Source organism: Narcine bancroftii, chromosome 1 (assembly GCF_036971445.1).
Source record: "Narcine bancroftii isolate sNarBan1 chromosome 1, sNarBan1.hap1, whole genome shotgun sequence".
Taxonomy (NCBI): Eukaryota; Metazoa; Chordata; class Chondrichthyes; order Torpediniformes; family Narcinidae; genus Narcine; species Narcine bancroftii.
Window position 1 is genome coordinate 470,661,422 of NC_091469.1, and position 288,358 is coordinate 470,949,779.

A 288,358-nucleotide genomic window follows, 5' to 3' on the forward strand; every position below is an offset into this window, starting at 1 on the left:
CCCCTGGCTGGGAGCCTGTGGCCACCAAAAGCCGGCAATATAGTTCTGAACACAGGAAATTTATCACAAATGAGGTGCGCAGACTGCTGGATGAGGGCATTATCAAACCTAGCTCGAGTCCATGGAGGGCCCAGGTAGTGATTGTTAAAAATGGGGAGAAGCCGCGGATGGTGGTTAACTATCGCCATATTATCAACCGCTTCACGCTCCTGGATGCGTACCCCCTTCCACAGATCACGGATGTGGTGAATCAGTTCGCTCAATACCATGTATTTTCCACCATTGACTTACGTTCGACCTATCATCAGCTCCAATCCACTGAGAAGACCGATCTTTCACAGCCTTCGAAGTGAATAGGCGGCTGTATCAATTCCTCAGGGTACCCTTTGGGGTCACAAATGGGGTCGCGGTGTTCCAGCGGGAAATGGACCGGATGGCGTACCAGAACGGGCTGACTGCTACTTTCCCATATCTGGACAATGTCACCATCTGCGGCCATGGCATGGAGGATCATGATGCCAACCTTGAGAAATTTTTTCAGACTGCAACTCGGCTGCACTTGACCTACAATTTCGACAAGTGTGTCTTCTGGACCACTTGGCTCGCAATTCTGGGTTGTGTGGTGGAGAACGGGGTGGTCATGCCGGATCCTGACCGCATGCGTCCCCTCATGGACTTGCCCCCCCCCCACACCCAGAAGGCACTCAAACGCTGACTGGGTTTTTTCTTTTACTATGCCTAATGGGTTCCACACTATGCTGACAAGGCACAGCCATTCATCAAGACCACCTCTTTCCCCCCTGTCAACCGAAGCCAGAGCGGCCTTCGACCGCATCAAATCGGACATCGCTGCTGCAACGCTGCACGTCATCGACGAGTCCATTCCGTTCCAAATCGAAAGCGATGTGTCTGACTTTGCACTGGCAGCCACTTTGAACCAGGCGGGGCGGCCGGTAGCCTTCTTCTCCAGAACCCTCCAGGGTCCTGAGAGCCGACACTCCTCCGTCAAGCAGGAGGCCCAGGCCATAGTCGAGGCAGTACGTCATTGGAGACACTACATCACTAGCAGGCGCTTTACGCTGCTGACCGACCAACGCGCAGTCTCATTCATGTTTAGCAATACCCAGCGAGGTAAGAACAAGAATGACAAAATCGCCAGGTGGAGAATCAAGCTCTCCACCTTTAATTATGACATACTGTATCGGCCAGGTAAATTCAACGATCCGCCAGATGCACTCTCCAGGGGGACTTGCGCCAACATGCAACTAGACAGGCTGCAGAAACTTCTCGAGGAGCTCTATCATCCAGGGGACACTAGGTTCGTGCACTTTGTCCAATCTCACAACCTGCCCTGCACGGTCGAGGAGATTCGCTCCATGACCCGAGCCTGCCCGGTGTACGCTGAGTGCAAGACCCACTTCTTCCGTTCGGAGAACACCCACGTCATCAAAGCCACCTGCCCCTTTGAGTGTCTCAGCGTAGACTTCAAGGGGCCCCAACCGTCGACCAACCGTAAAACCCACATCCTTACAGCCATTGATGAGTACTCCTGCTTCCCGTTTGCTGTGCCCTGCTTGGACATGACTGCCTCCTCAGTTATAGAGGCCCTGCACAGCATCTTTGCCATCTTCGGATACCCCAATTATATCCACAGTGACAGGGGGTCCTCGTTTATGAGAGCAGAACTGCAGCAGTACCTTCTGGAGCGTGGTATTGCTTCAAGCAGGACCATCAGCTATAACCCACGTGGTAATGGGCAAGTCGAAAGAGAGAATGCCCGTCTGGAAAGCGGTTACGCTTGCCTTCCGGTCCAAAGGTCTCCCCACCTCTCACTGGCAGGATGTGCTCACTGGTACCCTACACACCATCCGCTCCCTCCTATGCACCACGACCAATGCCACCCCCCATGAAAGGATGTTCTCTTTCCCAAGGAAATCCGAGTCGGGTATGACCATACCGGCATGGCTCACGGTTCCCCGTCCAGTCCTTTTACGACCCCACTTCCGGTACTCTAAGAATGACCCCTTGGTTGACCGAGTGACTCTGCTCCATGTGAACCTGCATTATGCCTACGAGTTCATCCAGATCTGGGTCTCCGAATGCAAAAAACAGCATCGCCACAAACCTCACCTGGAACATTGGAAGTGGGCAAGAGAGTTCTGGTACAAGATTATAGAAAATATAAAGACCCATGGGTGGTAGAAGTAATCTTACAAAAATTGAGCCCCTGCTCATACTCTGTTCCAGTGGGGGACAGATTGTGGAAGCAACACATTGATCATTTATGAGCATTGACTGACACTAAGGCCCATGAACTGGAGGAGGTGAAACCAGACCTGTTGTGGCCTGCCCCAACCATCCCACCCCTCAGACCAAGTAAGGAGGGACAGAGATGGTCATGGAGCCAAGCAGTCCAGTGAGGAGTCCAGTAACTGAGACATGCAGCCAGGAGGGCAGCGAAGACGGGAAGTCACCGCAAAAGTTCAACGAAGGCAGGCTGTAACCGCCTACTCGACTACCGACCTGACTATCTACAGGTCCCGAGCAAAGACCACCGCAGCAAACCACACTGAGGCAGACCAAAAGAGAAATAGGACCACCTGAATGCTTTAAGGACTATATGCCCTTATTACTATTAAATACTTTCCCTTTTATAATTATAATTACTCATGAGATATATTCTAATTCTCACTTGTCATCCTGGGCCTGATGTAATCTTATTAGTCCTCATTTACTGCATGGTGGGGTTGAAGAGTGTTGGTTATAAGCCCACCCTCTGCTGGACATTATGATGTCATCCTTCCATATATATAACCCTGTGTGTCTGTAGCCAGGTTAGTCTAATAGATGAGAAAGCATCATGCCTCCGAGTCTTAATTGTGTGAGTGCATAGAAAAAACTTAGCATAACATATATTTAACACAAAGGAGGGGAAAAGGGTTTGGATGCAGAAAAAGGTTTGATAGACTAGAGTGAGACTTTGTTTAAGGTGTTTGAGAAATTTGGGATGGGTCTTTATAAATTAAGTTAAAGCTTTATACAATAACAATAAGGCTAAAGTTGTTATGAATGGCCAGGTTTCCACAATGCTTCCATTGACTAGACGTTAGTAGGCAAAGATGCCCTTTATCATCTGCATTGTTTATTTTAGCAATTGAACCTCTTACAGAATTAATATGAGCTGATTTGGATATGAAAGTGTTTAAGGTTAATCAAGAAGAAAAAAAATTTAAAATTAATTTATTCACTGACTATATTTTTATTTATTTGACAGTCAATAGGTTTGTTACGTAAATTATATTTGAGATTGGAGGAATATGGTGAGCTTTCGGGTTACAAAATAAACTGGGATAAAAATAAAATTATGCCTCTTACTATAGGGGATTACACTCAATGTCAATGAGTTACTGTACATAAACTGAACTATGTACCTTTACTCAAGAAAATTGGTGAGGATTTGGCTAAGTGTCAGATGTTGCCAATTACATTATTGGGTAAGGTTAATTGTATTAAAATGAATATATTTCCTAGGGTTCAGTATTTATTTCAAACATTGGCAATAATACCACAAAAGTTTTTTTCAAGAATTAAGTAAATACATTAGATATTCTCTTTGGAAGGGTAAGATCTCAAGAGTTTCTTTAGATAAATTGACTTGGAAATTTGAGTTAAGAGGTTTTCAAATACCAAATTATAGAAATTACTATAAGGCAGCTCAATTGAGATCTTTAACTTCTTTCTTTGATGAGGAAATAAAACCAACATGGTAATCAATTTTCAAATATTTTGTTTTAGAAAGGAAGTAGATATATAGAAGACTGCTATGTAGGTAGAAGTATTTTTTAATTTTTTTAATTTTTCACACTATGAACCATATTGACCAAAATACACATAAACATTTCTCTCTTGAATATACAGTGTCATTTTTCCCCTTTTCCCCCCTCCCTCCTTCCCACCCCCTCCCCACCCACTCAACGTTCAACCTATATGATACATTAAACCCATTAAACAATGTCATCACACAATGAAAATAAACAAGAAAATTGTGTCATCTACTTTTACACACTGGTTCAGTTCATTTCGTCTTCTTCTCATTCTGTCATTTTAGGGGGTGCAGGTCTGCGGTAGGACTTCTCTGTTGTGTTCCATGTACGGTTCCCAAATTTGTTCAAATACTGTGATGTTATTTCTTAAATTATGTTATTTTTTCCAATGGAATACATTTATTCATTTCTATTACTGTATTCTCAGGCTATCTTCTAATTTACAGGTTGACATAATACATTTTTTTTGCTACAGCTAAGGCTATCATAATAAATCTTTTTTGTACTCCATCCAAATCAAGTCCAAATTCTTTACTTCTTATATTACTTAGAAGAAAGATCTCTGGATTTTTTGGTATGTTGCTTTTTGTGATTTTATTTAATACCTGATTGTCTTGGGTAAACGTATACCTCTCATTTTGTTCATTTTAGATTGGTCACAGTGTTTGAGCTACCGAAAGAAAATAGACACACACACTGAGAGCAGTTCAGTTTATACAAATGTTAATTACAAATTCAAAAGCTGATTTCACACTACAATATGCAAGCCCTTCCCAACTATACTTATCAACGCTTGGACTGGTCCCAACTGCCGAAGCGAGGCAACGACTGCACACTTGTAGTTGGTTGTCAGGGCGCCAGTAGCAACTTCTCCACCTCCCCTGACCAGGACGTTGGCTGGACTCCAGAAGTTCTTCTTCTTGCTGAGAGATGTTTCCACCTCTCGGAGAGTCTCAAACTTCAGCAGCGGGACCATGGCTTATATTACCCAAAAACTGCTTACCCAAGCACCTATTCCCAGCGCAGCAAGAAAGATAAGGAAGCAAGCGAGCATGCTAGGCTTCAATCGAATAACATAATTTCCAGCTTATCACTTTGAATACAATGGTTTATTTTGCATCAGGGCTAGGCCTCTGACAGTCTGTGACCAAAACAAGCAGGAAGATTAAATGTTCTTGGTACACAGATGTCCTTTCATCAGATAACAGCATCTCTGGCCCCTTGGTGGAATTTAGCTTATGTCTGCTGATTCTAAAACACAAGCAGGTTCTCAGCCTTGCAGAACCCAGAGCTGCAAGTTTAAAAAAAACAGGTTAGAATCTTCCATTACATTGCACCCCTTGGTCACAGGCTGTGAGACACGAGACTTGACAAGCATAAGAGTACAGAAAGAGCGTAAAAGAGAAATTAAAACTACAATAATCACAAAAACAAGCAATAATGCGAGCAACCAACGGAGAATATTGTGGCCCAACCCCCCAAATGTACCAGATAACCAGGAAAAAGGATTCCAACTAAGGCTCACATTATCCTTGTTGGCCACAATACCCAGACGCTGGAGCTCACGAACAGACTTCGAGACATGCTGAATAATAACAGAAATATTAGTGGTTACATTAGGAATATACAAGCAACATTCAGAACCAACAACGGCACACGTGCCACCCTGTTTTGCTACAGAAAATCCAAGGCCATACAATTCTGTAATGCCACTGTCCTAACGGCAGAGTGTTCATCATTAAGGCCCTGATTTATCACTAAGGCCCTGATTTACAGACGAAAGAGCAAAGGATGTCTCATTGGTAATAGAGTTCATCAGATCATATAATTTGTGAATCTCTAGGGAAATGTGAATATCGCCATAACCTGGCATCAAGGCGCCAAGGACAATCTCGGCACCTGAAAGGTGACGTTTATGCCAAAGGACAGTGGACCTTTGCATAAGCGAGGGATGGTCCTATAAACAGGAAATATGGTGCAGGTAGGGGATGGCATATGCTAAATAGCAGCAGTCAGCCATAGGCTCGAGACCCCATTCGCAGGGGGCTTGGAAATGAAAAGGGAATATGTCAGACAATCACTGAATCCCAGTGAATTGGCAGGTTTGGCAGGGAATTTACAAAAACAGACAGAGCCCTTCACATATTGGGAAACAATAAAATAGGGGGGTGTGATATTATGAGAGGAGGTAGAAATATGCCATCCTCGGAAAATACACAAAATATTACTCAGATTAAAGAAACGAGCCTCCTCAGGCACAGGCTGATCAACATCAATGTGAACCCTGCCTTTGGAGGGATCAAAAAATTTCCAGAGAGCAACTTCCTTTCGGGTGAAAGGAATGGGGATCATGGGAATGCCTGGACCAGCACGCAAAAGGCCTATAGAACAAACCCAACAATCAGAAACATTTAATCGGTGTGCGGATGCATAGGAAACATGGAGAAAGGAATTGTCAGACAAATCTGAAGGAATGTTTGATGGAGAGGTAGACCACCAATCCTCCACAGAACTGGAATCCTTCCACCACTTAGCAACAGGTGGAGCAGAGTTATTACAAGATACAAAGCGGGTAAAAAACGACCATCACAGAAGTAGGGGCAACCTCTTCAGTTGGTCCATCTACAAACAAAATATAAGAACCGGCACTGGCAATAACATATCGATATAAGCTGCACTTGAAGCGGGTGACCGAGGACTTCCTTGAAGTAATGCACCAGACCGTGTCTCCCACGGACAACTCTCTCGGAACATCCTTGTTATTACATATCCAATTGTTGGCACCAAAGCAGCTGTTAAGCCAGATCATCAGGAGCGTAAAACAGAGAACCTGGAACAAACATGTCACTCACGATATCGTAAGCGTTTAGTGTTTAAACAGACTAAATCATCCTGTCCCTCACCATCATGTTTGACCAATCTGATTGATATTTTTGAATAGGTGACTAGGAATGTAGATGAGGGTAGCGCAGTGGATGTTGTCTATATGGACTTCAGTAAGGCCTTCGATAAGGTACCACATGGAAGGTTAGTTAAGAAGGTGCAGTCTTTAGGTATAAATTTTGAGATAGTCAAATGGATTGAACATTGGCTGAAAGGGAGAGGCCAGAGAGTGGTAATGGATAATTGTCTGTCAGGTTGGAGGCCGGTGACCAGTGGTGTGCCTCAAGGATCTGTATTGGGCCCATTGTTGTTCGTTATATACATTAATGATCTAGATGATGGGGAGGTGAATTGGATTAGTAAATATGCAGACGATACTAAGATAGGTGGAATTGTGGATAATGAAGAAGGTTTTCAAGGATTGCAGAGGGATTTGGGCTGCTTAGAAAAGTGGGCTGAAAAATGGCAGATGGAATTTAATGCTGATAAGTGTGAGGTGCTTCATTTTGGTAAGAAGAATCAGAACAGGACATACGTGGTAAATGGGAGAGCATTGATGAATACAGAAGAGCAGAAAGATTTAGGAGTAACGGTACATCGTTCCCTGAAGGTAGAAACTCACGTGAATAGGGTGGTGAAGAAGGCTTTTAGTATGCTGGCCTTTATCAATCATTGCATGGAATATAGGAGTTGGGAGGTGATGTTGAGTCTGTATAAGACGTTGTTGCGGCCTAATTTGGAGTTCTGTGTGCAGTTCTGGTCGCCTAATTATAGGAAGGATATAAACAGAGTGGAGAGAGTACAGAGAAGGTTTACCAGAATATTACCTGGGTTTAAGCATCTAGAGTATAGGGAGAGATTGGACAGATTAGGTCTTTATTCTTTGGAGCGTAGAAGGTTGAGAGGGGATTTGATAGAAGTATTTAAGATTATGAAAGGGATAGACAGAGTGGATGTGGATAGACTATTTCTGTTAAGAGGAGGAAAGATTAAAACAAGAGGACATGAGTTAAGAATTAAGGGGCAGAGGTTTAGAGGTAACATGAGGGGGAACTTCTTTACTCAGAGAATGGTAGCCGTGTGGAATGAGCTTCCGGGAGAAATAGTGGCGGCGGAGTCAATTGTATTATTTAAGAAAAGGTTGGACAGGTATATGGATGAGAAGAAGATGGAGGGTTATGGGCATTGTGCAGGGAGGTGGGACTAGAGAGGGGTGTTTGGTTCGGTGTGGACTAGAAGGGCCTAATGGCCTGTTTCTGTGCTGTAAATTGTTATGTTATGTTAAGCTACCCACCGAGTGTTTCCCTGGGCAGGTGTCACTATTTCCCCTTTTACAGGAGGGCCACTACCTGGTGGTGCCACCCATACCTTTTGTCCGGCATTCTCTGGCTCGGGAATGGGAGGCAATGACTGTTTTTCCTCTGGAATAGGCTGTAGTTCAGAGGCGTGAAGAAGTCGGTGGAAAGGTGTATCTCCTTTTAAAGGGTGATGATTTAAATTGTCGACTGCTTGCTGCAGCACATGACATCACCCTTTTAGGGTTCCCAGTGGTGTTAACAAACGAATTTGTTCCTTCAGTAAGCCATTCATTCATTCAACCAACCCAGCAGCCTGCGGGTAATAAGGAATATGGTGAACCCATAAGATACCGTTGTCATTTGCCCAATCACAGATTGCTTTCCTGGAGAAGTGCAAGCCATTATTAGACTGAATCTCCTCTGGAACATCATAACGAGAAATTAAATGATTTAGTCCTTGGATAGTACTAGCTTGGTCAGCCGACTTGGTGGGAAAGGCGAAAACCAGGCCCGAAAAGGTGTCAACTATTACCAGGACGAAACGTTTACCCATACAGTCTGGCATAGGGCCTATGTAATCAATTTGCCAAACCGCAGCTGGGCGAGCACCCCATTTTATTCGGCCATGAGGACCAGGAGGAACGACACGGGACTTCACAAGTTGACATTCTGGGCATGTACGCACGACCATGCGGACATCATCCTGATGGATGGGTAAAGCATGTGTATGGGCCCACATAGCTGATCCGTTCTCCCCCAAATGACCACTCTGTTCATGTGCCCATCGAGCCAGGGGGACGGTATCAGTGCAGCTGATAGTGGCAAGCTGATCTGCTACTGCATTATGTTGTGCCATGTTAGTCGCCACATTGGTATGGGCATCAATGTGATACACGGTTATCTCACGGTGGTGGGAAGCATTCCACAACAGCTGCCACAACTGTTTTCCCCACACTGGGCGGTCATGTATCATCCAGTCATTCTTTTGCCAATCAGGCATCCATACCACAAGTCCATTAGCCACAGCCCAGGAATCAGTAAACAGGCAAAGAGGGTGATCATGGGGATCTAGTGGTAAAATGACTGCCTTCAACTCAGCATACTGACTGGAGCCACCATCCCCCTCCTCTGATAAGTGAGTTCCTGACTTGGGATGCTAAGCCACTGCCTTCCACTTTTGCTTTTCTTGCACCCACCGGCTGCTACCATCAATAAACCAGGCATCCTCTTGTTCTGCTGGAGTGAACAAATCATATGGTTTACCCCACTGAACTGGTGAAGAGAGTAAAGGAGGGGGCAAGGCAGGTTCAACGTCCTCATGACGAGACGGAAGATCAGCCACCTGTTCGTGTATGCGGCCCACCCCTTCAGGCCCTCTGGTCGCACGACTCTGAATATACCACTTCCATTTAACAATAGAAGACTGCTGAGCCCGCCCGATCTTTAGATTAGCATCATTAGCCAGAACCCAATTCATTATTGGAAGTGCAGGTCTCAATTGAACATCTGCATCACCTGTCATTCTTTCAGACTCCAGCAGGGCCCAGTAACAGGCTAGTAACTGTTGTTCAAAAGCAGAATAACGAGTGGCAGCCTCAGGCATGGTACGTGACCAGAATCCCAGCGGGACTCGGCGACCCTCTTGTTTCTGCCAGAGGCTCCAGCAGGCCACATCATCAGTAACGGAGACCTGTAGTTCGTAGCGGGTGTCTGGGATGCCGGGAGCAATGGGCAGAGCCTGAAGAATAGCCTGCTTGGCGGACTGGAACGCCCTTTCCTGATCGTCACCCCATACGAAGTCTGTTTTCTTTCGGGTAACCTTATACAGAGGACGAAAAAGCAATGCCAAGTGTGGAATATGGCGTCGCCAGTATCCCAATAACCCCAGGAAACACTGGGTCTCTTTTTTGTTAGTAGGAGTGGCCAAGTCTGCGATTTTATTGCGAACTTTATCGGGAACCACTTGTCCTCCAGTATGCCACTGAATTCCAAGGAAAATAATTGTCTGGGACGGGCCCTGTACCTTGGTGGGGTTAATGGCCCACCCTCTTTGCATCAGGGTATCTTGGACACTCTCCAAACCTTCCTGTACTATCTCTTCTGTGGCCCCTTGGATCATCATATCATCGATATAATGGTGAATTGAGAGGGAAGGCGATACTGGCACCGTCTCCAGGTCACGGGCAATTAGGCTGTGACAAATGGTGGGAGAGTGTACATAACCCTGAGGGAGGCGAGTGAAGGTATACTGGCGCCCCTTCCAAGTAAAGGCGAACTGATCCTGTGAGTCCTCAGCTATAAGAATAATGAAGAAGGTGTTAGCGAGATCAATGACAGCATACCATGTTCTTGAGTTCCCAGTAGCAATGTTTTCAATAGGGGTAACAATGTCCGGAACTGGTGAAGCAAGTGGTGGGGCATGTTTGTTCAAAAAACAATAATCAACTGGATAATTCTCCAGGAGCCATCCGGCTTCTGGACTGGCCAAACTGGGCTATTAAAGGGTGACGTTGTGGGCCTCACTACCACTTCCCCTTGCAAAGCATCGATGGTGGCAGTAATCTCTTCTTGCCCTCCAAGGAGGCGATATTGTGGAATGCACACTGGTTTCATGGGGGGTGGCGCCATCACAGGATCCCACTTAGCCTGACCCACTACTAGTTTTTTTGTAATAGTCCAAATTCCAAATGCAAATCCCCCTTGGCTAGTATTAAGGGCCGTATCGGCCAACATATTAATACCCAGGATACACTCATCAGTAGCAGCCACCAGGGCATGTAACCAGATAGGGGAAGGGCAATCACCCACTGTGGCACGGACTTTTATTTCCTTTGCCAGGGTGACCGCTCCTCCCAACCCCTCTATTCTAAAGGTCGGACCAGTCCAGAGGTCAGGGTTACCCGGAATCACTGCTGAGCTGTGGGGTAGAGGGAGAGAGATGGATTACTTACTTACTACTCTAGGGGTTGCCCTGAAGCGAGTATACTCATCACCAGTAGATTGGGATTTACATTTGCAGAACAATTGGAGAACCCCAGAGGAGGGCATAGCAGTAATTCGTCAGCAGGCCCTGGCCTCTGCCTTGTATGCGGGGCGTTTGAGGCTGTGGGTACATAGGGGGAGCCCTGATGAAGAGATATTCATGGCCGGAACGAATACCCGATTGGTTCGTTCCGCCCAACCCACTGTATGGGGATTGGTTCTGTCCGTAACTAGTCCACTAATTGGGCACCCTGTGTCTGAGGCGGTGCATGCCTTATCTGGACTTCGAGAATTAGAATTGGGAGGTAAAATCCACTCACGTACAGCCAGGTTAAATCAGACAAGCAGGATGAAAAGAGAGGGCCTGCTGCTAATAACGGACCGACAAGAAAGGACCTTTTTCTAACCTTGTTAAAGTTAGGCGTACCTAAAAGTGATATTGATGGGAAACCTACTGCGGTCCTTTATGCCCTTTATAAGAGGAAGGCAGGGGAACATTATCCCCACCTGCTGAGTCCTCCTGGCCCAGCTGTGCCCTCTGCTCCCCCTGCTGCTTCTATCAAGCAGGCTTCTCCTGCTCCAGTTACCCGTGATGAGGTTCAACAAATGGTTAACAAGGCTCTTATGGATAATAGTGGAATGTGGGCCTGGAAGCCCCCGAACCCTACTAAAGCATGAAGGTGTGGGCAGGGCTCCCGTGTCTACACTATTGAGATACAGCGGATACTCGGGGACCCACGGCCCTACATACCGTTAACAATCCACTGGGGTGGGGGTAATGACCGCCAATATTTGGCCTTGGTCGATACCGGTGCGGAGCACTCGGTGATTCCGGGTAACCCTGACCTCTGGACTGGACCGACCTTTCGAATAGAGGGGTTGGGAGGAGCGGTCACCCTGGCAAAGGAAATAAAAGTCCGTGCCACAGTGGGTGATAGCCCTTCCCCTGTCTGGTTACATGCCCTGGTGGCTGCTACTGACGAGTGTATCCTGGGTATTAATATGTTGGCCGGTACGGCCCTTAATACTAGCCAAGGGGGATTTGCATTTGGAATTTGGACTATTACAAAAAAACTAGTAGTGGGTCAGGCTAAGTGGGATCCTGTGATGGTGCCACCCCCCATGAAACCAGTGTGCATTCCACAATATCGCCTTCCTGGAGGACAAGAAGAGATTACTGCTACCATCGATGCTTTGCAAGGGGAAGTGGTAGTGAGGCCCGCAACGTCGCCCTTTAATAGCCCAGTTTGGCCAGACCAGAAGCCAGATGGCTCCTGGAGAATTATCCAGTTGATTATCGTTTTTTGAACAAACATGCCCCACCATTTGCTTCACCAGTTCCGGACATCGTCACCCTTATTGAAAACATTGCTACTGGGAACTCAGGAACATGGTATGCTGTCATTGATCTCGCTAACGCCTTCTTCAGTATTCTTATAGCTGAGGACTCACAGGATCAGTTCGCCTTTACTTGGAAGGGGCGCCAGTATACCTTCACTCGTCTCCCTCAGGGTTATGTACACTCTCCCACCATTTGTCACAGCCTAATTGCCCGTGACCCTCAGGGGTTAAAAATACATTACCCCCTCCTTATTCACAGGCACGCAGGAGCCAGGCTGCCAGAGTTTCTCCTGCCTTTTGCCTAAATCGATCTCCAATGGCAGCCAGCTCTTTTATAGAGAAGTCACGTATTATTGACTGCTTTTGACCTCTGCTCCCACTTTGGCCCATAGAGCCCTCCACCCAGTCTAGGGAAGGAGGTCGAGGCCATCCCATAGAGGAAGTAGGCCATAGAGCATAAGCAGGGGTTTGGGTATTTTCCCCTGGGTCCACTTGGGAGACCGGGGTATCTATCCCTTCCATCTCTACCCTTACATTATCCCTCCTTCTGTCTGTTTGGGAAGTCTGCTGCCTTATGGGGCGGGCGTGAACAGCAGATGGAGAGGGTAGTATGTTAGACACATGCTGGGGAGTATCTGCATTATTACCATGGTCATCATTCCAGATATTCCCCTCCCAATCCTCAATTACATCAGGATCGTCATCATTCCTTATCATGGCACGAATACGATATCGATCGGGTTCTACTCCTTGCCTTTCCTTACCTGCACAGAGCTGCTGCCGGAGTTTAATATTACGGCAGATCGTTTGGACATGCTTATCTTCCCATTCTTTGGCTCGGTCCTGACTGGTGCGAACAATCTCAGTCATCATGGAACAGCCTTGTCGCATGGCTTCTAGCTCCTCCTCTAATTGCTTTCTCTTGCGCTGAGATTCTACTTCTCTTTGAACTGATTCTGTTTCACGCTGAACGGAGTGGCGTAAGGCTGTGGCCAGCAATCAAAAACCATCTGTCAGCGTCCCCTTTTTATCAGGAAATTTTCTTTCTCGAAGGAGAGTGGCAACCTGCGCTCCCAGAGGTGCACTTGATGGGTCTAACTTCTCATCCCAACTAATGGGTGGTCCCAACAAAGACAGGGTATTGGCCAACATGCCAAACCCATCGTCTTTGGAAGTCCATCCAAGAATCAAGAACTGCTCAGGGCTCACCTCTTTCTTTCGGCGAAACATCTTGAGACCAATCCTGCTCACAGCGCCAATTGTCTTGGGTGAACTTATGCCTCTCATTTTGTTAGTTTTAGATTGGTCACAGTGTTTGAGCTACCGAAAGAAAATAGACACACACAGCGAGAGCAGTTCAGTTTATACAAATGTTTATTACAAATTCAAAAGCTGATTTCACACTACAATATGCAAGCCCTTCCCAACTATACTTATCAACGCTTGGACTGGTCCCAACTGCCGAAGCAAGGCAACGACTGCACACTTGTAGTAGGTTGTCAGAGTGCCGGTAGCAGCTTCTCCACCTTCCCTGACCGGGACGTTGGCTGGACTCCAGAAGTTCTTCTTGCTGAGAGATGTTGCCACCTCTCGGAGAGTCTCAAACTTCAGCAGCGGGACCATGGCTTATATTACCCAAAAACTGCTTACCCAAGCACCTATTCCCAGCGCAGCAAGAAAGATAAGGAAGCAAGCTAGCATGCTAGGCTTCTAACGAATAACATAATTTCCAGCTTATCACTTTGAATACAATGGTTTATTTTGCATCAAGGCTAGGCCTCTGACAGTCTGTGACCAAAACAAGCAGGAAGATTAAATGTTCTTGGTACACAGATGTCCTTTCATCAGATAACAGCATCTCTGGCCCCTTGGTGGAATTTAGCTTATGTCTGCTGATTCTAAAACACAAGCAGGTTCTCAGCCCTGCAGAACCCAGAGCTGCAAGTTTAAAAAAACAGGTTATAATCTTCCATTACACTAATTTAGATCTTCCCAAAACTTTTCCACTTTCTCACATGCCCAAATTGCATGTACTGTTGTTCCCGTTTCCTCCTTACAGCGAAAACACCTATCTGATACTGTTGGGTCCCATTTATTAAACTTTTGGGGCGTGGTGTATAGCCTGTGTAACCAATTATATTGTATCATGCGTAACCTCGTGTTTATTGTATTTCTTATAGTTCCGGAGCATAGCTTTTCCCATGTTTCATTCTTCATCTTTACGTTTAGATCTTGTTCCCACTTTTGTTTGGGTTTACAACTTATTTCCTCATTCTCTTTCTCTTGCAGTTTGATGTACATGTTTGTTATAAATCTTTTAATTATCATTGTGTCTGTAATCACATATTCAAAACTGCTTCCTTCTGGTAACCTCAGCCTGCTTCCCAATTTGTCCTTCAAGTAGGTTTTCAGTTGGTGGTATGCAAACATTGTATCGTGAGTTCTATTATATTTGTCTTTCATTTGTTCAAAAGATAATAATTTATTTCTCGAAAAACAATTTTCTATTCTTTTGATCCCTTTTCTCTCTCATTCTCTAAAGGAAAGGTTATCTATTGTGAAGGGGATTATTTGATTTTGCGTCAATATTAATTTTGGTAGTTTATAATTTGTTTTTTCCTTTCTACGTGAATCTTCTTCCAAATGTTGAGCAGATGATGCAGTACTGGTGAATTCCCATGTTGCACCAGATTTTCTTCCCACTTATATAGTATATGTTCAGGTACCTTCTCCCCTATTTTATCTCGCTCTAATCTGGTCCAATCTGGTTTTTCCCTTGTTTGATAAAAATCTGATAGGTATCTTAATTGTGCTGCTCTATAATATATGTAGGAGGAAGTTTAATGATATTTGATCAATTAAAAAATAAATATGGGATACACAATAATATCAATTACAGGCTTGTTTGAGAGATAAACTGGGTACAATTGTCATTACCAAGATGTAGAAATATTGATACACAGTAGATATATTAAGAAATTTATTTCATCTATGTATACTTTTTGCAGAAGGGAATTATTAAACAGGGGATACATAAGTCCAAATAACGTTGGGAGACAGATTTAAATGTTAATATTGTTGAAGTAAATTTGTCAGAGTTGTGTCAGGACAGTATGATAAATACTATAAATGTTAGATATAGTTTAGTTCAATACAATTTTTTACATCAGTTATATCTCATTCTGCAAAAGATAAATAAACTGAAATCAGATTTATCTGGTAAGTGTTTTAGATGTGGTCAGGAGGTGGGTATGTTTCTACATTTTACTTGGTCTTGCTTCAAAGTGAGACCCTTAAAGTCAAATTTGGTGTTTTATTTAGAACTGGTTATGGGAATTAAATTTCCACAAACTCCAATGTTATTTTTATTAGGTTATATTGAGGGGACAAGACCAAAACTGAAACCATCTACACATCAAAAACAATTTTTAAAGATTGCTTTAGCAGTAGCAAGAAAATATATAGCAGTGACTTGGAAATCAGATACCCATTTGGGTATGGAACATTGAAACAGAATGCATAGTTGTGTTCCTTTGGAGAAGATCACATATTTTGAGAAATAAATATGATGTATTTTTGAAAATTTGGCACCCATACTTAAGAATTGAGGGAAGTTTGAACCTTGAACTTTGTTAAAACTCCTTGAAATATTATGTTATAAATGATTAACTCCATGTGGTAAGGGAGAACTTGTGGCAACCAGATTTCTATTCCAGTTTCTCTTACTTTCCTTATTATTTCACTTCTCTTTTCTCTTTCTCCTTCTCTTTTTCTTTTTCTTTTGGGGTTAGTTTAGTGGGGGGTTGGGGTTTATATCATGTAATAGATTGGATATTAAAAATATTTGATTGTCATATTTTATACTCATATTATTATATGTATGGAAAACTTGTAAATAAAGATTTAAAAAAGATTTATTAGGAACATTAGCTTATTGGCCCATTTTTATTTGCATCCTATTTAATACACATTCAATATTTTCCACTTAACATGAATATCCATGATGGCTTGGAATAATAGAAGGATGTTTTAGGACTATATTGTTCTTTCTAATTTATTTGAGCATCTGGTGAACTTTCATGATCTAATTCTTCATCTTCTCTCTCTTTCCTTTATCACTCTGTCCCCTTTTCTCCAGCTCCCCATCCCCCTCACTTCCTTCTCCTATCAGAGAGCTCCCCACCCCCTTCACTTCCTTCTCCTATCAGAGAGCTCCCCACCCCTTCACTTCCTTCTCCTATCAGAGAGCTCCCCACCCCCTTCCTTCTCCTATCAGAGAGCTCCCCACCCCTTCACTTCTTTCTCCTATCAGAGAGCTCCCCACCCCCTTCCTTCTCCTATCAGAGAGCTCCCCACCCCTTCACTTCCTTCTCCTATCAGAGAGCTCCCCACCCCCTTCCTTCTCCTATCAGAGAGCTCCCCACCCCTTCACTTCTTTCTCCTATCAGAGAGCTCCCCACCCCCTTCCTTCTCCTATCAGAGAGCTCCCACCCCCTTCACTTCCTTCTCCTCTCAGAGAGCTCCCCACCCCTTCACTTCTTTCTCCTATCAGAGAGCTCCCACCCCCTTCACTTCCTTCTCCTCTCAGAGAGCTCCCCACCCCCTTCCTTCTCCTATCAGAAAGCTCCCCACCCCCTTCCTTCTCCTATCAGAGAGCTCCCCACCCCTTCACTTCCTTCTCCTATCAGAGAGCTCCCCACCCCCTTCCTTCTCCTATCAGAGAGCTCCCCACCCCTTCACTTCTTTCTCCTATCAGAGAGCTCCCCACCCCCTTCCTTCTCCTATCAGAGAGCTCCCACCCCCTTCACTTCCTTCTCCTCTCAGAGAGCTCCCCACCCCTTCACTTCTTTCTCCTATCAGAGAGCTCCCACCCCCTTCACTTCCTTCTCCTCTCAGAGAGCTCCCCACCCCCTTCCTTCTCCTATCAGAAAGCTCCCCACCCCCTTCCTTCTCCTATCAGAGAGCTCCCCACCCCTTCACTTCTTTCTCCTATCAGAGAGCTCCCACCCCCTTCACTTCCTTCTCCTCTCAGAGAGCTCCCCACCCCCTTCCTTCTCCTATCAGAGAGCTCCCCACCCCCTTCCTTCTCCTATCAGAGAGCTCCCCACCCCCTTCCTTCTCCTATCAGAGAGCTCCCACCCCCTTCACTTCCTTCTCCTCTCAGAGAGCTCCCCACCCCCTTCCTTCTCCTATCAGAGAGCTCCCCACCCCCTTCCTTCTCCTATCAGAGAGCTCCCACCCCCTTCACTTCCTTCTCCTCTCAGAGAGCTCCCCACCCCCTTCCTTCTCCTCTCAGAGAGCTCCCCACCCCCTTCCTTCTCCTATCAGAGAGCTCCCCACCCCCTTCCTTCTCCTATCAGAGAGCTCCCACCCCCTTCACTTCCTTCTCCTCTCAGAGAGCTCCCCACCCCCTTCCTTCTCCTATCAGAGAGCTCCCCACCCCCTTCCTTCTCCTATCAGAGAGCTCCCCACCCCCTTCCTTCTCCTATCAGAGAGCTCCCACCCCCTTCACTTCCTTCTCCTCTCAGAGAGCTCCCCACCCCCTTCTTCTCCTATCAGAGAGCTCCCCACCCCCTTCCTTCTCCTATCAGAGAGCTCCCCACCCCCTTCCTTCTCCTATCAGAGAGCTCCCACCCCTTCACTTCCTTCTCCTCTCAGAGAGCTCCCCACCCCCTTCCTTCTCCTATCAGAGAGCTCCCCACCCCCTTCCTTCTCCTATCAGAGAGCTCCCCACCCCCTTCCTTCTCCTATCAGAGAGCTCCCCACCCCCTTCCTTCTCCTATCAGAGAGCTCCCACCCCCTTCACTTCCTTCTCCTCTCAGAGAGCTCCCACCCCCTTCCTTCTCCTCTCAGAGAGCTCCCCTTTCTCTTCACCTCAGCTTTGTACTCTTCTACTCTCCGACTTGTATCCACCTATTACCTCTTACCTGATAGCCTGTGCTTCTTCCCCTTCCTCCCTCCAGTCATCCCCCAAACTTTTCATTCAGGCATCTGCCTGTTGTTTCCTATATCCCACAAAGGGTGCAGGCCTGAAATGTTGGTTGCCCTTACTTCATATAGTTTCTGTCTGACTTGCTGAATTTCTCACATTTATGTATTTTCCTGTAAATTCTCTTCTATACTCTCTCCATTGCTACCACATCCTCCCTATACTGTGGTGACCAGAGGTGCGCACGATACTTCAAATACAGTTTAACCAATGCAACACAATGACCCAACTCCTAGACTCACCGCCTTGGTTAATGAAGTCAAGTGTACTAAATGACTTTATTTACCTGTGTTGCCCCTTTCAAGGAGCTATGGGCCAAGGCCTCTTTGCACATTGACAGTCCTTCAGTCCCTGCCATAGACTCCATGTGCCCAAACAGAATTAAACCTCGCAAAGTGTTAGTGCTACTCGAGATGGCTCAAATTAGATTGGTGGAATCCAAAGCAGCGATGGGGCAATGCAAAGTGCAAATGCTGCAGTCAAAGAGAGCAGCTTTAGTTGACGGGACCTATTAAAAAAGACAGATAAACTCAGGGCATGAATTGGCTCAGGTGACTGGGATATTATAGTTATTGTTGAAACATGGCTGAGATAAGGGCATAACTAGCAGCTTAATGTTTACCCCTGATGTCTTCCTCCATTCACTTTGTCCTCTGTGTGCTACTCCAGTCCTGGGGGGGGGGGGGGGGGGGGGGGAAGGGTGCTTGCTTATCTATGCTTCTCAGAATTTTGTCGAATTCTATTAAGTCTCTTCTCATCCTTCTTGGCTCCAAAGAGAAAAGCCCCAGCTCTGCTAACCTTTCCTTATAAGACTTATTTTTCAATCCAGGAAACATCCTGGTAAATCTCCTCTGAACCCTCTCCACATACTTTCTATAATGAGGTGATCAGAACTGAACACAATATTCTAAGTGTGGTCTCACCAGAACTTTGTAGAGATTGCCACAAAGGAAAGTAAGAACATGTGGCGGCCTGCAATTGCGGAGGTCGGGCCGGCACGGACATAGATTGCTAAAGCGACTCCCAGCACAACGAACTAGTGGGGGTAGAAGCTGGGGCTGCATCAGAGCAACAGCCCTAAATTGGCATTGGTCAAGCTGCCCAGCTCACTCAGCAGAAACAGGCTGGGGAAGAAGGGCATTCATATGCATGAATATTTCCACCCAATATTGTTATTCATATGGGTGACTCAGTCACAGCCAAAAAACAGCAGGAACTTGAAGCCTTTCCAGCTCTAATAAAGGAGGGAGCTTAACATGCCACACTGAGTGTGTGTGTCAGTTGGCTACAAACACAATAATGGAGTATAGTGTTACATTGAAATGATCTATTTGGACATAGCAAGTGCAGAACAAGAACACTGTTGTGAGGTTCATTCATTAGTATCATGGCTGCAGAGAAGTCTTTTGTTGCACGATTTCCCATTCCTGAACCTTCTCCCCAAAGGGAGGAGAGACAAGAGAATGTGTCCTTCAGTCCTTGGACTCCCTTTTTCTGGGTAGATGGAGGGGAGGGAGGTTGGTGTGGTGGTCTGAGATACACTAACTACTTTCTGCAGCTTCTTCCAGTCTTGGGCAGAGCAGTTTCCATACCATGCTGTTGTGTATCCAGCTTGTGTTTTCATCGGTGCACCTGTCAAAATTGTTGACTGACCTGGAAGACGTGTCAAAATCTCCATCCTTCAATCCTGTGAGTAAAGTGGTTTAAAGACAAGCTATGAGCAAAAGGAAATAAACTGTCTGTTCCTTCTCTGAACATTGGTGTGCTTTCTTGACCATCACATCAATACTGTGGCCCAGGTCCCAAGAACTTGAAGCTATCCATTATCTCCACTTAAGTGCCATTGATGTGCACAGGGGTGTGGGTTCAACCCCTGCTCCAGAAGTCAATGATCAGCACCTTTGCCTTACTAATGTCGAGTGAAGTTGTTATCTTGACGTCATGCCATGAGACTCTCAATCTCCTGACATTCTGCCTCATCATTATTTGATAGTCAGCCGATGACTGTGGTGTCATTCGTGAACTTAAAAATGGGGTTGGAATGGTATTTAGAAGGACTAAGAAATACAGGACTATAGAAATTCAAGAAGGCATCTCACCACCATGTTCTCAAGGGCAATTAGGAATGGGTGTTGCTTTGCTGGGAAAAAGTTTGAACATCAACACTTTGAATGGGTTCTTCTTCAGCAACTTTGCAGACATTTCCAAAGGCTTTGCTTGAACATAGTTTTGGTGCCACAGTTGTTGCTTGGTTCCCTATAAACTAAAGTCTTATCAATAGCTACAGGAGTTCAGAGAAGGAACAGACAGTTTATTTCCTTTTGCTGGCTTTAAACCACTTTACTCACAGGATTGAAGGATGGAGATTTTTGTCAGTGTTAGTTTATCTTGAATAACATGCTCTTAGGATATAGTTTATGTAACAATAGTATCTGTGTTTCAGATTGTAATTTGTTACTATGAATGCAAAGTTTGAAAGAACATTAACTTGTGTGCAAGGTCTTTCACTGATTGTTTTGACTCAAAAACATGTAGATCGTAAAAGATTCTATTTTTGAACATTTACAGATCAATAATTGGAGATTTGGTGTTAGATTTTCCTTCTCGCACTTTTTTCCCATTATGCTGGAAAATCGTAAACATTAGATTGAAATCTGAAACATCTTTCACATTTGGTGACTTAATTATACTTACACCACTAGAGGGCAGAGTCCAATAGTGTGGATCAGGAAGGCACTGACAAAGTCTTTGAGAGCAACAAAATGTGTTTTTGGAGAGGTCACAAATTAAGTCATAAAGGAATAGCTTCACAAGGAGAAACTGTAGATAGATAAAGGACCGGGTTTTATTCAGTGTATAATTGAACAATCTTCAATGCTTTTCAATTTTCAAATTGTTTTGTCATGATAATGAGTTTACTATCATATACATTGTACAATGTACAGATGCACCAAAATTCTTATTCGCTGCAGCTGAACATGTACTGTGTAAAAAAAAAACTACAAATACAACAAAAAAGCAATTTACAAGAGTATGCTGAATTGAATTAAAAAGAGACAATAAATACAAAAAATAGATGGATAATAAATATTCACCCAAAAAAAAGGTAATGGCACACACTGTCCTTTTGTGGTGGCACAGCAGTGCCTGATCAGTTTAACAAGGAGCGGTTTAAAATTCTTCCAGCTGTTGGAAAGAAACCGCTCTTGAACCAGGCTTCTGTACCTTCTGCCCGAAGGTAGCAGTGAGAAGAGTGAATGCTTAAATTTGCTGCAGAAACTCAGAAGTCATATTGCATCAGTAGGAAGTAACGTGCAGCCAACATTTCAGCCCTGGGCCCTTCATCAGATAAAAAACAGGCAGATGCCTGAATAAAAGGGTGGGTCAGAGAGGAGAGGAGGGAGGGAGGAGAAGGGGAGGAGCAAATCCGTGTATTGCACTCGACCCCAGCATCTGCAGATGTTCTTGTTTAACAGCAGTGAGAAGAGGTTGTAACCAGGGAGATGAAAATCCTTTATGATGTTGGCAGCCTTCTTCAGGCAACATCTCACTTCGATGCATTTAGTGGACAGAAGGTTAGAGCCTGGGATGGTCCAGGTTATACTTGTTACCTTCAGGAGACTTTTGCATTCCTTGGCAGTCGAATTCCCAAGCCAGGGTGTAATGCAATCAGTCATTATATTTCTACAGAAGTTTGATAGAGAATTTGATGAAGTCAACTTTCCTCAGACTTCTTTGAAAGTAGAAGCTTCTTCATGGTTGCCTCAATCTGCTGACATCAGGAGAGGTCTTCCAAAATATGGACTCCTGGGAACTTGACGGTTCTAACCCTCTGCCCCATCAGACAGTGCATCACCCCTCGACCTCTCTTTCCTAAAATCCACATTTATCTACTCAGTCTTGTGATGTTGAGAGTAAGATTATTGTGCTGGCACCACCCAATCAGATTCTTGATCTCCATTCTGCATTCTGACTCAGCATTTCCAGCTATTCACCCAACAACGGTGGTGGAGTCATCAGCTAATTTGCAGATCAGAATCAGAATTTATTGTCTTGAACAAGTCATGAAATTCGGTGTTTTCGGCAGCATCTTAGTGCAAACATTCATGTTATAACCATCTTACAATATTACTTATATAAAATAACAGTGCACGAAAAGGGAGGCCGTGTCTTTGGTTCTCTGATTATTCAGGAATCTGATGGCAGCGGGGTAGAAGCTGTCTTTGTGGCGCTGAGTGCTCACCTTTAGGCTCCTGTACCTTTATCCCGATGGTAGCAGAGTGAAGAGGGCATGGACTGGGTGGTGGGGGGTCTTTGAGGATAGAAGCTGCTTTTTTAAGACACCGCCTCATGTAGATGTCTTCGATGGGGTGAAATCTGGTGACTGTGATGTCTCAGGCTGAGTTAACAACCCTCTGGAGTTTATTCTTGTCCTGAGAGTTGGCGCCTCCAATACCAGGCAGTGATGCAACCAGCCAGAATGCTCTCCACTGTACACCTGTAGAAGTTTACGAGTGACATACCAAACCACCTCTGACTCTCGCAAAGATTAGGCGCTGGTGAGCCTTCTTTGTGATTGCATCAACATGGAGGCTCCAGGACAGATCCTCGGAGATGTTGACACCCAGGAATTTTGGCTATGTTTCATGAGCGTACAGGAAGTAGAGTAGGGGACTAAGCAACTGGGGTACTCCTATGCTGATGGCCAGCTTGATGATAGCAGGGACCTCCCAGAGGCCAATCATTTCAAAACCGCCCTCCATGGCCTCATGATGCCAAACTCGGGCCACCCACAAACTGAAGGAGGACCACCTAATATTCCATCTGCACTCTCCAATAGATGGCTTTAACAGCAACTTCTCTGGGATGGCTTGAACACCAACCGGAAACAAACTGCGCCTGCTAGGTGTTTCTGTTAGGCCCCTCCTCTGTATCTCTATCTACCCTATCACTCTGCCCCATCTCCCTGTACTCTTCCCTCTCTTCCCATCTATCTCCTTCCCTCTCCATTCAGCTTTTTGTTCATGTCCACCCACCCATATTCACGTGACTTCTTGCTTGTTAGCCTCCTTCTACCATTTATTCAGGTGCCTGTCTACTTTTTCCTCATACCTTGTTGAAAGGCACAGGCCCAAAATGTTGATTCAGTGTCTTTATCTTCACTACATAAAGAACACTGCATGAGTTACTGAGTTTGTACAGCATTTTTGTGTTCTACAATCACAACATCTGCAGACCTTCTTATTTAACTCTTATGCCTTTATTATTTCAACTAAACTACAAGATCAGCCTGCAGATGACGTGGACATTTACCCCTCCATAAATCTTCGTCCGCGAAGCCAAGCCAAAGAAGACAAGATCATACACTTCTCTACACTATCTGCTATTTTGTTACCATAGTGTATGAAAGCAAAGTGGCATTACAATTGTGCAGACTGACCTTTCTGGGGTATTGGAGCAATTTATGATTAGTGCAATAAGGAAAGGTTCAAGAGCCTGATGGCCATGGAAAAGAAACTGTTTTTGATCTTAAAGATGCTGGCCTTTAGAAAGCAGGCAGTGCCGGACCTCTTCATAGGGAATATGGCCAGGCTTGATGTGTCATTGGAAGAATGTTTTGGATCATAATCCAGCAGGAATTAGAGTATATAATTTAGAGTTTTACAGATTGATGTCAAACTAATAGAAATGTGGAGGGGGGCGTGGCAAGATGGTGTAAGGACCAGACGTGCCTTCCAGTCCTCTCCTGACTCTATCTTATTGTTTTGTCTAGAAATGCCCGTTAAAATTCTTTAAAAGTTTAGATAATTTCAGTGCTGTTAATTTAACTTATGATGGTACAATTGGTGGAAAAGAGCAAAAAAAAACGATAACATATCATCAAAAAACTACATTTTCCAAAAGTTCAAGTTTTGGAGCCTACCTACAGGAAAGACACGGGGACTCAGCGTGAAATGGATCCCAGGAGAGAGGTACAGTGTTCGGATGTAGAGCTCTATGTTACATCGGTAGAGCCCCCTAAAGAGGGCGCCAAACAGCCTTTAGAACAAAGAGTTACTCAAAGGCATTTGTCAACTGTAGAGGTGGCGCTGCAAACTGCATCTCTTGAGATAAAAGAACCTATACAACTTGATGTACTGGGAGAACTTAATACATTATGGACTGGGGATATCCCCGGCCAGCGTCCTCCAGTTGCTGTAGAGGCTGTGGCTGGGGTTTCCACACGCAGTCATACTACAAGGAAGGCAACCAGAATGAAGGAAGGAACAGAAGATCCTTTGGTTATGCAGAAGAAGCAGGAATCTGTTGAGCCAAAATCTCTTCCAACTGAAAAGATTTTTGTGAATCTTGAATCTAAATTATCTTATACAATGCAGGGATTATCCAAGATTATGACTGAACTTGGTACTAGGTTTAATACTCTGGTGAAAATACATTCTCAACAGATGGCTGAGTTTGGAGCTTTTAAGCTTGAAGTGAGAGATAAATTTAATTCGTGTGAAGAGATATAGACGAAATACGGGATCAAGTTTTTGATGTGACCAAAATGGTCGAAGACTTACAAACTCAAAATAAAAATTTGGTGAAAAAGATTGATTATTTGGAAAACCAATCCAGACGGAACAATATAAAGATTATTGGTTTGCCGGAAGGTATGAAGGGACCAGACCCAGGAAAATTTTTTACTGAATGGATTCCGCAGGTGCTGGGTCAAGAACATTTCCCGGAAGGTATAATACTGGAACGTGCTCACAGAACCTTGCGTAGAAGATCTATTTCAGGTCAAAGTTCAAGACCTGTTTTGGTTCGTTGCTTGAATTATTACGACAGAGAAATAATTTTACGAGTGGCTATTAGAAATGCACAACAGAGAAAATCACCCTTGATGATTCAAAATAATCGAGTTTTCTTCTATGCGGATTTGAGTCAAGAAGTTATGTTCCAACGACGGGAATTCAATCGTGCTAAAGAGTTGTTGTGGAAGAAAGGTTACAAGGCAACCTTTAGATATCCAGCTGTTTTGAAGGTTTTTCAAGATGGTTACCAACCAAAGTTCTTTGATTCTCCAAAGGAAGCTATAGCATTTGCTCAAGAGTTGCCAATTACTCAGTTTCAACAGAGACATAGTCCGCCGCGATCTCTAAGGAGACAAGAGATGGAAGAAAAGAGCCGTGCTCCAAGAAGGAATGGTTATAATGGTGACTCGGCAGTTGGAGCTGATTAAAAGAAGAGTTGTCCTTTTTTTTTCTAATGTTTTTTTTAAAAAAAAGGATATTAAATAATGATGATGTTAGTTTAAGATGAAGTGAGAGTTGGGGGAGAGAACTGGATAGGCACTATTTCCTGAAAGTCATCTGCTACGTGTGAGTTATCTCACACCCATTTTTTTTTGGGAGTTACCGCATTGCGCGGTTTAGACGGGAGGGGGTATTTTTAACCTCCTACCCGTTTTTTTCCCCTTTTTTTTGTATTATTAAAGAGTGAAGGGGTTTTTTTTTGTTTAAATATAAAAAAAAAGCATAAGAAAGTATTTGATTGTTTAAAAAACTAAAAATTGATGTGGTTTTTTTTGTAAAGTTTATTCAGTAGATAAGGAATATCTGAAATTTAAATGTGAATGGGATGGATAAGTTTTTTTTATATTTTTTCTTTAACTTTAAGGTGAAAGGAGTGGTAATTCTGGTGTATATTATTTTGCTATTTTAGTTATAGAACAAAGGGAATAATGGTGAAAGTTATAAATTGAATTGTACAATTCTTAATGAGGCTTAAATTTTGTTTGTGGTTTATGCTCCATTTGTTGAAGATATAGATTTTGTTGTAGATGTGTTTTTATTATTTGGATATCTGAATTTTAACGTAATGATTGGGGATATTTAAATGTGGTATTGGAGCTTTTATTGGATAACTATTCAAGAGTAAAAGGGAAAAATGGTGGAAGAGTACTAAAATTGAATTGTACAATGCTTAATGAGGTTTGAATTTTGTTTTAAGATGGTTTATGTGACTAATATGATGATAGATGTGAAGTTAGTTGATATTTGGTGAAGGTTTATCTCTATAGAGAAAGTTTTTTTTCATCTTTTTTTTCATGTTACAATTTTTTTTAAGAATTGATTATTGTTTAAGAATTTTTGATAGATAATGTTACTAACTTTACTAATTTTTTATATTAAGTTTGAGTTAAATATATGTTTCATCTTAACTCCGTTTGTTAAATATATGCATTTAAGTTTGATTTAAATATGTTTTTTAAGTCTAATATCTTAGTATTAATTACTTTTCTTTTTGTTAGTATTTTAATCATTATGTTTTTGTTTTTTGTAAGTGGGTTTTTTTCTCACATATTAACTTTATTAATTCTTCACTCTTTATTTTGGGGGGGAAAGGGGGGGTTGGACTAATTTGAGTTGGGTTATTAATGTGTAATAATTATTGGGGAGTGTATAGTTTATTTAGATTACTGATACTGTATTGTAATTTTATTTTATTCTTAATTTTTTTTAATGTAATCCTATATGTTATTCATGTTATAAAATCTTAAATAAGGTTTTAAAAAAAACTAATAGAGATGTAATAGAAGTTGATTTTAACTTCCCTAATATTGACTGGGACTGCCTTGGTATTAAAAGATTAGATGGGCCAGAATTTCTAAGGCATAGCTAGGAGAGTTTCCTCAAGCAATATATAGATGGCCCAATAAAAAATTGGCCTGGGTAAGTGGATATAATTATATACATCTTTTTAAGATTATCATGGAATACAATTGGTCTGATCTTCATGTTAAATGTCTAAATTGTGGGAAGGCTAATTTCAGTGGCATCAGACAGAAAGTCCCAAAAGTTGGTTGGGAGAGACTGCTTGCAGGTAAAGGGATGTCTGGCAAATAGAAGGCTTTTAAAAGTGAGATAGGAAGATTGCTGGAAAATGCTGGCCCTGAAGTGCAAAGGACAAGAAGAGAGAAGATTAGATGACAAAGAATACTGTGGGATCTGATTTGAATTAAAAAAAGGCAGGACAGGTGCTCTCAGATGGGATCAAATGAATCTCTAAATAAGAGGTGTAGGACTACACTGATTCAAGAAATTAAGAAGGCAAAAAGAGACCAAGAAATTGCCCTGGCAGATCTGAGAACGGAGAAGCCACCAAATATATTAAGAGCAAACAAGTAACTAGAGAGAAAGTATGTCCCTTTAAGGATTATCATGGTCATCAATGTGTGGAGCCTTGGGAAATGGGAGGGGTCTTGGGAACACCTCATCTGTATTTACTCTGAAGAAGGACATGGAGTCAGGTTCAGTGGAGAGAAGTAATAAATCTGCAGCATGCTAATATAACAAAAGAGGTGGGGTTGGAGGTCCTGAAGGGGGATACCCCTGGCACCAATCTGGGTGTATCCTATGATGTTATGAGAGCCTGTCCAGCATTGGACTTGTCAGCCACAAACGAGCCTGCAGCTGACGTGGACATTTACCCCCTCCATAAATCTTCGTCCGCGAAGCCAAGCCAAGAAGAAGAAGATGAGAAGCAAGGAAAGAAATTCTGTTTGCCGAGGCAGAGATCTTTATGACTTTGCTAGCCATGGTTGAAGATTGGAAAAAAGCAGGGTTAAGACAAGGAGAGGAAACAAAGTCGAAGGCAACATAGTCAATAATGTATGCATGGGCCATGACAAGTTTCCTGATGTTAGGTCTGGAATGTTGGAACAAATGGGATCCAGGGTGAACTTGCCAATTGATTTCAAAGTTGGCTTTCTGCTTGGGTTGAAGCGCAAAGTTGTTTTTCCAGATTGGAAACTGTGGCCAGCGGTGTTTGCAGAAATTGGTCCAGTGTCCCCTGATGTTTGTTCTATAAATAATTAGGATGCAAAAAACATGACACAATTAGCAAGCTTGCAGGTGACACCAAAATTGGTGGTATGACAGACCATGAAGATTGTCTAAAGTTACAACGGGATTATGAAACTAAAAACTGGGGGTGCTGCTGCAGACCTACAGAGAACGGGAAGCGGAGTCACAGTGCCCCTTCGGGGTCCAACCACCCAGTCTGACTGCCGTCGGTTCTGTACTGGCTTTAAACGGCCTGTTAATGGAGCAGATGGTGCTTTTATTTTAAAACACTGCAACAGCGGTGTTTACACCCAAAATGGCTGTCCCTGTGATCAACAGCAGCCCCAAGGGGTTATAGACTGGGAGCAGGGAATTGACACAAGGCGCCAGAAAATCAGACCAACCCCCCCCCCCACCCCCATTTGAGAGATGTTATGAACTAACAAACCTTTCAATTTTGTTTGGGACTAAATGGTCTTTGTTAACACTAACAAAGGAACAGCAATGGAAAATTCACCAGACAATGATAAATTCAAAATATTAATAACATTTCTTACTTAGCTCTAAACTTAACCTCACTATATCCAAATGTTAATATGTGTGTGTGTGTGTGTGTGTGTGTGTGTGTGTGTGTGTGTTAAAAAAAAAGTCCCACTCTGAAATGTCCATTTTAGTCCTCCTTGAAGGTCTTAAATTTCCAGTTCAGAAATAATTATAAAGCGCTTTTAAACATCATATCTTCAGGCCCCTTTAAACTCATAATTCTTTTGATGCATTGTCCTTGAGATATATTTTTCAAAAAGAAGTGAATATCTGTGCCACACATGTATCTCCTGTGAAAAGGATGATAAATTTCTTGTCATTCCAGGAGGTCAAATGAATAACACCATACAATTCTAATTATCCAAAATGATCGGGACCGGGCCAATTTCGGCTAAACGTTTTGTCGGAGAACTAGTCATTTTTTAAACACAGCCTAGTAGCAACAACAAATAACAAGGGAAGGCTTTTTAAGCATTAAAATAATGATTAATTCTCACAAAAAAAAATATGCTGGCTGCCGCTGCCCCTCTCCACCAAGGTTCCTATTCCTGCTCAGGAGCCCAAGGCCCTGTTCCTGCCCGGAAGCTTGAGATCTCCGATGCCGCCGGCAGTACGATGTTCCTGGTCAGTTCAGCTCTGAAAAGATTTCAGATAAAATTTCAAAATGAGGATTTCGGATTTGTTTCGGATATCCTTATTTATCTAAAATATTTTTTAAAGTTCTGATAAATATCAGATAATCAGTGATGTCCTGTACCTGTCCTTCCAGGAGGTCAATTTTTTTTCTTCTCTTGAATGAAGACTTTGAATTCTGTTTTCCAAAAGATGAGACTGTCCTTTTTTCTTCAATAGGCCTTTTTTGAAATCTACTTATTCTGTGTTCTCCTTTTGTTAGAAGTTTTCCCCTTTTGTTAGGAGCATGGTGGCTGGTCAGTTCTGCATCTTAACAGAATGCTAAGTTTCCTTAAACTGACTTCTTTATCTCGCATTTCAATACTATATTTTTGCCAAATCTCTCAAGTCACATGATATGCAATATCGTTTCTGTCTTTGAAGTTCATAAAGTCTTTTGACACTGATGTGCCAAAAGCATTTCTGTCTACTTACAGAATCTTTGTTGAATGCTTCCCTCCTGGTTCTGGCCTGTCTGCCCAAAATGGCTGTGTGTTTACACGGATGCTTCTGAAATAACACCTATTGTTTTCAGCCTCTCAAAAACCATCATAAATAATTTTATCCTTTAAATCCAACTTCAGAAGCAGCCATTCTGTCTTTCAAACTGGCTTCTGTCTTCAGTCTCAAAGAACTATGTGTGTTTTAAATGCTAATGTGTTGTCTTTGTGCCCCTGTGACCACCCAAAACTAATTTATTAAACCATATGTACATAAAATATAATTTTAACATTAAACTTATCCACTTTGGCAAGAAAAATAAAAGAGCTGAATATTATTTAAAGGGTGAAAAACTACAGCATGCTGTTGTGCAGAGGGACTTGGGAGGGCTTGTGCATGAATCGCAAAAAGTTAGGTTGCAGGTGCAGCAGGTTATTAAGAAGGCAAATGGAATGTTGGCCTTCATCGCTAGAGGAATTGAGTTCAGGAGTAGGGAGGTAATGTTGCAACTGTATAAGGTACTGGTGAGACCGCACCTGGAGTACTGTGTCCAGTTCTGGTCTCCATATTTGAGGAAGGATATACTGGCTTTGGAGACGGTCCAGAGGAGGTTTACTAGGTTGATCCCTGGGATGAAGGGGTTGACTTATGATGAAAGATTAAATCATCTAGGATTGTATTCGCTTGAGTTCAAAACAATGAGAGGAGATCTTATCGAAACATATAGGATTATGAAGGGTATGGATAGGATAGATGTAGGAAGGTTTTTTGAACTGGACGGGGAAACTAAAACGAGAGGACACAGTCTCAAGATTCGGGGGAGTAGATTTAGGACAGAGATGAGGAAAAATAGTTTTTCCCAGAGAGTAGTGAATGTTTGGAATTTTCTATCCAGGGAAGTGGTTGAGGCTGCCTCATTAAACATATTTAAAATTCGGTTAGATAAATTTCTACATGATAGAGGAATTAGGGGATATGGGGAGAAGGCAGGTCGGTGGAGTTAGGTCATAAATTAGATCAGCCATGATCGTATTGAATGGCGGAGCAGGCTCGATGGGCCATTTTTGGCCTACTCCTGTTCCTACTTCCTATGTTCCTATGTTAATATTACCACAGATCTGTTACAGAGGGAGAAGAAGAGGAGACAACCCATGGGATAGTGACCATGCTGGCAGATCAGTGAGGGGTTGAGGCTGAAAAACGCATAGGTGACGGGCTGGTAGCAGGTTGAAGCAAGGAAGCTATGCTGCTGACAACTGCGGTCGAGGGATTCACACCGGGCTGCGGACTGCTGGAGCCTGACTCAAAGGGGTACCAGGTATTGGAATTCAAATGCGAGAGGTGCCAAGGACACTGAAGAATTCCTAATCACGTCAAAGGTTCCATCTGGAGTTCGGGCTGATGGTTCGGACTGGACTCTGCGCAGCTGCAAGGACTGCAGGAGCACTGGAGGCAAATCCATGGACACACGATATCGCTGAGGGGTCTCTCTTTCACTTCTCTTTCTCTGACTTTACAAGGGGCTTCAGGCAATTTCTGCCGACGGCGAATCTGTCGGCCTTTTGGCAGATGAAAACAAATCATGTAATATTGTACTGTCTTTATAACATTGATTTCAGATTTATGACAGAGAACATACATGACAGCACATACAACTCAGATTCTTCTCTTGTGGGCAAGGCACAATTATCTTATATTGGTCATACAAAAAGACTGTGCACAGTATAAGGAAATAAAGAACTGTAAACAAATAGACTGTGCAATAGAGAATTTTTTAAAATCAATAAAGTGCACAAGCAAGGGTCCTTAAATGAGTCCCTGATTGAGTTTGTTGTTAAAGAATCCGATGGTGCAAATCATGTGGAACCTCTTTCCTCAGCGAGATCAGAGCGTGTGCTGGGTGGTGCGGATCCTTGATGATGGCTGCAGGCCTCCGATGGCTGCGTTCTCTGTAGATGTTCTTGATAGTAGAGAAAGTTTTGCCTGTGATATCCTGGGCTACCTTTTGCAGGGAAATCAATTGAAATTTGAATAAACTTGGAAAGCGGATAAGGGCATGGGAGATAAGACGTGCAAAGTGATGCATTTTTAGCAAGTTAAACCAAGGCCAAACATTGACCATGTATAACAGTGAAATGGGGAGTGTTATTCAAGAGATCCAGGGAGAGAAGTGTGTAGATCCTTGAGAGTGACAACACAGGTAGATCAAGTGGGGAGGAATGTGTGTGAAGTCAAGCATGACATTGAACGAAGTACAAGAGTTAGGACATAATGTCAAGAGTTGCACAAAACATTAGATAAGCCACACTTGGAGAATTCTGTGTGTTTCTGGTCACCACACAACACACAAGATGTAAGTAAATAAACAATGCAGAAAAAATTCACATGGATGTAATCTGGATTGGAGGGCTGAAGTTACAGGGTGAAACTGGATAGGCTAAATAAGTATTTCTCATTTGAGTTTACTGTGAAGGAAGATGGATTCTGGGTCAGTCCTCCTTGGAGCAAAGGAGGCTGAGAGGTGACACAACAGAATACTCAAAATTAAGAGGCACAAATTGTGTAGACAACGTCTATTTCCAAAGGGATCCTTTGAGCAGTATAAAGGATCTTATTTAAGATTTATTGTCAGAGTTCTTTCATGACATCACATACAACCCTGAGATTCTTTTCCTGTGGGCAAGGCAGAATCACCACGTATTGGTACCTCTTTCCTGATGGTAGCAGCGAGAACAGAGCGTGCACTAGATGGTTGTGCTTGATGATCCCTGAAGATGTTCTTAATGGTGAGGAGGGTTTGCCTGTGACATCTTGGGCTGTGACTACTACTTTTGGAGGGCATTATGCTCAGGGATATTGGTGTCCCCATACCAGGGTTTCCCATATTATACGAAATCTCTGCAAACTCCTGAGGAAGTCGAGGCACTGACATGCTTTCTTCAGATTTGTTGTCAGAGTATCTAGATGACATCACATACAACCCTGAGATTCCTTTTTTCCTGCGTGTGCAGCCGAATTACCACTAATTGTTAGTGCAAAATTTAGAAAACTGTACACAGCGTAAAACATGTAAGCATACAAGAATTACAAACGGATAACGCATGTAAGCAAACTGTGCAATAGAGAGAACAAAAAGAAAATGATGGTGGGTGTAACAGCTGTTCCTGAATCTGGTGGTGCAAGTCCTGTGGCACCTATACCTCTTTCCTGATGGCAGCAGCGAGAACAGCGTGTGTACTGGGTGGTGAGAGTCTTTGATAATTGCTGCTGCCCTCCGACAACAGCATTCTCTGTAGATGTACTCAATAGTGGGGAGTGTTTTTCCTGTGAGGTCCTGGGCTGCGTCCACTACATTTTTGAGGGATTTACGCCCATACCAGATTGCTCAGTACTGCTCAGTACACTTTCCACCACACCTCTGTAGAAATTTGCCAGGCTTTCTGATGTCATACCAAACCTTTGCAAATTCTGAGGAAGTAGAGATGCTGACATGCTTTCTTCACGATGCCATTGGTGTGTTGGGTCCAGGAAAGATCCTCCGAGATAGTGACTCCCAAGAACTTACATTTATTCAACCTCTCCACCTCTGATTTCCCCCAATGATCACTGGATTTTATACCTCAAGCTTTCCTTTCCTGAAGTCAATAATCCGCTCTTTAGTTTGGTAATATGGAGTGCAAGGTTGTTGTTGGTGCACCATTCAGCCCAGTTTCCAATCCGCTTCCTTTATACAACCCACTACCATGGCATCGTTGGCAAATTTGTAGATGGTGTTACTGTTGTACTGAGCCACAGTGTAAAGTGAGTAGAGCAGGGCTAAGAAGACAGCTCTGTGGTGCTCCAAAAACACTGATGGAAATTGTTCTTACCAATCTTCACAATGCTATTAGTATGTTGGGTCCAGGAAAGACCCTCTGAGTTAATGACTCCAAAGAACTCAAGTTTGCTCACCCTCTCGACCTGATCCCTTCCGAGATGGCCTGTTTCCATACCATAAACTGTTATATGGAAGTCATCAACCAATTCCAAATCCTGTATGCAGTATTAATGATTTAGGAATTCACTTCAAAGGTAAATAAATAATGGCAAGGCAGGGTACGAGATGGTTCTGACAGAGCAGGTTAAGGAAAAGTCCAAGGGATTTTATGTTTATGAAAAGCAAAAGAGTAACAGAGAGAGAATCGGGCTGCTAAAAGATCAAGTAAAAGAAAACACAAAGCTGGAGAAACTCAGCAGTGTCCTTTGTACAGTAAAGGTAAAAATATATGTAACCAATGTTTTGAGCTAGAGCCCTTCACCAAGGATCAGCAGGGGTCCGAACAAAAGAGTGAGGGTGGGGGGGGGGAAAAAGTGTGGTCCTAAAGACTGAAGATGAAAGGTGGAGAAGGGAGACAGCAATCAAGAGGAGGAGGGATGGCTAGGTGAATTGAGGGAGGGGAGGGAGAATGAGACAAGGGAAGGGGGGGGAGAAAGAGGAGAGCAGGTTAGCAGAAAGATGGAGACAGAAAGATCCGGGAAGAGGAGAGTGTTGTTGGGAGATGGACCAGGTGAATTTGAGATCGGGGTGGAAGCTGGCTGTCAAGTGGATGAAGTTGACTAGTTCATTGCTGAATTAGCTTGATGGGAGGAGTCAGAGGGTGGTTCATTGAGGGTTATTATTCAAACTGGAGGCCTGTGATTGGTACTGGGTCCACTGTTATTTGTCATCTATAATAAGCACTGGAAAGACAATGCAGTTATTAAGTTTGTATCTGATATCAAAATTGGGCCATCTAAAATTGCAATAGGATCTAGATCAGGGGTGGCCAAATTTTCAATTTAAACAGAGCCCAGTGACAGGGCATTTTGGCCCACGAGTATGTACCCAGGTGTGTAGGTTAAATGGGTGGCACGGACATATGGGCCAAAATGGCTTGTCATTGCGCTGTATGTCTAAATTAAAATATAAAAGGTCAGCCACCCCTGAATTCTAGATGAACTGGGAGAATGGGGCAGGGTGTGGCAGATGCAATTTACTTCTGACAAGTTCCAGGTGTTGCACTTTGGTAGGTTAAGCCAGAACAGGACTTCTATGGGGAATGGTAGGCTCCTGGAGGGTTGTCGCATTGTTCCTGGAAAGGATGCGGGAAAAAAAACCTGAGAATGGTACTGGAACTGGTAGGCTTGAATTGTCAAGGAGAGGTTGAATAGATGGAACTTATCTCCCTGGGGTTTCAGAGGGAATGGGTACAGAGATTTATAAAATCACGAGCGGCACACGGTAAATAGTCATCGCCTTTTTCCCAGGGTAGGGAAAGCCAAAACAAGAGGACAAAGACTAAAGGGTAAAAGGGGGGGGGAGAATTCAGGAACTTCTTCATATGGAGGGTTCTGGGTATTTGGAACATCTTAGAGGACCTAAATGAGTAAAACAGAGAGATGTAGAATTAGTGAATTAGTGCAGATAAGTGGGATTAATAGAGATGTGTATAATGATTGACAGTAACAGTAAATCAAAGGGACTCTATATTACATCTGACCATCACCTTCCTCCTTCCCACTAACATTTCTGATGGCATTCAACAGAATTACCTTTGCAGACTAAACTGCTATCAACCACAAACTTAACAGCAACAACATAAATAGTACTGCTACAAGATAATGTCAGAGGCTGGGTATCCTACAGCTATGGACTCTAATTGCTGAATCTAAAATGTAAAAATCAGTAATACGTAAGCTCTAGACCATACACTCCCTCCATGACTAGTGTCTCCCATCTAAAAAATCCACCACGGCCACATGAAAATATTTCTTACATGATCCCCCAATGACATCCCTTTCACTACCTTCAAGGACAGGGACTAAAGACATGGAAATACAATCACTTCCAATTCCATCCAAATCGCACATCAGTCTGACTTTATTTTTTCAGGCTTTCTGGGTCAAAGGAAATAACTTTACTAGAATTAGAAAAGTTAATTTACTGATTCTTCATTGCAGGATGATACAAAAATTCCTGTAAATGACAATACACCCAACTTACCTCAAAATGTTAAATTCTTGGCTCCACGCATTGCAATTAAAAGAAAATTCACAATAATGTTCTGGCTGAATCAAGGCTGGTTCCAAAATCAATGCGGCATTTAAACTGTACATGGAGTATATTGGTTCAAAAGAAAATTAAACCTGTGGTTATGAATTTGATGTGCCGATAGCTAATTTTGCAAACATTTTAATAGCAGAATCATGTTCTTGGTATTTAACATTAGACCATCGTGGAAAATAAAAGTTTCAAATAACATGAAAATAACTATTGATTGATATTATAAACCTGATGGTCTTTTTGGTAAATCAGTTATTAATGTAGATTAAATCATTTTGTACTGAGTATCTACAAGCATTAATTGTTGGCTTTATTCTTCAGAACTGGAGTATTGACAGCAAGTGTAACCTGGGTTTTATCATTTTACCCATAAAATCCATACATGACAGATTAAAAGTATACACGTTGATAATTAATAAATAGTGCAGTAGAAGTCCTAAAATCCAGGCTGCTCATGGATTGGGCCAGACCAGATTTTCAAAGTTTTCTGGATTCTCGGGCTGTACATATAGGAACATAGGGAGTAGGAACAGGAGTAGGCCAAAAATGGCCCATCGAACCACCTCCGCCATTCAATAAGATCATGGCTGATCTAATTTATGACCTAACTCCACCTACCTGCCTTCTCCCCATATCCCCTAATTCCTCTATCACGTGGTGTTTATGCAATGAATGCAAGCACACAAGCCGAGAGTCGTTGAGAGATCCGGAATCTCGGGTCATCTGGATTTCTGGCATCTGGATTTTTGGACTTTTACTGTATTATTAGAAGTGTTAGGATCTGTTGTATTTATTTACATTAACAGCAAACCATATCCAATGAAATCAGAATTTATTGTCATCAACAAGTCATTTGTGGCAGCATTATAGTGGAAATGTACATATTATTAACCAACTTGGATTACTATTAAAAAATCCATGAGAAGTCAGGCAGTGTCTTTGGTTCATTGATTATTCAGGAATCTGATGGCAGCGGGGAAGAAGCTGTCCTTGTGCTGCTAAGTACTAGTCTTTAGGGTCCTGTACCTTTTCCCCGATGGTTACAGAGTGAAGGGGGCATGACTTGGGTGGTGGGGGTCTTTGAGAATAGAGGCTGCTTTTTTTAAGCCACCGCCTCATGTAGGTGTCCTCAATGGAGTGAAGTCCGGTGCCTGTGATGTCACAGATTGAATTAACAACCCTCTGGGAGTTTATTCTTGTCCTGAGAGTTGGCATCTCCATACCAGGCAGTGATGCAACCACTCAGAATGCTCTCCAGGTACACCTATAGAAGTTTACAAGAATCTTCAATGACATATTGAATCTCCTCACATACCTCACAAAGTATAGCCGCTGGCAAGCCTTCTTTGTGATTGCATCAATGTAGAGGCTCTAGGACAGAACCTTGGAGATTTTGATATCCAGGAATTTGAAGTCCTTGACCCTCTCCACTACTAAGCCCTTGATGAGGACTCAGCCATGTTCCCCTGACTTCCTCCTGAAGTCCACAATCATCTCCTTGGTTTTTCTGAAGTTGAGCGCAAGGTTATTGTCGTTACACCATTTAACGAGCTGATCTATCTCCCTTCTGTACGCTTCCTCATTGCCGTCTATGATTCTGCCAACAACTGTGGTCATCGGCAAACTTGTAGATGGCATTGGAATTATGCCTGGCCACACAATCGTGGGTGTATGAGTAGAGCAGTGAGCTAAGCACATATCCTTAGGTCTGCCTGTGTTGATAATCAGTGAGAAGGGGATGTTGTTTCCAATTCATACTGACTGGTTTTCCAATGAGAAAGTCAAGGATCCAGATGCAAAAGGGGGTGGGGGTATGGACCTAGAGTTTGTAGCTTCTTGACCAGCACTGAGGGAATAATGGTATTGAAGGCTGAGCTGTAGTCGATGAAGAGTAGCGGTATGCATGAATTGCTGTTTTCGAGGTGATCCAGAGCTGAGTTATTTTACTTTATTTGTTTTCGGGTTTTTTTTTAGTTTACTTGAACAATGTTAATTTACTTGAACCCTGGTTTTTATGCAATTTTCTGTAATTATCTCTGATGACGCATTAGACACATTACCTTCATTACTCAAATTTTGTTTAATAGCTGTTAAAGTTAAAACTCTTAACAATAAGGACCATTCTGATAGCACAGGTTTAATACACAAGAGAAAACTGTACAGATACAGAACAAAAACAATACTATTCACAGATGCAGATATTCACATCCCTGTTTACAGAAACTGCTGGACTAAATCTGCCTCAAACACATTTCCCTCGGCCTAATGGAACTATTTAGATGAGCAAGCTGAATTCTATCGCGATCAAGCAATCTGTCCACATAATATCTCATCCACTTAATGCTTTTTATTCAGAACTCCCACCACAGTTAAGCAGCAAGGTCATGTCATTAATATAATGTCACATCATACAATTTTAATCTAGGTTTTAAATTGCAACTCTGCTTTATTGGGTTCCATATAGAGACCTAATTGTGATTTAAAACAGATGGCCAAAAAATGTGCAATTTTTGAAAAAGGAAAAGGCGGCAGTATTACATGGTTTATGTGCTTCCACCTCACTGTGATATTAAATGCATGGAACCAGTATGAAGTTGAAAAAAAAAACGTTAGCCTTATGAAAAGCCGACTTTAAATGCAAATACCTTCCATTATTACGGCTGACTTTATTGCCTGTTGAGACGAACACATAACATCAGTGAATCTTTGGTTAACGCCACACAGCACGGGCTATTTTCTGTAAATGTCAAGTGATGATTTGATAATCCAACCTTACAGGCCACTTGCTCAGAACATAGTCTCAATTTCAACTGTATAAACTTCTGGCATACCCATACGTCCATCTGAGTCACAAGGTATATGATTAGAAGCCTCATCTTCATTAAAACCCCTTTGATGCTACACAATTCAGTCTTGCCCCCCTTCATGAGAACTTTTGATTGTTGGTACATTTGTAGGCACCGTCCATCATTCTCCACCTCCTCTTTCACTTCAACTTAGCTCAAAACCAGCTGTTGATTCAACTGCATAAAGTAACTTACTTCTCATTAGGCTTTGATCATAAAACTCTGGAAGTTTCAGAAGGTTCATGCAAGTACTGGCTGTAGGTAAACGCTCCAGGTCAGTCCCTCCATTGTGAATACAAAAAGCTGGATATAATTCCTAGAAACAAATTAAAAATGGCATTAGAATATTGCTGCAAAGAAAAAAAAATTGAGGATGGAAAGGAAAATTCTCAATCGAAGCAGAATCTGAACAAGAATCAAAGTTATACATTCAGTTTCAATTCTTGAAATATCCTGACATTCTCAGGATCATTAAAAGATTAACGTTCAAGATCTGAAAGATGAAACACCGATTTTTTTTTTTAGTTATTAAGTTACTGAATTTCTGGAGATTATCTTTTATTGCTTTCAAAATGCGATAAGCCGTTACAAGAATTCAATCTGGTCTTTTCTGACAGTTGGAGCTACAAAAACTGGCTGCTCCAGCCTTAAATTTGAGAGGTTGAGACATTGGGTCTATTTCAGATTCTCCATCCTCAAACAAAAGCAACATTTTACTGGATAACAGAGTTTGAAAAACATACCAAATAGTGAAAATCCTCAGTGTATAAAGGGAGTGAGGGGGGACAGAAAATTTGAAAACAAGCCAAGATCTTTATCAAAACTGATAAAAAGACCAATTATAAACTCATCCCAATCTTCCTCTGGAAACATTTGAAATTATTCTAGGATTTTATTCACACTAGTAGACGAATAAAAATGGCATATCAAATCCAACTTCAGATCATTAAATTCAGAAATTTCCAAGTTCAAATTTAAATTTATTGTTAGAGTACCTACACATCACATACAACCCTGACATGTCTTTTCCTACAGGAATTTCTATTTATTGCTAGAGCAAAAAAAAATCATGAACAGAGAGAAATGTAAACAGTGCAAACAAACTGTCCAATACAAAAAAAAATTCAATTGTAAATAATGTGCAAAATAAGAGTCCTTAAATGAGTCTCTGGTCGAGTTTCGTGTTTAGGAGTCTAAACTTGGTGGTACAGGTCTTGTGGCAGCTAGGCCACTTTCCTGATGGGAACAGCGAGAGCAGAGCATGTCCTGGGTGGTGTGGATCCTTGATGATTGCTGTCGCTCTCCAATGGCAGCATTCCCTGTAGATTTTCTCAACGGTGGGAGAATTTTGTCCGATGTATGAGGCTGTGTCCACTACTTTTTGCAGGGATTTCCGCTCAGAGATATTGATGCTCCCATACCAAGCCGTGATACAGCCGGTCCGCACACTTACCACAACACATCTGTAGAAATTTACCAAGTTTTTCAATGGGGTATCAAAACTCGGCAAATTCACGAGAAAGTAGAGGCGCTGATGTGTTCTCTTCATGATGGTCAGTTTATAATTTTATGTACTTTCATTAGATTAGATCTTGATTCTTCTTCAAAAGCTTAAATAAAATGTTTATGTTTGTTCTTCATGTAATGGGTATCTATTACTTGCTGGTTTTTTCGCAGGTGCCTCTAAATAAAGGTATTGTCTGACAAAAGGTGAACTATTTCTCTTGAATAATGGAAGATTTCTGAAAATTGTTTATTTTAACATCTTGAATATAAACAAGGTGTGCCTCCACTCCAAATTTCCTGTGTCAGTCACCAATCTATCTTTTCATGAATTTCACCTCAACATGAAATCTTCACTTTGGAATGCTTCGGTTACGAGCATCTGAAAGATGGGCCTGAAGTTTGATTTACTGGCTGATGAATTTGAGGTTATGGTTGAGGTAAACTACATTACATAGAAATACATTTTTTTTTGGATAACTGCCACCTGATTAATGAGGTACCAAAAAGTAGGAGCTTGTTGACAGAAGTCATTGCCATGTTACAATGCCAGCCAACTGGCTGTAACAAATCCTGCCATAAGGTGCAAGGGAAAAATTAGGCCATTCATCCCAAGAAGTCTGCTCCACCATTCTAATCATGGCTGGCGTATTTTTCCTCTCAACTCTATTCTCCTGCCTTTTCCCCATAACCACTGACACAGAAACTGGTTTCCTCACACCTGTTATGAACTATATGAAAACAACCTCAATGAAAGAAAAAAATTTTCAACAAATTGCAGTAAAAAATAAAAGCGTTGGTTCTAATTTATCTAATCTTCACAACAATGGAGGAAATAAATGAAAGGGACAAATAATTGGGCAGCATATTATAAAAATTAAATAGAAGATTTGAATTATTTCTCAATTTGCTTATTTATTTAACAATTTGTGGACCCTCCAAACAAAAATTATTTGTGGAAAATAGGAAAATGATCCATCTACAAACTCCTGTTGAATTCCTTCATGACTGCTCCAGCAGCAATCTCATCACAATTAACCAGTTAAAAGTGTGATGCCAGAATTTTTCATTAAATTATCAAACTAATTACCATATTTTGCAAATACTTCTAAAATATAACAAATAAAGCTACTGTATCATTTTGAGATTATATTGTACAATATTCAAAGCCAAATTTGAAAATACAATAAAATCCCCAATATCTGGCATTCATTCAATCAACCGGAAACTCAAACAGCAGCCAAACAAAAAAAAAATAAAGGAAATAAATAAATAAAGTTTTAAATAAAAGTTTAAAATTGAGTAAGTAAATGTTCTCTGAAGCAACACAACCCTTGGTGATGATGGGAGAAAACATTCAGCCAGCAGAGTGCCCCGGTCATGACCTGCCCACAGCAGCTGTTTGAATAAAGTTTCAATAAAGTTGTGCTTGAATAAAATGGCAGTACCCAGATTGAAGAGCCGGTTGATGCTGTTCACTGTGTGACAGAGTATTTAGAGGTGGTTTGGGAGGAATTGTTATAGCAGCTTGCACACACACATTTTAAAACACAGAATATTTGCAGGACTTTTGCAGAATGATTTTTTCAGGAGGCAACAAAGTATCGACAGCAGCTTTCCTGGGAGAGCATGTGATCTTTGCAGGCAGAGGAGAAGAGTTTTTGCTCTCAGAGAGGGAAACAGAGAGGAGAGAGACAGAAATCCATTCCAGAGGGACAAGCTGGCAAACTTTGGAAGGCTGCCTGGTCAAAGGAGAAGTCTGGCAGTGTGAAAGGTGACCTGAAAGAAAGGGGGATCATCTGGAGAACCTGGAAGGGGGCATGTTTCATCAGCAAGACTGATTGAGAAGGAATCAGTTGTGGATGTCCTGGAAAAGGAATCTCTCTCTGAAAACCAGCAAGAACCCTCCTGAGTGATAACCATTTGCCTGTTAAGCATCAAAGTCTGGTGAACTTTGTTAAAGCTAACTTCTGTGCACAGTACAAGAATTGCCTGCAACCAGTGAGATTGGATTGTGATTCAATGAACTTTTGTAATCTTAAATATATATTACACACATCTGCGCTTAGTATTAGAGGGGGGAATTAAGTAGTTAGGTAGGTTAAGTATTAAGTTATAAAGTTTAATTCTGTTTTCTTGTTCAAATATAATTAAAAACAACTTTTGTTTAAGTAACGCTGTGTTGTGGTGCATATCTATCGCTGCTGGTTTTGGGGGTCCTCTGGACTCCTTAACAACTGCTGCGGTGACTCTCCCGAAGTGTCTCCCTATCCCTGCCTAGTAAGCGCCTTTATTTTTATTAGTATATCATTAAGTATATTAGTAAGCCTTGATCTATAAACTTGGGGTGAGGGAAGGGTTATTTATGACAGTGCCAGTGAATGGGGTTTGAATTTAAAGGAAGGTGTGCCTAAGGTCTGACCAGGACACGTATGGAGGTGAGTTACGTTGCACCGAGGGCCTGACTGGGATGCTGACGTGGAGGTGAGTTGGGTTATACTGAGGGTCTGACTCTCCCAAAGTGTCTCCCTAACCCTGCCTAGTAGGACCCACTATCTTTATTACTATTAAGTATATTAGAGAGACTTTATCTGTAAACCTGAAGGAGTGGATTAATTATGACGGCGGCACGGTTAGTGTAGCAACAAGCGCAACACTGTCACAGCGCCAGCCACTGGGGAGAGAACTTAAATTTAAATTTTGTAAGTTACGGGAGTTACTTAATTAAAGTGAACTTTGGATAATTAATAAGATTATAAGAAATAGGAGCAGGAGCAGGCCATCTGGCCCATCAAGCCGGCTCTACCATTCAATAAAAATCAAAAATGTACTTAATGTACTTAAAAATCATTTTTCTTTCCCAAATTACATTTTGCATCATCTTTTGTCTTTCAAACAGTGAACTTTTAATGCAGGTGTATTAGTTAGGCATTGTAAGAGGGAGTCTCAGTCAATCAGAAAATTCGCATATCCAACATCCACAATCCCCAGAGGCGCCAGATAATGTGGATTTTACTGTACCTGTTTATATAGATATGATTAGAGATCAGGATTTTCAACAATTTCACACCACAGCCTTTAAAATTTACAAGACTTCTGCATAAAATGTATTATAGTTCTTGCAAATAAAATCTGAAAACAATTTTTAAAATTCCAACAGTATAGAAATCTGAAGTAACCAGGATATTGTTGATTTGGTCAGTGATCCTTAAGTTAACAGAAATGCTTTGGTAAAAATGCACTTACAACATTCTCAACAACTATCCATTCTTCTGATTGTCTTAATAATTATTGCTGGCAGGCGGCTTTATTCTGAAACATATGATTTTCTGAAAGAGATTTCAATCATCTTCTAAAATGGATTAGCATTGACAGTGCTATTTCTTTTCTAATGAATTTTTGGACATTTATTGCACTTAATTAAAGATAAGGCAGCATTAGTACAGGGCAAAGTCAAAGTGCAGCCTTTGAGCAGAATGCTTATCGAGCAATGAAAGGACTAGTGAAAAATGCAAAGTACTAACAGCTAAAAATGGATGGCTTAGAAGCTTTATATGCTTGGGAGATTGCATTCTGATTCACAGCATATTACTCTGGGTGCTACAGTTTCCCCCCTGCATCTATAAATCTGTCTACTTATATTACACAGCTCTCTCGTGGTTTCTTCTTGAATAGTCTGATTATGCTACCTATTCATCTTGGAAGATACATTTGTTAATTTGCTTCAGATTGAGAATGAGTGAGTGATGCAAAATTATAACCAGAAGAGCTCAGACTAGAATAAGCCACATAAGTCAGGTAGTGGATGTTTCCCCACATATCTGAACACCACAAAATAGATCTAGAATGGATGAGCAATACAGAAAGGTTGTTGACAAATGAGTTCTGATCTCAGTTTTCATAGAATTAAGAGGAACAAAAGAATAGGAAGGAATATACTAGCTGTCAAAGATGGTCCTCATTTCTTACCATTTGCAGTTCATGTTGTGTCATTTGTGTTCAGTGTTTCCAATAATGAACAACATTTTATACCATTTTTCAGAAAAGCCAGAGCCTTTGGTGCTAAGTTCACAGGAGAATTATGCCAATTACCTGAAAACTCTGATCTGAGCATCATATTTTAGAGACCCTAAACTTATTTTAATGTGATTGTGACAAAACAAATGTGATTTTCTGAAACAGAATACTATATCACTGGGGACCTATTTTTGCAAATAATGCTGAAATCAAATTACAAATACAGACTTATAAAAACATATATTTTTGTGTTTAAACATGTATTAACTGAAAAATGGTTACTTCCCTTACTAACTTTCAAATCTCAATATAATGTCAAGGTTGAGAATAGTAAAGTCGAACAAGGATCAACTCAGTCAGCAGAATGTACATACAAAATAGGATAATTTGTGTGCTTTTATCTGGAAGTTATTTGCTAGGGGATTAGTCAAATACTTCCTAATGGCAGTTATTTATTCTTCTCGCATTAAGTGATTACTATCAGGCAAATTCATCCTGTTTTATTGATCACTGGGTATTAATTAGAAGATCTCTAACAGAATGAGAGCAAAGAAGACTTACAGCCTAGTCCTAGGTTATCGCGCCATGGATAAATAATTAGGGAAAGATATGCAGAACAGTGCATTGTAAAAATATAAAAGTTCAGGAACAATTCATGATAGGGCAAATCAAACAAATGAATTCACACTTTTCATATATAGTTTTCTGGATTTTATTACTAAAAAAAACTTTAGTCACATAATACCATATCCATTAAGTACATTTTTGTTCTATATTAATAACTATGATTTCAAGTGTAAGGGATCCACAAGGTAGAATTTCATATTTTGCCCCATTTCATGCAGTGTGGCCTTTGTACTATGACAGGCACATCTCAATTCACACCTTCAATAAAAAGGTGAAAAGCCAAAAAGTTTGGTTATTTCCTTTCTTAAATGTTATCTCAAGAATGGATAAACAAAATATTTAAAATTAACTAGTTTCTGCGTGTATTTCAACAATTTCTCAATGTCTCCAGCCATCAGTGATATTTAGAAAGGGTAAAGAAAAGACCAACAGCATGCTTTCAAAAGGGTATGAGAATGATCCAGGATTCTCACAGACCACTCGATTTTACACAAAGACCTCAGCTGTGACACCTCCATTGGAGCTCAAGGTGTTTAAAATCATTAACTTAAATAGTTACTCATTGCTTTGTTCTCAGGTAAGAAGAATCAAGCACAAGAGAACATGAGTTTAATGAGCCTGACTAAAGAATACAAAAAAAATGTATACTCATCTGGTTGAGACATAATTTCATAGCCTCTCAATATTAATGAAACCGTTGATTAAAAGTTTTTAGAGAGGAATTCAACAAATAACTGATGAAAAGTGTGCAGGAATATGTATGGGGAAAGAATCAGATGGCTCTTTGGCAAACCCTCTGCAGAATTAATGAGTCAAAAACCTTATTTAGATTATTTCGCAGTGACCACAATTGCATAAAGTTGTGTCTTGTTTTAATTCCCCATGGAAGCATGATAACCTAAACACTTTCGGCATTCAGAAGACAAATATTTCAATCTGAGGATTATCTTAACTCAGTCTTCATGCCTAGAGTCTCCTGTCAATTCTTTGGAAATCAATATTCAGTGTATAATCCTGAAGCTGCCCCACAGGCTTCTTTAAACCTTAATTAATTGACCACAGTACATCTAGGTATCTAACCACTGTACATCTAGGTATCTAACCACTGTACATCTAGGTATCTAACCACTGTACATCTAGGTATCTAACCACTGTACATCTAGGTATCTAACCACTGTACATCTAAGTATCTAACCACTGTACATCTAGGTATCTAACCACTGTACATCTAGGTATCTAACCACGGTACACCTAGGTATCTAACCACTGTACTTAGAGATATCTAATCAGGTATCTAACCATGCTACATCTATGTATCTAACCACTGTACTTACGAGATACCTAATCAGGTATCTAACCACTGTACATAGAAATATCTAATCAGGTATCTAACCACGGTACATCTAGATATCTAACCACTGTATTTAGAGATATCTAATTAGGTATCTAACCACTGTGCATAGAGATATCTAATCAGGTATCTAACCACGGTACACCTAGGTATCTAACCATGGTACATCCAGGTATCAGGGTGCCTTGCTATGCTGGCCTGCCATTACTAAAATGTGATCAGGGCTAGATTTTATCGTCTTGCTTTCCAAACAAAAAATAACATGTAGATACTTGACCCCATCTACCATTCATAATACTAGCAAAACATCAACCTTGGTTGTGATCAACACAGCTTTTAAAAGAAAACCTTCATTCTCCTGATATAGGTACCCTGCTTTATGAAGGTAGAGTGTTCCTGAGAAATCGTTTGTACACCAAAAATTTGTAAAGCGAAGACCCATTGGAGGCAATGTTTGTAAAAACGAAAACCCATTATAATTCCTTCGTAACAGCAAACACGGGTTTCTTCATGCAGGAAATTTTCGTAAAGTGTGTATTTGTAAAGCAGGGTTTACCTGTACAGATAGTCCCTGACTTACGAACATAATTGGGACTGCCGGGTTGGTCGTAACTTGGATTTGTCATAACTCGGGGACCCTAGGCTGCCACGGACAGTGGGGACCCCTGTATACAGTACTTTTAATACAAAATATGTACTTGTACAGTAGTTTTAATAAAGATTTTTTTTAATTTGGTCATATGTGCAGGTGGATATAACTCACATAGGTTGGAAGTCGAGGACTACCTGTATATGCAATTCATTTGACACCATGCAATCTAGTGAACGTTTGGAATTACCACATTTTTTTCCCCAATAATTTTTTTTTTAAATGTGCAACATCACCTGAGGTGTTATTAACTTTTCACAGTTGTGTTTAACATTAAGTATCATGTAATAAAAAGTATTAAGTTCATCTTCTAAAATTACTCCATTGCTGTCAACAGTCTTCTTTGGCTTGGCTTCGCGGACGAAGATTTATGGAGGGGGTAAAAAGTCCACGTCAGCTGCAGGCTCGTTTGTGGCTGACAAGTCCGATGCGGGACAGGCAGACACGATTGCAGCGGTTGCAGGGGAAAATTTGTTGGTTGGGGTTGGGTGTTGGGTTTTTCCTCCTTTGCCTTTTGTCAGTGAGGTGGGCTCACCTCACGCTGTCAATAGTAACTAATCAGTAACCACCTGATTGCTCTATGGCTTACAAATTAAGTTGAATTGCTGAGAGCTTTTTATCCATGGAAGTGGACTTCGCACAAAATCTTCACATTACCTATTAATATTTACCAAAATCCCATTGCAGGGGAAAAAAGGCCACTGAAGTGGAGACAGGTGAAAATATCATATGGCTTGTTATTACATTTCAATGGAATCTGCACTAACATGGATTCTTTTCTTCCTCAGGCAGTCTCTTGGGAACAAGAGTGATTCCAGTACTTCCACTCCAGTTTTCTGCTTTCTGATATGGCTATGAAAGCCAGTGTGCAAACAACAAACATTTCTCCCTTTCCAATAGCCATCAAAGACAATAGACAATGCATCATTAATATCTGCCATTGTTGAGTGGTGGTTGTCAAGAAATGGGAGTGGACTTGTTTTCTAGCATTTCAACATGCACTTTGGTGTTGTGGTGAAGTGTGATGTAACAGGGTCAGGTTGGTAGAGGACGTTTGTCCCGTAGGCCGATCCTTTAGTGAATGAGTCATCCATAATGAAACACATTTTCTAAGTGTCTGAAATACAAGTGTCATCTTCTTATTACAACTAGACTGCTGAGTTTCTAATAACCTTCGTTCTGGAGTGCAATGTTGAAGCTGCAATTCTAATTATCATTAGATCTGAAGATTTAGTTCGCTGCTGCAAGATGCGAGAAAAATACAATGCTGCCATTTGAACAATGTATCCCAAGCTCTGCACACCTTGTCTTAATTGTTGCAGCATTCAAGTACTTGATGACATTCACAAGTGCTTTGTATTTTAAAAATACGTGGATATCCAGTTATAGTTTCCCTTAATTACAACACTGACAGTTAAAGTGAATACGAACTGACACCATCAGAAGGTTATACTAATCTACTGAAATGCTATTACTGCAAATAAGTCAAGTGATTCATGAAAAGGTAGAATCCTACGTGATATAGCAGAGTACAGATCACTACATCTAAAAGAACTGACATGCATTTTACACAAAAGGAGAAGAAACAGTTATTGTTGAAGCGCTATAGAATGATGAAGCTTTAATTAGCTGATGTCAACTTGCTTCATAAACCAAAACAATGAGATTTGGTTTGACAAGTGTTAGACCATATGCTTCGTTTAAAGTATAAGAATAAGGACAAGCCTCTTGGGAAAAAAAAGGAAAACTCCATTGCACCTCAATCTTTATCCTTGATTCCAAGTACAGACAAAAAATTCTGTGGATTTCCCAGATTATTCAAGAGACTAATGGCCATACCAAATATGGATAACATTGTGCTTTTTCTGTAAGATCCTTGCATTTAAGTTGTTTATTGTCGTCTTACTGGATAAGTACAACCTGATGAAATAGCGTTCTCTGATCCTCGGTGCAAAACACGCAGACACACAACTGGACATAACACACACAAAAACAATACATATGCGAGTCAAGTATTCATATATACAAATAAATAAACTGTTTTATGAACATGAGAGTCTCAGATGGTCAGTGAGAGCAGTTCCTTTGGTCGTTCCACATTCTCACTGCCGTGGGAAGAAGCTGTTTCTCAGCCTGGCAGTACTGGCTCTGATCCTCCTGTATCTCTTTCCCAACGGGAGCAGCTGAAAGATGCTGTGTGCGGGGTGGAAGGGGCTCTCAATGATTTTGTAAGCCCTCTTCAACCAGTAGATCATATCCATGGGTGGGAGGGAGACTCCAGTGATCCTTTCTGCCACTCTTATGGTTATGTGGATTGACTTCCAATCCATTTATCTGTAGCAACCGAACTGCACTGTGATGCAGCTAGCAGAGCAGTCCTTCAGTACCCAACTAGCTCTCAATGGAGCTCCTGTAGAAGGTCGATATAATGGTGGCCAGTAGCCTTGTCCGCTTCAGTCTTCTCAGAAAGTGCAGTCACTGTTATGCCTTCCTGACAAGTGAGGAAATGTTGAGTGTCCATGATAGGTCACTAGTTAAGTGAACTCCAAGCAACTTTGTGCTCCCCACTTTCTCCACTGCTGAGATGTGGATGTGCAGTCAAGGGTGGTCATTCCTGGTCCTCCTGAAATCCACAATCTCCTTTTGGTCTGTGTTGTCCACATTGAGACTCAGGTTGTTACTCTTGCACCATATCACTAGATTTTCACCTCTTCTCTGAAGTGCAACTCATTGTTGTTGCTGATGACGACAACAACTGTTGTGTCATTTGCAAACGATGTCACTGTTGGAGTTGGATCTGGTGATGCAGTCGTGGGTCAGTAGCATGAACAGGAGTGGGCGGAGCACAGGGTCTTGAGATGCACCAGCATGACAGTGTTCAACCTTATGGACCTATCCAAACTGACTGTGGTCTTTCTGTCAGGAAGTTCAGAATCCAGTTACAGAGAGGAGTGGAGTCCCAGCAAGGACAGCTTCTCCACCTCAGGGGAATGATCGCATTAAACACCAAGCCGAAGTCAATGGACGTCAGCCTGGTGTCAGGAAAGCTGTTCTCCAGGTAGGACAGGATAGAGAGAAAGGACAAGGCTATAACATTATGTGTGGAATGTTTTTTTATTCACTAGGCCAACTGAAATGGGTCCAGTGACTCTGGGATTGTGTTTTAATGTGCTCCACCACCAGACACTCAAAACATTTCATAATGGCGGAAGTCAGTGTCACAGGGTAGTAATCTCGGAGGTCTGTTATTGGGTACTGGGATGATGGAAGCTGTCTTGAACCCTGTGGGAATGATGGACTGCCACAGTGAGGTGTGAAGACCTCCATTAATTGGTCTGTGCAGTCCTTCAGTACCCGACCAGCTATGTTGTCTGGTCCTGACCCATATATTCCTTAAAAAAACTCTCTCAACCTCATAACCCTCTATTTTTCTTTCATCCGTGTGCCTGTCTAAGATTCTCTTAAATGCCCCTAATGTTTCAGCCTCCACCACCATCCCTTACAAGGCATTCCAGCCACCCACAGCTCTCTGTGTAAGAAAAAACTTACCCCTGATGTCTCATATAAATTTCCCTCCCTTCACTTTGCACTCATGCCCTCTGGTGTTTGCTATTCCTTCCCTGGGGGAAATGGTGCAGGCTGTTCACCCTATATATGCCTCTCATAATCTTGTAGGCCTCTATTAAGTTTCCTCTCATCCTTCAATGCTCCAAAGAAAAAAATCTCAGCTCTTCTAACCTTGCATCATGAGACTTATTTTCTATCCAGGTAACATCCTGGTAAATCTCCTCTGCACCCACCCTATAGCTTCCACTTCCTTGCAATGAGGTGACCAGAACTGAACACAATACTCTTAAGTGTGGTCTCACCAGAGATTTGTACAGTTGCAACATGACCTCTCTACTCCTGAACTCAATCCTCCTATTAATGAAGCCCAGCAATCCATAGACCCTCCCAACTATACCATCAACCTGTGCACTGACCTTGAGAGATTTATGGATTTGGACCCCAAGGTCACTTAAGTAACCATTAACCCTGTACTCTGCCTTCTGGTTTGTCCTTCCAAAATGCATCACCTCACACTTATCCGAATTGAACTCCATCTGCCATTCTTCAGCCCAACCCTGCATCCTGTCTATATCCTCTTGTAACCTACGACAACCTCCAGTTCCAATCACAACACCTCCAACCTTTGTATCATCCGCAAACTTACTGACTTGTCATCCAGTTCATTTATAAAAATCACAAAGAGCAGGGATCCCAGAACAGTCGTCTGTGTGTTCAACGTGGATAGGGCTCTCCTCACATTGGCCGTGGCTATGCAGCGGCCCTTTCATCAGGGGGAAATGGAGCTTTCTTCAGCAACATCCTGTTCTTCTCATTAAACTGCATATATGAGAAGGGAGGTGTCGTGGTCCTTAACTCACAAGGCTGAATTGTGATCCGTTATACTCTTGATTCCTTACCACATGCACCTTGTGTCACCAGTGGCACACAGCTGTCTGTGGATATTCTGTGCATATCCCTGCTTTGCCTTACAGATTACATAGGAGAGTTCAGCACTGGATGACCTTAGTGCCATCCTATCCCCTGTCCTGAAGGCAATATCACATGCTCTGAGAGTATAGACCTCTATATCCAACCATGGCTTCTAGTTAGCCCTGGTTGTGAAGCATTTGATCTCGGTGACATCATTGATGCATTTATTAACGCAGTCAGTCAACGACCTCAAAGTGCAACATATAAATATTGGAAATATCCTTAAACTTGAAAACTATTCTGTTCTGTTACCACTGCATATGGAAACTGGGTCCTGTTTTATGAGGTGAACACATTCCCTTTACAAGTGTAGAATATTCATAAAAAGGCAACAATCTCTACCTTAAATCCCAGCAATGGAGGTCGAGAGCAACTTGTGACAAACTTCAGCAATTTGCGCTTTTCATCATTTGTGAAATTATCTGCCACGTTCCAGAATATTTTAATGACTGTATGGTCAGCTGAATAACCACCTGCAATAGAAAGAAACAACATAGTCACTCTTAAAGTTCTCTTAATGAAATTACAGTCCAACACTGATTATCCAAAACGTTTGGGACCGGGCCTATTTCCAATAATGATATTTTTGGAGAACTGGTCATATTTTTAAAAACAACCATTAGCAACAGCAAATCACTTACTTGTAACAGTATTTAAACCAAAACAACAAGGGAAGGTTTTTTAAGCATGAAATAATGTTTAATTCGCACCAAAAAATTATCTGAACAAATAAGATATATCTAACACCAAAACCACAAATTTTTTTCAATCTGTGACATCAGTTCGGCTCCAAGAAAATTTTGGATAACTGAAGATTTATAATTGCTTTGGATATCCTCATTTATCCAAAATCTTTTGGACCAAGAAATGATGTCATTTCAGCTTCAAAAATTTTCAGATCAATGAGGATTTCTGATTTTTCTGAAAACCTCAATTATCCGGAAAAATAATTCGGAGCCGAACAGATGCCACTTTCCAGTCAAAAATTTTTTTGGACAACTAAGGATTTCAGATAATCTGATTTTGTATCATCGGAGTTGTACTGTATATGATATTTGAAAATATCAGTGCATTTATGTGAAAAGGCAAAGGAGGAAAAACCCAACACCCAACCCCAACCAACCAATTTTCCCCTGCAACCGCTGCAATCGTGTCTGCCTGTCCCGCATCGGACTTGTCAGCCACAAACGAGCCTGCAGCTGACGTGGACTTTTTACCCCCTCCATAAATCTTCGTCCGCAAAGCCAAGCCAAAGAGGTAACATCAAAATGTCCAAGGACAGTCTAGAGGTTATCTTCTGAAAAATGTTTAAAACGAATCTCAAGACATTTTTCATGATAATTCAGAAACGTGCTGTTAAAGAAAAACAAATAAAACTGCAGACTCTGGAAACTAACAAAACCACAAATACTGTAAGAACTCAACCAGTCAAGCAGCAGTTGTGGAAATAAAAAAAAGTTATGGTGTCAAAGCGAAGACCTTTCATCAGTCCTACGAAAGAGATAACTGGGATGAAACTCTTCATCAAGTCCATTTGGAGAGAGGAGAGATGACCAGTTGAGGGAAAAGGTGGTAGGGATGAGAGAGCAGCCTTCCAACTAATTGTGCAGTTCAGCTGTTCAAATGTTATGAGCCCAGAGGACCCCAAAACCCAGCAGAAATAAAAATTCATCAAGACAAATGGTGACTTCAACAAAATTTGCTTTTAATTATTTTTAAACATGAAAACAGGATCAAAATTTAACTTATTACTATTAACTTAATTTAACCTAACTTAACGTCCTAATTCTAAAGAGCACACGTATGTAATGTGTGTAAGTTCAGAATGGTTCTTTAATTCACAGTCCAATCTCACTTCTCACTCCTCAAGTTCACTAGTTGCAGGCAAATCTTATCCTGTGCACAGAATTTAACGTTTATGAATTTCGCCAGGCTTTAGTGCTTGAAACGTAAATGGTTACCGCTCAGTAAGGTTCTTGTCAGTTTTCAGAGAGAGATTTGTTTCTTGTTGGACACAAACTGATTCTTTCAGATCAGCCACGTCAGTGTCTTGCCGAAGAAACTTGCCCTCTCAGGGTTCTCCAGATGATAACCTCTTTCTTTCAGGTCACCACAGAGTTCCTTTTTTGTTTCCCTTATTTCAAGTGAAAAATTATACAGTAGGCATCTGCTCTTGTATGGACCATGAGGGGTTTGACCAGGCTGAACTAAGAACGCACAACCCGTCTTCTTAATGGGGTTTTCCACAAGCTTGCCAATTTGCCCTGTTCCAGTCCCAGCTGCTGCTGTTGAACTATAGAACTGATTTCTCTCACTCTCACTCAAGAGAAAACCACATGACCCTCTTAGAACAGCCAACTGCACTCAGACAGACTGCGACTCCAGGCCTAATCTTCCAAGTTCGTTCATCTGTTGCTTTCCAAACAACTAATACATTACTCTTTTCTTTCTTTGGCTTGGCTTCGCGGACGAAGATTTATGGAGGGGGTAAAAAGTCCACGTCAGCTGCAGGCTCGTTTGTGGCTGACCAGTCCGATGCGGGACAGGCAGACACGATTGCAGCGGTTGCAAGGGAAAATTGGTTGGTTGGGGTTGGGTGTTGGGTTTTTCCTCCTTTGCCTTTTGTCAGTGAGGTAGGCTCTGCGGTCTTCTTCAAAGGAGGCTGCTGCCCGCCAAACTGTGAGGCGCCAAGATGCACGGTTTGAGGCGTTATCAGCCCACTGGCGGTGGTCAATGTGGCAGGCACCAAGAGATTTCTTTAGGCAGTCCTTGTACCTTTTCTTTGGTGCACCTCTGTCACGGTGGCCAGTGGAGAGCTCGCCATATAATACGATCTTGGGAAGGCGATGGTCCTCCATTCTGGAGACGTGACCCATCCAGCGCAGCTGGATCTTCAGCAGCGTGGACTCGATGCTGTCGACCTCTGCCATCTCGAGTACCTCGACGTTAGGGGTGTGAGCGCTCCAATAGATGTTGAGGATGGAGCGGAGACAACGCTGGTGGAAGCGTTCTAGGAGCCGTAGGTGGTGCCGGTAGAGGACCCATGATTCGGAGCCGAACAGGAGTGTGGGTATGACAACGGCTCTGTATACGCTTATCTTTGTGAGGTTTTTCAGTTGGTTGTTTTTCCAGACTCTTTTGTGCAGAGAACAAAACAAAGGACTCTACATCACCTTTGTTGACCTCACCAAAGCCTTCGACACCGTGAGCAGGAAAGGGCTTTGGCAAATACTAGAGCGCATCGGATGTCCCCCAAAGTTCCTCAACATGATTATCCAACTGCACGAAAACCAACAAGGTCGGGTCAGATACAGCAATGAGCTCTCTGAACCCTTCTCCATTACCAATGGCGTGAAGCAAGGCTGTGTTCTCGCACCAACCCTCTTTTCAATCTTCTTCAGCATGATGCTGAACCAAGCCATGAAAGACCCCAACAATGAAGACGCTGTTTACATCCGGTACCGCACGGATGGCAGTCTCTTCAATCTGAGGCGCCTGCAAGCTCACACCAAGACACAAGAGAAACTTGTCCGTGAACTACTCTTTGCAGATGATGCCGCTTTAGTTGCCCATTCAGAGCCAGCTCTTCAGCGCTTGACGTCCTGCTTTGCGGAAACTGCCAAAATGTTTGGCCTGGAAGTCAGCCTGAAGAAAACTGAGGTCCTCCATCAGCCAGCTCCCCACCATGACTACCAGCCCCCCCACATCTCCATCGGGCACACAAAACTCAAAACGGTCAACCAGTTTACCTATCTCGGCTGCACCATTTCATCAGATGCAAGGATCGACAATGAGATAGACAACAGACTCGCCAAGGCAAATAGCGCCTTTGGAAGACTACACATTACTCTACAGCATGTCCAATTAACACCTACTTATGAAGTCCTTATAGGCATTCTTCAAAGTTTTTGCAAAGGTACTTGGAGCCTGGTCTGTCTGGTTTGAGCAGAGTTCTGGCATTTTAAATGAAATCTGTTTTGAAGTGTTTGTATGTGACCTACACATTTTTAAAAAAACCTGCCACAATTTACCTCCTTTAAAACATATAAAATATATAATCTGTCACACAATATTATACAATTTTGATAGTACGGATTCTATCACTGATGTATATATGTGTATATTGTAGTATAGGATGGCTGTGATTGGCTGAGAGCATAGCCGCGTCTACTGGCAGGTCTTAAAGGGTTGCTCCTAGCCAGACCCAGATCATTCTGGACTGGTCGACCTACATGTGATTCGCTCAAGACTTTTGGTTTGGATGAACAAGCCTTTGATTCTTTCAATGTGCAGGTATAGTGATTTCTACACATGCTCATTCTTATAACTTGAAGAAAAAATGTGGCTTTATGAATAAAACATGGAATTTTAGGCATGATATGCATATAATGCTTGGATATACTGTTATACTCAAATCTCTCTGGAATTATACAATATAATGAACCAAAACAGTAATTTGCATAAGCAATTCAGGTTGTCGGGTTTGATCTAACTTAATGGTTTTAAAATTTCTTCTTTCCACTCACATGCCACCTTAAGTAATCTTTATACCATAGGTTCTCTATGATTAGTATGATTAGTTTACCTATCTCAGCTGCACCATTTCATCGGATGCAAGGATCAACAACGAGATAGACAACAGACTCGCCCAGGCAAATAGCGCCTTTGGAAGACTACACAAAAGAGTCTGGAAAAACAACCAACTGAAAAACCTCACAAAGATTAGCGTATACAGAGCCGTTGTCATACCCACACTCCTGTTCGGCTCCAAATCATGGGTCCTCTACCGGCATCACCTACGGCTCCTAGAACGTTTCCACCAGCATTAGAGCGACTTCATCACCAACATCGAAGTACTCGAGATGGCAGAGGCCGACAGCATCGAATCCACGCTGCTAAAGATCCAACTGCGCTGGGTAGGTCACGTCTCCAGAATGGAGGACCATCGCCTTCCCAAGATCGTTTTATATGGCGAGCTCTCCACTGGCCACCAAGACAGAGGTGCACCAAAGAAGGGGTATAAGGACTGCCTAAAGAAATCTCTTGGTGCCTGCCACATTGACCACTGCCAGTGGGCTGATATCACCTCAAACCGTGCATCTTGGTCCCTCAGTTCGGCGGGCAGCAACCTCCTTTGAAGAAGACCACAGAGCCCACCTCACTGACAAAAGACAAAGGAGGAAAAACCCAACACCCAACCCCAACCAACCAATTTTCCCTTGCAACCGCTGCAAGTGTGTCTGCCTGTCCCGCATCGGACTTGTCAGCCACAAACAAGCCTGCAGCTGACGTGGACATTACCCCTCCATAAATCTTTGTCCGTGAAGCCAAGCCAAAGAAAGAAAAGTAAGGGATTACTTAAGGTGGTATGTGAGTGGAAAGAAAAAGTTTGAAAACCATTGTTTTAATTGTATCTAATTGACTCATTATGTGCACAGTTTCATAACTCCAAAGGAAATGGGCCAATGACAATTTTTCTCAAGCGAAATATTTCAGTATCAATTGGGTCCAGAGCAGTGGTTCTCAACCTCTCTTCCCACCCACACACCACTTTAAGTTATCCCTTACAAATCACAGAGTACCTTTGGCATTGGGATTACTTAAAGTGGTATGTGAGTGGGAAAAATTTGAAAACCACTGATCTAACGGAACTTGCTTCTATCCTTGCCCACCATCAGCATAATTTTCAACTCTTTACTCAATCTTGATTTATCTAATCAAACATCTCCATCTCCCCTCTCAAACATGAGAATTTATTTACCATTGTTTGAGTTTCGGGTAGTCCTCAGCACAAAACTTGTTCCTTCAGAGGACTTATTTACTGCATTCTGTGCACCCTTTGTGGCATTCTCTACATCAGAACAACCAGTCACAGACTGAGAGATTGCTTTGCTCAGCACCTCCACTCCATTTGCAACGACAGCGACCAGCCAGTGGTCGACCATTTCAATTCCAAGTCCCACTCCTACACTCACATGCCTGCCCATGGCCTTGTGTACTATTTAACCCTGACCACCCACAGATTAGAGGAACAATACCTTATTTTCCATTTGGGCACTCTCCAGCCAGATAGCATTAACATTGACTTTACCACTTTCCATTAAACCTGTTTGCTTTTTCCCCCCTCCCCTTTTCCTGTCTTACTAGTTCTGCTACCCACCCAGCCCTACCACTCCCCCCCCTTTCTCCACCTATCATCTCCTGCCTTTGTTCTCCCCCCCCCCCCCCCCCACCAAACTCTTGTTCGGATTCCCGCTGGCATTTTCTCCTACTTTGATGAAGGGATCAAGCCCGAAACGTCGGTTCTGTACCTTTGCTACATAAAGGACACTGTTTGACCTGCTGAGTTTCTCCAGCGTTTTGTTTTTCACTTCAACCACAGTTCAACTACAGAATCTTGTGACTTATTTATTTAAATACTGGTATTGGATGTTGAAAATTAAAAATATTTCCAATGTAATAAAATCCCTGCTTTAAAAATGGAAAAACTGAAGTCCTCATGTCATCCAAATTTTTTCATAAGAGGTGATTAACTGCCTCCAACAAAGGATGAATTTCAAATTTCCATTTAGCAAGCGGACACTCATGCAAAGCAAGCTATCCCTTTTATCCCTTTACAAAATAATGCTGATTAATTAACATTTGTATTTTTATTTTTTGTTGGTAATGGTACAATATTCCTATTAAGCAAAAGTAAAAACGAACAACATAAGCAATAGCATCAACAGATAAATAAAATCCTGATTACGATTCAGTCCAGGCCATTTTTAAAATGCAAAACTTGAGAGATTTAGCTATAAAAAATCATATTTTGGTGGCCAAATAGAATGAAGTAACATGAGTTGCAACTTTTTCCAAATATGTAATGTAGTTGTATTTGATGTGAACATTTACCCTAGACTGGAAGGAGCAAGCTCCTGATTGATAGTTGTGGTATAACGCAATCCTAATTTCTCAGAGATAAACAGGAAGACTGGGTTTGCCACCACCACTTAGCTGGAGGATTTATCAAAGCCTTGCTTCAGACATGTACCAAACAGACAAATTTCAGAGGAGAGGATATTAACCTTAACAATGATGATCACTTCTCCAGAATGGAGGACTATCGCCTTCCCAAGATCGTGTTATATGGCGAGCTCTCCACTGGCCACCGTGACAGAGGTGCACCAAAGAAGAGGTACAAGGACTGCCTAAAGAAATCTCTTGGCGCCTGCCCCATTGACCACCGCCAGTGGGCTGATATCGCCTCCAACCGTGCATCTTGGCGCCTCACAGTTCGGCGGGCAGCAACCTCCTTTGAAGAAGACCACAGAGCCCACCTCACTGACAAAAGACAAAGGAGGAAAAACCCAACACCCAACCCCAACCAACCAATTTTCCCTTGCAACCGCTGCAACCGTGTCTGTCTGTCCCGCATCGGACTTGCCAGCCACAAACGAGCCTGCAACTGACGTGGACATTACCCCTCCATAAATCTTCATCCGCGAAGCCAAAGAAGAAGAGAAAATGTGCATACACACCAAAATTCTTGCTTGCTGCAGCTGAACAGGCACTTCGTAAATATAAAGGAACAACAACAGCATACATTAAATTAAAAAGAAATGATACAAAAAAATAGTTAATATTCACAAAATAGTTAAAGAAAAAAAGAGAGGCATTACAATACTACAGTCAGTCCTTTTGTGTTGTCTGAACAATCCATGATTAATGTAAAATGGGGAGGTTTCAAAGCTCAATGTTCATTGGAGAAAAATGTTTTTGGACATCAGGTTTCTGTACCTTGCTCCCCAAGGTAGCAGTGAAAATAGGTTGTGACCTGGCTAAATGGGGCCCTTATGATGTAGGCTGCCTTCTTGAGGCAGCGCTCACATAGATGTCTTCAGAGGATGCGAGATCGGAGCCGGTGATGGATCTGACTATGTGTGTTACCGTCAGCAGGTTGGTATGCCACTGGGCATTTGAACGTCCAAACCAGGCTGTGATGCAACAAGTCAGTGCATCTGCAGAAGTTTGATGGGAGTATTCAACAACATGCCATATCTATTCAGAGTTCTTAGGAAATATACGCATCAGTATGCCTTCTTCGTGGTTGCCTCGATGAGCTGGTTCCAGATGTCTTCTGAAACATGAACTCCCAGGAACTTGCCTGTAGCAAGGTTTTCTGGAACAATTTAAGTCAACCTGAATCAGGGCCACACCAACTAATCTTCTCATGGGTATGATAAATGCAGGCCTTGCCAGGGATGGCCTGATCCTGAACTTGATTAGATATAAAAACATCACATCATTTTCAGGAACTCTGACCCAAAAGAACTTTGACAGTGTTTTTAACAGAAGAACCGCTGCAATTTAAGGTAGCAGCTCTCAATGCCCTTGTTATGGGTAATCAATGTTAACTTATTAGCTATATCCAAATACCATAAAATGAAAAATATACCATTCAACATCGAGCCTAATGTGGTAAACAGGTTCCTCCTGCACTGTTGACGGGGGCCACCATGGTCGGCCATCTCACCAAGGGAAGTGAATGATAGCTCCAGATAGTCTTATGCTGCGAGCAGGGGCCGCCGTGGTCGGCCTTCTCACCAGGGGGGAGTGAGTGACAGCTCCAGACAGTCTTACACTGCTGGCGGTGGCCTTCTCACTGGGGAAGTAAGCGGCTCCAGATGGCCTTGCACTACTGGCAGGGGCTGCCTTGGTCAGCCTTCTCACCAGGGGAAATGAGCAGCGATGCTGGCTCCAAAAAGCACAGGGCATCCAAGAGATGGTGGTTCGCAAAGATGCAGGCCCACCTCCTGGATAGCCACAACACCTCCGTGGGTTTCTTGAAGCTGGGCGAGTAGCCAGCAATCTGCTCAATTTCAACTTTGCATCTAAGACCTGGTTGGGGGGTGGGTGGGGAACAGAGGGTATTTTTGAGTCAATTTTTCAGGGGGGAAAAGTGGGCCTTACATGCCATCAAATACAGTAAGTAAAAAGGAAATGAATCAACTAACAAAACTAAATTATGGTCACTAATTTAAAACATTGTTTTTATTTGGAGAACATACTTTAAACTCGAACATTGCTTGGATTTAAAACTATTTCTAACTCATTGAGACACTGATAAGTCTTCTCACTGGGGGAAGTGAGTGGCAGGTATGACAGGTATGGCGAATTTAATTAAAAATGATTTGGCAATGGAGCCTTTGAATTCTATTGTGGAAGAATCAAAATAATAACAATTGGATTCAAGTACATCGTCCTTGATTCTGCTCCAAATGATTATAGTTAGCAAACCCTCATTAATGCAATAGCTTTCTTTGTCTTTTCTCTTCTGTGAAGTATTCCAAAGTTAATTTCTGAATGTGGAAATCGGTAAAGATTAAAAATCTGCTTACTGAAGGACATGTGAATTTAAAAGGTCACTGAAGCGCCTTTAATTACAAATCATATCAATGCATGCAGTTGAGAGATTTCAAAATCAGAATGGACACTTCCCCATTACGCATAGAGAGCAGTTAAATTTAAACAGAAAGATTAACAGGAAAACTTACAACCAGAATGTTTCTGCACTTTCTATCACCACAAGAAAAACAGAAACTAGAAATTATAAGCAAGGTTCGACCAGTAGAAATTACCTTTCAAAATATCTGGAAATGTTTCAACTCTGCAAATCAAGTATAAAACAACTGAATGCCCCCCCCCACCCCCAAAATTTAGATGGTGTTTCAATGAATACTATGTAAACAAGTAACAATAATTTTCCTTCTTCATTCTCCATACCAATACACAAAGTACAAATACGTTGCACATTAATGATTGAAAACATTCTTGCAAACAAGACAAACTCTGCTTTAGATGACTAACAAATAAACCTTCTCAGACAAGCAATAAAAAGGATTTAAAAATGGTTAGACTGGTTATTTTAACCCTGACACTTAATCCATGCACATAAATCAGAGGAAGGTTACTTATAGTTTATTCCCCATTGAAGTAACAGGATAATGGTATAAAGAAATTAAAAATTAAATCCGACACGAAATTACTCCTCAGTCCAAATAAATAAAATGGGCTTTGATAAATGGACTTTAACTGCAGGTTGTGGGAATCTGAAATAAATGCAAGAAATACTGATAATACTCAACAGATCAGGCTGCACCTGTGCTTTATCAACACTTCTCTAGTCATCAGTCTTTCTATTACGGATGTAAATTTGTTCACTGCCACCCCTCCTCATTCATAAAAATAAAGACGCACCTTAAATATACAGACAAAGAAAAATTCAAGATAATATGGAAATTCGGCATGAATAAATGATCAAAAGTAATTCTGCAAAGCAGAAGGATGAAAATCTGACAAGATGCATCAAGAGGAAATGAAAATGAGTGCAGTTAAATCTTTAGCAGTTCCTATTGCCCCAAAAAAATGCAGTTATCATATAAACTTTTTGAAATTTTGTCAAGACCAATGGGAGTGGGAAAATGAATTAAAATAGCATCCATTGAAGACATTTTTGTGTGGTGGTGCACAAAGGTACCCCAACATCCTGGTCACAACCTTTACTCACTGCTTGCTGCCTTTGGGTAGAAGGTACAGAAGCCTGAAGTCCAGCACTTAAGATTCAAGACAATTTATTTTTCCCAATAGCGATCAGGCTCTGGAACCTTCCCTGCGCTAATCATGGAATTCTCTACCAAGGTAATAACTACCTGCCCTATTGTAACACCACTCTTAACAGCCCTCTGGTAACTGAATACTATCCTTTGTATTTAATATAAACTATTGCAGTTCTTTTCTTTACAAAGTACCTGTCTTGCTACAACAAGCAAGAATTTTGCAATCTACATGGAAACAGCAAGATTTTTCATTGCACAGATACTGTCTGACATTTTGTTTTAAACATTTTATTTTAATTTTCATAGACTTGTAAAATTCAAACAAATTATATAATTTTTAAAAATAATCATGTAATGTATGGAGTCTATATTTCCCCTCCACCTTCGTACAACTGAAAGTACAGTCAATTAAATTACATTGATACAATTAAATTAAAAAGAAAGTAAAAAAACTCAAAATGAAACTGAAAGAAACACATTGCCTGTGCCATGTCCCACTTTAATCATATTTATTTCCCTGAAGTTGGCACATTTCAAAGGTGGGGGGGTGGGAAATAATCAATCTGAGTGCCAATATATCTCAAGCAAGTTTGCCACCTTAACGAATGTTATGTTTCTTCCTTAGATTGTATGCGATTTTCTCCAGGGGAACACAACTCTGCATTTCCATATTCCATCGTGTGGTATTTAGTTGGGAGTTGGACTTCCACAAAACTTCTATACACTTCCTGGCTACCATCAAGGCGGCCTTCATGAACAAAATTTGGTATTTGGACATTCTAAAACTCACATCCTCAATGTCCCCAAAAGGTACACTTCTGGATCCAGTGGAAAATCCAGTTTTGTAATTTTTTTTAGAATGTCCACCAGGTCTTCCCAAAAAGATCTTACCTTTGTACATAGCCAGGAGGAGTGGTCAAAAGTTCCAACCTCCACACCACACCTAAAGCACATTTCTGAAATTTTAGGCTTTGATTTGTATAATTTGGTGCAAGAAATTGTATTGCACCATCCTGTATCTAGCACTGATGACTCCAGTCACGCTGTGTAGACACAGGTCCTGCCACCACTCTTATGTCCAAGTCCGACTCCCATCTCTCCCTTGACCTGTGTAAACCCGGCTTTGGGCCCTCACTTTAGAATATGTAATACATCTTAGAGATAAATTCACACACATTCCTCTGTCGTAGAATCTCCACATTACTACATCTAAGTAGGGTCATAGATGGACCTAATTTTTTCTTTAAGATCTTGTTTACAGATAGCAGAAGAATGTTCTATTAGACAAATCGTATTTGTTCCTCACTTGTTCAAATGACATGAGCTTGTAACAATCCTCAAAACATGGGATCCCCTTCTGGCACCAGGTGTCCAGGATTTTATTTCCCAGAGTCAAGGGTATTATTAATTTTGTACTGGGTCAAAGGCGTTTTGGGAGATAACCCCACCTTCAATCCAATACATTGATTTATTCTTTGCCACATCTGAAGTTCATGTTTTAGTATGGGGTTATCCATTTTCTTTGAAATTAATTTAGTTTCCCATTTGTATATAAACTCTCCTGCTATCTTTTCACCTACCGCATGTAGTCCAATTTGTACCCAGGAAGGGAGGGAGGGCCTCCCTCAAAAAGTGAGGCAATAAATCTCGCCTGGGTTGCCCAGTAATATTTTTTGAAATTAGATAATTTTAAATCCCCCAAATTATAGTCCCACATCAACTTTTCCATGGAGGTACTAGCCACTTTTCCGTACCACAAGAACATCCTGACATATTCGTTGAGCTTCTTTAAAAAACCGTGGCAATGAAATGGGTAACAATTGAAAAAGATACAGGAACTCTGGCATCACCTTCATTCTGACACAGATAACTCTGCCCACCAGTGTTATGGGCAGAGTCCTCCATCTAGCAAGGTCCTCCTCAATCATCCGGAGCAAAGGGAGATAATTAAGTTTGTATAAAATGCACAAATCCTGTCCACTTTTATCCCCAGATATTTAATGTCTTTTTGCAGCCATATAAGTGGACTCCTCTGTTGATATTGTTTATAATCTCCATTCATTAAAGGCACTCTTGTCCAGATTTACTTTGTTCCCCGAGACCTTCCCATAATCCTCAGCCTGGCCAACGACCTCCCGGGGTCTGTCAAATCTATTAACACATCATCAGCAAAAAGGTTGATTTTGTGTTCCACCTGGGCCAACCTGAACCCCTTTATGTCTGGATCCTGCCGAATGGCTTCTACCAACGACTCAATTGCCAGTACAAACAGCGCTGGGGACAATGGACAGCTCTGTCTACTGGACCTGCTCAAAGGAAACAGTGGAGTGATTTGCCCATTTGTAAGAATTTTTGCTTGGAGTTTACAATAAAGTGCACTCACCCAGTTAATAAATGTTTGACCCAATCCAAATTTCTCCAGTGCCTTGAACAAAAAATCCCATTCCAATCTGTCAAAGGCCTTTTCCGCATCCAGAGCAAAGGCCACTCCTGGATCCACCCCCAAAGAGCAAGGAGGGTGAAAAAAGCAAATCTGAAGGCTTTATATCTTAATGCAAGAAGCATTCGGAACAAGGTAGATGAATTAGCTGTGGAAATTGAGATAAACAAATATGATTTGATTGGGATTACAGAAACATGGCTGCAGGGTGGGCAAGCCTGGGAACTTAACATCCCGGGGTATACGATATTTAGGAGGGATCGGCAAGAAAGAAAAAGGGGAGGGGTAGTATTGATGGTGAGAGAAGGGACCGACACGATTGACAGGAAGGATATTAACTCAGAAGATGCGGAATCTATATGGGTAGAACTGAGGAATAGCAAGGGGCGGAAAACGTTAATGCAGCTTTCGCGCAAACAGAGGAACTACTGACATGGTCTTTGCCCTCAGACAGCTCCAAGAAAAGTACAGAGAACAAAACAAAGGACTCTACATCACCTTTGTTGACCTCACCAAAGCCTTCGACACCGTGAGCAGGAAAGGACTTTGGCAAATACTAGAGCGCATCGGATGCCCCCCAAAGTTCCTCAACATGGTTATCCAACTGCACGAAAACCAACAAGGTCGGGTCAGATACAGCAATGAGCTCTCTGAACCCTTCTCCATTAACAATGGCGTGAAGCAAGGCTGTGTTCTCGCACCAACCCTCTTTTCAATCTTCTTCAGCATGATGCTGAACCAAGCCATGAAAGACCTCAACAATGAAGACGCTGTTTACATCCGGTACCGCACGGATGGGGGTCTCTTCAATCTGAGGCGCCTGCAAGCTCACACCAAGACATAAGAGAAACTTGTCCGTGAACTACTCTTTGCAGACGATGCCACTTTAGTTGCCCATTCAGAGCCAGCTCTTCAGCGCTTGACGTCCTGTTTTGCGGAAACTGCCAAAATGTTTGGCCTGGAAGTCAGCCTGAAGAAAACTGAGGTCCTCCATCAGCCAGCTCCCCACCATGACTACCAGCCCCCCCACATCTCCGTCGGGCACACAAAACTCAAAACGGTCAACCAGCTCTCCACTGGCCACCGTGACAGAGGTGCACCAAAGAAGAGGTACAAGGACTGCCTAAAGAAATCTCTTGGTGCCTGCCACATTGACCACCGCCAGTGGGCTGATATCGCCTCAAACCGTGCATCTTGGCACCTCACAGTTTGGCGGGCAGCAACCTCCTTGGAAGAAGACCGCAGAGCCCACCTCACTGACAAAAGGCAAAGGAGGAAAAACCCAACACCCAACCCCAACCCACCAATTTTCCCCTGCAACCGCTGCAACTGTGTCTGCCTGTCCCGCATCGGACTTGTCAGCCACAAACGAGCCTGCAGCTGACGTGCACATTTACCCCCTCCATAAATCTTCGTCCGCGAAGCCAAGCCAAAGATAGGCCTCCAAATAGTGGTGTAGAGGTGAAGGAAGAGAAATTAGAAAAGCGTGCAATAAGGAAACAGCTGTCATCATGGGAGACTTTAATTTGCATATAGATTGGACTAGTCAAATTGGTAAAAATACTGAGGAGGAGGAATTCCTTGAATGTTTACGGGACGGTTATCTAGACCAATATGTCGAGGAACCAACTCGTGAGCAGGCCATTTTAGATTGGGTATTATGCAATGATAAGGGGCTAATCAGCAATCTTGTTGTACGAGGCCCTTTGGGTAGGAGCGATCACAATATGATCGAATTCTCACTCGACATGGAGAGTGATGAAATTAAAACCGAGACTAAGGTCCTGAATTTAAATAAAGGGAATTATGATGGTATGAGACGGGAGTTGAGTAAGATTGATTGGGTGGTGTTTATGGGGGAGTTGACTGTGGATAGACAATGGAAAGCATTCACAGATCTAATGGAGAAATTGCAAAAATCGTTTATACCGGTTTGGCATAAAAATAAACCAAAAAAGGTGACTCAACCGTGGATAACAAGGGAAATTAGAGACAGCATTGGGTCCAAAGAGAGAGCATATCAATTGGCCAAAAAAAGTACCACAACCGAAGACTGGGAGCAGTTCAAGGTGCAGCAAAGGAGGACAAAGGGATTAATCAAGAGAGCAAAAATAAATTACGAAAGTAAGCTTGCGGCAAATATAAAAACCGACTGCAAAAGCTTTTATAAATACATCAAGAGGAAAAGATTGGTGAAATCCAGAGTAGGTCCTTTGCAGTCGGAATCAGGGGAATATATAATGGGGAATAAGGAAATGGCAGACCAATTAAATTCTTACTTTAGTTCTGTTTTTACAAGAGAGGATACAAATAACCTCCCAAGGATGTTGGGAAACATAGAGACTAATGCAAGGGAGGAACTGAAAGAAATCAGTATCTCTAAGGACATGGTCTTGGGGAAATTAATGGGATTAAAGGCAGATAAATCCCAAGGGCCTGATAATCTACATCCTAGGGTACTCAAGGAAGTGGCCATTCAGATAGCAAATGCTTTAAGAATTATTTTCCAAAACTCAATAGACTCAGGATCAGTACCCATGGATTGGAGGGTAGCTAATGTTACCCCATTATTTAAAAAGGTGGGTAGAGAAAAAGCGGGGAACTATAGGCCGGTGAGCCTTACATCAGTAGTGGGCAAAATGATGGAATCCATTATTAAGGGTATAATAGCGGAGCATATGACTAGCAGAGAAGGGATCGGACGGAGTCAACATGGATTTACAAAAGGTAAATCGTGCTTGACAAATCTATTGGAATTCTTTGAGATGGTGACAGGTAAAATAGATGGGGAGAGCCAATGGATGTGGTGTACCTGGACTTCCAAAAGGCCTTCGATAAGGTCCCGCATAAACGACTGGCTTCCAAAATCAAGGCTCATGGATTCAAAGTATTGATGTGGATTGAGAACTGGCTGGCAGGTAGAAGACAGAGAGTTGGGATAAATGGCTCGTTTTCTGAGTGGCAGGCGGTGATCAGTGGGGTACCACAGGGATCTGTACTGGGACCCCAGCTGTTTACAATTTACATTAATGATCTGGATGAGGGGATTGGATGTAATATCTCCAAATTTGCAGATGACACTAAACTAGGAGGGGTTGTGTGCACGGAAGAGGGGGTCAGGAAGCTCCAGTGTGATTTGGATAAATTGAGGGACTGGGCAGATACATGGCAAATGCACTACAATGTGGATAAATGTGAGGTTATCCACTTTGGTAATACAAACCGGAGGGCAGATTACTATTTGACCTCGGGGTACTTGTACATCAGTCTCTGAAGGCAAGCATGCAGGTACAGCAGGCGGTTAAAAAGGCAAATGGTATGTTGGCCTTCATATCAAGAGGGTTTGAGTCTAGGAACAAGGATACCTTACTGCAGCTGTACAGGGCCTTGGTGAGACCCCACCTGGAGTATTGTGTGCAGTTTTGGTCACCTTATCTAAGGAAGGATGTTCTTGCAATGGAGGGAGTGCAGAGGCGATTCACCAGGCTGATACCTGGAATGGCAGGAATGACTTACGAGGAAAGATTGCGCAAATTGGGATTGTATTCGCTGGAGTTTAGAAGATTGAGAGGGGATCTCATAGAGACATATAAAATTGTGGCAGGACTGGACAGAATGGATGCAGATGGGATGTTTCCAAGGATGGGAAAATCCAGAACCCGGGGCCATGGTTTGAGGATAATAGGCAAACCATTTAGGACAGAGATGAGGAGGAATTTCTTGACCCAGAGGGTGGTGAATCTGTGGAATTCATTGCCACAGAGGGCAGTAGAGGCAGGTTCATTAAATCTATTTAAGAGGGAATTAGATCTATTTCTTCAGTATAAGGGCATTAAAGGTGACGGAGAGAAGGCGGGGATGGGGTACTGAACTTTAAGATCAGCCATGATCTCGTTGAATGGCGGAGCAGGCTCGAAGGGTCGAATGACCTACTCCTGCTCCTATTTTCTATGTTTCTATGTTTCTACGTAGGTGTCCGATATTAAGCAATCTAGCTATATTGTACTGTCTTGGCCTGTTGAGCATTTCCAGAATGTTCTGTTTTTAGTGCTGGGAACTAAGCAGGATTTACTCAGGACACTACATTTAATCTATCCAGTGAAGAGAATATACAGGCAGCAAATTGACTGAATTTGCGTAGAAGTTTTCACATTACACAAAGGGAGCAGAGAAGGGCAGGTTTTTTTTAAAAAAAGACAAAGCTTCTGTTCACAGCATTTTTTGCATCCCCTTTTACACTCACCCCCAAGTCTTTGCCCAACTCTGTACCTTAAAAACATAATTCCCCAATTTCTTCCCTTTTTAGTGAAAGGACCTGAATTGTTAATGCTTTGCAAATGTTGTCGAACCTGCTAATAGTTATAGCATTGGTTTTTATTTTGGTTTTGCAGAATTAGAACTCCATACCCCGACTGTATCCTGACACCATCCACACCAATTTAGATTTCAGACAAAAAGTCTATTATTACTTTGTTTTGTTTGCAATTACATTTTGCATAGTTAACAAAATGTCATAAATAGAAATTGAGAATAGCTTCATAATCATTTTGTTTTCAGAATGTTAATAATACCAAAAACTGTTCGACTCCCCAGCCCCAGTTTCCCACTTGAATATGAGACTTCTTCATGACAATTCTATATGGAGGCAAACAAGAACGACTGCAGATGCTGCAAAACTGCAGCAAAATGCACAAAATGCTGGAAGAACTCGACAGGTCAGTCAACATCAGCCAAATCCCTTTATCAATGAAATATAGTTCATTTCATTTTTTTTTCTTCCATTTCTTCATCTATATGTGATGTCATGGCAATATCAACAGCAAAATGCTTTACCCTGCCCTTCATCCATGCATCTAATGACAACTTTAAGCACATTGACTTAGTCACTAAAACACCTAGCTTTCAGTTCTACTTGCTTTAATTGCTATTCTCTTGCGCACTCATTTTTTTCAACATTTCTTTTGATACCTTGTCCCATCAAAACTTTAACCCTTGTACTCAACATTCAATCAGAATGGTCCTATTCATCAAGTCCAAATCTCAGTTTTTATCGTGGCTGGCACAAATTTGTTGCTAACATCAGGTCAGACCAGAGCAAATCAAGCACAAGACTGAGCTATCCCATTCCAAATCTGCTCAGCATTTCCAGGATAATCCTGGAAAATAAAACACCTCACACTTCCTTACACACCCATTTTATTCCTCTAACAATCAGGTGCCGAAGTTGGAGACTCTAGAAGGAGATGGAAATCTACTTAGTGTGTGGAAACATTAGTTTGTTTTGGTTATTTGCTTTCAAAACTAAGCTTCTATGTAATTAGGACACCAAGTTAAATACTCCAAGCACAAATGTACACATTTTACAAATAGCTTCTTTTAAGAATCACATTTGCTCTTTTCTCATATCCCAGGTTTGACATAGTTTGATTCATCATGAACAATGCAAAAATTAACTATAACCCATAGGCCAAGTCAAAATACCTGAATAGTTGGTGAAGTTTTTCAGATCCTCCAGGTCAATTGGTATTTGTGCTCCAGAAATCAAAACCTGGTGACAGGAGGGATTAGAGAAAACATTTAAAGACATTGCAATTTTAATTGCTTTGTAAAAGAGTTCAAGAGTTCTTCAGCATGGAGACAACTTGTTGACCCAACTTATCTATGCCAATCAAGCTGATCCAATTTGCCTACATTTGGTCCATATCCCTTTGAATCTTTCTCATCCACGTCTAAATGTCACAACTATCCCTGCCACTACCACTTCACTGGCAGCTTCTTCCATATATCCACCAGATCCCTTGTAAATCTTTCTCCTTTCACCTGAAATTTATGCTCCTTCGTTTTAGATTCCAACACCTGGGAAAAAAAAGACAAACTACTTATCTGATCTATGCCTCTCACAATTTTATAAACATTGCAAGGACTTTCTTTTGCCTCCTATACTCCAGGTAGAAAAGTCCCACCTTGTCCTTGTAATCCAAATCTAACTGCCCCTGTAATATTCTTGCAAATCTTTTCTGCACCCTTTTCAGGTTAATTATATAATTTATATGACCAAAACTGCACACAATTTTCCAAGTCCAGTCTCACCAAAACAACTAGTACAGTTGTAACATGGCGTCCCTGCTCCTGCACCCAATGCTTTGACTGATGAAAGCAACCGTGTCAAACACCTTCATCACCACTGCTCTCTTGTTTTCATACTTTCACGGAATAATGTATTTGCTCCTTCAAGTCTCTGCTCTACAACACTCTCCAGGGCTAAATCATTCACCATGCAAGACCTATGCAGGCTCAACCAACCAAAATGCAACATCTTGCAGTTGAATTCCATTGGCCAATCCTTGGTCTACTGGCCGAGTTCATCCAGATTCTGGTACAACCTTCCTTGCTGGCCACTTTTGGACGGCAAATAGCCATTACATTTTTTCTTCCCTCGAAACTTTGAAGAAAAATCATCTTAATAGAAAAAATATGGCATGAAATCGTGCTATGGCTCCATTCAAGCCCAAATTCCATGCCCTAAATTTTCTTCCTATTTCCAGCTCTTTTGATACCATTTTTCAATATCCTGTGGTGCTTTCCAGATATTTTTTTATTCTCCGAGTATTTTACAATGGAAAGTAGAATTTACTAAAGCATTATGAACTTTAGTCAAGATGACTGTCTCAGCATGGGCAAGTTGGGACAAAGAGCCTTTTTCTGTACTAGTTTTAACTAAATGAGAGAGGCAGGGTTTCAACATCATCACAATCCTCTGTGTTAATTCAACAGCCTTTAAATGAGAAGATCATATTCAACCCACAAGGATTGTGGTTCGTGTACAATGTGGAAATAACAAACGTCAAAACAATGTTCTTGATTAGATCCAAAGTATCATGACCTAGAGTACTCTAGGTCTGATCCTTGGTCTCACATGACATCAATACTCTACCATTTTCCACCAGTCAGGAAATTCCAACCAATTACCCTCATCCACCCATTTTGCCCTACCATTTGCCAATTGATCACACTCCCTGACTGCATGTCCGAGATGAATGAATGCTTATCTAAATTCCAATGATAACTCAAGTGGATCATGGTTACACAGCCAAAAAAAAATGGAGTGATACTGGAAAAGAGAAGCTGATTACAATTAATTAACGAGCCTGACCAGTCTAATAGTCTCTGTGGACCAAAAGGCTGCCCACTGTGGTGTATGGTTTCTTCGAAACAACAATTAAATAAGTCCGCGTGTCATTCAAAACCACATTTTGTGTGCAATGTGTAAAGGGTAAAAATGTCAAATATCGGAATACCAGAGAGCATGTATTTAAGGAGGATGGGGAAAATTTAAAAGATGCGTGCAAGGCAAATTTTGTGGGGTTTTTTTTAAATAACAGATTGGTAGATGCCTGCAACAGTCTGCCTCGAGTAGTGGTGGAAGCAGATATGAAGGTAGCGTTTAAGAGGCTTCTAGGCAGATATTTGTATGCAGGGAATGGAGGGGGTATAGATCACGTGTAGTAAATAAGGTTTAGTTTAATTTGGCGTCGTGTTCCATGCACCCAAATTTATACCCACTAAATTATTTCTTTTACTTTGTAATTCTCATCAAGATTTCAGATTATCTAAATTTCTTCCATCAGATGCCAAGGAAGACTTGTCAGGTTGCAGGCAAAAACAATTGAGATAAAGACCCACTCTTGTTTACCTGAAGCTCTTGTTGGTCAAACATCCTCAGCCATTCCAGGTTCACCACATTAGCCACTCCCTGCCTGAATGCAAGACAGTGTGGTCGAATCTGCTTGTTAAGCCTGTAGTCTGCAACAAGATGGATGTAGGCTATCCTGTTTGCACTGTTCACAGGAATATCCTTGCCACCCATTTTCAGTTCCACAACCTACATATAGAAGGCTTTCAATTAGAAAAGTGTAAACACGTTTTAATTGTGTTCAAAAATTCAGACTTTCTCTCTATACTATATACAGTATAATATATATTATTACATTCATTGGAGCGACTTCATCCCTAACATCGAAGTACTCAAGATGGAAGAGGCCGACAGCATTGAATCCATGCTGCTGAAGATCAAACTGCGCTGGGTAGGTCACGTCTCCAGAATGGAGGACCATCGCCTTCCCAAGATCGTGTTATATGGCGAGCTCTCCACTGGCCACCGTGACAGAGGTGCACCAAAGAAGAGGTACAAGGGCTGCCTAAAGAAATCTCTTGGTGCCTGCCACATTGACCACCGCCAGTGGGCTGATATCGCCTCAAACCGTGCATCTTGGCGCCTCACAGTTTGGCGGGCAGCAACCTCCTTTGAAGAAGACCGCAGAGCCCACCTCACTGACAAAAGACAAAGGAGGAAAAACCCAACCCCCAAACCCCAACCAACCAATTTTCCCTTGCAACCACTGCAACCGTATCTGCCTGTCCCGCATCGGACTTGTCAGCCACAAACGAGCCTGCAGCTGACGTGGACATTACCCCTCCATAAATCTTCGTCCACGAAGCCAAGCCAAAGAAAGACTATAGTATACAAAGACAAGAGCCTTGTTCAATCTATTCTATGATCAGTTTTTGATCAGTAATTCAGAAAATTTCTTGGACCTACCTGTGCCTCCCCAAGTTCGTTGTTTACAACTGTGAAATTAAGACCAAGTTCTTCAACATCACCTTCATAGCTCTTCAGGAAGAGAAGATTTTTGTACATTTCAGGATCCAAAGAGGCAAGGTGGTGAATATCAACATCTGCACTCGTGCCCAAGAGTTTGCTCAGAAAGAAACTGGCAAATGGAAGCTCTACCAACATATTTTCGTATAGGGCCTGCAATTAAAAAAATGAATCAACAATCATAATTTATTTCACAACAAAACAGCACAACAGCAAATTAGAGGGAATAAGTTTACAATCCAAGACATTTGGATATATTAAGAGTTCATGATCTGAATCATTAACTGTTTCTCTTTCAATTGATGCTGCCTCACCTGAGTGTTTTCATTTTTTTATCTTTTTATTTGCTGTAGCACACTTTACCTTGTTAAAGGGTTGATTGTGGGGTTGTGCCACATCATTTTGCTTCATTGGATTTCAGAAATTAACTGGACATCTAAACAAGAATGTTAGTGTTCTAAGCCTGGGGTGCAGGTTAAGAGATTTATCTCACTACCTGCTGCCTTAAAATTGCACATTCAAATTTATTCAAATCAGCAATTAATTTGAAAACCCTTCCTTTCCTCTAAAATTAATCATAAAGCAGAGAGTGCAGAGAATTACCTAGGAAAAAGATCTTAGTCAGATCGTGAGCTACTGCATTGATCACAAGCCACTGTTACATCTCCATCAGCTATTAATCTGCATTATTTTGCAGGTTGTCAGAACTTTATAACTTCTACATATAAGTAAGATAGAGGAACATTTCAGAATCACATGCAATATTGGAAGGTGGATTTGGGTTGTTTATTGGAAATGCAGCCCAAACATTCTCAAATAGTTTATGAACCACCTAAATCAGTGGTTCTCAACCGTTTTCTCTCCAGTCACATTCCTCTTTAAGTATTCCCTATGATACAGGTGCTCTGTGATTAGAAAGGGATTGATTTAAGAAGGTATGTGGGTGGAAAGAAAAAGGTTGAAAACCACTGTTTAATTGTATCTAATTGACTCATTTTGTGTACGGTTTTATAACTCCAAAGGAAATGGGCCAAAGACAATTTTTCTAAAGCAAAATATATCAGTAACAATTGGGTCCAAAGCAGAGGTTCTCAACCTTCCCTTCCCACTCACATATCACCTTAAGCAATCCCTGACTAATCACAGAGCACCAATGGCATAGGGATTACTTAAAGTGGTATGCGAATGGAAAGAAAAAAGTTGAGAACGGTTGATCTAGAGAGAAAAATTCCAATGAACAAACTGATAGAGTCCAAGCTTGAAAAAAATATCTCTTCTTAAATTCTGTCTTGGAAAAGGCACATGGTGGTGAAGAAATGATTTCCTCGGGGAAGTACTGGTACTTGGGAAGAATTTTGTTATTACTTTTGTTGTCTGCCCTTGTCATGGTCATCTATCTCAGAAAATGCATTGAACTCATGCATTTATAACAGGATAGGACCAGAGACCATGTATGGACATGAGTGGCAGAGGCGGAGTAGCCAAAAATACAATTTTGAGGCAGAAATAGACTACTTTAAATGTAATACTCTTTTTAACATGTATTCAAAGTTAACATGAATTTTGAGTTAAACAGTATGGGCAAAGGTTACATCATTTTCGTTTCTAATGTCAACTGTAATAAGTAAACAAGTTTTTGAATATGCAAATTTTGACCAGCTCCCTGCAATGTTTCACTTATAAAGCCACAATAACAATATTGAGAAACAATGGGAAACTTCTAGGATCTGTTCTTTATGAGAATACTTATTGCCAGATCGGTGCCAAAATAATTGAACGGAGGAGGATTAATTACGCAGGAAAACAATTTTAATATAAGTAAGTGCTGCTCAATTAATGCAAATGGGAACTCCATCTGGAAAAGAAATGTGAATATTATAAGCTGCCAAATAGACTTCAAACTCATGGCATCACTAATCAATAGAAAAACTAAATGCCTGCTCTTCTTTGACCATCATTTGGAACCAAGAACTAGGCATAAAAACTGACATTCACATTGTACAATTATGACTCATTTGTTAAATGAAAATATTTGCTGCTATGAGAGAACTGATGCATTATTTTATTTCTGCTGGACACTGTAAATTTCAAATAGTTACATACAGGTTCAAAAACTAAGGAATAAACAGAACACTGAAACATACACATACAAAGAAATTTACATCAGCCCAACAGTGTATGTAGGATTCATGACACTGTATTAATGTCCTACAAATTTAGCTTAACACCAACAGAAACAGGAAACACAGATAAAGTATTGATAAATCTGTCGGCCCATTGGAGAACTTTATTGCAACTTTTAATTTTATTCAATTGTGGGTGATATGGGCACCACTGGCTAGGCCAGCATTTATTATCTAATCTTAATTCCTTTGAATTGAGTGTATTTCCAAACTATTTTAGAGGGCATTTAAGGGTCAACCACACTAGTCTGGGGTCACAGTAGGTCAGACTAGATAAGGATGGGAGATTGGAGTACAGAAGCCCTCTTGCAGGGCCCTGGTGAGACCTCACCTGGAGTATTGCATCCAATTCTGGTCCTAATATTTAAGAAAGAACATACTTGCTATAGAGGGAGTGCAGCCCAGATTTACAAGATTAGTTCCCAGGATGGCAGGATTGACATACACGGATAGGTTAGGAAGTCTGGGATTATATGCGATGGAGTTTAGAAGGATGAGGGGAGACATGATTGAGGTATTTAGGATTATCAAAGGGCTTGACAGGGTGAAATTAGAGTACATGTTCCCAATGATGGGAGAGTCTAGGACTAGAGGGCATATTTTAAGAATACAGGGAAGGCCATTTAAGACAGAAATGAGGAGAATTTTTTTTACCCAGAAAGTTGTGGATCTGTGGAATGCATTGCCACAAAGGGTGGTGGGGGCAGATTCGCTGGATAGATTTAAGAGAGAGTTGTGCATAAGCCTCTTGTGGGTAGGGGAGTTGAGGATTATGGGGATAAGGCTGGGATTAGTTATTGAAAGAGAAAGATCAGCTATGATCCGATAAATGGTGGTGCTGGCTCAATGGGCCAATTGGCCAACTCCAGCACCTATCTATTGTCTATTTCCTGTCCTGAATAACAGTCACAAACCAAATGTCAATTCAGTAGCTTTGTGTGGCTGTAATCATTAAATGCCCAGCTTCTTTAAATTCTATAGCTATCATAGTGGTATTTTGACCCTGATTTCTCGAATGTTGAAGCCCTGGATGCTTGGCCTGGTAACATATTTATCAACATATCCTTGAATACAATGGAAGTACAGTTGATCTCAATTATTCTTAAAATACAATTGGTGACAGTAAAAAAAAGTTATTTTTCCAAATAGTTACCTTTTGAAGTTAACCAAATGTTCAGTCTGGTTAAAATTATTTTACTATTTGAACCATCCATGTAGAAATACAGGAACCCATTATTTGCATACTGTATTTCAGGAAAATTATATCGAAGTAAAATAATTATTAATTAATACTAGAATCTTCCATGTTAATTTCAAGATTGTAAAATTTTAGCTGTAGTTAGATATACAACTGAATTTTATAATGCATATTTTTCCTCTTGATAGAGTAACATGATGAGGATACACAGAGGTTCATGAAAATGATAGAACATTGTTGAAGTACCTTCGTTTGTGATCTGTACCGTTTGCCACTGTCATCGCAGCCACAGTATTGAAATGATAATGGTAAGAGAAAAGGATCTTCCTGGTTACATATCAATAGTCTTTACAAATAACATCAGCAGGAAGTTGGAAAATATCATTCCTCCAATTATAACCTATTTTTTCCTCTGTGTGTTTCAAAATACTTTTCCAGACTGCTTCTGAAGACATTAGCTGTTAACTGATAGGACTATAAAGCAGCACAATTAAAGGCATGTTTTCAATCCCAAAATCACAGAAAAATGATCATACAAGGTCGGAAAACTTTCCTGAAGGAGGGCCCTGGCCCAAAACGGTGGTTACTGCTTATCTCCTATGGATGCTGCATGCCCAGTTGAGTTTCCCCAGCACTTTCGTGTGTTGCAAAATTTGAAACTTATACTTTTAGATGCTGTCCAGTGACATTTTATTCCTCTAATGGTCATTTATTTTGTTGTTAAACATTCATATACATAATTCTGGTTTTGCTTTTATCTATTGTTCTTGCTTTCTCATTTAGTTCCAGTTTTCCATGTTTTTTTTTAATTTCTGTTGGTCCCTTGTGTTTCTGCATTGTTCATTCACAATGGATGGTGCTTTCTTTGCCATCAATCTTGAATAACCTTTTTCTTTTAAATGAGCTCTCTGAACCCTTCTCCATTAACAATGGCGTGAAGCAAGGCTGTGTTCTCGCACCAACCCTCTTTTCAATCTTCTTCAGCATGATGCTGAACCAAGCCATGAAAGACCTCAACAATGAAGACGCTGTTTACATCCGGTACCGGGATGGGGGTCTCTTCAATCTGAGGCGCCTGCAAGCTCACACCAAGACACAAGAGAAACTTGTCCGTGAACTACTCTTTGCAGACGATGCCGCTTTAGTTGCCCATTCAGAGCCAGCTCTTCAGCGCTTGACGTCCTGTTTTGCGGAAACTGCCAAAATGTTTGGCCTGGAAGTCAGCCTGAAGAAAACTGAGGTCCTCCATCAGCCAGTTCCCCACCATGACTACCAGCCCCCCCACATCTCCGTCGGGCACACAAAACTCAAAACAGTCAACCAGTTTACCTATCTCGGCTGCACCATTTCATCAGATGCAAGGATCGACAATGAGATAGACAACAGACTCGCCAAGGCAAATAGCGCCTTTGGAAGACTACACAAAAGAGTCTGGAAAAACAACCAACTGAAAAACCTCACAAAGATAAGCGTATACAGAGCCGTTGTCATACCCACACTCCTGTTCGGCTCCGAATAATGGGTCCTCTACCGGCATCACCTACTGCTCCTAGAACGCTTCCACCAGCGTTGTCTCCACTCCATCCTCAACATCCATTGGAGCGCTTTCATCCCTAACGTCGAAGTACTCGAGATGGCAGAGGTCGACAGCATCGAGTCCACGCTGCTGAAGATCCAGCTGCGCTGGGTGGGTCACGTCTCCAGAATGGAGGACCATCGCCTTCCCAAGATCGTGTTATATGGCGAGCTCTCCACTGGCCACCGTGACAGAGGTGCACCAAAGAAAAGGTACAAGGACTGCCTAAAGAAATCTCTTGGTGCCTGCCACATTGACCACCGCCAGTGGGCTGATATCGCCTCAAACCGTGCATCTTGGCGCCTCACAGTTTGGCGGGCAGCAACCTCCTTTGAAGAAGACCGCAGGGCCCACCTCACTGACAAAAGGCAAAGGAGGAAAAACCCAACACCCAACCCCAACCAACCAATTTTCCCCTGCAGCCGCTGCAACCGTGTCTGCCTGTCCCGCATCGGACTTGTCAGCCACCAACGACCCTGCAGCTGATGTGGACTTTTACCCCCTCCATAAATCTTCGTCCGCGAAGCCAAGCCAAAGAAAGATATAAAACCACTATAGGCCTGGAAAGTGTTGTAGAGCAGAAGAGATATAGGGCTATAGGTACATTTATCCCTGAAAGTGCCAACAGAGGAAAACAGGGCAGAGAAGAAGGTGTTTGGCACACTTGCCTTCATTGGTCAGAGCACCGAGAACAAGAGTTGAGATGTCATATTACAACTGTACAGGTGAGGCAGCATTTGCATTTCTGGTCACCCAACTGCAGGAAAGAGGGAGGAAGACATTGAGCTAAAAAGGCTGCAGGAAAGATTCACCAGGGTGTTACTGGGACAGGAGGTCTTGAGTCACAAGGTGAGACTGGCTAGGTCAAGCCAAACCAAAGAAAAAATAAAGAAGATGCAACATTATAAAAGTACACTCAAGATTTCTCTTGTCCCCACTGTCCACCCCATCAGCCTCCACTTTCAAAAATCATTCTCTATACCTCTGCGACATTCAACTTTCTTCCAGCATTCCAAAAGGACCTTTCCCCTTGCCAATCCCAGTAATAACTCCCTTCTTATACCATTTTCCCATCCATCAGCAGTAGATGCAAACCAGCAATTTTCACTGAATTTTTCTTTCTCCACAGATGCCAGAATGTTGGGCCATTGCAGCATGAATATTTTGGATTTCCAGCAATATTTGTACTCTTTGTTCCAATATAGTTCATTTCTCTCTCATCTCTATTTTCATTTGCATCTCTCCACCTACACCCCTTCTAGTTTAGCTACGATTCAGGTCTCCCCCACTCCTCCATCCGTGTGTCTCTCTCTTTTCTAACTTTAAGCTTGTTTCCTAACTTTTCCACGTACTGCTGAAAGGCTGTTGGTCTGAAACATTAGCTCAGTTTATTTCTCCACAGGTGCTGCCTGACCAGTTGGGCATCCCCAGGATTTTCTGCTCAGTTTCAATGATAAAAGGTCCTTTTTTAAAAAAAAATTTCCGTATGGTTTTGATATCTGCTGAAGTCAGTGGAATACAAAAGCAAATAAATTAGGAAATAAGAGATTGCAACTTTATTAAAACCAGCTGACTTGACATTACAAGGGTGAATCGCACTTAAAGTGAATTGTACCTTAAAACATACAAATCATCCAAATTGACCTTCAGGTCTCTCTAAATGTGAAACAGATCAAAATTCCATTACCACATATTTTGACTTCTTATTTATGCTCTGTCTAGCTGTCTGATTTAAAGCCAACAAAATGCAATCACTACACAAACAGAATCAAGAATCATCTCTTAATGGAAAGTTTAATTGAGAAGTGACCAACAACATGAGGTAATCCTTTCTGTCAAGTTGACTATAAAGACCTTAAGCGCATTGAATCACACTAAACAATCACTGCACATACATTAAAGTAAATTTGATTTAATTATGCCACAATAAATATTGGTAACAATCGATAACACCTTAAAAGGCAGTTTGTTTTGCTCAGACAGGAAATGCACAGTATTTACAATCCACATCATTTTCAATTATAATCAAAACATAATTAGTTTTGTTATTGACTTTGTAGCTATCATAGCTTTAAGTTTAATACATGAAACAATTTATTTTTAAATTCAATCTATGCCACTTTTTTTCCCACCCAACTGAAGCACAACCTCATGACACCAAGCTGTTGGAATATTGAACTGGCCACCGTCACAGATTTGTAACTGTATAGGAGAATATGGCAAAGAAAAACCCCATCTTTTCTTCGTCTTGGTGAGTAAGGCACAGATTAGTATTTGTCAGATATGGAGACTGCATATAATTAGCTGAAACCTATCATTTATTTAAGTCAAGTTTCCAAGTTTGAGATCTTGTGGAGGAGCTTGTTTGACTACCGTAAGTCAGAATGCCCAGCAGGAGTGGCTATCTTGAAACTGTAAGTTACACCAATCCATTATGGCTGAGACTAGTACTTTTCACTGTTGCTTTTTTTGCAAATTAAAGACTTCAAGATGCTGAAATTAGCCAATGACATTAAACAACACATTTACTGCAAAAACAGAAATGCTGGAAGAACTCAGCAGGTCACAAAGCATTCATAGGAGGTAACAATATAATGTGTCGGCCCAAGCCCTTCTTCAAAGTATATACGAAAGATCAGTTATATACCTTTACCTCCGATGGTTGCTGTGAGACCTCCTGAGTTCCTCCAGCATTTGTGTTTTCACTGCAAACACAGCATCTGCAGACCTTCATGTTCGATACATTTACTGTGTCTGTTTCAAAGAAACAACCTGGTTGTATTGCATTATCATAATTTCTCTGGTACTGATTGAGTCTATGCTTTTCCTGAGTCTCCAAGGCCCAAGAAAAAAAGCCTTGCAAATAGAGAGCCAAATTTGTACATCACTGTAGCATAGCTTAAGATAAAACATAAAAACGCCTTAAAGACAGCGCGGGTTTCAAACCACAATCCCAGTCGCTGGTGCTCTCAAGGCATGGCGCTAACCAGTATGCCAACCATGCCACCTATGACCACCTTGTGATTTGGGTCACCCACAAAGGAGTACCAATGACAGAACCCTTTCTAGCCACTGCCCTGGCCCAAAGAAACATTGATGTGCATCTGTCAACATAGTTACACTAGTTACATAATTTCATTCTTTTCCCTCCTCCTGGACAGTAGCTGATTTTTAGAAAATATTACAAGAACGATTTCCTTCTTTTTCCCTGTGATTAAGAGTGAGCTACTCTTCTGATGTCAGTTGCCTTCCTTCTCATTTAAATTCTAACCTGTAACATCCATCAACATTCAGAATCCTTTTAACTCCTCGATGTGCAACTCTCTCATATTACCAAAACTAATAATGTAGTTAGACAACAACGTGCAACTACCAAGCTTTCTATGTAGCATAAAAGTAATGGTTAAACTTAGTACATCATTCCATTGTTCTGCTTCGACAGCATCTCTCATGCTCTCCTTCGACAGCATTTTTCAAACCCACAACCTCAACGAGCTGGAAGGGCAATGGCAGCAAAAGCAAGGGACCAACATCTGGAAGGTGCCTTTCAAACCTCGCAGCATTCTGACTCAGTAATATTTCACCACTGCTTTACATCATTTGGAACAAAATCTTGGAATTTTCTCCCTCACAATGTTGCATGTAGGTCCACACTTGAAAAAACTGCAGAAGGTCACGAAGATAGCTCGCCTCCACCAACTGTCATTTCATTCTAAATCACAAAACCACTCTTTGAAACTTTGGGTACCTTGTGACCTTTGGAAAATTTAAAATCTTAATTTACATGGTTCCTTTGAAGAAACAATCTTGCAAAAAGAATGAACTTCAAATGTTACAGCATATGACATAAGGCTTACTTTATATTTAAACTCGTATTACCTTCTTTCAGATGTTTTCCACATCCCCCAACACAAAAAACATTCTTTTGAGAATGGATTACTCACCTTTCCCAACATTCTTCCAAGAAAATAGTAATGTCTGGTGAAGTGATCACCAACCAGCATTTTTGCTGCAGGATTTGGATACAAAAGCCCTTCATTTGTTGTTTTGAAAAATCCCTGGTTTGGATTAAACCCAGTCTTCAGCAATTCATTCAGAAACTCTCTGAATATTCCTCCACCATCAATTCCAGCTTCATCTAAACCATGTGCATTTAACAAGTGGACGCGTATTCTTTTTCTCAGGTCGGATTCTGGAAAACAGCAGAGAGCAGATTTTCAGCAAGTATTTCACTTTATTGTTAATTTACAACACAAATACTTTGGTGAAATTTTGAGTACATTGGTGGCATTTAAAACAGAAATTACCAGTGATCAACTGTGCTTTTTCAAAACAGTTGAAGAAAACTTTTTTATTTTTGAATTTATTAACCGGTTTTAAGAGAGGCCAAATAAAACATAATCATCATGTAACAAAGCTTTCATGGTATATGTCGTGGCGCGGTTGGCACATCGTTATTACAGCAAAAGTGACCCGGGTGTGTGAGGAGTTTGGACATTCTTCCAGTCTACATGAGTTTTCCCTGGGTGCTCCGGTTTTCTGCCATCCTCCAAAATGTATGAGGGTATAAGCATATTTCACATTGAAATATGGATAAATGAATGAATCTGTATACATCTTCAACAAAAGCAATTTAAAAAATTACAGACACTAGAAATCCTCAGGGATTGGTGCTGGGATCATTGTTATTTGATATTTATATCAATTATCTGGATGATAATGTGGTAAATTAGATCAGCATGTTTGCACATTAGGAGGTGTTCTGGGTAGCAAAGAAGGTTTTCAAAGTTTGCAGAAGGATCTGGTCCAGCTGGTAAAATGGACTGAAAAATTGCAGATAGAGTTTAATGCAGACAGTGTGAAGCGTTACATTTTGGAAGGACAAACCAAGAAAGGACATAGACGGTAAATGGTAGGACACTCAGCAGTGTGATAAAATAGATGGGTCTGGGAATAGATACATACTTCCCTTCCCTAAAAGTGGTGTCACAGGCATATTGGCTTTCATAAATCAAAGTAATGAGTACAGGAGTTGGAGTGTTATGGTAAAGTTGTACAAGACCATGGTGAGGCCAAATTTGGAGTACTGTGGGCAGTTTTGGTCACCTAACTATAGGAAAGCTATCAATAACATAGAAGATTTACTAGAATATTGCCCTGAAATGAGTTACAGGGAAAGGTTAAACAGGTCAGGACTTTATTCCATGGAGCATATAAGAATGAGGGGAGATTTGATAGAGGTATTTAAAATTATGAAGGGGATAGACAGAGTAAGTGTAGATCTATTTTTTCCACTGAGAGGAAGTGAGATACAAACCAGAGGGCATGGGTAAGGGTGAAAGGGGAAAAGTTTAAGGGGAACTTCTTCACACAGAAAGTGGTGGGAGCGTGGAATGAGCTTCTAGCTGAAGTTGTAAATGTGGACTCAATTTTAACATTTAAGAAGAATTTAGACAGGTATATGGAGGGGAGAGGTAATGGAGAGCTATGGGCTGGGCCAAGTCAACGGAACTAGGAAAAAAAATGGTTCGGCACAGACTAGAGGGTCCGAGGTGGCCTGTTTCTGTGCTGTAATTGGTCTATGGAAATAAACAATAGCTACAGGAAACTAAAAGTCAACATTTTGTGTACAGTCAGAATCTTCAGGTACATCGATTTTTTTCTCATTCATATATCTTGGCATTCAAATTAAATTCTTTCCTGCACACATATGTAATTAGTTTATGCAGAACAAAACAAACTTTAAGAGTTAATGGATCCCTCTTTCCTGCTTTTTTTAAAATGAAAACTTGGTGAATTAAGCTAAACTAATCAATTTTTTTTTTGGCTCCACACTTTTCCTTGGTGGTGGTAGTTTTACAGAAATTTTCTTGAAAACCACATTAATTTTTTCTTAAGATGCATGCTTTTGATTTGTTACCAAAGTAGAATTTTGCTTAAAAGGTCTCAGAGGCTACGAATGTGCCAATAGGGATGGGAGGAAGATGAATGTTGACACCGACACATCTGTTGAGACAAAATGCCTCTGACTATACAATAGATTCCAGGTAGAATCACTAAAAACTTGATGAAGCTATTTGAATTGTGTCCGTGCTGGATATTACAATTGATATTACAATTTTTATTGCTTACTTGCCAAAAATCACGTGCTACAAATAATTCCACAGTGCATTGCAGAAAAGAATAATATTAATGGATCTTGAGTTGAGCTATTACCTTCACTTCTCCAAATATTATTGAAAAAGCCAATGTTGCAAAGACAAGTAGCAAAATGCACTAAATTTAAATGCTCCATTAACAACATCACTTTTCTAAGTTTCCCCAGAACAAAAAGAGGAACACTCTTGTTGACTTCATTTTTCCTAGTTGGAGCCTTTTCAATTGTAATATCCAGCACGGACACAATTCAAATAGCTTCATCAAGTTTTTAGTGATTCTACCTGGAATCTATTGTATAGTCAGAGGCATTTTGTCTCAACAGATGTGTCGGTGTCAACATTCATCTTCCTCCCATCCCTATTACTCTCACTGCATCAATATTTCCTTCCATTTCTTCCTTCCTTTAACTGAACTTAACCTGTGCCTTTAAATAAAGCCAGGTTATTTGCTTCAATAACTCAATTGATAACAAGTTCCACATTCTCACCACAAAGCGGTTTCTCCTGAACCTTTAATAAGGTCCCACATGGGACATTGATCAAGTAGGTATAGTCACACAGTATTTTGGATGAGGTAATAAATTGGATTAGACATTGGCTTTGTGGGAGAACCTAAAGAGTGGTAGTGAATGATTGCCTCTCTGACTAGATGTCTACAACTAGTGGAAAGCCTCAAGGTTCAGTGCTAGGTCCATTGTTGTTCATCATTTACATCAATAATCTGGATGATAATGTGGTAAATTGCAGACTTTCAAAAGGATGCAACGGGATCAGGTCCAACTTGCAAAATTAGTTGGAACAATGGCAGGTAGAATTTAATGCAGACAAGTGAAAGATGCTGCATTTTTAGAGGACAAACCAGGTTAGGACTTGCATGGGAAACAAAAGGGCACTGGTCTAGGAATGCGAGCTCGGGTCTGACATTTAAGAAAAAAAATCAGATAGACACATGGATGAGAGGGGTATGGAATGAGTGCATATCAATGGGGCAAGGCATCTTCAGCACAGAGAAGATGGGTCGATTTGGCCTGTGTCATGCTGTAGTGTTCTGTTGTGATACAAATAGGTCAGAAAGAAATACACAAGCAACATCTCAGTAAATATCACAACATTCCCACTTAAGAAAGTGGAACAATTTTAAGGTAGTATGCATTTCAGTAAGTAAAGGACTCTACATCACCTTTGTTGACCTCACCAAAGCCTTCGACACCGTGAGCAGGAAAGGGCTTTGGCAAATACTAGAGCGCATCGGATGTCCCCCAAAGTTCCTCAACATGATTATCCAACTGCACGAAAACCAACAAGGTCGGGTCAGATACAGCAATGAGCTCTCTGAACCCTTCTCCATTAACAATGGCGTGAAGCAAGGCTGTGTTCTCGCACCAACCCTCTTTTCAATCTTCTTCAGCATGATGCTGAACCAAGCCATGAAAGACCCCAACAATGAAGACACTGTTTACATCCGGTACCGCACGGATAGGGGTCTCTTCAATCTGAGGCGCCTGCAAGCTCACACCAAGACACAAGAGAAACTTGTCCGTGAACTACTCTTTGCAGACGATGCCGCTTTAGTTGCCCATTCAGAGCCAGCTCTTCAGCGTTTGACGTCCTGCTTTGCGGAAACTGCCAAAATGTTTGGCCTGGAAGTCAGCCTGAAGAAAACTGAGGTCCTCCATCAGCCAGCTCCCCACCATGACTACCAGCCCCCCCACATCTCCATCGGGCACACAAAACTAAAACGGTCAACCACTTTACCTATCTCGGCTGCACCATTTCATCAGATGCAAGGATCGACAATGAGATAGACAACAGACTCGCCAAGGCAAATAGCGCCTTTGGAAGACTACACAAAAGAGTCTGGAAAAACAACCAACTGAAAAACCTCACAAAGATAAGCGTATACAGAGCCGTTGTCATACCCACACTCCTGTTCGGCTCCGAATCATGGGTCCTCTACCGGCATCACCTACGGCTCCTAGAACGCTTCCACCAGCGTTGTCTCCGCTCCATCCTCAACATCCATTGGAGCGCTTTCATCCCTAACGTCGAAGTACTCGAGATGGCAGAGGTCGACAGCATCGAGTCCACGCTGTTGAAGATCCAGCTGCGCTGGGTGGGTCACGTCTCCAGAATGGAGGACCATCGCCTTCCCAAGATCGTGTTATATGGCGAGCTCTCCACTGGCCACCGTGACAGAGGTGCACCAAAGAAAAGGTACAAGGACTGCCTAAAGAAATCTCTTGGTGCCTGCCACATTGACCACCACCAGTGGGCTGATATCGCCTCAAACCGTGCATCTTGGCGCCTCACAGTTTGGCGGGCAGCAACCTCCTTTGAAGAAGACCGCAGGGCCCACCTCACTGACAAAAGGCAAAGGAGGAAAAACCCAACACCCAACCCCAACCAACCAATTTTCCCCTGCAGCCGCTGCAACCGTGTCTGCCTGTCCCGCATCAGACTTGTCAGCCACAAACGAGCCTGCAGCTGACGTGGACTTTTACCCCCTCCATAAATCTTCGTCCGCGAAGCCAAGCCAAAGAGAGAAAAAAGAAGTTTTTTTTCCCAATATTTGTTCAATGATGAAAAATGTCTCTGGACAAATGCCTGTAAGAATAACACTTGCTGATTGTAGTCCTCTCATATCATTCCAATGCTTAAGTGTAGGTTCAATGTTACAGATCACGTGAATGTTTCTCTTAAATTTTAATCTTCTTAATGCAATGAACTTCATATTTTCAAGTGCTCAGTAAACATGCAGAATGCTTAAGAATACCTGTTGGGCTATCACAATGGTGACAGAGTGTGTCACGAGGGTGTCAATAGAAATTATGAACATTTCTGCCCAATACCTTCTAGTAGTCCAAACTTTGCAGCAATAACAGCTAAAAAATGTCAAGAGAGTACCATTTTTCCATACCCCCAAATCATGTGTAGCAACATTACGTAACATAATACCTGGATAACAAACAACTTTATAGAAGCTGAATAGGCGTAAAATTACTTTCCACATCATTTTTTTTTTAAAAAAGATGCATCCACATTCGTGACTCAAGCAGATTATTCAGATCCAGAAGGGAAAAGGTGGAGATACAAGTTCTAATAGCTTCCAAATACATGTTTACAAGTGCCATGGAATAACGGAGGTAATTTTACTCATGGGTAATCAGTTTTATGGACTTTTTTGTAAAACGGATGGAATTATTTTATTGATCCATGTGTCAATAATTTAAACTGCAAGATGTGTTGAAGCATGAATGCACATTTGGAATGGATATAGGTGTAAAGTTTCCATATCATTGGTTTTTAAAATAATCGTCATGCTGTCAATAGCAAGATATCAATGCTGTGCAAAATGAAATAGATTAGCAAGTCTCAAATCAGTTAATAAGGTCAAGTTCAACAAACAAAGCAATCCATCACTTGACAGTGTAAGAACTGCGGTACCACAGCAGCCCAGCTGTTCTCCCCAGATTCTCACTCAAACACATTCTTGCAGCAAGCACAGAAAACGTGCATCAGCAGGCTACTGTTAAAAAATGCAATCACTGCAAGATTAAACATGTTTATTATGATGAGAAATTTAAATACCTGGGCATTTTCATCACTGTTTCATGCAATGAATATTTTCTCTCTCGTCTCTCCTCCCCTCCACACCCCCCCCCCCCCCCCCCACCCCAACCAACAAAACCAGGCATGTATGGTTAACCAAGTTAATCTTGTCAGATTTAAATAAATACATTTTCAAGTAAAGACCATTGCAAAAGATGAACCTTCTATTACGTACCATTTTCTGGCGACAACTTGTCATATGCATCTTCATAGATATAGTTGCGTCGAATCGTGACATTGATCCCGTCTAAAAATGGCCCTTCCCCTTGCACCTCCTGCTTATCAGCAAATATCAATCTTTGGAAGATCTTAAAAAGAAATCACTGCAGGTAAAGTTAAGTAAAATTGACAAAAAGTGCCAAATAAACACAATCTTTGTCAAATTTGTTGTTGAATCTGATTTCAATGGAATTTTAGTGCTAAGCCTTTTTAATTGGTCACCAAACTCTCCTACATATCCAAAAAAATGAGGACACAAATTGCAACAAGCATGGCCTCTCTGTCCCTAAAGCCAACCTTTTCATTGAACTGGTCAATTACTGATTGGATTCTAAGCTCAAACTCCACACTTATATCCAACTCTGGATAACCTTTCAATCCCTCACCCCCAAACTCTGTCTCCCTGTCCTTTTGAGGAAGGAAGTTCCAGATGTTCATAGCGATCAAAGATAAAACTTCAACCAATGCTTTTTCAAAAAAAGTTACGCTAATTTAATCTTCACCACACCTGTCAGGATCTCATAATTCCACCAAGTCCCCTTTCATGTTCCTAAACTCCAGCAGGTACAAGCCTTGCATCCTCATTCCAGGGTTGTCTTGCAAACCTTCTCAAAACTGCTTCCAATACACTAACATCCTTCCCTAAACAAAAAGGCCATTGCTATCCACTTTGACGCATCAACAATTTCTTCCACCACTTTCAAACATTATGAGTTACTTTTAGGTTTAATGCAAACTTCGGCCTTGGCTTAAAATGCAATGATAATAGTTTTAACAAACATTAGGCAATGCTACAATCAATCATGAAATAATGTTCGCCACGTCTTTTCCCCCTCTGTATTTATAATCTTTCATAATCTGAGAACAATTGGCCATTTTGGCATCAGTGATATGGATAGGAGTTTACAGGCAGAATGTGAACAGATGCAGCAATTAAAATTAAGAGTTCAAAGCTCTAATCTCTCCAAATTACTGCTGAAAAGCACTAGAAGGTATAGATACAAGAAGATGGTTGGACAGAGAGCCTCAGATTCTGGCAGCCCTCTGATTCGTTCTGAGAAAAATCGGGAAGGTTTAGATAATTTAGACTTTCAAGCTAGGCCTGTCATTCAATATTATCATTGCTGATCGTCTAAATTCAGTTCCCTGTTCCTGCATTCCTCCTATTTATCCCAGTACCTTCACGGCTAACTCCTTCTTGAAAGTATACAGCTATTCGGCTTTAAACACTTCAGATTTCCACAACTTCACTACTCATTGGGTGAAAAAAAATGTCTAATTTCAGTCCGACTTAGCTCACCCCTCATCCTTGTACTGTGTGGCCTTCTTGTACAAAGGCTTGTTTAAATCAAGGCTGGCAGACCATTCGCCTTCCTAACTAACCATTTTTAGCTACTAGTCCATAAATAGATCTCATGCGCCCTGCCTTTCCAAAAAACCATTCAAGGAATATTCTGCCTTCTGGTCCATGCCACCAAAGTGGATAGCCTTCATCTGCCACACCCATTCCTTAAAGCACCCCAAATCAATGAAGCTTCCCTGCATCCATCTCATACTCCCACCCAGACTTCTATCATTCGCAAATTTTGAAGTATTAAATTTAATTCCCACATCTAAAACATCTGGAACCATTCCAGAAGCTATGAAAGTTCAGAAATATGAATGGAAATGCATCTATTATTTCAAGGGCCACACTGATAGCCTGGGTTGCAGTTCAGGCTCTGCATATCTAATTGACCTTCAATCTAATCAATTTCACAAACACCATTTCCCCTACTAATATCAATTTCATTCCATTCTTCCTCCTTCCTAAGCTTTGATTGTTAATGTTTTGGGTAAATATATTTTACCCCTTGCTGTGTTAAAAACATAACCAAAGTAAGGAGTTATTTATTTGGCAAGTCTTCATTCCTTAATCTCTTCTAGTTAGCCAGGTTGAACCTCTAAATTCTGCAGCAGAAAAATTTTGGTGAGAGTTTGAACTAGATACGATAGCAGGGTATGGTAATCTTAACAGATTCAGAAGAGAACCAGGCTGCAATGAAAAGGTCATTAGTAAGCAAATTTGAAAGGCAAAAGAATGACTAAAGAAATATAGCACTTCTTAAGAGTATTCACTGCAAATCAACAAATAAAGGGAAGAGCTGAGAACCCATCAACACCAAGTATTCATTGATCACAAATTGCTGACAAATAGCTTATAGAACAATAATCCTGATTGCAGGAGTTTCAGGCAAATGGAGAGAAACATTTCTCGATCCCTGAATTCATTGCAATGTGCACAAAACAGCTAAGATAATAAATATAAGTATTTCAAGGCACCACAGAAATATAGAATTGGGAGATTTGACCACTTTATGAATATAACTGCAGAAGAAAATATATGGTCCAATGCCAGGATCTATCAGCCCAAGTTTCTATTGATCTGCAGAATGGTATCATGTTAACTACACTTCCCTATTATTGGATTGTGGCAACTAAATATGGCAGCCCCACCTGCACTAACCTCAGTCAGGTGTAGGATTGAAAACAAGATCTACGTTAAGGATGAGCGAGCTCTAGACAAGTCCTAAACAATATTTACTCTGAGATAAGCATTACAAGATCATTCCAACTAAAACCTACAACATAAACAAGGCACATGGAAGTGAAAGGCAGGTGGGGGGCTTCAAAGATGTCTTCAGTGGCCACAACAATCTCTGGATTGACTTCAGACCAGCACAAAGAGTTGGGACTTCAGGCAAACCATGTTGGGCAACTTCTTTTGGAACAGGAGACTGAGGCAATATTTTGAGGTTAGAATATAGGAAGGTCCGAGATCCTTTAGCAGAATAGTCAATAATTACAGGACATAAATGTAATTTGTAATGGTTAGAGGGAAGTTCAGGAGAAACACACATGATATACTAAATGGCTTCTTGTGCTATAAATCTATCATTTGAGAGTCTAGATATTTGCAAACACTTGGGAACACGAGTGTCCTTTCATGGCTAAGTAACCCCTCAGCTGCCTTTATTTATCTTAGTTCTACCTTTCAAAAATCTTTATCACTGAAATACAGTGCCTGTAGCTCAACTGTTGTTCTTCAGACATGGTAAGTGAGGGTTTTTTTTTTAAAAAAGTATACCCAGTATCGCTTTGCTGTCAAATGTCTAACCACTAATTTGATTTTTCTTAAGCTCTTTCTAGCCCGTTTACTCTAAAATAAACAATGTTGATCTGTGTTCATTATTCCAATTCACCTCTATAACTAAATGAATTGAACCCTGATCATGAGAAAGAAAATGATTTATTCAGTGGGATTTGTATGTCAGCATTGTTGAAGTAAAAAGCAAACTATGAAGTGGTAGTTATCTGCAAAAGATTAGAATGAACTTTAAAGAATTTCTTCTGTTACACATGCAACTAAAAGAACTAAAAAAGGCCTCCAAAGTTAGGTTTTACTAATTTTAAATCATGCATGTTATTGTACGACTTTATTAGAAACATAACCAACTTTCCATTAAATGAGTTAAAATAAACTGCGACAAAATAGTCAGACAATATTACAAAACAAAATGCCAGCATCTGAAATATACAGCAGAATCATATTTACCTTTACTCGTTCTTCAAATGGGACTACAAAGGGCAATTCAGTTAAAATGGCAAGATGACGTTCTTCAGCGACTGATAACTGAGCTGGTTCCTGCCCAACTGAAAAAAATACAACAGATACAAAATGAGCCATTATATCTAAATTTTAAAATGAGAAAATTGCAAAACATGCAACATGCCACTAACAAGTTCACAGGAATAAACTACTGTTCTAGATTTAAACTAGAATCCAACATGTCCCTCTCCTCCATCAACTATAACTCCCTCTATACATTCTTGGAGGGATGTCTTCTACTCTATTGCCAATAACAGGGGTGAGTGGTCCGATAATAGTCTAGCTTTATATTCCGTTTTCCTAACTCTCCCTTGTATGTGGGCTGATAACAGGAATAGGTCTATCCTTGAGTATGTTTTATGTCTAGTCGAGTAGTATGAGTATTCCTTTTCTTTTGGGTTTTGTTTCCTCCATATGTCCACAAGTTTCATTTCTTGCATTGATTTAATTATAAATTTGGTTACTTTGTTCTTCCTGTTAATTTTTTTCCCCGTTTTATCCATATTTGGATCCAAATTCAGATTGAAATCCCCTCCTATTAGTATGTTCCCTTGCGTATTAGCTACCTTCAAAAAGATATCTTGCATAAACTTTTGATCTTCTTCGTTAGGTGAATATATATTAAGTAGATTCCAAAGCTCTGAATATATCTGACATTTTATCATAACATATCTCCCTGCTGGATCTATTATTTCCTCTTCTATTTTAAATGGCACATTTTTGCTAATTAATATAGCCACTCCTCTTGCTTTTGAATTATACGATGCTGCTGTTACATGTCCTACCCAATCTCTCTTTAATTTCTTGTGCTCCAATTCAGTTAAGTGTGTTTCTTGGACAAATGCTATATCTATTTTTTCCTTTTTCAGTAAATTTAGTAGTTTCTTCCTTTTAATTTGGTTATGTATTCCATTAATATTTAGAGTCATATAGTTCAGCGTAGCCATTTTATATTTTGTTTATCTTCTCTTTCCGTTTTTCCATCATTACCTTTCCTCCTTTTCCATTTCTGTTTTCTTATTTTCAACTCTTTACCAGACAACATTCCTACAACATCCAACATTTTCCTTATTCTCCTATTTCTATCTTCTTTATCCCCAATCTCCCCTTCCCCTCCTGAGTTGCCCTTTATCCCTTGTCGGACAACCACATCTCCCCTCTCCATTTGGATTTGCGAATCCACTCGCAAGCGTCAACTTAAGCAGGTCAACGCGGCAGGGATGCCCACTATCACCATTATTGTTTGCGCTAGCTATAGAACCACTAGCAGAATCGATAAGAAGAGATAATAATATAAAAGGAATAAAAATAAAAGACAGGGAATATAAAATCAGTCTGTTTGCGGATGATGTGATAGTGTACTTAACAGAACCAGAACTATCAATAAAAGAACTATATAAGAAATTGAAGGAATATGGAGAAGTGTCGGGATACAAGATAAACGTAAATAAAAGTGAAGCAATGCCTATGAATAACGCGGATTTCTCAAAATTTAAGGAGGAATCCCCATTCAGATGGCAAACGCAGGCAATAAGATACCTAGGTGTGCAAATAAACAAATATCTAGGCCAATTATATAAACTCAATTACAATCCACTAATGAAAAAATTACAGGACGATTTAGAGCATTGGAAAGAGCTACCACTAACACTGATAGGAAGGATAAACTGTATTAAAATGAACATTTTTCCAAGGATACTATACTTATTTCAGGCATTGCCAATACAACTGACAGAAAAATTCTTCAAAGAGTTAAAGAAAATAATAAGGAGATTTTTATGGAGAGGGGGGAAACCGAGGATAGCACTAGACAAATTAACAGAATGGTATAAACAAGGAGGCTTACAATTGCCAAACTTCAAAAATTATTATAGAGCCGCACAATTAAGGTACCTATCAGATTTTTATCAAACAAGGGAAAAACCAGACTGGACGAGACTAGAATTAGATAAAATAGGGGAAAAGATACCTGAACACATATTATATAAATGGGACGAAAAATTGGTACAACATAGAACTTCTCCAGTATTACACCATCTCCTCAATATATGGAAGAAGATTCATGTAGAAAGAAATAAAATAAATTACCAAATACCAAAACTAATATTGACGCAAAATAAGCTACTCCCTTTTACAAAAGACAACCTTGCCTTTAGAAAATGGGAAAAAAAAGGGATTAAAAGAATAGAAAATTGTTTTTCAGGAAGTAGATTCTTATCCTTTGAACAAATGAGAGATAGGTACAATATAACGGGAGATACAGCGCTGGCATATTACCAACTGAGATCCTACTTGAAAGATAAATTAGGAAGCAACTTGAGTTTACCAGAGGGAAGTAACCTTGAATATGTGATTACAGATACAATGTTAATCAAAAGATTTATAAAAAATATGTATATTAAACTGCAAGAAAAGGAAAATGAGGAAACAAATGGTAAAACTAAACAAAAATGGGAACAAGATTTAAATATAAAGATAAAAAAGGAAACATGGGAGAAGTTATGCTCTGGAACGATGAGAAATACAATAAATACGAGGCTGCGTATGATACAATATAATTGGTTACACAGACTATACATTACACCGCAAAAGTTAAATAAATGGGACCCAACAGTATCTGATAGATGTTTTCGATGTAAAAAAGAAAGGGGAACAACAATTCATGCAATCTGGACATGTGAGAGAGTAGAAAAATTTTGGGATGATCTCAATCAGATATTAAATAAAATAACAGAAAACAATATACCAAAGAATCCAGAGATCTTTCTCCTAAGTAACATAAAAAATAAAGAATTTGGAATTGACTTGGAGGATGCACAAAAAAGATTTGTTAAGATAGCCCTAGCTGTAGCAAAAAAATGTATTATGTCAACCTGGAAATTGGAAGATAATTTGAAAATACAACAATGGTATATAGAAATGAATAAATGTATTCCATTAGAAAAAATAACATATAGTTTAAGAAATAATATTGAAATATTCGAACAAGTATGGGAGCCTTACATTAAATACAATAGCGAAAACCTACCGGGAACAAACATTACCTAAGTTGATGGAAGGAGAAGAAAAGAAAAGAATGGACTCAGTAGAATTTCTGGTGTATTTTTGTTGAATGACAACATTGTCTAACTGAATTAATGCAACCTAGATTGTATAACTAAAATGGATGAGAGGGGGGGGGATGGGGGGGTGGCTTGGGAGGAGGGAGGGGGGAGGGAGAAAAAGTCACTGTAAATGTGTGGAAAAGAAAAAGTGTATATCATGGCTATTGTGATTTATGGTGTGAAAAATAAAAAATTTAATAAAAAAAAACTATAACTCCCAATGCCTTGGAAAAGCAGCAACACATCTTAACCCAGCAAAACTCTCTTTACCTGCCCTCCCACCAAAGAAAATTCACGAGTATGAGATCAGGCACCAGCAGATTCAAGGACCATTTCTTTCCTGCCATCGTCTGCCTCCTGAATGAACCCCACAATAGTAAATTATGTTGCTTTTGCTCTCTTTGTTACTCTTCACTTTTGTACTATCTTACTTGTTTTACCGTTTACTGGTCTGTTCACTGCATCTTTGTACATGTGACAATAAGATACTGGCTTCCTATATTGGAGGGCAAATGAAAACTGAAAATGCTGGACATACAAAGCAGGCCAGATCACATTTGTGGGAAGAGAAATAACATTAAATGCCTCACAGGAATTCAAATTTCCAAGTGATAGCAATTCCCATCCACTTTTTTCCCCTCATCTTCTCGGTGGGAAAAATTGAAATTTTGGAGGAACAGTTGAAGTTTTACCTTCATTCAAAAATTTGCACTAAGTTTTAAGCTAGAATGCGAACAATGTCCTCAAAGAAATGGGGAAAATGCGGCTGTCCATCAAATATTTTTTTTCATTGACTCAATGTTACTTGTTCATTCACACAGTGTAAAAAGCATTCAAACAAAAATTGCCTGTGCAGCAAAGTTAAAACCACTATCCTACCACTAGAGCTCAATTATTCTGGTCAATTAGTCAATTTTATCTGCATTTCTCCATCAAGTTTCTATCTTTTACGAGAAATATGTTCTCTGCTGATCAATGAAGTCTATTTATCATTCTAGTGACTGCCATTTAAGTAAATGAAAAAGGCCAAACAAACACAGCCATATGTGCTTCAACGGTACTTTAACACTAATTGAGTTTATTCCATGTGGAGTCAAGTGGCATTAAACAAATCATACACACATTGTTATCTGCTTGTTTCACACTGTATTCTTTGCTGAATTGTATTCAAAATTCAAGCCATTTAACATTAAAGATATAATTGGTCTATCAAGTAAATGCTTCACATGTAGTCTTGAAAATTCTCCCAAACCTACTTAAAGCAGGAGGTAAAGGAACCATGGTAAAACAATGCCCGTATTGCACAAATAGCATACAGTGTGCACTGATGCTAAGACTTTTCAAATTTGATAATGTGGAAAAACATTTTAATTTTTTTTCATATTTAAAGTCAAGAGTTGTTTTATTCTACATTTCAGTAAAATGTTATTTTTAATCTAATTTGGAAAACCTTCCAAATCAAACTACTTAAAGAAATTGCAAATAAACAAGGAAGCTAAAGACTGGATATTTTTGATTCTAAAAATAGCTCGAGATCAAGGCCACAATTCCTTACAGCTGAAATTACAGGGGAAACATCTTTCTACTCTACAAACTCTGCAATAACTGCGGCCAATTGTTTTTATTTGTTTACATGATTCCAGAATTTTGAACTCCACTACCTTGTTACTCCAAATTAAACAACATTTAGAGCAGTTGGGATTTGGCAGTACTTTTCATGTAGAAAAACTCCCCAAGATCTTCACAAGAATGAATGCCCCAAGGAAGGAGTTTGTAAAGAAGGTTTGGTAAAAGGAATCACTTAAGGATGAAAGGGCACATGTATATAGGTGTGTAGAGAACACAGAGTAGCTACAAGGTAAAGAAACGGGTTGCGCTAAGGTTACAGTCAAGTAAACAGAGCCAACGTACATCTGCAAATACAGAGCTGATGGATAATCAGAGTAGCCCTAAATCTACCTTCAACATGCATTCTTACCTTGCAGCTACACCAGAATTACAATCAAAGAAACAGAGTTTTTCCAAGGACAAAGGATAAAGTTTATGTCTTAGTCAGAGGAAATGGGTGAGGTTCTAAATGACAAATGTGCTGGGGAAACTCAGCAGCTCTCACAGCATCCAAGATGCTTTGGGCCTGGGTCCTTCCTCAGAATTCTTTGTGCAGTGCACTTGACCCCAGCATCTACAGATTATCTAATTTAATTATGTCCTAACTGAGTACTTTGCTTTCAATGAGAATGACATGGAGGATAATGGTAGGAAGCATAGAGAATAGAATGCTAAATGTTTTTCATTCTTTTCTTGAAAATAGAGTCACTCTCTGGATTTTACTCTGGACTATCTCTAAACCCAGAATGCCTCAAGTCTCATAATTGGTAATATCAACGAATGGTATTATTAGACCACATCATAAGCACATTTATCACATTTTTGTCTACCGTTTAAACAAGAGTGCAGATTTATTATCCAGAGATGTCTCACACCAAACAGATATTCAAGTATTTGCCAAATTTCTAGATTCCTTCAATTTACCTTCCTCATTCATCATCATACACACTTCAGTCATGTTTCTACTCAATATATTTACCACTCCCTTTTGAGAGAAATGTTGATAGCAATTTCTGCAGACATAGATGGCAGTGAACCGTGCAATAAACTCTTCATTTAATGTAATATAAATGAACTTTCGTAAGAGGATAGCAATTACCATCTAGTGTTGATTGCAATGGTCCTATCCTTCCCATTCGACGCATCCTCCAAACGTGCCTGGCTGAGGGCACATATAGCTGTGTGACCTAATAATAAAGAGATGCTGACATGAAGTAATTGTTTATCTAAATACAATAAATTTACAAATGATATCTTTACTTTAAATGCCTCTCAGGAATTCAAATTAGTATTTCCATAAAACACAAAATGGCATGTCAAATAATCAATTCAGTATTGAAAACTGGTGACCACAAATTGAAACCAATTAAGCTAAGTAAAACAAGAACATCATAAAGCAGATGCCATAAGTAAAAGCAGAAAACATTGTCAAGCAATATGCTGGGGAGAGAAACAGACTTAATATTTCAGATCAATGATCTTTTAACAGAATTTACAGGCTTGAAACAAGACGGGGAAAGATCTGTGACTGGCAGGAAATTAGTAAAGGGATTATTAGTGTAAAGCAAAATAATGGCAAAAAAAAGGTGAAGGGCCTAGAAAAGATGCATGTAGAAATTACCATTGCCAATTACTAACCAAAAAAAGTCAACATTTGGATTTAATTAATATAAAGTTGAACAATGCCATTTCCGATTAAATAATTTACAACCTTCCAAATTTAATGAGTTCAAGATTTGAGCTCATCACCAGTGCCCCCATTGATACAGATAATGACTATCGATTAGCCTATCATTTTTATTTTTGCTCTGGACACGTTTTGTTTCTTTATTTCTCTGGTTAGCCTTACAACATCTCAAGATTCCTTTACAATTCATGACAATAACGTAATATTACACAAAATTGCCCTCTGCCTGCCATCAGGAAAAGATTAGTATCAGTCCGAGAGAAAGAAGCAGAAGGAAGACCCTTCAGAGTTACTGAGTGCCTCTGGATTTACCTCCAGCGCTCTCGCAGTCTCACAGTCTCCTGTTCAATAGTAATCTCTTTATGACGTCTAATCTCCTTACTTTTGAACTTGCCAAACACCTGTTATATTTCTATCTTTCCCCGTTTTGATCAAGATGATCTAACTTAGTCTTTTCCTTATACTCAATTGCTGGTGTTATCTTTAAGTAATTCCTTGCTTGACATGTATTTTTACCTGAAAACTTCTTCAAAATAAAACTCAAAAATTTTCCAACTTGTCTTCCAACTTTCGGCATGGAGAGATTTTAATTTTTTTTTTAATTTGGAGATGCAGCATGGTCATAGGCCCTTCTGGCCGAAAAGGGGCCAAATGCACCTCTACTAAACAATTTTGTCATGATTCATAAGCTTATTACATATGAAAACAAAGCACAAGGACCTAATGAGACAAATCTTGATTTTGAGGAATGAAATTTCCTTGTCACATTAAAATTATGTTTTCGGAAATGAAGTCAGATTAGATAAGAACTGCCATTTTTAAAAGGGAGATAAAACTATAATCAAAGCCTGACAGATTATAGCAGGATTGTACAAATTTGCTTCTTTCATTTCTATAAATTTCAGCAGCAGGAAAAGGCTTAAAAATAATATTTTTATGGGAAAATACTAGAGTTTGTTAAACCATATAAAGAAATTGTTTTATTTTAGTTGCACAGCTGCAAGACTTGAGAACCAAGGCCACGCTGGTTTTGAAACCCACGCCTGAGGTTTTGCTGAAATCTGCAGATTACAGGGTCATAAACGGGCTTTGTGCCCAACTGTGAATGGGCTTTCTGGCAGAAGGACCCTGTTGTACGTTACAAAGGTTACAACAGGTCTTCTTGTGGAACAGAATACCCGCTTTGCAAAGCTAATAAAGATCACAAGATAAAAGGAACAGAAGCAGGCCACGAGGCCCATCGAGTCTGTTCCATGACTCTACACTAAGCTGAACTATGCTCAAACCTAGTTCCAATTTCTAGCTTTTTCCTCATATCCCTTCATACCTTTACTAATGAGATACTCGTCCATTTCCTGTTTAAATACTCCCAGTAATCTGGTCTCCACTGCTTTGTACAGCTCTGAGTTCCACAGATCCACGACCCTCGACTAAAGAAATTCTTCCTCCTCTCTGTTTTAATTGGATAACTTCTAATTTTAAGACTAAGACCCCTTGTCCTCGATTCATCCATCAAGGGAAATAACTTATCCGCATTCACTCTGTCAAAACCTTTCAATATTCGAAATGTCTCAATGAGATCCCCCCTCATTCTCCTATACTCCAACAAATACAGCCAAAGAGCTGCCAAACGCTCCCCATAAGCCAGCCCCTGCATTCCAGGAATCATCCTAGTAAATCTCCTCTGCACTCTCTCCAACAACATCACATCCTTTTCTAAGATAGGGGCCCAAAACTCTACACAGTACTCCAAATGGGAGTGCCCCATTAAAGTCTCATTAACACCTCTCTACTCTTCTATATTCCTCTTGAAATGAATGCTAGCGTAGCATTCGCCTTCTTCACTACCAATCCCACCTGGGCATTTAACTTTAGATTTCTCTGCACAAGGAGGCCCAGGTCTCTCTGCACCTCCGAGGATTGAATTTTCTCCCCATCCAGATAATACACTGCCTGTTTATTCCCAATGCCAAAATGTAGAACTGAACACTTCTCAACATTGGACTTCATTTGCCATATTTTGGCCCCGTCTCTCAATCTGTCCAATATCCCTCTGCATTTTTACGGTTTTGTCAACACTTGCTGCTCCGCCACCGATCTTGGTGTCATCCGCAAATTTGGCCACAAAACCATTCATTCTACCATCCAAATCATTAATATAAATTGTAAACAGCAGCGGCACCAAGACTGACCCCTGCGGAACACCGCTTGTTACAGGCAGCCATCCTGAACGGGATCCCTTAGTTTCAACCCTTTGCTTTCTGCCTATCAGCCAATTTACTATCCAGTCTAATAGCGTCCCTGTAATTCCATGAACCTTCATATTATTTATCAGCCTAACATGCGGCATCTTATCGAAAACCTTTTGAAAATCCAAATATATAACATCCACAGCCTCCCCTTTGTCTATCCTACCTGAGACTTCTTAAAAAAAAACTTTAATAGGCTGGTCAAGCATGATCTACCCATTCAAAAACCGTGCTGACTAGGACCTATCCTGTCATGCATTGCCAGGTATTTCATAACTTCATCCTTGAGGATTGACTCTCATATCTTCCCAACCACCGTCAGACTTATGGGTCCATAGTTTCCTTTTTTTTGTTTCCCACCTTATTTGTACTGCAGATCAACATTTGCAACCTTCCAATCCCCTGGAACCACGCCAGAGACTATTGATTTCTGGAAGATTGTCACCAATGGATCTACAATCTCCAAAGCCACCTCTTTCAAAAGCCGCGGATGTACTTCATCCGGTCTGGGAGATTTATCTATCTTTAATCCATTCAATTTACCTAGCACAATTTCTCTTGCAATCTTAACTGTATCCAACTCTACTCCCTGAAGCCTGTGTCTGTCAGGGATATTACTAATGTCTTCCACAGTGAATACTGATGTAAAATATTGATTTGATTCTTCTGCCACTCCTTCATAACCTATTATAATTTCTCCAGCATCATCCTCTATCAGTCCTATGTCAACATAGTTTTATTCTTTATATATTTAAAAAAACTCTATTTTTCTATATTGTTTGCCAATCTCCTTTCATAACTCATCTTTTCTTTCCTTATAACTTACTTTTATTTCTTTCTGTAAGTTTCTAAAGGAATCCCAGTCCTCTGATTCCCCACTAGTTTTAGCTTCCTTGTATGCCCTCTTTGCTTTTATCTTAGCCTTCACTTCTTTTGTTAGCCACATTGGTCCCATCATTCCTTTGACTAATTTCCTTTTCCTTGGAACATATCTATCCTGTATGCCTTTTAATATTTGCAAAAATATCTTCTAATCCTGCTCTGTTCCACCAACTAGTTTGCTTTTCCAGTTGACGAGCCAGTTCCTTTCTCATACTACCATAATTTCCTTTATTCCACTGAAAAATTGATACTTCCGATAACAGTTTTACCTTTTCAAATTTGAAAACGAATTCAACCAAGATCACTATTTCCTGGAGGTTCTAAGACGTTTAACTCCCTAACGACCTCAGGTTCATTGTACATGACCAAATCGAGAACTGCAGATCCCCTGGTGAGCTACTCAACAAGCTGATCAAAAAATCCATCTCTTAGGTTTTCTACAAACTCACTCTCCGGTGATCCAGTAATTTCCTGTCCTTCCCAATCTCCTGCCATGTTACAATCTCCCATAATTATTTTGATATTATCTTTGTGACATGCGCTTTGTATTTCTGTCTGTATCTCATAGTCCACTTCCGGCTGCTGTTTGCTAATAAGATATTTTTATCCTTGGGATTTCTTAATTCAACCCAACTGATTCTACCCTATGTCCCTTCTTTCTATTGATTTAATGTCATTACTTATCATCACCTCTACCCTCCTGCCTATCTTTCCCATATAATAGACTGTGCATCCTCGGATATTGAGCTCCCAATTGCATGCCTTATTGAGCCATGTTTCAGTAATGGCCACAATGTCACACCTTTTTAGTTGAATCTGAGCAGCCAGGTCATCTACTTTGTTCCTAATGCTACGTGCATTTAAGTATAGTGCCCATAAGCCCGTTATCGATGTTGTTTGCGCTGTATTCCTGTTGAGCAACTCTTTCTTCTATCTGCTCACCTGCCTTTCCTTTATGTTGTTATTGACCATCTCTTTACTATTAATTTCTACCTCGGTTTTAACTCCCTGTCTCACTGCTATCCTATTCTCTTTGCTCTCATTACAATTTCCCTCCCCCTGCAAAGCTAGTTTAAACCCTCCCCAACGGCTCTAGCAAGAGCCTCCTGCCAAGATATTGGTCCCTTTCCAGTTAAGGTGCAGCCCATCCTTTTAATAGAGGTCTGACCTTCCCCAGAAGCGATCCCAATGATCTAGCAATCTGAAGCCTTGCCCCCACGCCAATTCTTTAGTCACGCATTCATCTGCTATAACTTCCTATTTTTACCCTTTCTAGTTGTACTCACATAAGCTGTCATATACTTCTTTATGTTAACTTTAAATTAACATATGGTGCTGTGAGCAGGGTCTCGCTGGGATCGGAGGTCATCTGTGGGCTAAGTGGTCAACACCTGAAAAAGTAGGCCGGGGAGAAAAAAATCAAGGTGCTCGAGGATCCCTTGAATCCTCCTCGGCAGATCTCCTGATCGGCACGGCCCCTCATCCAAGATAGACCTGTGGCCCTGCGAGATCCCTCAAGAACAATGCGGGAGGTATAAGGCGACAGTCAAGGTCAGTGAGAACTATACTGTTTATAATATATTGGAAGACTAGTAATTAGCAATTATTTTTAAAAAGGCAGAGGAAAAAAGTAAGTATATTTTAGGATTATTCGGCAACTGCCTGTAAGGCAGAGGAGAAAATTTAAGCAGGCACAAGTGTTGGGAAAGATTCGGAGGAAAAAACTTTGTTGAAGTAAAGAATGGAGAAATGGGTCAGCTATTCAAGCAATGTGTAACATGTACCTGGGAGATGAAAAAAAATCTATGAAAATTATGTTATGCATTAACCAAACATTTGAGTGAAGAATGCTGACCAATATCCACATTGGGATGTTCAACAATGTGAAAAGGTAATACAATTGTTGTGGAAAAAAGATATGGGATCAAAATGGAAGAAATTGATAAGTTGTGGGACCAAGAAGCAAAAAGAAGGTGGTGTGGCGAAGTATTCTATACTGAGCTACTATAGGCATCGGTGAACACGTTATGGATTTGCCGTACACGTTGTCGTTGATGTATATGCTGGGAAGTCGATGTACACACTGTGGAGTCTAGTGCAAGACTGCCTCCTCCAGGTTTGCATGCTGGGGTTATATGCATAAATGCTTCTGTCATATGGACAGGAAGTGATGCCAACAGCCCAGATTAAAAACTGTGTTGGATACAGGTCAATTTCCTGCATTTTTCACAGCAAGTCCACCATTTTTGGAGCCGGATTCGCTTGCTGGTAAGTGGGTTGCCACAGTGGAATGATGGTGTGTTGGAGGGACAATGCATGTAAGAAAAGGATAGTGGTATGTACGTCTGGCAGGAAACCAAAATCAAGGGAAACTCTGAAAGCTGAATGTGAATGAGTTGATGGTAGAAAGAAAGAAAGGAAGAGATAGAGAAAGCCATGGTTAAACAAATGAATATTCATGATAAAAAGATTTTGGGCCCATATGACACGTCTGGAATAGCCAAACTGTTCATCGCCAATGACAATGAGGAAGATGGTGCCCCCAAATCCACAGCACCATTAAACCTGCCGCACTATCAGGATATTCTAGCTATTGTGACCTCCATTTCCCAGGCAGTGGGAATTACTGACTCAGCACCCAGATCCAGTCCAATTCTTAGCATTGCAGAATTAATGAAAATGCAGCTCTGGGAAAGGAGACAGGCTAAGCCAGTGGGAGAGACTGAGAGAACCTGAGAAGGAGAGGTCTCAGAGGATCGAAGGGTCCAGTCAAACATAATTTCCCTTTACAAAATGATGCAACCCACGAGCAGGAGCTGCCAGTCATTGAGGCAAATGCACAGGATATGCTTTTCCTCATCAATGCACTGCACTCCTTTGATTATGTTATTCCATCAAGTTAAGGCCAATTAGAAACAGGTAAAGGTTCTTGGAACTCTCCTCAGTGCCAAAGAATGCGTCCTCACCCCGCAACAAACACAACCACTCATCACTTTTCCTCAACCAACCAAACCAAATGCGCTCATCTGTAGGACTATTTAATTATTGCCTCCAATGGGTTCCAAACATAAACCACTCATCTGTTATCTCCATACGCCTCATCAAATGTTCCCCAAACCTATACATTTACCCCAAAAGAAACAGAAGCTTTTAACAAACATTCCAGCCACCTCCAGCTCTTGATCGACCATTACACAACCACCCCTTCTAGCTATATGTTACTGTTTTAGAAGAGTGTGCCACAGCTCTCTTGACACAGCAACATGGCTCTTATAAGCAACCAGTTGCATATGAACCATTTTCACATGTACAGTTATAAACATTGTTTAGTAATAATAGATGTTTTTAGTCTATGGATAGAGGCAATACCTCTCTAGCTGTGGTCAGGGTACTATTACAGGAAATTATATCCCAGTTCGGTCTGCTGTGGACATTAGTTCAGACAATGATCCTCATTTTGTGGCTAAAATAAATGAGGAACTGTGTAATCAATTGGATATTCAGCAACAATTCCATTGTTCCCATTATACACAGGCAGCAGGAATTTTTGGAACTGCCCAATGGAATGTTAAAAAATAAACTCGCTAAATTAACAGAGGAAACTGGACTAACTTGGCTAAAGGTGCTACCCATGACATTATTTGAAATGTGGCTCAATCCACGACCGGACAATGGCTTATCACCTGCAGAGATAATCTATGGCCGACCACTGTGGACACCTTGGGAAGCACAGCCCAGGAAAATCACAGCATGTGATTTGCTGTCCCTGGGAGAAGAATTAATTCAGTATGTCAAAGAACTAAATAAAATATTTCAGGTTTTTCTATTTGCGGATACACCACACCTATCTCAAGGAATAGGAAGAGAGTTAACTCTGGCTTGAGCCAGGAGGTTATGTCCTGATCAAGAACTGGGGTCAGAAGAAGATGGAACAATGGTGGAAGGGCCCCTTCCAAATGCCACTAACAACAACGACCACAGTAAAGGTAGAAGGACAGTCATCACACAGACTGCAAAAGGATTGGTTCCACAGTAAATAACATGACTCTGACAAGAGCAAAGAGATTAAAGGACAAGAAATGGCTGAAGTGAATGCTCATTATCTTTTTGGGTGCTCTTGTCATTTTTTTGACAATCCTGTTAGTGGTACATAAGGTAAAAGAAATTGTGTGGAGTTAAATCTCAAGGCAAGTTCACAATTCTTAAGGTCTAAACAAAAAGTGGCATGACAACACTTACCTATGAATGCCCCTGATGTTTGTTGAAACTATGAATGATTCTCATTGTTAGGTCTGCACCCAATTGCCAACCTACAGTGGTCAGGGAGTCCCTTTGATAGCAATACCATTTAATCAGACAGACCACAAGGCCTGGAAATGCCATTCTAATTGGACTTTGAGCATTATAAAAACATCTGAATGCCAACCTGTTAAACATTTGTTTAACAATTGGTATAAACCCTACTATAGATCCCCCCCCCACCCCATTTTAAATTGAACAGGTAAACTATAGCGAGAACCTGTTTGCACAGGGGAAAGGAAAATAGGACAGGAAAGGGCCATTTTCCAAAATAAGTGATTAATTTGGCTATTTTAAATGGTATCTATCTTTGTAATGGATAAAAAGTATATCCGTGGCTGCCATACTATTAGCAAGTGTGCTACTATTTCACTTACCTTGCCCCAGTGATATGGCAATATTATCGACCATCCTATGGTACAGGATAGAGTAAAAAGTGCTATCTCTAAACTGAGCTTTTCTTTATGGTTGCCTTTCCCAATTATGGTGTGGCTAAAGTCGCTCGGGAACTAATCAACATGGCCAGTGCCCAAGAGAAGTATGGCAACACTACTGCAGGGATGGAATATGCAGATCCAGATTTGTGAACTCACTGTGGAGGTCGTGGCTCTGCAGAATCGGATGGCCCTTGATCTGATGCTGGCAGTACATGTGCAGTAATAGAGCAGGAATTCTTCACCTACATTTCTGATGCCTCTAAAAATATCACCAATTTAGCAAATCACATGAAGGGAACAAATGTGCAATGTCCAGAAAATATGGGAAAAGCTCCATTATTATAATCCCCCGGGACCATCTTGGTGGCCTTTCAAAGGATGGTAGATGTCATTCATTCAGGGTCTGTGTGCCCTGGCTATATTATTAGATGTGATGTTCTTGCGACTCTTTTGTATAATCTGATTATGTTTAAAGACCAAACTATTCTAATGACCAAATAAGTTATCATGTAATGATAAAAGGAGGGAATGATGTATTATAGGAATAAAATTTCCTTGAAAAATTAAAATTGTTTTTGGAAATGAAGTGAGATTAGGTAAGTGCAACGAAAGGGAGAACACAGCCATTTTTAAAAGGGAGACAAAATTATAATCAAAGCCTTATAGGTTATAGCAGGATTGTATAGATTTGCTTCTTTCCTTTCTATAAATTTCAGCAACAGGAAAAGGTTTAAAAATAATATTTTTTATGGGAAAATACTAAAATCTGCTAAAGAAATTGTTTTATTTTAGTAGCGCAGCAGCAAGACATGAGAACCAAGGCAATGTTCTTCTCGAATCCCACGCTAGATGTTTTGCTGAAGTCTCCAGATTATAGGTCATGTGAATAGTCACAAACAGGCTGTAGAATGGGAAGCTAAACCATATAAAGACTTATGCCCATCTGCATATGGGCTTTTTTCGCAAAAAGGCCTTTGTAGGTTACAACAGGTCTTCTCGTATAACAGAGAACCTGCTTTGCAGAGCTAATAAAATTGTATTGTACTTGCATTAGTTGTCATATAAGCCAATTCAATTAACATGTGGTAGGAAGGAATTCAACCAGCACCAATTTCAAAAGAAAATTGTGGAAAATTTCAGAATTTTTTGAGATACAAGGTAACATTGTAGCACACCTGGTAGAATGTCTCTCTTCAGACACCAGTGATCTAGGTTCAATCCTGGCCTACTATTCTGGGTGGTCTTTTAAACATTCTCCCTAGCTCTGATCACCCAGTCATAGGAAAAAATATAATTAAAGATTATCAAGAATGTTACCAGGCTTCAATTATGAGAAAAAGGTTGGCTAGAACATAGACCAGTACAGCACAGGCCCTTTTCACATTGTTTTGCCAACCTATAGGTCGGGACTTTCCTCCCTGTAGCATGGGAGGCTGAAAAGGGACCATATGAAAGGATTATAAAATCAAGAGGGACTCAGATAAATTAAATAGTCATCATTTTCTCAGGCCAGGGGAATCTAAAACTAGAGGACGGAAATTCAAAGAGTGAAAAAATTTAAAAGGAACCTGAAGAGCATTTTTTTTAAAAAACAGAGGGTGGTGAGTATATGGAAAGAGCTGCCAGAGGTGGGTACAATTGTAACAATGAAAAGCCAGGTACGTGGATAGGAAAAGTTTCAAGAGGTATGGCCCGAACACAGGAAAACGTGGACAATTTGATCGGAATTGACACATTGGGGAGAAAGCCCTGTTACTGCTCTGTAAAAGTCAGATTGTGGTTTCAGCATATTCCACTTACAAGTTGTCAGGTTAATGTCTAAAGTTGTCCCCAGTGTATAGAAAGAACAACACAAAAACATAAGAAATAGGAGCAGGAGTCGGCCATCCAGCCCATCGAGCCCGCTCCACCATTCAATAAGATTATGGCTGATCTGATCATTGACTCAACTCCACCCACCTGCCTTTTCTCCACATCCCCCAATCCCTTTTTAATGTAAAAATCTATCTAACTGAGCCTTAAATATGTTTAATGAAGAAGCCTCAACTGCTTCCCTGGGCAGACAATTCCACAGATTCACTTCTCTCTGGGAAAAACAGTTTTTCCTCATCTCCATCTTAAATCTGCTCCCCTGAATCTTGAAGCTGTATCCCCTAGTTCTGGTCTCACCTACCAGTGAAAACAATTTGAGATCTTCTCTCATTCTTCTGAATTTGAGTGAGTATAATCCCAGGCAATTTAGTCTCTCCTCGTAGGTCAACCCCTTCATCTCCAGGAACAACCTGGTTAACCTCCTCTGGACTGCCTCCAAGGCCAGTATATCCTTCCTCAAGTATGGAGACCAGAACTACACGCAGTGCTCCAGGTGCAACCTCACCAGTAGCAGCATGACCTCCCTGTTCTCAAATTCAATTCCTCTAGCGATGAAGGCCAACATTCCATTTGCCTTCCTCATAACCTGTTGTACCTCCAACCCAACTTTTTGCAATTCATGCACAAGCTCTCCCAAGTCCTTCTGCACATCAGCATGCTGCAGTTTTTCACCATTTAAATAATAATCTGCTCTTCTATTTTTCCTGCCAAAGTGGATGATGTCACATTTACTTAAGCTGTATTCCATCTACCAGACCTTTTTCCACTCACTTAACTATATCCTTTTGCAGCTTCTCCACATCTTCTGCACAATTTGCTTTTCCACTCAATTTAGTATCATCCCATATCACCAATGTTAATGGTGAACAGCTGCGGCCCCAGCGCCGACCCCTGCTGCTCCCCCACTTACGACCTTCTGCCAATCAGCAAAAAAAACCATTTATACCGACTCTCTGCCTTCTTTCAGTAAGTAACTGAATCTGGGGAGAGTTGATAGGAATGTGAAGAGAGCAAGTTACAAGGAAAATTAGTGTGGGAATGGGAATGCCTTGTGGGTAGTGCAGACTTAATTATTCTTCTTCTATGCCATAATTAACATATAGTTAAGACCATTAATTGCAGCAGACATAGTGTACAAAATTTTTACAAGAGACTTTGAACAAGGTTCAAGGCTAACATTAAAAATCAACACTAATAAGGAGGGAATTAAAAGAGTGACCTTTGTGACAGATGAAAAGTGAAATCTTTTCTGGGGGGGGCGGGGTGGGGGGAAATAGCGGTCACTGCAAAATCAGTTGACGCTTGCGAGTGGATTCGCAAATCCAAATGGAGAGGGGAGATGTGGTTGTCCGACAAGGGATAAAGGACAACTCAGGAGGGGAAGGGGAGATTGGGGATAAATAAGATAGAAATAGGAGAATAAGGAAAATGTTGGATGTTGTAGGAATGTTGTCTTATAAAGAGTTGAAAATAAGAAAACAGAAATGGAAAAGGAGGAAAGGTAATGATGGAAAAACGGAAAGAGAAGATAAACAAAATATAAAAGGGCTACGCTGAACTATATGACTTTAAATAGTAAGGGAATACATAACCAAATTAAAAGGAAGAAACTACTAAATTTAAATGAATAAATGTATTCCATTAGAAAAAATAACATATAGTTTAAGAAATAATATTGAAATATCCGAACAAGTATAGGAGCCTTACATTAAATACAATAGCGAAAACCTACCGGGGACAAACATTACCTAAGTTGATGGAAGGAGAAGGAAAGAAAAGAATGGACTCAGTAGAATTTCTGGTGTATTTTTGTTGAATGACAACATTGTCTGACTGGCTTAATGCAACCTAGATTGTATACCTAAAATGGATGAGAGGGGGGGGGGTGGGGGGGTGGCTTGGGAGGAGTGGGGGGGGGAGAAAAAGTCACTGTATATGTGTGAAAAAGAAATAGTGTATATCATGGCTAATGTGATTTATGGTGTGAAAAATAAAAAATATATTTTAAAAAAAAATCAACACTAAAAAAACTGCAGGACCTTCCAGTGCTATATAGTTCAATTACAAGGGAGGATAATTTCTCGTTGATGAGAGCTAGATGGTTGAGTTCTGGGACTATTTCTGCCCACTTTGTATATTAATGAATTAGTTAACTGAGACCAAATAAAAGTGGCACTTGAATTTATTTACAAAAATCAAAGATATACTGGTAGTTGAATTTTTTTAAAAATGCAGGAAAAACTCAGCTCATGAAGCAGCATGAGTGGAAAGAGAAGCCAGTTAACATTTCAGGTCAGTGATTCTTATCAACTCAATGGTTTGCTGACTGAAACATTCACTGATTCTTATCTCAGGATTTTAAAAATAAACAGTGGAAACAAGTCACATTGGATCCTGATGAAAGAAGAGTTTTCATGTGAATTAGTAACCGTTCAACTACTGACTATGCAACTGGGTGCGATATTGGAAGAAAACTTACCACAACTTGATTTCACTGTAATTCATGTGCCACTCTATTTTAAACCACCAAATTAACAAAACCAGATCAAGCTCATCAACATCTATTAAGACAATAGACAATAGGAGCTGGAGTAGGCCCTTCGGCCCGTTGAGCCAGCACCCAATTTAGCAAATACAAACCTTGTCAGCTCTGATATTAACTTGATCAGGAATCCAGTGATCAGGAGGGCAAAACCGTCGTCTTGTGTCTCGCGACTTGAGCATTTTCACTAAATTAGAAATCACCTGAATGAAAGAAATAGTGACAAATTACATCAAGTAATAGGGTTCATTTCATCTGCACACACCTTTCTACTCAAGGGCAATTACTCTATGGAGTACAAAAGAAATCATGGAATAAAAATTTTAAAAGGCTAACAGTAATTTTTGAATACTAACTACTCAAACTAAATCTTATGTAAAACTACCTCATAATGACTTGATAATCAGTTTTCATTTGCTCTTTTAAAGGTGTCACGACTTGCTGGATTATAATTCAACCTTAACTAGCAATACGGTACCATAACTAAAAGGCTTTTATTTATGAGACTTGTAAGGTAAAAACATCATGAGTTGGGACCGGAGAAGGAGTCACCCAGTACTAAGGAGCAACAGGATGCAGGCATGACCTTGTACGCTCAAGATAAGGATGGCAATAACAAGATGATGTGCAGCAGACTAACAGAGAAGGGTAGCAACAGCTTATTCATTGGACAATGTAATGGTATGATAATTTACTAAGTGCGTGTCCTGAGGTATAAAAAAACACCACTTGCTGATATCGGGAGAATGCGCCTTCTCCAACTAACACTGTTAGTTGCAAGTGTTACAATCCGGTAATAAAGAACCTTGATTTCGACTCAGTCTGGTGTCTGACTCACTCATTCTCGAACAAAGCAGACCTAACACTACTCAAACTAAATCTTATGTAAAACTACCTCATAATGACTTGATAATCAGTTTTCATTTGCTCTTTTAAAGGTGTCACGACTTGCTGGATTATAATTCAACCTTAACTAGCAATACGGTACCATAACTAAAAGGCTTTTATTTATGAGACTGCAGGCCATTTTGCCTTCTTCCATCCTCTTCCCTCTTGTCAACTCCACATGATAACCAAAGTCCTGCTTCAAGCACTCAATATTCACATTCAAGCTTTTAGAAACTAACAGAATAACTTAATGCTCAATTAAACAAGGCTGAAGCTAACTAAAATGCTAATTCCATCCAAGATTCATTTATGCCACACAGAATGGACCTGGGATTTTGACACAAGCATTTTGTTTAGCATCATGTCAATTAGGAAAGGTAACTTAAAAAGAACAATTAATATAATTCTTTGCATTTATCCCCTCAAGTTTTTGTTGACAAATTGTTCAGGAAGAGCAAACATCATCTTCTCGACATAACTCAATGCAGACTTGCCAGATTGTTCACTCACCAAGAATAAATTACCATTGCTAATGAGTATCCATTCACCCCTTCTGTAAAGTTCAGAGGACGGTGATATTACTCACAATGGAGGATAGCAGCAGCAACAAAAGGCTAAATAGAAAAGCACTCCAATGCTCACGATGTCTTGGACTTTGAACCATATTCCAATATTAAGGATCAAGGGTAATTTGGGCAGTGTGGTTAGCATAGCAGTTAATGCAATACTGTTACAATCCCAGCAACCCGGGTTTAAATATGGTGCTTGTACATTCTCCCAGTGTCTGCATGGGCTTCTTCCAGGCATATCAGTTTCCTCCCACCCTTCAAAATGTATGAGGGTTGTAGGTTAATTGGAGTATTTGGGGCAGCATTGGGCTCATGCTTTATGTCTAAATTTAAATTTAAAATACCAGACTTGTGGTCAATTGAAATAAAACTAAATATCTGCAGTGATATGCACATAAAAACAAACACCAGAAAAATTTGAACATTATTTTAAATGTACATTAATATCAATGGAACATCATGCTGTTTAACCAGAGATTGTACACATCTGTGTTAATTGATGACTCTATGACTAAGTTCAATGCTTATTTGCTGATTCCAATAAATTAATCCAGCAGAATAAAATTAGAAATAGAGCACTCAGAACACTCAGGCTAAATAGCTCATTCTTGCTTGCTGCAATACATTTATCAAAATATATCCCTAATACAATCATACAAAACGATATAGAATACAATATAATGAAATTATATTTCCTACAAAAAAAACTTCTGGTAGATTAGAAGTAACATGAGAGGAAGCTTCTTCACTCAGAGAGGGGTGGCTGAGTGGAATGACCTTCCAGAAGAAGGTGGTTGCAGCAGGGTCAATTTTGTCATTTAAGAGGAGGTTGGATGAGTGCATGGATGTGAGGGGGTAGGAGGGTTATGGGCAGGGAGCAGGTAGGTGGAATTAGTGGAGTTTCACATAAATCGGTGCGGACTAGAAGGGCCGAGATGGCCTGTTTCCGTACTGTAATTGTTATATGGTTATATGTCAAGTTGCTACATCTGATAATAACAAATTTTGAATGTTAAATACTAGATTCAGAGGGAAGTTGAAATCCAAATTATTGCACAATGAATAAAACCTAACCTGTTAAATGTTTCTTGTACTTTTTCATAAATATGGGATTCAACACCAGTTTAAAAATAAAGTGTGACATTCATTGTACAAACTAATTGTGGTCAAGCTTAAAGCTCTTTAAAAAAAAGTAATAAACTACTTACACCACAATTAATTCTGATTTGGATATTACCTTAACAGGTTGTCACTTTAACAATTTAAGTGACAAATGTCTCAAATTGTCCGCAAATGATTGAACACAACAATTAGCGACTTGCTTGTAGAATATCTCAAAAGGAACATGTATGGTTCAAGAGTACCAGACAACTATCCCAATGATCTTCAAGCTCACTTGAATGTTAACTAGACAAGTTAAAACTATTCTCAAGAAGCCGGCATGAAGTCAAACTGTAAATCAAATTGAACTACCGCTAAATTACTACAAATAAATTGACTAAAATTAGTCAAAAAACAAGTTATTTTGCCAATAATTCACTTGCCCACCTAATTATAATTTTTAATTTATTAATATATTAACACAGTATTTCATCTCAATCAAAAGATCATCAGTTACTATTGCTGCCAGTCCTAACAGCTTTCTTTAAGTGCAATACATTATAAAGAATAAGCTGATTCGTTTGAATAGCAGCTATCCCTGACTTGTAGAATGAATAAGCATTCCTTAATTAGCCCATCAGGTTAAGTGCAAGCATTAATGGGTGCCTGCAAAACTCCAGCATGACATGTCTTTCCAAACACGGCCAAGCAGAATCTTCCATTAGCAATATTAATACAAGCTTAGTTGATCATTTTCATTCAATTAACTTCTTTCAATTAAATAGATAGCTTTGGTCTAATCCAAAAACAGCTACAATAAATGAACAGAAGAAATGGTTGATGGCTTCCACTTCACATTAGTGTGTTATGGGTCAGTGGGAAATAAAACTATAAACCTAATATTCAATCTGGGAAATGCATTTCATTTTTGCAAACTTTAAATGAAAAGCACCAATTGGCTACCACGTTTCTTGTTCTGTCATTTACAATCCCCCCCCACAAATGAAAGTTCACAGTTTATTTGTAACAATTATAGCGAGCAATATAGAATCCAATAATGAGTTGAACCATTTATAATCATACATTTCATGACACTGCTGACACTATGAGATCATTGTTTCTTGATCCCTATTACAGACAATCTGGCCACACTCATTCAAATGATACACACAAAAGGTGGAGCTTCAATTATAACTTCCACTGTAGACTGAACGTGCACTTAAAGGGTAAGGAGCCCAGCAGAAACTTTACACAAGGAAGAAGCATTGAGGGGGAAAAAAAAAATCAGATCATCAATCACCATAATTCTGTATTAAGAGTGACTAGAACCATTTTCATTTAGTACAATATATACTGTGGATGCTGTGATACAATTAGTTTCGTCAGCCACCTGCTGTATTGCATCTTTTACAAGGACTAATAAGAAAGCTCAGAAAACAGTGGCCTGGCAAAATAAAGCTAAGTCATTGAATCACACTGTTTTATTAAGGTAGCATCTCAAAGCAGGTGGCAGTAAAGGGGATAATTTTAACCCACTTTCTTCAAGTCAAGAGACCAAATCAGTCACCACCCTGCACCACCACCCTCCTCAGCCTGGCAGGACTTGATCTCACTCTTACTTAATAACTTCTCCTTTGACTTATCGCACTTTCCTCAAATCAAAGGAGTAGCCGTGGGAATCCACATAGGTCCCAGCTAGCTACGCCTGCCTGTTTGTGGATTTGGGGGAGCAATCCATGCTGCAAGCCGACACAGGCAAGACAACTCAACTTCACCTCCGCTCTATTGATGACTAATTGGGGCTACCTCATGCCTCGTCAATTTCATTCACTTTGAGGTGGAAGCTGACAGCGAAGTAAATCCATCTCAAATCTGTCTAATCCATCCCTGGCAACACTCTCCTCTTTCTTGATCTCTCTCTCTCTCTCTCTCCATCTCAGGAGACAAGCTTTCCACAGACATATTTTACAAACCCACCAACTCCCACAACTATCTCAACTACACTTCCTCGCACCAGTCCCCTGCAAGGATTCTATTCCCTTCTCACAATTTCTTCAACTACGCTGCATGTTTCCAAGATTAGGTCTTCCAGTCCAGATCATCTGAAATGTCCATCTTCCACAAACATGGCTTCCCCTCCACCACCATCAACTCAGCCCTTACCCAATCTCCTCTATTTTTCCACTCATCTGCCCTGGGCCCCTTCTGCCCCAGATATTTAAAAAAAAACCACAGGATTCCCCTTGTCCTTACCTACCACCCCACCAGTCTCCGCATCCAACACATTATTTCTTCGTAATTTCTGCCACCAACAACAGGATCTCATCAATAAATAGATCTTCCCTCTCTGCCTTCTGTAGAGACCACTCCCTCCATGACTCCCTCATTCACTCATCCCTCCCCACCAATCACAACCCTCCCCCAGCACCTACCCCTGTTGCCGCAGGAAGTGCCACATTTTTGCCCACACCTCTTCCCTCACCACCACCATATGGGGACCCAAACAGTCCTTTCAAGTGAAGCAACACTTCACTTGTGTATCCACAGGAGTGATCTACTGCATCTGGTGTTCCCTTTGTGGCCTTCTCTACATCGGAGAGACTGGATGCAGACTGGGAGGTCACTTGGCTGAGCACCTTTGCTCGGTCCACATCAGTGACAGGGATCTCCCATTGGCCCAACCACTTCAATTCCAAGCCACACTCCCATGCTCAAATCTGTCAATGGCCTCATTACTATCCCACTAAGGCCACCTCTAAATTGGAGGAGTAGCACTTGATTTCCCGTCTGGGCCCTCCCCAACCGGATGGCATCAGCATTGACTTCTCCGGTTTCTGCTAGCCTGCCTCTCTCCCCTTTCCCATTCCCTTCTTTCCTCCAGCCCTACCACCCCCCCCCCCTCACCCTCCATTCATAGAACCGTCCCTCTGGCCCTGCTTGCTGGTGTGCAATTCCTTCTTTATCCACCTATTAGCTCCTACCTTTGGGACTGTGCTACTCTCCCTGCCCCTCGCCCCACCATTTTGTTCGTGAGCCTGTCAACATTGTTTCTTATGTTGATTAAAGGCTCAAGCCTGAAACATTGGTTATGTACCTTTATGTACACTGTTTGACCACCTGAGTTTCTCTGGCATTGTGTTTTTACTTCAACCAGTGTCTGCAGACTTTCATCTTTTACTCCTATAATTTTAACCCCATTTTGAGAGTGCTGGAGACATCCACATGCAGTTTGTTGTTCTATGAAATTCCATGGAAAGCAAGATGATTGACCAATTAACTGACAATCTTAGCCAAAGAAACCACTACCAAAGTGCAGCATCTAAAGTACAAATACAAGACTAGAAAATGTTTTGCTACATGCAACACTCGCATTCAAATTGGAAGTAATATTAAATATTTCTTGCTTTTCACTCTGCAATAAATTGACAATTATTCTGCTGGACAAACACTCCTCTCGACAAACCTGACAGTGCCTCAGTCCCACACTTCCTCCTTCTATCTTTTACCTAATATCTACAAACAGAACTATCCTGGCAGGCCTGTTGCTTCCATCTGTTCTTGCCCCACTGAACTCATCTCCTCATGGATTGACTCTATCCTTGTCCAGCCCCTTCTCAATTACATCCAAGATACCTCCCATGCTCTTCACCACTTTGTGACAACTTCCAATTCCCTGGTCCCTCCTTTCTTCTCTTCACCATGAATGTGCAGTCTCTGAACACTTCCCCACCTTCTCCCTGGAACAATGCTCTAACCAGTTTCTCTCACCAATACTCTTACCTGCCTGGCAGAACTTGTTCTCTAGCTTCAAATCAAAGGTGCAGAATTGGCACTTGCATGGTCCCAGTTATGCCTTCCTTTTTGTTGGCTATGTGAAAGTCTTTGTTCTGAACCAAAACACAGTATCACCCTCCAATTCCTCCTGGGTCACACTGATGGCTGCATTGGGGCTGCTTCCTGCAGCCATGCAGAACGTGCCAATTTTAACATTTGCTAATAATCTTCACCCCACTGAAATTCATTTGGAGCATTTTTATCACTTTTCTCCCCCTCCTAAATCAGTCTCCACCCGAGGAGATGCGCTATATCCTAACATTCACTACAAACCCACCACCTGAATAGCTACCTCGATTACACTTCCTCCCACCTTGTTTCCTGTAAAGATGCCATCGTTTTCTCCCAGTTTCTCTGCCTCCACTGCATCTCGTCTCAAAGTGAAGCCTTCCATTCCTGGGCATTTGAAATTGCTTCCTTTTTTAAACTATGCAGCTTTGCTACGACCACAGTCAATAGAGCAATCTCCTGCATTTCCTCAATTTCTTTAAATCCTACTCTGAATGTTCCTCCCTCCAAACAGAACAGGCCTTTAACACCTTCTCTGTATGTACTCTGTATTTTTGGACGTGAAATTTTAATGTTAATAAAAATATTGAAAAAGGACTTTATTCCTTGGAGCAAAGAATGGAGATTTGATCAAAGTTTACAAGATTATGAGGGATATAGACAATCAGAACTAATATTGAAAATTTCTAGCGTTTCACGCTGCAATAAACTAACAATTATTCTGCTGGACACACAATCCTCTCTACAGACCTGACAGTGCTTCAATCCCACTTGGGTGCGAGTAAGATTTTTCCATTTAGATTGGGGGAGATAAATACGAGAGGTCATAGTTTTAAGTTTGAAGGGGAAAGGTTTCGGGGGAACATTAGGGGAAAGTTCTTTACTCGGAGTGGAGGGAGTGTGGAATCTGATGTGGTGAATGCAGATTCTATCTTAAGTTTTAAGAATAAATTGCAGAGATATATGGATGGGAGAGGTCTGGAGGGTTATGAAATGGGGGCAGGTCAGTGAGACTAGAGGAATAGTGGTCAGCACATAATAGAGGGGCCAAGTAGCCTGTTTTCTGTGCTGTAGTGGTCTATGGGTTCTCCACATCATTCTTTCATTTCTTCCTGCTGCAATTAAACCCCACCACCAGACACATCTACCCATCCTGTTCTGCCTTGCATAAGGAGGCCCTTGTCCACTCATCCCTTCCCACCATGGTACTTTCCCCTGCATTGCAGGAAGTGCCACACCTCAAAGTTCAGATTTACCGTCAGACTACATACATGACACAAACAACCTTGAGATTCTTTTTCCTGTGGGCCAGGCTGAATTTCAACCTATGGGTAATTGATAAAGAGAGAAATGTAAACAAAGAAAGAAATGTAAACAAACTGACTGCAATATTCAGTAATAAAATTTTTTTACACCTTCTCTCATAACATCATCCAGCATCCAAAACAGATCTTCTATGCAAAATAAAGATTCACATGCACCTCCTCAAACCCCATCTACTACATTTGGCACTCCTGATGAAACCTCCTCTACATCAGTGAGATGAAGCACAGTCCTGAGGATCATTTTGCAGAACATCTGCCCTCTGTCCACAGTGGTCTGAAGCCCATGGGGAATGCCATTTCAACTTCCTTTCCCACACCAACCTGACTATCCTGGGCATTCTCCACTGCCAGTCTTGCTCCTCCGACCCAGTCCTCTCTCTGCGAAAGGCTCCAGCTCGAAATGTCGACCATTATTTTTCTCCCACTGATGCTGCTTTGAACCACTTGAGGTTCTTCAGCAGATTGTGATTAACTCACAATTGTTATAGTTCTGAAACAACATTTTTTTGAACATTCGATCCCCACATATTGGTCTTTCCTCATTTGAGTGATTCAGATTGCTGCCAACCCATAGTTGATCATAAATATGTGTTTTGAATCATTTTCCTCATTCCTTCCTTGTTTCACTATATTCTTCACAACTATAGTTTCCAGCATTTGTTTTGCACATAATTTATTTAAAAAATCAATTTGTGAAAGATGACAGGAACAAGGAAAAAATTATTCTATACTGTACTTTATTGTACTGTATACTTACTGTACTGTACTTGAGTATTTTACCCAAGCTAACCTCAAACAACAACTGCAGCATTTATTTTTGGTACATAACAGCGTAAATTCCTAAATAAAACAAGGTTGCAATGTTCTATCAAGTTAAAAGCAGAATTACTCTTATGCAAAAAGAGTCAGGACACAGACTAAATTGATACTAAATTGCAGGATCAAGTAGCTTTGAGGCAGTGGTCACCAGCAATCTCTTTTTGAAAATGATATACTGTAGTCAATTGCTACAAAAAAAACCACACAAACTCATAGTGTGGGAGGATAAGGTCAGAGATTTATTGAGGCTAGAAAGGCTCCTGTCATACAGTTGAAGTTTCCATTCGTTGGTTTGATTGGCTGACATCAGCCGCAAATAACAATAGCGGGTGGGAACATTCTTGCATGTGAATACCCTTCTTCCCCAGCCTGTTGATCTGTTAGCTGGTACATGGTCAGTGCCATTTTAGGGTTGCTGGTCTTGTACTGCTCCAGCTTTCAACCGCGCCGGTTTGCTGCGTTAAGGGACATGTTACAGTGGGTTACGCTGCTGTTTACTACCGCAATGGCAAGCCGCCACAATACACTCAATATTTAATGATTTCCAAGTATTTGAAAAGATAGAGTGTTTCCTAGGAGGTCAGAATGGGAGAGAAACCTTAAAGTACATAGCCAAGCAGAATTTGCAAGTCAAAGAGTTGCTGCAGCACTTGTACATGTTTATCCTGGACAATGAGATGCCAATCAAATGGTGGGGAAATCCAGCATGATATGGAGACTGGTGGGGTGGAAAGAGAACTCAATCCCAAGGGTTGCAGAAATTGAGAAAGAGAGAGAGTGTGTGTGTGTGTGTATAGAGAGAGTGTGTAGAGTGTGTGTGTATAGAAAGAGTGTGTATAGAGTGTGTGAAGAGAGAGTGTGTGTGTGTGTGTAAATATATAGATTGTGTAGAGTGTGTATATAGATTGAGCGTGCAGAGAGAGAAAGCATGCAGAGAGAGAGGGCGGGCGTGCAGAGCGAGAGGGCGGGCGTGCAGAGCGAGAGGGCGGGCGTGCAGAGCGAGAGGGCGGGCGTGCAGAGGGAGAGGGCGGGCGTGCAGAGGGAGAGGGCGGGCGTGCAGAGGGAGAGGGCGGGCGTGCAGAGCGAGAGGGCGGGCGTGCAGAGCGAGAGGGCGGGCGTGCAGAGCGAGAGGGCGGGCGTGCAGAGCGAGGGCGGGCGTGCAGAGAGGGAGGGCGGGCGTGCAGAGAGGGAGGGCGGGCGTGCAGAGAGGGGGCGGGCGTGCAGAGAGGGGACGGGCGTGCAGAGAGGGGGCGGGCGTGCAGAGAGGGGGCGGGCGTGCAGAGAGGGGGCGGGCGTGCAGAGAGAGGGCGGGCGTGCAGAGAGAGGGCGGGCGTGCAGAGAGGGAGGGCGGGCGTGCAGAGAGGGAGGGCGGGCGTGCAGAGAGGGAGGGCGGGCGTGCAGAGAGGGAGGGCGGGCGTGCAGAGAGGGAGGGCGGGCGTGCAGAGAGGGAGGGCGGGCGTGCAGAGAGGGAGGGCGGGCGTGCAGAGAGGGAGGGCGGGCGTGCGTGCGTATAGCGTGCGTGCGTATAGCGTGCGTGCGTGTAGAGAGAGTGCGTGCGTGTAGAGAGAGTGCGTGCGTGTAGAGAGAGTGCGTGCGTGTAGAGAGAGTGCGTGCGTGTAGAGAGAGTGCGTGCGTGTAGAGAGAGTGCGTGCGTGTAGAGAGAGTGCGTGCGTGTAGAGAGAGTGCGTGCGTGTAGAGAGAGTGCGTGCGTGTAGAGAGAGTGCGTGCGTGTAGAGAGAGTGCGTGCGTGTAGAGAGAGTGCGTGCGTGTAGAGAGAGTGCGTGCGTGTAGAGAGAGTGCGTGCGTGTAGAGAGAGTGCGTGCGTGTAGAGAGAGTGCGTGCGTGTAGAGAGAGTGCGTGCGTGTAGAGAGAGTGCGTGCGTGTAGAGAGAGTGCGTGCGTGTAGAGAGAGTGCGTGCGTGTAGAGAGAGTGCGTGCGTGTAGAGAGAGTGCGTGCGTGTAGAGAGAGTGCGTGCGTGTAGAGAGAGTGCGTGCGTGTAGAGAGAGTGCGTGCGTGTAGAGAGAGTGCGTGCGTGTAGAGAGAGTGCGTGCGTGTAGAGGGAGTGCGTGCGTGTAGAGAGAGTGCGTGCGTGTAGAGAGAGTGCGTGCGTGTAGAGAGAGTGCGTGCGTGTAGAGAGCGTGCGTGCGTGTAGAGAGCGTGCGTGCGTGTAGAGAGCGTGCGTGCGTGTAGAGAGAGTGCGTGCGTGTAGAGAGAGTGCGTGCGTGTAGAGAGAGTGCGTGCGTGTAGAGAGCGTGCGTGCGTGTAGAGAGCGTGCGTGTAGAGAGCGTGCGTGTAGAGAGCGTGCGTGCGTGTAGAGAGCGTGCGTGCGTGTAGAGAGCGTGCGTGCGTGTAGAGAGCGTGCGTGCGTGTAGAGAGCGTGCGTGCGTGTAGAGAGCGTGCGTGCGTGTAGAGAGCGTGCGTGCGTGTAGAGAGCGTGCGTGCGTGTAGAGAGCGTGCGTGCGTGTAGAGAGCGTGCGTGCGTGTAGAGAGCGTGCGTGCGTGTAGAGAGCGTGCGTGCGTGTAGAGAGCGTGCGTGCGTGTAGAGAGCGTGCGTGCGTGTAGAGAGCGTGCGTGCGTGTAGAGAGCGTGCGTGCGTGTAGAGAGCGTGCGTGCGTGTAGAGAGCGTGCGTGCGTGTAGAGAGCGTGCGTGCGTGTAGAGAGCGTGCGTGCGTGTAGAGAGCGTGCGTGCGTATAGAGAGCGTGCGTGCGTATAGAGAGCGTGCGTGCGTATAGAGAGCGTGCGTGCGTATAGAGAGCGTGCGTGCGTGCGTATAGAGAGCGTGCGTGCGTGCGTATAGAGAGCGTGCGTGCGTGCGTATAGAGAGCGTGCGTGCGTGCGTATAGAGAGCGTGCGTGCGTGCGTATAGAGAGCGTGCGTGCGTACAGAGAGCGTGCGTGCGTGCGTATAGAGAGCGTGCGTGCGTATAGAGAGAGTGGGGAGAGTGGGTGTATAGAGAGAGAGTGGGGGCGGGTGGGTGAATAGAGAGAGAGTGGGGGGGTGGGTGGGTGTCTTCGGGGTGGGGGGGGGGGGGGGGCGGGTGGCTATGTCCGGGGCGGGTGGGTGTGTCCGGGGGGGAGGTGACCGGGGTTGGGTGGGTGTGTCCGGGGGTCGGGGTTGTGTCCGAGGGTGGGTGGGTGTGTATGGGGATGTGTCTGGGGGCGCACGCGCGTGTGTGTGTGTGACAGTTCTGTCAATTATAGCTCTGAAGGGGAGCTACAATTCAGGAAGGAGGAAGAGAGCGCAGAGGCACCTATGGGACTAGTCTTACTAGACCTTTCAAAGTGCAAGGAAGTAAAGTTAAAATAATTGTGGGAGCTGGCAATTTCTTGTGATAGATGTCTGTCACGAACCCATCCCAAGAAAAGAGGAGGAATAGAATATTAAGAGAAGAATTTGGACCACTGCCTGACCCCCCAACATTTCCGACAGGAACAGCCTTTAGCGGCTTTCATTCATGCTCTTGTTCTTTAACTGCTTTCATTAACCTGACAATGATGTGACTTCATCTGCAGTTACGCCCACAGCAACTCAGATATGCCCTTATCTGGCTATTTTTCCTCCACTCTCTCTGCAACATTAATGGTTTTCCTCTCTTCCAGTTATGCCATTTGGTCCTTGATCTGAAACATTAACTATTTCTACTACAAATGCTTTCTGGTTTGGAGTATTTTCTCTTTTTTACGTTCATTATGATGCTTGATGAATGCACCAATTAAGCAGTGGGAAAGCATTCAACAAAAAGGAACAAAAGTATTCTATCTTATTCCAATACAGGTTGTCCTTCTTTAATCCAGCGAAGTTGGGACCTGGCCATTGCCAGACCACAGAAAATGTCAGAAAACAGAACTTGACCCCTATATAAATATATCAAATTTAGAGCAAAGCTTAAAATAGGAAATAATACAGTGGAACGGCAGTTAGTGTAGTGGTTAGCGCATCGCCTTTACAGCGCCAGCGATCGGGACTGGGTTTGAGTCCAACGCTGTCCATAAGGAGTTTGTACGAATGGTAACAGATTAAAATGTGCCAGATCACGGTAGTTGCCAGACCAAAGAGCGCCAGTAAAGAGAGGTACAACCTGGGCTTAAATCAGAAGACAAAAACAAATTGATTCTTATTTTATAACAGTAAATTCAATTACATAGTGGAAGATTTACAGAATAAGTTTGAGATAAGCATGAAAAAGAAGTGCGATGTGATATTTCTAAAATATTTTCAGATTTAAAAATAGCAACTGGTCTAATCAGTAAAAGGTTGATGCCATTTTTTACAGGTGAATCCATTCAGTCCAAGATAAATTATGATACTCATGGAAGCAGTTTGAAATTAATATTTCATTTTAGGTTATTTGCCAAGCTACCTAGTAATTCAGAAAATGCAAAAGATTAATTTATACAAAACAATGGAGAAGGTAATGGAGTCTTTTCCACTATCCTTTAAAATTTTTGCTGATGCTATACCCTGTCCAAACTTGTACAAAATCTATGCATTACAGTCTTTGACAATGTGCAATTATTGAGCATCTATTGCTCAACCATACTACCAACCAGTGAAATACAAGTCAAGCATTCTTGGTGGAATGTAACATTCATGCCATAGAGTTCCAAAAGAAAATCCAGCCTTCTCCCCTTGACATTCAATGCAATTAGAATTATGGAATCTCCCACTATCAATATCCCTGGACCAGTGAACTGAAATTCAGTTGCAAGGCTCAAGTTTAAGTGTAAATTTTTAAGTTTATTGTCACAAAATATAGAGTACAGTCCAAAGGTTTCTTCAACATTACTGTACATTATACAGTAAAAAGCACAATTTAGCATATGGGATTAGAATTAAAAGGAGTATCAATTTGCACAAATATCAAAAAAGCAGAATGATAGCACTGTTATGGGTTCAGTCAGAAGCCTGATAACTACAGTATGGGAAGGAAAAGTCTGAAGGTGCTAGTTTTCCCACTACATGCCTTCTCCGTGATGGGAGGAAGGAAAAGAGAGCGTTTTCAGGGCAAGATGGGTCTTTCAACATTCTGGCTGTCTTTCCAAGGCAGCAGGAAGTGTAGATCAAGTCCATGAGGATATCTTGGCATCATACCACTCGACTCTCAATCTCTTCCCTGTATTCCACTGCATCATTATTTGATATCCAGCTCACATGGTGTGGTCTACAAATTTGCAGAGGGAGTTAGAATGGCGTTTAGCTGCTTTGTCGTGGGGGCAGAGGGAATAAAGTGTGATGCAATATTCTCCACCAGCTTCAATTATAGTCAAGAAGCTGAATACCACACAGGGCAGATATCCCAGTTGATAGGCATCCCATCTACAACCATGCACTCACTCCTCCCCTGGTGAACAGTAACAACAGTCTGTACAATGTACAAGATGTATTGGAGTTACTCACAACTCTTTAGAAAACACTTTCCAAACTCTCAGCACCACAACCTAGACGTTGCCCTCCAAGCCACACACCAACCTGACTTGGAAACATATCGTCAATCCATCAAAATCCTGGAACTCCTTTCCTAATGTCCACAAGGGTTTAGAGGGAAGACAAGTAAATGCTGGCGCAGCCTACAATGCCTGCATCCCTTGAAGAAAATAAAAATGATCGAAGCAAAAATTTGTGATGGATGCAAGAGCAAAATAAACTGATTTCAAAATATTTGTTGTATTTATGATAGAAATAAAAATGTCACAAATTTTATTTACATTTTCCAACTCTCTACTGTACCTTAAAAAGTTGAATCCATCTTTTCCTCTCAGCCTCAATTCGCTCTTGCATTTCTGCATTAGTGCGAACACCAATGCTTTTGAATGCTACAATATACTCCTCACGAACCTCTGGTTTCGTTTCTGGATATGCCAGATGAATTATTCCAAGGCAAGCATCACGGAGACAACGAGATAATGTTACTAACTCCCTTAAAGTGAACGGCATCATTGTAACTGTTTGTTGACCCACACCTAAAGAAGTAAAAATTACAACATTACTGAGATTCATCACCCATATTTTCAAGATAACTGTCAAGTTCTTGTTGAGAAAATAGCCTGTGGATATATTTCCCCTTTTAATGGTTGATCAATTCATGTAATTTAAACATTTTGTACAGCCAGCTTGGAATTTCTCAGCTATATTCTCCTTAGAACGAAGGGAAATTTAAAATCATGAACCATTTAGATATACACAGTCCACGGGTTATAGACATTCGGGTTACGAACAACTCACACACGAACGGGCTGTTCCCCAAATGGCACGTGCACATTATGTTACCTCACGAATGCTAAATAAGAACTGTAAACACGTGTGCCACCTTACGTACAAATTCGGCTTATGAACAGACCCAGGTAACAGAACTCATTCGTAACCTGTTAGGTCTGCTTTGTTCATGAATGAGTGAGACAAACACCAGGCTGAGTCGAAATCAGGGTTCTTTGTTCTTTATTACCGGATTGTAACACTTGCGACTAACCATGTTAGTCGGAGAATGCATTCTGCCGTTATCAGCAAAATGGTGATTTTTTATACCCTTGGATACATGCTTAGAACATCATCATATCATTACTTGTCCAATGACTAAAACTGTTGCTATCCTTTCCCTGCTAGCTTCCTGCCTCTCAATCCATCAATGTCTCTCTTATCTTGTAAGTACAAGGATGCATTCACATCTTGTTACAGCCCTGTACAGGGTAACTCCTTACACATTCCCATCTCATGATGTTTTACCTTACAAACCTGAGGACTGCCTAAGAGAAATGGTTTCAATGGCTAAATAGAGCAAAACTTTGGGGCCAGGTGCAGATTTTTCAGACTATTAAATAGTACTCCTGTAATATACCAACAGAATTTTAATGTACTTTTTAGATGCAATACTGTATTAAATTTTCATTTGAGAAAGGGAGGAAGAGAAACAAAACCTGACGAGCATAAAGGGAATGTAGGAACAGGGCACAAATAATCTTAATAGGAGTGTATGAGTGAGACCTCGCTGAATTAAAAGTGAGTGCCAGAAATTGCACCAGATGCTGAACCGTCAGGATTTTTAAATGATCAGAGTTTTATAGTGAATTCATACTAAGGCACAGAATAAATGTGCTAAATATTGACTATCATTGCCATTGATTTCTTATCAAATGTCAGTAATGATAAACAAAATCAGAGAATTTTGGAAGCAACACCAAGTTGACAATTTCAGTCAAGGACTACCTCCCCCTCCCCCCACCCCCAACAACTAAAATATAATTGTTTACCCATTCTTAAAATTCTGACACTGTTTGACCTGCAAAGAACTTGCAGCAATTTTATTTTGTTTTGGATTTCCACCAACTGCCCCAGTAGTTACTGAATGTGTCTATTAATTACTTTTCTCTATAAATAAAAATGCTTAAAGAATATGCCTTGGTATTTTATGCTTCTAACCTAGTTGCCCACCAACTAATCGGCACAATTTTCTGCTAAAATTCCCATTATCACAGATGAGGGATTTCAGATCATTCAATTCACTTCCCAGAAAGAGACAACTCCAAGCACAGGATACAGAAATTGGGCCTTGGACCTGACAACACTACAGCTGCAGAACAAAAGATGTGTGTGTGTTTTAAAACTAGGTATACTTCTTGTCATGCCATTCCAGAATAGTTAAAGCAGTAGAGAAGCACAAAAGCTGCATAGACTGGAATCATGAGTAGACAAAGCAATGCTGAAGGAACTCAGTAGGTCAGACCATAAACTTGAATAGAAATGGTTAGCCCACAAGGATAGAAATGGTTAGTCAAGATTTTGGGCACTGGAAATTCACCCATGTCCTGTACAAAAAAAGATTCAACATGATGAATTACCACCCCCTGCCTACTCTAAAATCATTTGGCTGAGTAAAAAGGGGGGTAGAGAAAAAGCGGGGAATTATCGGCCGGTGAGCCTTACATCAGTAGTGGGCAAAATGATGGAATCCATTATTAAGGATGTAATAGCGGAGCATATGACTAGCAGAGAAGGGATCGGACAGAGTCAACATGGATTTACAAAAGGTAAATCGTGCTTGACAAATCTATTGGAATTCTTTGAGATGGTGACAGGTAAAATAGATGGGGGAGAGCCAGTGGATGTGGTGTACCTGGACTTCCAAAAGGTCTTCGATAAGGTCTCGCATAAACGACTGGCTTACAAAATCAAGGCTCATGGGATTGGGGGCAAAGTATTGATGTGGATTGAGAACTGGCTGGCAGGTAGAAGACAGAGAGTTGGGATAAATGTCTCATTTTCTGAGTGGCAGGCGGTGACCAGTGGGGTGCCACAGGGATCTGTACTGGGACCCCAGCTGTTCACAATTTACATTAATGATCTGGATGAGGGGATTGGATGTAATATCTCCAAATTTGCAGATGACACTAAGCTAGGAGGGGTTGTGTGCAAGGAAGAGGGGATCAGGAAGCTCCAGTGTGATTTGGATAAATTGAGGGACTGGGCAGATCCATGGCAAATGCACTACAATGTGGATAAATGTGAGGTTATCCACTTTGGTAATACAAACCGGAGGGCAGATTACTATTTGAATGGCAATAAATTAAGAGATGGGGAAGTGCAGAGAGACCTAGGAGTACTTGTACATCATTCTCTGAAGGCGAGCATGCAGCTACAGCAGGCGGTTAAAAAGGCAAATGGTATGTTGGCCTTCATATCAAGAGGGTTTGAGTCTAGGAACAAGGATACCTTACTGCAGCTGTACAGGGCCTTGGTGAGACCCCACCTGGAGTATTGTGTGCAGTTTTGGTCACCTTATCTAAGGAAGGATGTTCTTGCAATGGAGGGAGTGCAGAGGCGATTCACCAGGCTGATACCTGGAATGGCAGGAATGACTTATGAGGAAAGATTGCGCAAATTGGGATTGTACTCGCTGGAGTTTAGAAGATTGAGAGGGGATCTCATAGAGACATATAAAATTCTGGCAGGATTGGACAGAATGGATGCAGATGGGATGTTTCCAATGGTGGGAAAATCCAGAACCCGGGGCCATGGTTTGAGGATAATAGGCAAACCCTTTAGGACCGAGATGAGGAGGAATTTCTTGACCCAGAGGGTGGTGAATCTGTGGAATTCGTTGCCACAGAGGGCAGTAGAGGCAGGTTCATTAAATATATTTAAGAGGGAATTAGATCTATTTCTTCAGTATAAGGGTATTAAAGGTTACGGAGAGAAGGCAGGGACGGGGTACTGAACTTTAAGATCAGCCATGATCTCATTGAATGGTGGAGCAGGCTCGAAGGGTCGAATGACCTACTCCTGCTCCTATCTTCTATGTTTCTATGGAAGCAATCATTGTTGTAGTATTCAACAGCATTTGAAAATCCATAACCTTCTCACCAGTTTGAGATTGACAACAATCGCTCAGTTCCAGACCTCATCACTATGCATGAAAGAAATGAACTCCAGAAGTCATAGGAAAGAAATTTCTCAACATCAAGACAGCATTTGCCCGACTGCCATATTAAGGAACCCTGAAAAAGGGCAATCAGGGGAAAACATGTCAAGGATCAGTCATTACTGCAACAGGAAATCACTGGGCAGGACCTTTGGCTCTACCCTTAACGTGCTTAAATTATAAGGTCAGAAACAGATGTTCATTGATGTATACACAATGTTTATACCTATTTGCATCACCTCAAAAAAAAAAGTTGTCCACACCTTCATGGAAAGTCCTGGTCAAAATTCAGATACGAACTGAAATACAATGAGCTACATTCAGGCCTTAAGAATGACTCGGTGATGACTATTTCTAACAGTACACTAAAACCTACTCTTAAGGTTGCCAATTTACTCATCAACATCCTGGGTCACCATTGACCAATCAAATAATTACTGTGTCTACAACAGAAGGTCAGAGACTGAACATTCAATTATGAGTCCCTCCAAAGCCTTTCAACCATTTAAAAATCACAAGCCAAGGTCATTACAGAAAACTCTTGACTCAAGTTGATAAATGCAATTCCATTAACTCAAGCATTCACCATTCAAAACAAAGCCTGCTTAAACAGCACACCAGCACTGTCTATTCATTGCCTCTACCACCATTGCAGCATCTGGGCTGAAATTATTTGCCTGACCTACTTGCACAACACATTCCCAAATCTCTCTCCAAACTTCCATCATCAAAGAGGATGAGGACAGCAGCTGAGGATTCTGTTCCAAATCATACACTGAGCAGATTTAGAAATACACGACTATTCTTTCATTCTTTTGTCTAAATAATGCAAGTAATTTCCCAACAGCATTATTGGAGTACCTTCATCATCAGAAATCTAGTTACCAAAAAAACTGGCAATTATGGATGGGCAACAAATCCTAGCACAGCCAGCATGCATGCATCCCCATTTTACAAATGTACACAAATGTGCACACATAAATGATAATCCTGTCAGGCCAGGGAACGAGGGGAAGCACCCAATGATAAATGATAATCCTGTCGGGCCAGGGAACGTGGGGAAGCACCCAATGTGTTGTTTCAAATAATCCAGTAGCTCATTAGGACAGTTATCTTTAAGTTATTGAAGAAGATAAATTGAACTTGGTTCAATTTTCACAATTCTAAGTTCTGATAAAGGGTGTTCAACCAAAACAAAACTCTTTCCACAGATGTTGCCTGACTGGCAAAAGTTCCCTTTTTTATTTTCATTTGAGATTTTCAGCATCTGCAGCTTTTGGATTTTACATGAATGGAAAAAGAAACTTGAAAAAGATGATGCTTTTACTTAAGCTTCACTGTGAAGTCCACATCAGCAATCAAAAATAAATACTCCCCAGAATTGACATGAACGCCAATGGCAAAAGACTTTTGATAAGAAAAAGAATGAGGTGCGTAATCATTTCAGTACAAGATTCAACTCAAAAATACTTTCTACAGCATCTTTGCACTGGAAAAAAAACTTAAGCAATAATGTGCCAATTATACACGTTACCTCCTTGAGCTTGCTCTCCAAAGAATTCATTGTCATGTATTGAAATTAGGGAATGGCTGAAGAGGGAACTGAAGAGGTAAAAGAGAGGTATGATCCGATGAGAGTCCTCGAGTGACATTGGAGAACCTCGTGAGATCAGGTGAAGCAAAGGTACCATGGACCTTAAATGCACAAAAGCACGATGTTAATGGTGCAATTCTGACAAATATAACACAATCAAGTAACATAACAATTCTACAAACAAGATAATAATTAAGCCACCTGATCACTTCATTTAAGAAAGTTTGTGATATCAAAGGTGATTATTTTGTCATCACCTGAAATATTGGGAAAAACAACTTGGCTGCAGATGGAAACACCACTGAGTAGAAAAAGAATCAATGATTAATGATTATGTTTATTCTCAGATACAAAGTACAATATATACCTGCACCAAAATTCTTATTTGTTGCAGCCAAACAGCTACTTGATGTACTAGCCCAAGGGGACATGGTTTGAAATATGTTCTCCCAGGAACTTGAAGGATGTAACCATCTTCACTTCCATCCTATTCATACAGACAGGCGTGTGGTCCCTCAGCTTCTCTTCCTAAAACCAACAATAAGCTTCTTGTTGACGTTGAGCAAGATTGATGCTCTGGCATCACCCAACTCTTGATCTCCATTCAGACTCATCATTTCCATTTATTCAGCGAACAAAACTGGTATCCATGACAACTGGTTTATTGATCTGAACTTGGCTGTGTAATCATGAGTGTACAGGTGTCCTGGGTAAACTTGTACTTCTCACTTTGTTCGTTTTAGATTGGTCACAGTGTTTGAGCTACCGAAAGAAAATAGACACACACGCCGAGAGCACTCCAGTTTATACAAATCTTTATTACAAATTCAAAAGCTGATTTCAAACTACAATATGCAAGCCCTTCCCAACTATACTTATCAACGCCTGGACTGGTCCCAACTGCCGAAGCGAGGCAACGACCACACACTTGTAGTAGGTTGTCGGGGCGCCGGTAGCAGCTTCTCCACCTTCCCCGACCGGGACGTTGGCTGGACTCTAGAAGTTCTTCTTCTTGCTGAGAGATGTTGCCACCTTTTGGAGAGTCTCAAACTTCAGCAGCGGGACCATGGCTTATATCACCCAAAAACTTCTTACCCAAGCACCTATTCCCAGCACAGCAAGAAAGATAAGCGAGCAAGCTAGCATGCTAGGCTTCAATCGAATAACATAATTTTCAGCTTATCACTTTGAATACAATGGTTTATTTTGCATCGAGGCTAGGCCTCTGACAGTCTGTGACCAAAACAAGCAGGAAGATTAAATGTTCTTGGAACACAGATGTCCTTCCATCAGATAACAGCATCTCTGGCCCCTTGGTGGAATTTAGCTCATGTCTGCTGATTCTAAAAAACAAGCAGGTTCTCAGCCCTGCAGAAGCAAAGGCTGCAAAAGTAAAAAACACGGTAAATCTTCCACTACAACAGGGAATAAAGCGGGAGACAAAGCACACAACTTTGAGTGTTCGTGTTATTGATCAGAATGGAAGAGTCACGTTGTCAATTTCTGCTGACTGGATTCTGCTGATGAGGAAGTTGAAGGTTCCAGAGGAATGAACCGAGTCCCTAATCCTTTAGTTTTGTTATAAGGTTTGCTTATATCATGGTGTTGAACAATTAACTATAATCAATGACTACAATAATACCTGTTGTAGGCGTTCCTGCGATTAATATTTTAAAATTAAATTTAGACAGACAGCAATGGTAACAACCTATTCCAGCCAATGAGTCCATGCCGCCCCAGATCAAGGTGATCTAACCCAGAGCGAGATGACATCTGCCGTTGACCTGCTGCAACAATTGGCAAATTGAAGTAGGTCCTGGCCCTTCTTGAGGTAGGTGATTCACTCCATAACGAACGTCTCAAAGCTCATCATAGTAGATATCAAGGTGCCATCGGCTGATAAGTCATTGAGGCACGTCACCTTGCTCTCCTTGGACAGCAGAATAATCGGGACCAAGACAGACACGAAACCTCTCTTCTGTTCGCCAGACCATCTCTGTACATCTTCACTGCTGGTTTCCGCCAGTAAGCAGAAGGGAGAAGCACAGCCAGCCGGTCCAACTTTCCATAGTGTTAGCGTGGAATGAAGCAATGGGGCATCTATAATGGTGATGTAGCAGGGATTGAAAATGTTCAATCCCCTGGTGTTGTAGATGTGCTGGGGGTTGTTTGCGAATACCTTCTTTAAGCTGACCTAGTCGAAGCTCATGGCTATGACTGAGAAAGCATCAGGAAATGCAGTATGATGCTTGTTGATCGCAGCATGTAAATACTCCAGTGCTAGCTTAACATCTGCCTGTGGAGGGATGTAAACTGCAGTCAGGTCAACGGAGGTGAATTTCCTCAGGAGGTAGAAAGGACAGCATTCATATGTTCCAGATGAGAGGACCAGTCCTGGGACAAGATCGTCTCATCTGTGCCTCACGAAGAGGTAATCATGAAGCAGAGACCAATGTCTTTTCCTTTACCCAAGGATGCTATCTGTCCAGACTGAAGGAGAGAGTAAAAAAAGTCAGGGTGCAGCATTTCTCTGTGAACCAGGGTATGCAGCAGCTCATCTTCCTCAGGTTCAGCAATCTTGCCCTTACGTTCTCAATTTTATTCTCTCGAGATTGTAAATGGGCTCGAAGGATACAAGAAAGAGGGGGTCTGCACAGACCCCTGCTTTTCAGGCTTACTTGGAGACCAGTCTGAAGCTTCCAGGACCCATCTTTACTAACCTTTTTAATTACTTCATTACTGCAAGAAAATCATTTACTATGCAAATAATCCCAGCATGAAATAAGGTTAAGGCACCTATCAAAACATTAAATTAAATCATATGTCTCTTCTATACTGACAGTATGAAAAACTATTCAAGGACCTGAAAAAAAAATCCCTAGCGTCTTTTGGCGCTAATTTTTATAGTGCATACAGCAGTATATAAGATTGTTTTAAGCTAAGTTTGTCCACTGCCATGGGATTCAGAATAATTGTCAGTGAGGGCAGATTGGATGTGGTAATCTGGGAATGTCCTATATTAATAGACACATCAATTAATGAATCTTAAATATTTGGTAATGTTTCCATGCATGTTGTTGTGTCTAGAATGTATTAATTTCATAGTATTTTTATCTTTTCAATACTAAAGGATTCAAATAATTATTTAAATTTAGACCCAAAATCTCAACATTTTCATTCATCTGCTTCCATTTTAGTTTTTTTAATATATTGGAACCAAATAGGAGCACGTGTGGGCCATGTCTCTTTTGAGCCTGTTCTGCCATTCAATAACATGGCGAATTTGATCTCAGCATAATTTTTCTACCATATTCCCATTAATTTTGATTCCCCTAAAGGTCAAAATTCCATCAATTTTAGCCTTCAGTACTGCATCCATAACTCTCAGGAACAGAGGATTCTAAGAATTAAGAACACTGTTATTCCTTCTCATCCCAGTCTTATGACTCCTTACTGTGAGAATATTTTACCTCATACTAAATCTGGTGAAATTTTAATTTGATGCCTAAATATAATATTTCATGATATCAGGAAATTTCTTAATACAATGGAGTAGAAAAAAATCATCTTAATTACAACTCGTTCAATGGTGACAACACTTGTATCAGCAAAAGAACACCTTTCTCCCCTCTTCTCTGAAGCTCCTCAGCACCTATATCTTAGTCCAGACTCAAGGTCTGGTTATGACCCCAGAGGACTCCAAAACCCAGCAGCAATAGATATTCACCAAGACAAATGGTTAAACAAAAGTTCCTTTTAATTATCTTTAAAAATGAAAACAGAATCACACTTTGACTTATCACCATTAACTTAACTAATCTAACTTAACCCCTTTCTAATTCTAAGTGCACATGTATATAATGTAATTTCAGAAAAGTTCTTTGATTCACAGTCCAATCTCACTTCTCATTCCTCCAAGTTCACTGGTTGCAGGCAATTCTTATACTGTACACAGAATTTAACATTTAGGAAGTTCATCAGGCGTCGGTGCTTGAAATGTAAATGGTTGCCGCTCAGGAAGGTTCAGAAAGAGATTTGTTGTTTGCTGAACACCCACAACTTATTCCTTGTAACCAGCAACTTCAATGTTTTGCAGAAGAAACTTGCCCCATCAGGGTTCTCCAGATGATTACCTCTTTCTTTTAGGTCACCACAGAGTTCCTTTTCTGTTTCCCTTATTTCAAGTGAAACATTAGACAGCCAATTTTCTCCTCTTGCATGAACTACAAGGTCTTTGACCAGGCTGAACTAAGCAGTCACAACCCATCTTCCAAATGGGGTTTTTCCACAAGCTTTCCAGCTTGTCCTGTTCCAGTCCCAGCTGTTGCTGCTGACTGAAGCACTGCAGAACTGATCTCTCTCTCTCGCTCAGAGAAAAAGCCTGTTTGATTCTCTCTGCTTGCAAAACCACATGACCACAGGAGCTGCACTCCGGACAACCTGCGGCTCCGAACTACTCCTCCGATCTCTTTCATCTGTCACTTTTCAAAACAACAATCCATTAGTGAAGTCTCTTGGGCACTCCCCAAAGTTTTTGCAAAGGCCCCCAGAAGCCGCCCTGTCTGGCTTGAGCAGGGTTCCAGTATTTTAAATGAGATTGGTTTAGAAGTGTTTGTATGTGACCTACACTAAAAAACCATCCCCAATTTATCTCCCAAAAACATATCCATATACAATATAAACACAACATAATCTATCACAGTCCCCAATCCTAATTATTCTAAATGCCTGCCATGCAAAATGCTAAATTGATACAATATAATTGGAACTTGTTACTGTTGCTTGGTGTTCAAGAAGTTATGAAGATTAATAAAAACTCCAACATATTTGTTAAAATCATTGAGGTAAATGGGTCTTCTTCGTCTGATCTATCTTGATGAGTCATTTGTATTGCAGTCATATCCAGACCAGGAATATTTGTAAGATTTCATTTTTAATATTAGTTATACTTCACTGAGCAGATGGAAAAGTAAAGATAAACTCTTCAGAATTAAGTATTGAAATTGGTTTAAAAGAAACTTTTATGAAGGAGTTTTGGTTGCTGAGGAATTTGTCCAGAAAAGCTTCTGGTGTGCCAAAAAAGGTTGTTCAGCAGGAGTATCATTAAAATGTAACAATAGGTGTATCATCCACATTGTAGTAATATAGTGTTACAGGTTAGATTATATATAAATATGTTTTTAAAAGAGATAGATTGTAGGGTGTTTAGTGCGTAGGTCACTTCACAAACAGGGTAACACTTCACAAAAGACATCTCATTTAAAATGCAAGAGCTTTACTGAAAGTGAGACATTAAGACTTCATTTCCACAGTGACTTCACAGTGTCTTTGAAGAAGGCCTCTGGAGACGTCACAAGTGGGTGTTAATTGGACTGATGCAGTGGACTAAATGGAAGCAACAGATACTCAGGCACAAAGTGGTTTCGGTGCCAGCAATCTGTCTGGTTGCAGTTTGCTGTTCTAAGAGGGATCATGTGGTTTTACAAACAGAGAGAAAGGAAAGACCAAACAGGATTTCTCTTAGGGATACAGAGAGAGAAAACTGAGCTCTGCAGTAGCTTTTGGGGGGTTGCAACATGGCAAGCTTGTCGGAAACTCCATTTTGAAGATGGGTTGTGAGTTCTGAGTTCTGCCTGTTGAAAAACACGTAGTCCTTACAAGAGGAAATGGTTGGTTCGAGTGTTTCTTCTGAAACAAGGGAAACGTGGAACTCTATGGTGACCTGGAAGAAGGGGTTATCATTTGGAAAACCCATGATGGGGGAAGTTTCTTCAGCCAGACACTGAAGTGACTGACTGGAGGGAATCAGTTTGTGTGTGTCCAACGAACAACAAGTATCTCTCTGAAACCAACTAGAACCTTCCTGAACGGTGACCATTTATCTTTAACCACCAGAGCCTGGTGAAGATTCATAAATGTTAAAGTCTGTGCATAATATGCCTGATACCGATGAACTTGGAAGAGTGAGAAGTATGAATCAAAGAACTTTCCTGAACATGTACATGTGCACTTAGAATTAGAAGGGAGTTAAGTTAATAGTAGTAAGTTAAAATTTGATCCTGTTTTTATGTTTAAGGAAAATTAAAAGCAACTCTTGTTAAAATAACCATTGTCTTGGTGAATTTCTATTGTGGCTGGGTTTTGGGGTCCTCTGGACTTGTAACAATAGCAAGGCTTTACCAAAACTTACTCAACCCTGTGACCTATACAATGCAAAACAGCACAGTGGGCATATGGGAACATTAGAACTTGCAAGTTTCACCTACAAGTCAGACATCTCCCTAACTTGGAAATAATTTACTATTCCTTCTTTGTTCCTTAAAATATCTCATTATCAACAACTTAAGGACCTTTACCAAATTAACAACAGAGTTTTACAGCATGGAAACTGGTCATTTAGCCCAACATCCTTACCAACCAAGATGACTACCTGAGCTAGTTCCATGTGTCTAAATGTAGTCCATACCCCTCTAAACCTTTACTATTCACATACCTGTCTCAATGTTTTTTTAAATGCTACAATTGTGCCCACTACCACTTCCTCTGGAGGTTCATTTCATATACCCACCACCATCTATGCATAAAAGAAGCCCAGCAAATTCCAATCAAATCTTCTTCTCATCTAAAATCAATGCCCTAAAACTGGATTCCCCTAACAAATGGGAAAAAAAACTAATGACTATTTATCTTATCTACTCCCCTCATGATTTTATAAACCTACTAAGATCTCCCTTCAGTTTTGTATGCTTCTGAGAGAAAAGACCTTAAAATTCAAGCTCACCACTCTTCTGAACAACTTCTGTGTCCTTTCCTGCATAATGATGCAATGTATGTAGTTAGGTGAACATCATCCAGTATGGCAATTGGGAACAGGGTTTAAATGTTGGCTTTGCCAGCAATGCCCGCATCTAGAATTAAGAGAATATAGAGTACAAAAAATATAGGTTTTTTTCTTACCCCGTTATCATTTTTGTTGTTACAGATGTGATCAAATTCCAAAGATGGCGCATGAATCTTGCATTGAATGCCAAACTGTACAAAAGTCTGAAAGAAACCATGTTTATTGTCAGAAACATTTATGAATAATGAAGGTTCCCTAAATGTAAAATTTCGTCCAGCAATCACCTCAATCCTATGCTATAAACATTAACTTACCATGGCGTTATTTTCTGACAAACAATAAAGTACATTGCTCAAATGCATAATATTCAATAAATCAAAAGGAAATTAGGAAATAAAAATGAGAAGCAAAGGCCTTGGCTTCATATATTATGATACTTCATATGGGATATTAACAAGAACATATTTTAATAGGTCATATGTAAAGCACAATTCCTTATATGGAATTTAATTTAAATCACCATTTAAAGCTATCTGCATAAATAATGCACTATGGCCAAATATTATATCAGAACAGATTTTGGAAAAGTAACATCCTTGTGATTGCTGTTCAGCCTCAAGACCATTTCTCTCTGAACCAATGGAGAAAATTCTTATGGGTGATAGATTTTTGTGATGTTCGCAATTAATATGTGAAACCTTCTAAGTTTTCCACAACACATTATCTCATGTAATTGATGAAGCCATTACACAACAAGCTGAAATTGGTTTTGAAGAGGGGTCAGCAAACTTTTTAAACCATCGACCTCTTCATGGAATCCTTGATCTCTCATCGACCCCCAAGCATGTAAAATAAATAATATTATCAATTATAAATTTCTCTATAGCCTAGACATTTATTGACCCCTTGGATAGTCCATTCAAACCCCCCCCCCCCCATCCAGGGGTCAATAAAGACCGCTTAGCCAACACCTGGACTACAATGACAGCATAAAACTGGTAATTGCATGCTGCCAGAGGGAGAAAAACATGGGACAAAGGTTGTCAATTTTATTACCTATTCAACATGATTATAAAAATAATTTCTGGACTGTTTAGTGTTACTGCATGTTTTATGGCCACAGCAACAAATATTAATTTGCAGTTTTAAAGAAAAACTAACATTCTCTTATTCATTAACCTGTAGAGGGCGCACAGCACGGCAAAGCGAACTGTCGCCGACGAGGTTCTGCGGGCATGCAGAACTATAATGCGAACATCTGCCTACTCACCAGAACTGCACGCAAGAGATACCAAGTGCTGAGGAACGGCACGTTGAGCTGTTGAGTCTCCTGCCGGAAGGCGCGGGACATTTACAAGGCTAGATTTAAACCTGCCGGTCCCGTGGATCGGCAGCAATCTCATAGTGACGTCCCACCTTGTCTCATGGAGCCCGGGACATGCAGTATATAAAAGAAGCCTGTCCCAAGGTGAATAAATCAGTCTTGAGTTGGCTACTCTGGCGTGCGTTTGTATTTCTTTAGTAGCTCTACCATAGTGGCCGCTACAAATCGGTGACCCCCAACGTGATCTTGTCGATGGTGGATCTGCCAAATTGACATTTACCAGGTTTGAAGGTAAGATCGAATTCCTCTAGCCTTTGGAAAAGGCGGCGCAAATGCAGGTGGTGATCTTGCTCGGTTTGACTGGCTACGAGGATGTCATCCAAGTAAATGCATGCAAACTCCAAATCCCTGCCTGAAGCGTCCATCAGCCGCTGGAAGGTCTGAGCAGTGCCTTTCAATCCAAATGGCATGCTGAGGAACTCAAAAAGCCCAAAAGGGGTAATATTTGCAGTTTAAGGGATATCATCCTTATGGATAGGTATCTGATGATATCCTTTGACCAGATCAACCTTGGAAAAAATGTGGCCACAGTGTAGATGGGCAGCAAAATCCATCATCAAGTTCCTAGGACAAACCTTCCATTACCCATATTCAAAACAGTACAGGCCCTTCAACTCATGTTGTTGTGCCAGCCTATGCTAACCAAGTTAGCACATTTAACTTAAGATGCTTCACTACTTCATTGACTTTCTGTGGGAAATGTGAAAACAACAGCCAAAAATCAATATACAGTACAACGTCAATTATCCAAAATGGGATTTTGGATAAACGTTTTTTTTTAAAAAAACAGCCCAGTAGCAACAGCAAATCACTTGTATCAATGTTTATCCAACAAACAAACAAGGGAAGGCTTTTTAAGCATTAAAATAATGTTTAATTCTCAACAAAATAATGCTGGCCATCACCGATGACTGACACCTCCCCACTGAGGCCCCATGCATACCAGCAGCCCGACGTCCCCTGTTGCTGCTGGCAGCCCAACATCCCCGATCAGTTCAGCTCCAAAAAAAATTTGGATAAATGAGGATTTCTGATTTGTTTCAGATATCCTCGTTTATCAAATTTTATTTTTAAATTTCAGATAAATGAGAAATTTGGAGAATTCAATTTCAGATAATCAGAATTGTACTGATATAAGCAGTTTCAATGTCTAAAAAGCAAAGATAGGTGAGACAACACTTGTACTGTTGTTATACAAATAGCTCAATGGGCATTCTTTTATCCCTTAATCTTTGCTTACATAGTTATCACAAGCATGTTTTTCTTGGAAAGGATTAGCTATAATGTAGTATGGATATTTAGAAATAAACTTACAACATGGAACACAGAATATTAAAAAAACAGAACAGGCCCTTCAACCCACGATGTTGTTCCAGCCTATGTAAACTGCTCTACCATCTAATTTTTCTTTACTTCATAACCATAGCCTTCTATTTTTCTTACATCCTTGTCCCTACCCAAGTGTCTTTGAATGTCCCTATTATACCAGCATGCACCATCATCCCCAGCATTGCATTCCAGGCACTGTATTGTGAAGGGCCATGCCTGTCATGTGACAGCACTGCCCATTACCTGGTCAGAAGACACATCAACCTGTCAAACAAGGTTTGGCCCCACCACACCCATTAGTGCGCACCTTGCCATTGGCTCATTTAAATTCCTTTGTACTTGGCCTTGGGCCATTGGTCTTTATAAATCAACTGAACCCTGCTGGCACAGAGACATTGGCATCATGTAAATTACCTAGGCTGGACCCTCCAGCTCTCCTGTACATGCAATCGATTAGACCTTGCTGAGCCATTGTAACTCTGTAAATTACCTGGGCTGGAATCTCCAGCACTATAAAGGATGCCATATATGCTCGGCTCGTTCTTTTCGCCATCTTTGAGGGACTAACCTGCTTCACTCCAGGCAGAGTTCTGTGGAATGGCACTGGAGAAATTGTTGGTAAGGTGTGCACTGTTATAGGGTTAGGTGCATTTTAGTTACTGTCCCTGCACTGAGTCAAGGGGTGGTGTGTACCATATTGTTCTTCCTTGATTGTTTGTACTCAGTTCACTGTGTATGTATGTGTATATTTTATCCCCGGTGCAATTTTCCCGTGCTCAGTGTAAATTGTGCATGTTTTATCCCCAGTGCGATTTTCTCACACTCATCTATAGATTGTGTGCATATTTTATTCCCATTACCATTTTTCCATGCTTGTCTTTTATGAATAAAATCATTTACTACCAGACGGCATTCAGGGTCCTTGCTTTTGAGATCCATTGAATCTGTTTTCTCACTCACAACAAGGACCTACCACTTTCTGTGTAAAAAAAAACTTACCTGTGACATTTCCCCAGAACTTTCTTAACAAGTTAATATTTCAGTGACACTACAGAACAAATCAAGTCCCAGCTAATTCAAAATTGTTTATGCTATTCAAAATATAAAGTAGTAAATTTAACAGCTGTCTTTTAACCATGCAACAACTTAAATTTAAATTTAGACATACAGCACAGTAACCGACCCTTATGGCTGAGCCACCCAATAAATCTACAATCCCAGAACTTTTTCTTTGAACGATGGGAGGAAACCTACACTGACACAGGAAGAACATACAAATTTCTTACAAACAGCAGGTACTGTAACAGCATTGCATTAACCAGTGCTCTAACCATGACACCCCTGTTAAGCAATTTGCTATGACCAGTACATGGCAAATGAAGACAAGCAGTTGGCAGCTTACTCGTTTAAATTTTAATATAAACAAAGCATTAAAGTAGATTTATAAAGTATTATATGGCTATTTTTCTCAACATTACTCCCACTTTTTAAAATAATCCATTATTCTTTTTTATTCTATTTGTCTCCAGTGAATATGTACATTCAGAAGCTGGTCTTCTGTTGACAAGTTTTCCCATTCTTTTAGCGGAACTCGGGGAAGTAATTATGAGAAGACGGCTCAGCAAAAGAACCTAATTCTATGCTTTCCCTGCATTCAAACAAGTTCTAACCACTACTGTTAGTTAAAACAGCAGGCAAACTTTCTTGGCTTTTCCTGTATTAAGTTACGCTGTTCCCAGGACCAAATGCATTTCCTTTTCCATCACACACGAGTAATCATGGCTTAAAACTATACCAACCCCTCCAATTGCTCATTGAACTTTAGCACACATTGGCAGGTTCATTCAAATGGACACACTAAATAATTAAATTTCACCAACAGATGTTACAGTAAATCTCAAGAGAACCCTTGCATGCAAAGTAAAACCATTTTAACGCTAGTCATCAGTTTTAAATAATACATTGTTGGGTTTATAATTAAAAGCAAAACACTTGACTAATTTAATTTACCAACAAACAAAATATTGTCTATAATAATCCAAATCTTTTTTTTTAAATTGGAAACTAACTTAATGTGACCGCCTAATTCAACTGGGAGGATGGGTGGAGGTTTATGTTGAACAATAGAGAAAATTGAACAGAATGCCAAAATGCCCAAAAGGGTGTTCCAATTTGTTCATCAATACATCCTTAAATGAAGACCAATTTAATTAAATGGCTTATAGACTCTCATTGAGAATACTGTACATCATACCTTGATGAGGGCTCAAGATCAAAACATTGGTTATGTATCTTTATCTTTGCTATATAAGGCACATTGTTTGACCTGCTGAGTTTCTCCAGCATTGTTTTTTACTTAACAGTATATAGATTTTCATCCATAATATGCCAAAATATAATTTTCTCTTTCAGAACCTCATTTGATCAGTTAATTTTCTCTACCCTTGAGGAGTATCTACAAAGTTTTCAGTTTACAAAAGTTTCCAAATTAATTTGTATCCTCCAGACAGGACGTGCTAAATATAAATAGCCAGGTTGACAAAGTCAAAGAGATACTATTTAAAAGACATTTTCTGCATGAAAACAGAATAGCCAAATTCCACAAAATAAGTGGATAATGGCAGAGTTTTATAAACATTCTACAAATACAAGTGTTACTATGGCACAGAACAAACCATACAAGTATTTCAGAGCAATGTTTAGATCTTCAAAGCTTTACACATATCATTAATATTTAAAATAACAGTGTGCCCAAATAGTTTACATACATGAGAATAATTTCCTCATCTCGCTAAAAGGCCTGGACTTTCAAAAAAAGGCCGAGAATGCAATTTTCTGAAGATGTCAAAAGTGAGAGTTGAAAAAGTGTTTTATTTATTTTCACATAAATTCTATGAGAGCAAACTTTCTCTGAAATGAAGGAGGCTGAGGGAGGACATGTCAGAATTTTCTCCCCAGAGTAAAAGCGTTATAATCCAGAAGACAAAAGTTAAGGTGAGGGGTAGAAAGTTTACGGCAGATGTACCGGGCTAATATTTTACTCAGCACCTGGAAGAGGCTGCCAAAAGTAGTGGTGAAAACAGATACAATAGTGGCATTTAAGATACTTCTAAAATGAAAGGGATGGAGGGATATCTATCTCTCCTAAGCAGTATATTTTGAGTTTGATTATTCTCGTATTTTTTTGGATAGCAGCTGTTTTCACACTGTAGGCAAGTGATGACCCTACTTTGTCCCAGTGAAATTCACAGGAATTCAGTATGTCCCATGCCATTCACACTGTGGTCCAAATTCCCAGGGATTTGCCCTCCTCGGAAATTTGGGGGGAGGGGGCGCACGGGGAGGGTCCCAGCCCTAACTGAATTTGCTTTATTCACTCACAGGATTAAATTCAGCCCCCCCATCCATCTGTTACACACCCATCCACTAGCTATCTCTTCCTTCCCCCCACTAGATGCCAGCCCACACCTCAACACCCCCCCCCCCCAAACCATCACAACAGCAACACAATGCTGGATGAATGGCCGACTTCGTTTCCCATAATCCCTCAGGCAATTGGATCTGGTCTGGAAAATCCAGCTGCTTGAGAAATTATGCTTAATGAGGATGGCCATTCTCCCACATTGTGTTGCCATCGTGACGTGCCAAAACAGCCCACGGTTTTAGGGGGGGTAGGTATCTTTTCCTGTCACCTTCGTGCAAATGCTGATGTCACAAGGGCTTCTCCTGCTCAGCCACTTGCCTTTAAACACAGCAGGGAGAGGGTGGTCCAGGAAAATTTCCCGGGGCCGCAGTCCTACCTGATGTAAGGCCGCACAGCCATTTAAAATTCCCAGGCAAACGTTTTCACACCACAGGTTCACGGGAGGGTTCCAGGAAAATTTCCTGAGAATCTGGATTTTACACTGCGGTGTGAAAAGGCCTATTATTTGTGAATTCTGTAAGAGCAAATTTCTGTCACCTAAACAGCTGTAACTCAGGGGTTGCCTGTAGTACTTTATTGAAAAACAAAATCTGTCAGGAAGATAGACATCAATGAAAGCAGGAGGGTGAGGAAGAGGGAATAAGTACAAAAGGAGTTTCCGTCAAGGTGGAAAGGAAGTTGGTTCGGCAAAGGGGTCTATCCTGGGAATAGGTCAGTAAATTTCAAAGATGCACTATAAACAGAAAGATTAGAGTAATTGGAATTTTTTTTTAAATAATGTACACTCTGCAACATTTACTCACGCGGAAGTAAAATAGGAGTGAACATACTGTATGGGGATATGTGATAAATAAGAAACAAATGTTTCAAATTAAAAATCAGAAAAGGCTGAAAACACACAAGTCAGTCACCACTGTACAGACCCTTTTTGGTGCTGACCACTCATTGGATCTATTGAGTACTTTATTAAAAAATTTTGAAGTCTCAATTTGGGCATTAACTATCAACATATTGTTACGAGTCCAGAGGACACCAAAACCCAGCAGCAATAGAAATTCACTAAGACAAATGGCTAATTAAACAAAAGTTGCTTTTAACTTTCTTTAAACATAAAAACAAGATCAAACTTTAATTTATTACTATCAACTTAACTCCCTTCTAATTCTAAGCGCACGTGTATGTAATGTGTATATGTTCAGGTAAGTTCTTTGATTCACAATCCAATCTCACTTTTCACTCCTCCAAGTTCTCATACTGTGCAATGAATTTAACATTTATGAATTTAACATTTCTAAATTTTCACCAGGCTCTAGAGTGCTTTAAGTTAAATGGTTACCTCTCAGGAAGGTTCTAATTGATTTCAGAGAGAGATTTGAGCTCGTTGGACATACACACACAAACTGATTCCCTCCGATCATCCACTTGCTGATCAGTGTCTGGCCAAAGAAACTTGCCCCATCGTGGGTTTTTCAAATGATAACCTCTTCTTCCAGGCCACCACAGAGTTCCTCTTGTTTCCCTTATTTCAGGAGAAACAACTCGAGCCAACCATTTCCTCTTGTAAGGACTAGAGGGGTTTTCAACAGGCTGAACTCAGAACTTACAGCCCATCTTTAAAATGGGGTTTTCAACAAGCCTGCCAACTTGCCATGTTGCAGCCTCCCAAAAGCTACTGCAGAACTCAGTTCTCTCTCTGCCTCCCTAAGAGAAATCCTGTTTGGTCTTTGCTTGTAAAACCACATGACCCTTCTTAGAATAGCAAACTGCAACCAGACAGTTTGAGCCTAGGCATCTGTTGATTTAAAGACAATAGTCCATTTACTCCACTGCATCAGTCCAATTAACACCCATTTGTGACGTCTCCAGAGCCCTTCTTCCAAGTTTCTGTGAAGTCACTGTGGACATGACATCTTAATGTCTCACTTTCAGTTAAGCTCTTACATTTTAAATGGGGTGTCTTTCGTGAAATGATAATGTCTGTTTGTGAATTGACCTCCACTAAACCCCCACAATCTAACTCAATGACATATTAATATATAATATAAAATATAATATACCCTGAAACAATATACTATGCAATAACTCCAGTTGAAAAGACAATTGTAATGGCTTAAATTTTCAATTTCATTCATGACAGGACATTCAATATAGCCCTTTTCACAAGTAGATTGGCCATTGTGTGAACCGGTTAAAGAAGCTGCTTTTTCCTTTCACATTTGATCACTGTTAACTGGTTCTGTGTCCTTTCACACTCATCACAAGACATCCCTGAGGATAAAGGATTCTATCCTCCACTGGTGACGTCTGAATGACATATTGAGCGATGGTGGGCCTACCCTAAATCCTGATTAATGTATTAGATCTAGTATTTAAACAAAATTAATCATGTCTAATGATAACATAATTAAGGATTACGTACAGCACAATATGAGCCCTTCATCCCCTATTGTTGTGGTGATCTATATAAACTTTTATAAATTTATAAAAGATCACGGGGAAGTATAGCCATAACATTTATAAACACCGTGGGAAAGAGCAATGGCGGCGGAGAAAAGGTTGTATGGACGGAGCACTCATGAAGGTGTTTCTCTACCAAATGGAATTCTGGGAAGGCAGATCTGCCATCTCCCTCTCCCACTGCAACTTTCCCACTGTCCTTTAGAAATTTATAAAGGTTTACATAGTCGGTAAAGTTTACACATTCTTTTTAATCTTTTGTTTCCTGCACTCATACAAAAACATAATCAATGTGTCACCCAGGATACCCTATGTCCCTTTCACACTGGACACATTGGCACACAGGCATCAGACGTCAGGGATGTTACTACCTATTGAGGTAATATAATTCCCGGCATGATTTGACGCCTGCATCCCGATTAAGGAGCTTTCACACTGGACCCTTAACCAGTAGATTGGCCGTCAATTACTAGGGCAAGGTGCGAGCGTGAAAGGGGCTAATATGAAAAAGGTAATTGAGAGCATCAAAATGACCAAAGAGAATGAACACCTTCAAAACATCATTAAAAACATTGTGCACGTTATTTTTTTAAACTTGCTTCCAACTTCATAAGTCAACATCTTAACATGAATTCCCTTGCAACACGTTAAACACAATCTAACTTAAAACAAAGGGAAGAGCAAGACTCGAATAGATGATCACAGAAATTAGAAAAGGGTCTTCCTGCATCATACAAGATATAGAAGTTGATTGCCATAACGTGGCATTAAGTGCTCATATCGTTGCTGAGTCACTTATTTTGCCTTCAGTGTCCATGAACTGAACTGCCAAACAAACTATTCAGGCAATTCCATTATTTCTAGAAGAATTTATGAGATGGAAAAGAACATTAAACAATTAGTCAATTAATTACAATCCAAGAAATTCTCTTTACAATTAGACAAACCCAATCTGCAAGAGAGCCATGCTCTTGTCATGGCTTATGCCAGATTCTGGAATGGAGACGAGCTGTTGGAAAAGACGTTTCAATCCAGAAGGATTGAAACAGATATTAAGGGACTATTTTTGAAGAAGTTAAGAATTCCATTCAAGAACACTGTTGTCTGTGCAACTGATAGTGTTGCTTCAAAATTTGGATGAGAGGGTTTGCCACACACCTGAAAAATGTTATACCTTCAGTCTTTATTGTTCATTGGGACAATTATAGGGATCACTTGGTGGCTCAATTTCAATTGTCATAAAGACTCTAAACTTTATAAAATCACATCCCTTTAAGTCCGTCTATTCCAGCAACTAGGTGAAGAAAATGATGTTCAACTCCAGGCACTGCCACTGCATACCGAGGTGAGGAAATTGTCTTTGTTCTTTTGTTGCCCTCTGGAACACGATTGTTTCCTTTCTTTTCATAACAGCATGGAGAAATACTCGATGCAATTCTTTTTGTCTGGCCGATATCTTTAACAAACTCAATTTATTGAAAAGGACCTTTCATGGAAAACACAATAACCTCATTAATAGTATAGAAGCCATTGTTTCTTTCCTTCAAAAGTTCAAAGTGTATTAGAGTAATAGCAGATGTCGGGACTTTTCATAATTTCCAAATCTGAACACTAATACAGAATATAAAACATCTAAAGCAAATTCATAAAGATCTGCAGGAAATATTTAATGACCTATTACGCCTCAATATCCCATATTAGATCCATTTGAGGAACAACCAATATCGATGCAGAAATTCAAGAGAGGTTGATTGATTTTCAGAGTGTTCATGACACGCCAAAGTTCAATCAATTAAAAAAGATTTTTGGCTGAAGAGTGATCTGCCAAACCTATGAGAAAAGGCCAAGATATTTTTCATTGCCTTTCCCTCAACATACTTAGTTGAATGTGAATTCGGCAAAGTAGTTTTCAGTGCATCCAATTCCGGAATGGATATTTCCTATTGCTTGACTTAGTCCTTGATTTGACTGAGATTAATATGGAATAATATTGATTAATTCCCATTCTAAATCAGCCATTCCGAACTTTTTTTTGGCTATGTCCCCTTTAGGGTTCCGTTCAAAATGTATGTGCCCTCTTCCCTGTGAAGCAGTCAATTTTAGTGGTTTCTCCTACTGACTACAAAAAAAACATTAAAAATATTTATGTTACATGAGGTGAAAAGAAAACGAGGCTTTAATTCGGAGTGCAACAACTATGGCTTGTGATTCCAGAACAAATAGACAAATAGGAAATCATTCTTATTGAAAAAAAATCTAGAAACAGACTTGATATCACAAGAGTAACCTTTGACAATCAATATCCAATTTGAAGCTTGACATCAAACAAAACTTGCACAAGATCATCAAGTTCAATAATTAATTATATGTTAGAATTGATGAGTTACAATGCACGACATCTCTTTCTGCAATCCAAGATTCTTTGTCACTTCTATCTTTCTATTTGGCAGGGTGGTGGGAGGGGGGAGAGTGGAGGGTTGGGTGGGAGGAGGGGTTTTAGGGTGGGCTGTAAACAATTTGTTTTCTTGTGATATCTGTATACTACAATTATTGAAGTTACCGCATGTATGGAGTATTAAATAAAATATTCACATCCTAGAGTTTATGCTCAAGATTCCCTAATGACTCATTGTGTACAAACCATTGTACTCCAAGAATCTTTCCTTAATTTTTTTTTTAATGTTCATGTTTTCTTCTTTCCTACATATTCAATAAGAATGATTTCTTATTTGTCTTGTTTGTTCTGGAATCACAAGTCAGCTCAAGGACGAAGCCATACAATAGGAAATATCCATTCCAGAATTACATACATTAAAACCTTCCTATGCCTCGAGTAGTTTTCATCACTTCGAATGGCTAACTAAACAATTTGCACAAAAAATGATACTTTTAATTGGCACTTAATTGGAAACTGCAGTTATCAGTGCTGCTTGAATTTTCACACACAAATGTCAGAATGCACTTGTAACATTTGGCAAAGATTAGACTGGGAAACTAAAAGAGCAGCATATGAGAGTACAGAAATATTAGTTTCAAGTTATTGAACATTCATTCAGTGCTCTGTAACATACTCTGGGACACAAAACTATCATTCTATTTATCAACTGCAAGACAAGATTCTTGTCGTTCAATTATTAACTAATTCTGGTATCAACCATTACTGCATCAAATACAACTTTAAAAACTGACAGAACACCAGAACAGTACAGCCTAGCACCACAAAGTAATTGGTTGTAGACTTAAGTGCCTCTGTTCATCTTGTTTTGTGGTTAGTGCTATTCATTGCAAAACAGCAATGTAAATAATGCACTAAAAGCCTATTAGCCACTATTTTAATTTGGAAGTCTTTACAACTGCCAGAGGAAATAAGATGTCAGTGAAATTGTCAATGCTCGATTAGGATAATTAGTGTTTTGTACGCTAATTACGTCAAGGCAGGATGTGAGGTTTCAAGAACAGAGCTACTGGTGATTTGGGACATCTGCATTTATTGCTACAAAGACCCTACCTCTGAGCAATAACAACTGATTTTAAATACATCCTCACACTGATCATGTTTACCAGTGAATTATTTGTAAAGGTGCTTAGTGAAGTGAAGAAAGCAATACGATGGCTATAATGGTACAAGCACAGCTGCCATTTCCTGCATACAATATGCTCTAAATCAGTTTTACTGAAAATCAACATAGCAGAGTTCCTAAAATCATTATCAAAAGATTTTAGATCATTGCTGAAGCTTCATTATTGCTTTGGGTATAGATAGTCTCCCCCTTTCAGTTTCAAGATTGCACAAAAATCATGCAAATCTTCAACTTTAAATATTGGGGTATTCACTAAATTGCTTTGGTACATAAAGATCAAAATCTTCTTTCATAAAATAATGTTGAATTTTGACCATCTTTTTCCGCAATGATAGGTTAATCAGATATTTTAAATTATTCCAGTTTTGGTGGATGGCAGGAGAATCGGAAGGAAAACAAGCATGCAAGAAAATAGTTCACAAACATTTAACTGAAACTGTTAGGAACGCTAAGTGGAAATGAGAAAGGCCGTATGACTGTATTATATAGGAAATCCTGGAGTCAAAGTTTAATGCACCTTCTATACACCCAAAGATTGAATTAAACAAGGATCTTGAATGCACTCCCAATGTATTATTTTTAAAGTTACATAGATAATACAGTAGCAAAATAAATATTCTAAAATTTACAAATAACAATATAAATGACACATTTTTTGGTGGTCAGAATGTAAGAATTTGGGAAAAATGGGGACTTTTTACTTCTAAATTGACATGGTGAGAACCATTAAGGCCCAAGATAACATCTCCTTTGAAAGGCCACAATTTTTATAATGTTGCAAAAATAAAAACACAGGTATGCGCTGCTTAACGTTCATTCGGTCAACGATCGACTGCATATACAACCAAGGTCCCATAATTATTCAGTTACCGCAAGCAAGTCTGCAGCAATTCATAAAAAGCGATTGCTAGCTATAAGAAATTGTATACTGTATAGCCAAACTGATCCCACTACCCCACGCTCTCCCCACAGGGTGTCAGTCCCCACCCTGATCCCACAGCCTCGTGTTGGTCTCCACGGTCCCGTGTCGGTCCCCACCCTGACCCCACAGCCCTGTGTCAGTCCCCACACTGACCCCTGCATACAAATAAAAAATTTACAGATACACTACAGTATCCCATATAGCTTTGCTAAGTATATGATATGGTGTTCGCACAACGTCCACACAGCATCAATTAACGCATTACATACCTGTAATGCAAATCAAATTGAATGAAATTCTGGTTTGGAATTAGACCTACACAGAAACATTCCCCCTCCCCTCCCCATTTGCTGTTATGCCTTCCCTTTTTCATCCAATTATTACCTCTTGCCTGTGGGCCTGTGCTCCTCCCCCACCATTTTATTCAGACATCTGTCAACATTTCGCTCATACCTTGATGAAGGGCTCAGGCCTGACATTATTAATCTTTATCTCTGCTACCAAAAGTACATTGCTGTGTTTCTCCAGCAATGTGTTTTTAGTTCCATCACAGCGTCTGTAGACTTGCACGTTTTAAATTCTTGGTCAGGAATCAAAAACCCTAAATTTATGATTGCGCTCACTAACATTCTAACATTAATTACAGCAAAAAATTCAGTAAGATTATGAAGAATGAATAATCTTTCTTCATTATTTCTCCAAGACCAAGCCAAACCTTTACCATAATTTCTGGAAGGCTTTAAACTGGGAACAATCAATACTTAAAAGATGAGCTTTATTATATGAACTTGCATTACTTTGGTGCTGAAGTCCACAGTAACTTTGCTTATGGCAAATATCTCCATGGACAATTCCATTGACACAGAAAACAATTGGCACATAAATCTCTTTGTACCAGCCATGGTCTGTGTTTTGACAGAATTTACCTCAGATATTTAATATCCTGAAGGAAAGCATGTTCCCACAACACCACAGAAAATAATCATGTTACATTATTACATTACATTAGGGGTATTTATGAGACTTTTAGATAGGCACATGGAGGGAAGAGAAATAGAGGGTTACAGGGTAGAGAGGGTTTAGTATAGTTTAAGGAATATATGGTTTGGCAAAACATCGAGGGCCGAAGGGCCAGTACTGTGCTGCAGTGTTCTATGTCATTTTTCTTAATCCACTGTCCTCAAGATACTGTGCTCGAAGTGTTGACTGCTCCAACGTTCATGCAAGAAATCAATAGCACCAAGTTTCTTCTTTGTTTTTCACCAGCAAAAAGTCTGAACAGCTGGGTAAAAGAGCAAAGGCCTGAAATAAGCAAGTTATGAGATAGCTACAAGGGAAAATCTAGATACAGCTATGCGCTGCTTAGCATCCACAATATGCTCTAGAAGATTGTGCGTAATGCAATGTGGTTGTTGTGCAAACATTATGTACTTAGCAAAGCTATATGGGATACTGTAGTATACCTGTAAACTTTTTATTTGTAGGTAGGGATTACTGTGGGGACCAACACAGGGTTGTCGGCAAAGAGCAGAGCAGTGGGATCAGTGTGGGGACCGACACAGGGTTGTCGGCAAACAGCAGAACAGTAGGATCAGTGTGGGGACCAACACAGGGTTGTGGGTAAAGAGCAGGGCAGTGGGATCAGTGTGGGGACTGACAGGGGGCTGTGGAGAGAGAGTGGAGCAGTGGGATCAATCTGGGGCTGATACAGGGCTCTGGGCAGAAAGTGGCGCACTTGGATCAATTTGAGTATGCAGTACACAATTTCCTATAGCTAGCGATCAATTTTTCTAAATTACTGCAGACTTACTCGTGGTAACTGAATAATTATGGGACCTCGGGCGTATATGCGGACAATATTCCCTGAATGGATATTAAACGGCGCATATCTGTAATTAATTGTGAAGTGGCGATAGGAAAGGGTAATTACACAAATCCTAAAGATTCGACATTGTGGGTAAAATGTGAGATCTGCTTCCAAAATTGAGCCTCCATGGCTATCCTTTGGAGTAATTCCCACAGAACTACCCATGTACTTTGGCCAATTTTACTAATGCAGTTTCTTTCTTTCTTTGGCTTGGCTTCGCGGACGAAGATTTATGGAGGGGTATGTCCACGTCTGCTGCAGGCTCGTTGGTGACTGACAAGTCCGATGCGGGACAGGCAAGCACGGTTGCAGCGGTTGCAAGGGAAAATTGGTGGGTTGGGGTTGGGTGTTGGGTTTTTCCTCCTTTGACTTTTGTCAGTGAGGTGGGCTCTGCGGTCTTCTTCAAAGGATGTTGCTGCCCGCCAAACTGTGAGGTGCCAAGATGCACGGTTGGAGGCGAGATCAGCCCACTGGTGGTGGTCAATGTAACAGGCTCCAAGAGATTTCTTTAAACAGTCCTTGTACCTCTTCTTTGGTGTACCTCTGTCTCGATGGCCAGTGGAGAGCTCGCCATAGAACACGATCTTGGGACGGCAATGGTCCTCCATTCTGGAGACGTGACCCATCCAGCGCAGTTGGGTCTTCAGCAGCGTGGATTCGATGCTTGCAGACTCTGCCAGCTCGAGTACTTCGATGATGGTGATGAAGTCATTCCAATGAATGTTGAGGATGGAGCAGAGACAGCACTGATGGAAGAATTCTAGGAGCCGTAGGTGATACCGGTAGAGGACCCATGATTCGAAGCCGAACAGGAGCGTGGGTATGACAACGGCTCTGTACACGCTGATCTTTGTGTGTTTCTTCAGGTGGTTGTTTTTCCAGACTCTTTTGTGTAGTCTTCCAAAGACGTTATTTGCCTTGGCGAGTCTGTTGTCTATCTCGTTGTCGATCCTTGCATCAGATGGAATGGTGCAGCCGAGGTAGGTAAACTGGTTGACCGTTTTGAGTTCTGTGTGCCCGATGGAGATGTGGGGGAGCTGGTAGTCATAGTGGGGAGCTGGCTGATGGAGGACCTCAGTTTTCTTCAGGCTGACTTCCAGGCCAAACATTTTGGCAGTTTCTGCAAAACAGGACGTCATGCGCTGGAGAGCTGGCTCTGAATGGGCAACTAAAGCGGCATCGTCTGCAAAGAGTAGTTCACGGACAAGTTGCTCTTGTGTCTTGGTGTGAGCTTGCAGGCGCCTCAGATTGAAGAGACTGCCATCCGTGCGGTACCGGATGTAAACAGCGTCTTCATTGTTGAGGTCTTTCATGGCTTGTTTCAGCATCATGCTGAAGAAGATAGTAAAGAGGGTTGGTACAAGGACGGAGCCTTTCTTCACGCCGTTGTCAATGGAGAAGGGTTCGGAGAGCTCATTGCTGTATCTGGCCCGACCTTGTTGGTTTTCGTGCAGTTGGATAACCATGTTGAGGAACTTGGGGTGCATCCGAGACGCTCTAGTATTTGCCAAAGTCCTTTCCTGTTCACGGTGTTGAAGGCTTTGGTGAGGTCAACAAAGGTGATGTAAAGTCCTTTGTTTTGTTCTCTGCACTTTTCTTAGAGCTGTCAGAGCAATTACCATGTCAGTAGTTCCACTGTTTGCGTGAAAGCCACACTGTGATCCTGGGAGGACATTTTCGGCGACACTAGGTATGCAGTTAACATTTAATTACCATCACTATCTCTCTTTGGCTTGGCTTCGCGGACGAAGATTTATGGAGGGGGTAAATGTCCACGTCAGCTGCAGGCTCGTTTGTGGCTGACAAGTCCGATGCGGGACAGGCAGACACGGTTGCAGCGGTTGCAGGGGAAAATTGGTTGGTTGGGGTTGGGTGTTGGGTTTTTCCTCCTTTGCCTTTTGTCAGTGAGGTGGGCTCTGCGGTCTTCTTCAAAGGAGATTGCTGCCCGCCGAACTGTGAGGCGCCAAGATGCACGGTTTGAGGCGATATCAGCCCACTGGCGGTGGTCAATGTGGCAGGCACCAAGAGATTTCTTTAGGCAGTCCTTGTACCTTTTCTTTGGTGCACCTCTGTCACGGTGGACAGTGGAGAGCTCGCCATATAACACGATCTTGGGAAGGCGATGGTCCTCCATTCTGGAGACATGACCCACCCAGCGCAGCTGGATCTTCAGCAGCATAGACTTGATGCTGTCGACCTCTGCCATCTCGAGTACTTCGACGTTAGGGATGAAAGCGCACCAATAAATGTTGAGGATGGAGCGGAGACAACGCTGGTGGAAGCGTTCTAGGAGCCGTAGGTGATGCCAGTAGAGGACCCATGATTCGGAGCCGAAAAGGAGTGTGGGTATGACAACGGCTGTGTATACGCTTATCTTTGTGAGGTTTTTCAGTTGGTTGTTTTTCCAGACTCTTTTGTGTAGTCTTCCAAAGGCACTATTTGCCTTGGCGAGTCTGTTGTCTATCTCGTTGTCGATCCTTGCATCTGATGAAATGGTGCAGCCGAGATAGGTAAACTGGTTGACCGTTTTGAGTTTTGTGTGCCCGATGGAGATGTGGGGGGGCTGGTAGTCATGGTGGGGAGCTGGCTGATGGAGGACCTCAGTTTTCTTCAGGCTGACTTCCAGGCCAAACATTTTGGCAGTTTCCGCAAAACAGGACGTCAAGCGCTGGAGAGCTGGCTCTGAATGGGCAACTAAAGCGGCATCGTCTGCAAAGAGTAGTTCACGGACAAGTTGCTCTTGTGTCTTGGTGTGAGCTTGCAGGCGCCTCAGATTGAAGAGACTGCCATCCGTGCGGTACCGGATGTAAACAGCGTCTTCATTGTTGAGGTCTTTCATGGCTTGTTTCAACATCGTGCTGAAGAAGATTGAAAAGAGGGTTGGTGCGAGAACACAGCCTTGCTTCACGCCATTGTTAATGGAGAAGGGTTCAGAGAGCTCATTGCTGTATCTGACCTGACCTTGTTGGTTTTCGTGCAGTTGGATAACCATGTTGAGGAACTTTGGGGGGCATCCGATGCGCTCTAGTATTTGCCAAAGCCCTTTCCTGCTCACGGTGTCGAAGGCTTTGGTGAGGTCAACAAAGGTGATGTAGAGTCCTTTGTTTTGTTCTCTGCACTTTTCTTGGAGCTGTCTGAGGGCAAAGACCATGTCAGTAGTTCCTCTGTTTGCGCGAAAGCCGCACTGTGATTCTGGGAGAATATTCTCGGCGACACTAGGTATTATTCTATTTAGGAGAATCCTAGCGAAGATTTTGCCTGCAATGGAGAGCAGCGTGATTCCCCTGTAGTTTGAGCAGTCTGATTTCTCGCCTTTGTTTTTGTACAGGGTGATGATGGTGGCATCAACCAGGTCCTGAGGCAGTTTTCCTTGGTCCCAACAAAGCTTGAAAAACTCATGCAGTTTGACATGCAGAGTTTTGCCGCCAGCCTTCCAAACCTCTGGGGGGATTCCATCCATACCTGCTGCTTTGCCACTTATTGGCAAACTATCTTCTTCTTCTTTGGCTTGGCTTCGCGGACGAAGATTTATGGAGGGGGTATATTGGCAAACTAATCACAGACAGTAATTAATGCTGAACAAAGTTCAAATGTATTGTCAAAGTACATACACGACGTTGCATACAACCCCGAGATGCACTTTCTTGCGGGCCAGGCAGAATTTCTACTTATCGGTAGTGTAAACTGTACTCAAGAAAAGATACATATACAAATGAGAGAAATGTAAACAAATTGACTATACAAATGCTAAAAAAAATGACTTTTACTGAGTTTGTTGTTTCGGAGTCTGCTGGTGGATGCTCCCGAACTTGATGGTAGGTGTCTTGTGGCACTAAAATTGCTTTCCTGATGCCAGCAGCAAGATCCTTGATGATTAATGGTGCTCTCCATCGGTAGCATTACATGTAGATTTTCTTGATGTTGAAGAGAGTTTTGCCTGTGATGTAGGTCTTGCCTGAGTATTCGTGCTTCCATACCAAGATGTGATGTAGCCGGCAGCACTCTTTCCACTACATATCTGTAGCTGGCCATGGTTTCCGATTTCAAATCAAACTCCTGAGGAAGTCGAGGAGCTGACATGCATTTTTCACGATGACATCAGTACGTTGGGTACAGGAAGGGTCCTCCATAACAGTGACTCTCAGAAATTTATATTTGTTTACCCTCTCCACCCCTGATCCCCCCCAATGATCACTTGATTTTCCCTTCCTAAAGTCTACAATTAGCTCCATGGTTTTGATTGCATTGAGTGATAGGTTGACGTTTGCACATCATGCAGCTAAATTTTCAATCTCCTTCCTATCTGCTGACTCATTGCCTTTTATACACCCACTACTGCATTATCCTCAGTAAATCTGCCAACGGTGCTGTTGTTGTTGTCGTATTGAGCCACATATAAAGGAACAGCACACCGAGATTTATTTTTAAATGATGAGATGATTGTTCAGGAGTTTGTTCATCCTTGTGCATGATGTGCTGGAAATTAGGAAAACAAATGGCACCCTTGAGGATAGATTTAGTGTCTTTACACATCTTCTTTGGCTTGGCTTCGCGGACGAAGATTTATGGAGAGGGTAAAAAGTCCACGTCAGCTGCAGGCTCGTTTGTGGCTGACAAGTCCGATGCGGGACAGGCAGACACGATTGCAGCGGTTGCAGGGGAAAATTGGTTGGTTGGGGTTGGGTGTTGGGTTTTTCCTCCTTTGCCTTTTGTCAGTGAGGTGGGCTCTGCGGTCTTTTTCAAAGGAGGTTGCTGCCCGCCAAACTGTGAGGCGCCAAGATGCACGGTTTGAGGCGTTATCAGCCCACTGGCGGTGGTCAATGTGGCAGGCACCAAGAGATTTCTTTAGGCAGTCCTTGTACCTTTTCTTTGGTGCACCTCTGTCACGGTGGCCAGTGGAGAGCTCGCCATATAACACGATCTTGGGAAGGCGATGGTCCTCCATTCTGGAGACGTGACCCATCCAGCGCAGCTGGATCTTCAGCAGCGTGGACTCGATGCTGTCGACCTCTGCCATCTCGAGTACTTCGACGTTAGGGATGTAAGCGCTCCAATGGATGTTGAGGATGGAGCGGAGACAACGCTGGTGGAAGCGTTCTAGGAGCCGTAGGTGGTGCCGGTAGAGGACCCATGATTCGGAGCCGAACAGGAGTGTGGGTATGACAACGGCTCTGTATACGCTTATCTTTGTGAGGTTTTTCAGTTGGTTGTTTTTCCAGACTCTTTTGTGTAGTCTTCCAAAGGCGCTATTTGCCTTGGCGAGTCTGTTGTCTATCTCATTGTCGATCCTTGCATCTGATGAAATGGTGCAGCCGAGATAGGTAAACTGGTTGACCGTTTTGAGTTTTGTGTGCCCGATGGAGATGTGGGGGGGCTGGTAATCATGGTGGGGAGCTGGCTGATGGAGGACCTCAGTTTTCTTCAGGCTGACTTCCAGGCCAAACATTTTGGCAGTTTCCGCAAAGCAGGACGTCAAGCGCTGAAGAGCTGGCTCTGAATGGGCAACTAAGGCGGCATCGTCTGCAAAGAGTAGTTCACGGACAAGTTTCTCTTGTGTCTTGGTGTGAGCTTGCAGGCGCCTCAGATTGAAGAGACTGCCATCCGTGCGGTACCGGATGTAAACAGCGTCTTCATTGTTGGGGTCTTTCATGGCTTGGTTCAGCATCATGCTGAAGAAGATTTACACATAGAACCTGTGAATCCACATATGGAATACTGTCAAGCCTCCCTACCCAAGGATACACGTGTCATTAACATTTACTCCATTGATTACAGTGGGTTTAGTGAGATCAAGGGGAAAGGACCAATACTCTAGCAACTTTAGAAGAATGAACCTTATTGAAACAAGTTTTACAGAGCTTAACAAGAGAGATGGAAAGGAAAATGTTTCCTTTGGTTGATGTATCTAGAACCAGCAATCATAGCCATTCAGGACAGATCAAAAGAGATTTCTTTAGAGAGGAGTGAATCATTGATGGCCACGGAGGCTCTTTTGATTAATGTATTTAAGATCAATAATATTTTGTATATTGTGGAAATTAAAGAATATGAGGTTAGTGACGCCAAGTATCACTAAACTAAAATAAAAGTCTTCACCTTTGAACGCCAGAGCAGAGACAAAATGATGAATGACAGACTTCTGCTCTAATTTTTGTCCTCAATTCCTACTAAGAGCAGAGCACCACAGGGCAGTATAGAGAACCAGTCAGGAAGAGTCAGTAATGATGGGCAATACAGCAAAATGTAGAAAAATAGTCTAAAGGTTTTTCGCATTTATAAATAGGTGCCCTTCAAATAACATTATCTCACACTTAAGAAAAATGGCAAAATAAAACACACAAGTCATTTTGGCATGGAAAGAAGTCACTAGGCCCCAGAGATCACATCAGAATATTTGCTGCAGGCAATTCGTTAACAAAACAGGTGCACCGAGGTGAACAGATTCCTGCAATCTGAAGTTATTTGATGTGTGTCACAGTTTGCATACATCTGCATGCAGAGGGGATCTGTGCATGGACACAGCATTGATAAAATTTATGCTTTTGAATTTAATGTGTTCCAAGACAGTTAAATTAACTGTCTCCATCTCATTATTTGAAATATCACCATTTTTATTTAATCTTCACATCACAATTTAAAACTGGTCTAAAAATTACAAATTTGAATCTTATAAACTGCTGTTCAGATTATTATGACCATGCAAGGAATATATTTAAGGAAACCTGTTGCACGACTGTAATCCAGAAACTTTGGCTTTTTTTTCTACAAGGAAAAATGTAAAGTTGTGTGAATTCTACTTCAAAAAAATTGTTTATTTTAATATGAGGACAAATTAGCAATTACAAATTTCAATTTTAGAGTTGTTTTCAGCAATCAAATTTTCAGAATTACAATAAACATCAAAAAATATTTTTAATGAACTAAGAAATCTAAGCTTCCATAGTAAACACTTGCCTGATTTTTGGAACCATCATTCTGTGTTGCACCATAAGTGTGTGGCAGATGGAAGCCATCATCGTGAAAACATCCTCACTTACAGATTCTTTCCAAACCAGGTTTAGCAAGGCATTTGTTTGTTGTTTAGTGTCCAGCTTCTTGAGGCACTCTGCAGTAATCACGTTCACCGAAATTCTACCATTGCCCTTTAAAGAGAACAGAATATAAATCTATTCCAAACACATCATACAAAATGAATATATCTGAGTCTATTGCAGTCACCAACTAATCACAGTATATTAAATTGAATTGTTTACCATGAACTTGGATATATTGGTATCCAAGCAGTTCATCTATATTTAATACAATAGATAATGCAATAATAAAAACAAAGGTGCAGGGGTATAATGAAACAAAAGCACAGGGTATTGTGTTAAGAAAAGTGCAGTTCAACTGTACAAACCATCATCGTTTACTAATCACAAGTTTCAAAATGGCAGTAAAAGAAAATGATAGAATATTGGAAGTAGAATTTGTTCATAAACTAAATGGGTAATAAAATTCTGACATGCAAATTATAATAATTGATTATTAGTCCTACAAATGAAGATGTAACATTGAGACTAATAGACTAATTTCATTAATTTATGGTTGGTTATTTCAATAGTGAGTGAGCAAATAAGAAGATCCTATTAGACCAATACTGACCAAACTCTTAAAGAGATTCAATATACAAACATGCAAAAAGATATCCACAATATATTTAAAAGAATAAAGAAAGGAGTAAATACAAAAAAAAATGAAAAAAGATTTCTATCGCAAATCCAGGAAGTTGTTCCAAATTTCTCTGAAAGTACATAAACTCAAAGCACCAGGAAAACAAGTTATGATTTCTTAATTGTCTCAGTTAATCTGGATGATTCATAATCTTAAGATATATAACGTTCCAATGAAAAATAATTGGATTTGCAGAATCAAAATGTTCACAAATAAACAAGCTCTTAGGCTTATATTGTCTATTCCAATCAACTTTCCCCCTAAATTTTAAAGCATGAATAAATCCATTCCACAAAAATAAAATGGTAAAAGCAATAGCAAACTGGAGAACTTTTTCTTTAAATTTATGCAAAAGTACATTTCGCCTAATCACTCTTTTCTGTGTCACCAGAGACCTCAACAACCTTCTTAAAATCATTACATTTCCAATTAGTCATGTCAGTCAAAGAGCCATCCAGTTTATTTCAACCTTCCAGTTTATGATCTGTAATTCTGCATGCAATAGTTTCAAGAGTTCCCCACCACCACAATAATATGGAATTTGTCATATACAAGTTTGATGAATGGGGAGGGAAATGCAGCTGGCAATGCAATCTGGTTGGAGCTGGCAGAATTGCAAAGGATGATAAATTGAACGTGGAGGCTGTGGGACAACAGACAAGGACCAGAGGAACTCTGTTCTTTCTCCATCCAGGAAGAGAGGGGATGTGAGCAGTGCAGTACATAGATGAGACACAGTCAAGAGCTCCATCCACTCATGGTATACGGAGGCCTATAAGTTGACCTATAAATTTGCTCGCTCTTCCTTCAACTTTTAGAGGGCTATTGTACCCCAAAAACATTGATCGCATTTCATCTATTCAGTAATTTGATTAAATTTCTAAAATGTATCCTTTCTGGTATCTATTCTAGTCTCTCAAACCAGTATGGCCACCGCTTTTTATTCTAAATTATTCCATACTTGTTCTCCTCTATCTTTTTAAACTGTCACTAATTTTCTGCTTTTCTCAGTTCTGAAATAATTCTTAGATGCCCATAAGCCTTTCAAGCAGCTGGTTCAATTTGAAAACAGATTACGTTATCTTAGTTAGACAGCATAAATAGATGGTGGTTAGCTAGTGATGTGGGTAGCTGTCCATTGGCTCAAAATATTCATCTACCTGTATTAAATCTCAGGTATAATTCCGTCTCCAGATCTATTTTCTATATCAACTGGGAGTGGAAGGGTACGAGTGGGTGCAATCATGATTATTTGCCACAAGGCCTGGGACATACTTGCGTTTCCAATGAAAAAGTTTCAAGAAAACTTACTATGAAGGAGCAAGAGCAACATGCAGAATCATAACTTTTAGGTCATGATTACAAATGTCAGAGGTGGGGGAAAAATTTCAGCCAAGGACTAGAGTACTTGTACCTCCCTAAAATCTAACCAAGACAATTAAAAATCTAGTTCTCCACACATGATTAGATACTTCTGAAAGTTATTGTGCTACTGAAGATTTGATTATCAATTAAATAAGAAAACATAATTTTCAATTAAAATAAATAATTTTAATCCAAATAATTTGATTAAATTCCAACTTACTGAGGTAACTTCACTATTTTTACACACAGAACTTTGCATTACGAGATCCCAAAAACCCAAACATGCTTGGCAAATTAATTTTGTGAAAAATTAAATATTTATAAGTATTTTTAATACTACTGAAAGAAAAAACAAAATCCAATGCAAGTTTATTTTACCTTGTTGGTAATCATTTTGCACTCTTCCTCCTCTTCATTCTCTGAATCGCTACTAATTTCTCTGCCATTTGACCCAGTCAATGAAACTGGTAACAGTGGTAAGAGAATCTGCAGCATCCTTAGGTACACAAGCATGCCTTCCTCAGACAGATTTGCTAATTGATGGAGCACAAAGTATAGTCATCTCTCTTCCTCTCACATACCATTAATCTTAATACACAATATCACCATTTATAGCCTAAAGACAGCAAAATCATGATGAATATCTTATGAAACAAACGTGTGCTGAAGAATAGGCGCAAATATAAAAATGAGCAAAGTATTAAAAAGTTTACTTGAAAGCTGTGATCCAAAGGCAAAAGAAATTATGTATTTGCAATCAATTCTGAAACAAAAATCTTGTAGACCAGTTATTAACCTCGATGATTCAAATCTAACAAGATACATTTTCCATGTCCAAAGAAATACCACAAGGAAACAAAAAAAAACTTACCGATCTGTGATTCTCCAACAGCAAGAACAAAGTAAAGGAGCCAAGGTGCCATATCCCTGGTATAAATGAGTCCCACTGAAGAGGTGGTCTTCGGAGTTAACAGTGCAGTTAGGAAAGGTACAAAAGGAAAGACAATTCTTGCAGCAGATAGTGCCGGAACAAGGAAGTTGAAGATCTGCTCTGTGAATGGTGCAGTGAAAAACTCTTTTGCCAAAATAGCAAAAAATTGATGCCTGTGTGGACAAATACAATTGTTATTTACAAGTAATAGCAAAGTTTGTAAATTAATAGATTGCACTAATAAGCTTCTCAAGTTGTATGGTTTGGAAGTGCACAGAATGTACCTACTTTGAATTTAAAGGGCTAGAAAATACTTTCCACTTTTTCCCTCTCAATATATCTAAGAGATGGAATTTGCAGCCAGGTTGGAAAAGTTGATGATCTACATAAAATTTAATTACCTCCCTCTTCCCAAAATACAGTGGAGATATTTCTCCATTTCACTCCTGAAGCTACCTTTAACATCTGTTCCAAGTTTCATTCAGGAACATCAATGAAAGATAGGATCAATTCATTTTTTGTTTAAAAAAAAACTCATCCAGAGAGAATTGATAACGTTTATCATTGGAGATTTAATTCTTTGTTGTTGAAAAATGTTGAATTTTTAATTTTCTAAGGGATCAAATACAGCTTTTTTGAAAATAAATATGGATTCAGTTGATAGTAAATTTGTTTTATGGGATGCTTTAAAAGCATATTTGAAGGGACAAATTATTAGTTACACTGCTAAAATTAAGAAACGACATGTAGCTGAAGTAAGTAAATTGAAGAAGAGATTTTAGAAAAGGATTTACAGCAAAATACTACAGAAATTAAGAAAATATATTTAGTTAATATGAAGTTACAATATAATTCGTTACAAACTTCTAAATTTGAGAAATTATTACAGAGAACTGGACAAAGGTGTTATGAATTAGGGGAAAAGAGTTCAAAGTATTACCTTGGGAGTTAAAAACGGAACAAGCTTCTCGAACAATAAATGCTATCAGACATGAATCATCCATATAAACCTCAGAAAATTGATGTGTTTTGAAAATATTATGAAAAATTGTACACTTCTAAAGTAATGCAGGATGAGGTTAAAATTGATAATTTTTTATCTGATTGGATTCACCCTTTTTGAGTGATCAGGATGTTAAAGATTTGGATGCTTCTTTTACTGCTAAAGAAGTAATAGATGCACTTCAATCTATGCCTAGTGGGAAGACGCTAGGGGATGATGTTTTTACTTCTGAATTTTATAAAGAACTTCAGGATTTATTAATTCCTTTATTGATGGATGTATTGAAGCAGGCGACAGAAGTTCATTCTTTTCTGGATTATTTTTCTCAAGCAATTATTACAGTTATTCTTAAGAAACACAGGGATTCATTGAAAGTAGGGTCTTATAGACCTATTTCTTTTTTAAATGTTGATTATAAAATTCTGGCGAAAGTTCTAGCTAATAGGCTGGCTATATATTTACTAGATTTAATTCATTTAGACCAGGCGGGTTTTATTAAAAATCGTTATTTGGCAGATAATATTGTGAAGTTGATTTCTTTAATTAATGTTTCTCGGGAGGAATCTAACCTACCAATGGTTATTTCATTGGATGCAGAAAAAGCCTTTGATAGAGTGGATTTTTTTAAATTCAAAGTTTTGAAGAAATTTAAAGGTGGCCCCTTTTTTATTGGTTGGATTAAGGCTTTATATAGAAGTCCTACTGCTAGGGTCGTGACAAATGGACAGTTATCTTTATTGTTGGATAATTTTGGACATACTTTACAGTTACCTAGATGATCTAAGTTTGAAATTTTACTTACTGAGGGTGGTAAGAAGGGATTTATATCCAAGATGTATGCTTTACTACAAAATAAAATGCTTAAGCTAGATATTCATAAATCTAGATTGAAATGGGAAAGATTTAGGTATATGTATTTCTCAGGATGATTGGATGAATTTATGTAGGAATAGTATGACTAAAATTATAAATGTAAGGTATTGATTGGTTCATTATAATTTTATTCATCGATTACATTTAACTCCAGAAAAATTAAGGAAATATAATTTTATTTCTTCGAATTTATGTTTTAGGTGACATAAGCATGTAGGTTCTTTTCTACATTCTACTTGGTCATGTGAGATAGTGAACCCTTTTTGGAATAAACTTAAGGAATTTCTAGAAGTTATTTTGAAAGTGTAATTTCTATTAAATCCTGTGCTATTTTTGTTGGGTAATATTAAGAGAATTAGTTTAGAACTGAAATTAAATAGATTTCAAATCGCTTTTTTGAGATTGGCTTTAGCTGTTGCCAGAAAATGTTTGGCAATTACTTGGAAATATTAGACTGATTTGAGAATCCAGAGATTGCATATGGAGATTTTGTATTCCATTGGAAAAGATCACATATAATTTATGTGATCATTATCTTTTTAATCTTAAAACTTGGAGTCCGAATTTGGATTATATGGGTTGAATTATTAAATCCCTTTCCCACACCTTAGTGGTGTTGCTCCAAACCACGGTAATTAACTGGTGAATTTTGATGTTATGTGATCTCCTCTTTCTCCCTTTATTTCCCTTTCTTTTTTGGGGGGGTAGATTAGAGGGGGGTGGATTGGTTAAGGAAGGGGGTTGTAGGGGATTAGCTTTCAAATATATCATGTATGTATTTTGTGTCTTTTTTTAAGTTTTATTAATTAATTGTATGTTTTAACATATGCATCATGGTTCAATAAATAAAATTTTCCAAAAAACCTCATCCAAAACTTAGAATTTTAACACAACTGAAGGATACCTGCTTGTGGTGTAAGGTTTGAAAGGGCTGCCGACGTATCATTTAATTCAAAATCATAATTATGCCCACTTTTAGGATCTAAAATTTGAGGGTCACAAGTTCTTTAAAACAATAATTGCATGCCTAATGAAGGAATGGAATTGCTTTAATTTTTTCTAGCAAAGTAAAGGAGCCATATCCCCAGTATAAATGAGACCCACAAAAGAGGTTGTCTTCAACTTTCAAAATGCAATTGGAGAAGAGTTTTCAGGCTATTGGGTTCCTTCTGGACTTTTTTTGTACATTTCAAAATTTTGAGCACATTAAACCTTGCCTTTTCTTTAACCTTTGAGACAAGGAAGATGGCTCTACTTTTAGGAATAATATACTAGAGGAACTCAGCAACAGTGGGAGAAAAAGAATTGGGACCATTTTAAGCCAGAACCCTTCAAAACTTTTTTTTTTCTCATTGATGTTGTTTGACCCACTGACATCCTCCAGAAAATTGCTTATTGCTCCAAATTCCAACATCTGCAGCCTTATCTTTCTCTGTAACTCTGTACTTTGTACTGTTTCTTACAGTGTATGAGATGTCCATAGGTCTGCTCGCAAAACCATCTCTATCGCTGCATTTTCAACAAGCGACAATAAACTTGAATTTGGAATAGTTTTAGTTTCTTCAAGATGCCACTTCAGAATAAGAATGCAAAAACCAATGATATATACATTCAGATTATTTCTTTAACCATTCCCTTCTATTCCAAAATAGAACAAGTCTCTCAAAGCAAACTTGCAAGCACATTTCAAAAGTGAACTTATAGGAAGACAAATATCAAATAAGAACACAAGAAAAACGAGGAAAAGGCCATATGGACTCGTTGCTGTGCCATTTAGCAACATCATATTGATCTGATTTTGGCCTCCACTTGCTTGCCTGTTCTCCATATCCCAAACAATGAAAATAGGTCTTTTGATCTTGAAAATATTTAATGCTTCATTGTCTAGAGCACACATGTCAAACTCTGGCCCGCGGGCCAAATTTGGCACGCGATATAATTATATTTGGCCCGCAAGATCATATCAAAAATGTATTAGAGGTGGCCCACTGGCCGCCGCGCCAGTATAGCGCATGCACAGTAACCGCTGTGTCCCAGGGTGAGAGAGAGAGAGAAAAATCCTGGTCCTTGAAAAGTAGTGGTGGGTGGTTTTATAAACACGCTGTCGTGTCCCCCCGCCCACCCCCCCCGCTACCGCAGCGCGGCCTGGCCGGTGTCAGGGGAAGCCAAGGCCGCTTCCCAGCGCCCGGAACCACAGTCGGGTCGCGAGAGGGAAGATTGGGGCTCCCCGCCAGGCGATGGGGGCGCCGGCCGCCGGCCGCCCTGCGCCTTCCCACCGGACCAGCGGCGGGTGCCCGGAGTACACGTGGAGAGCGAGGCTGGTCGGGCAGGTAGGGTGGAACCCCCCCGCCAATCTCGGGAGTGGCGTGGGCTGGATCGGGATTAGCCGCGCTCACCTGCTCCTCCACCGCTGACCGGGATCCCAGCGCGGTCCTGAGCGCGGAGACTGCCCTGGAAAGGTCCTGGGACATCGGCACGGAAAGAAGAGCAGGGTCCGTAGAACATTACAGATCAGAAACAGGCCCTTCGGCCCTTTGACTCTACCTCGTGAAAACCCAACACTGGAGAAACTCAGCGGGTTAAACCGTATCCTTTATCCAGCAGAGAGGTACCTGGCAATGTTTGGCCCTTGATCCCCCTCATCAATGTATGAGCGAAAGTCTGTGGTTCTCGTAAAAACACCAGAAGGGAGAAACTCAGCAGGTCAAAGGGGGTCCGGGAGAAACTCAGCAGGTCAAAGGGAGATCCGGGAGAAACTCAGCAGGTCAAAGGGGGGTCCGAGAGAAACTCAGCAGGTCAAGGGGGAGGGGTCCGGGAGAAACTCAGAAGGTCAAGGGGAGGGGGTCCGGGAGAAACTCAGCAGGTCAAAGGGGGTCCGGGAGAAACTCAGCAGGTCAAGGGAGGTCCGGGAGAAACTCAGCAAGTCAAGGGGGGTCCGGGAGAAGCTCAGCAGGTCAAGGGGGGTCCGGCAGAAACTCAGCAGGTCAAGGGGTTCCGGGAGAAACTCAGCAGGACAAGGGGTTCCGGGAGAAACTCAGCAGGACAAGGAGGGTCCGGCAGAAACTCAAGGGGGGGCCTGACCTCACCAGGACCGTTGCCCACTCCCCCTCCCTGCCGCAGGCTGACCCGCGACTCACGGTGACGGGGCCGCTGATCCGCCGAGATGCTGCCCTGCAGCGAGAGCCGATGCCCCCGCACTGTCGTTGTCCAACCCGATCGCCCGCAAACCCCGCCCTCCCGCAAACCCCGCCCTCCCGCACACAGGCCTGAGTAAGTATTATGAACTTTAATCTCAGGATAAAACGATCTTCCAATAGTTTCATGTCACAGTGATAAATATATTCCTGGTTAAAAATGGTCCTGCACCTGGATACAAGCTCATTAGGCATAAAACTTGAAAAGTGTGTAAATCAAAGGATATCTGTACCAATGGAAAAAGGGCATGGCAAATAACCCTGCTAGAGTTCATGCCCACAATCAGTCACCCATTTGATTGTTTCAGGAATCATGTTATTCTCCCACATTCTCAATAGCCCTCAGATTTTACTATTCGACAGCACACTAGCAACATTTGACAAATCCTCTATAGAGAAATATTATTTATTGAATATTTTATTTCTCATTTGTTAATGCTTCTGGAAAGAGTTTATCCAAAACTATTATTAAACATTTATTTTAATAAGAAAAAGTTTAACATTACATATGTTGAAAGAAAACATGCAGATGTTGTTGAAAATTTTCAATAAATATTTAGTTCTGCCCTCGACTTAGTCCAAGTTTTTAATTTTGGCCCTCCGTGAATTTGAGTTTGACACCCCTGGTCTAGAGCTCTGTGAAGATGATGAATTCCAAAAGTACACAATCTTCAAGAAACTCATCCTCCATCTTAAATAATGAACCCTGTATTCAAAATCTTTTGAGTTTACCCTGCAAAAGGAAATGTCCTCTGAAACTACCACAAGAGCCTCAGAATTTTGCATCTCATAATCATCTCCCTTTTCTTAACTCCAATGAGCATAGAGGCTCAAACCACTTATCCTGAGAGTCTGAAATGGAAGTCAGAATTAAGGGCAAGAATAACGATCATCAGGAATGCCAACACATTTGACAGAAGAGAACAAGGAGGACAGAAAAATTCCTCCAGTAAGATGATAAGCAACTCCCTCACTAAATTACACATAGTGCATGCACAGGGTACAACTAGCCTGCCCCTTGTGACAGCCTAACAGATTGGTGATTTTACAATCTATGAAGGGTTTTCATAGATAACATTGAACAACAAATATTGTGCTTCCTGCACACTTTTGGGTGCATTTTATGGATTTTGGGCTGATGATCATTAAAGTCACTTTAAATTTTCCTATCACATACTGGGTTTAAGATACAACCTATTTTTGTGATTTCCTGTCGACTGGTATAATGCCCACAAAACAAGCTGTTTAGGTCAGTCCAAGCATCCTTGAGCATGCACACAGTGCAGGTGGTATGCAAATGCACATAGAACAATATATGGGTTGTGCCGACCCATATATTCCTTTCTTTATTTAAAAAAGTACTAAATAGAAAGACGATTCTGCAACTACAAAATGGACTCCAGGATAGTGTGTTGCCTCCCAGGTTCTCAGGTCCAGGATGCCTCCTTGTAGGTGCGGAATATTCTTAAAGGGAGGGTGAGTAGCCAGAGGTCGCGATACATATTGATACCAATGAGTGAAGTAGAGGTCCTGCAAAGTGAGTTTCGGGAGATAGGAAAGAGGAAGAGCAGAACCTCCAAGGTGGTAATTTCTGTATTAGTCCCAGTGCTCTGAGCTAAGGAAGATCAGAAAAGGAAGATAGTACAGACAAATGAGTAGCAGGGTGCAGGGTTTCAAGTTCTTGGATCATTGGAACCTTTTCTGGGGAAGGGGTGACACCTGTACAAGTAGAACGGTTGCACCTGAACTGTTGGAGGGAGGGGGTAGGGGTGTTTAGATTCATGGGGGTGGGAACCAAAGTGAAGGGGCAGACTTGATGGGCTGAATTATCTATTTCTGCTCCTGTACTGTGGTTTCATGAAGAGAGATTTGATAGAAGTGTACAAAGTTATGAGGGGTATAGATGGGGTAAATGCAAGCAGGCAATGCAAGTACTGAGATTGGATGAGACAAAAACTAAAGGAATACACAGAGGGTGAAAGATTATATTTTTGACACTTTGGCCCCTCTTCCAAAGACCCCATATCCCTCTATCACACACCACACCCTTCTACCTCACCATCAACTTTCAAAGCCCCCTACCCCTCTTGTCACACACCACACCCTTCTACCAAAAAAAAATTTTAAAGATTATATTTTTAAGGGGAACATTAGGGGGAACTTCTTTCACAGAGGGTGGTGAGAGTGGAATGAGCTGCCAGTGAAGTGATGGATAAGGGTTTGATATCAACCTTTAAGAGGGGTACGGATGGCAATGGGTCTTGGTGCAGATCGCTGGAACTAGGCAGAATAATAATTCAGCAGGACTAGATGGGCAGAATGGTTTGTTTCCTTGCTGCAGTGTTTTATGGTTCTAAGCCATGGGTGGCCAACCTTTTCATTTTTAATTTAGACATACAGCATGGTACCGGGTTATTTTCACCCATGTATATGAACCAGGGGTGGAGGTTAATTGGGCGGCACAGACTCGTGGGCTGAAATGGCCTGTTACCATGCTGTATGTCTAAATTAAAACTGAAAAGATTGGCCACCCCTGTTCTAAACACTCCATTATAGGAAGGATGTGGAGGCTTCAGAAAGAAACTGATCAGAATGCTGCCCAGATTATAGGGGATGAGCTACAAGAGTGGTAGGCGCTTGGAACAGGCTGCTGGGGTAGTACTGAAAGCAATTGCAAAAGTCATGCTTAAGAGGCTTCACAATCAATACATGAATATGCAAGGAATAGAAGGATATGTGCGCATCATGTGGAAGCAGCATAGTTTTAATTTAATTTGGCCATCATTTTCAGGGCAGACATCGTAGGGCCAAAGGACATGTTCCTGTGTTGTACTGTTCAAAACTCACAGATATCGTAGGGCCAAAGGACATGTTCCTGTGTTGTACTGTTCAAAACTCTAAGAACAATTCAGAGTGAGATAGAGTTTTGGGACCTTCAAGATAAATTTTCTTGCAGCAACACTTCTGTTGACACAATTGTTTTGGAACCAGAGCAAGCAGGCAGCAGAATGACTGCTCCTACTGGGATTATCCATAAGAATGCTGATTCTCAAGGTCATAAATGATGTTGGAATGGAAGTTGTCTCTGTTTGGTTTCTTATAATGAGAGATACCCACATGCACTAGCTTTCATTTGGCTTTGACAAAGAAAGGTCTTGTTCCAGTAATGAGAATCCAAGAAAACTGGGTACATCTTTGTTGTACACATCTATGCACTCGTGCTAGTAGGCCCAGGCACATATTCACTTGTTCAGCCTCTTTCTTCGCCTTGGACTTCTCTTGCCCAAATCTACTCCTTTGTAAAGACCTTCATCTCCTCAGCTCTTCTCCCCTACACTATTCTACCCCAGATCTACTTCCTCCAAAGCACTTTGCCCAATTCCCTCCTTAATTCCTGCACCAACCATCCGTTTCATCATCCTATTCTCTGACCCTTTGCCTCTATTGTCCACATTCTGTTTGCTCCTTTCTGTGCCAGCATCAAGAATTCCCACCATGTACCACGAGCAATCTTTGCCCTTCAGCTTGGCAGATCAGGATGACGTCAGTGGGCACATTACAATCCTCCTGGCTATCAGGCAACTCTCAACAAACAGCAAGATAAGCTCTTCGAGATAGACATGGTTTAACAGTCTGACATCTGTTTCTGGAGAAATCTTTTCATTGGCTAGAAATAATCAACACTTCTTCCTGCAGTAATTACGTGCATGGTGCTTTGCTCTCTTTTACTAAAGTGGGACTCTAGATTTTCTTCTATGGCAACTTTAAGAATATTTGGACCTCATTCAGAAACTGGGAACTAAACTTGGAACCTTCTCAACAGTGGAGTATTTTTAATCAACTCAAGAATGGCAACATACAAGAATGAAGATACATAAAATATTACAGCATAGTCCAGGCCCTTCAGCCCACTATGTTGTGCTAAACCTACTCCATGAGAATCTAATTTTCCCTACCTCACATGCATAACTTTGTAATTTTTCTTAAATTAAAAGACAATATAACTGAGCATTATATTTTTATATTGTAAAGCAGGAATTAAGTTAGCACATTATTAGAAACCAGTTTTTTTGTTTTTTTTAAAATAAACTTTACAGCCTGACCCTTGTCGGAATATTCTGCAGAAACTGTAATACAGGGCATTGCAACACTATTAGAACACATCGTTGTTAACCATTCCAATGCAGCATAAAAAATTGAATCAAAAACCCATCTCAGTATCAAGGGCTTGAGCATTATATTTTCCTCTCACCTTGAACCTTCTGGGCAGGAGGCATATTCAAAGTGCAGTGGCTTCAGGAAATTCTCGAACAGCGTCATTGCAAGTGGAGCACGTGAAATCCGTGAAACATCAGAATACTCCAAACTTGATGGAAGCCTATGATTTATTAACATGTAAAGTGATTGATAATAACCTGCAACAAAAGGAAACACCTACATAAAATGGCTGTAGAAAAATAAATGTGGCTAAAAATATTAAAATGTAGTAAATGGGCTTTAATCCCATAAATGTGCAACCAACCAACACAACAGAGATTGTGTACTGCCTTTGTTCTGACTCAGTCAAATGATTCCCACCACAGTACATTCAGTCCTCAACATAATAGTAAACAAAATCAAATGGATCATTTAATATATTCACTTTAATAAACTCTGGTTCAATTTTAAAACAGTCTACTAGAGAAGTGTTCAAAGGCACGATGTACCTAATAATTGCACATTTTTAGTTGAAGCAAAATTTCATGGCCAAGTACTATAAATGTACTGTATGTTGATGCAAATTATGATGGAGAGCTGTAGGTCTCACCTATGATCACATCTCAGAGATTTAGCAGGCCTGATGAAAGTCCTCTCCATAGATGCTGCCTGACTAATTGTGGGTTCTCTCTACTTCAGATGTGCAACATCACATTTTCTATATTGCTTACATCTTGGATTTAACCTTTCAAAAATATAGTGCGGGGGGACAGGGTGTAATGGCATAGGGTAAGGAGGTGGACTCATGACTCTCCTGTGGGATTAAAGTATTAAGGCCGAATCAAATGAATATTTTTTAAATTAAATTATATTAAAAGCCTCCGAAACTTACCTGTATACTGTTGGATATGGTAGCTAGAGGAAAGAAAACAGCAAGAGACAAGAAAACTATGAGTAAAGATGCAAAGAAAATCAAAGAAAAGCGGCCTACCTTGAAGATGGAGCCTGGGCCTCAAATTCCAAAGCCCCCACAAGTGACACGCGCGATGACAGCCTTCTTTCAGCCGAAGCCAGCGCCATCTCCTGAGAAAACCGGGGGAAGATGGTGCTGGATCTAGTCAGCTCTCCCCTGAAGAATATGCTAACTTAATGTGCATACGCAAAGGTATCTCCACACGTGCACAAAGAAGATGAACATGCTTTAGAATGGTCACTCGATAGCGCCATTCCCAGTAGTGTTGGAATTAAGAAACTGCAATCTAACATTCAAGAGCTGCCAGAAACACCTGTAGCTTTGACAGCTAGTGATCAATGGAAAAAGGAAGATCAAGAAGAATCGAATGAAGAAGTGCTGGGGGCTTCGGAATATGGAGCTAAAGGCCCAAATATAAAAGATCTTCACTTACTAATAATGGGTTAATATCAAGTAATAAGAGTCGATATTAGGAATGTCAGATCTGACATAAAGGAGGTTAAAAGTGAAATGTTGAAATACGCTTCAGAAATTAATAAAGATAAAGCAACAGTTCAAAGATTGTTAAAAATCATATGGATATCTGCATGGCTAGAATTGACTGTTCAAAATTCAGATACTCTCTGAGAAAAGCAGAGGAAAGAAATGAAGGAAAAGATGGATATGTTGGAAAGTAGACAAAGTTAAGATTGTTGGTCTTCAAGAAGATTTTTAAGGAACTGGAGATTGTGGAATTCTTTCAAAAGTCGATTCCCAGAATTTTGGGAGAAGAAAATTTTCCAAATGGAATCGAATTGGAAAGAGCTAATAGCGTTTTTCAGAGGAATCCGCAGTCAAATCAATCACCTACGGCTACTTTGATTAAGTGCCTGCGATACCAGGACAAAGAAAAGATCTGAAGACTCACAGTTCAAGAAGCAGACAAAATATGGGTCCTATGGTTATTGATGGAAATAAAATTTTCTTTTATTCAGATTCAACTAAGGCATTGATGGATAGAATAAAAGAATTTAATCCAATGAAGGGAATTCTTTGGAAGGAGGGTTATAAGTTTACTTTCAGATATCCAGCTACATTAAAGGTGCTTTTGGTTTATGAACAAACCTAGGTTTTTTGTAGATGAGGAAGAAGCATCAGGATTTGCAGAATCACTTCCTACAGTTAAGGAAGAGCACCAGGAATTGTTGAGTTTAAGCCCTCAACAAGAAATACAAGGAAGTGTTGAAGATACATATCACACAGAAGAGGGCAGTGCTGTCAACAAGAGTTACAATTGGATCCAGAAATTCACACTGAAACAGCTGAAATTGAGGGTGATCAAGTTAATGCTGATCTTATTATTTCCAAATGTGTATTTAATTTCCCCCACCCTTTAAGAGGAGAGTTAGATGTTTTTCCTTATTTGCCAAAGCCGTCATGTGCCATATTGTAGTAGGAGCCACGACCCACACGACACAGAGAGGTAATGCTATGGTTTCTTTACTCAGCACTCTTTCGGGAGTTCATTTTTGTTTTAATATAATATGCTTGTTGATGAATTATCAATTTTTTTATTTTTTTATTCTTTCTTTTTTTTAAAAAAATGGGACAGAGACGTACACAGGAACTGGTTAGAATTGATGAATGAGTCCTGGGAGAATGGGATTGGCAGAGACTTGGATCTAAGATAATAAATGAATAGAATATAATAAATTTTTCTTAGTTTTAATGTTAACAGGCAGAATAGTTAAATTAAAAGGAAAAGAATATTAAGTCTTATGAAAAAAATGAAAGCTGCATTTTTACAAGAAACTCATTTGACGGAGAAGGAACATTTTTAATTAAAAAGCAATTGGGTGAGCCAAGTGGTAGCTTTTAGGAGATTTTTATGTGAAAGTTTTGATCAAGATTTAGTATTACCAGCAGGAACAGAGGTAGAATTTTTGTTATGTACTGGAGTTAAAGAAATTTATTTCAATTATGTATAAATTATTAGAAAAGAAAGCTTGGAAAGAAGGCATTTATAAATCAATACATGAATGGGAAGATTTAAATAAGCAGATAGATTGAGATATGTAGAGAAAGTATTAAAAGTACAATAAATATGAGATGGAGGTTAGTTCAGTGTACTTTTATTCATCAGTTACATTTGACACCACAAGTTCGATAAAATGAACCATATTTATTCAGATTTGTTTATTAGCTGAGGACAAGAAGTTCTGGATTCAACTTCTCAGTGTTCCACAGTTAAACCTTTTTGGTTTGGAATAAATAATTTGCGAGAATGATTAACGGGAGTAAAATTGAATATGTATCAACTAAAATTTTTTCAAATTGCTCTGCCAATAGCTAGAAAATGTATTGCTATAGCTTGGAAGTCAGATATCAATTTGGGAATGGATAGATGACATGTAGAAGTTAGGAGTTGTATTCCACTTGAGAAAATTATTTATAATTTAAGAGATAAACACCATATGTTTTGCAAAATATGGTGCCCATATTGACAAAATGTGGGTGTAAAAATTTAAATGAACCTCATATATTCCCTTTCTCTTATAGGTCTCCAGAAGATATCGAAAAGTGAAATATTCCTGCTATGGTTCTCTTGTCCTGTTCTTTTCCTTTTTCTCTTTTATTGCATTTGTAGGAGGTTGGAAGGAGTAGTAGGAGGTTTCTTCTACATATAGATGTGTGTGTGTGTGTGTGTGTGTGTGTGTGTGTGTGTGTGTGTGTGTGTGTGTGTGTGTGTGTGTGTGTGTTGTGACAATATTAATATTTGGAGAGAATTTATAAGATTTAGAGTAGGTCACATATATACACACATTTTCTTATTTGAAGGATTGACATTGCAAGATCTGTGAAGGAATGTAAGCTCCTTTCACAAGTAGGTGTTAATTGAACTGACATCATAAAATGCTTGACCATTGTCTTGCTGGAGTCATGCTCAGAGAAAAGTCAATTCTAGATTGTTTACCTAAGATAACAACGTGAGAAGAAGAAAGAACTCCTGTTGTTTGCTGGAGACCATGGGGGTTTTGCAAGTCATGAGTCATATGCTCTCTTTGGAGTTTCAGTCGGAAAAGAGAGAGTTGAGTTAACAGCTCAGTCAGTCAGTGTGTGGGACACTAACAAGTAATTGAAAAGTGCAATCCAGGGAAAACTCTTTGAAACTAATTAAAGCAAGTTCCAGAGCAGTAGATGGCTGGAAGTGCTATCTGTCTGATGTTTCTCTTGAAATAGAGGAAGGAATGAAACTCTGTGGTAGCTTGAAGAAAGAGGTTACCATCTAGAAGACCCTGATGGGGCAAGTTTCATCAGCGAGACCCTGAGGTGACTAGTGGTGTTACCTCAGTTGTGGAAATCCTGGAGCAACAAATATCTCTCTCTGCAAACCCTACAAGAACCTTTCTGAGTGGTAAACATTATCTTTCAAACACCAAGTCTAGTTAACTTTATACATGTTAAATTCTGTGCACGGTATGGTGATTGCCTGCAACCAGAGAACTTGGAAGAAGGAGAAGTGAGATTGAACTGTGAACCAAAGAACTTTTCTTGAATTTACACACACATTACGTGCACATGTGCTTAGATTTAGAAGGGGGTAATTTGGGTTAGTTTCGAGAGTATAATATAAGAATAGAGTTAAGTTAAAGTTTGATTCTATTTTCATGTTTGAAGTTGATTAAAAATAACTTTTGTTTTGAAAGTCACTTATCTTGGTGAATGTATATTGCTGCTGGGATTTAGGCTCGTAATATATTATATGTGTGTGTGTGTGTGTGTATGTATGTGTGTAAATATATACATGTGTGTATATTGGGATTGAATTTGAAATATTGTAAATGCTTATTTTGCGGTTTTAAATTTTAAATAAAGTATATTTTAAAATATAGCACAAGACCAACAGTCCTCTCAAAAATTCCTATCCTGATTGAAGAATTAGAGTGAGATTTCTTGTTTGAATTTTGAAATCTTGACTGTTGTTAATTACGGATTGCTGAAGTTAATGATCAAGATCAAAACTACAAATTAAAAATTGGATCGACTTGTGACATACAACTGGGAAAACAAATTTCAGTTAAAATATACTCAGAATGACTCCAATTTTCTTTCCATCATTTCATATTATGCATACTTCACAATATGCATTTCCATAGGTGAAATTCTGGACTAGAAGCATGCATTCATAAACCATACTCAGTCTAAGGTGTTCAGACAAGATGAATAAATTGGAACTGATTTAACAAACAGAGCAGCTCCCATCGATTTTGAACATGAACTTAAATTCAATTCAAATAAGCACATCTTCACATTAATAATACAGAGAAAAATAATGAGATCTCAAAATTAAGAAATTATTTTTTCAGATGGAGTTTCTATTGCAGGTGCCAAAAATAACTTCAAAAAAACTTACTGAATATTAGGGATTATACAGGAAACACAAGAATTATTCCCAGATTATGGCAAAAAGTTCATCCTTTTAAACTATACTTTTCAGCTTCTATTATTGAAAGTCAGCTTAGGACAAGCAAATTCAAATACAACAGTGATATTGGCTTTGAAGCAAAAACAGAAATAAAAGGACAAAAAATACTGATCTTTGAATTAAAAATTAAATTAGAAACATTCAGGGGAGGCAGCATGAGCTGTGAGAGTTTATTGTCAGATACACAAGTACAGTGTCTAGATTCACCAAAATTCTTGCTTGCTGCAGAAAATCAGGGACACAAAATGCACCTATCGCTAAAGTATAGATTAAATTACCACAATGTTCCAAGACAGAAAAATATAATAAATAAAAAAGGATAAATAGTTAAATATTCTCAGGTGTAGTTGGTGCAAGAAAAAAATTGCAATTCAATAGTGCAAATAGATCTTTTGGTGGTTCTGGACTACTTTGTGGTTAGGGGAGTATGGGGAAGTTCAAGAACTTGACAGCTGTTGGACAAAAGCTGTTCTTGAACTTGGAGGTACTAGACTTCAGGCTTCTGTACCTTCTGCCTGAAGGTAGTAGCGAGAAGCAACTGAGGAAAAGAACTGTACATCAGAACTGGTCAGATCTGATACCAACAGAACAGACCAATTATCCAACATTGTTAAATTCAATATCAAATCTTAAGGAAACATGCACCTAAACAAAACAAAGTGAGGTCCTATTAAATGGAACAGTAGAGGTAGCCAAAGACGGGAAGGTCTGACCATACAAAAAATTGAAGTTAGAGGCCTTAAGAAGCTTATGATCCCATTATGTTCCTCAATAGTGGGAAAATTGCTGAAGAGGATGAGGTAAAGGATCTACCTGCATTTGGATAAGAAGGGACTGCTTGGAAGTAGTTAAAATAACTATCTGCATGGGAGATTGTGCATCATGAATCACATGACAAAGGAACAGAATCAGGCCACTAGGCCCATCAAGTATGTTCCATAAATCTAGACCAAGCTACTAGTTCCAGTTTCCGGCCTTTTCCCCATATCTCTTGATGCCTTCACTAATGAGATACTTGTCTATTTCTTGTTTAAATACTCCTAGTGATGTGGCTTCCACTGCTGTATGTGGCAGTGAGTTCCACAGATCCATGACCCTCTGGCTAAAGAAGTTATTCCTAATCTCTGTTTTATATGGATAACCTCTCATTTTCAGACTATGACCCCTTGTCCTCAATTCATCCAACAAGGGAAACATCTTACCCACATCCACCCTATCTAAACCTTTCAAAATACCAAATTCCTCTATGAGATCTCCTCTCATTCTCCTATACTCCAATGAATAAAACCCAAGAGCTACCAAACGCTCCTCGTACGTTAGCCCTTGCATTCCAGAAATCATCCTTTCTAAGATAAGGGGGCCCAAAACTGCACACTGTACTCCAAATGAGGTCTGACCAGTACCCCATAGAGCCTCATCAACACCTCTTTACTCTTATACACTATTCCTCTTGAAATGAATGCCAACACAGCATTCGCTTTCTTCGCTACCAATCTGAGAGGTTTTTTTTTAGGTGATCAAGATGATTGATAAGGGCAGGGTAGTGGACCTTACTCAGCAAAACCTTTGACAAAGTCCAATCTGGCAGGCTCTTTTGGAAGGTTAAATCCAAAATGAGATGGCTAAATGGATTCCAAGCTAGCTTTCCTGATTAGTGGCCTGTAAACAGCGGCGCACCACAGGAATCAGGATCTGGGTCCACTGTCGTTTGTTATCTATATTAACTATTTAGATGGCAAAGTAGTTAATGTGATTATTCATTTCCAGATTTATTATCAAAGTAAATACATAACATCACATACAACCCTGAGATTCATTTTTTTCCCACAGGCGCAGCTAATTACCACTGATTGGTAGAGCAAAAAAATAAGCTGTACACAGCGTAAAACATGTAAACAAACAAAAAAATGTAAACAGATAATGAATGTAAACAAACTGACTGTGCAACACAGAGAGAACAAAAGAAAATCAATAAAGTGCACAAGAGTCCTTAAACGAGTCTCTGACTGAGTTTGTTGTTGAGGAGTCTGATGGTGGAGGGGGAGCAGCTGTCCCTGAACCTGGTGGTGTGAGTCTTGTGGCACCTAGATCTCTTTCCCGATGGCAGCAGCAAGAACAGAGCATGTGCTGGGTAGTGTCCATCCTTGATGATTGATGCTGCTCTTCAACAACAGCTTTCCCTATAAATGCATTCAATAGTGGGGAGGGTTTTGCCTGTGATGTCCTGGGCTGTGTCCACTACCTTTTGGAGGTAGTGTTCCCATACCAGATTGTGATGTAGCCAGTCAACACACTTTCAACCACACCTCTGTAGAAATTTGCCAGGATTTCTGATGTCATACCAAACATCCACAAACTCCTGAGGAACTAGAGGCGCTGATGTGCTTTCTTCATGATACCATTGGTGTGTTAGGTCCAGGAAAGATCGTCCGAGATAGTGACTCTTAAGAACTTAAATTTGCGCACCCTCTCCACCTCTGATCCCCCAATGATCACTGGATTGTATACCACTGGGCTTCCTTTCTCAACGTCAACAATCAGCTCCTTAGATTTGGTGACATTGAGTGCAAGGTTGTTGTTCGTGCACGATTCAGCCAAGTTTTCAATCTCCCTCCTGTACGCTGACTCATCCCTTTCCTTTATACAACCCACTACCATGGCATCATTGGTAAATTTGTAGATGATGTTATTGTCGTACCGAGCCACACAGTCATAGGTGTAGAGTGAGTAGAGCAGGGGGCTAAGAACACAGCCCTGTGGTGCTCTGGTATCGATGGAGATTGTGAGAAGTTCTTACCAATCCTCACTGATTGTGGTCTGGAGGTGAGGAAATCCATGATCCAATTACACAGTGGAGTGTTAACTCCCAAATTAAATTAGGAAATGACACCAAAATTAGTCAGTTAGAGGGCAGTGAGGACGTATTTCTAGAATTACAAAAGGATTTAGATCAGTTAGGAAAGTGGGTCAATGGTTGGCAAATGGAATTTAACACCAAGTGTTACACTTTAGTAAGTTAGCCCAGTGATGTACTTGCACAGTAAATGACAGTTGTTGAAGAGAGACCTCAGGGTACAACAGGGTTCCATGAAAGTGGCAACACAGGTGGACCAAATGGCGTGGAAAGCCTTCACCTTCATTGAACGGAGTACAAAAGTTGAGATCTTACAAACCTAGTCGCCCACCAATAGGAAGGATACCAACAAAGCTGTAAAAAGACCAGAGGAGATTCACCAGGATGTTGCTGGGGCTGGAGAGCTTCAGTTAAAGGCAAGAAGGGCTGTGTCTTTGGACAGTAAGAGGCTGAAGCTTTATAAAAGCATGAGGAGCAAGGATAAAGTGAGTCAGTACAGTCTTTTTCTCAGAGTAGAATCTTCCGGAATTAGAGAGTTTAGGCTCAAGATGAGAGGGGAGAGATTTTAGAGGAACCTGAGGTGGGGGGGGGGGGGGGGGATGTTTTTAAAGAGGAGAGTCCATATCCAAAATAAACTCAGAGGCAATAAGATGAGGTACAATTTTGACATTCAAAAAATATTTGAAAAAATACAAAGAGCTTAAGATTATAGTCTAAATGCAGGCAAATAAGACCAGCCCAGAACAAAAAATTGATCAGCATGGAAGAGTTGGGCTGAAAGCTTGTTCTGTACTGTGTCAATGTGACCTGTAGACTGAGTAATTTGGTTTCTGAATTTTGAAGGCCAACTAACCACTTTCAATAGACTAATCAGACACGTGGAAGTATCAGTTCACAAGGTGCTATTGAGAAATGTAGGACAGGCAAACATGCATAATTATAGACTGAATTCATATGAATGGCTAAATCAACACTTTTTTACTCAAATGTAAGCAAGTCCATGTACTATGTTCATGAATGTTAAAATAGCATAGTATTAAACTTGTTATTGTAATTTTCATTTTTACATGTAGATCGAGCAATTAAATAAAAAAGATAGAAAAGCCAAACATTTAAAATTCCTGAGGTGAATATTTATTAGTTGTAATACGTCACTAACCTTTCTGAACCACGTAGTGCAAAATTTGTTCAACTATTGAAGTTACGCTGTTAACATCCTGTACAATTGGCAAATATGTTTTCTCTGAGGAAAAGATCTCCAACATCCGCAAAGGCACAGTAACATTCAAAGTCTCATTGTTACAGCACTTCAATACTCTAGAAGCCACAAAAATATATTACTTGAAAAGTTTGAGATTAATATGCTTTCAAGTTGTGACATTTTCATAATTACAAAGTAGTATTTACCCTCAAGCATCTTTCCTGATTCAATGGCAGACCATTATATGTGGCTCCCTATCTAGTGCAACATAATTCCCTGTTACACCCCAAGCTGTATCCTGTCAATAAACTTACAATTATTGCTATTCTGTCTTTTGTGATTAAAATAATATCCTAGCCAGGGAATAATCTGTCCTATGTGTTTCAATTTTATGCATTGTTGCTTTTAAGGCACTTAGCAAAAATCTTCCAAAGTCCTTACAACATTCATATCCTTTCTCCTGTCCATTGAATCAGATGTGCCAAGCATTGCCTACCCTTGACAAAACAATGCTGATTCTCTCTAATCAACTAAAACTTTATAAAAATGTTCTAAGCCTCAAAAACTTGGATTTCTTAGCAACAGGTGTTAGGACAACTGGATCACAACTTCCTGATTTTTCCTTTCAGTGGCCTGCAATTTTCCAAGCTAATGGAACAAGTCCTGAATCAACACAGTAGAAAGAGCTTACAGTTGGACACCATCAAAAATTTCACGTACTGTACTCTGCTTTAAAAATATCCTGATATGAAAGTTGGTCCAAGGGATTTTGTCACCATCATACCATTACTTACTTAAGCATTTAAATTCCTCATTACAGTTAATGAAAAATATCTGCAATATTAATTACCATCAAAGTTGATTAGGTTTTGAGGGTCTAAAATATTTTGGAAACTATGATCAAAATTGGTTATTCATCTAATTGCTTTAATAAAATCTTATTTTGAAATGCTTCGACTCCTTGTTGGGATAAATCAACTATTCTTCACTTAATGGTCATCCTTCAAGTGGAAGCCGAGATCATACATACAAAAACAGGGCAATCTAGCAATGGGAAGTCTATATTCATTTCATATTCACATCAAAATTAATTGTTGTTTAAACTGAACCAGTGGATTTCTAAATAGAAGAAATTATGAACAATTATCATTTTGGCTTGATACAGAAATGCTGACAAAACAAACAATAAAAGGAATTAATATTAGAAATGCTACCAAAGTTAATAAAATTTTAAAATTAATCAATCCTAAGCATCTGATGATCTCAATCCCAAAAATTTGAAAAGAATAAAAATAAGGTTTGGATGTATATATTGTAGATGGTTCCTACTTATATAATCCTTCTTTGTGGTAGTGGAGAGTTTGTACTCAGATTGGAGGTCTGTGACCAGTGGTGTGCTGCAAGGATCGGTGCTGGGCCCACTGTTTGTCATCTCCAGCAACAATCTGGATGAGAGCATAGCATTGCAAGTTTGCAGATGATACCAAAAATGGTGGACCAGTGAAGATCATACTGGATCTCAATCAGTGATATGGGCCAAGGAATGAAACTTATCAGTCAGGGGACTGAATACAAGAGTTAGGACATCATGCTTATAACAGCACAAGATGTTTGTGAGACTCTACTTCATATATTATGTGCAGTTCTGGTCATCCTGCCATAGGAAGGCTGTCATTCAGCTGGACATGGTGCATAAAGAAAAAAAAATCACAAGTATGTTACGCAACTGGAGAGCTTGAGTTATGAGAGATTGAATTGACTGGGACTGTTTTACCTGGACTGTAGTAGGCTGAGAAGTATATTAAATTATTTCAGGCATAAACATAATGAAAGATCAATCTTTTTCCCAGGATAGGGAAATTCAAAGCTAAGAGGGCATAGACTTAAGGCAAGAGGGGGAAGATTTAAAGGGGACACTATCATTTTTCCTCAGAGTGGTGGATTTATTAAAGGTGCTGCCATTTGAATTAGTAGAGGTAGGTACAATTACATTTAAAATATATTTGGACAAGTACATGGATGAGATGGTTTAAGGAACATGGGAAAAACATAGATAAATGGTACCACCTCTCAGACAGGCAACTTAGTCCACATGGACAAGTTGGGATAAAGGGCTATTGACTATAGACAATAGGAGCTGGAGTAGGCCCTTCGGCCCGTCGAGCCAGCACCGCCATTTTACAGATCATGGCTGATCACTACCATCAGTACCCTTTTCCAGCCTTATCCCCATAACCCTTAACTCCTTTGCCCACTAGAGTCTTATCTAACTCTCTTTTGAACATAATCAGCGAATCTGCCTCTACCACCCTCCGTGGCAGAGCATTCCACAGATTCACACTTCTCTGGGTAAAAAAATGTTTTCTCATCTCCGTCCTAAAGGGCCTACCCTGTATTCTTAAACTATGCCCTCTAGTCCTCGTCTCCCCCATCATTGGGAACAAGTAATCCGACTTCACCCTGTCTATCCCCCTGATGATTTTGTATACCTCAATCATGTCCCCCCTCATCCTTCTAAACTCCATCGGATACAAGTCCAGTTTTTCTAGCCTTTCAGCATATGTCAACCCCGCCATAACTAAGGCTATAACTAAGGCTATGACAATCTGAGTAGAAAGAAAATAGAGAACTGCAGATTTGTTCACATGCAGGAATGGTAGGAAAAGGCTGAAATCTATGCTAAAGGATGCAATATCAAGAAACTGAATATGATATAAAAAAAAAGAAACTGAATATGATGAAGAGGAACTTTACATTTGACTTATTTCCTAGTTATTTGAGGCTCGATCAGCTGAGTATATGAAGTGTCAATCAGAGGATGTGACTTGAATTTTCAGAGCGCTTTTGATTCAGTCTCTCAGACTTCCAACTATTAATTTTTTTCTTTCCCCAGATGTTGCCTGACCAAATGAGCTTTTTCAGCATCTGCAGCTTTTGGCTTCCTAATCTGATCAGCCTTGGTCAAGAAGGCCCATTTCTCATGGTCATCTGCATATTATGGTGCTCAAGTTTATAAATGTGGATTCAATCAAGCATTAATTAAAATTAAGAAAGAATTACCTGCTCAACATCTGTCAGCTAATATATTACAAAAGATTAAATTTATGCATTCTCTCAGTCTACATCTCAAGTTCCCATTTCTCAATAAGCTCCTTATGACAATATCGACAACACACTAGTGCAGATGTCATTAAAAAAGCTTACCTGCAACATAAACCCAGTAAGCGCTTTATTTGATACAAGCATATTTGTTTGTTAGAATCAACTAACTGTATCACATACAAAGCACTATGTTTAACCAAATTTTGACATATCCATGTCTGAAAGAAAAGGGAAAATTAGTCACTTTACATATTGCACAGGATATTTTGATATAAATCATCCACAAGATGGCACTGCCACTTGCCATGCCAGCATTTAACATGAACCCTTAATTTTTCATTAAAATATTTTATTCACAAAGCTTGCAAATCTACAGTACAATCCTGTCATTATCAACAATAAGTTGTTGATAATTAACATTAGTAATTACATTTCTACAAGATGCACATTGTATCAGTGTGACATTAATTTTCTTTCAAGTCATTCTATTAACTGCAAATGCAATAGTTTTAAAACAACATGCAATGGCAATGGCAGTAGGACCTTAAACTTTGACCTTTTCTCAGAGATTCTGCGGTGGCTCCATGTTGTCCTGGAATTCAAAATGTGCAGGACTGTAATATTCAGAGTGGACAACCCTCTGTGGTGAAAGGTCATCAAGATTTGGGCGGACCCAAATGAGTCTTTAACGGAGTTCATTTTCCAACAGCAGCTGATATTTGTCACTGAATGTGCCCCAAGGATAAGTCATACAGAGCAGAGTTCTGTGTTACACAGCTATTTGGGATGTACCGCATCTTTCCACATTATCTGGGGAAAATGTGCTTTTTAGAATGCCTGCACTTAATTACTCTTAAAGGGGCATATTCCATGGGCTTAATGAAGGTGGATGTTGACTGGCTGGCCTGGATATGATGGGTGGAATGGCTTGTCCTCATGCGGTATGGTCTATTATTACGCTTCTGAGACTTAAGTAATCCCAATATTCATTCAGTTTCTCGGTTATTTCTACAGAGTGAAGGAGAAGACAGGAAAGCAACCGTGATTACAGGACTGGTCTGTGCTGCAATTAGACTGTTCTTTTTAACACCAGCACTATCCTCACTGATTCATACTATAAAGTTAAGCAAAGTAGGATCTATGCATCTTAAGTAAAATATTCAAGGTTTTTTTTAATGGCCTTTAAGAGTATCAAGGGTGGGGGGGGTGGGGGTTCCTCAAGTTAATGGCAGAATTGTGAAAACCAGTGGATTTGCAATAATTTTATGTTCCAACATTTGCATTACATTAAATGTCTTCTGAATCTGAAGTGGTAAATTCCACCCCAAAAAGGTACAACTAGCAACTTAGTGAAAAGATCAAAACAGAATGAGATAGACCATGATCACAAAATAGTCAAATGCTTTGCAGCTATACAAATCAAGTAGTTGATTGCAACGGGATATTTTTTCCTCTTACCAATCTTTCCAAATCTTCATTTTGTTTGTAAAAAAATAAGAGCTTCCTTATTGAAAGTGTCAAATTATACCCATCACTGATGGAAAATTTTCCACCTGCTTGTGCTATAGAGACACAATGATCAAATTCACTTCGCTGTATTGTATGCTGCAAGCAAAATTTTAAAAATTAGAATTGTATTTTCAGAAAAATAGAATCCATTTACTGCAGCTTCCAAATATTTGTTGAAATTGGTCTTTTACTTCCTTCAATAACCACTTTAATATATAACCATCCTTCTAATATTTTATAAACCAAAAATATCACCATCTTGATCAATCATACATTTAACATTCTATTTGTGGCACAAAGATAAAAAATGGCTTACAATTCCATGAGCCAATTTTCCAGAAAAATCACTGCATTCAAAGAAATAGTCAATGCATTTCAAAGGTAATCAATCTTTTCAAGACATTTGATTGTAAGACTAATCTGAAGATATGCATGAAAATTTTACAAATACAACAAATTGGTGATCCCATTGCACAAGTTAATAAATTTTCAAGTCTCTTCAAATATAGTTTTTTTTTAATTTTAAATATAAATATACATAGTAAACTCTCCAATATTAAAATGTGTATATTTTTTAAAACTTTTTCTTACAAAAAACAAACACTACCTTCCCCCACCCCTTTCGTAATACAAGTCCACACACTATCAGGGCTCACCTTTATATTAACCAAACAAAATTCTATATGGGAAGTCACTTGTATTTATACTACAGCAGCATCTGTTATTGTCCTTTTTATTATTGTAGTTGCAATTGAGCCCCTATATGATCCATATATGGCTGCCATATCTCAATAAATATGTCATATTTGTTATTTAAGTTATATGTAATTTTTTTTCCGTAAGTACACAACTATTCATCTCTGCAGTCCATTGTGCTAGATGTAGAGGAGAGTCAGATTTCCAAGTAATTGCAATACATTTCTTAGCCATTGCTAAGGCTATGTTAAAAAGTGAAATTTGGGATTTAGCTGATTTATTGCTTATTTCAAGAACGTTACCCAAAAGATAAAGCTCTGGGTCACCCTTGAAGGCCACCCCCTGTTATCTTGGTTACTATTTTGGAAATATCCTGCCAAAAAGGTCTCATCTTCACACACGACCACGTAGCACGTAAAAATGTTCCTATTTCTGTCCATCTCCAATATTTCAGACTTTAATCTACGCAACTTCTGTGATGTAAGATACAATTGGATATTATATTGAACTAATCCGTATCTTGCATTTATAATTGATGTTATGCTATCCAAACACCTATCAGTTCAACATCTTTCCATTATTGCAACGTGAAGATCTGACTCCCAACTCTCTCTCTCTCAAACTCTGTAAACCTGGTTTTGCACTTTCAACTGGAGAGCACAGTACATCTTAGTTATAAATTTAGGTGTATTCCCCTGCCAATCATTCGTTCCATTTCTCGAATTTCAAATGGGGCTAAATTTGGCCCCCATATTTCTCTTAGGAACTATCTTAGCTGGAGAAAACAAAAAAAAATACCCATTAGCAACTCCATATTTATTTCTTAATTGTTCAAAAGACACAAGAGATCCCGCCACATAATAATCATCAATATATCTTATTCCTTTGTCAAATCAGGAATTCAATATTTTTTGTTGCCCAGATCCATGGGCAGCAACACATTTTTTAAATAATGGTGTTCTTCGTGATATCCCTGCTTTTTTTTCCCCCATACACTCATTTATTTCTTGCCATATGCTAATCATATGTATTAATATTAGGTTATCCGTCTTTTTTGTTATTAACTTAACATTCCACTTAAAATAAAGTCCTTCGCTGTCCCTCAAGGATTGTGTAATTTAATTTCTGTGACATACTTGCTGTTTTCTGTCCCTATATCCTCGTAGGAAGGACTGAATAATAACTGCGTTCCTCTGCCTTCGTCTTTCTTCCTAAAAAGAAAAAAAGTTTTAACAAGGGAATCTCTCAATTTTGCAGTTTTCAACAACCAGTTCCTCACAAGGAATGGAAAGTGAGCAGAATTTACACACCATTAGCAAAGCTTCAAGCAAAGGTACCTAATAATGAAAATGTTCAAATATTATTGCATAGTTGGGGGAAGACAAAACTGCAAATGGTGGAAATCCCAAAAACAAAATCCTCAGTACTAGCAAATCTGACATTTCAAGGACCCTTCGCCAGATTTAGAAATGTGAGAACACGTGCCTTTAAGTTGCAAAGGAGAGGAGAGCGGGAATGTCTGTGATAGGGTGGAAACCAAGGCTGTGGAAGTATCAATTTTAAAAACTACGATTGGAGACAAAAGAGAAATGAAACAAATTAAAACAAAGGTATAGCAACATCCATAGCTTGGTGGAATAGGGGTGTAGTGAAGACATAGAGAGAAAGAGTAGCACTAGAAATTGTAAAATCAATACTCAATGCTCACGGCTGTACAATACCCAGAGAGGAAAAAAAGGTGCTGCTCCTCAATGATACTAGGATTCATTACAGCAAAATAGGATACCTAAATGGGAGTGGAACAAAGAATTTAAAAAATGACAAAAACCTCAACTTTCAGGATCACCCTTACAGATTGAACATTTTTATATGGGTGACCATATGGGTACACACTATGATACTACTGCAAAACAACAAATGTTGTGACTTGTTCATGACAATAAATTCCGATTCTGACCAATGTTTGTATCTTCTGCATACCATCCATATAGTCAAGGGACCTTGGAGAGGTTCCATTCGACCAATCATGATGAAAACTTGTTGTTTAGAGAATGAAAAGGATTGGGATGAAGGGGTTTATTTGCTTTTATTTGCAATGAAGGAGTATGTCCAAGAATCATTTGGTTTTAGTCCATTCGAGTTATTTTTTGAACGTGAGGTGAGAAGTCCTTTAATGTTATTAAATGAACAGTGGGTTAATAACGATGTGCATTTAAATTTGTTGGATTATGTCTTTAAATTTAAGAATCAGTTTTGTAAAGCTTGTGAATAAATTCCGATTCTGACCAACGTTTTGGGTCCGAGCCTTTCATCAAGATATGAGCAGAAAGCAGGCGGGCCCCTGAATAAAAAGGTCGAGGTGCAAGAGGGAAGGAGAGGAGGCAGGTGGGGTGGAGGAGGGGCACAGGCTAACAGACAAGAGTTCAGACAAGGTTGAGTGAATTATCAATAGTGGTTCTGATGCGAACTCACAGTTAAGGAAGACATCTTAAAGGAACAGGTATGGAAAGTTTCAGAGCAAATACAGTGGGCACCACTTGTACTTTGATTATAATCTTCAGTGCCCTGGATTAATTTAGGTTCAGGGATGATAATATGTTGACTAATTTTTACAACACTTTGTTTTCTTTCATTTGCTTTGGAATGGAACATGAACTCTCCACTCAGTGGTTCCATTAATTTCCTCCACTGAGTGGGTCCATTAATTTCATAATGTATAGCAATTCTTGAAAACAATCACAATGTTTGGGGGCTCAGTTACAGTATATACTTTGAATGGGGCATCCTATAATAGCAGCTTCAACAACAGAATAATCACTCAATGTGCACAAATTCCAATTGCAATTCTGACCTCATTTGGTTGTTTTCATTCAAGTCTTTGTTGTGAAAATTAAAGGGATTTATAAAAATACAAAAGATAGTTTGAGCAGACAGACCATCATTTTCCATTTATTTTGTACATGATAAGATGTTCACAATTACTTTCTATTCCTACCTTGGTACTTCAATATAGCAGGAAGTGCAAGTTAGTCAGATTCCCTGACCTAAACAGTGGTTCTTCACTAAAGATTGGACACATTTATTTCAACAGCTTCCACAGGGAAGCTGGACGGGATGACAACTGCAAGATTTTTTGTATTCCTTGACAACTTGTTCCGCTCACCCTCCAGTTGAAATTCTCATCAAAGATGATGTTCATTTCATGTACTTTCCCCCAAATGTGACTTCTTTAGGTCAATGAAGAGTGAATATAAAAACACATACTGTCAGCAGTGAACAGAGGTTTCGGTGTGGCAGGTTTCCAAAAGGAGTTTAGCATAAAGGATGCCATTTCTGCTGTTACCAACGCTTGGAACACAGTGACTAAAGACACAGTTGTTCATGCCTGGCACAATCTCTGGCCTGCAACTATATTCATTGATGATGAACAAAGTGGTGATTTTGAAGGATTCTGTGTGTCAGGTGAGAAAAAAATATTGTGAGACCTCCTTACGTATGCAAAGGATACATGTTCAGAGTCTGTCAGTAAGCCGGAAGAAGTGGATATTGAAGAAGTTTTTAACATCGATAAGGAAGCTCCAGTTGTTCATTCACTCTCTGATGGTGAAATAGTTGAAAATGTTCTGCACCAAGGTGAGCGCGAAGAAGATGACTTAGTTAACACTCCAGAAAAAGTGTCTAAAGATGACATAGTGAAATGGACTTATTGAAGGACTTGAGCAGCGTGCATTCATAACAGAACAAGAAATCATGTCAGTTTATAAAATCAAAAAGAGGCTTCTAAGACAAAAATCATTGTTAATGAGGCAGACGACACTGGAGGAAACGATTGAAAAAGTCATTGAGGAGATTTACTAATGTTTGGTGCTGCATTTATCAGAGATCAAGTTGTTTTTTTGGTACATATTAAACATTATTTCATGCTCGAAACCCTGTTGTTTTTTTTTTGTTGTTGTTTAACCACTGATACAAATATTCTGTTGATGATACTGAGCTGCTTCAAGTTAATAACCAAAACAAATGTCCAGTCCCAAGCATTTCAGATATGGGGAAATGTACTGTGGTAGAGATTTCTACATGTTTTCTACCATCTTTTCTAAATTTCAAATCCAATATTCTAAGCGAATGGTACCCTGATTCAAGATTCTCTAATCTAAACATAGTCTGTCTAGTTCTCCTAGAATCTAATAGCTCTTCTTTCAAACTCCAGTAAACGTGGGTCTAATCATCCAATCTCCTCGTACATCAGCCTTCCATTGAAGGTACAGTCTAATCAACCTCCATTGTATTCCCCCCATGTCAAGAACAAAACTGCATGCAAAATTCTATATGGGATCTCACCAAGGCACTGCTGCAGCAAGACATCTTTAAGTCTTCTTGGAATGAAAATCAAATATTTGCCTTTCTAATTGCTCACTGTATCTGAATATTTAATTTCAGTGAGTGGTATACAAGGGTACACAAATCTTGTTCCACCTTCCTTTTCCCTAATCAATCATTCAATTTATAATTGCTCTGCTTTTAGAAATAACCTCACAATGTTTTTGCATTAAAAAGCTTATGTCATGCATTGGCCTGCTCTATAAAATCACAATGGACCCTTGGCATCCTCCTCACTGGTCTTGTTTCCTCCATCTTCAACCCAGTCAATCCCACCTTTGTGTCTTTTGCAAACTCAAAGATGTTACAGTTAATTATTGATGTACATTGCTAACAGCTATGGCGAAAACGCTGGTCCCTGCTTCACCCCACGAGTCCTGTTGTCTAGTGCAGTACTGTAAAAGACCCATTTAGTTCTCATCAATTCAATACACAAATTATGGACTTATGAATTAGGAAAAAGCCAAATTTTAAATGTATTTGTTCCAACAATTATCAGATATCAAGGAAAGATGAAAAATCAATAAAAGATAAAAACAATTTTAGAATCTATTTTAGTGAACAAATTTGTTGACACCTCTGCATTCTGAAATTATAAGATGGAATGACTGAGATGGATATTTGCCTTATTGTAGCGTTCGCGCTGCGCAAGCATGGAGAAGAAAGACACACAAAAAACCTTGGAAAATGAGACTAGTTTATTGCTCTGGCTGTCGCACTTATACAGCCCCGCATTAACAGAGTGCTGGCCTCGGATTGGCTGGCATTCCAGCGGAGGACACCTGTTGTAACAGCTGGTGTCACCTCGGGTCCATGCAGTTGCTGCATTCGTCAGCCATTTTGCGGGCCAGTCTGTGTCTCCATTCATGGGCCACTACACGAACCCCCACCCCCGCCCCCTGCAGAACCGGCAACCGGGCCATTGTCCGTAGCCTTGGGCGGTCTGCCCTACAGCGCAGGGGAGGAGATTGGCTCATTACAGTCCAAATATGCCAGTTTCAGGCAGTCGATGGTAAAAATCTCCTCCTTATCGCCGATGTCGAAGATGAAGATGGAACCGTTGCCCCTGACGACCCCATAGGGCACCTCATAGGATCGTTGTGGGGGCAGTCAGTGTGTGTGCCCCTTCTCACGAATATGTACTGACAAGTCTAAGCCCAACCCCGGAAGTACTTGAAGGTTGCCGCGAGGTCTACCAGGCATTTATCGGGGCCAGGAACTCACCGGAAATGATCAAAGGTGAGTCCATCTCCACCACGGAGGCATTAAAGTACTCATTCAGTGCAGTACGAATCCCAACAGGATCCAAGGCAGTTCATCCACCCAGTAGAGACCTTTGAGCCAGGCCACAAAGGCTGCCTTCAGGTGCCTGTGAAACTGCTCCACCAACCATTGGCCTGCTAGTGATACGCCGTGGTGTGGTGGAGCTATGTTCCCAAAAAGTTAGCCAGTGCTGCCCAGAGCCCAGAGGTGAATTGTGCCTCCCTGTCAAGGTTAGGTGCTCTGGGATCCCAAATCTGGACATCCATATGTTGATGAGTAAGCTGGTGTAGGTTTCTGTGGTGGTATCAGTCAGCGGGTCCGCCTCCAGCCACCTCATGGGATATCTGTCAGACATGGTGGCCTCGTTAAGGTGGTGGCAGTCACCGCATGGTCTCCAACCCCCTGCTGATTTGGGCACTATGTGGAGGCGTTGGCCCAGGGACTGTCGAAGTGCCACACAATTCCCAGATCTTCCATTTTCTTAAACTCCACCTTCGCTAGGCTGAGCTTTTCAGGAGGGAGTTGATGCACCCTGGCGTGGAGCGGGGGCCCCCCTCGGTCAGTTCACAGTGCCTTACCCCATGCTTTGACTCAGCCACGGAGAACTGTGGTGCCACTATTGAGAGGAACTCCATCAGGATCCAGGTGAATTCATTGTCCAAAAGTGTTATAGAATCCAGGTGAAGGGTGGGTAGCTCTTCTTCCCCCAGACGCAGAGTCTGAAAAGCTCTGGCGTGCACCAAAAAACATTGCTTGAGGTTGACAAGCAAGCAGTGGGCCCGAAGGAAGAAGCCCCCAGGACTGGTTGCACTACTGCACGAGGGCAAAGGTCCACGTAAAGGGGCTTTTGCCAAAACAAAGGGGAATGATCCGGGTCCCAAAGGTCTGAATGGAGAAGCTATTGGCTGTCCTCAGTGCTGGGCCCTGCTTATTATTGCGGGTGTCGAGTCCTGTGGGGGGATAGGACGCTTAACTCAGCGCCAGTTGTCGACCAGGAAATGCCTGCCTGATAAGGAGTGCCAGACTTTGTAAAAGAAGCTATCACGTGGGCCAACCACCAAAGCCATCAACGACGGTTGGCCAGGGTGATTCCTGGAAATCCACTGGGTCGGCGTCATTGACAGGCCTCCGCACCCCATCGCTGATGATAGTATCATAGCTGTCCTGAGGTATTAACTTGCCTCTCCGCTGGTCTTGATCATGTGGGGCTTGCTGATGTGGTCTACGATGACGCTAGTGTCCTTCTTCGCTCTCCAGAGCATGTCCGCCTTGCCGTAAAGACCTCATCCATAAGCAAGAGTTGGATACAGGATAGAGGAATATGGGGATATGGGGAGAAGGCAGGTAGGTGGAGTTAGGTCATAAATTAGATCAGCCATGATCGTATTGAATGGCGGAGCAGGCTCGATGGGACATTTTTGGCCTACTCCTGTTCCTACTTCCTATGTTCCTATATCCTCGGGCAACTGCTCCAGAGATCTGTTCAAAGAGCAGGCAAGGTTTGTGGCCCTCGGTTAGAGCGAGCATCTCACTTATTAGGGCAGACGGGGCCCTGACCCCAATCCGTCCATATGCGGCAATCGGGCAGCGCGATCGCGCCGGGAGAGCCAGAAAGTGTGAATTAACAGCTCTTTAAGGGCCTTGCATTTGCCTTGCTCTGGAGGCTGTCGTAGGAAGTCTATGACCCTTGCCGCTGTGTCCTGATCTAGGGTGCTAACAATGGAGAAGTAGCTGGTGTTGTCAGCAGCAATGTGCCAAAGTTGGAACTGAGCCTTGGCCTGCTCAAACCACACGTGTGGCTGGGACACCCAAAACGTTGGGAGCCTGAATGAGACTGCGTGGATGGTCACTGGCTCTGCTTAATCCATTATCTTGATCTATCATCTTCGGGTCCAACTGCCGGTTGGACCTATCAGGATCACCAGTGTAACATCTGCGCTACATGAGCATTGAGAAGAATGACACGCACACAAAAACCTTGGAGAACGAGACTGGTTTATTGCTCTGCCTCTCACACTTATATAAGCCCCAGGCACTGACATCAGGGCTCTGCTTCATCAGAGCGCCGGTCTGGGATTGGCCGGCTTCCTGTCAGAGATCCCCATCTTCCTGCCCCCAGGTCTGCATGGTTGCCACGTTTGTCGGCTACATCATAATCATTAGTTTCAAAACCTCATCCACAAATACCAACAACCCCATATTTTTGACTTGTAGAAAGATCTTGCTTTCCACTGTATACCAGCCCTCTAATTTATTGACATTAATTGCATGCATAGCCTTAGGATACCAAAACCACTAAGATATTTTAACCTTTATAGTTATAATTCCTGTCAATGCAAGTCTTCATCAATGCAATTTAACTTTGATGAATATCAATGCAGATGACAAAATAGTGGAAGCTTGCTTTGAACACAAAAAATATTTCCGATCTCTTGGGCTGAAATACATTCCATATATTGAATGAACTGCAACTCAGTACAGCTTTACCAAAACCACTGGTCGCTTCAATAAACCAAGGTAAGCACTTCAATTGTGTCATAAAACAGCATTTTATTATACTCAAGGCTAAAGATATTCTGCGCTCATTTATTGGAATTTTCTTTCTGGTCACGGAGTATTCAGTGATGACATGAGTTAAAAGTGGAAAGGGCTCGTGATGGGTTGCCCAGAAATTAAAGTATCATCACTTTTCTTCCTGAAAAGTCAGAATCCTAAAATTATACTTTACTTTTTTAAAAATCCAAATTATCTAAAGTGCCACCATTTTCTTTAAAAAAAAATCAAAATGGTTAAAATATTCAGCATCTTTTATTTTAAAACAAAAGAGTTGACAGTAAAATCTGAATATGTAATCTAATTGAGAAAAACTTTATATTTGAAATTATGGTGAGCTAATAATGTTAAAGAGAATGTTTTATGAAAACAAAAGTCCATGCATAAATGTTTCCAATTGCACAATGTTGTAGTTTTCAGTGATTTAAAACAAATTCAAGATCATAAAAGATAGGAGCAGAATAAGAGCATTTGGGCCATCAAATTTGTTCCACCATTCAAATCATGGCTAATATTCTCCATTTCAACCCCATTTTCCTGCTTTCTCCCGATAATCAAGAACCCATCAACCTCCACTTTAAACCTCCCCAATGGCTTAGCTTCCATCTGAGGCAAAGAATACCACAGATTCACTATCTTCTGGCTGAAGAAATTTCTTATCTCTGTTCCAAAGGGACATACTTTTTTTTAAAAAAACAGAGGCTCTGCCCTCTTGTCCCAGACTCTCACGCTAAAGGAAATATTGTTTTCCACATCCACACAATCCAGCCCTTTTAATGTTTAATATGTTTCAATAAGATTTCACACACACCCCACCCCCCACCACTCACCCCCTTCTAAACTCTAGGAAGAAGCATCCCAGGCCTTATTTATACTCTCATCCCCACGATCATTCTCTTAAACATTCACTGGACCCTCTCCAATACCAGCACATCCTTCCTTAGATATGGGGCCCAAAACTGCTCACAATATTTCTTATGTGGTCTGACCAATGCCTTATAAAGCCTCAGCATCAGATCTTTGATTTTATATTCCAAAATGAATATTAACATTGTCTTTGCTTTCCTTGCTACCAACTCAACCTTCAAATTCACCTTGAGGGAATCCTGCACAAGGATCCATTCTGAATATTTTCATTATCACCAACTTCATTATTCCTTCTGCCCAAGTGCATGACCATAGACTTTGTTTTTCATCTGCCATTTCCTTCCTCATTTTCCCAACATATTCAAGTCCCTCTGCAGACTTGGTGCTTCCTCAACACCACCCATCTTCACATCAACTACAAATTACCTCTCGCTTTCGTCTTTCTTCTTGGGTTCGGTGCAGCAACGAAGCTTTTTCTTCCTTCAAAATAAAAAAAAGATTTTTTTTTAAATTAATAACTCTGCAAATAACTCTGTCCCTTTGCAGTTTACCAATCTGTGTACAATAAACAACCCTTCAACAGTTTAAAACTAGAGAAGGCCATTCAAATTATTTTATACACTTTTTAAGAGTGATCCAGATAGGCTTTGCATGTTACCTTAAGATGGAGAACAATTTTAATAGTTCAATTACTTACTGGAACTTCCTTCTATTGTAAAGCAAAACACAAATATTATTAAAATACAAGTTACCACATTTGAGAATAAACAAGTTAAGGGAATATTTCAGATGGCTTCACCATTCAGACTGGATCAGAATTCAGATTCAGGAAAACGGAGAGGGTGCAGCGTGTGTGTTTTCATTAATACTGGGTGGTGCATGGACATTGGGATTACGTCAACCTCCTGCTCTACTGCACCATTCAATTAAATGCAGACCCTTCTATCTTTCCCAAGAGTTCTCATCAGTTGATTCTCAACTAAGTTTATATCATTCCTGATGTCGATGACAAACAGGCACTTGGAGAGCTGTATGATGTAGTCAATAAACAAGACGGCTCAACTGGACCCACTACAAATCTTAGTCAGAGACTTTAATCAGGTCTGACTCAAGAAAACCCTGCGCAACTACCACCAGCATTTAACCTGCTGAATCAGAAGTCCATCACTCCTACTCCAAAATAAGGAAGGCCTACCATTCTTTCCTGAGACCACATTTTGCTAAGTCGGATCATCTAGCTTCATACAGACAGTGCCTAAAAAGAGAGGCTCCGGAGATCAAGATAGCTAGAAGGTGGTCACAGGAGGCTGAAGAAGGATTGCAGGACTTCCTTGATTCAGCAGATTTGGCAGTGTTCAAGAACTCAGCTGAGGACCTGAGTGATTACACCAGGGCTGTCACAGACTTTATGAAAACACCTGTGGACGAGTGTATTCCCACCAAATTGTTCAGGGTTTTCCCCAACCAGAAGCCCTGGATGAATAATGAAATCCAGAGCCTGCTGAGAGCCAGATCTCAGGCATTTTAAGTCTGGAGATCCTGATCACTACAGAAAGAGCTATGACCAGCGGAAAGCCATCTCCCAGATGAAGTGGAATTTCCTGATAAAAAGTGAAACCACGAGGGATACTAAACAGCTGAGGCAGGGCATCAATGACATAACCTTCCACAAAAATCCAGTCTAGTAGATAGAAAACCTTCACTCCCTGATGAACTCAATTGCTTCTATGTCTGATTCAACCACAAGAACAAGGAAGAACCACCACTGCACAGCTCCATGTTCCCAATGATACTCTCCTGTCCGTATCGGAGGATGATGGACAAGCTGCCTTCAGGATAGTGGATCCAAGGAAAGGATCCTGTCTGGACGGCGTACTTAGCCAAGTATTAGATACCAGTGCTATCCAACTTCCCACTGTATTCAAGATATCTTCAATATCTCACTCTTGCAGGGTGTATACCCACCTGTTTCAAACAGGCATCTACTGTACAAGAGCATGGTAACCTGCCTAAAAGACTATCAACCATCTGTTCGAATTCGCCTATCGTAGCAACAGGTCTACAGCTGATGCAATCTCACAAAGCCCTGGCTCTGCACAAAGCCCTGGAACACCTGGAAAGCAAAGATGCATACATCAGGATGCCTTTTTTTAAACTACAGTTCAGCATTTAGCACCATCATTCCCTTAGAAATGATCGGCAAACTCCATGAACTGGGACTCCACAACCCACTTCATAACTGGATCCTTGATTTCCTCACCGACAAACCACAATCAGTGAGGATTGGTAAGAACATCTCCTCCACAATCTCCTTCAGTTTTGGGGCACCACAAGGCTGCATTCTTAGCCCCTGGTCTACTTGCTTTACAATTATGACTGTGTGGCTCGGTAGAACAACACACCATCTACAAATTTGCAGACAATACCATGATAGTGGATGGTATAAAAAGGAGCAATGAATCAACATACCAGAGGGAGATTAAAAACTTGGCTGAATGAAGCACCAACAAAAACCTTGCACTCAATGTCAACAAAACCAGCAAGCTGATTGTTGACTTCAGGAAGGGAAAACCAGAGGTGTATGATCCAGTGATCATTGGGGGATCAGAGGTGTAGAGGGTGAGCAAATTTAAGTTCTTGGGAGTCACTACCTGGGAGGATCTTTCCTAAACCTAACACACTATGGCATCCTGAGGAAAGCACGTCAACACTTCCACTTCCTCAGGAGTTTGCAGAGGTCTGGTATGACATCGGAACCCCGGTAAATTTCTAAAGATGTGAGGCGGAAAATGTGCTGACTGGTTGATTCACAGTCTGGTAGGGGAACACCATACATCAGCAAAAAGTATTGGATAAAGCCCAGGATATTACAGGTAAAACTCTCCCCACCATCGAGAACATCTACAGGGAAGATTGCTGTCGGAGAGCAAGGATCCACACCACCCAGTGCAAACTCTGTTCTCAGGAAAGAGGTATAAGTGCCACAAGAATCACACCACCAGGTTCAGGAACAGCTGCTAACCCTCCACCATCAGATTCCTCAACAACAAACTCCATCAGGAACTCATTTAAGGACTCTTACTTTTGCACTTTTGTTTTTTCCCCTCTCTGTTTACATTTCTTTAATTGTTTATGTGCACATCGTGTTCAGTTTTTTTTGCACTACCAACAAGTGGTAATTCTGCCTTGCCTTGCAGGAAAAAGAATCCCAGAGTTGTATATGATGTCATGTACGTACTCCGACAATATATCTGAATAAACAGAGAAAAGATTTCAGTGCTCACAGATTCCTGAAGAAAGCAGGACAGATTTTGAAGGTATTTTCATTTAAAGTTTGGACATAGAAAACAAGAGCAGTAATGTACCTGGTTCACACCACCAGGTTCAGGAACAGCCGCTTCCCCACCAACATCAGATTCTTCAATGACAAAATCAATCAGGGACTCATTTAGGGACTCTTACTTTTGAACTTTATTGTTGGTTTTAAATTCTCCTCTCTGTATTGCAGTTTACATTTGTTTATTTGTTTACATGTATACAATAATTGGTGATTCTGCTTGCCCCACAGGAAAAAAGAATCTTAAGAGTTGTATATGATGCCATGTATGTACTCTGACATCAAATCTAAATTCTGGAAAAAAACTGTGTAAAACTCTTAATAAGACAGTCAGAATATTGGATATGTTGAATCAGCTAGGTGCATTTTAAGCTTGCTTGCTTCCTGTCTATTGGATATGTTGAATCAGCTAGGTGCATTTTAAGCTTGCTTGTTTCTTGTCTATTGTATAGGCTTTGAAGACCACAAGATATAGGAGCAGAAGTAGGCCATTCCACCTGTTGAGTTTGCTTCACCTTTCTGTCATGAGCTGATCCATTTTCCCACTCAGCCCCACTTCCCTGTCTTCTCTCCATAATCTTTTATGCCCTGACTATTTACTTTTCAATCTTTGCCTTAAATATATCCCAATACTCAGTCTCCACAGCTGCCAGAAATTCCAGAGGTTCACTACAGAAGTTATTCTGCATCTGTTTTAAATGGGCGCCCTTCAATCCTGAAGTTGTGCCCTCCTGTCCTTGGCTCCTCTACCATAGGAAACAACTTTGCTACATCTACTCTGTCATGCCTTTCAACATTTGAAATATTTGAGGTGTCTTCCCCCCCCACCCCCTCCCATTCTTTCGAACTCCAAGGAGTACAGTCCAAGAGCCGACAAATATTCTTCATATGCCAATCCCCTCACTTCAGGAATCATTCTTGTAAATCTTCTCTGAACCTAAAATGCCGGCTCATTCTTCCTTAAATAAGGAGCCCGAAACTGTACCCCATACTCCAAGCAAGGCCTCATTAATACCTTATAAAATCTCAACATCTCATCCCTACTCTTGTATCCTTTTCCTCCAGATATGAATACCAACATTGCATTCTCTTTCTTCACCACCAACTCAACCTGAAGGTTAACCTTTAGGGTATCCTACACAAGGACACCCAAGTCCCTTTGCACCAGACTTTTGAATTTTCTCCCCATCTAAATAACAGTCTGCTGTCTACCTCTTCTACCATACACCCTCCAACACTGTATTTCATTTGCCACTTTTCTGTCCATACTCCTAATCTACCCGTCTCTCTGTGGCCTCACCGTTTCCTCCTCACTATCTGCCCCTCCACCTATCTTTGTTTCATCTGCAAACTTGGTCACAGAGCCATTTATTCTGCAATTCAAATCATGAACATACAACTTAAAAAGATGTGGCCACAACAGTAACCCCCTGTGGTACACCACTGGTAACCATTCACCAACAAGAAGACAATCCTTTTATTCCCACTCTCGATTTCCTACTGATCAGCTAATGCTCTACCCACACTGGTCTCTTACCTGTAATTCCATGGGCTCTCATTTTGTAGAACAGCCTCATGTGCAGCACCTTGTCAAAGGCCTTTTAAAAGTCCAAATAAACAACATCCACTGCATGTTCTTTGTCTAGCCTGCATGTGGTTTCCTCAAAAAATTGCAGGAGTTTTGTCAGGCAAGATTTTCTCTTCAGAAAACCATTCTGACTTTGGCCTATCTTGTCAAGCACCATCAGGTGCTCTGTAACCTCACCCTTGACAATCAACTCAAACAGCTTCTGAACAACTGTTAGGCTAACAGGTCTATACTTTCCTTCCTACTGCCTCCCTCTTTAAAATAGCAGAAGAGCCTATTGCTTCTTGGAAGATTGCTTCTTGTGCCTCCACAATATCTCTAGCTACTTCTTTCAGAACCAGAGGGTGCATTCCATCTGGGCCGGAGACTTATCTACCCTTCGACCTTTCCGTTTCCCAAGCACCCTCTCTCTGGTAATCGTGACTGCACTCACCTCTCTTACCCGACACCCTTGAAATATCAGTATACTGTTCTCGTTTTCCACAAGAAATCATTCAGTTCCTCTGCTATTTCCTTGACTTCCATTATAATTTCTACACTGTAATTTTCTTTTTTTTTAATTTTTTTTTATTTTTCACACTATAAACCATATTGACCAAGATACATAGACACTTTTCTTCTTAAATATATAGTCATTTTCTCCCCCTTTTTCCCCCTCCCTTCCCTCCTTCACTCACTCCCTTTCCCATTTATTTAAAGTTCAATCTATAAGATACATTAAACCCGTTAAACAATGTTGTCACTTAATAAAAATAAACAAGAAATTTTACTGACTCAGTTCTTTTCATTATCTTCTCCTTCTGTCATTTTAGGTGGTAGAAGTCCACGGTAGGATTTCTCTATTGTGTTTCATGTATGGCTCCCATATTTGTTCGAATATTGTAATGTTATTTCTTAAATTATATGTTATTTTTTCTAATGGAATACATTTATTCATTTCTATATACCATAGTTGTATTCTCAAGTTATCTTCTAATTTCCAGGATGACATATACATTTTTTTGCCATAGCTAGAGCTATCATAACAAATCTTTTTTGTGCTCCATCCAAATCGAGTCCAAATTCTTTGTTTCTTATATTACTTCGGAGGAAGATCTCTGGATTTTTTCGTATATTGCTTTTTGTGATTTTATTTAATATCTGGTTTAGATCTTCCCAAAATTTTTTAACTTTCTCACATGTCCAAATTGCATGAATTGTTGTTCCCGTTTCCTTTTTACAGCGAAAACATCTGTCTGATACTATTAGGTCCCATTTATTTAACTTTTGAGGTGTGATGTATAGCCTGTGTATCCAGTTATATTGTATCATACGTAACCTCGTGTTTATTGTATTTCTCATAGTTCCGGAGCATAGCTTCTCCCATGTTTCATTCTTTATCTTTATATTTAGATCTTGTTCCCATTTTTGTTTAGGTTTACCATTTGTTTCCTCGTTCTCCTTTTCTTGCAGTTTGATGTACATGTTTGTTACAAATTTTTTGATTATCATTATGTCTGTAATCACATATTCAAAATTGCTTCCTTCTGGTAACCTCAGACTGTTTCCTAATTTGTCCTTCAAGTAGGTTTTCAGTTGGTAGTATGCAAACATTGTATCATGAGTTATATTATATTCATCCTTCATTTGTTCAAAGGATAATAATTTATTTCCCAAAAAACAATTTTCTATTCTTTTGATCCCTTTTCTCTCCCATTCTCTGAAGGAAAGGTTATCTGTTGTGAAAGAGATTAGTTGATTTTGCGTCAATATTAGTTTTGGTAGTAGGTAATTTGTTTTATTCCTTTCTACATGAATCTTCTTCCAAATGTTGAGCAGATGATGTAATACCGGTGAATTCCCACATTGCACCAATTTTTCATCCCATTTATATAGTATATGTTCAGGTATCTTCTCCCCTATTTTATCTAGTTCTAATCTTGTCCAATCTGGTTTTTCCCTTGTTTGATAAAAATCTGATAGGTATCTTAATTGTGCGGCTCTATAATAATTCTTAAAGTTTGGTAGTTGTAAGCCTCCTTGTTTGTACCATTCTGTTAATTTACCTAGTGCTATCCTCGGTTTCCCCCCTTTCCATAAAAAATTCCTTATTATTTTATTTAACTCCTTGAAGAATTTCTCTGTTAGGCATATTGGTAATGACTGAAATAGGTATTATATCCTTGGGAAAATGTTCATTTTAATACAGTTTATCTTTCCTATCAGTGTTAGTGGTAAGTCTTTCCAATGCTCTAAGTCGTCTTGTAATTTTTTCATTAATGGATGGTAATTGAGTTTATATAGATGGCCGAGGTTTTTATTTAGTTGTATACCTAGGTACTGCATTGCTTGCGTTTGCCATCTAAATGGGGATTCTTTCTTAAACTTTGTGAAATCTGCATTATTCATTGGCAGTGCTTCACTTTTATTTGCGTTGAACTTGTACCCCGACACTTCTCCATATTCCTTCATTTCCTATGTAATTCTTTTATTGATATTTTTGGTTCTGTTAAGTATATTATAATGTCATCTGCAAATAGACTGATTTTATATTCCTTCTCTTTTATTTTTATCCCTCTTATTTCATTTTCTGTTCTTATCAGTTCTGCTAGTGGTTCTATAGCTAACGCGAACAGTGAGGGAGATAGTGGACATCCCTGTCTTGTTGATCTGCTTAAGTTAAATTGTTTTGTTATATATCCATTTACTGTCACTTTCGCCAATGGCACCTTATATAATGCTTTAATCCAATTAATATATTTCTCTGGTAGTCTGAATTTTTGTAGTACTTTGAATAAATAATTCCATTCTACTCTGTCAAAGGCCTTCTCTGCGTCTAAAGCAACCGCTACTGTTGGAGTTTTATTTCCTTTTACTGCATGAATTAAGTTAATAAATTTACAGATATTGTATGTTGTTCGTCTTTTTTTAATAAATCCAGTTTGGTCTAGATTTACTATTTTTGGTACATAGTCGGCTAATCTGTTTGCTAATAGTTTAGCTATTATCATATAATCTGTGTTAAGTAAAGATATTGGTCTATATGACGCTGGTGCAAGTGGATCTTTCCCTGTCTTTGGTATTACTGTAATTATTGCTGTTTTGCATGAATCTGGTATGCTTTGTGTTTTATCAATCTGGTTGATTACTTCCAGAAGGGGAGGAATTAATAAGTCTTTAAATGTTTTATAGAATTCTATTGGGAATCCATCCTCTCCTGGTGTTTTATTGTTCGGTAGTTTTTTTATTATCTCCTGTAATTCTTCTATTTCAAATGGTTTTATTAATTTATTTTGCTCCTCTGTTTGTAATTTTGGTAGTTAAATTTTAGTTAAAAATTGATCTATTTTGTCTTCTTTCCCTTCGTTTTCAGTTTGATATAGTTGCTTGTAGAATTCCCGGAAGTTTTCATTGATCTCTATATCATGGCTAATGTGATTTATGGTGTGAAAAATAAAAAATTTAAAAAGAGAGAAAAAAAAAGTTTTCATTGATCTCCATTGGATTATATGTAATTTGTTTGTCCTTTTTCCTTAATGCCAATACCATTCTTTTAGTTTGTTCTGTCTTAAGCTGCCACGCTAGAATTTTGTGCGTTTTTTCTCCTAGATCAAATTTCTGTTTTGTCTTCATTATGTTCTTCTCCACCTTATATGTTTGTAGTGTTTCATATTTTATTTTTTTATCTGCCAATTCTCTTCTTTTAGTTGTATCTTCCTTTATTGCTAATTCTTTTTCTATATTTGTTATTTCCCTTTCCAACTGTTCTGTTTCCTGATTGTAATCCTTCTTCATCTTAGTTACATAACTTATTATTTGCCCTCTGATGAACGCTTTCATTGTATCCCATAGTATAAACTTATCTTTCACTGATTCTGTATTTATTTCAAAGTACATTTTAATTTGTCGTTCAATTAATTCTCTAAAATCCTGTCTTTTAAGTAGCATGGAGTTTAATCTCCATCTATACATTCTTGGAGGGATGTCCTCTAGCTCTATTGCCAATAACAGGGGTGAGTGATCCGATAATAGTCTAGCTTTATATTCCGTTTTCCTAACTCTCCCTTGGATGTGGGCTGATAACAGGAATAGGTCTATCCTTGAGTATGTTTTGTGTCTACCCGAATAATATGAATATTCCTTTTCCTTTGGGTGTTGTTTCCTCCATATATCCAAATGTTGCATTTCTTGCATCAATTTAATTATAAATTTGGTTACTTTCTTCTTTCTGTTAGTTTTTTTTCCCAGTTTTATCCATGTTTGAGTCCAAATTAAGGTTAAAATCCCCTCCTATTAGTATGTTCCCTTGCGTATCTGCTATCTTCAAAAAGATATCTTGCATAAAATTTTGATCTTCTTCATTCAGTGAATATACATTGAGTAAATTCCAAAATTCTGAATATATCTGACATTTTATCATTACATATCTCCCTGCTGGATCTATTATTTCCTCTTCTATTTTGCTTGGTACATTTTTATTGATTAATATAGCTACTCCTCTGGCTTTTGAATTATATGATGCTGCTGTTACATGTCCTATCCAATCTCTCTTTAATTTCTTGTGTTCCACTTCAGTTAGATGTGTTTCTTGTACGAATGCTATATCAATTTTTTCTTTTTTCAGTAAATTTAACAGTTTCTTTCTTTTGATTTGGTTATGTATTCCATTAATATTTAAAGTCATATAGTTCAACGTAGTCATTTCATACTTTGTTTATCTTTCCTTTCCGTTTCCTCATCACCACCTTCCCTTCTTATCCATTTCTGCTTTCTTTTTTTGAACACAATATAAGACAACATTTCTAAAACATAAAATATTTCCACTATTCTCATATCTAAAATTCCATTAACCCCAATAGTCCCTCCCCTTTCTGTGTTGCCCTTTGTCGGGCAACCACATCTCCCCTCTCCATTTGGATTTGCGAATTCACTCGCAAGCGTCAACTGATTTCTCAGTGACTGTAATTCTTCCCCAGCCAGCCCCCCCCCAGAAAAGATTTTAATCTTCATATAAAACAAAGGTCCCTCTCTTAATTCCCTCCTTACTTCCTTTCTTCCCTTTCTTTCCCTTCTTAGATCTTACTTCTCCTTTCTTCTTTTTTATATATAGTTCGTTGTCATTTTTGTTCTTGTTACATCTCTTCATCTCTCTGTCTGTTTTGTAGTTGTTCTGCAAATTTTTGTGCTTCTTCCGGATCCGAGAATAGTCTGTTTTGCTTCCCCGGAATAACTATTTTAAGTACTGCTGGGTATTTTAACATAAATTTATAACCTTTCTTCCATAGGGTTATTTTTGCTGCATTAAACTCCTTCCTCTTCTTCAGGAGTTCAAAACTTATATATGGATAGAAAAAAATTTTTTGACCCTTGTATTCCAGTGGTTTTTTGTCTTCTCTTATTTTCTTCATTGCCTTCTCCAATATATTTTCTCTTGTTGTATATCTTAGGAACTTTACTAGAATGGATCTTGGTTTTTGTTGTGGTTTAGGGGCTAATGTTCTGTGTGCCCTTTCTATTTCCATTTCTTCCTGTAATTCTGGTCTTCCTAGGACCTTGGGGATCCATTCTTTTATAAATTCTTTCATATTTTTGCCTTCTTCATCTTCCTTAAGGCCCACTATCTTTATATTGTTTCTTCTATTATAATTTTCCATTATATCTATCTTCTGAGCTAACAGCTCTTGTGTTTCTTTAACTTTTTTTATCAGATTCTTCTAATTTCTTTTTTAAGTCATCTACTTCCATTTCTATGGCTGTTTCTCGTTCTTCCACCTTGTCTACTCTTTTTCCTATATCTGACATGATCATCTCTAATCTATTCACTTTTTCTTCTGTACTTTTTATTCTTTTTATTTCACTGAACTCTTGTGACTGCCATTCTTTTACTGTTTCCATATATTCTTTAAAAAAATATATATCCATGTACTATCCCTTCCCTTCATCTTCCATTTCTCTGTGTTCTTCCTCCTCTTCTTCTGAGTCCACTCCAGGATCTGTGTCCTTTACCTCTGTCTCTTCTGGTTTTCTTGTTGGGTTGTTTGTTTTATTTTGTTGGGTATTTTTGGTCTTCTTATTTTTATTAGAAGTGTCTTGATGTTGGTCTTCTTCCTCTGGGTTGGTCATCTGTTGTTTCTTTGATTTCTTATTTTTACTCTCTTCTTTCTTGCTCTCGTTATTTTCTATGTTTTCTTCTTGCTGTTGTGTTGTAGTTGTCTGTTTCAGCTGTGGAGATCTACTCTTCAGCTGGTCCCCCCTCCCGTCGGTGTTGTTTTTGTCATGCGCGGTTGCGCACTTTTGTTTGGCTCCGTGAGCCATTTTTGTAGTCCCGAGTTCGGGGCTTCAACTGACCTCAGGGAGCAGGCTTCTCTCTCCACGGCGGGCCTCCTCGTACAGGTAAGGCCTTCACCTTCTTCTTCCGACGTCTTTCCTTCTTCTTTTCTTCCCGTTGTTTTTGGTTTTTCTTTCTTCGCTGCCATTTTCTCCACACTTTTACTTTCACTTTGTTTTGGTTTTTATGTTTGTGCCTTTGCTTTTTCTCTATCTTTTTTAAACTTTTCTGGAGAGGGCTGGAGTTCCCCAACTGGCCACTACTCCATCACGTGACTCCTCTACACCGTAATTTTCTACGCTTGCCTCTTTTTTTATTCTATATACTTAAAACTTTTGGCATCCTTTTTTATATTATTTGATAGCCTCCTTTCAGTTCATTTTTTCCTTCCTAATGACCTTCTTAGTTACCTTCTGTCTGACTTTAAAAGTTTCCCAGTCCTCCATCTTTCCACTAATTTTTGCTTCCTTGTATGTCTTTCCTTTGCCTTTACTTTGGCTTTGACTTCTCTTGTCAGCCACAGTTGTGTCAATTTTCCATTCAAATGTTTTATTTTTTTTAAGAACATAACACTCTCATAAACTCCAGTCATTGCTGCTCTGCTGACCTCCCTGTTAGTGTGCCTTTGCATCAGCTTTTACCAGTTCCTCTCTCATTCCTCTGAAGTTGCCCTTGTTCCACTGACATCTCTATTTTGTTTTACCCTCTCAAACTGCAGGGAGAATTCTATCATAGTATGATCACTGCCTCCAAAGGATTTCCTAACCTTCAGCTCCCTTGTCAACTCTGGTTCATTACACAATACCCAATCCAGAATTGCCATTTCCTTGACTGGCTCAACCACAACCTGTTATAAGAAGTCATCTCATAGGCATTCTACATATTCTCTCACTTGTGATCCAGCCCCAACCTGGTTTTCCCCAATCTACTTGCATGTTAAATCATCCATGCTCACATCGCCCTTCTGACATGCCTCTTTTATTTGCTATTATAATTTGTTGTCCACATCCCATCTACCGTTTGCCAACAGTGTCTTTTTATCCTTGCCATTTATGAACTCAACCCACAATGATTCTATATTTTCTAATCCTACGTCACCTCTTCATAATGAGTTAATGTTATTCCTTAACAAAAGCCAACACCACCCCTCAGCTTATCTGCCAATACTTTTGAAATACTGTATCCTTTGACACTCAGCTCCCAATGACATCCATCCTTTAGCTTCAACTCTGTGATGACCACAACATTATACCTGCAAATCTGTAGCTGTAACTGTAAGGTCACCTACATATTTATATTTAAATACAAAACCTTTAGCCCTTTGTCACTTTTTTGACTCTATGTCCTTGTTGCATTGCAACTCATAGGTACTTTCGCCCTATCTGGCTGACCTTCCACACATACTCCCAATCAGCTGCCTCGACTGTACGCCAACCACCTCTTCCTGACTCTTCAGTTTGTTTCCCAACCCCTTGTCCCCACCCCCCCAACTCTCTGCCAACAGCATCAGCTTACCTTCTTGTCAGGATATCCAGTTCAGGTGCAACTTGTACAGGTCACCCCTTCCCCAGAAAAGGTTCCAAAGATCCAAGAACTTGAAAACCAGCCCCATCTCTTCAGCCACTCATTTGCACTATATTCCTGTTCTGACCTTCCCAAGCTCGTGGTACCGAGAGTAATCCAGAGGTCCTACTTTCCAATTTCCTTTTTACCCCTCGCACAGAGTGTAGTTGATATATGAAAATGCACTCAGAAATTATGGAATCAGAGAATTATTGTGTTCAACACATTTAGACAGATATTTGAAAAGGCAAGGCAGAGAAAGATACACCCCAATACAGGCAAATGGGATAAGAGAAGATGGGCAAAAATATTGGCACGGACGTGGTGGAATTTAGGTCTTGGTTCTCTGCTGTACAAACTTATAACTAAGTCTAACTCATTATCAGTCCTATTTTCTTCTGCTTACTCCCACCACAGGAAACAGCCTGCCTGGTGGTTCACAATTCCAGCAACAGATTCAATTAGAGAAGCACCATGGTTTGCACAACATTATTTAAAGCACCAGCAACAAATGTTCCAACCTGTCATACTTTCTCCCCGTGGCTCCCTGGGTTTTCTCCAGGGTGCTCCAGTTACTCCCCATATTCCAAAGACGTACCGGGTTAGTAGGCTGATTAGTCACTATGTATATTTAGGTAGCACAGGTTCAAGGGCTAGAAGGCTTTTTAACCACGCTGAACCTATAAATTAAATTAGAATCTCAAATGCTCTCTCCATGAACTTTGTGCCCTATGACGGTTTAGATTTTTCATGAATGGTCCAGTTTCCTCCCACCTCCCAAGGATGCGTTGATTAATTGATCATTGCAAGGTTATGTCTGGTTTCAAGTGGATAGTAAAAGAATCAGTCCATGGACAATCGATAATAGGGAAGTGGGGAAATGCAAATGATGAGAAAACTAATTTGCTCCATACTCACCCCTCACTTTATATTTAAACACTTCTGTATTTGACTTTTTTTTTAAACTGGCAATAAACGATTCTGACTGTACACCTATCAATGTGTCTCATTTATCACCTTCAACACTCTGGAGAAAAATCACTAGTTTGCCCAAGCCTTTCCCATAAGTCACATATCCTTCAACAACTTTAGTAGATCTCTTTTAACCCTTTCCAACCTCTGCACATCTTCCTATGATGTCACACTGTACTCAAAATGCAGCTTAACCAATGTCTTATACTCGAGATCTTGCCCAATAAACCCAAGCCTTCTTCACCATTCTATCTACTTGTGTGGCCATTCTCAAGGATCTATGTTCATGAACAAGAGGAGGGGGAGTTAAAAAGCAGTGGGAGAGGTAGATGCTCATTTCAATCTCTCCATTGGCTAATTAGCTGAAGCCAATAAAGGAAGCTCAAACAGAGCAGCCAGTATGTGAGTAGGGAGCTGGAAACTTTGACTCAAGAGGCCCACTGTGTGAGTGGGAGTTGGAGGCTTAGTGAGCAGAGACTGAGGACGTACAAAAGGTAAGGTCAGGTAAAATTTTGCATCGCAACAAAGAGTAGGTAGTGGGGTGACAACTAGGGCAGCAGTGTGCTCCAATTGCAGGATGTGGGAAATCTAAGAGAGCACAATTGTCCCTGATGACTATAGCTGCAAGGGGTGTATCGAGTAGCAGCTCCTTACAGACGATATTAGGAAACTGACGCTGGATGAACTCTCGATCATGAGGGAACCAGACATGGCTATAGACAAGAGCTTACCTGGTTTTTCTGTGCCTCATTTCCACTCTCACTTTTTTTTAAAATGTACAAAACAATCAAAATTGAAAAAAAAAGCAAGTACAGCTTTTCCCTAACTTAAGACCATCCATACATACGACCAAAAAGAATACTGTACTGTAGCCGCACGCTAAAGAAGGCACACACACGTAGTGCAGTCAGGTTAAACTCTGAGTTTTATTAGGATTCAGACCATATCTGCACTGTTCCCACCATGTCCCCCCTTAGCTGACATCACACCAGCATAATAAAAGTGGGTTTCCCACACGTGGATACTTTCCTGAATAACAATGGCCTTCTTCCCTGTGTGCTGTCCCTGTCTGTTGGCTGCGCAACAAGGAGAGCACCATTTTGGGGTTGCTGCCCTTGTTGTTCACCTGCCAGTTCGCTTGTTGGGGCCAGTACCGCTGTGCGGGCTGCTGGCCTTTGGTTGCGCTCGCCACCCGGACTGCTGGCTCGATCGCCGCAACCGCAGCCCGCAACAGTACAATTTTTGAAAAATAAAGAGAAAAATATATGTAAATATGAATATTACACTTAGCGTACGTCCATCAGTGCTAACAGCTGTGCATATGATAGTGACCGTCAGACGATAAACTGGCATTGTGTACATCACTGTATCTCTCTCAGTTCTTGCTTTCAGTTGCTATTCGGTAAGCGCACGTTATTCAATTAAATCTAACAAATTTTCGTGCTGGATTTGACCATTATTGTATTAAACCCCAAAGGATGCTCTACAGGTATATGACTTCTACATGCCATACATCCCACTTGCATCCATTTCGGGATCTGTCCATTCAGTCAGAATGGAACTCGGACATATGTCAGGGAATATATGTATAAGCAAATGCTGTGGAAAATTAAAAGTACACAAAACTGGACATGCCATTTCATTTTGGAATGCATGTGAACAAGTGGGAGCATTCAATGATTATTGGACAATAATAACATTAATTTTTACAAGATTAAGGAAGGAGTTGCTGCACACAACTAACAGAAACTCAACATTATGGCATGTGTCACACAAATGGAAATAAATAATCATCGACAGTCAAGAGTCTAACCACTTTCCTTAATGCTTATCTGCATTTCCAATGATAAATACCCACCACTGACACTTTAAAAGTATAAACATAAATAACGTGGCAGGAACATCAAGCTCGAGGCTGGGTATCAAGCAGCAAGTAATTGCAAGGGATTACCAAGACAAAGGAAACACTTCAAAGATGTTCTCAAAACCTCCTTTGAAAAAAGTCAATGAAATCAAAGAAAGAGCAACCACATTCTTATTCCAAACAAATTTGACTTGCCCAAAGTCTAGGTATGACAAAAGCCGAGCATTAAGATCGTCTGACCTCTGCCTGGTCTGATAAGAAGTGCAGCTAGGAAGTTACACTTTAACAGATATAGAACAGTGCAGCCCAAAAACAGACCCTTCAGCCCACATGTCTGTACTCAACATGATAGCCAAGTTTAAAAATGCTTCTTGCATTTGTGTATTTCATATTTATGCGATGACCTAGGAGCTTCTTAAATGCGACTGCTGTATCTGCTTCTATCATGAACCCGGCACCCCATTCCAGGGGTTAAAAAAACTTGTCCCACACCTCCCAACGCCCCCCCCAACCAATCTTAAAGATACATCCTCTCGTATGTGAAATTTTTACCCTGGGGGAAAAAAAATTATTACTGTCTATCCTATCAATACCTCAATGTTATAAACTTGTATCTCTTTGTAAAGCTTCAACTGGACTTCCTTACTTTTATATTGAGCCTCACCCAATGAAGGCAACCACCTCCTTCCGAAACCACCCTATCTACTTGTTGTCATTTTCAAGGAGCTACAAATCTGAACACCCCCCACCCCCACCCCTTCCACAGATGCCTATGCACTTCAATCCTTTTAAGAGTCCTGTCATTAATGATATACATCCCCCTGCATCTGCCATCCCAAACTGCAACACCTCACACTTATCCAAAATATCATCTGCTATTTCTCTGCCCATTTCCGTAACTAATCAACGTCCTCTCATATTCTTTTGGTGCTTTTACACAGAGATCCTCTAAAGTGGTGAGTCAAAGACCCATGTTTAAAACAGGTCAGGTTGAAGCATTCACATTAAACGAAGAAAATCTGGTTCAGTACAACCTTTTACATAGAGACCGAGCATCTCAGTGCAAAAGGAATCAGGACCTGCAGCTATTGGCGACCTGAGAAGGCTGGAATGCAAGGGCTAACATATGAGGAGCGGTTAACGGCTCTTGAATTGTATTCATAGAAAAATGAGAGATCTCAGAAACATTTTGAATGCTGAAAGGATTCGACAGAGTGTATGTGAATAAGATGTTTCGCTTGGTGGGTGAATCCAGGACAAGAGGGCAGTCATAGAATTAGAAGGTACCCATTTAAAACAGATGATGAGAAATTTCTTTAGTCAGAGGGTTATGGATTTGTGGAATTTGTTGCCACATACAGCTGTGGAGGACTGATCATTGGGGGAGTTTAAGGAGGTGATTGATAGGTATCTAATTGGTCAGGGTATCAAGGGATATGGGGGAAAAGGCTAGAATTTGGAACTAGATGTGAGAACAGTCTAGCTCTGGATGGAGTTGCGGAGCAGACTCGATGGGCCGAATGGCCTACTTCTGTTCCTTTATCTTGTGATCTTGGGAATATCTTGTGCTGAATTTAATTCTCTCACTACCAAAATACTTTCAATGACTTGGTCCTCATGCATGTCAAATCCTTAAGTGAATAGTTTGAAATTTGGGACCACGTACTCTCATTCTCAGAATACTGCTATAATAAACATTAGCACTTAATCTCTATGACTTTCACCATCTTAACAACTCTTGAATTTGTACACTGAGCTCCCCCCACCCCATTTACCAATACTTTCCAAGTCTATACTATTCATTGTGTATATTCACCCTTAACAGTTCTCCAAAGGCAAGGATCTCCAATGGCTGATATCGCCCCCTGGGGAATCGATGGGTCAAGGGGTCAATAAATGCCATGGGGGGGTCAATTGAACTTTTGCAGTGGAAAGCAGGAGTGTATCTCTGGAAAACAGTGGTGGCCAACCTCTCACGAAAGCAGGCCTTGGTGGCCACAATGTTGTATTTGGCTTCGGCCTTTAAATAAGTTGACCACGAATGGAAGGATGGACAGAGCATTACAAAAAGGTGTGTGTTCATCCCCGCCAACCCTCCACCCAGCCCTACCAACCTTCCCCCCACCACCCCCAACCCCCATCCATGCTGCTACCAACCCCCTACCCAACCCGTCTATGGGATTCCATACATGGGGGTCCATGAGGGATCAAGGATTACATGAACGTATCGACGGTCAAAAAAAGTTTAAGGGATGGAGACTAAGAAAGACCAAATGATAGTGGGGATATCAGCTGAAAAAAGTGAACAAAAAATATATCTTCAAATGGTGTAAATCGATGTAATATGAAATCTGAAATAACAGGAGGAAAAAAGGAATTAACTTGCAGACTATCTGAAAATGTTGAAATTGGCAGAATGCAGTCTGCCTAAGTGCCCTTCAATCTTGCATTAAGCTCTATTGAACATGTATTGAAGGAAAGTGAAAGTCCAGACTAGGAGTGAGAATGGAACAGTGGAACAGAGATATGGATTTCTGTAAAATGATTGCTCAATGTGGAAAAATAAACCACACAGTGATTACAAGATTCAATGCACTAAATCAAGCAAAGAATTATTTCTGGGTAAATAATTGAAAATTATATCAAGGGAAAAAGCCATCCTTTCATTTCCATCCATTGAATGCTTAGTAATACACTGGACCCACTTAAATTCACCCATCATCACATTTGATCAATGGCAGATGCCATCTTGCTGGTCCTCCAATCAGTTGGGCCACACAAAAACCTCCATCGGGCTGTTATTAATTCACTACACCATCATACCAGCAAAACACAATCAAACTAAGGGATCAGGGACTCTGTTCATTCCTCTACAACTGGTTTCACGACTTCCTCATCAGTAACCCCAAATGGTACAGCTTGGCAACATCACCTCCTCTTTATTGACCATCAACACAGGGAGAACTTAACACTAGTCTTTACCCTCTTACTCTATTCCGAATACATTTATGATTGTGTTAACAAGTGCAGTTCCAATGCAATTAATAAATTCAAAACAACATCACCTTCGCTGGCTGAATAATGGGAAATGATGGGTCAGAACGCAGGATGGAGATCACGAATCTGTTTGGGTGATCTTGCTCTCAATGTCAACAACATGAGGGAGCTTATTGTGGACTTTAGGAAGGGAGGATGAGGGACCACTCACTTGTATTCATTAATGGGACAGTGATCCTGGGAATCCACATATTGGATTCTCTCCTGGAGCCAGCATGTCAAAGTAACTGTGAAGAAGGTATACTAACTTCTGAGGAAGTAGTCTGAGGAAATCTGGCAGTCATCAAATATTCTATCAAACCTCTACAGGTGTATTGTGGAAAATAGACAGTCTGGTTGCATCATAGCCTGGTTTGGTCATTCAAGTGCACAGGTATGCAGAAGACTGTAGGAAGTATCAAACAGAGCTAAGTCCATCATAGGCTTCTACCTCCAATCCACTGAAAATATCTATGTGAAGTGCTGCCTCAAGAAGGTAGCCATCATCGTAAAGAACCCTCATACCCTGGTCACAACCTCTTCTTGCTGCTACCTCCAGGAAGATGATGTGGAAGCAAAGTATAATAGCTCTGGGTTCAAGAACAGTTTTATGTTTGCAAATAGCTATTAAGCTCTTGAACTTCCCATTTCTACCTTAACTATCAACTATGGTGGGATAACCAAAAAGATATGTCTGCATTACTGCTAACCCCACATTTTTCTTGCACTAACAGTGTAGTGGCCGTGTAGAGGGACAAGCGAGCACACAGCGCAGTATGGCAAACCGTCGCCGGAGCAATTCTTTGGTGGGCGTGCAGAACCATAAGACAGATAGCCAGATACTCACCCATTTAATGGATCGCGTGCATGCGGTGCTGCATGCCAAGTAACAGCACGTTGGTGTATAGAGTCCCCTGCTGGAAGGCATAGGACACCCACAGTGCTTAATTTAATCCTGTCAGTCCCGTGGATCAGCAGTAAGCTCATTATGATGTCCCACCTCGTCCCGTGGAGCCCAGAACATAAGGTATACAAAAGAAGCCTATAAAAGTTATGAATAAAGCAGTCTTGTGTTGACTCAACTGGTGTATGTGTATTGCTTTAGTAGCTCTACTGAAGTAGCTGCTACAATTGGTGACCCCGACCATAAGATTCAGGCAAAGCTTGAATCTAGTTATCACGGAGAGAACTACAGCAGCAGCAGCTGCCACCACGGCAGCAGTTAATGCGGTGGGACTTCACTTGCCTCCTTTCTGGCTTAATTAGGCTGAAACCTAATTTAATCTTCGTGGCATAATGGCAGAGGACACAAAATTCTGGCATGTCGTAGCTGCGTTGGACGCAGCTACCGCATCTAGAGTAAGTGAATTTGTTGCTAATCCCCCCAGTGGAGAACCAGTGCACCAAGTTCCACCAATTTCTCCTGGACACGCTGGAATTGACTATACATGAGAGCAGCATGCGACTTTTAAATATAGAGGGACTGGGTGACAGGAATCCATCTGATCTAATGAATGAGATGCTCACATTAGCGGATGGTCATTCTCATTGTTTACTTTTTGAGACTCTATTCCTTTCCAAACTCCCAGGTCATGTGCCATACCAATCACTAACATGGATTTCCACCATCCCCATGACGTAGTGCGGAAGGCTGACAGGCTCTATCGTACTCCAACGCAAGAGGCTGCTCAAAGCCTACTTACGCAGCAGATCCATCTCCTAAGACCTTCGAGCCTCCTGTATCCGCGGATCAGTCAAAGAAGGATGAACGTGCTGACAGACGGCGAGAATGGTGTTTTTACCATCGCCATTGGGGAAAAAATGCCCATAAATGTGTCCCACCATGTACCTATTACAGAAAAATGTCAGGAAATGAAAAAGCCGGCTGCCAGTAGTGGCCTCGGCAACTGGCACAAGTACCGGCCTATGTATTTTCAAGACAAGGCTAGTAAGCGTAAGTTTCTTGTAGACACAGGTGCTGAGGTCCCACCAACCTATTTTGAAAAAACACAAACAACACCTGGCTCTTCAAGCAGCAAATGGGACTACCATTCCCAGCTGTGGCACATGACGGGTCACGATTTGGATAGGAGGTGCGACATTCCATTGGAATTGCATTTGGCTTCTGTTGCACAGCCCATTTTGGGTACAGATTTTTTTTAAGGTCCCATGATTTGCTAGTTGACATGAGGTGGAGGAAATTGCCACCACTTTTCAAACATACACGTTGGTATGCAGCAAAGGGAGAGTTTCCCAACTCAGGATGCATACCCTGTACAAAGATGCCTACGCTGCCTTGCTCTGGTATTCTCTCTCCTAATTTCAATACGTCCAAAACAGCCCATGGTGCGTCCCATTACATAGACACTTCAGGCCCCCGATTTACACCAGGGTTTGTTGTCTTCCATCTGATAAGCTACGGCAGGCAAGGGCAGAGTTTACTGCAAAGGAGGGATTAGGTATCATTCGGCGCTACAACATTCCTTGAGCATCACTGTTACACATGGTACTCAAGAAAACAGGTGGATGGAGACCCTGCAGCAATTACCGTAGGCTCAATGATATAACTGCACCTGACAGATACCATATGCCTCATATACAAGATTTCGCTGCCCATCTGCACAATTGCCTTGTTTTCTCCAAAGTTGATCTGGTCAAGGGATACCATCAGATCCCAGTCCATAAGGATGACATTCCTAAAACGGCGATTATTACCCCTTTCGGGCTTTTTGAATTTCTTAGGATGCTATTTGGAATGAAAATGCCGCTCAAATCTTCCAGTGGCTTATGGACACTTTGGGCAGGGATTTAGACTTCGCTTACATCTACTTGGATGACATCCTCATAGCCAGTCAGACTGAAGAGGATCACCACCTGCACTTACACTGCCTGTTCCAACGGCTGGAGGAATTTGCCTAGCAAATGTCAATTTGGAAAGTCCACCATCGATTTTCTGGGACACAAGATCACGGCCAATGTTGTCTTTCCCTTATCCAGCAAGGTAGACGCAGTCCATGCTTTTCCAAAGTCTACCACGGTTAAGGGGCTTCAGAAATTCTAGGGCAGGAGAAACTTCCATCACTGGTTCAGTCCAGCAGCTGCTGACATTCTTCAACCACAAAGCACAGAGACTTTACCTGGACAAGAGGCAGAGGTTGCATTTACGACTGCCAAAGACACTTTGGCCAACGCAGCTCTGCTCACCCATCCTAACGCTGACACTTCCTTGACACTTAGCACTGAGTGGGTACAGTTCTTGAGCAGTACGTCGATGGCCATTGCCAACCCCTCGCTTTCTTTAGCCGACAGCTACGGCCATCAGAGATGAAATATAGTGCATTTGATCGGGAACTGTTGGCATTGTATCTGGCCACAAGGCACTTCCAATATGTTTTGGAGAGTCATCATTTCATTGGCTTCACTAAGCCACTCACTTTTGCCTTCAGCAAAATAACAGATCCATGGTGGGCAAGTCAACAGCGTCATTTATCATACATTTGCAAATTCACGACGGACGTGTGACATGTTTCAGGTAAAGACAACATCATCGCGAATATTCTGTCCTGACCAGCTGTATATCATATTCAGGGTGGCATTGATATTCCTGAATTAGCTGATGCACAGGCCATGGACCCCGTTGTTCAGACATACAGTATGGCAATTAATAACATGGACATACAACAGGTGGCATCACAACCTAACCCTACTTTGTGACATCTCTTTGGGCTACCCAAGACCAGTGATTCCAGCATCTTGGAGGCGACACCTTTTTGGCCAGGTACACAGCTTGTCTCATCCGTCCTTCAGAATATCCGTCAAGCTCACATCGAATAAATACATATAGCATGGACTGAAAGAAGACATCGCACTATCGGCCCGCACACGTACGTCCTGCCAGACGGCTAAAATTCAGCAGCACACGAAGGCATCACTTCAGCCTTTCCCAGCGGTACGCAGGCGGTTTGAACACGTGCATGTGGACCTGGTCAGGCCATTGCCAATATCTCAAAACACGAGATACATTCTAACAGTCACAGACCGTTTCACGCGCTGGCTAGAGGCCTCCCCATTGCCATCCAGTTACACAGACATGGGCCAGAGCATTCATTGTCAATTAGATCGCTAGATTTGGCATCCAGACGCACATAACTTCAGATCGCGGAGCACAATTCACTTCTGGGCTATTGACTGCCTTCGCGCGCTTTTGTGGCACACACCTGCACCACACCACAGCGTCCCACCCACAGTCCAACGGCCTTGTAGAATGTTTCCACTGGCAACTAAAGTCCGCACTTAGGGCCTGACTCACCAGTCCCAATTGGGTTGATGAGTTTCCATGAGTTCTACTGGGAGTGTGCACAGCTCCAATGGAAGATTTGTCTGCATTATCTGCAGAGATGGTTTATGGTACAGTCCTTACAGTTCCAGGGGTCATTCATTTTGCATCCAATTCTAACCTAGACGTGCTTCAGCAGCTTCAACATGGTGTCACAATCAGCAAACCTGTTCCTACCAAATGGCATTGAACCCCTAAATTGGATGTGCCCCCACCACTCATTGATGCTGATTTTGTGTTTATATGCAGGCAGGTCCCAGCAGCACCATTACAACGACCGTATGAGGGTCCCTTCTACGTGATTAACAAGGGCAGGGTTGTGTATACTTTGGACAATGGGGGGAGGGGGGCAGTGGCAGCTGTTAAGTGTGGACAGATTCAAGGCAGCCCATGTGGATCCCACTTCACCCATTCAGTGCCCCCAGCCCAGACGGCGAGGGGGTCCACCTAAGATGCATGCAGCTGGTGTTTTAGTTTCTGGCGACAATTTTGGGGGGGTGGGGGTGGTGTCGCTGGCCAAGCGGGCGCACATTCTGTATTGCAAACCGTCGCCGGCGCAATTCTTGGGCGGGCGGGCAGAACCATAAGACAGACAGCCATTTAATGGACTGCACGCGCGAGGTGCTGCGCACTGAGTAATGGCACGTTGGTTTACGGAGTCTCTTGCCAGAAGGCGCAGGACACCGACAGTGCTAAATTTAAAACTGCCAGTCCCGTGGATCAGCAGCCAGCTCATTATGATATCCCACCTCGTCCAGTGGAGCCCGGGACATGAGGTATATAAAAGAAGCCTGTAAAGTCTGAATAAAGCAGTCTTGTGTTAACTAACCTGGTGTGTGTGTGTGTGTGTGTGTGTGTGTGTGTGTGTGTGTATTGCTTTAGTAGCTCTACTGAAGTAGCTGCTTAAACTGTCTATTTACCTACTTATTATCTTTCTCCGGAGCAAGGTCATTTAATGTTTACTATCATAGTTGGTGTAACTTACTTCTGTACTTCTCTTTTACTGCAGTGTTAGGCATTCCTGCATTGTATTTTTGTACAAGACGATACTTATCACCATTATCACTCTAAAGAGCTTTAAAGCTTGCCATTGCTTTAATAAAACTTTTCAAAAACAAAATGCATTTTTTAAAATCCAAAATGCAATGCTGTTTTCAGTGATCTGAGACTTGATAATTGTTAATGACAAATAAAAGATTTAACCCCTCCACCATGTCCTCCTTCCACTAGCTATCCCCATTTCATACTTTCAGTCTTGATAATAGATCCTAGCCCAAAATGTCAACCATTCCTTTCTTCCCATTGATGCAGCACTACTTCCCGAGTTTCTGCAGCACATTGCTTTTCCTCCAGATTCCAGCATCTGCAATCTCACATGTTTCTTCATATAGAACAATCAGGGGTGATCTTATGGAAATATCCTTGGAGAACGTGACAGAAGAGGTGGTGAAATGTTTCCACAAATGAAAAATTCTCAAATGAGGGGATAAAATTACAAATTACAGTCATTTTAAACTGAAATGCACATGAACTTTTACCAGGCAGGTGATGATAAATTCTCTCACCAGGAGGGGAGTGGACCCTACATTATTATGGGTGTTTAAAGAGAAAATAAATAACATTTTGAAAGATCATTGAAAAGATGGTTGTGAGAGAAAAAAGACAAGATCAGCCACGATCTTGAGGGAACCAAGTGGTTCCAGTGTCTCTTTCGTGCTCCGTCTTATTTTACACAAGCACTGCAATCTTAAGATTTTAAACCTCTTGTATGATACACCCAATTCACTGAACGCACTTAAAGTGTAATTTTGTTTAAAATTGATTACTAACCTTTCTGCTTGCTCCACCAAGAGAAACCTTGGGCCGTGTTTTGAAATCACCTTCAAAGCTGAACATGTCTGTGCGTTATCCCATGTAGTAGAAGTTTAGCTCCTAAATAAGAGATTATGTTTTCAATGAAGCAAACACTTCAAAAGATTACAAAATAGATTACAATGTTTAACAGAGAACATGGAAGCAGGCCCTACCCGTTGCCAACCATTAAGAATCAATCTACTAATCCCATCTCCCAGCATACAGCCAAAAGCCTTCCATGCCACAGTATTTCATCTAAATAGTTAAATGGTGACTGAGTACCTACCTCCCCCATCTCATTGTGTGTTCTAGACTTCAACTGCCCTCTGAGTGAAGATTCCTTCAATTCCCCTCCTCCCTGCCTTAAATCTAAGATTATGAATCTTTCTGCTAAAGGGAAAGGTTCCACATTACTTACCATATCCATACTCCATAATTTTCAATACCTCAATCAGGTTTTTCACCCCCTGTCACTCCCCTCTCCCCCAATCTTTTTCACCCCAAAAAACAAACCCAACCTCTCAGTCTCTCCTCAGAACTGAAGCATTGCGTCACAAAGTCCACCCAAGGCAAGGTCCAGGCCCGCAGTGTTACTTCAGCCAAGTTCCAGACAACATCCTCGCCAATCTCCGCAATGTATTAATCCACTCAGCAATGAAATGAATTCCACTCACCATGACAGGGACTAATACATTGCACGACATACCCCTACATCATTTCAATTATGGCATGATAGATAGGCAACTTTAGCTCCTACAAAACCACCCAAGAACGTCAGATAGGGACATCACAATCCTGTGCTCTACAGAAAACAGGATCAACAGAAAACACTGGCGGAACTGCAAGCATTTCCAAATCAGTCAAGTGAACATGAGGTGTTCTAGAGGATTATGAGGTTAGAGAGGCAGTACTTTACATATGTGTGTGTGTATACATAAAGGAAGAAAGATATGGGTCCATATAACCACTTACAGCACAGAACAGGCCAGTTCGGCCCTACTAGGCCGAAGGGCCTGTATTGTTCTATGTTCTATGACCGCTTGTGAGTAAACAATGCATTGCATTCAGGGCACTGAGCTCAATCCTGCGGCTGGGACTCGATCAGAAGGGCATCTGGTTTCTGTGCAATGGGGGGGGGGGGGGGGGGGGATGGGACTATGAGAAGATTTAACGCGTACACAGGGAGAGAGGGAGGGAGCAAACAAAAAGAAAAGCTCGCTCTGTCCAAGTTGGAACAGGCCGTGATGCCAGGGCCAGGGCCTGGGCCAGGGCCTGGGCCGGGGCCTGGGCGGGGGCCTGGGCGGGGGCCTGGGCGGGGGCCTGGGCGGGGGGGGGGGGCGGTGGGGGCGCATTGTCAGTGTGATCTTGCGAGCCTTCACCCCTCATGACTCAGCAGGACGCAGCACAGCGAAAGGTTGAAGAGAATTCAGGCAAGGCGTCGCGTCACGTCCACCAAAGCAGAGCCGCTTGAGAAATCCTCCCACTGCAATATTTAAGGGGGGGGGGCACGGTCATTCATTGGCCAAAAGTTACGGGATTTTGACAGAGCTCCGACCCCCCCCCCCCCCCCCCCCCGGCCCGGGCTCCATCTCCCGCCGCCCGTCCAAGCCCAGCTGCTTTTACCTGACGCACCGCCTGCCGTCCGCAACCGAACCACCACCGCACGGCCGGAAGTCGTCACGCCGCCATCCCCCCCCCCACCACGCACGCACGCACGCTTTCCAACTGGCCCCGCCTCCCACGCCGGAAGTCCGGCCCCACAGTCAGGGCGTCGATGGGCGGCCGAGAGGGAAGCGCGAGAGCGGTCGACGCTTGAATTCGTCGGGTGATGTGTCCGCGGGCCCAGATTCTTCCTCAAGGGGAAAGAGGTCAAATGATATACGTGGAGGATGGGGAAGGGAGGAAGGAAGGAAGGAAGGGGGGAGGGGGGAAGGAAGGAAGGAAGGGGGGAGGGGGGAAGGAAGGAAGGGGGAGGGGGGAAGGAAGGAAGGAAGGGGGAGGGGGGAAGGGGGAGGGGGGGGAGGGAAGGAAGGGGGAGGGGGGAAGGGGGGGAAGGGGGAGGGAAGGAAGGGGGAGGGGGGGAGGAAGGAAGGGGAGGGGGGAAGGAGGGGAGGGGGGAAGGAGGGGAGGGGGGAAGGAGGGGAGGGGGGAAGGAGGGGAGGGGGGAAGGAGGGGAGGGGGGAAGGAGGGGAGGGGGGAAGGAGGGGAGGGGGGAAGGAGGGGAGGGGGGAAGGAGGGGAGGGGGGAAGGAGGGGAGGGGGGAAGGAGGGGAGGGGGGAAGGAGGGGAGGGGGGAAGGAGGGGAGGGGGGAAGGAGGGGAGGGGGAAGGAGGGGAGGGGGGAAGGAGGGGAGGGGGGAAGGAGGGGAGGGGGGAAGCTGGGGAGATGAAGCTCAGGGAGGGGGAAGCTGGGGGAGGGGGGAGAAGCTCAGGGGGAGGGGGAGAAGCTCAGGGGGAGGGGGGAGAAGCTCAGGGGGAGGGGGGAGAAGCTCAGGGGGAGGGGGGAGAAGCTCTGGGGGAGAAGCTCAGGGGGGAAGCTGGGGGAGAAGCTCTAGGGGGGAAGCTGGGGGAGAAGCTCAGGGGGGAAGCTGGGGGAGAAGCTCTGGGGGAGAAGCTCAGGGGGAAGCTGGGGGAGAAGCTCAGGGGGGAAGCTGGGGGAGAAGCTGGGGGAGAAGCTCAGGGGGGAAGCTGGGGGGGAAGCTCAGGGGGGAAGCTGGGGGAGGGGGGGAAGCTCAGGGGAGGAAGCTGGGGGAAGCTGGGGGAGGGGGGAGAAGCTCGGGGGGAAGCTGGGGGAGGGGGGAGAAGCTCAGGGGGGGAAGCTGGGGAGGGGGGAGTAGCTCAGGTGGGTGAAGCTGGAGAAGGGGGGGGAGAAGCTCAGTGGGGGGAAGCTGGGGGAGTGCCAGCGAGCTGGGATTCGAATCTGCTGCTGTCTTTAAGGAGTTTTATGTTCTCCCTGTACCTGCGTGGGTTTCCTCCCACTGTTCAAAATGTGCTGGAAGTTGTAGCTTAATTGGATGTAATTGGCCAGCCCAGGCTGTTGGGGCAAAAGGGCCTCTTATGGTGCTATATGTCTAAATTGGGGAGCAGTGGACTCTTGTCTTGCTGTGTACCCCTTGAAGTGTACCCCTGCAAATGCATTGGAAAGGATACCAACCAACATCTGTATTTCCTTGCTGACTTCCGCACCCTAGCATTAAGGCCCTATTTGCAATGCATAATCCCAGATTCTCAAAGCAAGCAGTCTTTCCTGAACTCAAATGGAAAGAGATTACCAGATTAACAATTCTCTTATAAGATGTCTGGAAGATTGTGATCAAAATCTGCAACTTCCACGTATACTTCCTGCAATTACCTGATGTACATCCCAGTTGAATTAGATAATTAGCCTGCCTTTGAAGTACCTCCTCCTTTTCAATATTTAGATTGTACAATGTCTCTTCTGTGTCTTTTGCTAAGACTCCAACAGGATCTTTTCCTTTGTTTAAAAAAAAGAATGAAAAATTCTCATTTAGTACCTTAGTAATGCTCCACCCAACATGTATACATATTTTGAAATCCCTGATCAGCTTCTCTCCTCTTACTTCCTTTTTACTCCCAATTTCCTTTATACTCCCAATTTGCTGTCATTCTATTTTTTTCACACTCTGCTTTTGAACCTCATTTTCTTTTTTGTAACTCATAGAACATTAGAGCACAGTACAGGCCTTTCAATCCGTGATGTTGTGCTGACCTATGGACTCCTAGTCCACAACAATCTACTTTTTCCCTACCTCACATGCATAACATGTATTTCTTACATTCATGTGCCTATCTCAGAGTCTTTTGAATGTCACTAATGTCCACCACCACCCCAGACAATGAATTCTAGGCACCCATAGAGTAAAAGACTTCCCTCTGACATTCCCCCTGAACTTTCCTTCCCTTACTTTAAACTGATATCCTCTGCTATTTTTACAGTCGCCCTGTTTCTGTGTTTTCACCAGAAATCTTTCATACACCATTTCTCTCTGCCTCATTTTATTCTCCATTGGCAGAGAGTTGGAATACAGGGATCATATTCTGTTTGACTAACAGTTGCTAGTGGTGTTCCACAGGGGTTGGTGAAGGGGCTGCCTCTTTGCACATTATATATTAATGATTTGGATGATAGAATAAGTGGCTTTATGGCTAAGTTTGCAGATGATACAAAGATAGGTGGAGAGCAAATAGTGTTGAGGAAACAGGCTCCAGAAGGACTTGGATTAGGAGAATGAGTGGATAAGTGGCAAATGAAATACAATGTCAGAAAGTGTGTGCACTTTGGTAGAAAAAAATTTAATAGGCACACTATTTTTTAAATGGGGAGAAAATTGAAAATTCCTAGATGCAAAAGGATCGAGGAGTCCTCGTACAAGATAGCCTAAAGGTCAACTTGCAGGTTAAGTTGGTGGTGAAGAAGGCAAATGCAGTGCCGGCATTCATTTCAAGAGAACTAGAACATAAGAGAAGGGATGTTATGTTTTATAAGGCACTGGTGAGATCTCACTTGGACTATTGTGAGAAGTTTTAGGCTCCTGTTTTAAGGAAGAAGGGGTTCAGAGAAGGTTCACAAGGATGATTCCAAGAATGTAAGGATGCTGAGGAATGTTTGACAGCCTGCATTCAATGGATTTTAAGAGAGTGAGGGGGATCACATTTCGTATGTTGAAAGCATTGACAGAGTAAACGTAGAAAGGTTGCTTCCCGTGGTGGGAGAATCCAAGACAAGAGAGCACAACTTCAGGTTTGAAGGACGTCCACTTAGAACAGGGATGAGGAATATGTGGCCACAGGTGGTGCTGGAGGCCTATATACACACAAACGTACATTTATCTTTTTTCTAATGCTTTTGATGTTTGGTTCAAGTAATTGCAAACATTGTTAATTTTTCCAATTAACATTGATAATTCCTCGAAGGTGAATTCTTTAATTGGCACTTCATTAACATCTTCATATAAACATTTTCAATGCATTTCAATGAAAGTTTCATCATTAAAGTTCACTTCAATGCGAAAATAATGCATTGGTGCACATTGTCACAGTCCAAAGTTTGAAATCCCAGATCTTTTCCAATCTCCACAATGTCTTGAGAGACCGATGTAATTTGCACTAGTGGTATCACTTGCATAACACCAAACCACTCTCATGTTGCTTGCAGTCACTTCAAGCCACAATTCATCAATATATTCTTAATGTTATAACCTTTCCAAAACTGAGTTAAAATTATGGGATTCTTCTCCTATTGTAGTTTTGATGGCTTGAGAAAATGTTCGTCACAAATAATAATCCTTGAATGGGGCAATGAAGTTGTGTTAGGAGGCAAGAAAAAAATTTGTTTTGACGTGTTCATCCAACTCAGAAAACAGCAGTTGAATGAGCTGGTTCGTGGTCAAGCAACAATAAAATTTTGAAATTCAAGTTATTATCTCTATAGAAACATTTGGTTGCAGGACAAAAATAGGTTTTGAACCATTCTTCAACCAATTGTCTTGTCACCCAAGCTTTTCTATTTGATTGCCATATTACAGGGAGTCCACTTTTTGCATAGCCTTTGGATTCCCGGAATGGTATACAAGCAGAGGCTTTAATTTGAAGTTCCCAGACACATTTCTGCCAAGTAGAAGAGTCAATCAGTCTTTCAAACCTTTAAAGTCTGTTTGAGATTTTTCTTTTTTGGCTAAAAACATGCATGATGGCATCTTTTTCCAAAACAATACGGTTTTGTCAACATTGAAAATGTTCTCATCTTTCTGGCCTCAATCATTTCTTTTAGTTCAGTCAGAAAGCTTGCAGCTGCATCATTATTAGCCATCACAGACTCGCCGGTAAGTCAAACATTATAGAGCCCCACACGTTTTTTTGAAGTTCTAAAACCAACCATGACATGCTGAAAATGTTTCCCCATCGTTTCTGTTTTCTTCATTTTCTTTTAATGTCCAATAGAGGCTTCATCTTGAATTGTCATTTTACTTAATGGAATTCTTTTCTGGTTGCAATCTTCAGCCCTGATCATTAAAAGGCAATCCATATTTTCTATTGCAGAACTTCTATGTCTAAAAATCACTTCATTCATATAAGATGCTGTTGCCATTCCATGTTCTTTAATTTTATCTTTATTTTTAATTCAATTTTGAACAGATGATTCATTCATGCCTTTGTCTCATGTTGTTTTAGCAAATGATACACAATCTTAATAATTTCCAGTATCTTTTCCATTGTTAGCCATTTACGTTTATTAGGTGTATCACCTTCACTATCTTTCCTTTTTCCACTCATATTGTTATAACAATGCACTTTTATTACAACACAATTGGAAAACACCTGTATTACAGAGCAGCCACAGTCTTCCAGCACAGAGTCTAGAATGATACTAATACAAGGTAAACAATAATGATGTAGAATGATTGCAGTCAAGCCTTAAATTATTGCACTACTGTTGGTAATGCAATACTAATAAAATTTAGCAATTTTGGTCATTAATGTATTAAAATTATAAACCGCGTTATATCAAAACCTGTGCAATATAAAACCGTGTTGTACAGGGTATGCCTGTATATAGAAACTGAAAAAGTCCTCCTGTGTCCCATTATGGCTTTTGCACATTCCTATAATTTTCTTGAAAATGTACTCAAGATTTGGCTAAACCTAAACAATAACACCAGAGGACTTTGAGGCAAATTTAGGCCATTTGGCCCATCAAGTCTCTTTGCCATTCAAATCATGGCTGATACATGGCATTTTCCTGCCTTCTCCCCATAACCTTTGACGTTCTTACTAATCAATAAATATCAGCATAATAAATTTAAAAGTACTTGGAAAATAATTTGCTTCAAGCATAGGTGAAACAATCAGAATGATATGAATCCATTTGCTTAGCTTTGATTTTATAAAAAAGAGAAGTACAGCTCCAGACTGATCAGCACTGAAGTCTTTATCTAAATGCCGCCAGCATTCTCAATTCTTCATTTACCTTTCTTTTCAAAACATTTTTTTATACAGGAAAATTTAGTCCCCAATCCTGCTCTTTTTAAAGCAGCAGTGTTATGAGTGACATAATCCTCCTCCCATGTGGTGAATTGTGCCTGCAGCTTTTTTGATAGGTGTTCTGCATTTATTCAACAACGCCAATGAGAGTCCCTGCAGAAGCTGGTAACCCTGTGATATCTGTCCCTGAGGCCAACATCAGAACATCTTTCAAATGGCTTCAGCCCCTGATGGCGTACCTGGCAGGGTACCAAAAATCTGTGCCAACTAACTAGGTGGTGCACCATGATCAATGCCAGATGCAGGATGGTGCAATACAATTTCTTGCACCAATTGTACCTCACGCCACAAAAATTAGATAATTCAAAGCCTGAAATTTCAGAAATGTGCTTCAGGTGTGGTGTGGAGGTTGGAACTTTCGTCCACTCCACCTGGCTATGCATAAGGATAAGATCTTTCTGGAAATATCTGGGGGACATTCTAAAAGTAAATTACAAAAGTGGATTTTCCACAGGCTCCAGAAGTGTACCTTCAGGGAGACATTGGGGTCAGGAGTTTTAGAATGTCCAAATACCAAATTTCATATGTGAAAGTTGCCTTGGAAGTGTATAGCGGTTTTGTGGAAGTCCGACTCCCAACTAAATTCCACATGATGGAATATGGAAATGCAACACATTCGTTAAGGGGAGTGGCAACTTTGCTTGAATGATAATGGCACACGGTTGGATTAGATCCCTCCCTCCCGCCCTTCGAAATTGACGAACTGTGGCAATCCGTCCCAGCAGGGAAGTTAATGTGATTAAAGAAGTGGGACATGGTGGAGGCAATGTATATTTTCAGTTTTATTTTGAGTTTTAAATTTCTTTTTAACTTAAGTTATTTTTAAATTTCTTATCCTTGATTACTTAGCCTTTTTGGTTGTTTCTATAGGGGTTCTTGACCCCACTGGAATTTGTTTCGATGTAATTTAATTGAATGTATTTTCAGTTGTATGAAGGTGGGGGTGGGAAGGTGGCGGTTGGGGGGATAAGTACAGACTCTGTCTTTAACATGGGGGTGTGGGGGGTAAAAAAATATTATTTTAACAAAAATTTAAATAAATAAATTTTAAAAAAGCAAACAAAAAAAATTTTTTTTAAGACTTAAAAAAAATGAATGTTAAAAAAAGATTGTATTGATTGAATTTTACAAGAATGAAAATTAAAATATTTTTAAAAACAGCAAGTTGATGAGTTCATGGATATTTTCAATCTCTCACTGCTGCAGTCGGAGGTTCCCACCTGCTTCAAAAGGTGCCCACCTGCTTCAAAAGGTGCCCTAGAAGAGTAGTGTGAACTGCCTCAACGACTATCACCCAGTAGCTCTCATCAACTGTGATGAAATGCTTTGAGAGGTTGGTCGTGGCCAGAATTAAGTCGTAAAGACATGGACCCACTGCAATTTTGCCTACTACTACAATCACTCAACCACAGATGCAATCTCACTGACTCTCCACTCAGCCTTGGATCACCTAGACAACATCAGCAGCGACATCAGGCTGCTTTTCATCGCTTACAGCTCAGCTTTCAACACCATCAACCTCTCAGTACTGGTCAGCAAGCTTTGAAACCTGGGCCTCTGTGCCTCCCTCTGCAACTGGATCCTTCCACTTCGGAAGACCACAAACGGTGCGAATCGGTACCAGTGTCATGTCAGCATTGACAGCCATGACAGGTGCACCTCAGGGATGCATGATTAGCCCTCTACTTTCTCTATACACACGACTGCGTGCGTGGCTAGGCACTGGCAGAATCATAAATGGCAATGAGGAAGCGTACAGGGGTGAGATCAGCTAGTTGCGGGGTGTCACAACAACAACCTTGCGCTCAGCGTTAGCAAAGCTAAGGAACTGATTGTGGACTTCAGAAAGGAGAAATTGGGAGAACACAAACCAGTCGTCATCAAGGGGTCAGCAGTGGAAAGGGTAAAGAACTACAAATTCCTGAGTGTCAAAGGAACAGGATCTGCAACCCAACAGCATGAAGTCAATTCTCCAATTTTAAGTAACCCACACATCACTGGTTTTTTTCTCTTACCCACATCCTCTCACAAAAACCCGAGGGGTGAACACATAGAGATGTAGAAAATTATGAGAGGAATAGATTGAATGAACACACAAGAGTCTTTTGCCCAGCGTAGAAGATTCTAGAACCAAAAGTCATAGGTTTAAGGGGAGGGAGGAGAGATTTGATAGGAACGTGAAGGATAACTTTTTTTTATGTGGGATGATGAATATACAGAACAGATTGCAGGAGGAGGTGGTTGCAAGCTGACTGCTTCATTGAAGTGAACAGTGTTGGCAACATGAAGGAGGTGATGTTACCTATCCTCACTGACTGGGATGATAAGGAAGTCGAGTATCCAGTTGCTAGGGTTTGGGGTGTAGTGAACAGTGAGGAAGGCATTCAAAACTTGCAGTAGGATCTGAACCAGCTGGAAAAATTGGCTACAAAATGGCAGATGGGATTTAATGTGGACAAGTGTGAGGTGTGGCACTGGGAGGAATAAGCAAGGGAGGACATACACAGTCTATTTCACTAAGGAGAAATCTAGGAATACAGACCCTGTGTATTCAGTGCCCTCCATAACATTTGGAACAAAGAAACTCTTCCTTTATTTGGCTCTGTGCTCCACAGTTTTACACTTAAAATCAAATAATTCACATGTAATTGAAGTGCACATTCCACATTTTATTATATGTATACATTTTGGTTTGACTATGTAAAATTACAGCACTTTTTATACATAGTCCCCTCATTGCAGGCACCATAATGTAATTGCCAAGGGACTGGTATTCCAAGGAAGATTGGCAGCTGATGACAGAATTCACATCATAATAAAGATCTCCCAAAACCCCTCTCCGACAGATCAGAAGGATTCTTCATGAGGCAGGTATGGGATATGTCAATGACCGCTGACCTCAGAAGACTTCCTGAACAGAAATACAGAGATTACACTGCAAGATGCCAAAGCCATAGAAAATATAACCGGATCATAGTTTGCCAAGAAATATTTAAAAGATCCTGCAGAATTCTGGAAAATAGTCTTATAGACGGATGAGACCAAGGTTAACCTGTATCAGAGTGATGGCAAGAGCAAAGTGTGGAAGCATAAAGAACTGCCCAAAATCCAAAGCATACCACCTTTGCCATGGTTTGCATCTTGCAGTGCATATTCTTAATGTCTGTTCATGAAGTCTTCTGAGGAAAGTAGTCACTGACACATCCAGACTTGCCTCCTGAAGAGTGTTTACAATTTGTAGGGCATACGTTTGGGGATTTGTCTTCATTATGAGGATGATTCTGTTATCAGCAGTGGAGATCTTCCTTGGAATTCCAGTCCCTTTTATCAGCCTCGTAATGACTTCTTTAACTTACATTGGCACCACTCTGGTCCTCGTGTTGAAGATGGCAACTACAGACTTCAAAGGTGATCAAAAGCTTAGAAGCGAGGCAAGCTCTCTTATACCTGAGGACTCACAAACACCTGTGAAGGCAAATGTCCCAAATATTATTGTGCCCTGAAATGAGGAGACTATGCATAAAAAGTGCTGTAATTTCTACATGGTCAAACTAAAATGTATACAAATAACACTGAATAAAGTCTGGTATGTGTTCTTTAATTACATACGAATTGTTGGATTATAAATTTAAACTGTGGAGCACGGGAAAATAAAGGAAAAAAAGTGTTTTTGTTCCAAATATTATGGAGGGCACTGTAAATCTGAAAGCTGTGTGGCAGGTAGATAGGATTTGAAGTGAGCTTGTGTCACCTTGACATTCACAAATCAAAGTATTGAGTATAGGAGTTGGAATGTAACAGTGAATAAGACAGTGCTGAGGCCAAATTTGAGGTACTGCGTGCAGTTTCTGTCACCTAACTACAGAAAATATATCAATTAGATTGAAAGAGTGCAGAGCAGATTTACCAGGATGTTGTCAGAACTTAAGGAGCGGAGTTACAGGGAAAGGTTAAATAGGTTAAGACTATTTACTGGAGGTTGAGGGGAAATACAATAGAGATAGACAAAATTATGAGGGGTTCTGAAAAAATGCAAACAGGCTTTTTCCACGAGGTTAGGTAAAACAGGAATTAAAGGGCGTGGATTAAGGGTGAAAGGTGAAATGTTTAAAGGGAATGCGGGGGAACCTCTTCACATAGAGAGTGGAGAGTGTGGAATGAGTTGCCAGCTGAAGTGGTGAATGTGGGCTCAATTTCAACATTTAAGAAATTTGTATAGGTACATGCATGGGAAGAATATGGAGGGCTATGGTCTGGGCACAAGTCAATGGGACTAAGTAAAATAGTAGTTTGGAATGAACTAGGTGGGCTCAAGGGCCTTTTTCTGTGCTGTAATGTTCTATGGGACATACAACCCAGAGAACTGATCATTAGTTTTGCTGGCATGATGGTGTTAAATGTTGAGCCAGAGTCAATGAACATCAACCTGACGTGTGTGTTCTTATGATTTAGGTGATATATTGCAGAGTGGAGGGCCAGTGAGCTGGCATCTACTGTTGATCTGTTGTGACAGTGGGCAAATGGAAATAGCTGATTTGTTGCGTAACCAGTCTCCCGAAGCACTTCACCATTGTGACTGTAAGTGCCACTGGTCAGTCGTCATTGAGATAGATAATTTGCTTTAAAAATGACTAATCCTGATAGTTATCAACTGACCTCTTAATATCCGACATAGGAAGACCATCATAGGAGCAGAAAATTTTATGATGGCCTTCCTATTGATTAGCCTTATACACAAAATATAAATTTCATGGTAACCCAGAACTAAAGATTACAAGAAATTTTTTAAAAAGTTTTTTTTTAATTTGTATTTGAAATTTACAGTTGGAAACAAACCAACAGATAATTTGAAAAGAAGTTACCCATCCCAGCTTTGTGGTGGAGTGTAGGAGTAGCCACTTGACACATCAGAACGATGCCAGAGCAATCCAGTCAACCCCACTCCCCTGATCTTTGCTGAGCTAAATTATGATCCTGAAGTGGAGTTGTTAGTCTCGCCTCTCAGTTTATTAATTTACATTAGTGGTTCATGCATCATCTGTCAAATTAAATGACATGATTATTGCTGTAAAGTTATTTAGATAACATTTTAGCTTAGATATCAAAAACAAATATTTCTTTTAGTATCACGAAGTGCTTTTTATAATTTTATTTCTTGTATTATTTCCTACTGTGACTTTATTTGATATATTTATTATTCTTCATTGGAATGAATTAGATTGCCTTGTTCAAGAACTGAAATACTTTAATTTTTCACATTTTGTTTGACCGTTTCAGTACATGACTCTGTTTTATTTGGTTAATTTTAATATGTAGTTAATTTTAATAAGTATTTATGGAGACGCAGCATTATGTTTTACTGATGGTTCAAAACAAGAAAGTCTGCAGACGCTGTGACTAGTAAATATACGAAAGTGATGAAGAAGCTCAGCAGGTCCCATAGCATCTCTAGGAGGCAAAGATATGTAACAAACGTTTCAGGCCTGAACCCTTCATCAACATATGAGCCACAAGCTGGCAGGTGCCTGAACAAAAAGATAGAGGAAGGAGGGAAGCATTGGCCAACAGCAAAGAGGCCGTTGTCCATATGAGGCAAAGATACAGTGCCCTCCATAATGTTTGGGACAAAGACACTTTTATCTTTTATTTGCCCATGTGCTTTATTGTTTTAAATTTATGATCAAACAATTCACATGTAATTAAAGTGCACATTCCAGATTTTATTCAAGGTTATTTGTATACATTTTGGTTTGACCATGTCAAAATTACAGCACTTTTTATACATCGCCCCCTTATTTCAGGGCACCATAATGTTTGGGACATTTGGCTTCATGGGTGTTTGTGAGTACTCGGGCATGTTTAATCACTTTTTAAAAAAATATTTATAAGAGAAAAGAAACAACCACGGTTACAAAAAAATGAAATATAACAATATATCTAAATTTAAACATGGTTAAATATAAACTAAAAGAAAACCTACCAAAAAAAAACTCAAAACACCCCCCCAACCTAAAACTACTCCCTTCCTCTATCCTGAACCCCCTACCCACTTGAGAACACCAAACACCATTCATTTAGTATGTGATAAGGAGACCCAGCGGCATTCAAAACCCTATCCTTTAATTTTCAAATTAAAATAATCCTTTTAAATACATAATATTTATCCCTCAAATTATGTTATCTTCTACAAAGGAATACACGATCTTAATTCCAAATGCCATCTTTGTAAATTAAGATTCATTTGATCTTTCCATGAACTAGCTATACATTTCCTCTGTCCACAGAAGACTTCATGAACAGAAATAGAGACAACATTGCAAGATCCAAACCACCAGTTAGCCAGATTTCAGTTTGCCAGGAAGTATTTAAAAGAGCCTGCAGAATTATGGAAAAAGGTCTTGTGAACAGACCAAGATTAACCTGTATCAGAGTGATGGCAAGAGCAAAGTGTGGAGGCGTAAAGAAATTCCCAAAATCCAAGGCATACCACCTTTGCCACGTACTGTAGTGTAACTTCTGAATGTCTGTTCATGAAGTCTTCTGAGGAAAGTAGTCACTTGACACATCCACACCTGCCTCCTGAAGAGTGTTTCTGATCTGTTGGACATATGTTTGGTGATTTGTCTTCATTATGAGGATGATTCTGTTATCAGCAGTGGAGATCTTCCTTGGAATACCAGTCCCTTTTATCAGCCTCGTAATGACTTCTTTGACTTACATTGGCACCACTCTGGTCCTCGTGTTGAAGATGGCAACTACAGACTTCAAAGGTGATCAAAAGCTTAGAAGCGAGGCAAGCTCTCTTATACCTGCACCAATGAAGCAATTAAACATGCCTGAGTACTCACAAACACCCATGAAGCCAAATGTCCCAAACATGATGGTGCCCTGAAATAATGTATAAAAGTGCTGTAATTTCTACATCGTCAAACTAAAATGTATACGACTAACCTTGAATAAAATCTGAAATGTGAACTTTAATTACATGTAAATTGTTTGATTACAGATTTAAAGCTGTGGAGCACAGGGGCAAATAGAGGAAAAAGATGTCTTTATCCCAAACATTATGGAGTGCATTGTCTATAACTAATGTATCGGGCCTTGTGCGTTTACTATCGATGGTTTGTTAGGGTTTCTAGTAATCCTATTTTTGTCTGAGTTAAACAGCTTCAGCTTCATCCCTACTCCTAGCAACTGCATTGTGACTATATGCTTGTACCTCTAGGTCTCAATAAAATATACAAAGTTTTGATGGGAATGGATAGGATTGATTTTATTAAATGTTTTAATTTCAGGGATGCCCAGAAACAGAGATCAGAGTCTTAAATTAAGAGGATAAACTTCAAACCAGAGAAGAGATTTCATCCAGGGGCATAGTCATTTTTCTCCTTATGTTCTCTCAACATCACTAAAAACAGATTATCCTCTCATTTTCACATTGGAAGGGCTTGCTGCGAAAAATTTGCCAATTTTTTTTGTGAGGAGGTAATGAAAGTCGCTGTATGAATGCAGTTTTTTTTCATGAGTATACACACAACCCCAACCAACAAATTTTCCCTTGCAACCGCTGCAATCGTGTCTGCCTGTCCCGCATCGGACTGGTCAGCCACAAACGAGCCTGCAGCTGACGTGGACTTTTTACCCCCTCCATAAATCTTCGTCCGCGAAGCCAAGCCAAAGAAAGAAAAGAAAAAGATACACTTATAAAGTAACCAATCTAACAATCTTTTTAATCCCAAGACCATTTGGTACTCTCACTCATGCTGATAAACTGATAGGGTCAATTTAGACAGCATTGATTCTTTTCTCTGAAAACACAGCCTTATATAAGTTTCTCAATGTAAACTGTAGAACTAGATTGATTAATAAAGGCCTGTCTTCCTAATCTTAACAGTACCAATGAATTACCCACATCATACCACTTTTCCATTTATTATCCATTCTATCCAAACTATATGCTGGATCAACTATAATAAGTCTGTTTTCCAATTGTCTTAATTTTACTCTTGCAGAAAAGGTTGTTTTCAGATGGCAACACATTATTGAAATTGCACCTCACCTCAGCCTAACAGGAGTGAGAACATCATATAACTTCCTGAACTTTATATAAGTATATAAACTCATGATGGGCATGGATAAGATGAATAGTCACAGTGTTTTTCTCGGTGTAGGGGTTCTAAAACTCGAGGATCTAGGTTTTTGAGTTAAAACAAAGTACCCTTGCATCAAGCTCGCAAATCAAATTAAATTAAATACCAAAATGCAAATTATTTTGAAGTACCAGTTACAAATTGATCAATTCATTATGTAGCTATTCATCAACTGATTGTTTATCCCAATATCCTGTATTGTTAATTTGCAATTAGCTCACTGGATCCTGTCAAGAACTTTTTTGTCATATGATGCCTTCTTTTATAACTTTATGCATTTTTTAATTGTCTTTGAATGTATATATACAAATATACCTCCCCCCACCCGTTTCCTTCCCCCCGCCCTTAGCTACCCAAAAGAAAAAGAGAAAGAAAAGGAGTTAACACATATAATAGTCAAATCATCACCATGTTAAGTCCCATCTCAACTGGGGAAGAAAAAAAAATCTACTGTAGCGGCAGCTACACTGCTACTGAAAGAACACACAACCAGATGGGTTGAGCTCAGTGAGCAGAAAACTGGTTTATTGCTGGCTGCCGGGCTGGACTTATACTCCCAGCCCGGACCTGGCTGAGAACTGCGCTAGTGGGCGCCGACGTCACTTGAGCGTCAAGTGGTCCCCCAGAGCGAGCTTCTGAGCACCACCGGTGCTGAGAAGAAGGGGAAACCCCTGACGGCGCCATTTTGGCCGGCTGCCCCGCCGTGTGGATTACAAGCGGGGCCTGTTCGCCTGCCTCGTGGCATGCCACCACGCTATATTTTTAAACCCATATATTTCATATATGGGCTCCACACCTTAACAAAAAAAGAATAATCATGTAAATTATAGATTATCTTTTCCAATGGAATACAGGATCTCAACTCCATGTGCCATCTTTGAATACTCAACTCAATTTCGTTCTTCCAAATAATAGCAATACATTTTCTCGCCACGGCTAATGCTAATTGAATAAATGCAATCTGAAACTTATCTAATTTTAATTCCAAACCCAATTTCTTAATATATCCCAATAAAAATACTAAAGGATCAACTGAAAGCTTAAATTTATATAAACCTTCCAAGAATTCCATAATTCTACTCCAAAAGGGCTTCACTGTCTCACAAAGCCATACTTAATGTAAAAAAATAATCAATATCTTTACCACATCGAAAACACAAGTCTGAAGAACTATATCCATATTTCCTTAACTTCTCTGGAGTTAAATAAAGGTGATGGAGAAAATTATAATGGAGTAATCTATATCTCGCAATTATTAATTTGGTCACATATATTGAAATAGACAAATACTTTTCCCATTTAATTCTCATTTTATAAACATCTTGTTTAATCATTTTATGTTGCAACAAAGCATACATTCTGAAATAAACCCTTTTTTTACCACCTTCAGTAAGTAAATCTTCAAATCTAGTTCGTCTAGGTAGCCTTAAGTCACGTCCAAAATTATCAACCAAAGCTGAAATCTGGTAATATTTAAATAACGTATTTGAAGAAATTCCATATTTTCGCTTAAGTCTATGAAATGAAACAAAATACCCAGCTTCATAACAATCTTCCACCAATTTAATACCTCTCTATTTCCATAATTTTAAAAGATGATTATTTATTGAAAAGGAAAACAATTTATGCTGATACATAGGATATTTTAGCCGAAATTTTACCTTCAATTCCTACGATTTGGTTTTTCTTATGCCATAACTCCATTGAATGTTTTCGCACAGGTAAATTATAATTTTGCAAAAGATGAAGGTTCCATTTATGGATAAATGATCCATTCTTTGTTCATGGATCTGAACCATTTCAATTTTAGCCCATGCCAAAGGTTGATTTACTTCAAACATTCTATTAATAAATTATAATTGCGCTGCATCATAATAATTTTGGAAGTGAGGTAACTGCAATCCTCCTAAAGCATATTTCCAAGTCAATTTTTGTAGTGACACCCTCCCCGATTTACCTTTCCTTAAAAATGTCCTCACTAATGCATTCAAACCTTTAAAAAACTTTTTAGGAATTTTACACGGAACCAATTGAAAAAGGTACTGTATACAAGGGAAAATAATCATTTTTATACAATTTACACGCCTTATCAAAGTTATTGGTAAATCTTTCCATCTATTTAAATCATATTAAATTTTAGTCAATAATAGCAAATAATTCAAATCATATAAATGATTATAATTATCATCAACAATTATTCCCAGGAATTTAATTTTATCAGACCACCAAAATTTAGTAACCTGCTTACAAGCTGAATGGTCTTCCGTTGCTAAAGGCATTATCTCACTTATCCCAATTAACTTTATAATCTGACAACCTACCATATTGCTCCAACCATGCTTGGAGATATCCCAATAACTGCATAGGATGTGTTAAATATATTAATACATCATCTGCAAATAAATGTATTTTATACTCACCTATATTCACTTTAATACCTTTAATATTGCTATCTTGCCTAACCATTTGAGCCAATGGTTCTATTACCAATGCAAACATAGCTGGTGACAGAGGACATCCCTGTCTAGTCAATCTAGATAATATAAACAAAGAAGATATTTGTCCATTTGTCATTACCCTGGCTGATGGGTTTTTACATAAAGCCTTCACCCAACAAGTAAAGAGTGGCCCAAATTTAAACTTTTCTACTACTTTAAATAAAAAACCCCATTCCACTCTACCAAAAGCCTTCTCAGCATCTAAGGCAATTATCATAGGTTGGTTGGGTTGCTCCCGGGAAACATTAATCAAAGAAATTAACTTCACAATGTTGTCCACAGAATACCGATACTTAATAAACCAAGCCTGATCTACATGAATCAGTGCCGGTAAATATTTAGCTAGCCTATTAGCTAAAATGTTGGCTACTATCTTATAATCCACATTCAATAAGAAAATTGGTCTGTAAGACCCTTCTTTTAATGGATCTCTATCCTTCTTGGGAATTACTGTAATCAATGCTTTAGAAAAAGAGTCTGGAAAGGAACCACTTTCAGTGGACTATTCCAAAACTTCCATTAATACAGGAAACAACAAATCCTAAAACTCCTTATAAAATTCTGAAGTAAAACCATCTTCACCTGGGGATTTCCCTCCAGGTATTGCTTGCAACGTCTCTTTAACTTCCATAATTGTAAAAAAAAGCATCCAAATCCTTAACCTCTACATTCTTTATAGCCGGTAAAGCCAAGTTAGACAAAAATGCATCAATTCTAACATTATCATCTGAAACTTCAGAGGTATACAATTCCTCATAAAATAAACAAAATTCATCATTCTTTCTTTGGCTTGGCTTCGCGGACGAAGATTTATGGAGAGGGTAAAAAGTCCACGTCAGCTGCAGGCTCGTTTGTGGCTGACAAGTCCGATGCGGGACAGGCAGACACGATTGCAGCGGTTGCAGGGGAAAATTGGTTGGTTGGGGTTGGGTGTTGGGTTTTTCCTCCTTTGCCTTTTGTCAGTGAGGTGGGCTCTGCGGTCTTCTTCAAAGGAGGCTGCTGCCCGCCAACTGTGAGGCGCCAAGATGCACGGTTTGAGGCGTTATCAGCCCACTGGCGGTGGTCAATGTGGCAGGCACCAAGAGATTTATTTAGGCAGTCCTTGTACCTTTTCTTTGGTGCACCTCTGTCACGGTGGCCAGTGGAGAGCTCGCCATATAACACAATCTTGGGAAGGCGATGGTCCTCCATTCTGGAGACGTGACCCATCCAGCGCAGCTGGATCTTCAGCAGCGTGAACTCGATGCTGTCGACCTCTGCCATCTCGAGTACTTCGACGTTAGGGATGTAAGCGCTCCAATGGATGTTGAGGATGGAGCGGAGACAACGCTGGTGGAAGCGTTCTAGGAGCCGTAGGTGGTGCCGGTAGAGGACCCATGATTCGGAGCCGAACAGGAGTGTGGGTATGACAACGGCTCTGTATACGCTTATCTTTGTGAGGTTTTTCAGTTGGTTGTTTTTCCAGACTCTTTTGTGTAGTCTTCCAAAGACGCTATTTGCCTTGGCGAGTCTGTTGTCTATCTCATTGTCGATCCTTGCATCTGATGAAATGGTGCAGCCGAGATAGGTAAACTGGTTGACCGTTTTGAGTTTTGTGTGCCCGATGGAGATGTGGGGGGGCTGGTAGTCATGGTGGGGAGCTGGCTGATGGAGGACCTCAGTTTTCTTCAGGCTGACTTCCAGGCCAAACATTTTGGCAGTTTCCGCAAAGCAGGACGTCAAGCGCTGAAGAGCTGGCTCTGAATGGGCAACTAAAGCGGCATCGTCTGCAAAGAGTAGTTCACGGACAAGTTTCTCTTGTGTCTTGGTGTGAGCTTGCAGGCGCCTCAGATTGAAAAGACTGCCATCCGTGCGGTACCGGATGTAAACAGCGTCTTCATTGTTGGGGTCTTTCATGGCTTGGTTCAGCATCATGCTGATGAAGATTGAAAAGAGGGTTGGTGCGAGAACACAGCCTTGCTTCACGCCATTGTTAATGGAGAAGGGTTCAGAGAGCTCATTGCTGTATCTGACCCGACCTTGTTGGTTTTCGTGCAGTTGGATAATCATGTTGAGGAACTTTGGGGGACATCCGATGCGCTCTAGTATTTGCTAAAGCCCTTTCCTGCTCACGGTGTCGAAGGCTTTGGTGAGGTCAACAAAGGTGATGTAGAGTCCTTTGTTTTGTTCTCTGCACTTTTCTTGGAGCTGTCTGAGGGCAAAGACCATGTCAGTAGTTCCTCTGTTTGCGCGAAAGCCACACTGTGATTCTGGGAGAATATTCTCGGCGACACTAGGTATTATTCTATTTAGTAGAATCCTAGCGAAGATTTTGCCTGCAATGGAAAGCAACGTGATTCCCCTGTAGTTTGAGCAGTCTGATTTCTCGCCTTTGTTTTTGTACAGGGTGATGAGGGTGGCATCACGAAGATCCTGAGGCAGTTTACCTTGGTCCCAACAAAGCTTGAAAAACTCATGCAGTTTGGCATGCAGAGTTTTGCCGCCAGCCTTCCAGACTTCTGGGGGGATTCCATCCATACCTGCTGCTTTTCCACTTTTCAGTTGTTCGATTGCCTTATATGTCTCATCCAGGGTGGGAACCTCATCCAGCTCTAGCCTTAGGGGCTGTTGAGGGAGCTGGAGCAGGGCGGAATCTTGGACTGAGCGGTTGGCACTGAAAAGAGATTGGAAGTGTTCTGACCATCGGTTGAGGATGGAGATCTTGTCGCTGAGGAGGACTTTGCCGTCTGAGCTGCGCAGCGGGCTTTGGACTTGGGGTGAGGGGCCGTACACAGCCTTTAGAGCCTCGTAGAAACCCCTGAAGTCGCCAATGTCCGCGCTGAGCTGGGTTCGTTTGGCGAGGCTAGTCCACCACTCATTTTGGATCTCCCGGAGTTTGCGCTGAAGATGGCTGCATGCGCGACGGAAGAAACCTGTTCAGTCTACAATTGCCAAGCTAACACTTCATGGGAACGTTCACCCAGCTCATAATAACATTGTTTAGTTCTTTGCAATAATTTTTGAAATTTATAAGTTTGTAAAATATTATACCATAACTTTAGTTTAGTTAAATGAGCTTTTTAACTTTAGCCGAAAAACTAATAATTTGTCACCTCATGTAGGCTGTCAATGTATCCCATAAAATGAATTTTCTTCATACTGATCCCTCATTACCATCAACAACTGTTTGGCCATCTTCGTTTTACATAAGGTTCTTGGAGATTTATCTAATAAAGGATCCAAACAACAATTAAAATCACCACCAACCAACACATTGTCATAAGCATGATTTTAAATTCAAAAAATCTTCCTCCATAAAAACGTCATAATCTACGTTAGGAGCATAAAGACTCATCGAAGTTCAAGCCTCCGAAAAAATCTTACAATTAACAACCAGCAATCTACCAACAGCTGCAAACACTGAATCCAATGTAAAAGATAACTTTTTATATTTTAAAATAGCAACACCTCTTGCTTTAGGATTAAAAGACGATACTATAACATGCCCAACCCAATCTCTCTTCAACTTCTGATGTTCTTTTTCAGTTAAATGCATTATATGTCTTCAACTTTTTAATATAGGCTAACACCCATTCTCTTTTAATCGGACTATTAAGCCCGTTAACATTAAAAGTTGCAAAATTCAAATTAGCCATAACAATTTATATCTCCCTCGGAGATATGGCTCACAAAATTAAAAAACTCCTTGAAAGACAAAAAAGTAAAGAAACCCCATATTATATTAAAAAAAAACCCAAAAAATAAAAATAAGAACTACAACAATATAAGTGTCGTACCCCCCTCAATTACACGGGGGTGACCAATGCCACAAGTGGCCAATGACTTCAGAAGAGTTGGCAGTTGAACCACCCCCTCTCCAAGCAGAACAAACAATAAAAAATACATTCAAATCAAGTATGGTAAGCTGCTTCTTGTACACGGTTAACTTGAAAATCATCATCAATATCAATCAGTTGGTGCGTCTCCATCTTTCTTTTCTCGATGCCCCCCTCCAGGAACCACCACAGGTTGCTGAAAAGACTGATCTTGACCCTGCTTATTAACAGGTAGAGAATTAGCAAAAACAAGAGCCTCATGGTCATTATCAAAAAATTGAGACTGATAGTTACCATAGAAAATCTTCAACACTTCAGGATAACAAAACACGAACTTACACCCTTTCTTCCACAAAATTGCTTTAGCTGAATTAAATTTTTTACAACGTTTAATAATATCCTGACTTAAGTCAGCATAAAAAATATTCTATTGTTCTGAACAATCAAAGGGCTCTGATTACATCTGGCATTCTGCACAGCAAGTCTCTCAATCTTGGTAGCGTAGATACCGAATCAAAACAGACCATGGAGCTTGGCCCGGGTATGGTTTTCTTCTAATTGCCTGGTGCACTCTGTCCAGTTCCAACCCATCCGGAAATGAAGTCGCTCACAAGACCTCATGAATCCATTTTCGGAAAAACTAAAGCAGATTTGAACCTTCAATATCTTCCAGTAATCCCACAATTTTAACATTATTCCTCCAACTTTGATTCTCCAAAACATCAATCTTCTTCAACAAATCTATCTTCTGAACCTCCCAAATGGTAAATTAATCTTCCATCTGATCTCCTTTTTCTTTATATTGATCCATTTCATCCTTACAATCAAAAAAGGACTTCTCAATTTTTTTTGAAATGATCTTGAACCTTATCCACAGCTCGCAAACATTTATTCACATCCATTTTGATAGCAGAAATTTCTCCCCTTATTTCAGACTTTGCACCCCTCATTTCTGTAAATCCGTGATTCATTTGCATTGGCAAATTCCCTATCTGTTTAACTATGTCATTTAAGACTGGATTAAATGATGCAGAATCTGATTCAAACATAGCAGACTTTTTAACTTCAGGCCTACCCTCAGTCAGGCTTGCAGCTTCCTCCAACAGTTGTCCTTCTTCTTCTGCTAATTCAGTGATGTCTTCTTCCTCCATTGGTAGGGCAGTTGGGACCATCCGACTGCGTGTGTGGACCCCTCCTGGCCCAGAATCACTAGGCTGATGGAGGTCAGGTCCCCCCGCAGCCCGGGCCCGTTCAAATGATGTGCGCATGCGCGAACATTCATGCATGCGCAAAGCATCTTCTTGATCCAGAGAAGGTCGCTGTCGGTCACTGGCGCCATCTTGCGCTGTTGTATGCGAGGTTGGTGCTGGTGTAGAATAGGGCTTACCCACAGACATTTGCTGAGGCCGGGATGGAACTGAACTCAATGCTGGAGGCTCATTCTGTAAGGTAGGCCGAGTTTCTTCTATACTTCCTGATTGTTTGACTACCATTTTCTTCCTCTTCCCCATTCATCCTCATGACTGTAGGGTAGGGATCTTCACCAGTACTTTCAATGTTTTTAGAAGTTTTCCAAAAAGTTGTAAATCGGGTTTAATTTGTTCTTCCAGGGGGAGGTGTTTTTCCACATCTTCTACCTATGCCATCACGCCACACCCCCTGCTCAAGGATATCCAACTCTTGTTCACAGATGAGGATTTCAGCAACCCTCGGAGAGTCGCAGCCCGGGCAAACATGCTCTGGAGAATGAAGAAAAACATCAGTGCTGCCATAGACCACATCAGCAAGCCCTACAAACAACCCCTAGTGAGATCAAGGCCAGCAGAGAGGCAAGTGAACACCCCGGGACAGCTATGCCACTATCACCAGCGATGGGGGCCAACTTCCTTTGGGCCCACTGCTTGCTGGTCGACCTCAAGGGACGGTGCTTGGTGCATGCTAAAACTTTTCAAACTCTGCCTCTGGGGGAAGCCAAGCTACCCACCCCCCACCTGGACTCTATAACACTCTTGGAAAATTAATTTGCCCACATCCTGGTGGAGTTTCCATCAATAGTGGTGCCACAGTTATCCACGGCTAAGCCAAAGCACGGAGTAAGGCACGACATATTGACCCCCTGGTCCATAGTTAGGTCTGCTTTGTTCATGAATGAGTGAGACAAACACCAGGCTGAGTCGAAATCAGGGTTCTTTGTTCTTTATTACCGGATTGTAACACTTGCGACTAACCATGTTAGTCGGAGAATGCATTCTGCCGTTATCAGCAAAATGGTGATTTTTTATACCCTTGGATACATGCTTAGAACATCATCATATCATTACTTGTCCAATGACTAAAACTGTTGTTATCCTTTCCCTGCTAGCTTCCTGCCTCTCAATCCATCAATGTCTCTCTTATCTTGTAAGTACAAGGATGCATTTACATCTTGTTACAGCCCTGTACAGGGCAGGGTAACTCCTTACACATTCCCATCTCATGATGTTTTACCTTACACCATGCAGCATTATGACAGTTGCTGGGCCTCTCCCCTCCACATGGTGCCCAAATCAGCAGGGGGTTGGAGACCATGCGGTGACTCCCACCACCTCAATGAGAACACCACGTCCGACAGATAACCTGTGCCCCCACATCCAAGACTTTTTCACCAACCTGCACAGGACACGGGTCTTCTCCAAGGTGAACCTCATCTGGGGGTACCACCAAATCCTGGTTCACCCCAGGATGTCCTCAAGATTGCAATCATAACCCCCTTTGGTTTGTTTGAATTTCTCCACATGCCTTTCAGTCTAAAGAACGCGGCACAAACTTTTCAGTGGCTGATGAATACACTGGGCCTGGATCTCCCATTTGCATTCATCTATTTGGACGATATCCTCAATGCCAGGCACAGCCACAAGGACCACACCGCCCACCTGAAACAACTGCGCATCCGCCTGAGCAAGTTCAGACTGACCATCAACCCCGCTAAGTGGCAGTTCGGTCTGGACACCATCGATTTCCATCACAAACCTAGACATAAAACATATGACACGACAACTGGGCTGGCAAATTCTGCTTTGCGACATGTCTATGGGCTACCCCATGCTGGTAGTTCCTGTGTCTTAGAGACAGTACCTTTTTGATGAAGTTCACAACCTGTCCCATCCTTCCATCAGAGCAATGGTCATGCTCATTGCAACCAAATATATATGGTATGCACTTAAGAAAGACATTTGCACAGTGGGCCCAGACGTGTACCCACTGCCAAATTTCCAAAATATAATGGCACACCAAGGCACCTCTCCAGTATTTCTCAGCAGTTGCCAACATTTTGAGCATGCACATATAGATCTGGTTGGACCACTGCCAGTGTCTCAGAACATGAAATACATCCTCATGATCATAGACCAATTCATGCGATGGCCAGAGGCCATCCCATTGTCATCCAGTGACACTGAGACAGGCACCAGAGTGTTCATTGCCAAATGGATCTCAAGATTCAAAGTTCCCACACATGTCACCTCAGACCGCATTACGGACTGCTCTTCTGCACTTTTGTGGCACACAATTACATCACACCACAGCATACCACCCGCATTCTAATGGTCTTGTGGAACATTTCCACCGGCAACTCACTCAACGCCCGACTCACTGGACCCAACTGTGTAGATGAGTTGGCAGGGGTTCTGTTGAGAGTGCGCATCGCCCTGAAGGAAGACATGCCAGCATCATCCGCAGAAATGTTTTATGGTTCATTTCTCTTGGTTCTGGGCGACGTCCACTTCTTGTCCGACTCCTGCCCTTCCAATCTGGGTGTTCTTCAGCAGCTTTGACACCACATCGCAATAAAAAAACAGATTCCAACCATCTGGCATGGAACCTCCAAACAGCATGTGCCTCCAGCCCTCCACCACACTGACTTTGTGTTTGTGCGTAGACAGGCCCCAGGAACTCCGTTGCCACAGACATATGATGGCCCTTTCCACGTGATCAAAATGGATGGGGCTGTGTACACTTTAAACATTGAGGGACATTCTCAACTGTTTATTATAGACAGGGTCAAACTAGCACATGTGGACTCCACTACCCCTGTACACTGGCCCCAGCTGAGGAGACGAGGGCCTCCGCCTAAGGCACGCACAGCCGGTTCATCTTTTTTGGGTGAAAATTTGGGGGTGGTGTAGCGGGCTGAGCGGCCGCGTAGAATGGTGGGCTGAACCATCACCCATGCAGCTGGCCAAGTGGCCATGCAGCGCCACAGACCTGGTCACTGCTCACTCATCTGGCTAGGAGGCCAGGTCGCAGAGCACTGGGGAGTTGGGTACTCACCTACAAGATGGTGCAGGATTCCCATTGTCTTTACTTTAAGACATGAGTCCTTCAGGTGAGTTGCAGGCATGGGGTGATGTCACTTTCAGTCCCGGGTGTCTGGGCCAGAAGGGATTTAAAAGAGCAGGCAAATTTGAATAAAGGGTCTTTACTGACTAACCACTGTGTCTGATTAATTGATTTAGTAGTTCTGAAGAAGTCACTACAAGGGGAAGTCACGTGATGGAGTAGTGACTGGTAAGAAAATATCAGCCCTCTCCAGAAAAGTAAAAAAAAGGTAGAGAAAAAACAAAGTCACCAATACAGAAACCATAACAAATTGAAAGTGAAAGTGTGGAGAACATGGCAGCAAAGAAAGAAAAACCAAAAACAACGGGAAGAAAAGAAGAAAGAAGGACGTCGGAAGAGGAAGGTGAAGGCCTTACCAGTATGAGGAAGCCCGCCGTGGAGAGAGAAGCCCGCTCCCTGAGGTCAGTGGAAACCCCGAACGCAGAACTACAAAGATGGCTCACGGAGCCAAACAAAAGTGCGCAACCGCGCATGCGTGACAAAAACAACACCGACGGGAGAGGGGACCAGCTGAGGAGTAAATCTCCACAGCTGAAACAGACAAGAATAACACGACAGCAAGGCTCCCAACAGGAAAACATAGAAAATAACGGGAACAAGAAGGAAGAGAATAAAAAAAAGGAAATCAGAGAAACAGCAGATGACCAACCCAGAGGAAGACGACCAACACCAAGACACCTTTAATAAAAACAAAAATACCTAGCAAACTGAGATGAACAACCCAACAATAAAATCAGAAGAGACAGATGTAAAGGACACAGATCCTGGAGTGGACCCAGAAGAAGAGGAGGGAGAACATCAAACTCTATACAGAGAAATGGAAGATGAAGGGAAGGGACAGTACATGGATAAAAAAAATTCAAGAATATATGGAAACATTAAAAGAATGGCTGACACAAGAATTCAGTGAAATAAAAAGAAGAATAAAAGGTACAGAAGAAAAAGTGAATAGATTAGAGATGGTCATGACAGAAATAGGGAAAAGAGTAGAGAAGGTGGAAGAACGAGAAACAGCCATAGAAATGGAGGTAGATGACTTAAAAAAGAAATTAGAAGAATCTGATAAAAAAGTTAAAGAAACACAGGAGCTGTTAGCACAGAAGATAGATATAATGGAAAATTATAATAGGAGAAACCATATAAAGATAGTGGGCCTTAAGGAAGATGAAGAAGGCAAAAATATGAAAGAATTTATAAAAGAATTGATCCCCAGGGTCCTAGGAGGCCAGAATTACAGGAAGAAATGGAAATAGAAAGGGCACACAGAACATTAGCCCCTAAACCACAACCACAACAAAAACCAAGATCCATTCTTGTAAAATTCTTAAGATATACAACAAGAGAAAATATATTGGATAAGGCAATGAAAAAAATGAGGGAAGACAAAAAACCACTGGAATACAAGGGTCAAAAAAAATTTTTCTATCCAGATATAAGTTTTGAACTCCTGAAGAAGAGGAAGGAGTTTTTTTTTAAATTTTTTATTTTTCACACCATAAATCACATTAGCCATGATATACACTATTTATTTTTCACACATATACAGTGACTTTTTCTCCACCACCCCCCTCCTCCCAAGCCACCCCCCCACCCCCCCCCTCATCCATTTTAGGTATACAATCTAGGTTGCATTAAGCCAGTCAGACAATGTTGTCATTCAACAAAAATACACCAGAAATTCTACTGAGTCCATTCTTTTCTTTCCTTCTCCTTCCATCAACTTAGGTAATGTTTGTCCCCGGTAGGTTTTCGCTATTGTATTTAATGTAAGGCTCCCATACTTGTTCGAATATTTCAATATTATTTCTTAACCTATATGTTATTTTTTCTAATGGAATACATTTATTCATTTAAATTTAGTAGTTTCTTCCTTTTAATTTGGTTATGTATTCCATTAATATTTAAAGTCATATAGTTCAGCGTAGCCATTTTATATTTTGTTTATCTTCTCTTTCCGTTTTTCCATCATTACCTTTCCTCCTTTTCCATTTCTGTTTTCTTATTTTCAACTCTTTATAAGACAACATTCCTACAACATCCAACATTTTCCTTATTCTCCTATTTCTATCTTCTTTATCCCCAATCTCCCCTTCCCCTCCTGAGTTGTCCTTTATCCCTTGTCGGACAACCACATCTCCCCTCTCCATTTGGATTTGAGAATCCACTCGAAAGCGTCAACTGATTTTGCAGTGACCGCTATTTCCCCCCACCCCGCCCCCCCGAAAAGATTTCACTTTTCATATGTCACAAAGGTCACTCTTTTAATTCCCTCCTTATTCTCTCTATTCCATTACCTTCCCTTATTAATTCTTGTCTATACTATCTATATTTTCCTCTAAGTACAGATACATTCACGTATGCACATTGTCTCTATTCACTTTTATACCTCTTTACCCGCATACATATCAATCGTGATCATTTTTACTCTCATTACCCGTCTTCATCCCTCAGTCTATTTTTGTCTTTACCCTCATACATATCAATCGTGATCATTTTTACTCTCATTACCCGTCTTCCTCCCTCAGTCTGTTTTGTTGTCCTGGAATAAATATTTTCAATACCGCTGGATGCTTTAGTATAAATTTATACCCTTTCTTCCATAAAATCGCCTTTGCTGTATTGAACTCTTTTCTCTTCTTTAGGAGTTCAAAACTTATATCTGGATAAATGAAGATTTTTTTGCCCTTTATTCTCCAGTGGTTTGTTGCCCTCTCTTACTTTTTCCATTGTCTTCTCCAGTACCTTTTCTCTTGTAGTATATCTTAGGAATTTTACTACAATAGATCTTGGTTTTTGTTGCGGTTGTGGTTTAGAGGCCAATGCTCTATGTGCCCTTTCTATTTCCATTTCTTGCTGTAGTTCTGGACATCCTAGGGTCTTAGGGATCCACTCTTTTATAAACTCCCTCATATTCTTGCCTTCTTCATCTTCCTTAAGGCCCACTATCTTTATGTTATTTCTTCTGTTATAATTTTCCATTGTATCTATTTTTTGAGCTAGTAGTTCTTGTGTCTCTTTAGTTTTTTTATTAGATTCCTCCAATTTCTTTTTTAAGTCTTCTACCTCCATTTCTGCTGCTACTGCCCGCTCTTCCATCTTGTCCATTTTCTTTCCCTTTTCTGTTAAGGTCATCTCTATTTTATTCATTTTCTCTTCTGTGTTGTTTATTCTTTTTCTTAAATCCTTAAATTCCTGTGTTTGCCATTCTTTAAATGACTCCATGTATCCTTTAATAAGAGAAAGTACCTTCTTTATCTTGCCTTTCTTTTCTTCTTCTATTTCACTGTACTCTTCCTCTTCCTCTTCTTCTTCCTCTGGGTTGGCCATCTGTTGTTTCTTTGTTGCCCTTTCCTTCTCTTCTTTCTTGTTTCCATTGTCTTCTGTGGTCTCTTCTTGCTGCAGGTGTTCTGCGGCTGTCGTTGCCGGCTGTGGAGATCAACTCCCCAGCTGGTCCCCCCTCCCGTCAGTGTGTTTTTTTTCATGTGCATCGTGCATGCGCGACTCCTCGCGCATGCGCGCTTGCGCACTTTTACTCGGCTCAGCGAGCCATTTTTGTAGTCCATTATTTACCGACCTGAGGGAGCGGGTTTCTCTCTCCGCAGCGGGCCTCTTCGGACAGGTAAGGCCTTCACCTTTTTCCTCCTTTGTCTTCTCTTCGAAGAGGAAGGAGTTTAATGCAGCAAAAACGACCCTATGGAAAAAAAGGTTATAAATTTATGTTAAAATACCCAGCGGTACTTAAAATAGCTATCCCGGGGCAGCAAAGCAAACTATTCTCGGATCCGGAAGAGGCACGAAAATTTTCAGAACAACTACAAAACAGACAGAGAGATGAAGAGATGTAACAAGAACAAAAATGACAACAAACTATATATAAAAAAGAAGAAAGGAGAAGTAAGAACTAAGAAGGGGAAGAAAGGGAAGAAAGGAAGTAAGGAGGGAATTAAGAGAGTGACCTTTGTTATATATGAAGATTAAAATCTTTTCTGGGGGGGCTGGGTGGGGAAGAATTACAGTCACTGCGAAATCAGTTGACGCTTGCGAGCGGATTTGCAAATCCAAATGGAGAGGGGAGATGTGGTTGCCCGACAAGGGACAAAGGGCAACTCAGAAAAGGGAGGGACTATTGGGGTTAAAGGAATTTTAGATATGGGAATAGTGGAAATATTTTATGTTTTAGAAATGTTGTCTTACATGTGTTAAAAAAAACAGCAATGGATAAGAAGGGAAGGTGGTGATGAGGAACCGGAAAGGAAAGATAAACAAAGTATGAAATGGCCATGTTGAACTATATGACTTTAAATATTAATGGAATACATAACCAAATCAAAAGGAATAAACTTAAATTTACTGAAAAAAGAAAAAATTGATATAGCATTCGTACAAGAAACACATCTAACTGAAGTGGAACACAAGAAATTAAAGAGAGAGTGGATATGAAATGTAACAGCAGCATCATATAATTCAAAAGCCAGAGGAGTAGCTATATTAATCAATAAAAATGTACCAAGCAAAATAGAAGAGGAAATAATAGATCCAGCAGGGAGATATGTAATGATAAAATGTCAGATATATTCAGAATTTTGGAATTTAGTCAATGTATACTCACCTAATGAAGAAGATCAAAAATTTATGCAAGATATCTTTTTGAAGATAGCAGATACGCAAGGGAACATACTAATAGAAGGGGATTTTAACCTTAATTTGGACTCAAACATGGATAAAACTGGGGAAAAAAACTAACAGAAAGAAGAAAGTAACCAAATTTATAATTAAATTGATGCAAGAAATGCAACATTTGGATATATGGAGGAAACAACACCCAAAGGAAAAGGAATATTCATATTATTCGGGTAGACACAAAACATACTCAAGGATAGACCTATTCCTGTTATCAGCCCACATCCAAGGGAGAGTTAGGAAAACGGAATATAAAGCTAGACTATTATCGGATCACTCACCCCTGTTATTGGCAATAGAGCTAGATGACATCCCACCAAGAATGTATAGATGGAGATTAAACTCCATGCTACTTAAAAGACAGGATTTTAGAGAATTCATTGAACGACAAATTAAAATGTACTTTGAAATAAATACGGAATCAGTGACAGATAAGTTTATACTATGGGACGCAATAAAAGCGTTCATCAGAGGACAAATAATAAGTTATGTAACTAAGATGAAGAAGGACTACAATCGGGAAACAGAACAGTTGGAAAGGGAAATAACAAATACAGAAAAAGAATTAGCAATAAAGGAAGATACAACTAAAAGAAGAGAATTGGCAGACAAAAAAAAATAAAATATGAAACACTACAAACATATAAGGTGGAGAAGAACATAATGAAGACAAAACATAAATATGAGCTAGGAGAAAAAACGCACAAAATTCTAGCGTGGCAGCTTAAGACAGAACAAACTAAAAGAATGGTATTGGCATTAAGGAAAAAGGACAAACAAATTACATATAATCCAACAGAGATCAATGAAAACTTCAGGGAATTCTACAAGCAACTATATCAAACTGAAAACGAAGGGAAAGAAGACAAAATAGATGAATTTCTAACTAAAATTGAACTACCGAAATTACAAGCAGAGGAGCAAAATAAATTAATAAAACCATTTGAAATAGAAGAATTACAGGAGATAATAAAAAAAACTACCTAATAATAAAACACCAGGAGAGGATGGATTCCCAATAGAATTCTATAAAACATTTAAAGACTTATTAATTCCTCCCCTTCTGGAAGTAATCAACCAGATTGATAAAACACAAAGCATACCAGATTCATGCAAAGCAACAATAATTACAGTAATACCAAAGACAGGGAAAGATCCACTTGCACCAGCATCATATAGACCAATATCTTTACTTAACACAGATTATAAGATAATAGCTAAACTATTAGCAAACAGATTAGCCGACTATGTACCAAAAATAGTAAATCTAGACCAAACTGGATTTATTAAAAAAGACGAACAACATACAATATCTGTAAATTTATTAACTTAATTCATGCAGTAGAAGGAAATAAAACTCCAACAGTAGCGGTTGCTTTAGATGCAGAGAAGGCCTTTGACAGAGTAGAATGGAATTATTTATTCAAAGTACTACAAAAATTCAGCCTACCAGAGAAATATATTAATTGGATTAAAGCATTATATAAGGGGCCATTGGCGAAAGTGACAGTAAATGGATATATAACAAAACAATTTAACTTAAGCAAATCAACAAGACAGGGATGTCTACTATCTCCCTCACTGTTCGCATTAGCTAAGAACCACTAGCAGAACTGATAAGAACAGAAAATAAAATAAGAGGGATAAAAATAAAAGAGAAGGAATATAAAATCAGTCTATTTGCAGATGACATTATAATATACTTAACAGAACCAGAAATATCAATAAAAGAATTACATAGGAAATTGAAGGAATACGGAGAAGTATCGGGATACAAGATCAACGCAAATAAAAGTGAAGCAATGCCAATGAATAATGCGATTTCACAAAGTTTAAGAAAGAATCCCCATTTAGATGGCAAACACAAGCAATGCAATACCTAGGTATACAACTAAATAAAAATCTCGGCCATCTATATAAACTAAATTATCATCCATTAATGAAAAAATTACAAGACGACTTAGAGCATTGGAAAGACTTACCACTAACACTGATAGGAAGGATAAACTGTATTAAAATGAACATTTTCCCAAGGATACAATACCTATTTCAGTCATTACCAATTCACCTAACAGAGAAATTCTTCAAGGAGCTTAAGAAAATAATAAGGAAATTCTTATGGAAAGGGGGGAAACCGAGGATAGCACTAGATAAATTAACAGAATGGTACAAACAAGGAGGCTTACAACTACCAAACTTTAAGAATTATTATAGAGCCGCACAATTAAGATACCTATCAAATTTTTATCAAACAAGGGAAAAACCAGATTGGACCAGATTAGAACTAGATAAAATAGGGGAGAAGATACCTGAACATATACTATATAAATGGGATGAAAAATTGGTGCAATGTAGGAATTCACCGGTATTGCATCATCTGCTCAACATTTGGAAGAAGATTCACGTAGAAAGGAATAAAACAAATTACCAACTTCCAAAACTAATATTGACGCAAAATCAACTAATCCCTTTCACATTCAGAGAATGGGAGAGAAAAGGGATCAAAAGAATAGAAAAATTTTTTTTGGGAAATAAATTATTATCCTTTGAACAAATGAAGGATAAATATAATATAAATCACGATACAATGTTTGCATACCACCAACTGAAAACCTAGTTGAAGGACCAAGTGGGAAACAGTCTGAGGTTACCAGAAGGAAGCAATTTTGAATATGTGATTACAGACACAATGATAATTAAAAAATTTATAACAAACATGTACATCAAACTGCAAGAAAAGGAGAACGAGGAAACAAATGGTAAACCTAAACAAAAATGGGAACAAGATCTAAACATACAGATAAAGATTGAAACATGGGAAAAGCTATGCTCCAGAACTATGAGAAATACAATAAAAACGAGGTTACGCATGATACAATATAACTGGATACACAGGCTATACATCACACCTCAAAAGTTAAATAAATGGGACCCAACACTATCAGACAGATGTTTTCGCTGTAAAAAGGAAACGGGAACAACAATTCATGCAATTTGGACATGTGAGAAAGTGAAAATATTTTGGGAAGATCTAAACCAGATATTAAATAAAATCACAAAAAGCAATATACCAAAAAACTCAGAGATCTTCCTCCTAAGTAATATAAGAAATTAAGCATTTGGACTTGATTTGGATGGAGCACAAAAAAGATTTGTTATGATAGCCCTAGCTGTAGCAAAAAAATGTATTATGTCAACCTGGAAATTAGAAGACAACTTGAGAATACAACAATGGTACAGAGAAATAAATAAATGTATTCCATTAGAAAAAAATAACATATAATTTAAGAAATAACATTACAATATTCGAACAAATATGGGAGCCATACATGAAATACAATAGAGAAATCCTACCATGAACCTCCACCACCTAAAATGACAGAAGGAGAAGATAACGGAAAGAACTGACTCAGTAAAATTTCTTGTTTATTTTTTATTAAGTGACAACATTGTTTAACGGGTTTAATGTATCTTATAGATTGAACTTCAAATAAATGGGAAGGGGGGTGAGGGAGGGAGGGAAGGGAGAGGGGAAAAGGGGGAGAAAATGACACTATATATTCAAGAGAAAAAAATGTCTGTATGTATCTTGGTCAATATGGTTTATAGTGTGAAAAATAAAAAAATTAAGAAAAAGAGAAGTCACTACAACTGTTCGACAGCCCCTCCTCAATGCAGGACAGTTGAGCAGTGTGGATGAGCCTTTGTTCTTTAGTGAATAAAAGCCTATTGGTTTCTCAACCTCAATCTTTGAGTAATTGATGGTGCATCAGTTACCTCACTGTTGGGACAGATTGTAGCTGCCATCAGAGATGTTACCTCACTGATGGGACAGATTGTAGCTGCCAACAGAGATGTTACTTCACCGCTGTGACAGATTGTAGCTGCCAACGGGGTTGTTACCCCACTGATGGGACAGATTGTAGCTGCCAGCAGGGATGTTACCCCACTGCTGGGACAGATTGTAGCTGCCAATGGGGATGTTATCCCTCTGCTTTCATATGACTGTTTTCCCCACAATGGATCACAAAGCTTGCTAAGGAAACAGGAAGCTTCGACTTAAAACAAAGAACCCTTGCACCAAGCTTGCAAATCAAATTAAATTTATTGCCAAAACACAAAGGCATTATTTTGAAGTACCAGTTACAATTTGATCAATTCATTATGTGGCGATTTGTCAATGGTCGTTTATCTCAATATATTTGTTAATTTATGATTGGTGCTCCGGATCCTTCCAAGAACTTTTTTGTTAAATGATGCCTACTTTACAACTTTATACATTTTTCAATTGTCTTTTGAATATATTTTGAAATATGGTCATAATCATAGAGTAATAAAGCATGGAAACAGGCCCTTGGCCTGACCTAACACCGATATTAATTGAGCCTTCTTAATTCTTGCGAATGCAAGGGAGATTTGAAGGCATGGGTCGAAAAATAAAAAGGAGATGAGTACAAAATGGATTCCCCAGTTCAAAAAAAAAACAACCGAAAAACCTTATACACACCACCACCCTCATTAAAAGAATGGGCACAAAAATATTCGCAACTCATGCCTAAAGTCATTTTCCACCATCAAGATAAATGCTTCCCAAAATTAAAAACCAGCAAAAAAATTAATAGTAATTAATTTGTGATCTCAATCATGTTTTCTGTGGCAGGTACTTTGATCTGAGGCTGTACAAGGATATTCTTTTCCATGTACTTTTGGCCTGAAAAAAGTCATTAATCAGAGTTATATTGTGCAGGCGATTCCAGAGAAGGGAGGTTGCAATAATCTGCTGTTTAACATTTGAACCCCCCAGAATGATCCATTGTCTAAATCTGACGCAGTGAATTAAAATAATATGATTGATATCGACTCTGTAATTATTGTTTCTTCACCGTGATTCCCTCCTCATTAAAAATGAAATGTGGAAAATATCAACTTTAATCTTATTTAGCTGTAGCTTTCTCCTGATAATAATAAAAAAACAAGGACTCAGATTTTTATCTAATGATCGAGAATACCATTACATCCTTGTAAGAATACTTTGTGATTGTGAAGTACACTGGACAATGAGGATTTTGTTTCCTGAACACCTTTGGGTGTATTTTATGCATTTTAGGCTACTGATCACAAAATTCACCCTAAAATGTTCCTATATAGAATACGTACCGTTTTTTGTGATTTCTTGTCATATTTTAACATGTTCAAAGCATATAAAACCTGAAGAGCCACATGTCATCGAAAATTCATTTTCTGCATTCACACTTGGACTTCCCTGCTGATCTTGGTGCAGTCAGTGACAAACGTGGTGAAAGGTTTCACCAGGACATTGCGATCGTGGAAAAGTGGTATAAGGGCATTTGGAATCCATCAATGCTGCCTGACCATTGTTGGACACTGATGCAAGAGGCATCAGATGTTAAGTACAAATCAAAATCAGTGGCAAAACATTTTTTTAGGTTAGTTGAACTAATGCAATGTGTCAGTATCATTATGAGATGCTAAATTCAATAAAAAGTTAATGTGAGGTTTCTCCAACTTCCTACATGATTCAGCAAAACTAAAATTATCTTTGTGTTCACTTTGAAGTTGTCTATCATAATCCCCAATTTTTTTTTTAGGAAGCAATGTGTTGAATTCTAAAAGCAACCCTTCTGAGGCACAGGAGAGATTGCAGAGGCTGGAATCTGGAGCAAAAATCTACCTGCTGGCTGAGCAGGTTGAGGAGCATCAGTGGCTTGATGCTTAAAGGAGATAAGTTTTGGAGTTCATTAACACGATACAAATTCAATTTTGTGTTTATTTAGGAATATGGGGTTCACTTGCCACCTCAGCACTCATTGCTTATGTCAACAGATCCAGAGTTGGACCCATTTACTGAAGGACTGTTGCTGGGGAGGGTTTTCTGGGATTTAGACTGTGATGTTGAAGGTATTTTCCAGTCAAGATTGTGTGACTTATGTGAGAAAGAGAGCCTCTCGGAGGGTATTTTTCCCGTATTCCTGCGGCCATTGACCTTTGAGATCTGAAGCTTAACATTTTCTGATACGTCAGTCTTAATATGCAGTTCAAATTCATTGCCAAACAACTTATAAATATAATTTTAGCAACTAATCAATAACTTTCATGTACAATTCCAAACCCTTTGCTCATTAAATCAAGTTAAAGTGAATGCTCATTAACATTTGTGTACTTTACCAAATCTACCACCAATAATCTCTGAAGGTAACCCCACCCAAATCAACCAGTCAGGCCTTTGGGCACAGTGCTGATTGTGGGAGATTGCTGCGTACCATTTGTTTCACAACAATAAAATAATAGCCCAGTGTGCACATGGTGTGAATTGCCCTGAAGTTTTAACTGATTACTCTGGGACTCTCAAAGCTACAGAGAAAATCTATTTGCAGAGAGGTGCTGCAGAGGTCAGGACTATCCGACAGGAGAGTCTGACAGGTGCTCTGGTGGTACCCCGCAGGGTCAGGCCAATCACTGTAAGCAAGGAGACTGTTTTTACCCAGACCATAACTGACAGTGAAGAGCCACTCCTGGAATGGCGGAAAGCCTCTGGGAATGAATTTGATTCACCTGTGTTAAATACAGTTTGACCATTGTCAAAATTAATCTTGGTACTGTGAATTCTAGAGGATACTGACCTTGACAACAAAGCAAAATTCAATCGAACAAGGCATTAATATATATTTCAAGAGGAATTAGACACAAAGTATTATCTGAAAATAGACAGATGCATTTAAGACAAAGTTAACATGATAATGGATAATTGGGGAGGAGTGGAGCACATTAACAAACCTCCACACCTATTTACTACACAATATCTGATCCCTAAAGAAAACCATCTGTATATGCAGACTGCAATGTGGCTTGCAAGAAATAAAAGACAAATAATAATTGGTGTTTGAACAGGGTCCATTAAATTCTGCTGCATTCGCCTGCGAACTACAGACAGGTACAAACTGGATCAAGGTTTTTTTCTGCCCTGAGCATTACCGACAGGAGGATATCAGTTAGCCAGGCAGCATCTGTGGAAGCAGGAGAGGGGTCAATGTATTGGGTCAAGAGGTAGAGGTGAGATAACTAGTATAAAGATGTGACAGGGAGGGGGGAGGAAGGAGATGGCAAGCAATAGGTGGACAAGGTGAGGAGGAGATGATGAACAGATGGATCCAGGTGGGGGAAGGTAGAGGTGGAGACAAAAGCTGGAAGGTGTTAGATGGAGACCACAAAGGGCTGCAAATTTTGGAATATGATATGTAAATAAGGTGATAAATGGAACTATATAAGGGAGGGCAGAAGATACCAGTTGGGGAAGAGATAGGAGGCCCAATGGTAAAGTGTGTGGTGATGGATGGGCAATTGGAACCAGTGAGGAAGAGGAAAGAAAATGGGTGAAAGTGGGGGGGGGGGGGGGGGGGTGCATGTTTGGGAGGAAGGCAGTGTCCGAAATGAACCAGGTAGATCAGGAGGACAGAGCAAGGAACACAATGGGTGTGGGTTAGATAAAATTGGAAAATTCAATGTTCAAGGTTTGTACAATACCCAGACAGAATTCCCTTAGTTTGTGTTCGGCCTAACTGGCAGAGGAGAGAAAGGTAGGAATGAGAATGGGAGCTAAAATGATACGCAACTAGGAACTTACAATGGCCAGGTGCTCAGCAAAGCAACTGTAAAGCCTTCTTTTGGTCTCACTGATGTGGAGGAGGCTGTATTGTGAGCATCAAATGCAATAGGTAGGAAGATGTGCACATGAATCTCTGCCTCACCTGGAAGGGCAGTTTAGGTGCCTGGATGGTGGTGAGGGAGGAGGTCTATGGACAGGCAGTGCACCTCTTAAAGTTGCAGGGTAAAGTATCTGGGGATGGGGAGGAATGAGCAAACCAGGGAGTCAAGGATAGAGTGGTCACTATAGAAAGCAGAAAAGAGTGGAGAGTGGAAGATATGGTTAGTTAGATTATGTAGCAGCTGGTGAAAACAATGAAAAATAACATTCAGGATGCAGAGATTAGTAGATGAGGACCAAGGGATCTCTACTTCTGTCTCTTCTGGGGGTGAACGAGGTGAGAGCAGAAGTGGAGGATATGGAGGAACTACAGGTGAGCTGTCCACCGACCACTGTAGAAGGAAAGCCACGTTTTCCACAAAAGGGGACATTTCAGATGTCCTAGATTGGAAAGCCTCATCTCAAGAACAGATGTGATGGAGGCAGGGGAACTGAGAGAAAGGAAAGGGTTCAGAAGACATTTACTCGGATGCTACCTGGATTAGAGGGTATAAGCTATGTGGTTGTTTATCAGGAGTGTCAGGGACTAATGGAAGACAAGATAGAAAGTTTATAAAATTATGAAAGCCATTGCAAGATTAGTCCAAATCTTTTTCCTCAGGTAAAAATGTCAAATGCAAGAGGACACATGTTTAAAGTGAGTGGGAGATTTTAAAGGAGATCTGTGGGGAAAATATCTTTAAATAGAGAATGTTCAATGGGCTGTCAGGACTAGTGGTGGAGGCAAATAAAATAGTCACTTTTAAGAGGAGTCCAGATAGATACGTGAGTATTCAGGGAATAGATGGATATGTATCATGTGTAAACAGCAGATTTTTTATTTAATTTGGGTATAATGTTCCACACAGACTAAACCTGTGCTGTACTGTTCTATAGTCTGTATTAGAAGAGACATGGTGGGAGGAGGGGAAGTCGAGGTAGAAGAGGGAGTCAGTGGGTTTATAGTTGCTGACAGGGTTTGAAGCATCTCTGAACAGAAAATTGGTGTCAAGTTCTTTTCATATTTGGTGACTTCAGTTAGGCATGAACTTTTTTAAAGTGTTTGATCGGGAACTCCACTAGATCTCAACTGTCCTTCATGTATGAATGGAAATAATATGTTCAGTATACCTCCAGACCAGAAATGAAAGAAGGAACAATGGAACCAAGGAAACCACTGGTATGCTGTTGAATGTAGTCGGTGGCAGGACTTCTTGAAGAGTTTGGCCATGGGTCTCTCTGATGACACCTGACGATGAGAACTCGGGGATTAAAATAAGGTTGATTAGCTACTTAAAATCTGCATGGAGCTTGGGCTAAAAGTTGTTGCTCAAAGGGCTTAACTGTTTCAAAATATGGAATGTTTCTCATTGTATGATAAATCACAGATAATCATAAAATAGAATTTATTCCAATGCCTTCTCTTCCCGTTCCTAATCGAGCCCTCCTGTCAGTTTTCTGTTGTTTGGTTATTTGAGGACTTTCATAACATGCTTTATTGTTAAATTATTTTATCATTTGTTTCAAGGAAAGGGTGATAAAGCATCACAACAAGCTTATTCATTCTCTAGACCAGCCACTCACAACCTTATTTTGATGATGAACCCCTGAGGACTCTACTCAAAGTTTGTGGACTCTCTTCCCTGTAAAGCAGTCAGGTTTAGTTGGTTTCTCTCTTACCAACTACATTTTTAAAAATTTATGATTTCAGTCCATGCAACACACCCCCCCACCCCCCCCACCACACCCCGCAAAATGTGCTGTCGCCCCTGTTCCAGACAATACTAGAGTGGAGTATACCTTTCTGTCTGGAGTTGGAACAACTGCCATGTCAGATCTAAAAGGAAATCTCATTCATTGAGCATCTAGCTCATGTAATGGTTGGGACGGAAGCACTTGAAACCTGTTAACTATATTCCAGTCAGTGAAGTATATTAAAAACATCGCAATACACTCTCCACAGTTCAAACGTCACCTCAACAACTCTGAGCTGATCGAGATATTAACTACAGATACAATAGCTTGGAATCCTATCTGCAGGAAGTCTGCAGGAATCATAAAGAATAAATATATACATTAAAACTCATATATTAATTCCCTCCCTGAAGTTCTGTGAAATCAGCACATGAATATTTTTTTGTTCCCAGATCTCTACTCCTTCTTGTTGGTCCCCATCTTTTCTGGTCTTTATTCTCATTCCTTTAACATTGCTCTTGGAGGTTGGTCTCCTTCACTGTCCTCTTGCTCATTTAAAACCCACATACTTCACCACCCTGATCTTGATCAACACTGAGGCTTTTATGCTCTGTGTGCACTCTGCATGTTCCTTTTACCCTCAGAATTTTTGATTGCTGGTTCTGTTCCGACAGAGCTCAAGAACTTTAGTTTCATTAATGCAGGAAAAAAACTCAGTAGTTTCTGTGGAAAGAGAAGCAACATTTCAAGTCCCCTTCCTCAGTTCTGATGAAGTGTCTTTGACCTGAAACAGTAGCTGTTTCTATAGATACTGCCTGACCCTCTGTGTTTTGCTGGAATGCTCTGGCTTTATTTCAGATTTCCAGCATCTGCAGGATTTTCAAACTATCTCTTCCTTCTTTTATCCTTGCCAAATTTGGTCACTAGTCCATCCTTCCTCTGCCTTCCTCACTCTTTCTCTCCCAGCCCACATATGTTAATAGTCCTGATCCCTGCTTCTGTTCTCAATGTATTCTCAAGCCTCCTGCTTGTCAGTACCCAAGAGGCCCACAATTACAGACCTCAATGACAACTGCCCTGTGGCATTGTCCTCCAACATTATGAAATGCTTTGAGCATGTGGTGATGGAACACATCAAACCACACCTTCCAGAGATGCTGGAGCCAATTCAATTTGCCTACAGAAGAAACTGTTGCACAGATGATGCTAGAATCTTGTCCCTTCACTCGTGCCACACCTGGAGAACAGCACCTCATATGCCAGGCTGCTGATTGACTTCAGCTTGGCTTTTGATACAATCATTCCCTAAAGGCTGGTGGAGAGGCTGACCTCACTGGGACTCAACACCTCTCTCTGTTACTGGATTCTGGACTTCCTAACAGAAAGGCCACAGTCTATCCAGGTTGGTAGCAGAACATCAAGCACCTCAGCATTGTGTGTTCAACCCGGTCCTGTTCGTACTACTGACCCACAACTGCACCATCAGATCCAGTTCCCAAAGTGCCATCAAGTTTGCAGATGACACAACAGTAGTTGGTCTCACAGCATCGTTGCCAGAACGAATATTAGAGGGAAGCACAGGGAAAAGTTCATAAAATTGCTTAGTGGGGTGGGGGGTGCTATTTCCATCATCTACCCCTCCAATGTAGGTGCTAGTGATGCTTGACACATGCTAGTGACACTGGAGGAGGTGGGGCAGGTCTGGTGAGAGATGGGGAGCATAGCACCTCACTTGGGGGGGCAATGCCTGTGGATGCCCCCCCCCCCTTGGCACTGACCCTTTGGCCTCATCAGCAACAATGATGAATCTCACTACAGAGAAGAGGCGGAAAATCTTGTGAAATGGTGCAAGAATAACAACATGAATCTCAACATAGACAAGATGAAGGAGATGATCATGGTCTTCAGAAGGACCAGGAACAAGCACCCTCCACAACACATCAATAAATCTGTGGTGGGGAGAGTGGAGAGCACAGAGTTCCTGGAGTTCACTTAAATAGTGACCTATCATGGGCACATAACATCGACTCATTTGTCAGGAAGGCACAACAGCAACTGCCTTTACTGAGAAGACTGAAGCAGCCAAGGCTACTGACCACTATTACGTCAGTCTCCTGCAGCAGCTCTATCGAGAGTGTCCTGGCCGACTGCATCACATTGTGGTACAGTTGGTGCAGAGAAATGGATGGAGGTCAATCCAGAGGATCTCTGGAGTCTCCCTCCTGCCATCAACATGATCTACCAGGATTGTCGTCTGAAAAGGATGCACAAAATCATTGAGGATCCTTTCCACCCTACACACAGCATCTTTCAGCTGCTCCCACTGGGAAAGAGATACAGGAGGATCAGAGCCAGCACCACCAGGCTGAGAAATAGCTTCTTCCCACGGGCAGTGAGAATGCTGAGTGACAAAAGGAACCGCTCTCACTAACCATCTGAGACACTCACGAAACGTTACTTATTTATTTATTTGTATACATGCATATATATTGTCTGTCTGTATGTGTATTATGTCTGGTTGTGTGCATGTTTTGCACCAACCAGAGAATGCTGTGTTATGGCCCCAGAGGACCCCAAAACCCAGCAGCAATAGAAATTCACCAAGACAAATGGTTACTTAAACAAAAATTGCTTTTAAGTTTCTTTAAACATAATAACAGGATCAAACTTTAACTTATTACTATTAACTTAACCTAACTTAAACCCCTTCTATGTAATGTGCATATGTTCAGGAAAGTTCTTTAATTCACAGTCCAATCTCACTTCTTGCTCCTCCAAGTTCATTGATATCAGGCAATTCTTATATTGTGAACAGAATTTAACATGTATGAATTTTCACCAGACTCTGGTGCTTAAAGTTAAATGGTTACCACTCAGGAAAGTTCTTGTTGGTTTCAGAGAGAGATTTGTTGCTTGTTGGACACCCACAAACTGATTTACTTCCATCAGTCACTTCAGTGTCTTGCTGAAGAAACTTGCCCCATCAGGTCATAACCTCTTCTTCCAGGTCACCTGCAAGTTCCTCTTGTTTCCCGTATTTCAGGTGAAGCACTCTAGCCAGCCATTTGCACTTGTAAGGATCACAAAGGTTTTTCAACAGGCTGAACACAGGACTCACAGCCCGTCTTCAAAATTGGGTTTTCAACCAAGCTTGTTCTCTCTCTCGCGCTCTCTCTCTCTCTCTCTCTCACTCTCTCTCTCTCTCTCTCTCTCCTTGCAAAACCACATGGCCTTCTTGCAGGGCTCCAGACCCAGTCTCTGAAAGATCTTATCAGCCTCTGAATGTGGACTGTTTCATTTGCACCTGCTTTTGAAGTTCCTTATCAAAGCATTTCCAAATTAGTTTGTATTGTCTTTGCAAAGGGACTCGGTGCCTCAATGCCTCACTTTCAGCAAAGCTCTTGCATTTTAAATGAGGTGTGAAATGTTATTTTGTGAAGTGACCTACACACTAAACCCCCCACAATCTATCTCTGTTAAAAATATATTCCTATAAAATATAACCCATCACAGCAGTTTTGTCAGGTTATACTTGTGCAATCAGATGACAATAAATTTGACTTGACTTGTCTATTCCTGGCCTCTAAGCCTCCAAGGCAATAGACCCAAACACACTATTTCAATTGACCACCAGAGAGAAATGGTAACTGCAGCCATCATGCATCAGTGAATTTTCCAGTAAAATAATTGAAAATATCCTGCTATTTCCTTCAATTTAGAAAGACAGATTTACACCTTAACAATGATTAGACCCATGAGTCATGCAACAAAAGCAACAGAAGATGTTGCCAGTTGTGTTTCTTTAAGTTTTCATAGGTTCATTTGATTATTATTTAGATGTGGAGAAAATTCAAAGTTCCAAGGATTTACTTAAACAAAGGTTGCTTTTAATTTTCTTTAAACATAAGTGCAAGGATATAATATTGAGGTTTTGTAAGGCACGGGTAAGACCTCATTTGGAGTACTGGGTCCCTTATTTGAGAAAAGATGAGCTGGCGTTGGAGAAGGTTCAGAGAAGATTTACTAGTATTATACCAGGAATGAAAGGGTTAGCATATGAGGAACAATTATTGGCTCTTGGATTGTGCTCATTTTAGTACAGAAGGATGAGGGGGGACCTCATAAAGGAATTTTGAATGCTGAAAGGCCTGGACAGAGTAGATGTGGCAAGGATGTTTCCTGTGGGAGGGAATTTGAGACAAGAAGGCATAATGTCAGGATAAAAGGGTGTCAATTTAAAACAGAGACCTAGAAAATTTCTTTAGTCAGAGGGTTGTGAGTGTGTGGAACCTGTTGCCACAGGCAATGAGGAAGCAAGGTCATTGGGTGTATTTAAGGTTGAGAATGACAAGCATTTGATTAGTCAGGGCATCAAGGGTTATGGAGAAAAAACAAGGAGTGGGTCTGAAAGGGAGGATACATGGCTCATGATTAGAAAGGTGGAGCAGACTCAATGGGCCAATGGTTCTACCTCTTTTCCTACATCTTATGATTAGATGTTTGGGAACTGGAGGAATTACTGGATATTGGGAGTAGACAGGGAAGTTTAGTTGTAACAAGATCATCATGAACTCTCTAGCCATTCTTCAGCCAAGTTCTCCTAATTTCTCTGTATGACTCCTCATGCTCAATCCTGTCCCTTCCACATACAATTCGAAACCAGTTAAAGGTAAAGGTAAGGGTTCCATTATTGTCATGTAATACTACATTTAGAATATGGCATACATAAAACTCTTTAACTTTTGTCTACCGTAAGGAAGACAGAGAGTTGCCCCTCACAGAAATCTACAGCACCTTCAAGTTCTGACTAGTCCTGCGCCTGCGTAGCTTCTGAGATCAGACAATCCCAGGTATAATTCTTACTCTAGTCTACAATGTTGGTCTCATTTTCATTGCTCATTTTGTGATTATCTAAAATTACCAGTGACTCAATTCAACTTCCAGCTCCCTTTCATTTTAATCTTGGTTTTAGCATTCCCTTCTTTAAAAGAATCTAATTTCCACTTGGAATACAGAGCATTAAATTATGAAATAATGAATTCAGAACCTCATGGTCATAAATATAGATAAGCAAATGTGAATGAGCTGAAATATCATTTAATTCTCCATATTAGTTAGGCAAAGAAGGGACATGTGGCGTTTCCCTGGTGAACTTTGTACACCAGCACATAAAATATATGAGCTAGGTCAACAGAGGAAATTGCAGAAAATATTAATTATTCTAGATGTAGGCTGGAGTTGATTTAATTCCAGGTAAATCCATTTTTGTGATTAAACTTACATTTACACCACGCAATGTGTGATGCCTAATCTCATCGGCAGGGCCAGAAGTCTGGTGATATGACCTTGTGTGGCTGAAAGTCTTGTTTGAATGTGGGTTTCCAGGAATCAGCTGTTCTCTTCGCTCTCATCAAGCTGCTGACTGGATCAGACAGAAATGCAGGTTGGAGGGTTTTCTTTCATGGTTTGCTGTGAACCAGAAGACCCAATGAACGCCCGTTCTCCCAGAGGTCAGCCGTGCACTGAACAAAGATCTGTGGGGTTGTGACTTTGTGCCCTGGGTGCAGAATTCGACACCGCAGAACTTGTTTGCCAGGTTTAAAATATGGCAGAACCTTTCAGGATATCTTTTTGTGATACCACAGTAGTGTCAAGATCACATCTTCCGACTGATCATTACTTTGAGCGTTTCTAGACATTAAAATGATCATCCCTCATCTAAAATATCACAATGAATGTCATCGGAAGGAAAGAGGATTCATCACCTAGTAAAACTGGGAATAATTGAAGTAATTAAATTGAAGTATGTTTGGGTGTAATAGTTTATTGGCTACATCTGCACCGAAATTGTAACAGACTCCAGCCACCCAGATATGTAAGAATCGCCAACAACATCATAAATGTGAATGACCACGATATGTAAGACATATTCGGTCTTTCGTTAGTAACCGAGATTATAATAATTCGGTTTCGGGTGGCAAACAATTGACGCCTGTAATAATGAGAAATCGGTTCAATACATGAGAATATCAGTTCGTCAATTAAAAAGAATGTGGAGGAAGGTTACATCCATTCGAGAAGTATTTCCTTCACATCACTCCTTAGTCCTTTTTTTGACCAGCCTCGGTACAACAGACCAATAACTACCACGCAGTGCATTCACAATCTCGAAGTATCAAACGAGACATCATGGGATCCCTTCTTGACTGTCGCTGGGAGCGAATCTGCGGCCACGTTGGTTATTTTCTCCTCCGAATAAGAGAGAACATGGGTCTGCTCCGTCTATGAGGTTCAATCAAAGTCAAAAGGCGAAAACAATGGTTTTTTTTTGCTATTTCTAAATTAAATTTCGGATATGAGGTCAAATTTTGCTTACAAAAAAATGTGGGTTATTAGGTCGGCACAACTCTGCGCTGAAGATGCCTATATTTCAACTGATAGTTGCGTCAAGATTACAGTTCCCTCCAAAGTGTGTGTGTGTGTGTGTGTGTGTGTGTCTGTGTGTGGTATGTGTGTGTGTCTGTGTGTGGTTTGTGTGTCTGTGTGTGGTATGTGTGTGTGTGTGGTGCGTGTGTGTGTGTGTGTGTGTGTGTGTGTGTGTGTGTCTGTGTGTGGTGTGTATGTCTGTGTGTGTGTGTGGTGTGTGCGTCTGTGTGTGGTATGTGTGTGTGTCTGTGTGTGGTTTGTGTGTCTGTGTGTGGTATGTGTGTGTGTGTGGTGCGTGTGTGTGGTGTGTGAGTGTGTGTGTCTGTGTGTGGTATGTGTGTCTGTGTATGGTATGTGTGTGTGGTGCGTGTGTGTGTCTGTGTGTGGTATGTAAGTGAGTGTGTGTCTGTGTGTGTGGGATGTGATTGTGTGTGTGTGTGTTGTTATATATAGAGAATTTAGGTTAAAATGGCTTAAGTTAAAATGTGAAAATGTGATGATTAATCATAAAAAGGGAAGCCAGAACGGACAGGGAGTTTACTAGCAGCCAAGGACAAAAGGTTCAGCTGGATATTTTTTTAAACATATCTTTCCATGGTCATAGTGAGAGACATGCAGGAGACAAAAGATTGAAAAGAAGGGTGAGAAACAGAATTTAGTGTATGTAGAGTTCGCAGCGTACGTAACGAACGTGATAATTAAAAATGCAGTTGTACTTAGAATGCTTTTGCAATACTAACCAATTAAAACAGTATTAATAAGTAGGGGAAGGGCAAACAACAAGGGTATAAAAATCAATGCACTGTATGTATCGGGGCTTAACTGGTGAGAAGCCAGTTGAGTCCAACTCTGCAGACTTGTAAATAAAGCTTGTCGTGTCATCAGTTTTAAAGAGACTCATGTGTGAGAAGTTTTATTTCTGACAAATGGGGGCTCGTCCGGGATCTACACTCCGGCCGTGAGGGGAGGCGAGAAGAGGGACATCGGAGGTGGTGCACCCCGCTGAGTTCAGCGGCTCCTAGTCCCTTGCTCGTGGCTTCGGGCGGCTTGAGCGAGTGGTATCCGGACAAGGTGACACGACAAGACGGAGAGGAGAAGGGTGACGGTTCAATCCCCGGGAAGACACCGGTAAGTGACGACTTACGATTGTGGTGTGGGGATTGGGTAACAGGTGTAACGGGATACACCTGTTTGGATAAAAAACCTAACGTAATAGATCAGGTATAGAGCTTTTGTCGTGGCGTGAGGACCCTGTCGTGGGACTCTAGGATAGACCCCAGGGAAACCTCGGCGGTAACCGAAGGAGGGACAGCACCTCCGACGAAGTGCCGAGAAGAGAGGGGTCGACCCCAGGGAAACCTCAGCGGTAACCGAAGGAGGGACAGTACCTCCGACGAGGCGTCTGAGAAGAAGGGAGTAGGGTCCAGAACGAGAGGGTCCTCAGCAACGATAAACGGATCTAGGTGGGAAAATGGGAGGATCAAATCTAAGGGCTCGTCTGAAAATTCAGGACAATTCCTGGGAGTTCCCCTTGACAGCCCTTTGGGGAGAATGTTTGAAAATTGGGATAGTAAAAGATATCGAGACAAAAACAAGAAAAAGATGGTTCAATATTGTCTCCTTTGGTCGAAACAACCTATTAAAGGTTCCTCGGTCTGGTGGCCGAAATTTGGATCTGATGAGGATTGGGTTAGACAAGCATTAAACATATATGTAAATTCGAGACCAAAGGTGAATCAAGAAGAGTTGGTGTATGCATTTTGTTGGGTTCCCTGGCCAGGATCCTTAACAAAATGTTTTAAATTGAGGGTAGCGGGAGAAAAGAAGTGGGAACCTCTGGACAACCTTCCCCCTCCTTATATTCCCCCGGTGCCTACTGCGCCCGAGGAAAGCTCATTACCGGAGGGGAAAGGTGATGAATCTGATTGCCCCGAAAGGGGCCGGGAAAAAAAGAATGAATTAAGGGAGTCGGACCCTAAACTTCCACCAGTAAACCGACCCTGGACAAGATCCCAGACTGGTCCAGGACCATCAAAGTTTTAAATAAGCCTAAATCCCCTGAGGGAAGTTCCTATGGGAGGACCGGGAGGGGGAACGGGATATGTGAATGTTCCCCTAACTAGTACAGAGGTGCGGGGATTTAAGAAAGAAATGAAAAAGTTATTGGAAGATCCTATAGGACTGGCCGAACAGCTCGACCAATTCCTGGGACCAAACACATATACGTGGGAAGAGATGCAGGCAATAATGGGAACATTATTCTCACCCCAGGAGAGGCAGATGATTCGACGGGCTGCCCTCCTCATGTGGGAATATGAACAACCTGGGGACCCCAGACCCCATGAACAAAAATATCCCTTAAATGAACCCAGGTGGGACAAACGAACACCCGAGGGATTGGCAAGTATGAGACAATATAGAGAGTGGACAATTAAAGGGATACGGGAGGCTGTGCCAAAGGGTCACAATTTCACCAAGGCATTTGGGAACCACCAGGGGAAAGACGAGTCCCCTATTGATTTTTTGGAGAGGGTGAGAAAGAATGTCCAACAGTATGCGGGCGTGGACCCTAGTACACCAATGGGTGAACAGCTTATTCGAATTGAATTTGTTTCCAAATCATGGCAGGACATTAGAAAGAAACTAGAAAAGGAGGAGGACTGGAGCGAAAAACCCCTAAGCGACCTGTTAAAAAAGGCGCAAAAAGTATATGTGCAGAGAGAAGAAGAAGATCAAAAGAGGGCGACAAAGGTTATGGTACAGACTATCCGACAGATGAATGCCGAATCCAGAGGGGAAAGAAAACAAAACCTTCCTCTAAACAATCCAAGATATCCAAGAGAGGGAAGACCCCGGAGGTTCGTTAAGTGCTATTACTGCAATGAGGAAGGACACTTTAAGAGGGAATGCCCCCGATACAAGAGGGAATTGCGTGCCCTCGAACTTATGGAAGAAGATTAGGGGGGGTCAGGGGTTCCAAATGTTGGGGACCAAGTATAAGAGGGAACCCCTGGTAAAACTAAAAATTGGTCCCAAGGGAGAAAAGGTGGTGTTTATGGTGGACACAGGAGCGGAACGAAGTAGTGTAATAACTGTGCCAATCGGGACTGAACCTGTAAAAAGTAATTTGAAAATTTCTGGGATAGAAGGGGCTCCCAGAATGGTATCAATAATTCCCCAAGTAACAGTGAAACTGGAAGAAAGAGAAGGGGTACAAGACCTCTTGTTGTTACCGTCGGCTGGATTTACAGGCTTACAGGCTCTCCTAGGTTTGGGTGCTCTCCCTGTGGACGGAGAAGTGCGAGTCCACCTCTGTGCTCTAAAGGAAGAGGATGAACGGCAGATTGATGAGAGAGTCTGGTATAAGGAGGGAAATCGAAGAGGTCTGGACATCCCACCTTTACATGTCACATTAATACCAGGTCATCAGCCGGTAAGGAAACGTCAGTATCCTATTTCTTTGGAAGGGAGAAAAGGGCTACAGCCGGTAATTGAGACTCTAATACGAGACGGACTATTAGAAGAATGCATGTCACCTTATAACACCCCTATACTCCCAGTGAAAAAGTCAGATGGATCCTATCGCCTAGTTCAGGATCTAAGAAGTTTGAATGCTATTGTTCAGACCCGCCACCCAGTGGTGCCTAATCCCTATACTATTATGAGTCGGATTCCCCCAGACCATGAGTGGTTTAGTGTTATCGACTTGAAGGATGCCTTCTGGACGTGTCCATTAGAAGAGGAAAGTAGAGATATGTTCGCGTTTGAATGGGAAAATCCCTGGACAGGTAAACGGAGACAGCTTCGGTGGACTGTATTGCCCCAAGGGTTCACTGAATCTCCGAACCTGTTTGGACAAATGCTAGAACAAATCCTGGTGGACTATCCACAATCTGATGATTCCCAACTAATGCAGTATGTGGATGATTTACTATTATCAGGACCCAAGGAACAAGAAATGAGGGGAGATACAATTAGACTCTTGAATTATCTGGGGAAAAAGGGTCTACGGGTGTCCAGGAACAAGTTACAGTTCGTTGAGAGAACTGTGGTATATCTGGGACACCAGATAAGTAAAGGACAGAAACGGATTACCCCTGAACGGATTGCGGGAATCACTAGAATGCCGTTACCCCGTAATAAGAAGGAAATAAGACAATTCCTGGGACTCTTAGGTTACTGTAGGTTATGGATAGAGGACTATGTATGAAAAGCTGACAAATGAAAATGAATATCCATTGAAATGGACCCAGGAGGAGGAGGGATGGTTTGAGGACTTGAAGCATCGCCTGACACGAGCCCCGGTACTCACTCTGCCCTCTTTAAAACAGCCCTTCCAGCTATTTGTCACTCATAACCAAGGAACAGCTGTGGGAGTTTTAACACAGGAAAAAGGCGGTCAGCGACACCCAGTGGCTCCAAAATGATGGACCCAGTGTCTCGCGGATGGCCGACGTGTATCCAGGGAGTAGCGGCTGCTGCTCTGTTGGTAGAGGAAGCACGTAAACTTACTTTTGGAGGAAAGATGACTGTGTACACCTCCCATTCTGTGAGTGTTTTATTAACACAAACTGCCCATCGAGGGCTGACTGATTCCCGCATATTAAAGTATGAAACCATTTTAATGGTCGGAGAAGATCTACAGTTTGCAAAGATTAATAGCTGCAACCCAGCTCAGTTTTTATACGGCAGTGAAACAGAGAGAGAGGTGGAGCACGACTGTGTCGATTTGACGGATCTTCAGACCAAGACCCGAGAAGACCTTTGCGATACTCCGCTGGGAGAAGGATATGAATTCTACATTGACGGCTCCGCCAGATGTGTTGACGGAATGAGAAGAAGTGGGTATGCTATAATAGAAGGAAATACTTGGAAAGTAGTAGAATCCACGAGACTACCCGGAAGCTGGTCAGCACAGTCCTGTGAACTATATGCCTTGCAGAGAGCCCTCAGAATACTGGCAAAGAAAATTGGAACGATTTACACAGATTCCAAATACGCATACGGGGTAGTGCATACCTTTGGAAAGATCTGGAAGGAGCGTGGTCTAATTACATCAAGAGGAAAGGAATTGGCACACGAACAGATGATTACTCTGACTTTAGAAGCCCTGACATTACCCCAGGAAATAGCAGTGGTCTACATACCAGGCCATCAGAGGGGAGATACCCCGACAGCAATTGGAAACAGACTGGCTGATGAAGAAGCCAAAAGGGCAACCATGCAACAAGAAGTCCGTTTGCTGACCTTAATCCCAATAAGACAAGGCATAAAGAAGGCTCCCATTTTCACTGCTAAGGAAGAAAAGGACATGGCTCAGCTGGGCGCAAGCCAGCTGCCTGATGGAACATGGAAGACACCAGATGGAAGAATGGTTCTAAATAAAGAAATAACTCGCAATATTTTAAAACACCTGCATCATCAGAGCCACTGGGGCACCCAAGCCTTATGTGACACAGTGCTTCGAGAATATGTGTGTAAGGGAATCTACACCTTGGCCCAACAGGAGGTGCAGAACTGTCACCTATGCACAAAAATTAATAAAAAGGTGATGAGGACAGGGACCATGGGAGGTCAACCATTAGCCATACGCCTTTTCCAACGTATCCAGATCGACTTCACAGAGTTACCTCAAGTCCAAAGATGGAAGTATCTGTTGGTGGTAATAGATCACTTTACCCGATGGGTGGAAGCCTTCCCAACAGTAAATGCTACAGCCTCTACAGTAGCTCGCCTCCTCCTAGAGCAGATAATCCCCAGATATGATATAATGGATTCTATAGACTCAGACAGGGGTCCACATTTTTGTTCAAAAATCCAGCAATTGATTTGTAATGCATTACAGGTCACTTGGAAATTGCATACCCCTTGGCATCCACAAAGCTCAGGGAGGGTTGAACGTATGAATGGAACCCTAAAAATGCAACTGACAAAATTAATGGTGGAAACTAAAATGCCTTGGCTTTATTGAGAATTCGTACTGCCCCACGAAAAGATGTAGGGTTGTCCCCTTATGAAATGATGTTTGGGCTTCCCTTCTGGAGTACAGTTGAGGGGTGTCCCACCTTGGGGGAAGGGGATATATTTGTTAGGAACTATTTACAGGCACTGTCACGCTCTCTTACAGATTTACGAAAGAGAGGACTATTGGCACAAACACCGCCTCTAGACTTTTCTTTACACAAAGTGGAACCAGGAGACTGGATTCTCATCAAGACCTGGAAAACTGAAAAACTCCAGCCCCAGTGGGAAGGTCCATACCAAGTTCTCTTAACTACAGAGGCTGCAGCACGAACAAGAGAGAAGGGGTGGACGCACGCATCCAGATTTAAGGGACCTGTAGAGGCGCCTCAGGACCCTGATACGAACTCAGATTGGACTTGTGTTCCTGGAGAAAAACCTCTTACCTTGCGATTTCGCAGAAAGACTTGATTCACAATGTTATTGTTATGTTCTTTGATTTTTCTTAGTTTGCCTATGTCTTTATCAGGTGTGAAATGTAAGAAATGCAGAGACACAGTGGTCCTGTTTCAGGACCACATTTGGGGAAGAAAGGAGGGTAATTTTATTTCCCATACCTCAGTTCCTAAGAAATGCTGGGCAGAAAATACCACCCAACATCCATATACCCCTTGTGTGGAAAAAGAAGGAAATAAGATGGGTCATTATATACAGATTCCTAATACCACTCCTTTCCCTCTTAACAGTTGGAAGGGTGACTCAGGCCCACCATGCCCTGATGGACTCTGGTTTTGCATACACCAGCGTACTGTTCCAATAAGAAGTTCCACTCCACACTCAAAAGTGCCTGCCCCTTTAAGACAGCCGGACTTAGTTCGAGTCCATCCAAATAACCATGAAAGTTTCGGTCACGCAGTTGGGGGAGATAACCTTTTTGTTGATCTTGCAACTAGAATTGCAGGAACTTTTAATGTAACCAATTGTTGGGTCTGCGGGGGTCCACGGATGTCAGAGCAATGGCCTTGGTGGGGGGAGTCCCTCAATTCATTGACCATGATTTCCCGAATTTGGACAACTAACCGAACGAGATCAAGAGAAATTTGGTCTCTCTCTAACGTCCCCTCTGGTTTTTATTGTCTCTCACGTACCGGCAAATACCCAGTAGGAAAAAGTCCCTGCAAGGCTGTATGGATTCGCATTTCGCCTAGTATTTTCACTTGGTTTCCTAAACCCCTGACTTGGTTCTTATCCACTGTTTTTAAAACTAATTGCCTGCCCCTATCTAATAGCAGTATTCAGCTTTGGAATTGTACCAGTTCCACCATCACAGGACCATACCAATCAAACCCCACTCTTAAAAGAGTTTGGGAACGGGGATATGGGGATATCCCCATTCATATATACATATAATACACACATTTTAAAGAGAGAAAGGGGTGGATTGTTATATATAGAGAATTTAGGTTAAAATGGCTTAAGTTAAAATGTGAAAATGTGATGATTAATCATAAAAAGGGAAGCCAGAACGGACAGGGAGTTTACTAGCAGCCAAGGACAAAAGGTTCAGCTGGATATTTTTTTAAACATATCTTTCCATGGTCATAGTGAGAGACATGCAGGAGACAAAAGATTGAAAAGAAGGGTGAGAAACAGAATTTAGTGTATGTAGAGTTCGCAGCGTACGTAACGAACGTGATAATTAAAAATGCAGTTGTACTTAGAATGCTTTTGCAATATTAACCAATTAAAACAGTATTAATAAGTAGGGGAAGGGCAAACAACAAGGGTATAAAAATCAATGCACTGTATGTATCGGGGCTTAACTGGTGAGAAGCCAGTTGAGTCCAACTCTGCAGACTTGTAAATAAAGCTTGTCGTGTCATCAGTTTTAAAGAGACTCATGTGTGAGAAGTTTTATTTCTGACATGTGTGGTGTGTGTGTGTGTGGTATGTGTGCGTGTCTGTGTGTGGTTTGTGTGTCTCTGTGTGTGTGTGTGTGGTGTGTAAGTGAGTGTGTGTGTGTCTGTGTATGGTATGTAAGTGAGTGTGTGTCTGTGTGTGTGGGATGTGATTGTGTGGTGTGTGTGTGGTATGTGAGTGTGTGTGTGTGTGGTATGTGTGTGTGTCTGTGTGTGGTATGTGTGTGTGTCTGTGTGTGGTATGTGTGTGTGTGTGGTGCGTGTGTGTGGTGTGTAAGTGAGTGTGTGTGTGTCTGTGTGTGGTATGTAAGTGAGTGTGTGTCTGTGTGTGTGGGATGTGATTGTGTGTGGTGTGTGTGTGGTATGTGAGTGTGTGTGTGTGTGTGTGGTATGTGTGTGTGTCTGTGTGTGGTATGTGTGTGTGGTGCGTGTGTGTGGTGTGTAAGTGAGTGTGTGTGTGTCTGTGTGTGGTATGTAAGTGAGTGTGTGTCTGTATGTGTGGGATGTGATTGTGTCTGTGTGTGGTGTGTGTGGTATGTGAGTGTGTGTGTGTGTCTGTGGGTGGTTTGTGTGTCTGTGTGTGGTATGTGTGTGTGTGTGGTGCGTGTGTGTGGTGTGTAAGTGAATGTGTGTGTCTGTGTGTGTGCGATGTGTGTGTGTGTGTGTGTGTGTGTGTGTGTGTGAGGAAACTGCTGACGCTGGAATCTGAAGCTAAACACAAATCTGCTGAAGGAACTCTGCAGGACGAAACCAGTCTTCGTGGGAGAATGGTAGAGCGAGTCTTGGTGAAGGATTTCGGTCCGAAGCGCCGACCTTTCTTTTTCTCCACGGAGGCTGCTCCACCCGCCGAGTTCCTCCTGCAGATTGTGTCCAGCAACAAAGAACCCAGTCGGTCCCCACCTCATCCCAACCAAAATCCGGCCTGGGGTCCGTGTGTAGGTTGAATGGCATTGCTTCGACTGGGGCTCGAGAGCGGGGCAAAAATGCCTCTCACAAGACTGCCGCTTTGAAACGGCCCGGGTTTGACTGATTATTTATGTAGGAGTCAAATGGAACGGATGGGCAGTGGGACGAGCAACGAATCATCCTGCCGTGCAGTAACCGAATGAATACCTGGACAGATAGAAATGGAATGAGACTATCGACGTCCCATTAAATCAATGCGCAAAGCCTTGTCTTTTGGATGCGTTTAAAGTCCAATGATTCGCTCATCATGTCTTTATTTTTGAGAAATAATTTAGATAAAAGATTTATAACAAAATTGTACGTTTTAGGCTCTCGTCTTCTCAGGTTAATTGATTGCACCAGAGAGGACGCCGAGAAAGGTCTTTCACTCTCTTTTCATAATGAATAAATTTAGAGAGGCTTTAATTAAATATAAACTGGGACGATTTGTCAGCTTGATTTGTATTTTTAGTTAATTGTGAAAGTCATTAGAAATACAAATGCAGAGGATCCGGGACCCCTCCCCTCATCCCCTCCCCCCTTTCCCCTCCTTTAACCCAACGCATGGAATTTAATTTTCATCTGGACAACCATAAATCAGGCTGATGGGCGGAGGCGGCGGCGCTAAATGGCTTCATTTGTCACTTGGTTGAATAGAAATCACCAGTTGCTGGTTAATGAAATTAAACTGAACAGAAGGTGTTAAAAGGCCCCGAAAGGGCGGAAGATTTTGTTTTTCACCAAAGAGGCCGCTCAGGTTGAAGACAAGCCGCGTAAAATAAGGTCGAGTCATTCGTCTCAGAGCCGCCGTGTCTCGGAGTTCGGGCAGCGGAGGGAGAGAGAGATACGCCTGTTTATTATTGGTATTTTAATGCCTCAATAAAGCTATGTTGGGAGATCAATTAAAAACTCGATGAATTATACACGTCGACATGCAGATTCTGGGAACATCTGCTTCATGTAAACTTCACCTGTTGTTCCGCGCTCTAATCTCAGTGAAAGAACAGGAGGTGACTTCTATCTGCCAACACACAATTGGAGATGATCCCAGGCTTCCAGCTAACAGTTTCCGTGTAGTTATCGTTTTATAGTTCAATATTATTCTCTTCTATCCTGCTCCTCCAGGTGTATGTACCAAGCAACTGAGATGTCGACATGACTGGAACCTTCAGGGTCACACGATGTAACCTTCACAAATGTAATCGTTTTGTCTTCTGCGACAACAGTAACGTTCGAGTGAGAGCTTGATATTCTCTGAAAAATATCTGCTCGCCGTCCGCGTAGTTTAGTGCCCTTTTTATCTCGAATTCACCTGGCATCTTATTTTCCATTCCTACCTGACTCTGCACCAGCCTCCAGCCCCCCTCTGACGGGATGTTTTCACTGTGTTTTGTTGGAGTCTCCCTCGAAAAATATCAAATGAGTTGATACGCATAAAGGGACAGAAGGTTTAATGATTCCATCTAACACTTTTTTAGAATGTCGCCGAGCAAAGGGTAACGAATAAAGAAACTGGCACACGAAAAATCCCCAAGATCTTTGTCAATTTGAATGTGAAACAATTTTATTCAAAAATATAATCACCGCGGGCGTGCTGACAGCAACATGGATACCCACAATGTGAACCTCTGATCCACGATACCATTCTCCTCATTCATTTGTTGTGTGAGTGTGTGTGTTTGTGAATGATTGTGTGTGTGAGTGAGTGTGTGAATGATTGTGTGAATGGGAATGATTGTGCGTGAGTGTGTGTGAATGAGTGTGTTTGTAAGTGAGTGTGTGTGAGTGTGAATGATTGTGGGTGAGAGTGAGTGTGAATGCTTGTGTGTGTAAATGATTGTGAGTGTGTGAGCGTGAATGATTGTAAGTGTGTGTGAGTGTGAATTATTGTGTGTGTAACTGTGTGTGTGTGAGTGAATGATTGTGGGTGAGAGTGAGTGTGAATGAGTGTGTGTGTGAGTGTGAATGATTGTGGGTGAGAGTGAGTGTGAATGATTGTGGGTGAGAGTAAGTGTGTGTGTGTGTGAGTGTGAATGATTGTGGGTGAGTGTGAATGATTGTGAGTGTGTGTGAAAAACTTGTTGAGAATCTTGAGATTTAACTATTTAGTCTTGGAATTATCTTTGTCATTTGGAAACGTCAGTTTTATTTTGATCTGTTGAATGTGGAGTTAAAATGTCTTGTAACATTATATTTAGGAACACATGATGCTAGACCGATATCATATCGGAAATTACAATGTTTTGTTCTGTCCAGTTTATTATTAAACCTTCTGTCCCTTTATATCATTTGATATTTTTCGAGGGAGACTCCAACAAAACACAGTGAAAACATTCTCAAAACATCCCTTCAGACGGAGACTGGAGTCTGGTGCAAAGTCACTGATGGGCAGTAAGTAGGAATGGAAAATAAGATTCCAGGTGAATTCTAAATAAAAAAGGCACCAAGTACTAACTATGCGGACGGCGAGCAGTGTCTTCCCAAATATTTTTCAAGTAATATCAAGCTCTAACTCGAATGTTAACTCTGGTGGCTATTAAAAGTATGTGGATTCGTTAGTTTTAGGGGAATCTGCGAAATTTGATGTCCGCGTGTCTGCCCAATGAAAGATAAGAATGGTTTGTTTCTTATCTTTAGTGTAAAAGATTCTCAGCTCCAGAGTCATAAAGTCAGACCTTTCGTCCAAGCCGACTAATTTGGCATTCTGGGCTAGACCTATTTGCCTGACTTAGATCTTTCTAACCAGACCTGGATTAGGGCACCAAGGGAAGGGGACGTTTTTTTTCCCATAGTCGGATTTACCATGGTGCATCTGAACTAGGGCCCCACAGGAAGCCCCCCCCCAAAAAAAAACTGAAACACACTTAGATATATAGTTTATTTATACCCCCCTCCCCCCCCCCCCCCCCACATATATATATATATATATATATATACATAATTTGTACATACACACACGCACATTCCAGGTCTGGCCTGGAATAAAACTGAATTTCTCACCTATTATTTCATATTCAGCACTTAATGTCTTGTCAGTTCGTCAATGGAAGGGTCGAGGGGGAACCTCGACCCTTTAAGGCATCAGTTGGCCTTAATCCAGCCCTGTTTCTAACCCCTCCCTATCCACAAACCTGTCCAAATGTAATTGCGCCCGCTTTAACAATTGATTCATGCCCCATCATAAATGTATAAGATTATCCCTCAGCCTTCGCTGAATGGAATGTAAGATCCAGTCGGTAATGCTCAAACACCAGGGAAACAGATCCTTCGGCCCACCGTTCGTGCTGACCCATTTTCGCTCATTCTATTCTCCAGCACTGGGCTCTTGTGTGTGAATGTTGAGCCGTCTATCGTCTTTCCAGACAGTGCGCTCCAGGACCCAACCAATTTCATCCAGGATGTTAAAAAAAATCGTAGCCAAGTTCCCTCTAAATGTCCCACCCTTGTCTCTGAGTCAGAAGGTTCACAGTTCAAATTCCACTCTTGTGTAGTATTGAAGAGGAGTTACTTTGTCAGAGGTGCCGGCTTTCAAGGACACCACCCCGTGCCCCGAAATCAACGCGCCATCGCTAAATGGATGCTGTTGGGAGTTGCTGGTGCAAATCTGCGCTCATTTTCACCATTGAACAATTCTGACTCCCTTTCGAATCGGGTCATAAAGCGCGCGGTAACGCAGAGGGGACGTGGGAGGCGCTACAGAAATATTTGAACGACGACAAGTACATTGGGAGATTAAGATGAATTATTCCCTTTAATTTTGCAGTTTAAAAAATACTGCTCTAATGAGAGAAAAGGGTATTCCATAAAATAAATAAATCAAGTTCGACGATGAAAGAATAATCGACCTCACCGTTAGATTTAACAATTTTGTTGCCATTTATTAAGTAGTCAGAATATACCCTTGGATTTGTGAGAGGTGAATCCTTTCAACACCCCTTCAACCCGTGGTCGGTGTTGGCGATGCCTGGGCGTTGCAAAATTTAGCAATTAAACGACTTTAACATTTTGCTAAAAAAACGTTCACTACGTCTCAAGCCACAGGGGCATCGCAGTAAAACGTTTATTTTGCTTCATACTTTCGCAAGGGGTAAGTCATCAGAGGTGAAGTCTTTCCTCGTCTAGTGCGGAAAAAGGTCAGTAAGTTAAATTGGGGGTATGTGGAGGTGGGGAGTGAGTGAGAAAGGGAGGGAGAAAGAGAAAGGGAGAAAGTCAGAGGGTTGCAAAGAAGAAAAATAAAAAAAAGAGAAACAAAGAGAAAGGCACCCGAATAGGATGTGGCTGAACTTCGTTCCTTTTTTCTTTGAATAAAGGAATCTACTGGTCTAATGGTATATATAACACCCTTTGTAATGCTGTTGTTTAGTAGACTTGGACTATATTTGGATAAGGACCCAACTACATACAGTGAGTGAAATCTGATTCACAATAACATTTTCCCTCAGACAAAAGCTCCGCGTATTTGCTACTAGTCGCGCCAGAACAGAAAATCCTTCGTGTTGAATGGATTTTTTTTGACGGAAAATGGGCTACCGTAATATCACATGCTGGATTCCTTTGTTATTACCCATTTTTATGATGAGGTAAGTGTAAATATCACTGAGAAGTTTTCCTCTCCATGAATCCTCTATAGTGAGAAGTTGTTGCAAATAAAAGTACTTTCAAATCGGAAAACAATGGGGTTTTTTTTAAACAATTTAAATCCCTTATAGATCTAGAAAAAAACTTGTATTTTTTTTTAAAAGAAGGCTGTAGAATTCAGGTGGTCAGGTTAAAATTTCTTTTTATAATGTTAAATTGGAACGACACTAAAACGACCACCAGAATGACTCGGGGAGGTAATGGATTTGATCTGTGCCTTGTTGATTTCCCCTGAGCAAATAAGCCTTTGATGCAGTCACAGTGAGAGTGGTTAGTTGATGAATTGACGCAATGTAATCAGCTTTATTGGGAAACAGGTTACGGAGAGTTGGGTGTCAATAATTCCGATCGTGACCCGTGCATCCATTAAAAGGAGCTGTCTGATTAGGGCCGATGAAGGTCCGGTCCATTCTTTAAAGAAAAATTCCTTTCATAAACGTACCATTATTATCCGTCATGTAAGATGCCTCTTAGGGGCAAGACAGGAGGGCCGTCATCCATCACCATCTTAATATATCACAATCTTGTTACTTAATATCAAAAGGTTACGGGCAGTTTTGTATCACAGATATGATCTGCCGGCAGTAGATGGGATCAGCTCACCACCAATATTTGCATCCCACGATCCAGAGCCTGTTAGCTGCAACAGAATCGGAACATGGGATAAGCTGAGCATCGCGGGTTGCCGCATCTCCAGGGGCAAATCCAATGAAACGGGAGGGGCCGATGGTTTCACATTCACCCTGTCCATGTGAAAAACAAAATCACTGCAGATTAAGTCCTGTGTCGAGAAAGGCCTCGCAACCGAAAGCAGTATTTCCACAATTTAATCAAAATGCATGTTTTCCCCCTTGATTTGGCTACAATAGAGTGTTTTTAAAAAAATATATATCATAACATCTGTGTAAACTTACACATTGCAACCGGTCCTTTATTTCATTTCGAAGCTGCGGGGAGTAATATTAAACCTTTACAGATAAAATTAACAGCCTTCTTGCTGAATGCCCAATACATTTGTTAGCTATTAGGACAATCGAGGGAGTGCAATAGAGACTCTTGCAGGAAACTGGCGCTGAGGTAAAAGATCTGCCCTGATGTTATTAAATAGTGGAGCGGACACGAGGACCTGACTGGCCTACTCATGATAAAGAGTCCAGATCTAAATCCTGCCTGACTATTTCTACCCATGGATGTTTTCTGGCCTGCGGTAATTCTTGGTCTGCCTTTGCATCTCTCTCTTGGGTTCTTGTCTTATATTTGTCCGCTGATGTGGTGTCTGGCCAAAATCAAGGAGCTGACTTCGGAAGGGGAACCCAGAGGGTGTCCTGAAGGAAGGGATCCAGAGGTGGAGAGGATGAACAAATTTAAATTCCTGGGAGTCATGATCTCCGAGGACCAACATACTAATGTCATCGTGAAGAAACCACATCAGCGTCTCGACTTCCTCGGGAGTTTGCAGAGATTCATTATGTCATCGAAAACCTTGGTGAACCTCGACAGATGTGACTGGCTGGCTGCCTCACGGTCTGCCATGGGGGCACTCCGAATGGAAAGTCCTGCAAAAGGCAGTGGACACAATCCAGTTTTGTATCACAGGCAAAACTCTCCCCACCATCGAGAAAATCTACGCGGGAAGAGACACAAGACTCGCACCACCAGGTTCAGGAACAGTTGTTACCCCTCCACCATCAAGAGACTCATTTAAAGATTCTTACTTTGCTCATCATTTATTTCTAAAAAAATTTTTGCAGTGTGTTTACGTTTTCTTGATTTAAAAAGTTTTTTTTCTTGAGTACAGTGTACATACACTACCGATAAGTGGAAATTCTGTCTGGCCCGTCGGGAAACAATCTCAGGGTTGTTTGTATGTGATGTACATACTCTGACAATAAATTTGAACGAAAATTTGCATATAATCAGATTTCATAAAGCATGCGAATCCTGTCAGTTTTCTAGATTGATTTAATTTGAACATACAGTACAGTAACAAGCTGCTTCGGTGCCGCCCAAATACCCCAATTAACGGGGAGGAGACCCACACAGACCCGGGGGGCGGGGGCGCAGACTGCTCCGGGTTCGAACCCCGGTCGCTGGCACTGGACGAGCGTTGCGTTAACCGTGCGGCCCTGTAACATTATAACCAGATTGAAGAGGGGTCTTGGAGGAGTGAGCGATATGATATGAGGAGAAGAGTGGGACGACGGCAGTGTGATGAATGAGCGTGGTCGGGGCTTAATGAGCAATTCAGTTTATCATTAACCTTCAAGGGGCGGGGAGGGAAAACTAGCTCAGGTAAATAATATTTAAAACGAACTGTCAAGGTCTCCAAATTAGTGACAAGCAAGTAATTGGCGACAGTGTTGCAATGCGGCATCATTACTTCTGATTGTTTCCACCCCCCACCAACACGGTGCACAGAAAATACTTGCAAACAAGTACTTATTTCTGAAATAAAACACGAAAATCTGGCGGCACAATGTTGGAGAAACTCAGCAGTTCAAACTGAGTCCTTTATACAGGAAAGGTTAAAAAAAACCTTCAGACGAGCCCTTCATCAAGGTATTTTCCGCATCTAGGATCTTTTTGACAAGCCAGCTGAGTTTCTCCAGTGTTGTTTTTAAACCAATTTTTTTAAAAAAAATTACAATCACAGCGCCTGCAGATTGTGTTTCTCTCAAGCCCGAAACGTCAGTTATTTATTTGTACCGTTGTTATATTTCTAATGGATCTCTCGATTTTTAAAACTATTTAACTTACCAAACTATCTTGTACATTAAATGGATTTTTTTTTAAACCGGGGGAAAGCTTCGCTTTGTGAACAACAGACGCCCAGAAAATGTCATTTAAGAAACATTAAAAGCGCACAGTAGGTATTGACTTGCGTTCTCACACCTCTTGTGTGTGCGGAGGGGGAGGGGGAATTGGAGTCAGTGCGTGGGGGGGTTGGCCAACAAAATGTCTTTGGTCAACACAGGTGCAAGAACTCGTGTTAGGTGAACTGACCCGCGGGCAAAGCAATTTTACCAGAAAAGTTTACACCAACTTCCTTCTGAAGGGATACTGTGGTGTTCGTTCAGACACCGATCACCTGGAACATTCAGCTCTTTTCCTTTGAACCTTGCACCAACACAAACTGGCTGGGTTATTTGCTGTCTACATCTTTTCTCTCTCTCTCTCTCTCTTCTCGATTAATTTCATGCCTCGCTGGCATTGTCCAGATCAGGGTAATTTTCCACCGTCAAACTCGGGGGCAAAATAGAAGTCACACGTTTAATTGCTTTAATTAAGAAGATGATCTCCTCCAATAACAAACAGTGACTTCTTCTCCAACCAATGATGAACGGGCGAGCAAAGTAGCAATAAATGGGCCAATCAGCACGGGTTGGCAATTAATGACGCAAATGCGAATGGGCCAATCAACAGGCGGCGTTCGCCCAATTCTTCCGCACGGGTTTTGCCCAGGACCTATAGGGAGCGAGCAGGCGAGCGCTTGAAATCGGTAGGTTCGACCTAGTGCAACCCGAGCAAAGTGACCAATAGCGACTCCGCTTCGCACAGGAAAGAATGGCCCAACCATTGGGGCAGAGGGCAGGATCTTCAAGTGCGAAATTCTGAGCCAAGGTGGAGCTGAGTGCCGCTGCCTGGTAAATACCAGGGAAAGAGCGGGTCGGATCAGCGGGGAGAGAAACGGGATCGGCGCGTCGTTTTCTTTCCAACATTCTCCAAGTTTGTTTTAAATTATCTCCCGCAATTTGGACTTTAAACAAAAGCCGATGGAAAAATCCAAAAATTTTCGAATCGACGCTCTCCTGGCTGTCGACCTGCCCAAACCACAAACTTGTTCGCCTCTTCTTGCAACTTCGCCCCCTCCCTCCACAGCCAGCCCTCCAATGCTCGACCAACACCCGGCCACCACCGACTGCCTGCGCTCCGACAGCCCCTCGCCCCCGAGGCTGACTCTCGGCAACCTGATGTCCAACCCCGGCTTCCTGAGTGTGCACCAACACCCCGGCATGACAGGCCTTCACTCCCACGGGGCGATCCCGGCTTCAGCTCTCTACGGCCACCCGGTCTACACCTACTCGGCACTGACGGGTCAGTCCAGCACCTTGCCCTACCCTTACCCTCAACTCGCGGGCGCTCATCACTCGGAGCCAGTCAAAGTAACGGCCGGGACGTTTCAGATAGACCAGTGGCTTCGAGCCTCGACAGCCGGGATGATGTTGCCAAAAATGCCGGATTTCAACGGTAGGCGTCCGTCCATTTCTTCCTTCGGAAGAGATACAAAAAAAGCTCTCAGTGTTTGCCAAACTTACGATCTTATCTTCTGAAAACCTTGTTAGAATTCATAAGAATCAGTTAAGCTGTTAAAACGATTGTCTAGCTCTCCTGAGGTTGGAGCCACCTCAGAGCATTGGATATTGTGCCCAGATTCTGCTCTGTTCAATGTTACATTGGTTGGCCGCCATTGGAGAGCGAGCACGTTACCTGCATCTATATTTTAAAAGTGATTGAATAGGGAAACAGTAGCAACAAAAAAAAACCCCTGCCAACTGCAGGCCGATTTAAACCGTAAGGGTGAACCTTCCCCAGCTGTCCCTGTCCAACTTGGACAAGGAATTTAATGAAACAACAAAGTGATTTGATTGAACACCCGGCCAAGTGTCCTTCATAAGAATTTCGCCTCAGCCCCAATTACAACCCCCATTTTCGCTTTTTTTTTTAAACCCCTGCCATGGTTATGTTGGTTCATGGTGAAAGGAGTAAAATGGTGGGTTGAGATAAAACAGCTTCCATTGCAATGGAAATAAACATTCGTCCAGCCGCAATGCTGAAAGATGCAACAATGTATTGAATTTAGGAAATACTTTCAAGTAAGTCGTTATTGAAACATCAGGGTTTTTTTTTGTTGCGGGTGAAAAATTCCTGACACAGGGGGAAAAAATACTAATTAGGCGAGGAGTGAAAATTCTCCAGACGTAAATCTCAAACAAGGTTCAGCGGTGATGGGGTGGGGGGGGGGGGGGGGAGGAAGCGAAATGGCAGGATAATAAACCGGCTGGAAAGTGGCGAGATGGTGTTAAAATCTCAGCGCTGTTTGCAGAAGAGAGACTGGGCTTTTTGTTTCTGCCTATTCTCGCAGGTTTGTTCAAGATGAAGCAGTAAATAGCGCCTTTTCTTCCACCGTTTGCCGTGAATGGCGAGCTCTCTGCAAACCCAGCAACAATGAGCTGACAAATCCAACATGTGGCTTATTTATAGGTCTCTGCAAACCCGAGTCTTTTATTCGACCTGATTTTAGTATCCTGTGACTCGAATTCTTTCTACATATTCTCCTCCGGCTTCTGGTCCAATGTGTACAATCCTTCGAGTTAAATAAAGTACGATTGTTCTGTGTTCATTAAAATATCTACAGTCTTAATGTCCATAGAATATTTTAAGATTAAAGTGAAATTGATAACGAATTATTACATTCACAGCATGTGGTTTCATTTGTCGATCAACAGCATTTGGGAATAAATTTGTAGCTATTTCCACGTTTGGGGTTCGCCGTTCACTGTTTAATCTCAGTGGGTTGGTCATTATTGATTTGATCAAAGGATTGTCTACCTTGTCCAGGGATTTGGAAGGGATGGCGGTAAACGGTGGGCGTACTCTCTCAACAGGGCCAATCAACTTTCCCTGGGGAGTCGGAGCTAATTTTCACCACTCTTCTATTGTACCTTTTATTGTCCGGTACATGTTAGCCCTGTGGAAAATCAACCCCCTTTTCTTAAAGAAACTATAGGAAATGGCTGGTGACTGTAATATCTTGATCGACGAGAAAACCGGAGTGGCGTCCACGTGAAAGGTTCAGCGCGCTGCTCATGGTGATGTAATTTAACGGATGATTCAACGAATATAAATTGTTACTTTAATTCAGGCCGCAAAAATGCCATCGATTGCATTTTCCAATCTGTGAATTGTACCACAAATATTCCATATTAAAATCTGGAATTGAGTGTTTCCATGTAATATTGCTCGAGCTAGGATTAACATTCCAGGATCAATGCACGGATGACATTTTAAGAACACACTGTAGATGTTGACAGTGTGGACATGCAATAGTGAACAATCCCCGAAATGTACGCCCTTTGTAGGTTAATTGGTGTATCTGGGCGGCTTGGGCTCCTGGGCTGATCACTGTCTAAAAGAAATTGAACTGTAATCTTCTATTCAGATTTGACACTGACGCCTGTGTGATTAAGATTGTGGTGGCGAGGTTTTAAATAACAAAATACAGTTCCCAATTGGCCAACCTGTGTTCTCATTTAGTTTTGCAGAGGGTGTTTTTCTTTAATTCGGCCTTGAGGGGGGAAAAAAGCGAAAGTGGGAGAATGGAACATCATACAAATTCTCACGGCAAGCGGGGTAGGCCGATAAAGAGAGTAAATACAGGCGCTTTCGAATCTCTGCAGCGATGGGAGAAAATGTTCAAGGCTGTTCATCTGTTCCACAGCACAAACTCAGTCCAGCATGTTGGGGAAATGCCGTAGGCCGCGAACAGCTTTTACCAGCCAGCAACTCCTGGAATTGGAGCATCAATTCAAACTGAACAAGTACCTCTCCAGGCCCAAACGGTTTGAGGTGGCCACGTCCTTGATGCTAACAGAGACGCAGGTAGGATGATTTTCTGCACAAATCTGATCGAAATGGGCAAATGAACGCTTTGACTTTTCATTCAGAGCCTTGTGTGCAGTTGATTTTATTCTTGCTCCTATGTGTGTGATTTACGTGGTGGGTTAGTTTTTAAAGATGCAGCTTCCCACTGTCTCTTGAGTTTCATGTTTTAAACTGTCCGGTCTTGCGGATTTAAAAATCTGGATCTGCTTCTCTCTTTTAAAAAAAAAAAATCCAATAGGTTAAAATATGGTTTCAGAACAGACGGATGAAATGGAAACGGAGCAAAAAGGTCAAAGAACAGGCGGCGCACGAAGCAGTCAAACAGAAGGGAAAAATCACTGAACACACATCCAACCCTTTCCAAGAGAAACCTGACATGGCCAAAGGAGATCAGAGCAAACATTCCCGATTGAGGAACGTTCGGGGCAGTGACGAGGAAGGGGGTAGTTTAACGTGCCCCTCGTCCGAATGTTCTTCCGACGAGGAAGCCGAGCAAGGCCCGACCATGAAAGTTAAATAGGTCCCATCGGTTTCACCGCCACCGGGTCACGCTCTCGGACAAATAGCTCGACTTGTATAGCGTCTCCTGAAGGTTTGGCACTGGCAAGTTTCCCCGTCTCTCACTAATTGCCATAACACACAGGTTCGTGTAAGTCTGAACGGTAAAAAGTGTAAAATTGCAGGACTGTCCGCCTTTATTTTTGTATTGTATTTATAAGAACTGGCCCATAGATATGCATGCTAAGTTATTGTTTAGCTACTGTATGCTGTTTCGTTCCCTTCCCCTCAATATATTGCAAGATGCTGCTGTACATAACGCACAATAAATGTTTTGTATCGAACGCTTGGTTAAAATTGATTGGAGTACATTTTAAATCGTGACGCCCCGAGGAAGCACAAGACAGGACAGGGCTTTCGGAAAAGGCACAAATCTGCACCGATCATGAGACCCAATCGTGTTGTTTGCACCTGATCTTTTACCTGCAAACTCACTCTTAAAAGTGACCTGCTTTCCCCATGATCCCTGACTGCCCTTTCCAGGCACCCACCACCCCTCTACGTGTGTGTGTTAAAAAAATTGCCCCCAAACTCTCTGTGATTGTAGTTAAAGCACGCAGCCATGCTTTTGAAGGCTCAGGTGCGAAACGTCGGCGGTCCAGTTACAACTTTACCTCCTCTGGACGCTGCGAGACCGCTCGAGCATTTCTCTGCGTGTTCTCTCCCACCCCCTCACCCTGCATGCGACATATTTAACCTCAGAGAGAGAGAGAGAGAAAATTCTGCCTTCCCACTCAACGCCTCCTATAACTAAAAAAAAATCGAAGTCATGCCCAACAATGCTGAACAATATAAAACAGGGATAACTCCACGAGTGAATGAAAGTTGCTGCATTCAGTCTACAGAATTAAATGGTGGGGCCTAAACCCAAGTCAGAGACTGACCCGGACAAATGCAAGGAACATTTGAAAAACACCCTCTGCAAATGCAAGGCTCGCTGTCCGCCTGCCTGCCTGCTTGATTTTTAATTCTGTGGGCGAGGCCGCTGGTTCGACTCGGCTTTTAATGGTGGTGTCGGAACGGTGCGAATGTGGGCAAACATGAGGATGGGGTAAATCGGCAGGAACATTTCACACCCGCGCTGAAATGGTTTTATTTTCATAAACTTTTGAGACGCGCCTCCCAGCCGCCCGGCGAAGAGATTTGGCCCAGCGTGGACCAGATGCTCGGCAGATCAATCAAACATTTATCGCCTTCCCCTTCGTTGCTTTTATTGATTTTTTTTGCCACTTACAAATATTTGCAAATCAAATTATAAGAGAAGGAGGCAGAAATAATTTCATTGAGTTGCCTGCTGTGTCTGAACTGAGCGAGCATTATTTTTAGAAATCTCACCCTTCCCCCGATGCTTATTTGTTTCCTTAAGTCAGGTCGTTACTTCTGCCCTCCCTCCCATTTAGGCTGATCGTGCAATGTCATAGAATTCTCAGCCCCGGGTCTCCTGCCTCTCCAGCCCACCACGTCCCCGAGCC

The 288,358-nt window shown here is 41.0% G+C and overlaps 2 protein-coding genes and 2 long non-coding RNA genes across 14 annotated transcripts; 3 read left to right on the top strand and 1 right to left on the bottom strand.

The window, feature by feature from the left end:
- Positions 1-26,552: 26,552 nt before the first annotated feature.
- ube3c (ubiquitin protein ligase E3C) lies at positions 26,553-221,431 on the bottom strand. Of its 11 annotated transcripts, none has more exons than XM_069914737.1 (25): positions 221,363-221,431; positions 219,716-219,817; positions 195,309-195,362; positions 186,956-187,030; positions 185,073-185,219; positions 183,717-183,832; positions 180,471-180,628; positions 171,075-171,237; positions 161,693-161,925; positions 161,200-161,354; positions 158,698-158,885; positions 136,896-136,982; positions 129,879-130,039; positions 124,660-124,892; positions 110,485-110,589; positions 97,518-97,605; positions 91,653-91,750; positions 88,014-88,146; positions 82,016-82,263; positions 73,055-73,267; positions 72,149-72,337; positions 69,937-70,003; positions 51,760-51,890; positions 38,927-39,047; positions 26,554-28,166 (listed from the first exon to the last, which is right to left on the bottom strand). In XM_069914737.1, exons 2-25 carry the CDS (start codon positions 219,779-219,781, stop codon positions 27,883-27,885), a joined length of 3,513 nt encoding a protein of 1,170 aa, XP_069770838.1. In that variant the 5' UTR covers positions 219,782-219,817; positions 221,363-221,431; the 3' UTR covers positions 26,554-27,882. The 11 variants fall into 11 exon arrangements, with proteins under 11 accessions (XP_069770842.1, XP_069770848.1, XP_069770838.1 ...); XM_069914740.1 differs by lacking the exon at positions 221,363-221,431 and adding an exon at positions 221,119-221,276; XM_069914739.1 differs by lacking the exon at positions 221,363-221,431 and adding an exon at positions 220,712-221,048.
- A 72-nt stretch (positions 221,432-221,503) lies between these two features.
- On the top strand, positions 221,504-233,832 carry LOC138753810 (uncharacterized). Its single transcript, XR_011351442.1, has 3 exons — positions 221,504-221,607; positions 231,252-231,377; positions 233,084-233,832. It is a non-coding gene; the product is annotated as an uncharacterized lncRNA (long non-coding RNA).
- Positions 233,833-266,650: 32,818 nt separating this feature from the next.
- LOC138751873 (uncharacterized) lies at positions 266,651-274,060 on the top strand. The gene is made up of 2 exons (XR_011350238.1): positions 266,651-267,330; positions 272,330-274,060. It is a non-coding gene; the product is annotated as an uncharacterized lncRNA (long non-coding RNA).
- Positions 274,061-283,438: 9,378 nt separating this feature from the next.
- On the top strand, positions 283,439-286,848 carry mnx1 (motor neuron and pancreas homeobox 1). The gene is made up of 3 exons (XM_069932970.1): positions 283,439-283,913; positions 286,165-286,325; positions 286,567-286,848. Exons 1-3 carry the CDS (start codon positions 283,439-283,441, stop codon positions 286,846-286,848), a joined length of 918 nt encoding a protein of 305 aa, XP_069789071.1.
- The last annotated feature ends 1,510 nt before the right edge of the window (positions 286,849-288,358 follow it).

Bases quoted from the DNA above. Each gene is read 5' to 3' on its own strand.
- mnx1 (XM_069932970.1), top strand. From the start codon at position 283,439: ATGGAAAAATCCAAAAATTTTCGAATCGACGCTCTCCTGGCTGTCGAC. The intron at 283,914-286,164 runs GTAGGCGTCCGT...TCTGTTCCACAG, and splicing joins AAAAATGCCGGATTTCAACG to CACAAACTCAGTCCAGCATG. The intron at 286,326-286,566 runs GTAGGATGATTT...AAAATCCAATAG, and splicing joins TGATGCTAACAGAGACGCAG to GTTAAAATATGGTTTCAGAA.
- ube3c (XM_069914737.1), bottom strand. From the start codon at position 219,781: ATGTTCAGCTTTGAAGGTGATTTCAAAACACGGCCCAAGGTTTCTCTT. The intron at 161,355-161,692 runs GTAAGTTTTTTT...TCCATCAATTAG, and splicing joins TGTTGGAGAATCACAGATCG to CAAATCTGTCTGAGGAAGGC. The intron at 82,264-88,013 runs GTACGTAATAGA...GCTGTTTTCCAG, and splicing joins CAAGTTGTCGCCAGAAAATG to AATCCGACCTGAGAAAAAGA.